The 243793-nt window shown below is 47.0% G+C and overlaps 12 protein-coding genes and 5 non-coding genes across 25 annotated transcripts; 7 read left to right on the forward strand and 10 right to left on the reverse strand.

Moving 5' to 3' along the window:
• Positions 1-59271: 59271 nt before the first annotated feature.
• Positions 59272-68314, forward strand: SLC2A6 (solute carrier family 2 member 6). The gene is made up of 10 exons (XM_090021179.1): positions 59272-59472; positions 61041-61203; positions 62133-62339; positions 63142-63241; positions 64052-64263; positions 64630-64782; positions 65721-65829; positions 66131-66313; positions 66800-66945; positions 67860-68314. Exons 1-10 carry the CDS (start codon positions 59372-59374, stop codon positions 68013-68015), a joined length of 1530 nt encoding a protein of 509 aa, XP_089877305.1. The 5' UTR covers positions 59272-59371; the 3' UTR covers positions 68016-68314.
• A 1650-nt stretch (positions 68315-69964) lies between these two features.
• On the reverse strand, positions 69965-84165 carry CACFD1 (calcium channel flower domain containing 1). Its single transcript, XM_090021181.1, has 5 exons — positions 83803-84165; positions 78068-78140; positions 77377-77502; positions 76690-76797; positions 69965-75367 (listed from the first exon to the last, which is right to left on the reverse strand). Exons 1-5 carry the CDS (start codon positions 83930-83932, stop codon positions 75274-75276), a joined length of 531 nt encoding a protein of 176 aa, XP_089877307.1. The 5' UTR covers positions 83933-84165; the 3' UTR covers positions 69965-75273.
• Positions 84166-86968: 2803 nt separating this feature from the next.
• Positions 86969-115229, reverse strand: ADAMTS13 (ADAM metallopeptidase with thrombospondin type 1 motif 13). Of its 3 annotated transcripts, none has more exons than XM_090021177.1 (32): positions 114585-115229; positions 113509-113575; positions 112314-112597; positions 111803-111944; positions 111421-111560; positions 110155-110238; positions 109935-110059; positions 109254-109400; positions 107090-107224; positions 106142-106292; positions 105548-105652; positions 105064-105215; positions 104542-104605; positions 103916-104042; positions 103525-103673; positions 102933-103053; positions 102141-102221; positions 101676-101857; positions 100269-100404; positions 99100-99229; positions 98834-99013; positions 98066-98255; positions 96769-96883; positions 96152-96281; positions 92756-92935; positions 92107-92286; positions 91541-91745; positions 90668-91013; positions 89759-89905; positions 88782-88958; positions 88332-88516; positions 86969-87992 (listed from the first exon to the last, which is right to left on the reverse strand). In XM_090021177.1, the coding sequence occupies exons 1-32, from the start codon at positions 114669-114671 to the stop codon at positions 87834-87836; spliced, it is 4803 nt and encodes a 1600-aa protein (XP_089877303.1). In that variant the 5' UTR covers positions 114672-115229; the 3' UTR covers positions 86969-87833. The 3 variants fall into 3 exon arrangements, with proteins under 3 accessions (XP_089877303.1, XP_089877302.1, XP_089877304.1); XM_090021176.1 differs by having other exon boundaries at positions 86970-87992; positions 96769-96886; XM_090021178.1 differs by having other exon boundaries at positions 86970-87992; positions 96769-96886; positions 113826-115229.
• A 220-nt stretch (positions 115230-115449) lies between these two features.
• On the forward strand, positions 115450-122066 carry REXO4 (RNA exonuclease 4). The gene is made up of 8 exons (XM_090021442.1): positions 115450-115667; positions 116167-116519; positions 117088-117240; positions 117486-117679; positions 118200-118288; positions 119123-119197; positions 120319-120393; positions 121116-122066. The coding sequence occupies exons 1-8, from the start codon at positions 115497-115499 to the stop codon at positions 121209-121211; spliced, it is 1206 nt and encodes a 401-aa protein (XP_089877568.1). The 5' UTR covers positions 115450-115496; the 3' UTR covers positions 121212-122066.
• Positions 122067-122204: 138 nt separating this feature from the next.
• On the reverse strand, positions 122205-143341 carry STKLD1 (serine/threonine kinase like domain containing 1). 5 transcript variants are annotated; one of them, XM_090021440.1, is made up of 19 exons: positions 143196-143339; positions 143035-143109; positions 142733-142777; positions 139138-139212; positions 138324-138428; positions 137764-137834; positions 137281-137333; positions 136509-136627; positions 136215-136375; positions 135398-135528; positions 134261-134344; positions 132384-132500; positions 130410-130550; positions 128807-128935; positions 126984-127112; positions 125831-125959; positions 124766-124906; positions 124283-124362; positions 122205-122529 (listed from the first exon to the last, which is right to left on the reverse strand). In XM_090021440.1, the coding sequence occupies exons 1-19, from the start codon at positions 143208-143210 to the stop codon at positions 122467-122469; spliced, it is 1863 nt and encodes a 620-aa protein (XP_089877566.1). In that variant the 5' UTR covers positions 143211-143339; the 3' UTR covers positions 122205-122466. The 5 variants fall into 5 exon arrangements, with proteins under 5 accessions (XP_089877566.1, XP_089877565.1, XP_089877564.1 ...); XM_090021439.1 differs by having other exon boundaries at positions 136509-136630; XM_090021438.1 differs by having other exon boundaries at positions 137281-137396.
• A 3790-nt stretch (positions 143342-147131) lies between these two features.
• On the forward strand, positions 147132-164411 carry SURF4 (surfeit 4). The gene is made up of 6 exons (XM_090021918.1): positions 147132-147323; positions 156876-157062; positions 157623-157699; positions 159459-159502; positions 160530-160716; positions 161406-164411. Exons 1-6 carry the CDS (start codon positions 147276-147278, stop codon positions 161670-161672), a joined length of 810 nt encoding a protein of 269 aa, XP_089878044.1. The 5' UTR covers positions 147132-147275; the 3' UTR covers positions 161673-164411.
• Positions 164412-164796: 385 nt separating this feature from the next.
• Positions 164797-170141, reverse strand: SURF2 (surfeit 2). The gene is made up of 6 exons (XM_090021919.1): positions 170024-170141; positions 169202-169356; positions 168294-168397; positions 166865-167053; positions 166109-166281; positions 164797-164898 (listed from the first exon to the last, which is right to left on the reverse strand). Exons 1-6 carry the CDS (start codon positions 170105-170107, stop codon positions 164815-164817), a joined length of 789 nt encoding a protein of 262 aa, XP_089878045.1. The 5' UTR covers positions 170108-170141; the 3' UTR covers positions 164797-164814.
• A 46-nt stretch (positions 170142-170187) lies between these two features.
• Positions 170188-175437, forward strand: SURF1 (SURF1 cytochrome c oxidase assembly factor). The gene is made up of 9 exons (XM_090022085.1): positions 170188-170276; positions 170514-170592; positions 171258-171385; positions 171723-171805; positions 172517-172708; positions 173040-173112; positions 173824-173986; positions 174501-174582; positions 174826-175437. Exons 1-9 carry the CDS (start codon positions 170217-170219, stop codon positions 174890-174892), a joined length of 927 nt encoding a protein of 308 aa, XP_089878211.1. The 5' UTR covers positions 170188-170216; the 3' UTR covers positions 174893-175437.
• A 291-nt stretch (positions 175438-175728) lies between these two features.
• On the reverse strand, positions 175729-181488 carry RPL7A (ribosomal protein L7a). Its single transcript, XM_090022086.1, has 8 exons — positions 181467-181488; positions 181018-181138; positions 180369-180518; positions 178970-179110; positions 178459-178538; positions 177177-177307; positions 176410-176479; positions 175729-175890 (listed from the first exon to the last, which is right to left on the reverse strand). Exons 1-8 carry the CDS (start codon positions 181467-181469, stop codon positions 175786-175788), a joined length of 801 nt encoding a protein of 266 aa, XP_089878212.1. The 5' UTR covers positions 181470-181488; the 3' UTR covers positions 175729-175785.
• LOC149855329 (small nucleolar RNA SNORD36) lies at positions 176545-176617 on the reverse strand. The gene has a single exon (XR_016438604.1). It is a non-coding gene; the product is annotated as a small nucleolar RNA SNORD36 (small nucleolar RNA).
• Positions 177384-177463, reverse strand: LOC149855330 (small nucleolar RNA SNORD36). The gene has a single exon (XR_016438597.1). It is a non-coding gene; the product is annotated as a small nucleolar RNA SNORD36 (small nucleolar RNA).
• On the reverse strand, positions 178769-178846 carry LOC149855331 (small nucleolar RNA SNORD36). Its single transcript, XR_016438600.1, has one exon. It is a non-coding gene; the product is annotated as a small nucleolar RNA SNORD36 (small nucleolar RNA).
• Positions 179192-179261, reverse strand: LOC149855332 (small nucleolar RNA SNORD24). Its single transcript, XR_016438606.1, has one exon. It is a non-coding gene; the product is annotated as a small nucleolar RNA SNORD24 (small nucleolar RNA).
• On the reverse strand, positions 180597-180672 carry LOC149855333 (small nucleolar RNA SNORD24). The gene has a single exon (XR_016438605.1). It is a non-coding gene; the product is annotated as a small nucleolar RNA SNORD24 (small nucleolar RNA).
• A 1617-nt stretch (positions 181489-183105) lies between the features above and the next one.
• MED22 (mediator complex subunit 22) lies at positions 183106-190634 on the forward strand. 2 transcript variants are annotated; one of them, XM_090022527.1, is made up of 5 exons: positions 183106-183182; positions 183426-183560; positions 185818-185898; positions 186583-186791; positions 189165-190634. In XM_090022527.1, exons 2-5 carry the CDS (start codon positions 183438-183440, stop codon positions 189361-189363), a joined length of 612 nt encoding a protein of 203 aa, XP_089878653.1. In that variant the 5' UTR covers positions 183106-183182; positions 183426-183437; the 3' UTR covers positions 189364-190634. The 2 variants fall into 2 exon arrangements, with proteins under 2 accessions (XP_089878653.1, XP_089878654.1); XM_090022528.1 differs by having other exon boundaries at positions 189171-190634.
• Positions 190635-193447: 2813 nt separating this feature from the next.
• SURF6 (surfeit 6) lies at positions 193448-198070 on the forward strand. 2 transcript variants are annotated; one of them, XM_090022629.1, is made up of 5 exons: positions 193448-193566; positions 193793-194066; positions 194671-194886; positions 196590-196675; positions 197074-198070. In XM_090022629.1, exons 2-5 carry the CDS (start codon positions 193973-193975, stop codon positions 197743-197745), a joined length of 1068 nt encoding a protein of 355 aa, XP_089878755.1. In that variant the 5' UTR covers positions 193448-193566; positions 193793-193972; the 3' UTR covers positions 197746-198070. The 2 variants fall into 2 exon arrangements, with proteins under 2 accessions (XP_089878755.1, XP_089878754.1); XM_090022628.1 differs by lacking the exon at positions 193448-193566 and having other exon boundaries at positions 193573-194066.
• A 1307-nt stretch (positions 198071-199377) lies between these two features.
• On the forward strand, positions 199378-236157 carry CCDC180 (coiled-coil domain containing 180). The gene is made up of 38 exons (XM_090022420.1): positions 199378-199620; positions 202456-202584; positions 203133-203326; positions 204232-204314; positions 204815-204924; positions 205028-205156; positions 205334-205444; positions 206478-206573; positions 207444-207607; positions 207856-207975; positions 208869-208948; positions 209468-209556; positions 210514-210636; positions 211856-212029; positions 213557-213672; positions 214919-215045; positions 215373-215412; positions 215508-215839; positions 216914-217134; positions 217450-217625; positions 219855-220035; positions 220882-221028; positions 221350-221494; positions 221911-222027; positions 222500-222598; positions 223329-223415; positions 224347-224537; positions 225263-225333; positions 225962-226106; positions 226822-226896; positions 228109-228175; positions 229503-229644; positions 230171-230331; positions 231321-231458; positions 232229-232340; positions 232834-232939; positions 233435-233573; positions 235778-236157. Exons 2-38 carry the CDS (start codon positions 202516-202518, stop codon positions 235907-235909), a joined length of 4809 nt encoding a protein of 1602 aa, XP_089878546.1. The 5' UTR covers positions 199378-199620; positions 202456-202515; the 3' UTR covers positions 235910-236157.
• Positions 236158-243793: the final 7636 nt, after the last annotated feature.

A 243793-nucleotide genomic window follows, 5' to 3' on the forward strand; every position in this document is an offset into this window, starting at 1 on the left:
TGTCTTAGACCACCAGTTCCCAAACCCTGACCGATTGCACACCACCAATTTAAAATGATACAACCTTAAGTCCCACCGGCACATTTTTCAGTTCAACCTGCAGTACCACCAGGAAACTTTTGTCATATCAAGTAATTATAATAAATCTGTTAATGCACACCTCTGACAGGTTGTCTGCGTACCGCAGATTGGGAACCACCATCTTAGACAGATCTACTCCAGGCCTGCAATGCTGCCAGGGGACCTACTCTTGAGCACACCTCCTTTACCCACCCCAAACCTGAAAATGTAGCAATGCAGAGATATCCTCTCACGGTGCTCTCAAATACATCAATACGGGAGAGCTTGACAGTGACCATGGGAGGGGCCCTCCATGCGGTTTCACTGCTGCCTTTCATGGTGTGCATACGCATTGGAGGAGCAGGTGGGACATGGCGCAGTATAGGCATAACCCTTGGGCTCCAAGCATGACAGACGGGTAAACAGAAGACCTGTTAGGCGCTCATATATTGCAGCAGTTGAAACCATATGAATACCAGAGGGGGAATTTGACTGGAGATAGGACCAGGCTGCAAAAATAAAATGTTGGTTCTTCTGCATTCAGGGGTATTGATTCAAACCAGCAGTTCTTGACAGCTGCCAAACCCAGATCCAAATCCAAGCTCAGTTGATTAAGCTTTGCCCTTCCCCACCAAACAAATGCCGGAGTATTCGCACCCAGCATCCTGGTCTTATCTTCCAGGAGTCCTGCCATCATGCACACATCCTGGCCACAGAGCCAAGAACATGGGCCACATCCAACTCCTAGTAAATCCCATGGAAAAAACCTTGGAGCCTACAATGGGAGTTGGAGGAGACTTTATAGGATCTGACAGATACCCCGGAGTGAGAACATATATTTTTTTTAAATCCTAGCATATCTAGTGGCACTGAAATTACACATGGAGACTTAACAGCGTACCATATATTATCTACATTGTTCCTGCTGTTATAAAAAGTTCCAAACCTGTAACAGCCTGCCGATTAATATTTAACTCACCATTTTTATCTTCCCCGTGTGCGCTCCATGCTAGCGAACAATGCTGATGTCAAATCATGCACGTTATCTGAAGCACATAAAAAGGGCTAATGTGTCTAGAAGCGCAGGACCCTGAGGAACATTAAGATAAATGGGGAGGGAAGGGGGCAGGGAGCAAGTTAGCCGCACGAAGGAAACCACAAGCACGCTACATTAAATATATGCTATCTTGTACTTGGTTGCAAGAGTTTTGCTAATGGAGCAGGCACGTAGAATGAGCCTGGGAGTTTATCATCTAAAAAGAAGGATGACTTCAAGATGCATGCAGGTGGGAAAATCTGGGAGGAGCTGTATGCATACTTAGTTCTCTCTTATGTGCCCATATTTGTGTTTTTATTTTCACAACAGTTTGACTAATCTGAATCGAGCAAGAGCACGGGCCCAGGTTACAGTCAGAGTATCGGGTAGCCCTTTTACATCTGGAAGGGATTTTGACACAGGTTCTCCCAGACTGTAACAGACAGTTTAAAAGCAAAATCTGATAAATAGCAAATGTTCAACAAGTCAATAGGAAGCTGCAACTGCTAGAACATGTGGATCAAGCCATTTGGGTGTTGCTGTATGACCAAATCCTTTCCAATTACACACACGTGCACACACAACTAGTTACCACCTGTGCCTTTGAAAACTCTGTCCATGAGCTGGTGACTGCCAGTCCCTACCAGCATACACTGGTCAAGGTACCTGGAGGCACAAGGTCCTACGTCTAGTGACCAAATCTTCTCCAAGCCTCTCACATACAAAACCCCTTTGTTAAAGTGCCTTAGCAAGCAAAATATTCTGCTGCAGCAAGTCATGCATCCTTGCGCCTGCCTGCGTCGAGGCAATTTCACTTCCACAAACAACCCCGTATGCTAATATGTTGAAACAACCATTAAAATTGACACAGTTTTGTAATGGGGGAAAGATCAGAAGTGATCCAAAAAACCACCAGCACCCCAGGGGACTCCTGCCTACAGTAGAGATAATGCAGGCAGCCAAGTCTCGTGTATTTAGAGCTAGACTGGCATTTTGGATTAATTTGAAGGCAGTTCTTAAAGCAGCTCACTCTTGCAAAGACAAATTTTGCCTCCTTGGCCAAGGTGAGCTCTTAAAAATCTCACTCACTGTTTTTCAATCTCTCATTCATTTAAAATTGTCATCACTTGCAAGCTCTGGGGTAATCTGGGAAGACCACTGTTTTTTCTCCTCCTAACCAGTTGTGCGGCATCACAGTCCAACTCCCAGTCAGGGAGCGACTGTGATTTGGTGTTACGCTTGGGGTATTGCGGAGGTGGGAGATTCATTTCTTCAGCAATGTAGTGCCCCAGATTAATAACATCCAACTAAGTACAGAACAAGCAGCTTTACCAGATATGCTTATTCATACCTGTGGGTCTGCCTCAACTCAGGCGGATTGAAAATTAAATTTTTGGCTCAGTGATTTGTGTATTTATGTCCACAACAGAGCTGGAGATGGAGAGAAAGAAAGAAGTGCTTGCTTCCCTGAAATTTTTCAATTGTTTGTCAAAACACCAAATACATTAAAAAAAAAAAAATCTAACTGTTGTGACCAAAATGCAAAGTGTTTCCATTTGACTATCCTGTTGCAGCACCTCACAGGACCTGGGATTCAGTTTTCTTAGGACCCTTATCGCCCTCTTGCAGCTAGCTCTCCAAATGGGGACTGTCTCCTGCGATGCAACCACCCCCCTTCACCATGATAAATGGCCATATGGGACATCACAAGAAATATAGTCCCACTAGGGAGCCCAGACTAGAGAGGAGAACACGGCCACGAAGCACTCAAACTATAATCTCCAAGTAAAAACATTTCCGTTTGCAGCCAAAATAATACTGTTTTCTATTTTTTTCTTGTTTTTTTGCCAAGAAGTCTAAATTTTCCACAAAGAAAAAGGAGCGCTTTCTGGTCAACTCTAACCCTCACCCAGCCCTGGAGAAATTGTACTGAAGAGATCATAGGGCAGCTTTGTCTGCATGCTTACTCTGTGCTTGGCCTAGACCATGCCCAAGGGTGATTGCTATCATGGGAGATTCTGCCACAAAGGATCCTGTCCTGTAGACATCGGGCTGATGTGTCCTGTCCATTAGAGCAATGAACACCCATCAGGTTGTAAATCACTACAGTCCTCGTGCAGATTCAATAGGTGTCAGACCCTGGCCAAGACCATCGATTTCGCCCAAGCCAACAGCAAGAGTAAAAGTTGAGTTCTCCGGGAAAACCAGCTATACAAAAAAGCTTCCAATTAACTGTTGTCCAAGCCTGGCAGATGCAACCTAACCATCACCTTGAAAGACGCTCTAAAATCCTGGCTCCACTAAAGTCAGTAGCAAAACTCCCATTGAGTGCAAGAGAACCATCATTTTGCCCACAGTACCTTGGGTCAACCTCCAACATTTTCTGGGCTTGACCTACTCCCCTTTGAAATGTGTGCGCGCTGCAGGGGAGCTCTGGGTAGAACCAAAACCTTCACATTGGTATTTTATTTCATTAGTCAGGCATTATTCACTCTGCTTCCCACCCCCGCTAATACCCTGAGGGTAAATAACCCAGCTAGGCGACATTCTGCAGCACCCAGAGTCATAAAAATAACCTACCGCCTATCTTATTTCTTAGGCATCTGGCATGGATCTTAGTCACCCTGGAATCCAAAGCAAACCCATACCCAAGTAGTCAGATGATTCCCACTCAGAAAACAGGGTCTGCGAGATGTTCACCAACTGACTCATTGCTTGGCTTTAAACCGGTCAGTCATCTTGTGAGTGCTTCAGTTTGCCTACCCATCAAATGGGGATCATTATATTTACCCACCTTTGGAAAGTCCCTTAAGATCCCTGGGCAAGAGACTCTCTGCAAAAGCAAAGTATTTATTATTTGGCTGCTCCCGACGCGTCTCAAAGCAGCACGTAAAAATGGGCAGGATGCTGTCGGGCTCTACAGAGATCTTTCTCAAGCTGCTTCTCCCAGAAATTGTGCTGAATTTTCAGTGAATATTTTTTATCATGGAGGAAAACACCTAATACAGGCTTGAAATGACTGACGCTTTCTCTTCCACACATGCCCTGAACCAAATTGTATTTGCAGTCACTCTGTTGCAAAGGTAGCACGGCTGTACTGAAGACAACCGAGTCACTTAGAGCGACACATGGGCAACCCAGGTTCGTTGGAGCTGACCTGTTATCATGGAGAACTGAATTTAGCCCTTCTCATGCATACTACTGAGAGAGACAGTTCCCTGTTATCACAGCTGCTTTGGACCCACACTTCCAAATGCATATTTGCACCTTCGGAGCCTGAAAAATTTGGACCGCAGCCCTTTCCCTCTCTACCTGCAAAACACTCATCATTTCAGTGGAAAAATCACATGAGAAAGGGGATCAGGATTTGGCCATTTGAATAGGGGGGGAAAAAAAAAAAATCACAAGAACACACAACTTTACGCTTCCAGCAATGACAAAATTGCCAGGAGGAGATCATGCCTTGCACAACCTTGGGTACCTTCACGTTTAGCTCCAGATGGAAGCAGAAAGCATGGGGACAACCATGAAAATGAGAAAGACATTTGAGTTTTTCACTTATGCAATTTTTCTCCAACCTCTATGAAAAAAAAAAATAAATCTCAGGTTGGGCTTGGCCAGGGTTCAGCGGGTGAAGTTTCTGAGCAGTTGCATTGTTTTATCCAAACCAAGTTCACCCAGGCATGGAATAAAATCATTCCACCAGTGGAATGTGAAGCCTAAAGGTACCTGTTTTGCAATAGATGCTGTTCTACCCAAGCAGGTCTGGGATAGTGTTCAGAGTTTTTTGCTCCATCTCTGTCCAGGCTAAAGGAAAGACCACACACAAGTTTATTTCAGGATGCCAGGAGCTGCGCTCAAAGCATTTGGTTTACATTAATTATGTCTGGACAAAAAAAAAGGGAGAGAGAGAAAGCAAGAGAGAAAGACTGGAAAGAAAGCCTTGAAGATACAAGGATGGAAGGAGGTTTACACATAGTTCTGGTAAGAACTGCTCAGACACAAAATGAAGATTATAGCGGCATGCTTCACGTCTTAACACCTACTGCTCGGCGCCCTCTTGAAAACCAGAATAATGCATCTCAGCTTAACACAAGCATCCTATATAGAAGAGCCAAAGCAGCAGAGCCCTTCAGATAGCAATAATAAAAAGAGAAGTTCACTACTTTTCAAGGACACTAATGGGATTCAGGGATGCTAATAACTTTTTTTTCTCCCCCCTCCACTGCCGCCTCTTCTGCCAAACAACAAAAAAGCCTCCAAGAAAGACTGGAAAAAGGTAAAACAAATACTGTGCCTGGCAGGATGACAAGTACTAGAAGCTGCTGTGGAATGAGAGCAGAAGTCAATGAATTAAAAAAAAAAAAGATGGAAGGAGATGACAAATGAATTCATTAAAAAAACTCCTTTCACTTCTCCTGATGGACTAACTCTACCAAAAGTCCTATAGTGCCCTGCTGCTATATCCACTTCACACCAGGGGAATCGGGGTTCTTGGCCAAATCATTCATTCTCACTCGATGCCTCCGTTTCCTAACGGGCTTGTGCATGTGCACCCACCCAGTGGGCTACCTCGATGAACAACAGAGAGTGGAAACCAAACCCTCTGCCTTCATCTCCCCCATAAGAAAAGGTCAACCTACTCACGAGCCTGGTGACAGGAGAGCTTTCCCAGCCTCTCCCAACCTGAAGAAGAAACTGGGATCTGAGAATAAGGCCTTCCCCCTGGCCCTTCTCGGACGAGGGCAACGCTTTGTCTTCCCCTGGTTGGAAGGAGGATGCTCCCCAACCGCACACTAATTCACTTACCTTTCAAGGCAAGCCCACTCGCAGTGCAGACCCCCACAAGCCCCAGGAAGTACAGCAGAGCGCTGGCGTCTCAGTGCTGCTGACTTCTAAATTAGGGCTCCATAAAACTTCTCCCACCAGTGAAGCACAAACCAGCATGCCTGATGCTACAAGCCCAGCCTGCCTCAGCGTGGGGGGAAAGTCCATCTGTAGAGACCTCGCTTCCAGCCCACCTGACCCGTCAGCTGATCCTGTGGGCTCATAGCTTCCCTCCTACGTGCCTCAAGCCCATGAGCCCACCCCTCACTCGGGAACGGCTGTCCCAGGAGCTACTGGAGGCCGCTGAATCTTCTCCCGCGCCCGGGACCATTGTTGGAAGGAAGCCACTGAAGTGCATCAGTGAAAGAGGATGCAAAGCAGCCACCTGGATGCCTGCTAGCAGGTGGCGAAGCAGAAGGGCATCCATTAACTCCTCGTGCCAAGAGGCAAGAGCTGAGCTGAGGCAGAAGTGGAGTGAAGTTACCCACCCTCCCAGGACTGCAGTTACAGGCACCTGTTCGGCATCCCTCAAAGCCAGCGGTCTTCAGCTAAGCCGACATGCTTCTTACATCGCGTATGTACCAGGGAAATTCTTACAAGGTGTAGTCATATCAGGGTCCCGTTGGGCAAGGTCCAGTACGAACACACCCAAAAGAACGGGCCCTGCCCCGAAGAGCTTGGGTCAGCCTACACAAGACGACATCCCCATGTGACTATTGTGGAGGAGTCCCCTGTGAGGCCACTTTATTCTCGAATAAAACCCACCTTATTCCCAAATACTGAGCAAAGCCTCTCCTTAGTAGGAGAGCCAATTGCCAGCGATGCAATGGTGTTCAGTCCAGAATCGAGCATCCCTGCGGGGAGATGGCCTGAAGTAGCTACAGCAGTGTGTGCTTCGACGGCTGCCCCAGTCTGCTCTGCTGTGTCGAGAAACTGGCCCACTAAGCCTGCTGAATAGGCAGCAAGGGAGCCAAAGTTATGAGGAAGGTCAGCCCTCCAACCTCCTGGCCTGAGCCAGACCCAGCTCTCCGTGAGCTACTGCTTTCCAGGCGGTACTTCACCCTGCACTTCCACGCCTGGGGAAACTTGAAATCCCATCGCTTCGTCCCGGCGGTTCAAGGGGTCCCAGCAGGTCACAGGCCTGAGGCTGGCTGGACCCATGTCAGAGGTGATTAATTTATCAGGCTTTTGACACCCACCACTCCCTAGGAGAAAAACAATATCCCAAATTCCATGCCTTCCCCACCCACCAGCTGTGTCTGGAGGAGGGAGGATGTTCAAGAGCTGCTCGCAAGAAGCTGCTTGATATACGGCAACAGGGACTGGGACAGGGCCAGCCTCAGAGCGTCCGGTGGCCCAAGGAACGGGTCCCAGTGGGAAGCAGGAACTGCTCTGTAGCAGGCACCAGAGCCAGCAAAGGCCTCGTGGATGAGCTCGAGCTTTCCCCAGCACCAGCGTGACCCACCCGCATGTCCAGCCTTGCACTGCGAACGGCAAGCCGCGCAGTCGCTCAGCTAAAAAAAAGCAAAACCCAGCAGGTACACAAGCTTAAGGCACAAGCCCAGGGCTCCGGGGCCGGACTCCAGATCTCCGACAGACACCAGGAGGAAGCGCTGCGTCTCGCCCGAGCAAACCACAGAATTGCTCATCACCTGGGAGCTTGTTTTCATTTTAATTGAGCTGTCGGTGATTAAGGCCTAATTAAATTTGCATTACTCTGTATACATCGGCGAGTTACGCCAGGCATTTCAAGTGGCACTTTAACAAAGTCATCATCATCAGCCAGGGAGGGGGGGAGTTTGCAGGAAGATCAGAGACAGGGAGAGATGGTCGCAAATCAGCTCAGAGACACGTATTCAGCGGTATATACTAGTGATTTCTGAATGCGACCCTTCCTCCCCCCCCCAACTTTTCCCATCACAGATTTCGAGAGCAGTGACTGCAAAGAGCACGGTGATGTCATTAGATGCTGAAAAGCACTCGTGGAGTCAACAGCCAAAAAGCAGGAGAGATTTTTCATCTCCCTCCCGCCTGCCTTTCCCCCTGAATTTCAGTAAAGGGCTGAAAGCCCTGGTCGGAGCCAGGCATAACACAGGCAAGCTTTCCCTTGACAAAGCCTTGCCAATGTACGTCAGCTCTGACCCGCAACACCCTTTGTTACTCCCGTCCTGAGACCTCGCAGGGCTCTGCCAGCGCACCTCGATCATCCTGAGCGGAAAAACCCACCTCTGCTACTCCAGCCCTGGGCTTGTCCCAAGCGCGGATTGCCAAGCAGGAAGGCAGATGGAAAGGGATACAGAGGAGACTGTGGAGCCAGCATTTGAACTCAGGCCACTAAAAGGTGAAAGGCCAGTGTATTAAAGCCGTTGCACTGATAAGCCCTCTGGCCCAAAAGGGACCCAAACTTCCCCATGACGTCAGACCATTTGCATAAGAAGAAAAAGACAGGGGAGGCAGCCCATTATTTATTTGAAAAGGTCACGACTGAGCTGGAATACACAAAGTTGGATCCGCATCATCTGGACTAGGCCAGTGTCTCCTCGAAAGAGAGATTTCGTGAGCCATCTCATTTGTTCACTGTGGCATTTTCATCACAGTAGTTCTCCTTATGCAATTACATAAAAAACATCTAATGAAATCTCTGTGACACAAAACATGAACGTTTATATTGGCCTCCCCGTGCCGTGGAGTTGATCTTGGCTCGGATGCCCAGACAGACATTCTGCATTCTTCAGAGATTAAGCATTGAAGTGTTCAGGAGGAACCCAGCTGCCTTCTCCCCCTGTAATCGCTCCACTAATTCCAAACACATGGTAGCTGTCCAAACGAAAGGGGAATACATATATTATCCGTGCACACACATTACATGTCTATGCTCATCTATACACACAGGCATTACATAAATATAGGCACTATGTATGGGCACATGTACACGCTACGCATGCCCACGTATGCAAATCCGGGATGCTAAGCATGTTTGCTTGGCAAATAACACACCTAATATAAAGAAAGTACTTAAGCAAGATTGTTATGAAAATAGCCAACATGATGAATAACGGTCCCATACAGATGGGGATCCAGACCTCTAGTAATGCCTGGAGCCCCCCCAAGCCCAACCCCGTAGCGTTTTGATGATATCATCTCTCCGTGTCGACAGAGCGCCTCGCCATCACTTTCGGTTTTTCAACCCATGAAATGTCAGGCCCCAGTCAAAATAAACAAGACTGGGAGGTTCTGGGCACTGGAAATCTAGTCCTGCCTTTGTTTTCTCTCCCCGCCCCACACACACTTTCCTTTTACGTATTCTTCTGTCTTCTATTTCAAAAATAGGTTGGTCTTTAAAAAAAGAAGATGAATAGGTAGTCAGACTGCAATTCTTCTTGGTTTTCTTACACAAAGATTTAGGGGAGTAGGATGGTCCAGTGATCAGGGCACTAATTAGGAGGGCCAAAACCCTGCTCTGCAACAGATTCGCTGTTTGGCCTTGGGCAAGATACACAACCTCTCTGTACCTTGGCCCTGTGTCTGTGTAAAGGAGATAACAAGACTACTCCAACTCAGAGGAGCAAGGAAGATGAATGCATTGATAATTAATGTGTCCAGCTGGTACAGTAATGAGGAGCAGAGAAGTACGGTAAGATTGGAGAGGTTAGATATAAAAATTAGGGAGGGGCTCATAGACATTTAGAGAGCATGTCACAGGATGGGCTTATAGCCTCTTGTTGTCTGTGGAATAGGAACAGCATGGGCAAGGACTATGTCCAAATCTTACCCCGTCTCCTCCCATTATGTTACTCAGCCCAACTTTTGCCTCCCATCCACTCCTCGTTGTCTGCTCCCATCCCATTCAGTTAATGCCACCCTCTTGACTCCAGGCTTCCTGACACGGACCTCCCCCTGCCTTGTGCATGCAGAACATAGCCGATGCGACACTCCCTTGGTCCTCACCCTGGTGACATCACTCCGCTCTTGAGTGCCCTCTTTTCCCACCACCTCAAGTTCAAGCTTTGGGTCCTCGCCTCCAGATCTCTACCCCACCCTCTTCCTACCTACCTTGACTTCACTGCCCCCACTTCCCCACTTCTGCAGCATTACCAGCCTTGGTCCTCCATCCATCAGCTTCGCCCCAAATTGTCTTCTGACACTTGAAAACACCACCCAAGGCAAACAGCAGACTGGAACTGCAAACCTCTGGCAAAGCAAGTGATTACTGTTCACATGCAACAGTCAACCTGCTGACACTGACCCACACTCAAGGCCTTGCAAACTGAAGGCCAAATCCTGGCATTGTCCTTACTCAGCATTTACTTGGGCAAACTTCCCACTGCCTCAGTTAAAAAATGTTGAGATCTTTGGAGAAGAAGCTATAAATAGTGGCTGAGTTCAGGTAAAAGTTGAGCAAAGCAAAGAAGAGAAAAAGCCTGAAATTGCCTACTCAGTACAGTCCTGGCCAAACTGGCCCTCAAAGAGCTGATCCTCTGTCCTCAAATGAGGTTCAATGAATGGTCTTTTTTTCAGAGGACCATCATGCCTCAGTAGAAATACTCAGCAGTGGTTGACCATTGCTCTCATTGACATCCATGGGAGTTTTACAATGGGACTAGTGTTAGACATAGTGGGCACGTCTACATGTGCACTGTTACTGCGCAGTGACTTAAGTTACTGAGCAGTAAACAAAAATAACTACACAGTATGTGTGCATGTCTACACATGTGCATCTGTACAGTGCAGTAACTATGGTGACTTAAGCTGACTCGAGAGTAAATTTGGTCATGCAGGTAGCAAATTTACTCCTGAGTAGTTACTGCGCAGTAAGGCATGTATAGATGCCTTACTGCACAGTAACCCTCTTTGTGTGTACTGACTTGGGGGTAACTTTACTCCCAAGTCAGTGCACACACAGTGTTACTACACTGTAATGCCTACACATGTAGATGCCAGTCTAAAAAATGTTTATGGCTCAGTAACTTATTGTGCAGTAAATGCACATGTAGACATGCCCAGTGCCTCTGGAAATCTCACCCAGTGACTCCACTGGGTGCAGAATTAGCCCAGCACTGGGCACTTCAGAGAGCCCCTTCCCTCAGGCCTTGAGAGTAATAATCACCAGGGCTGAGAACAAGTGAATGAAAGAACCAAGGAATGAAAGAACCTGCAGGTTAATGCAAGTGCTGAATGCAGGTGTTGGGAATGACCTTGGTGCTCCCATTTTCCCTGCCCGCCACAAAACAACCTCTACCGAATTTGGTGGCCTCTGTTGGCGAGTGATCCAGGACTGGGATAGCAGCAGGGACAGCACATCAGGACAGAAATACATTGAGGCACAGCCTGTTACAGGAATACAAAAGGAGCTCTGGGTTAAGACGGGTGCTCCTTGCAGAGATGAGTGATGAGGGACATACAGCATTTCTCATCATTGTGCGAGGCCCAAGCCAAAGACTTACACAATCTCTGAAGACATAAAAATGACATACCTCAAACCCGGCTGGAGTTTTCAGACACCAGTTTGGTTGAGGAAAGAAACCAACTGTTACAGGAAAGCCCGTGTTGAAGTAGTAGTTACACAACCACCCAGCCCGTGACTGCAGGAGTGACACCTTCAGCTGCCTGTCCCTCAGAGCTCGGCCACATAACTTCTTCTACCTATTTATCCAGCAGGAGTTCTGCCCCAACATCGGTAGGATCAGGATCCTGCCCACTGCCATGGTGTCAGAAGACAGGACTAAGATCACAGTGCATGTATGACACGTGGGCCTGAATCTGGTTTCCCTTTGCTTGCGCATCCCCATTGATTGTAACAGAACTGCAAGGGGCAGAGAGTAAGGTTTGTCACAAGATTTGCAATTCCCTGAAACACAGCGATCCTGCTGCTACCTTCAGCAGCTTCCATGTTAACTATCCGCCCTTCGAGACAAACCTGGGTGTTGCAACGCCCTGATTTCACTATGATTTCACGACCCTTCGGGCAAGCTTTGCAGGAGACGTGATGAGAAAAATCGGACAATCCACTCCATGTGAATGCAAGGAGACATCCGCAGTGACCTCAGGAAGGTATTACAATGTCTGTGGCTACAAGTTTCAATATGAATATATTTGTGTCAGACCACTGCTCACTACTTCCACAGCTGGGAAGGAAGAAAGGCCAGACAGGAGTTTAGGCATCAAGCAGCCAGCTAGTGGGACAGTAAAGGTAGATTCAAAAAACATCATGCAGTTGGTCACTCAAGCAATCATGGTGCCATATGAGGTGTGTGAGTAGTAAAGAAAAGCTGAAGTGATACCACATCCTTGAGAAGAAAACACTCCAGATTGCCCAGTTCAAAGGCTCACTAATTGCCCTGTAAACACTGGGGGATTTCTAAGGGATGCAGCCAAAGAAAGCTCATAGCATACAAAGACAAGGGAACAGCAGTGACCCTTTACATAAGGCCATCCTGCACTGTTCTCAGTAGCACATAACCAACATCCATTGATTAACAAACATCAGTGCAACGCTATACAGATAACACTGTGCAGCTCCCTGGACCGCTGAGAGACCGCTCAAGAGAAGGGGGAGTGCAAGCGTGTTTGCCATGAGCCGTACAGGTCATGCCTACAGCAACAAGCACAAACATCACCTTGTTGACAGCTCCTCACCGAGAATCAAGGGCTTTGCCTTTCCCCATCAGGAAGGGCCTGTTTTCAACAGGAAAACATCAGGGAAACAGTCACTTTGTAAAAAATTGAGCCATCATCTTGAAAAAGGCAATGGCCTTTTTGGATAACTAAAGCTGGGGCTTTCAAAGGGCCTAAGAAAGTCTTTGGGATTTGGTACCAAACTGGCTTAAGATTTCCCTGAAACCCCATGCTAATTAGGTTACCTCGTCACTGGTCAGGGACAACCTGCAGCTCGTGTGGAGCAGTGGTCTTCAACCTTTGCTCATTTGCAGACCCCTTTGGAAATGTCAGGATGCAGACCCCCCTGAACTGTACATATGCGCATTCACATGCTTCTGATTGATCATAGTCTTCTTTTGCAGACCCCTTAGACAGTCTGCAGACCCCAGGGGGGCCGCGGACCGCAGGGTAAAACCCACTAGTGTAGAGCATGCAGGAAACGGAGGGACGGCTGCGTCTGCTTCTACAAGGCAACCTTGGAGGGAAGTTTTAAAGTCAATTAGAGCACCCGCTACGTGGAGCTTTTTGATGATGCCTACAACGGCAATTATGCTCCAGGGACAGGCCCAAGAAGAAATCCCAGATCCGACCCTGAAACCAAATATTCCCAAAGATGGGGCAGTGAGATCTGACCTCTGGATTGGGCTCTTACCGACTAGTAGACTTGGCGAGATGCACGGACACCTTTAAGAAACCCGGACGCTTATCTTGCTGGGGTGATCTGACCCCAGCTGACTTCCTGACCCTGGGACAGGGGGGCTGGACTGGATGATCTCATGAAGTCCCTTTCAGCCCCAACGGCTATGAAATCTATGGGTGAGAGGTTTGAAATCAGAACTACATCCCGTCTCCAGCCAGTTCATCCCATTATTTTACTTCAACAAGCAGGCGTGGAAAGGTGAAGCAACTTGCCTAAGGTTACAAAGTGAGTCAGTAGCAGGCCTGACCCTAACCACTAAATAATGTTTCTGTCTCCAATGAAAAGGTAGGTGGCAGGAACTCTAAAAAGCCAGGCGTTCTTATAAAAATCAGCCTGAAATATCCTGAAAGGAAGGCACATGAAGTGTGAAACCCTCCCAGCGGCCCCTCATTCAAGGTGAATATTGCCTGCCGCCAGCCTGGCAAAGGAAACGCTTCAAGCCACAAGGTAACGTGCGACTAACCCTAAATCCTCTCCCCCGCACGGAAGGTTTCCCCTCTGTCCACAGCCCCCCAGTCCCTTTCGGTGCCCTCGTTTTAAGGGTGGAACATTTTTGACATACTACAAACCATCGGCAAAAACAAGATGTCAGCCCTGTAATTGCTTCTGGCGTTGATACCGTCAGGGCGCGGGACGGCTCCAAGAATAACAAGGGGGAATGTTAAACAAACAACAGCCCGTTTCTCATGTTGCAGCCGGAGCTCCGACGCGAGTCAAGTGCCCCTCGGCCGCTTACCCGCGCTTTTGCGGTCTGTATTTATGATATGTCTGAAAAAGCCGCAGCTTTATCGCCTCTCGCAGAAGGAGAAAAGAAAGTGGGAAGGTGCGGGGGGGGGGGGAATAGCCCCTTCTTCCACTTTCATCAAGGAAACGTCAAACTGTCCAAAAAACATTGAATGTCATATTTTAGCAAGAAAAACAGCTGTTGTGGTACTTTAAGTATTTTTGGCCGGGGCTGCATGTTGTGGATATTGGCTGAGTCAAGGTTAGCTGTTAAAAGGCAGAAATTCTAGACCCTTATGGAGAAACATAGCGTTCCTTTATATTCAGATAATATTTACTCACCGTCTTTTTGTTGCGTTTTGTTTTCCCGGCTGGAGGTCGGCCGGCGCCCACATTTGTTTAGTCCATAGCGGCCTCTCCAGCACTTCGGGGGCGCTCCGCAGGGAGCAGGGCGGGTTTGTTTAGAGGCCGGGTTTGGAAAGCGGGATCTGTAAGAACCGCCTGACCCCTTCCTTGCACAGGGAATCCCCTTTAAGAAGTAGTCTATACCCGTAAGGACAGCTGGCACAAGTGGGGACAGGATCAAGCAGTTACACCTAAGGTGATATTTTGCATGGCATGAACTGAAGAAGGCAGCCAGGTCACATTCAGACGCCTCCTGGGGCATTTTCAGATTGACCAGCTAAACCCTGCCGTGCTTTCCATGCGTGCCAGAGCTACGCAAGGGAGTTAGGAGCACGGATTTCTTCTTCCCTGCAAGGCCAGCACAGGCACGTTTTAAACCCCCTTCGCCCCGTGTAGAGAGAACGCATCTTCATCTTCATCTGAAACACCCTCTGCAGCCAGTGCTGTGCCCTCGACCACAAGATAATACCCCTCAAGTCTAATTTAGGCATCTTGAATCTCCATGGATCTCTGCTAGCAGCCCTCAGCCCGAGCCCAGAAGACCCCTGCTCCCGCAGACCAGGACTGGCACCTACCTCCACCTTTGCACGTCAGCCCCAACCTAAAACACTACAATTATTCCAGGCTTCTAAGTAAAAAGCCACTGAAAACGGCAAGGTTTTGCTGGTACAGATGGCCAGTGAAAAAAATAGCCCATGACCAAAAAACATGGATAAGTCTTTTTTTTTAGCATTCTTTTAACAACTTTGGTCATTTTTTTTAGCATTCTTTATTTACATTTCTAGCAGATCATTCTCAGTGCTCGGCTTCTGCTCTGTTCACTCCTTCCAAAAACATTTTAAAGCTCACGTGCAGAAGAACCGCCCCCAAGCATTTCCCCCTCCACCCAACCATCCCCAGGCTGTTGAAATAACCGTTCTAAGACGAGCATCTAGAGCCCCAAATGGAAAGCTGAACCCAAGTAGCAAGACTTGGGTTGGGGCTGGTTTTTATTTATTGACCACCTGTAGCAGAAAACCCTTGCCTCCTCCAGCCTTTGTCACCCTTCGGGGCTTTGTCCTAAAGGTTAATAAATATGAGGACTGGGGCAGGGGAAGAGGCTGCAAACCTAAGTTTTCCCTCTGAGACAACACCCTGCCAGCAGCACTGATGCCAAGGCACTCCAGCGTGAATACCCAGGCTGATGTCTGTCACAGGGAGAAATGAGATATCCAGAGAACAAGGTCCTAAACCACACTGGGCTTTGGAGGCTAGAACTGTGCTGGTGCTTAAGTAGATTTATGTCGGGAGCACATGGAGCCAACTTGTCTCGGCTCTGCACGGACCCCCAGGCCAAATCCACCCGCTTCCTAGAAATGCCTTGGGGCATGAAAGTGCTGCCACAGGAAGGCTGAAAGGGTCCAGAGAGCTATGTGACACGTCCTTGAAGCCCATTTATGTCCCCTTATCAAACAAAAACTCATGCCATCCTACAAGCAGATTAAATAGGCAGAGGGTGGGTTTGCAAAGGTAACTGCATGAAAACAGAGAGACAGTCATGTTGGTCTGCAGTCAAGTCAAAGGCAGGGTTGATTTGTGCCTCACACACCCCTATTGCACACATTCATTATACACACACTCACCTATTACATGCATACACACACACACATATACATACATGTATAACTATAGATATAGATATGCATGCATGTATGTATGTGTGTACATCATCCAGATGTCCGACTCCAGACTCCTGAAACAAGTTTTGTTCTCCCAGCTCAGTCAAGCCATATGCTCAAGAGGAAGGCAGAGAAAGTGCTTCAAGGACATCCTCAAGAGCAACTTGAAAAAATGCAACATCAGCTCGTGGGAGACTGGTGCCCAGGACTGCCCCAAAGGGAGGAAAAGTCTGCTGCAAGGATCTCAGTACTTTGAAACCTCGTGATGACAACAGGGGATGGAGCAGCAGACACAGTGTGTCGCAGTCCAAACTGAGAATCTAGAGCCATCCGCCCCTCGTGGAAACACATACCCATCGATCCATCAATCCCAGATTGGCCTTATCAGCCATCTTCAGACCCGCGGATAAGGCAAACGTAAGTCAACCATCATCCTCGACCGCAAGGGATTGCCGCCGATGATGATGTTTGCATGTGCGGACACACACACAGCCCAAGTTTTCACAAGCCGAAACTTACTTTATCAGATCCTTCAGCTCCTGAAAGCTTGTGCAATATATATATATATATATATATATATATATATATATATATATAAAAAAATAGTAGTTAGTTAGTCTATCCTACCTTCTCCATGAAAACGGTCACCCAGAAACATTGCCAGTTGTTGCAATTCAAGATGACAGGCCTCTTCAACCCAACTGGCCAATGTCAGCTGTAAGGCAATAAGGGGGACTGAAGTAGCCCACCACAGGCTGATGGAGACACGATGCTATAAGCCTCATTTGCTCTGGTTTTCCACGGCTTCATTAGGATGGAGCTTGAAACAGCTGGGCAGACATTCAGTCTGCTCCACGGCCAAGCCCACCCCAGCAAGCAGCACTTCCCTTGCTTACAGTCTGAGATGCGAGTTTCTTTCAGAGCAGACCTACACGACTCCAATGGCTGAGTAGATGCCTACATGAAGCGCGGTCCTGGGAAGGCTCCCCTGATCCCTGCACAGCTTGTGTAGCGCATGGCCTGCAAGCATCCCCTGGGGAAGGGAAGAAGACAGAGACACACCTGCGCCCTCAACTTCTCCCGGGTCAGCAGAGCTGGCTGGCTGCAAAGGGGAGGAGTGCTGCACCTCTGAAGGGCACCAGGCATCCTTGGGTCACAAACCTGCACAGCCCGGTCCTGCCAGTAGGACAGCACTGTAAGCTCGAAGCAGGTAACCGGCGACAATGACAACCGGCAACACTAGCACCCCAAAATAACTTCCCAACAAGAGTCCACAGAGGAAGTCTCCCCAAGAGCATAGGCCCACGTGAGACTCCTTCCACTGGCTGAGTGGGAACCCCTGGAAACAGATACTGCGCTGAAAGCCTAATCCTTCGAGCTGGTGTTTAACTCTTTGCATTATGATCAAACCCCAGTGTGATATCTCTTTCTCTAGGGCCCATTAACTTGCAGTTAATAGTGTCAGCACTATTCAAAATCTTTTCATCAAAGCCTTGCTTTCCCACCAAAATGGCTTTCTGACAAAACCAAGATTTTGGTCGAAGAGCAGTTTCATTGAAAAAGCTCAAACTGAGAAATCTCCACTTCCAGCCACCAAAAATGAAATGTGTTTGCATTTAAAATCTGAAAACAAAAATGGTTTTCAGTTGCCAAACATTTATTTAAAAGTTTTCTTTTTTTCTTTTAATGAAACCTCCCAAAAATTATAAAGAAAACTTCGAATGCATCTTTAAAAAAAATTTTTTTGGAAAAATAAGTTTCTCAACTACATTTATGCACAGGCTTGTAAGGAAGGGACTGCCATGGGAGAGTGAAAGCACCAAGACCTAGAACTCAGCCAAATCACTTCTTTCATCCATCAGTCATTTGTACAGAGACACATCACCATCGTGCTCATCGTGCATGCTTTCTCCACCCTGCAATGAGAAGTTCCACAAGCTTTCTTCTGAGCAGCCCTAAAGGAAGGGAAAACATTTCTCCCCATCTTCAGCCCCCATGTACAAGTCATCCCAGGTCTGAAAAAGGTCTCCCTTCTGAGCTTCTTGGGGTAGACCCATACTCCGTCCTGGGGAGAAATGCACTCAAGCTCATCCCATCCATCCACTCTTAGTTGCATACATCAAATGCCGTGGCAAAGCCACTCCAGCTGTATCTCAAACACGTTAGGAGCTAGAGGTCCCGAGATCAGCCTGGTGGACTTCCACCAGAGCAGCTTCCAGGCTTCGACGTCGCTATACATGTCCATACTGGAAAGAAATCCCCAACTGCCAGAAGCAAGGCTCATGAGACCCGACCCCACTGCCTTCAGCAGAGCCCTGGCAAGTGTGACTTGGTTCTGGGGTCCCTGGGCCACAGGACATGTCTACTCACAGGGCAGCAGCATGACATGGAGGAAAATTTAAGAAGTAGTTTGCAAGGGAAGTAGTTTCAGGTTTTTTTTAAGCTCCTTCCACATCAGACCAGCGAGGCGGTCTCCATTTGAACAACAAGACCCAGGTTCTCTCCTTGCCCGTTCTGACACAACAACGAACTCGCCTGACAGCTGAGACTTGCGAGTTCTCCCCATACGTCCTAGTTTCGGCAGCCATAAACCGCACAATACCACCAACCAGGGCTGACCAAAATGGAGGAAGGAAAAGCACACAACCATCCCCAAACATTTAAGTGTCTTTTGTCTCCCGGGATTGAACATAGACCCTTTTTTGATTACCAACATTTAAATTCACCAAAAACGTGCCTTCTGTCATCAAAAATGTTGGCAAATAAACTTTTTTTTTTCCCTTTTTTTTTTGAAATTGTGAAAATTTCAGAGACAAACTTTGAGAAGGTCAAGAGTTTTTCTAACCCAAAGGGCCACTTTTCTGATGGAGGTATTTTTCTTTTGGGACATGCCAGTCACTTCGCATTTCAAAGGCGGGGATGGAGAAATGGCAGCTGGCTGAAGACAAGGGAAGAAGAAAGAGGCGCTGGGTGGATGAGATATTCCCACGGAAGCTAAATCCAGAGGCAGCACAAGACCTAGGCATGACTTCATCCCCACTCAAAACCTTATGACCAAAATGGGACTAGCTGGCTCATAAATCATGTTCTGGCCTTCTGCATAACGATGATTTGATACTTCAGTTAAGTTAGGCAGAGTGAAACACCACTTATAGGAAGTCCCAAATGATGCCAAGCGCTCTCCTTCATCAGAACCTTCCCCACCTGGATCTGAAAGTGGTTTTTAAGGAATCGTTTTCATAATCCCTGAGAAAGACAGATGCTATGCCTCTTTGGAGAAGAGTAAACCGAGGCCCGTATAGACTGAGCAATGAGTCTGCTGGACTGGAGAAGCAGAACTCAGAAAAACCTGACTTCCAGCACCTTGGCTTATTCCACCAATGTTTTGGACTGGACAAAATGTGACTCCAGATAGAAATGACTCAGCTCTAATGAAGCTCGTCTGCTAAAAAAAGAGAGGGAGAGAGAGGTTTTGCTCTACAAGGACTCTACTGTGCTAGCCTTGAAATGCAACAGCTCCCCAGCACACCTCCTCCCCAAATTTTCCAAAAACAAAAACACCAAACCCCAGATTTTCTCCACCATGCCCAATGGTGCCGTTTCCAAATGTCCTGTATTCCCCCTCTCGCACCGTTCCAGTGTCAGCCCGCCGGTCATTCGTGCATGAGGGATGGAAAACACAGAGGGTGATTTGTATGCACCTCCAAGTGATGGGGCCACCCTCGCCCCCCTGCCACCCAGCCCAGTTGTGCTCTGTGCCTCACCAACTCCTGTCCACTGAACACAACCTCACATATTTCACTAACCTCAGACATTTGGATGGGGAAGGCTATGGATGAAAGAAAAAAAAAAAAGGCCAAGGTGGAACCACAATGTTTATAAAATGGGTCACTGAATTATACATAAAAATATTTTCCTTGTGGATGCAATTACTTCCTGGACTTGTTATTCCACAGATGCTTAAGTTCACCTCAAGCAACTCCAATAAACGCTTTACAGTCTGCTAGATCAACAGTAGCGATGTTGGAGTGAATTGAATAGCACTGTTTCAAATTTGTCAGAAAACCACACAGTGTTTTCATGCGCACGTTTCAGAAACCCAAACAAAATTATTCTCAGCCATCGTGCTCCCTTTTCTTGCACTTTTAATGTGTTTCACATTAGCTCCTTTAGACACAGCCAGGGCACTGAGGGTCCAGGAGATCTGAGCAAGTGCTCTCAAAAAGTCATATCCTTCAGCAAAGAGAGTTTTTTTTTCCTAATCCCCCATTCCTTTCATATAAAAATCTGGTCTAACCATCTCACCTGAAATTTCTGCCTCATTCTGTGAAGTCTGGCTCGTCTTCTATACGCTTATGTATTCACGGCGTCTGATATAGGCAGCAGGATGTGTAGAAGGCTTAGGAGACTTCACAGGGGAAATGAGTTTGTGGAAGTGGTTGCAGGATGCATGAAAAATGAGAGCCGAGATTCCTCCTTACCTGCCATGGCAGCTTAAGGGCAGGTGATGAAGAGTTCAGTGCTCTACGCTGTTACGTGACCAGGGCCACCTACCCCTGACATACAAAATGACTTCCGCAGGGGCCCCGCCAGATTAGTTTTAAAGGTGCACCGAAATAAAAGCAAAGCAAATACACTTCTTCGGTGAAATCATTTATCCCTCGTTATTAAAAAACAATGGCGGTGTCTTAGAGTTAATGGCCCCAAATGCTGCGGTATCACCATCCTGGAGCTGCACCACTCCCTCTTCCAGACAAGAGGACTCGTGGGGAAGAAATGTATTTGCCAGTCCTTCTGCTTTTTGCCTGCTTTGGAGAGATCAATATGTAAAGCTGCTGAAGAGCTTCTGGCTGGAACACGGTCACCTGAGAATGGAGGTGCTCGCCTGAAATTGGGACGTTTGTGCAATTGTGGACAATGATTCCTCGTGACCCCCCAGTCAGAGAAAACCAATTACTACTGAAGCGGTATTAAAGGACATCAATTAATGTCACTGAAGGACTTTTGAACTGTACGGTCTTAATACAGATGGGCTTGAACCAGATCATGAAACCAGATCTCCACCCTTCATGCTACGGTGATTGAAAATCCAGAGTTGAACTTCCCTCCGAGGCCCAGACGCTGGGTTTGAAATCCAGGTGCCACAGCCAACGTGAGCTTTGCACAAGCCCGTTTCTAATCGTGACTGATTCCAGGCTCCTGTATATTCTGATTTCCCAAGGCTTTTGGTGCCTGGCCTGCGTCTGAGTGAGGGGAAACGGCACCCACACTTACACATCCCTGTGTTTTGCCAGGGAACACACCGGCGTCAGCACACAGGCCTAAGATTCAGTACCCCTAAAAGGGGTCAGTGGGGAAAGATGAACCTGGGGTTCAGCCAAAGTCTACTGACATCAGTGAGTCTTTCTCCTAACTTCAGTGGTCTCCTAACCAGGACCCTACTCTGCAAAACCAGCCACCTCTTAGCACTTGCAAAGTGGATATTCTCCCTGCCTAAAACCCTACCCAAAGGGCTCCTTTTACTGTTGGCTTCAAAGAACTGTGACCACTAAAGGCGCCTACCCATGAGTGCCAAGGCTGCTCTGACACACCGAAATGCCAGCGCGTTGGAGCAGGCTCAATTAATTGCATGGCAATTGCCACGGGCCACCAACCTCCTGCGTCTCAGGCAGCAGTGTTCCCGTGCTTAAAAATAACGGCAGGGGCACTTGGACTAAAGCTTGTCGAATGAGCTTTAGTTCAAGCGCGCCTGCCGCCATTTTTAAGCATGGAGACGCTTATACAGGAGACGCAGTGGCACTTTAACTAGAGCAGCTCTCGGAGCCGCTCTAATTAAGGCACCTCCCCTCCCTACTCCCAGAGCACGTGTAAAGCTGCCCTAAGGGCGCATATACATGTGCACTTTAATGCGCATTAGCCTATTTTAATACTAAAGCATCACTAAAAAATGTGCTCTTTAGTTAATGCGCATTAAGGCAGGCTAATGCACATTTTCCTAGTGCCTCACAATGGAGGTACTAGACTTCAAGTGCACTAACTAAAGAGTGTTACTGTGTGTATAGACACATTTTTAAGTGACCTGGGAGTGTTTTATTGGCAGACCTTGTATAAATATGTAGCACGGTATTTACACCAGCAAACCAAATTCATCCCTGGTCAGGAAATATCCAGGATCAGTTCAGACAGGAACAGGTGGACGCAACAAGAATACCCTTCTACAAGGGCTCGAATAGGGCAGATACGTTCCAATTTTTACCCACAAGCTATTTCAGGAGAAAGATAAATAGGTTAAAATGTTCCAGCGAAAACAGCCTTGTGAAATGTTCCTCACCCTCGTGCTCCAAAGACAAAGCTCGACCTCCCATTCTCCCCCTTATATGGAAATCCCAGTTCATCGCTGCCTTTTTATAGAAGGCCACTACAATCCCTTCTCCCTCCACCCCCCGGTGCCCCTTTTTCAGCAGCAGCAGGCCAAAGACCTGGAGAACTCAGATGCTCGGCTTGCACACAACGCGGCCGTGCCCACAGCCCTGGGGCTGATACAGGCGCTTGTCTCATCCTTTCCCCACAGCAGCAGCTGAGGCTATTGCGCAGTGCCTAGTGCAGCACAGGCACGCAGCTAAGTGCCTCCAGCTGCTGAGTTTGGAGGAGTAGCAACCAAAATAAAGCCAGAGAACACCAGTGGCATGAAAGACGCCTCACCCTTACCCCCGAAGCAGCACCACTCCGGGCCAGACCAAAGCCCTCTACTGACTTTAATGGACTCTGGAGGAGCCTCAATGTGCTTACACACGTGCAGGGAGGCCGCTCCAACATGCTAAAATTACAGCGCGTCGGGGCCCTGCCGGGAGCGTGGCAATTACCGCACTCCAGCATCACGTGCATCAGCATTCCTGCGCTGAAAACTGGTGGTGTGGGCGCTTTAACTAAAGCTCGTAGAGCGAACTTTAGTTCAAGTGTCCCCACAGCCATTTTTCAGTTCAGAGGCGCTGATACACATGAGGCTCTGGGCGCTCTAATTCGAGTGGCTTTTGAAGCCGTTCTAATTAAAACACTCCCCCCAACAACACGTCTATAAACGCCCTCAGGGTCAGAGCCCCTAACACACTCCCCAGCCACTTCCCCCCGTGGTGTGCATCCCGCTGACGAAGGGGCAGGTCTCGATTCTGGTTGTCGCCTATCCCCTAAAGAACCGCAGGGTCATAACCGGGTGTTTGCAACCAGAGCCCATCCGCTCCTCCCCGACTGTGCATCACGAATGACATGTGCCTCCGGCAGCCGGGGCGCGGCGGTGGCGGCAGTGGGAGCGCAGTGGCGGTAAGCCCAGAGCTCCCGCAGATGCTGCCAGCGCTGTTGGTGCTGGGGGCAAGGTGGTGAGCGCCAACCAGGGGCCAGCGACCCCCCGCAGGCACCACTGGCGGTGCCGGCAGCGATCGTGGGCTGCCCGCAGATGCTGCCGGCGGTGTCGGTGAGGCCTTTTTGCAGGGGTGCATGTGCAGCAGCACGCACTTCCAGTGCATCACCCCTGCAGTGCATGAAACACCTGGTGCAGGCGGGGGGGATAAAGGCAGACAGACCTCTTAGAAGTTGGAAGCTGACTTTGTGAGGCTAATACAGGACCATAAAAAGCTGCCCAAAGTTTCCTTGAGTGAAGAGTAAAAACCAGTGAGGAAAGAGCCAGGGTAAATCCAGCATGAGTTAGCGCTTTAATGCTATGGCAATGGCACATATGCTGGGCAGGCAGAGGCTAAGGAAAGAACAGGAGAAAAAGCCAAAGAGCCAGCCACCCCCGCAACAGAGACATGTCTTACCCAGAACAGGTGAATTCAAGGAGCAGTGAGCAAGGGCTATTTCTTTCCATTCCCGTCCATCCCCTGCCAAGCCAGGAGTGTTTTCTGGCCCTGTCTCCAAACCGGCTTGAATGGAGGTTTCTCCCACCGCCTCCCTTCAGGAGAGTGCTCTGCAGCACAGCCCCTTCTCCCCATCACACCCTGAATAACACAACCGCTTCAGGCCCTCACTCCAGTAGGCCCCATCAGTGCAGAGGCCTGGTGCAAGGCCACCCCAGCTCCAAAACACTTGCAGAATAAATAGACGGGACAGATTAAGCAGGGAGCAACAGATGAGGAGCATGAGAGCAACCGTGCCGTGCGGGTCAGGGATGTGAAGGGGTGCAGCCCCAGGCTCAAGCGACTGCACTGCCAGACTTCCCTAGTCAAGGTGTGACCACACCGCTGGGAGGGCTCGTTTCCCCACGGAGGGCTGGTTTTGCTGCCCCAGTCCAAAAGCTCTCCTTTGCTTGTATAGCCGCACGTCTCGCCAGGAGAAAGTTCTGATATCCTTTGCAAATAAAACGCGTTTCATGCTGGAGAAATGTAGGGCCTCTGACTGGAGCGCTGTCAGTGCTGGGGACAACGTGCTTCATACCAGGTGGCAGCAGCGTGTGCCCAGTTTAATACTGGGGCAAGCAATCCAGCTGCCCGTGCTGCCCGCTGCTTGGGGGAAAGGGGGAGGCCTCGCTCGGAGGCTGAGCACAGCGCTTGCTGGCTCTCGGGCCCAGGTGCGAAAGCGGTTGTCTTTGGACGCCAGGGTCCCAAATCAAGTCTCCTCCCAAGACAGGCCACGTAGACACCTTCCGTGTCTCAGCAAGCAGGTGGCCGCCCACCCTGGTTTCCTCCGTTTCGACAGGGTACCCTGAACCTTGAAATGAAGAGCCAAATCTGCGCATGCCCTGAAATAGTTAGCTCCAGCTGCTAACGAGTCACCAGCTGACCCTGCGGCGGGGCTTTCTTTTTAATTAATAGTAGCACATGAGATGTGTCCCCCACAGAACAAAGGTCGTGATGCTGCAAAACTCAGAGGTTCCTGAGCCCTGCAAGCCGTGAAGTGCCGTCACGTCAGAAATGAGATGAAACCGGGGCACGTACCCCAAAGTTGCCTCCAGTCCGGATGCTAGGAGCCTGGTTATATGCGACCCGCCTGCAAGCCCCTTCTCCCCCCACCTCACTGCCCACCTTGCCCTTTACATTAGTAAATACGAACTGAGGAGTCTTTGCAAACCCCAAACCAAACCACCCCTGGCTTTGTCCAGGTCCTTGGGCTGACGGAGATATGCCCCATACACTACAGAGCTAGAAACGCGCAGGACTGCCAGCTCGGAAATGTTATAGCCAGGATCGCTGACTGGTCTGGTAAAACATTTATCAGGGTGCCCCCCCCTTCCCCCTTCAAAAAATGTCCCTATAAATGTATTTTATTGGCGTGCACTGCTCCGAAACAAGCATGCTCCAAGTGCTTGAGGGACAGCCTAGAGGCGTGCGCGGCCTGTCCTGGTCTCCTGCAGGGCAGACGGGGAAGCCAGCCCGCGTGACAGGCCCCAGAGCCCTGTCCAGCCCAGGAGCAGCCCTGTGCCACCGCTGTTCTCCGGGGGAGCATCTCCCAGACGGTCTGCACCTGCACTGCCAACCCCAGCCCTGCTCCCTAAGACCGAGGCAGCAGTCACCCCTCGGGCTAGCAGCAAGAGGGATAACGAAATAACTGCCCCGCTCCCCCCCCACCCCCCCTTCGTGGGGCACTCGCCCCCTTGACGTAGGGTCGGTTTCCTGCCTTCTGCGAGAGTAGACCTGCAACCTCGGAGCAGCGTTGCCCAGCGAATCAAGCACTGGACTGCAACTCGGGTGACTCAGGTTGGATCCCTGCCACTAAGCCTTCTTGGTAACCTTGGGCAAGTCACTTCACTGTTCCGTGCCTCAGTTTACCCATTCTGCAGCACACAGATAATGCTATTGTCTGCTCTGTAAAGCACTTTGGGATTGGCAGGCAAGAAGCAAGGTCTTGTTATTTTATTTTACTGTGTCTGCCACTCTAGGGTAGAAGAGGAGGCCTGGATTACAGGTCCCTGCCCCACCCAGGCCTCCCCAAAAAATAAACCCAAGTCCTTCCTAAGGCTCCTCAAGCCGTCCGCAGCCACCACATTCAAATCCGCTCCAACCCGAGGCGCGTAGCCCTGCCACTCTGTCTATATAACACACTCCCTGCTGTAATGTACACAGTCTGCCTAGGAAGTTAAATAAAAGGGCCCCGGAGGGAAAGTATTGGCATTTTTATTTGGGATTAGGTCCCAGCACATCTTAATTTTCAATTCAACCGCCGATGAAAAGCAACATAAAATAAAGTAAGAGCCAACAGTGGAGAGGAGGGAGAAGGCCAGGTCTGGACCTGACCAGGGCCCTCAGGAATTAGCCACAGAAAAAATGTTAACATTCCTCGGCTGGGCTCTTGCCAGGAGGCAAAGCACTTAAGGAGCCTGTAATATAATAAACGATGAATACACATATGGTCTGTGGGTCCCAGGGCTGCTGCCGGGGCTGGGGGGAGGAAACCTGTCCCGAGCTGCTTCACCACCTTGGTGCTATCACTCCCACCATAGCCTGGGTGAGAGCATCCCGACTGCTTTGTTTGGGGGTGGGGGCACGAAGAGGGGCGAGCGGGGGGACTGAGATAGCTAATTGCCCCGCTGTCTTGAGGATTCACAGCTGGTCCCCAAAAGTGCCGTGCAGCATGGCATGGGGCCCAATCCTTTGCAGCATTAAATGAATCTGCACCCGGCCCTCAAAGCCTTTGGTCACGCCTGCCCTGCTCAGCTCCAAATGCTAACACGCTCCAGCTGAAAATCCAGGTGTCCATCATCCAGACACCTCCCCCAGTCCAACTAGCCTGAGCCGGGCTCATTTGGATGCCAAAAAGCAGCAGCAAACACCAACTGATGCTTGAGAAAGGGGCCTGGTCCCATGGGAATATGCTGCTTCATGGAGTCAAGATTGCACCTTACAGAGTCTGCAACAGTGGCAAGCTGGGGGAAGACCTCCCTAAGGGACAGTTATACCATAAACCAACCAGGATGCAAACTTCCTCCTACCCCTTTCCCAGGTAGCTGGGAGCGCTCTCGCGTCCTGAAGCAAAGACACCGATAGCCTTATATGTGTGCAAAAATGCCCACGGAGTGAAAAACTCCAGTGGCCACTTGAGCAGTTCCAGACAAATGCAGGTGGTGCAGGCATCACGGGTCACTTGTCCCAACCACCGGGAAGATCAGGAAGGGGAAACGGGTTTCGGTTCAAATTGCAAAGGGAAAAATTCCTCCCCATTACATTATTCGCTATGGGAGATGACTCTGCCCTGCATAGTCTCGGCTGGCTCTACGCTTGGGGCCTCTGTTGAGCTCCCAGAGGGCTCTGCCGACAGATCCATCCACGGCGTGGATCAGGAAAAGGATAGGATGTCACATCTCCTAATCACCAGGGAACATGCGTGATGAAGGGTCTTCATACCTCCTCCTGGCGCAAGGAAGACGGGCTTCCGTGCAGCATCTCAGATGGCAATGAGAACAGGCCGTGGCAGAGATTGCAATGATACCAAGCAGAGCACTTTACTGGGATCCCAGCGGGGGAAGCCACCTCTCAGCTCTCGGGATTCAAAACGGAGCTTCCCTTACTGTCAGGCGGAGAGTTTGGACAAAGAGGCTGATCTGCCCCCAGTGCAGTCACCAAATGCAGCAGGGTGGAAAATGGAAGAACGAGACGAGAGAAAACAGAGAGCCCCGACTTGCAGGGACGGGGATGGGACGCTCTTCCACCCCACTCCACGAGCAGGACCAAGGGTGAAGCGGGGGACTGGGCAGCTAGGCACCTCGTTAACATGACGAGCACTGAGCCCATACCGTGTCTCTGCAGACGCATGCCTCTTCTCAGCCCTGGATTGCAATGCCGCCTGGCTGTCAGCTCTTGCCTCGTAACCCTGGCACACGCTTCGAGAACCAAACACAGTCCACTCCGCGCCTTCCCAACCCGCCTGATTTTGCTATTTGCTCTGCTCTGTGCTTTAGGTACAGTACCATGCTTTAAAACAGACAAACTTTTCAATCTGTTCCTCATTAGGAGGGGCAGACAGCCCAGCACAAGAGTCTGAGAGCTAATCTCCTTTCCAGTTGGTATCCGTCAGCAGATGTACAACAAGTGGTGAGATATTTTAGAGGGCATGTGTGACAGAGGCTTTAGCTTTTTCCACCCACAGGGCTAGGGTCATGTTGCTAAGGGCTTGGGCATAATGTACATCTTGGGTTGAATCTCCTCTTGGTCCCATTTTTAACATCGCAGCGGAGCTCCAGCGAGTGGCTCGATTGTCTGAGCTCTGCTCTGGTATGCCGGGATGTTAGTTTATTTTACTAAGGTCTTTTTTGGAAGGAGCGGTGATGAAGTTAACAGCCTAAGAGCCATAATTGGCCTATATTAAATCAAGGAAATGATATGTTTTGTTTTGCTTTTTTTTTTTCTTTTTTTTTTTTACAAAAATCATATTAAAACAGAAAAAATGCACACAGAGGGAAAGAAGAACTAGACAGAAGAGTCCTCAGGGGAATGGGGCGTGGGGGAGATTTTTTTTTTTTAATCCCGAAGAAGTCCAATTTCTCCTCTCCCACCCCTCCCAACACACATAAATCAGGTTCAGTTCAAACTAACCGAAACAGGTGACGTGATGCGCATGTATGAACGCAGGTGGCTCAAACAGAAGACAGGCTGGCAAAGCACAGATGCTTGGAGACAGATCAGACCCAATTCACCTCTACGCCTCCATTTCAACGCAAGGGAAGAAGGCGCCATTGGTGTATGTACAGGATTTTCGAGGCACACAGGGGATCTGCTGAACCTAATGCTTTTTGTTTCATGGGAAGACAACTCTTACCCCTCCCGGCTGCAAAAATAACCTTCCAGGTGGGAGCAGGGTCAAACAGATGCAAAGCCAACCCCCGAGGCTGCAGACAGCCTCCGACGACTGCCCCAAGAGGGGACGAAAGCACTGTCCCTCCCCCTCGGTGGTGGTCACCCCTCCTCTAGCCCTTCCCAGGCCATGGTAGATGGTTGGCAGCTGCAAGCCAGCAACTAAAAGACAAACGACAACATGGGAGGGAGAAGCCACAGGCAAGAGTTTAAGAGTAATGATATTATCAAGTTGCAGCAAGGGAGGTTTAAGTAGGATATTAGGAAAAACTCTCTCATTAGGAGGGTGCTGAAGCACTGGGACAGGCTACCCAGGGAGGTGGTGGACTCTCCATCCTTGGAAGATTTTAGGGCCCAGCTCAACAAAGCCCTGGCTGGGATGATGTAGTTGGGGCTGGTCCTGCTTGGAGCAGGGGGTTGGACTAGATGTGAGCTCCTGCAGTCCCGTGCAATCTTCATTTTCTGTGATTTCTATGTTGTACTTCAGGTCACGAGCACTCGTGCTGCTCACCAAGGAACTGGCCAGGGCCATTCAACCACAGACCATGGATCAGCTTAGCATGGACCAGCGTACAGGGAGAAATAAAATGCTCGGAGGTGGTAACGTGCCCTCACCCTGCAGTGACAACAGTGCCATAGGGACAGAGCGCCTTTGCACCAAGAGACTTCCCTGCAGCATAGCGTGTTTGTGTTGCACACCCCAGGAGGCGGCGATGTCAGGATCTGCCACTACTGCAGCAGTTCTCAACCTTTTGGACTCGAGGCACCCCTCCCTGGACTCAAAGTCCCCCCTGTAACTTTTGTGACTTGAGTGGCACCCAGTTTCAAAAAACTAATGTATATATTGCCCTCCTTACACAGGGGCAAGCCTGAGCCTGGCTCGTCTGCCAAAAGAGAGATGCAACAGCATTCAGCTCACAGCTTGGGAGTGCAGAAGAAGAGCGTGGCAAAATGCTCTAGTCTGTTCGGCAAATTAGAGCCTCCTACCACTCCCTTCAAACGAACCCTTTCAACTACAGGAAAAATGATTTCCCGACCACGTGTTAGGGAAGGCACGACGATGGTGCTACAGATAGATCGCATCTTTGAGGCCCGATTCTCCAGGACCTCCACTCATGCAGTCGTTCACGCCCCGTGAAACAGGAGCCGTTCTCATTCAGCAGCATTTCCGATCTACTCTGCTAAGAGTCAGTGAAGAGCAACGGAGCAGCAGGTCCTGCGTTGGGTCCATCTAAACCTCGCAGATCGAAGTCAGGATGGGCTGGGAAGATGCCGCATGCAATGCATGCAGCAAAAAAAAAAATTGGCCTGGGGTCAGTTTTGCTGGAACTGCAGGGCCTGCTCACGCTCAGCCGGGCAACAGGGACGTGCCTTGACAAAGCCACATTTCAGAGGAGGGCACCACCTTGGCTCACCCAGGCATATTTGGCTTTGATGCTGGGCCACGTTCCTCTGCAAAGTATTCCGGCTCCCAGCTCTGCACGAGGTCACTGCTGCCCCGTCTTATGTAGGTCCAATTCATGGGTCAGGCTTAAGAGCCATTGGGTAGCTCTACACTGTGGTCCAACTTCCAGAAATGATTTCATATTTCATAGACATTAGGGCTGGAAGGGACCTCGGGAGATCATCGAGTCCAGCCCCCTGCCCAAAGGGCAGGAAGTCAGCTGGGTCGTAGGATCCCAGCAAGATAAGCATCCAATTTACTCTTGAAGGTGTTCACTGTAGGTGCTTGAACCACCTCCGCTGGCAGGCTGCTCCAGACCTTGGGGGCTCGGACAGTAAAGAAATTCTTCCTTATGTCCAGCCTGAAACGGTCTTGCAGGAGTTTGTGACCGTTCGACCTCGTCATCCCTTGGGGCGCTCTGGTGAACAGACGTTCCCCCAGATCCTGGTGGATGGTGAGATGGTGCTGTCCTCAAGACTAGACACCAAGAATTTACTCGGAGGATGCCACGCCTGTCCTGTTGGTCATCGGCACAATTCATGGTCTCATCACATGATTTGTCCGCGACCAGCTCAGGGCTGGCTGGCTGCTTGCTCGTGGAGTTGAATTCAGCTGTCCTTTTCAAGCCAGTTACTTTTCTGGTGCACTGATGTCATCCAAACGCAACCGCCACCGTGTCATCTGCCCACAGGAGCTGCTCCCTCTCCAAACACAGGAGCTTTTATTTGAGCACGGTCTTTAAGACGCCTTCTGCTTGCCGCTGCAACTGCGCACGTAGTGGCACGGGCACGCTAGGGGAACGGAGGAGGAAAAGCTAGCAAGGAAGCTCTCCTTTCTGCTGCTGCAATGCTGCCCTCTGCTGCAGATACTTGAGGGACAGCCACTGCAGTGAGGACCCTGAGCCCTACCCCAGGCACCAGCTTTGGCATCTACCTTCTTGCAATCCCCATCTATCCCCAGACTACACAGATGAAGACAAAGTGAACAAGACCCATCCCCTGACCGCCCACAGCCAGGCTAGACTGGGCCCCAAAACCCCCAAGAGCATCCCAGGCTTTCCCAAATAGCTTTCTAATTTTCCACTGGCTCCAGCACTCAACTCTCCATCTCCAGGCAGAAGCCGGCCAGCCTGGAGAAGAGGATAATCAAAACAGCGTGGGCTACATACGCAGTGTGGACAAGTCGCTAACTCTTGGGGCCTGTGTAGCTCCCAACCCTCCCCCCTTCATGCTTTTCAGCTTTTGTGGGTGCAAAAGGGAGACCCTTTCACTGGGGAACCCCTTCCCTAGCAAGAAGCTCACTGCAGGGCTCACCCAACTACCCAGGGAGAGAAGAGCTCCAGTAGGACAACCCCAAAGTACTTGGCAAATATTATGAGCACTGGTTTCATAACAAGCCTGCACCCAAAGCCAGCCTCACCCCATTTCAGAAGGGGAACCTGGGACGCAGAGCGGCTTGCCGAAAGTCACACAGACGGAAACAGGCCATGAGATCTGTCACCCGCACCCATCCTCCCACCACCAACCAAGCCGTCTTTCCTTATGCAGGGAGATTTCTCCGGAGCTGCGATGGCAGGACAGGGGCAAATGTTCCCCATCAGGATGGTGTCTGAATACAACGAGAGGCCAAGAGGCAGAAGGGGAGGGACGAAATGAAAAAGGCTTCATGTGAAATGAGCTGTCTGCTGGTGCTCACTCGGTAGCATGCCAGGTGATGGATGGCCTCGCACTCAGCACTCCCAGGGGACCGTTCTAGCCCCCCACGTCATCCGTCACCAGGTACCACGATCTGCCTGAGCAGGAAGGACTCCGATTGTTGGTGTCCTCCGGCATCACACCACCTGGGCATGGCCGATCTCCAGGTGACGGGATGGGGAAAGATCCACAGGCACCAAGGGCACATTTGCAAATGCCCCGGTGTCCAGCCAGATACTGCATTTCATGGGAATTGCCCAACGTCCCAGCTTCTCCTGATCGGCCATGACCTTTGCCTTCCCTGCAGTCATGCCTAACCCCGGGACTGTGCTCCATTTCAGGGACAGGCAATTGAAAGGTCGAGCAGAGATGCTGCCAAATCTGGAATAACTGCACAAGCCACCGAACGGATGTTGACTCAGGACCATGTCCGTCCACATCTGGAACATGCGCAGAGGGGGGGTCACAGTCAGAAAGCCGAGCAGAAAGGCAAGCGTCTGACTTTCCAGGAAGATTCATGATTATTGCTCATTAGCACAGGAGCGGACAGGAGTCGGACGGAAAGCAAAGCAGACAGAATGGCTATGGCATGACATAACCACCGCAGCGAGACGCGTCTTCATCCTCGAAGGGAGAGCGTGTCCTCACCCTTCACGCTGCCGGTGGGGGAGGCGGCTGCCGCATCAAATTGAGCTGAGAAAGGAGACTTCGAGCCAGCGAACGCGCTGCCTGTGAATGCACAAGGCTGACAGCATGCACCCAAGCTAGACAGGCGCCAACGGCCTGACTCTGGTACTGCCCTGGCTTGCCGCAGCCTGGCCAACACACCTCACTCCCTCCTGACCTACCGCCTCCCATTTGGGGCCTTCTGCCAGCTGTGCCAGTGGCTCGCATTCCCCATACTGGCCGAGTTGAAAGAGAAACTGCCAATTATGGTCAATTAGAGCTGGTGGTTTTGTGCTGGGGGTAAGTGAAGCCCAGACAAGGAATAAACACATAAACAGGCATTGAATGCAGATCTCTTGCAGGACCCCCGCAGGCTACTGAGTCACTGGGAAGACAATAGGCCTGCAAGTTTCCTGGCTGGAAATATTGAGGGTTAGGGATAGCTGAAAGGTTATATAGGTTGCTCAATATGGGGGGAGCAGGGAGGGCTGCAATGTAATTACGGGCATGTGGAAAAAAGTGACCCCCGTGTGGGATAATTAGGGTTTGTAGGATGGACAAAGAATTTAACCTTCTCAAAGTGCTCCGCCAATTGTGGAACAAACCTACGGCCGGGGTTGGGTGCAACACCATTGAACCTGCATGCATACAGGTGAGCCGTGGTTTGGCCAGAACACTAACTCGTCTTCACTGCACCCCTGCAATGGGTTATTCTCCCCGCTATACCGATGGCAAACTAGCGACTCGCTTGGAGTCCAGACAGTCAGCGGCAGAGCCGCGATTACAATCCAGAAGAGGTCAAGATGTGGTGTCCCCCCAACCCTTTATTTAACAGCCTCTTGGGTAGACCTGTGCAAAAGAGGTTCCTCCCAGTTGAAGTCCTGGTGTTTGGCACCTTCCACCTTGTCCATGCATGGCTCGTGTCACCTTAAGAAATATAGGTTTTTAAATCAAATCTCATGCAACCAGTCAAAACTGATGTGAATTGTCCTCTTGGCCCAGTGCAACCACCCTTGCCTGATCTGGCTTAGATTGGTAACTAGTTTGAAAAAAATAAAATAAAATAGCGCTAACGGGGGTACAAGCTTAGCATATCACTTGGTGTAAAAAAGCTACAGCCAACCCCAAGCCACAAAAGCTCAGATCCAAATCCTCCAGGTGTTTGGGGCTGTTCAGAGGCAGGGTTTAATTAGATCCCAACTCCAGCAAATGACGGTCTGGCCAGGGCCAGCAGGGACAATCCAGCGGCTGTACCGATCATGTTTGCACCTTTGTTACCACCAGCAGGGATCAGTCCACAATGCAAGATGTACCAGCAGGCTGCCGCATCATCCAATGAAATTTCTCTTCCTCTTCTCCCGCCCACTGCCACCCCCAGCCACCTTCCCAATCTGGTTTTCATTACAAGCCGTGTTAATCCAGCTGGAACAAAGAGCTCTGCCGCTTGGAACGGTGTTTATTGATTTAACGAAAGCCTTTGATTGGATCGCACATTCTTTGGCACTTGCCGGTGGTTCGAGACAGCAGTGGCCTGGGTCAGTTTTGCACCCGGTTAAAGCCATCAGATGCTTTGCGGCCGGTGGCTGGCATGGCTGGAGTTTGATCACTTCCCCAGCAGTCCTTGCTGGTTCCTTTTTAATGAAAGAGGAATGTCTGCCCAGCGTGCTAGCATTTGTTCTCCAGAAGGCAGACTGGGGATGTACCCAAGAAATCAAGTGCTATTGCCATAAATCCATTGAGTCCCTGGTAAAATGCAAGCCTGGGGTTGCTAATACACCCTCGCGCTCCGCCTATGGCAGTGCAGCAGCGGAGACATACAAGGCACTTGTACACGTGACACCATTACCGTGAACATGTGACAAAAATGTCACCGTGTGTCTTAATGGCGACATCCTGTACACGTGCAAGAGTTTGGGGGGTTTTAAAAGAGTGTGCATCCTTGCAAACTAAACTACATCCCGATGTAATTTAGTCTGTGCCGTTGCAAATTGCAATGATACAGCCGTCAGCTCCCCTGCCCCAGCTGCAGGAGAGGCGGGCAGGCACCACAGGAAAAAAAAAAGGGACCGGGGACCTCACCATTCCTGGGGCCCCGATCCTTTTGGGAAGGAGGGGTCCCCCCCCAAGCAGAGCCTGCCCGCCTCTCCCGCAGCCAAGAGGTGAGCTGCCGGCAGGCCAAGCGGCCCCTGGTCCTTCCCTCCTCAGCACCAGTGCCCTCCAGGGTTGCCCGGGCGGGCTGGGTGCTGCCCCAGCTCGGGGTTGGGGAAGAGTTGGATCAGGCCAGGTGCCACCTCCCAGCTGGGCCAGCTCCCAACCTGCTAGGAGCCCGCCCGGGTGGCCCTGGAGGGTGCTACCGCTGCAGAGGAAAGGACCAGGGCCCATGCAGCTCGTCCCCTGGCCACGGGCAGGCTCCGCCAAAACAAATAATCACTCAAAGCTCAGTGGCCAGGACAAGCTCCAGGTATGAGCAAAAACATGCCCAAACCTTATGGTGGAGAAAGGCAAGAAGGCCTCATGTTCCAGCTTACCTCCTTGACTACTGAAATGCCCTGGGCTAATGTCCCAGAAGGTCTCCCTGGCTGAGGTATTCATATGGCACTGCTGACTGCAATGCCCGGGCACCTTGCAGTCCTTCGTGTGTTTTTTTCTCGCAATGGCCCCGCAGGGACCCAGTTTACAGAGAGGCTCGGGTCACAGCGGGGGCTCGGTGCACTACCCGAGGCAGAGCAGATGGCAGCGGGGTTCACTCTCTGAAACAGGCAAGAACAGGCAAGCTGGGTTATGTCTGATGAAGCTGAAACCTCCCCGCCAACTCGCTCGTTGCTCTGGAGGAAATAGGATCCATGTGCGCTTCTTGGACAAGTGCCACCAGACTCCTGTCCAAAGCGATACGTGTTAGACACTGCAAATTAGCTGGTATGCGGCCCACAATCCAGGGATGGCCCCACGAGGGTTTGGGTGAATCAGGCAGCAAGACAGACTAGCATTCTTGTCCTATCAGCAATTGGGCAGGAGGAGGATTGTGCAGATACTCGCGGCACCAAACTCCACGTCCACTTCTACTGAATGGCCTGAGCTATTGAGAGAAGGGAGAAAGTCTCCTTTTCCCGTGAAATAAAGGCCTTGTGTTAATCATCAGAGACCCGTGCGTTCAGGATACAAAGATGCTGGGGCCAGCTAAACAAGCCGATCTAAACGTGGATAGGAGGAGACAGCCTGTACAGGACAAGGCCGTGCCGACATCAGGGGATCAAAGCTGAAATCAAGCACGTCTGTGCAAAAAGCCCTGTTCCACCCACTTGAAGGCTCAACCACGGACCTCAAAACAGGCCATTTTCTGCTGGTGGCAATGGGTTGCTATAGGCTAGCCCCTCACCGACTCCGTCCACATCTACATCTTTCATGGGTCTAGACCCCAAGTAGTCGTCTCTGAAAGCAAGATGGTAGCCAAAACAATACAATTCTCCAGGTCCAATACAACCTCCAAGAGATGAGTATGAACCCCATTTAGGACCAACACTTTTTTCCCCAGTCACTACAATATCCTGAGCCCAAATCTGGGTCTTTGCAGTATATTCAGAACAGGTTTATTTATTTATTCATTTTAATCCAAGTTACACCCCCCCCCGCTACCCCCCCGAAGCACTGAACAAATACAGAGCTCTCCGTATGAACCCTGTGGCACTTCATCATTTAGTGCTGTGGTCTTCTAATGTCTTTGTGAGCAGGGCTGGTCTTGCCCTCCATGCGTCTCTCCGTCTCTTGGGCTGCGTATATTCTTCTGCTCGATGTTTGGCTGCTTGTAAAGCTATTACCCTCTATTGCATACGCATCCACCATCAAGGTCTCCAACTCCACAAAGTCCCAACAAAAGGCTTTCTGCTCACCACGCAGCCTGCCAGTCTCTGTTCTTTTACTCTGTGCTGCTTCATCCAGAGAAACACATTTCAGCGAGTTCGGAGTCCAGAAAGTCAACAGATGGCAGCCCCGCAGAGTTGCTTCTTTAAGCGGGGGGGAGAAAGAGACAGTAGGGAATAGGAAAAGAAAAGAGAAAGTGGCCCTGCCTAGCTGACAGAGGCAGGCTTGATGTCAGGCTTGTGCAAGATGGGAGGGGAAGCAACAGCTTTCTGCAAGACTGCAGGCTCCTCAGTAGATGCTTTCTAGTTGCCTTGCTGGGATTTTGCCGTGCTACTGTATAGCACCCTGGTACATCACAGGGTTTTGCCTCCTCTAGCAGCATATTAGAGATTAGCCACCGCACCCATGGGATTTTTTTTGAAACCCTGTGAAGGAACTCGAGTCCCAGGTGAGCAGGTTGCCCTTAGAGCTGCAGGGTTCAGATCCGGTTGTTGGACTAAGCAACCCCCCAAGAACCATGCCCATCCCCTAGCACATTTCTAAAGGAAACCACATGAAAACCTCCTAAACGCCAAGCGCTGTTGGGATCAGAGCTGCTTTCTCTGCATGGCTCAAGAGCACCATAGCCTGAGCCACCTCCGTTTGTGCCAGTGCGGAGCACGCTGCGTTGGTGTGTCTACATATTCATTAATGTGCCTTAGATGCTACGCATTTAGTTTCGTACTTGCTTAATAAAGTACTAACTAAATGCACAGCACCTGGAGTTACTGCGCAGTAGAACCAGTGCATGGTTATTTAGTGACACTTACTGCGCATTAGCCTAACAACATGGCACAGCCGGCTGTTAGCACAGGTTTTGCTACCACGCAGCGTTATTAGGCTAATGCGCAGCAAGTATCTCATAAAAGGTGACTCGCGGAGCGCGCCTACAAGGCTTCCGGGAGCGCTGGGACAGGTGCTCCAGCTGCCCTGCCAGCCATCCGGGACACGAGGCAAAGGCAACCTCACACAAGCACAACCAGCTGAGCGTGTGCATGCAGCAAGGTGCTCCATCTCCCCCCATTTCACAGCCCAGGACAGACTGCTCCACCTAACAGACTGAATCTGGGCCCGGAGGCCCAGGATCCACTCCCTGCTGTCACTGGTTTGCTAGCTGGCCCAAGGGCAACTGCTCAGCGTGGCTGTTTATATTCAATGGCACAGTCCCTTTCATCTCCGTGAGAAGCAACACGAGCCGAAGCGTAGGTCACTGGACTAAGGAGCACGGAAACCAACTTGTTCTAGTCCATCACACGCCCTTGAGGTCTCCATTCGCCTCTCTGCTCTCAACCTTTCCCCCCCCAAATGCCCTTTAAAATGTCCACAAAGACAATCAGCTCCTTGGGGCCCAAGATGCTTGGACTATGCGACCGTGCCGTGTTTAACTCACTGGGGCCCTGTTATCTCGAGCTCAGGCTTCCAGCATGGCTACACTACTTCTTTGCCCAGCTGAGAACAGATCCACAGCCCCACCACTGGCCTACACTAAAATTCCCCGCAGAGGCCCCCGCTTAGTTTCCTGTGCCTAGAAAATGAAGTTAATAAGCAGCCCCAGCTTGCCAAGATCAAGCCATGTCTGTTCCTAAAGCACTTTGGGCTCTCAGAGCTATTCACGGGTGCTAAGTATTATTACATCTCGACCTCGTAATCACCAGCTCAGGCTTACAGGAGAAGATTTATGAAAGGATGTGGCCAGATGAGAGACAAAGACAGATAGCCTTGAGGACTGACTGGTTTCCCCCTTATGAGAGGAATAGAAATGAATTTATGAATTTGGTACGGTAAGCTGCCAAATGGCTTTGATGCACTTGATTTTTTTGCATATGTTCATGATGTATTGCACAGCTGTCAGGAGGAGAAAGCCTACTGAGCTGTAGCCGATGCATCCCTCCTCCCTGGCTCTCTGCAAAATCGTATTATCCTTTAAGCTTGCTTGCTGCATTTCTCTTAAGCGTGTGGCTTTGGTGCTTCGCATTATGCGGTTGAATGCAGACAGTTAATACATATAAAGCAAGAGCAATGCAAGTAGACTGCGTGCTGGTAGGAGGAGTGCTTTTATGGGCTACCTGTTGCGATGTGCATGCACACCCATCACGAACATGTGCAGGCAGGAAAAATGGGTTGGGTGTCAGGGTGTTCAGCTTTTGCATCTGCCAGGAACTGTGTGCACGAGCTCGGGGAAGGGACATAAGTAAAAAAAAAGAAGATTTGAAAAGACAAGTGATCTTGAGATCCCTTGTAGTGTCTGTGACTTTGCAGCATCTACCTGGTACAGCATGTCCATCTACAGCCCCTCAAGTGTAGCGCTTGAGCAAAAAAACACCACACAGACAGCTTTTGCAAAGCACAGGAGCTGAACAATTAAACTTGACTGTCTCCATTTTCTTTTTTGCTTTTAAATTGAGCGCGCAGGCTTCTCCGCTAAGACTGCCGAGCTTTTTGACCCATCTCCTCAAGATGACGCCTCCCAGGAGAGGGAAGAGGTTGAAGCTTCAAAGGGAAGACAACCAACAGGCTTTTTTGGAAAGGGTTCAGGGTAGCATCTGTGTTTCGCTGGGTGAAGCTCTCTGCACGGGGTACTTGGCCAGGTGCAGCGCAGGCCACGGCTTGACCTCACTTGCTGCCCCTGGGGGGTCTTGGTGCTGAAGCTGCTGTTCCTTCCCCACGTGCGGAAGAAAAATCTTCCCACTTTTTATTTGGAGACTTCTCCCTCCCTGCTTCGCCAAGGAAAATTAGAAAGAAGAAAATGCCCATTCAGGCTCAGCAATGCACAGCCACCTCCACCAAAAAAACACACCAAGAATTTCCTCTTTTCATGGACAGCGAGGGTTTGAAAGCCATAGCGAGAGTGCCCCCCTGTGCTCCTAAATCTCCATTACAGCCAGCAGGAGAATAAAAAACCGGAAGAGGGGGCAGCAATGTCAGGATATGTCTATTCTTCACTCACTGACCAGGGGATGGCCAGCTCCATCCGCACCAGACGGACCCTGGACAGCCACGTGGTTTCAGTCACTACAGGCGCTGAGAGCTTCGTCAAGACATAAATTCATTCCCTGCAAAAGGAGCTGACAAACTCAGGAGGACTTTCTTTTGCATCCCAACACACACAGAGGTTTAAACCATAAAACACCTCCAGACTGAAGGAGGCAGAGAGCCAGGTGCTGGCTCCAAACATACCCGAGATGCTCCTAAACCAAAGAGGCCGTCAGGCTGAGGTGCAAACTGCCTCGAGCACTCCAACTACGCTGACGAGCTTCGTCTAAGCACTAAGGATACTTCAGGTCTGATACCTGCCAGATCTGCCATATGTCAGTGGTGGGATATTATTTTCTACATCCTCTCCTACTGGCCACTTCCCCAGGTTAGCATCTTCTCACTGGTGCACAGCCCTGTGCATGAGAGCAGAGGCTTTCCCCAGCTAGCCCGGGACACCCGCACAGGATCGAACACCTTTCTTCGGCGCACACAGCGCAGACGGCTGGAAGGACGGATATACGGGAGCGACCGCAGGCATCGGCTTGGCTCTAGAGGGAGAGGGGAGCGTGCTTTCAACTCCGAAGTCTCAGTCTGGCGAATTCCTCCCTCCCCATCAAGAATTCCACTCCCCGTCCAAAGGCGCCAGCCAAATCTGCTGATGGATATTGGAGACTAACATTTTTAGGCAGCCCTAGAGCTCATCAAAAAAGCTGTCAATAAGCATTAACATTTTCCCTTGAAATTTCAGAAGAATTCCAGCAATATTTCCTGATTTTTCCAACCCCTGCGCCTTGGAGCCATTCCCAGTTTGCATCAACTTCCCAACCTCGGACACGAGGAGACGTGGGGTATGTCTATACCACAGCCGCCGTGAGCTGTAGCCAGAGCTGGGACCCCAGGCACTCCTGCCCCCCACCTTCACCCCCATGCTGGAGAGCAGTCAGAGACGCCCACAAGATCACCTTCATCAGCTCATTGCTAACAGGCCCCAGACAGAGCACGTTGTACACACGTGCCCTTGGCTGAACTACTGCACCAGGCTCCTTCCAGTACCTGGCCAGGGAGCATCCCTTCCTATTTAATTGCAATGAAGGAAATGGCTACCGTAATGTCTTGCATATCACCCTCCCACCCCAAAATAAGACACGGACCTTGTTTAGGGAAGGCAGAGGAAGAAAAGAAAAAGATTTCCCCAGCGTCAAGGCTGAATCCTGGCTGCACGGAGCAGGGGCAGAATCTATTCATCGGCACCGCTCGCCCTCCCAGCTAAAAACTTCTGCCAAGTTGTTGCAAGAAGGCTAGACCTCCAGCTTCTAGCTGAGCAGCAGCCTCGGCCTCTCCTCTGTGCAGCCCAGCGCTGGATAATTTTAAAGAGAGAAGTGTGCGTGATATGCAAGTACGTATGGTATTTGCTTCTCCAAAGGCAAACATTATGCCACTTCCCGCTCCGGGCTGCGCTGCCACAGAGAAGGCTCGTTGTGTGTTGGACTGTAACGAGTAGGGGTCAGGTGTGCTCAGCTAGGCATAAGCTGCCCTGCTCTGTTAACAGGCGGTCTCCTTCCCCCAGTGCTAAGGGGAAGGGGCTGAAGCATTGCAAAGGTGGAGGAGCCGAAGAGGACAGTCACAGAACGAATGCAGTCCTTCGCAATGGGCTGCTACCCAGCCGCTCCTGCGGCAAAGTACCCCAAGAGCTGCCCTGAAGTAGCAACCCCCTTTACTGACAGCCGTAGCAGCCTCCTGTTCTCTCGGTGGACCAGCACGCAGGACACTTGGAGGGGAATAAGAGGCACGTACATTATTTAGGGAGAAACAGACCCAGGCTGGGAGCTCCTCTTGCAATCACCCCAGCTTTGCAAGGACTTGATCTCAGTATGTGTCGATTCAGGGCCGGACGCAGGCATGGGTAAACCAGGCGGCCCAGACAGAAAAGGGGCCCAAAAATGGTAATTTGTATCATCATCATCTCTGACTAAAGGGGGGGCCCCAACACTAAAATTCGCCAGGGGCCACCAGGAGTCCAAGTGTGGTAGGCGTTGTTTGAATCCAACCCCCTGCATTCGCCGACGCGCTTGCTCTCAGGTCAAGGCAAGTCGTCTGCCCCAGCCCGGCAGCATCCAGACTGCCCAGCTCCCCAGCGCTTGAAACAACAGGACTAATATTTTAGTACCCCATGGGCAAGGCAGCGTGGCAGTTATCCAGGTGCTTGATATAGGTACAAGTCAGTGCAGTGATCTCCTGTATCAGCGTTTTCCATCGCGTGGGCGCCTCTAGCACAAGTTACCTTAATTTCCGCCTGTGCTATCAGCAAATTACCTCATTCACAGTATAGCTGCCAGCCCCATACAGATGAAGGGGAGATGAGAATTAATTCACATCTTCCCCCTCTACAGGCTCCTTGCCATTGCTGCGAGCTCCCCGCTATCCCTCCCTCCACCAGGACACGGAAGAGCAGTGCGGACGCTCTCTCTCTTCACTCGCTTAAAACGAAGTTGAACATTTATTTCAGTACCATCACAGCCCCTCATGCATGCAACCGTGCTTTTTTTTTTTTTTTTTTTTTTTTTTTTTTGTGCACGTGAACTGCAATGGGTGCCAGGCACTAAAAGCAGACTCACATACAGGTGCCCATACCACCAAACTAATTTCAGCTGCCTGAAGATACTAAGCCGCCCCTTCCCTAATGGCAGCCTCTCAACTGTTAGATTACTTACCACTCTCCTAGCTTAAATAGCTATTAGGTCCCAATTCATTCCCGATGAGACACAACAGATCAAAGATTAATCACCCACTGTGGACCACAGCCAGCCCTGTCTAGCCAGAAGCCAAATCCTCTTTTGCAACAGGAGAAAAGTTTTTAAAAGGTGCTTACAGAATGCAATCCATCATGATCAACACCACGCAAGATTAGACAAAGCAAATGCCTCATTGGCAGCCAGTAGACCTCAGCATTAATTGCTTAAGAGTTTGCAGGGCTGCTGCAGAGCGATGGATGTAAGACGACGGCGTCAGAGATTTATTGCTCCGAGTTCACGCCGACGCAACGAAATGCTGTTGAGAGAGCAGAGCGAGTAGGGCCGGAGGGACGAAGAACTGACGCCAACTTCCTCCCAGGTCTCAGACCAAACCCTCGCCCTTCGCAAGGCTTCATTTAAACTCCCTTTCACCCCTGGATCTCAAAGCTTCATCGGTTTTAAGCCAGTGCCGGAAGTTTTACCACGTCCCCACCTGTCACAGAGAGGATCGTGGCAGCGTCAATAATGCCACCCACCTCCTCCACTGGTAAAACTGCATGCACCTTTCCAATCAAGGCAACTATGAGCAGGCTTAGCAAGACTACCAGAACAGGGAGAGAAAAAGGGAGGAGAAAAAAAAAAAAAAAAGAGGGCCCAGGTCATTATAAAACAGCTTTTTATTTATATGGTAACAAACACCTCCTGTCCCACGTAAGAAGTGCTCTCCACGCAGTTAAGACTCCTTCCAGAGCCGCTCGGCGGGCTGGAGAGACCCTGGGGCTCTTTGCTGTCACCGGGCCAGGCCCTCCGAAGAAGGGGAGATCTGTGGCTTTCCACAGCATGCCACCGAGACCCAGCCACCCTCGCTCATCAGCCTCCCTTGTTCTCCTGGTGCATTTTGGATGCGAGCAGACTCTGTGGAAGGCCCCGTCATTTTGACAGAGCTACCCGACTCTAGTTGCCGCTTCCCCTTCCCTGATGGAGCAAGGATAAAAAGCTATCCCGATATCTGCAGGATGGACCCCAGCACCCTGCAGTGCCTGCCCTCCACCCCGCCCCGGGTGCACCTGGAACAGCAGTTCCTCCACGCAGACGTGCCCTCAAACCCGAGGCGCTAGGAGCAGAGGCCAGCCGCTGTGAAAGGCCGGGGGAAGGACCCCCCAGAGAAAGATGCCTGGGACTAGGTTTGATCAGCAAGGGTCAAACCCCTTCTTCCATCCAGGTTTGCATTCAATGAAGGGGGAAGGCAATAAGTAGCATCACCCTGCCTCTTAGGCCACTTGAACCCTTAACATGGCACACCTTTCACAGACAAGCCAATCCTTGCATCAGACAAATGAAAAAGGAGACCTCCGAGGGGTGCCTATGATGGGACGCTCCCCCGAAGGAGGCTGCCTGCAATGGCTCCTAGCACATCACCACGACTCGGTATCAGCAAACAAAACCACCTTCCAGATACTGCTCAGGCTCTACGAAGAGCACGGGTCGGCTCCTGGCAGTGGCCCACGACTCGTCAGGGGCCCTGCCACTGCGGCGAAGGCTTCTTAAAACTTCAGCCACCAAACAGGACGTCGCGCTACGGAGACGGTCTTCTCCAGCCCGGTCCGTGCCGCTCCTCCAGAACCGCACCGTGGTCTCGGTGACCAAGGGGCTGCCGTCAAGCAAGCACTGCGCAGTCACAGTCACGCTGTAAGGGGGACGCTTTGCCCGCTCGTAAACAATAGAAACGCTGCGTGCCCCCAGCTCCGAGCGCACCCCGCAAGGCAAATAAGTGCCGCGGTCCTCCAGCACCCGCACCCTCGCTGCGAGAGACGAGCCCCGCTCCGTGCCCAGCGACAACAGGATCCGCTTCAAGAGGCACGAGAGCGTGTTCCTCGCCTCTCCTAGTCCAACGGCCACCAGAGAGACCCTGACCCCTTCAGCACGGTCCGGCCACCTCCGGCCACCCAGACCGCGCTGCAGGGCCCGCCAGGTTGCTTCCGGCTGGCTTGGGAAGAGCAGACGAAATGCCCGTAGTTTACGGGTCAGCGAGCAAGCCCTGCTGGAGTTTAGGGCCGAGCAGTCGTGGAAGGGCACGCGCCCGCTATTGCCCCGGACGAGTAGCGGAGAGACGCAGATGAAAACCAGACACAGGACTCCAGCAAGAGCGATGGACGGCAAGAAGTCAGAGTCTTCTGGCCTCGGGGAAGCACGTGCCGGGGATGTCGAGGGCACTTGCCTTTCTCTGGATTGCATTTCTGCTCCGTCCCAGGGCTCACACAGGGTTTCTGACAAGTTCAAGCAGCGATATTGGCTCTCCTCAGCCGTTCCCTGCACCAGAGGCAGGCCTGGGTTTGGTCTTCAAGTGCTGTAATTACAACAGAGCTTCAGAGAGGTTTCGGGAAGCCCAAGGGAGCCAAGAGCCCGATTTTCCCTTCCACTCTGGCAGCTTTACATTGAGAGCAACCTAAACTTGATGTCTCAGAGAACTGAGCCTAGGGGATCTAGGAACGGGGCCAGGGGATTCACGTGCTATTCCCAGCTTGTCCAGGCCTTTCCCTGCCTGCAAACTGGGAACAAGGCGACTGCCTTAACTTCCAGGGGGACTGCGCTAGTGTTTGCAAAAGGCAATCAGGACTTGGAGTAGAGATGATCTCTTTTATTAGACCAGCTAGATTTTTGCAAAAAGATTCTTTAATTGCAAGCTCTGGGGCACAAACACCCTTCATCAAGCACTGGAGAAATAAACTGTAAAAAAGTCCTCCTGTTCGTGCTTGCAAAGCCTCTGTAATTGAAACAGCACCGGTACGCAAGGGCTGCATCCCTGAGGAGAGGGGAATAATGCTGACAGCTCAGATACTCGATGTACGAGTTATTGGCAGCTCTAACATTCCCATAACCGAAGCAGAAAGAGGTCAAACCCACTCAGCAAGAGCCCAGCCACAAAGGACAAGATCCGGAGAGAAGGTTAATACATTAAATCAGGGAAGAGAGCCAGGTTCACCACCCAGATTGTGCCTGGCCATAAAAGTCACAATCGAGAGCCATCAGCAGCTGTGAACATTAACAAACCTGCATTGAAACTGGCCGGCCTGGAAGGAGCAGAGCAAAGATCTCATCGCCATTCACCGCTCGGGCGCCTACGACACCTTCGGCACAAAGCTCGCACGCAGCACCTGGCCGGCTCGTGCTCCCTAAGCAACCGCTCCACAACCCTTCTCCTAGGTGAAGCATGACTGAAAAAAGAATCGGTGCCAGGTGTTGACATTACCAACAACCACCTAAACATCCGTTCACCCGCCCCGGGAGACAGGCGTTTGCACGCTCAGAGACACTTCGCTTGTCGTCTCCTGCACAGAGTCCTCCACCGTCATTCCGGCGACTCCGAGTCCGCTCTGCCGCCAAGAAGGAGGTCGCGAAGTGAGACGACGCCGCGAAAGCAAGGAGACAAGAGCAGAGCAGGGACTAGGAACAACTCCCAAACCAGCCTCGGCCCCAGCTACACAGAAGCGGAGCCGCTGGATTCGTGACTCCAGCCCAGCCAGGGAGTATCGTATGCTAAAAGACATTCCCGTGTGAACCAGGAGACAGCCTCGGGACAAGAGCATCCAGCAATTTCCCAGCAGCCCTAATAAGCATTTTATTTTGCCTTCCAAAAACCTGCGATCATTGGAGCTGCTCCGAAACTGTGGAAAACGGCAGTTCTCTATTAGTGCCGTTCCCTTTGCAGGCTGGATGCTTACAGTGTTGCTGGCTATGAGCTACCCAGGCAATTAAATCAGCCCTAGCTTTCCAGGCATCAAAGTCAGAGGCTCTGGACCGGAGGTGTAATGGAGCGGCTTGGCTCCCGGTGCAGCCACTTGGCGGTGGTGGCGGGTGCTAGTTTTCCAGCCCGTCTGCCTAAGCCGGTGGCAGGGGCTGCGGCCCTGATCGCCGCTAATGGCTCTGAGCAGCTCTAAGGGCTTGTCCTCAGACACAGAGTTGATAAGCCACTGGTAGTGGGGGGGTTGGCGTGCTACCCACTGCATATGAAAGCCATGAAAGCTTGGACAATGCCTCTTGCAGAAAAATGCAAGACAAGGGCTGGGGTGCGACTGGATTGTGATACCCAGACTGCCACAGGAAAACCAAGTTCTGCTAATGGCTTGCAACCCATTAGGTGTCACGACACTGGAGCTCGCGGTACCCAATACCAGACCCAGGCCATAAAATACTGAAGTGGTTAAAATTATTGGCAGAGTCCTGACACGTTCATCACGTGTGTATTTCCAAGCTAAGAGGGCCAAAGGAAAAGCTGGGCCAGTGAGCCAAGGAAACGACATACGCATTTCAACTGACCTAGCAGCTAAAAAAAGACAAAAAGCTAAATATGCAACTCAAAAGAAACCTGTAAAAGGTGCCTTGAATATAGGGAGGATGTTCTGTACGACAGCCTCACATTTCTCAAAGCAGGCCTCCAATGTCACTCTGCGGCGTTGCAATGTCTCAATCATTCGCTGCATGTCTGGAGCTCTGCAAATAGACCATCGCCGGTATAAGCTACTGCAAATTTGCCCCATTGATATACAACTACCCCAAAACAGGTTTGGTGACACCTCTAAGGATCCTGTTGGACTACTCAAATCCATCCCCTGTAAGTCAACCTTGCAGGGGCTGCAGAAAAACCAGTCTTCACCCCCAGACAAATCAAGAACAGGAGCCAGGCACTTAGCAGTTGTGTTATGATCAACCTTTGCGTCCCTGTTTGTTTGGACTCTAATCAGCCAGCCATCAAGGAAAAATGCTTTGAAGCTGCACAATTAAACAGTATAAAAACTAAGCAAGACGTGTGCAGTCCAGACCAGGCCGTCCTGCCACCCAGCGCACTAGGATCCACGCTCCGAGGCCGTACAAGAACCACTTCCTGCCTGCATCGGGTAAAGATCTCTGTGCAGCTAAGATAACAGTGAGGACGAATAGCTTGTTTTATATTGGGAAAGAGAGTCTTTTTCTGCTATTTAGTTTTGTAGCTTGTTGGTAGTTATTAAAACAAACCTTTCTACTATTCATCAACCAAGTGTTGTGTTGATTCATAAAGCACTAGGTTTAAAAACCCTGCTTTCTGAATGCAACAGCATCAAGAAACTCTGGGAGTTTTCAGATGGGAACTCTGTAGCAAGAGGCTTTATAATAGTTAAAAACTGAGCAGGGAGAGAGACAGAGGGTCTGAAGGGGGGAAGAAAACCAAACCTGCCACTTGGATCTCAGGAGAGCAAGACCACCATGCCTAAGCCAGGCCTCTCTAGCTGCATGAGACAGAAGCCTCGTCTCACTGGAGAGTCGCATCCCATGATGGCTGGGTGGGAACGCGGCGATGGATTGGATTGCACCTCGATAGGACTCATAGGTGTGTCAGCTGCTTAGCTCCTGTCCCGGCAAGGACCCTATTTCAGCCACACTTAACTCAGTCCAGTTTGTGGGAGATAGCTTGTTCTGCGTTTCCTGTTGAAGCTGGTTTTTAAAGCTTTTTTTCAGCCTGAGAACAGCAATGGCGTGTCCAGGGGGGCCGGTGCGTTCTGCCCCAGGCTTTGGGGTAAGGCGGCCAGAGTGAAGAGAGGCAGAATAGCCCCCATCGGGGCCGGTGCCGTCTTCAACCCCCTTCCCCAGTCACGCTACTACATCCCACTTCTTCTATTACTGGGCCCATGGACTTGATCCCGTTTTCCCCAGGAGGCATCTCTGCTGCACAAGAGGGTTTTTCAGGGGACAAGCAGCGTGGCTCTGCACAAACGTGCATGAAGTGGGGCGAGGCCAAACACTACTCTCCCTCCAAAGAGCGCGCGTTCACACACGGAGCGCAGGAGTGCAAATGGGCCGGCATGGTCACAAAGGCTAACATTTGCGGCAAACGGCCCCAGTGTCTCACAGCAGTTTGTGCTGGCTTGGCTCCCTCTCTGGCCTTTGCTCACACAGCCCCAGGACCGTGGAGTCCTAAGGAAATCCTGACAGCTCCCCGCCTCCCAGAAAAGCTGTCAAACCAGCTTGCAAATCTCAGATCAAGATCAGTTTGCAGGGACTGGGCTCTGGCAAGCTCTGGGTTAGAAGTCAAAACCACCCACAGCAAGGCACGTCCCCTTGAGGGCCAGGGAAAAGGAGCGGCTCCAGCCCCCAGGAAACACCCGAGACCCTTAGCTGGTGCAGACAACTCGGGTGCCACGAGGCCTTTCCAGCCCCAAGTGCATTCAGCTAAGCACAGCCTGGACCTAAAATTCACCACTCAGGCTTGATAAGAGGTCAGCACCATATGAACCGGCCTCCTGGCTCCTCTCAGCTATAGGACATCTGTCACCTCCTCCCAGCCACCCTCTTGCTACCATCCCTGTATCTGCAACCCGTGTGGACTACAGCAAGTGAGTTACTCTGCAGGGACGGGGACAAGAACGGGCACAGACTAAGAGCATCAGCATCACGGCTTCATTTTCCCCACGCATTTCGCACTTGGGCCGCCGAGCCAGACTCAGCCCATCTGGGCTCGGTTCTGAGATCAGTCCTGCATCACTTCAGGCAAGTAGCTTAGCCTCCCTATGCCACCGGGGCCCCATCGGTGAAACGACAGCTGGTAGTGCTCAGAGAGGAGAGATGCTCCAAGACATTCATTAGCATTTGGGAGGGGTGCAGGCATGGTAGCAGCGAGCCAAGGAAGGACCCACCTGCCTTCTTCTTGGAGCTAAGGGAGACTGAAAACGTCCTAGGGCAGCAACCACTCGCCGAGGCATCTCACACTTACACCAGCATCCATACCCTGGCATCCCAAAAGCCAGCAAAGCAGGCTTGGTACTGTATCCTTCCAGCGAAGCCTCCCATGCAGAAATGGCCACTGCTGCAGGGAAGAGATGAACCCAACTCCTCCTTCCCCACCAGCTGGATTCACTTTGAGCAAGAGACCCAAGCCACTGGCCTCCTAGGCTGGAGAGAGACCTTGGAGGAAGGTCTAAGAGAACCACCTCCAAGTCTTCAATTGCTCATTGCAGACAGTTAGGAAAGAAGAAGGGTCAGAGAAGAAAGAAGAGACGTGAATATTTACCTGCATTGCAGCTTTTCCCCACACCAGGAAGCCTTGTGAAAGCTGCACCTTTCCTTCTTCCTAAAAAGAAAAGCCCTTAGCCTGATTCTCAGGGTCAGGGGGTGGATTTTCTCCTAGGTGCCACCACCTGAAACACTTCTCCCATTAAAGGCAACATGTCCTCATGGTCCTAAAGCCTCTCTGCCTCCCAACTGTTTGCAAAGCAACTCCCCTTTGGAGGCTGGCTGAGCCAGAGAGAACCAGCCCAAGCCTCCTTCCTAATGCAGCATGTTTTTTGCTGGGGGAGATTCCCATCGTGTTCATGTAGATGTACCCAGCTCTGGCCGATGTATCCTCACAAGATTTCACTGGAAGAAGAAAAGGGCGCGAATGCTTTGCATTTCATCTGAGGCTTGCAACGTGCTTTACGTGCATCAGTAAATGACTCCCCTGCACGCACACGTGCGCCGGTGGAAAAATCCATCTCGCTGTCTGCATGTCACACGTGGGAAAAACGAAGCAATGAGTGAGGAGGTGCTTTGCTAGCGGGTGCCCCAAAGGTCCTTTGCCAAGCCAGGGCTAGTGCCCAAGCCTCCCAACTCCCAGTCCTCTGCCCCCATTGCTCAGGGAGCTGTTCCTATAATGACAATTTTAGGGTAATATAATGGAGCCGCTTCAAATAGACAGCGTGCCTGTACCTGTGCCTCTCCCAGGATAAACCCCAGGAAATGCAATAAGGACCTATGCTGGAGTCTGGCCAGGGCACTAGTCTCTGCCAGCTGTGCCTATCGGTGAATCGGTTCCAGAGAAGAGATTCAAATGGAAAGGGAAAGCAATCATTTCCCCAAACACATGCCTGAAATGCAAGGCACCCTGGAATCACACACAGGCAAAACACCGGCCTGTGAGATTTGACATGATCCAGCTGAGACAAGGGCTCTGCCCTGCCAGGCAAGGTAGGAGCGCGCAGTAAAAGTCATCCCGTATCTTGTGCTTAGAGCCGGGGAGGGACCAAGAGGTGATGGTCGTCCCTCGGGAACTCATCACGGGTCAGTGGCTGAGCCCCAATTGCCAATTTTGAGTCCTACAGTGAAATCATGTGAGACAGCTCAACACTGTCATCAAGAGCAGCTGAACCCACTCAGCCTCGTGCAATTCTCTACACACGGCCTCTTCCCATACAGGTGCCCCTGCTTTGGGACCTGGCTCCCCCCAACTCCATGCTACCGTTCCCAGGGCTGAGCAAAAACAAGGATGCCTGATTTTTTTTTCCAGGTATCCAGGGTGTAGTCATACTGGCCTAGAGGCAAAAGGGTATCAGGAGTCATGGTAAAGGGGATATTTTTTATTAGACCAACTAGATTTTTGCAAAAAAAAATAAAATAAAGAATTGCAATTAAAGAATTGTTTCTTTTGCAAATCTAGTTGGTCTAATAAAAGGTACTGCCTGATTTGCAGTCTGCTTTGCTGGGAAATGTCCACGCCACCCCTAAAAAACCCATAAAAACCCCAGTTTTTCCCTGCTGATTCTCTCTCCATGCATCCAGCATACCATCTGCTCAGGGCGATGCCCGAATAGCATGGACCAGCATCAGCTTAAAAACTGGGTCCATTACCTCCTGCTTGCCTCGCAGGCTGCTAGGGCTCTGCTTTGGCCCTTCTCCTACCCCTAGCATCCTAAATCAGTGCGGGCTGCCTGACAGACACCTGTAACCTCGCTTGTTTGTCACTTCCCAGGCGCTGGGGATGGCTCCAGTTGCGACGCGCTGCGCCCAGGACACCGAGCCACAGGCAGCCGGGGCCAGCGACCAGCAGGTGGGGCTGGGACTGAGCTCTGTGAAATGCACCCAAGCCTTTTCTTCCAGGTTTCTCCTTGTGCTGGTTCAGTCTTTCATAGTTTCATAGTTTCATAGTAGCTAGAGTCGGAAGGGACCTAGGAAGATCATCTAGTCCGACCCCCTGCCTTGGCAGGAAAGAGCACCGGGGTCAGATGACCCCGGCAAGGTGCTCATCTAACTTCCTTTTAAAAATCCCCAGGCTAGGAGCCTGCACCACTTCCCCTGGAAGCCGGTTCCAGGCCCTAGCCGCCCTGACTGTGAAGTAGCGCCTCCTAATATCTAATCTAAACTTACCCTCCGCCAGTTTGTGACCGTTATTCCTGGTCACTCCTGGCAGCGCACGGGGGAACAGGGACTCCCCCAATGCCTGCTGGTCCCCCCTGACCAGTTTGTAGCAGGCCACAAGGTCCCCCCTTAACCTTCTCGTGTGGAGGCTAAACAGGTTCAGGTCCCGTAGCCTCTCCTCATAAGGCCTGCCCTGCTGACCCCTGATCATACGAGTGGCCCTCCTCTGGACTCTTTCCATATCGTCCACGTCCCTCTTGAAGTGCGGCGCCCAGAACTGGACGCAGTCCTCCAGCTGCGGCCTGACCAGTGCCGCACAGAGGGGGAGGATCACCTCCCTGGCCCTGCTCGGGATGCATCTGTGGATGCACGACAAGGTGCGGCTGGCCTTCCTGACCGCGTCCCCACACCGCCGGCCCATGTTCATCGTGGAGTCAATGACGACTCCAAGATCCTTTTCCGTCTCCGTGCTGGCAAGAGGGGAGTTCCCCAACCTGTAAGTGTGGTGCCGGTTCTTCCTCCCCATGTGCAACACCTTGCACTTATCAGTGTTAAACCCCATCCTATTCTCATCCGCCCACCGTTGCAACCTGTCAAGGTCAGCTTGTAGCCTATTGCACCCTTCTAGTGCACCCACATCCCCCCACATCTTAGTGTCATCAGCAAACTTGAACAGGGTGCTTTCTACCCCCTCATCCAAGTCACTGATGAAGATGTTGAACAGTGCGGGCCCGAGGACCGAGCCCTGGGGGACCCCACTGCCCACGTCCCTCCAGGTCAAGAGGAACCCATCCACCACCACCCTCTGGGTGCGGCCCTCCAACCAGTTGGCGACCCATTTGACCGTGTGGGCATCGACACCACAGTCTCCCAGCTTTTTGATGAGGACAGGGTGAGAGACAGTGTCGAAAGCCTTCCGGAAGTCCAGAAAGACTACATCCACAGCAACCCCTGCGTCTAATGATTTGGTGACCTGATCGTAAAAGGCCACCAGGTTGGTCTGACAAGACCTGCCACTGATGAACCCATGTTGGTTGCCCCTGAGCATGCATTCCCCCGCAAGGCCCTCCTGGATGTGTGCCAGGATAATTTTTTCAAAGAGCTTACCCGGGATTGAGGTAAGACTAACTGGCCTGTAATTTCCCGGGTCCTCTTTTTTTCCCTTTTTGAAGATAGGGACCACATTGGCCCTCTTCCAGTCCTCCGGCACCTCGCCAGAGCACCACGAGTGCTCATAGAGCCGCGCCAGGGGTCCCGCAATGACCTCGGCCAGTTCCTGTAGAGCCCTAGGGTGAAGATCGTCCGGACCAGCGGACTTGAACACGTCCAGCCTCTCCAGAAGTACCCTAACTAACTCCTCGCTAACCCCTGGCCCAGGCGTGTCTCTCTCGGGGCCCAAGGGGGGCCCAGCAGGGAGGTGGCTGAACTGGTCCCTACTTAGGAAGACAGAGGCAAAGAAATCGTTAAATATGTTAGCTTTGTCATCTGGCATGACGACTAAGTTGCCCATCGTGTCCTGCAGGGGCCCCACATTACCCGGGACCCTCTTTTTACCCCCTATGTATTTGAAGAAGGACTTCTTATTGTCCTTAATCCGGGAAGCTAGTCCTATCTCCATCTCTGCCTTGGCCTTCCTGACTGCCCCCCTACATCCTCGGGCGACTGTAACATAGTCCTTCTTGGTGATGACCCCATCCCTCCATTGGGTGTATGCCTCCCTTTTAGCAAGGAGACATTCCCGGATGCTCCTAGTGAGCCATGGGGGTTTATGTGCCCTCCTGCTCCCTTTGACCCTTGTTGGGATTACCTCCCTTTGGGCATGGAGGATCGTCTCCTTAAGGAGCAACCACTCACCTTCGACATCTGATTCCCTTCCCCTCTGGGTCCTCAGCGCTTCCCCAACGATCCTCCTTAGCTTGTTGAAGTCAGCCCTCCTAAAGTCTAGGGCTGTTGTCTTGCTGCAGCCCTTTGCCACCTTACGCTGGATGGTGAATTCCAGCAAGCGATGATCACTGTCTCCCAGGTGGCCCATCACCCGCAGCCCCCTCACCAGGTCGTCACCCGTGGCCAGCACCAGGTCCAACAAGGCATCTCCCCTGGTGGGGCTGTGCACCTCCTGGGTTCGATGGAGGTCCTGCACTCTGGCTAAGAACCGACGTGAGCGGTCAGACTTGGCTGACTGCTCCTCCCAGCAGAAGTCTGGGAAGTTCAGGTCCCCCATGATGACCACATCCTTAGCCCTCACTGCCTCTGCGAGCTGACCTAAGAATTCCTGGTCGAGCTCTTCTCCCTGGTTGGGAGGTCTGTAGTAGGCCCCCACCATTAAGTCTCTCTCCCCTGGACTGCCTTTTACTCTAACCCAGAGCACCTCAGAGTGCCCCCCCCCACCCCCTGGCTAATTGACGAGGAAGTATATTCCTCCTTGATGTAGAGTGCTACTCCCCCACCTTTCCTTCCTATCCTGTCCCTCCTGTATAGCCTATAGCCCTTGACACTCACCGCCCAGTCATGCGATGAGTCCCACCACGTTTCTGTGATCCCCACTATGTCAGGGCTGGTGACAGCTAGGAGGAGGGCGAGTTCCTCCTGCTTCTTCCCCATACTTCGAGCATTCGTGTAGAGGCATTTGAGGCCTCCAACGGTTGTGCCCACTGACCCCCTAGTCTCAGCAATGCCCCGTCCCCCATCACTTACCTGTTTCTCCCTTTTGACCATTGGTCTGGGCTCGCTGGCTGTTGCTGGGCCTGGTAGTTCATCGTCTCCTCCGCCCTCATCTTCCCCTTCCCCTGACGAGCCTAGTTTAAAGCCCGCCAAAGGAGGTTCACCAACCTGGAAGAGAACACATGCTTACCTTTAGGGGAAAGGTGGACCCATCCCATCCCAGCATGTCTCTCATCACGATGTGCCGGTCATGGCTGAGGAAGCCAAAGCCCACCTCAAAGCATGCATCGAAGCCCGCATCCTTGCAGATTTTTGCTCAGAAAAATTTCTCTGGGCCAAGGAGAGGCCACCGGCAGCCCCCAGGCCGTCCCCCCTCAAGGCAGGTTGTTCAACTGCACTCGGTGCATGGGGTTTCCCTGCACACCTAGGCGCACGTTGCCTTTCCAGTCGGTTAAGCTAGCGGTGTTAGAGGCGATGCCTTCATCTTCCTATCCGAGCCTCTGAGAAGCACCCAGTTGTCCCGAGAGCCTGGAAAAGGCTGGGGTCCACTCTCATTTCTGCTGCTTTAGCCCCCAAACACACCGCGTTATAACCCAAACAGAGACACCGAGCCAGGTGGCCAAACAGCCAAGCATGCATCTTTCCCGAGCACTTCTTCTTCACACAGCAACCCCCGCCCGCTTGCAGGGGCAGGGTGACATAATGGAGGGTGACATTTATCTGACCCATCGGCACGGGGGGAATTTTCCAGTGACTTGGTGTCACATCCCAGTGGCCCCTCATACCCTCTCCCCTCGGGGAGAACCTGAGGGGTTGAGTCAGATGTAAAGTCCCCTGGCTATAAAGAGGATCTGTTCACCCCACCCCGGTGACGCCGTGCAGAAGAGGAACTGCCTCCAACAGCATCTTACAAAAGCAGAGGGCCCTCGGGATGCCTAGGAATGGCTCCAAGCAGTGCCAAAAGCCACTCCTCCATTCAGCCTACCCCAAGGGGGCTTATAGTCCACAAAATAAAGCCCCGGTGGCCTCCTAATAGATGCTGAACTCTCTCAGCATCAGAGCGGTGAAGATGCTACCAAACAGAGACTCCTTCCCTTACCTGCTTCCAGCCGCATGCATTCCTGCCAGCAGCCCCATCCACGCTGGCCTGCTGCAGCTGTAGGAACCGGAGGGGACATCCAGAGCCAAACTTGTCCAGTGTCCTAGCTGGTGTGAAGGAGTCGTCCGCACCTCTCCATGCAGGTCCTTGAGAAGTCGTCGCTACCCAGTTCCAGCGCTGGGAGCCCCCGCCTGAATAGCAAGGGCCAGCCAGGCTGGAGCTGCAGGAGGCTGCTGCAATGCATAGGCCTGGAGAACTCCCTAGAGAGCCTGGTTCCCAGGCACCGTGGCTCAGCCCTGGGTCCTGCAGGCCGCGTGGATCGTTGTACCCACAGTCTGGTGTGAGCAGAGGGCACAGAAAGGTTGGCGCGAAATGCATCTTCCATGCTGAGTGTTATCGGGGGCAGTGCTCCCAGAGGCGCAGAGCAGAGGTGGAAAGGCGAACGGGCACATCTAGGGAAGTGTGGGTTCCTAAGTGAGTCTTATCGCACAGAGGCGGCAAGTCCCATGCCAGGGCTAGGAATAGGCTATATGACCAGGGTCCCCTGGGTTGCTCATCACTTATCACTTGCTAGCTCCACTTGGAGTCATAGATAGCAAAGTGGTCATGATGGGGTTAACTGGGCTACCCTGAGTGTTATGGGCTGGGGCACAACTCCACCCCTTCCTTAAATCCTGCCTTGGAGGGGCCTGTCTCCCCTTCCCCACCCCTGAGCTCAGCTGAGATGCAGGTGAATAAAGCAGCAGGGCCCCAGCCTGCACTATTGTGAGTAGGTGTTGTGTTGCCTTGGAGGGTGATGAGGGCAGAGCTAGCCATGCAAACTGCGAGGGGTGACGATGCTGTGTGGAAAGATTCTTTTTTGCAGAAGAAATGATAGAAAAAGGAGAAACGGAGGCCTGTTTTCATCACTTGCTACAGCAGTCGAGCAGGTTTCTCCTTAAGGAGTTTGTGGGACCTCAGGAGCTAGGAGCTTGGCACCCTAGCAAAAGCTCGTCGGAGCTCAACCCAACATCTGGAGGTGAGTTGTGTGTGGCAGAGCTAATAGCACCCGATGCTGCCCATCTGGCTGCTTTCTGGGGAAGGTGGTGTGAGACCCCCTAGTCTGGGGGGCTGTTAATGAGATCCCACCACAAATCCTTAGCAATAGCCATGGGGCAGTGGTGAAGAATGAATTTAAATGAACTGTCCTTGCCTTGAGTTAGCAAACCAAGGCAGCCACGTGGGGGAGGGATCCCAGCTCGTGGAAGGTGCCCTTGTAGGGGAACGCCCTCTGTTTCAGTGTGTGGTTTAAACTGGACCAGCAGCACAAACCTCAATAACATCAGCTTGCTCCATGTGCAAACAGCTTTCTTCCTTCTTTCCTCGCTCTGTTTTGAGGAGAGAGGGTTTGAGAGGCTAAGGGCCGTCTGCCTTGTAGGGGAGACGCGCATGTTGTATGGTCCTGACGTTAAATGGTGGGTCACTCAGTACCAACGGTGGTAGATACAGGGGCTCTGATTAACATGATCAATGATTACCAAGTGCCAGATGGGACTAAGTCCACCAGCAATTTGAGAGGGGATCCTTCCAGTGCATCCCCAGGGAGGGATCTCTGCTAGTCCCTGTGCACGACAAAAGCCAGAAGAAAAATGACTTCTTGGCCCTGGTGACCTGAGCAGAACCAAAGACCGTCTGCCTGGCTGCAAGGATCATAACTGAATGGGCAGGAAACTTCCCAAATGGCTCCTAGATTACCCGTGCTCAAGAGCATCTCTATCCCAGCTATTTTTAACTAAGCACTGAGGACCATTTGAGGGACAAAGCAGCCAGGGTTTGTACCTAGAGGGTGGACCCCTTAAAGCTGATACCTTGCACCTGTCACATTGCTCCAGGTGCAGTCCTTCCCTCATTAGAAACTGGCACGAAAGCTGGTGGGTTAATTAGCCCTGTTGAGAGACTCGGCTCCTTAAGCCAGCCACAGCAGCACAGGAAGGAGGCTACATCTCTTCCAGGGGGGAAGCTGCACATGCAAAGCAGCCCAGTTCGCTTGGGCTCGGCACCGAGTGACGCGGTAAGGGTGTATCCTCAATATGGAGATTTCCAGCAGCCCCCTCCACTGCCCTCCTTGCCCTTGGGGATGAATGGTGGGGATAGGATACCCAGGCTTCCACACTGCACAGGCAAGGGAGAAAATGCCTCTGACCATAATGCATGCAGGTCTGGAAGTGCTTGCAGCAACTTCAGCAACCTCCTCTGGTACCTGGGAAGGCCTCAAACAGCTCGGCCAGGTGCAGACTTGCTGCAGACAACGGGCTGCGTTTTGCTGAGCCTGGAAGGTGAAGTCTTCCCGAGCAAGAGTGGGATTAGATCTATTCAAACTTCCTTTATCCTGCAGCTTTCCAGGGGCCTGCCGGGACTTCTCCAAGAGGAATCAAAGAACATGATTAGCGGGAGATGACTGACAAAGCTCGCCTCTGCAAAGGCTGAGAACTGGGATTATTTAGTCTGCAGAAAAGAGAACTGAGGCAGGATTTAATAAGTTTTCAACTCCCTGACCGGTGGTTCAAAATAGGATGGGGATGTTCGGTCATCTGCCACCACTGAGAACAGTCCAAGGGGCAATGGGCTCAACGCTGCAGCAAGGGATGTTTAGGTTGGATACTGGGGAAAAACTTTCTCACTAGGAGGATAGTAAAGCTCTGGAACAGGCTACTCGGAGGTAGTGGATTCTCCGTCCTTGGAGGTTTTTAAGACCCATCTGGACAAAGCCTCACCTGGGATGATATGGGTGGGGATGATCCTGCTGTAAGCAAAGGGACTGGACTAGATGTGACCTCCTGAGGTCCCTTCCAACCCTCATTTCCTGTGATTCTAGGACAACTCATCCCGCTATCACAGATGGGAGCCCAGCCCTGCCCTCAGTGATAATTTAAGCACTCCTTCAGACTTAATCCATCCCAGCATAGATGTGGAAGTGCTGAGGAAAGTGGTTATTTGGGAATACCACCACTAGCAGGGCCAGAGCCAAGCCAAGGCAGCTAGTTTTATATGAGAGAATTCAAGGCTTGCCTGCCTGGATGCCAGGAGCAAACTGAGCCGTCTTGGAAGTTTGCTTAAGTAATGGCTGAATCGCACCGTGATGTCGGGATCATGGCTGATCTCATAGATTGCATAGACATCAGGGCTGGAAGGGACTTCAGAAGATCTTTGAGTCCAGCCCCCGCCCCAGGGGAAGTCGGCGGGGGATTTCTCTATCTTGACATGCTTGACTGCCTGCAGTGACTGCACAAGGAAGCTAAGGCCAGGCAGAGGGATTAGCTGGGTTGCTCCAAATATTGTAGGTGGGAGTTGTGCAGTACGCCTGCCTCGACTCCCATCTGAACAAAGCAGCAAGTCCCCGGCCCACCGTGCTGCAAGGAAGTCGGTGTCTGTCCCTTCGAACCATCCCTCTACAAACCTCCGAGCTGGGCAGGGACAGGCCCTGTGTACAGAAAACCAGAATTTTTCCTTTTGTTCTGTGTGTGTCACTAGTGCTGCCCAGGCTGCCTTGCACTCAGCACCCACGGCACGCAGGCCTGCCACCTCTTTTTCTACCCTCGGCCTCCCTTTCTTGCTCTCCCTCCCCTCCCTTTCTTCTTCTCTTTTTCCCCCCCATCTCCCTTTCTCAGCCCTCTCCAAGCCTGCTCTAGGCCAGAAGAGCTTTGCTGCTACAGCTGTTCCAACGTGCGTAAAAGCAAGCAAGCCCAGCAGAAAGCTGCTTGGTCCGGATGGATCTCGGACTGGCAACAGGACTCCTATACTAGCATAAACCATGTCTACACTGTGGGTCTTGCTGGCACAAGACTGTTCCTTTTAAAACCAATGCCCCTCCACTGGAGTACCAGCATCAGGTGTAGATGTAGGCTCTGGCACGCACAACGGGAGAGGCGACACCGGGCCTGGGTGTGTGCAGGGGAAGGGAAGAACCGCCAATGCAATGTGGAAGCACTAGGCAGGGCCCAATTGTTTCGCTGATATATTCTCTGACTCCGCGGAGTTTCCTCATCTCGGACGCTTGCCCACAAGGCAGAGATTTCTCAGATTAAGAAATACTTTGAGCTAACTTCTCTCTTTCGCTTTCATTTGGGTTCACAGCTTCTCGTCCCTCTTCGGGAAGCAGCGCAGAGAGGCAGCGGAGCGGCAGCAGAGAACTGCACCTGCTGCCACCCTCCCGGGAGAGCGGGACCGAGCGCCTGCCATGGAGCCCAGCACGAGGGAGCCGCTCTTGGGATCCTCCGGCTCGATATATCGCACCTTCCCGAAGAAGCATGACCGGAAGCTGGACCAGGCGTACATCAAGTAAGAGCGCTCCCGGGGGTGGCTCCCAGGGGCGGGAGTCGGAAGCACAGGAGATGCCTGGATGCTTCTCTCGCCGAAAAGCGTGGAGGAGCCGGGCAGCTGCAGGGCCAGGCACCTCCGGTCCCTGCGGGGAAGGAGGGTGAAGCATTACTGACTTCCTCGTGGGCTGCTACTTTGCACGAAGGGGTGAGTCCCTGGTTGTGAATCAGGGCTCCCCTGTGCTAGGTGTTGTGCCGGCCTCAGCTAAGTGTGCCCGCGCCCACGAGGGGAGGCGTGAGACTGGGATGGGGGTGTTTGGAGGAAGGGGAGGAAAGGGGATGCAGTGCAGAGGTGTTCACTGGGGCACAAGTAATTCACTGTGTGGCACAGCCAGGAGATAAGCCCTGGCCCACCTTATGGAAGGGGCACCGGCTGCTTGCCTCGCGTAGGTGGGGGCAGGTGCTTTGGCACAGCTGGGGTTTTAATCTTTTCTTTTTGGGATGACTGCTACCAAATGAGATCAGGCAACTGTCCCCATAGGATGGGGGCAAGGGCAGGAGGCCGAGCCCCTGCATGTAGGGAGGAGGAGACCTGGACATCACTGCAGTGAGCTTTCCCTCACAGTGAATGGTGCCACTGCTTCCCCAAAAGTGTCCCTCATGAAAGCTGTGGTGACATGGGGCCCTGGATGGGGGGGAGATAGAGCCTCCTTTCTGGCAGCCAGCTTGTAACTGAGGTGTCTTGGCCCCTGGATGTCATCAGAGAACAACTCCCCCAAAAAGAACGGGTCCCAGGCGGTGCCTGTGCAGTACCCAGGATCCCTGCTGGCCAGGGCAGGAGGACAAGTTTGAGCCTGGCTAAAAACCAACCTCTTCATCTCCCAGATGGACAGCCTCGGGCACAACAGCGGTCCTGGTCTGTGACTAGGAGGGCACTTATGATGTACAAATCATGCCGGTTTTTGTTTTTTTTTGTTTTTTTTGCAATACCCCAGCCAGCCAGCACTGGGTTTGCAAAGACAGCACAAAGAGGAAATGTAGAGCAAACGCTAAGAGAAACCACCCCACTTATAGCTCTGTTTGCGGCATTATTACCCTCCCACTTCTGCTTTTTCTTCTCTTTTTTTGTTTTTTCCTTTGCTTTTTTATATAAATTGTAGTTACTGGTAATGGTAAAGCAGGTTGCAAGGCATCAGCAACTTCCTGAATTCAGCAGCTCCAGCCCCTTGATGTGAAGTCGCCACCTCCCGCTTGCATTGTGATGAGGAAAGAGACAAAAAGGGGTCAAGTTTGCAAATGAAGGGCTGTTTTTTATCCTGGTCTAATGGTGTGTTTTAATGCACCCGTGCCCCAGGAGCCGTCTGGGGCTCTGCACTTCAGGAAGGCTGTCGGCTTCACAGTAAACCAGGCCATGGCAGGCATGTGACGGGACATGAGGGTGGCATGGGGGAAATGGAAGATGGGGCTGATGGGCAGGACCTTTGTGATAACCAGAGCTCGATCTCCTTTTGTATCTGTATGGTGTCCGAGGGAAGTGCTGCTTTAATGCATGCTCCCTTATCTCTCTCCCTCGTGCTGTTTCTGCTTCAGAACTCTCCGAAACAAGCGGCTTTTTCTGGCAGCCTTCGCCGCCGTCCTGGGAAACTTCAGTGCCGGGTTCTCATTAGTTTACACGTCTCCCGTGATCCCTGCCTTGGAAAAATCCACGAACCCCAGGCTGAAGCTGACCCAGGTGGAGTCATCCTGGTTTGGGGTAAGGAGGAGCATTTTCTGGGCTTTTCACCTTCACCTTGTGGACCCATTTGCCACTTCCAAGAATGCTGGACCTGGGAAGGCTGTGAGATGCGATCAGTCCTGAGGAAGTGCCATGTATGGGATCCTTGGGTTAAAGCACCCTGCGAGTGCACAAGTAACTCGCAGCCTGGGGTGTCCAGCCTGAGACTCATAACAGGGGCCTGCCCTGCAGAGAGCAGGTGCGTGGCACTGCCCGGAAGTTGTGCACCTGTTGAAAGGAGCCCATGCACTCCCTACGCATAGTCACTGAGAGTGCTGGTGCACCCCTGACCAGCCATGCCTGCCGCTTAGGTGATGGGCAGGGGGGCAGGTGGGAGTGCTAGTGCCCCCCATGCAAGCACTGGCCAATCACTGCAGCAACTCCCAGAAGCGCCTGCAGCAAGATTGGCTGTGGGGGTCTCCCCCCAGGCAGCAAGATGGGGGGTGGGACTGGTTGTGGGGGGGCACATGCCCCCCCAAGGCAGCACCAGTCACCCATGGCTCCTTTTGAGATGTCTCAGGATGGGCACCCAGGAACCGAGATGCCCACCTTCACTAGGCACTTCTGAAAGTATTGGGTTGGTGCAAAAGCACAAGGTGTTAACGTCCCTCAGTGGCAGCACGTGGAGTTATCGAGGAAGGGCCTCTGAGGAGCCGTGGGAGGAAGGAATGGGATGCTAGGTGGGAAGAAATGGCAGCTGGGATCTTTGACACTCTAGGAAGACGGAGGAAGCCATTAGCAATGGTGGATTGAAAGTGGCAGCTCTACCTGATGGAGGTTGGCATAGGAGTGGTCTGGAGCCTCACCTTGAGCTCATTGCTGGCACTGAGGCTGAGAGGTTCAGGCTTTGTTCATGAATTTCCCCTTCCACTCTTCCTTCCTCGCTCCGTCGTGCTGCCTGCCTGCAGTCCATGTTCATGCTGGGAGCGGCGGCAGGTGGGCTCAGCTCCATGGTCCTGAACGACAGCCTCGGCCGGAAGCTGAGCATCATGGTCTCTGCTGTCCCTTCTGCCTTGGGATACCTCTTGATGGGCAGTGCCCAAAACATCTGGATGCTGCTGCTGGGAAGGCTGCTGACCGGCTATGCGGGGGGCGTGACGTCTGCATCCATCCCGGTAAGCATGTGGCTAAGTCACGAACTGGAACATGGGGGTCGGGGGGAGACCACCTGGAGGGGGATGGGCTAACCTGGGGAACTAGTGCCCCAAGGATTTTGCACCTAAGAGACTAATCTCCAGCCATTCGTTAGGCCTCCAGCCTTCCCATCTGGGATGATGGATCCAGAGCCTGCTACCGTTATAATGGCTTGCAGGTTTCAGCTGAACCTGGCAGGAGGGCTCGGTGACCATCCCAGCATGGTCTTAGGCTAAGGAAGCTCTTCCCCATGTGGCCTAGACTGACAGCAACCCATTGCTGAGTGTAACATGGCCTCCGTGCAGCAGGTTTTGCCCTGGTCACGGGCCCCCTCTGGCAGCCCCCGCAGGGTGATCAGGCGTTAAACGGAGAGGAGAACGGCAGTGTCTAGAGCTGTTAGCCAGCCCAAGACTCTTCTGCACAGAGGAGGACTCTCCCCTTGCATGGTCTGGCTGCATCTGGGATGGCAGTTATGTCTTCCCACGCTCATGGGACAAAGGCAGCCCTCTGGTGTAATCCAAACTTAGCATTTCAAAAACCAAGGCAGGGAACAATTGGGCAACTCCAAAATGAACAGGGCTGTCGACTCATTTCACTTCCCTCCATAACAGGAAACATGTCTCGGCAGAGACCGCTGCTTAGAGCAAGCCCCTTCTTTTCCCAGGGTTTAGTCGAGGTGAGCAAGGAGGCTCTTTCTGAGAAGCTGCTTCCCCCTGTGAGAATAATGCAGGGTCCAGCTGGCGATTTACCGGCTCCATTAACAGTGGCTTTGTCCTCCTCCAGGTGTATATCTCGGAGATCTCCCACCCTGGTGTCAGAGGAGCCTTGGGTGCTTGCCCGCAGATCATGGCAGTCCTGGGTTCTCTCTGCCTGTATGCACTAGGCAAGTACACACCACCGTCCATGCTCTTAAGAGGGGGGGCTTCACTGGGCACAACAAGGTGGAAACTCCAAAAGCAACAAGGATGGCCACCTGGACAAGCTCACTGCCAGGGAAGAGCAGGTGCTATGGGAGCAAGTTGGCAGCTGGTGGCTTACTGGAGTCCAAGGTCCTGTAACGCCATAGAGGGAATATGGGAAGCACAGGAAGGCCTGATGGATATGAATAACAGCCAGGCACTTAAGCTGGTGGATTGGTGGCCACTATAATGGTAATGCCATTTGCAGCAGACCATGATCTGAGCTGGGCTGCACCGGTGCTAAAGGGAAATTTGCATTTTTACCCACTGTTCCTGGGATGGGCCATGGCGGGTCTCTTCTCCAGATGCATTGGCACGACACCCCACTTGATAGACCGCCCATCTCTTGAACCGTAGATTAGGTTTTGCAGAAGCAGGATGGTGAATTGGCCACCTTGTAACTAAAGGGAGGAAAAATTTCTACTTAAACTTTTCTCTCCCCGTGGAAAATGGCTTTTCCAATGCTACAGAGCCCTTTGTGGAAAGCCTTTGTTGCTGCCAAGAACTGCAGGGGGGGGCCTCCAAAAACACTCACAAATGGGTCAAGGAATTAAAAGCCTTTCTCGGCTTTTGATGAAAATAGCAAGAAGGGGCAAGACTCGCTGCAACCTTGTCTTAAAGCCCTAATAGGAAATGCGCTCCAAGGAGAATGACGTCGTGGGAGGGGTAGGGGGAGGCTGGGGACCGGGCCCAGGATCGCCCTACCTCTAATACAGTCTCCTTGCCTCATGCAGCTCTGAAGCTCGACTGGCGCTGGCTGGCCGTGGCAGGGGAAGTGCCAGTCCTCGTGATGATCGTCCTGCTCTACTTCATGCCCAACTCGCCCCGTTTCCTGATCTCCGAGGGGAAGGATGAGGAGGCCCGTCAGGCGCTGTGCTGGCTCCGGGGAAAGGAAACGGATTACCCCCGGGAGTTGCAGCAAATCAAGGAAAGCGTGAGGAAGCAGGTGAGGAGACGAGGGCCCCTCGCAGGGGACAGGCTGGGAATCGATACCGGAGAACGTGAAAACCACTGCCTCCCTGCCCCTGCTCCCGTGGGCTGTGAGGACCATCCCTCGATGCTCGCATGGCTGGAGGGAGCAGTGTGTTTCGGGACACCTGGGTTATCTTTTCATCTCTGCTACAGGCAGCCTGTGTGGCCTTCAGCAAGTCCCTCTGTCCCACTCTGTGCTTCGTTTCCCTCTCTCTGCAACAGGAGACTGAGACAGGCCCGCCACCGAGATGCTTTGACATCCTTGGATGCAGCCCCATCCGTGTGCCAGATCCCCGCAGGCACCCGTGTCTCTTAACCTTCTTGCTCTGTGTGTGTCTAGAGCGGACGTGTTTCCTGCGCGGAGATCAGGGACCCGTTCATGTACAAGCCAATCCGGATCGCCGTGCTGATGAGGTTCCTGCAGCAGCTCTCGGGCGTCACCCCCATCCTGGTGTATCTGCAGCCGATATTTAAGAGCACGGCCGTGATCCTGGTAAGCCATGTGGGGGCTTTTGCTCTTTACCCCTGCCCGATTTTTCTAAGGGCAAAACTATTGGCTTGGGTAGGGATGGTCCTGGCTCAGGCAGGGGGGTGGATGAAATGACCTCTGGAGACCCCTCCCAGCCCCACTTCCCTGACTCTTTTTTACATTTTGGGTGAAAACCTCAGGGCCAGGCCACCACAGGGCACTCGCCATGCTGCCCTGCCCATACAGCTGCTCTGACAAATCGGTGCCCCAAGGCCTATATTTTCAAGTAATGCATGCCCAGCTTCCAGGCACTTGCAAGGACCTGGCTGGTACCAAGTGCTTGGGACCTGTCCTCCAACACCATCCCTGGAAGGTGTCAAACTGGGCCCCCTGAAACCAAGATCACAAGTCCTTGCTGGAAAATCTAGCCCTGTGGTACCACAACCACAGCGTACCCCGGCCTCCCTGCTCTTGCCAGCTTGCTGCTTCCTTTCTTTCTCCTCCCACCATGGCCTGGGATGAGAAGGAGCAAACCCTTCCTGGCCTTCAAATCGAGCACCTCTACCCCTGCAGAGACGGATCGTGCCCCAAGTTGAGACCTCTCTCTGTGCACAACTGTCGGCCCCAAGCATCCATCTGGGAGCTTTCCCTGCTGAAATCTCATTCCTTAAAACCAGGGAGCATGTGGATTTGTATCTTCTCTGGTCAACACAGCTGTCGCCCAGTAAATCGGGGCAAGGGGTGGGATGGCATTAGCTAGGCATAGCTTACCCCATGCAGCTCTCTAACCTTCCCTGGTCCTTGCTGGCATAACGGATAACTCCGTAAAATAAAATAAAGTTCCTTGACTAGAAACAACACTAGCTAAACTCAAAGGCTACAGCTCCCAAAAGCGCACACAGGGACCTGCTACCCGCTCGACCCTGGCACTAGCTTTCCTACGACTCCTCTTGTCCTTTCAGAAACCAGAGTACGATGCAGCACTCGTAGGGGCGGTGCGCCTGGTGTCCGTGCTGATTGCTGCCGTCTCCATGGACAAAGCTGGGAGGAAGATTCTTCTCTTCGTCTCTGGTAAATCCTGGATTAAACAGGTTTTCCTGCAAGGGTTTCAAAGCTCTCAGCAAGTATTAATTATTTCAGCTATGCATTGCTCCAGGGCATGCTTCTTCTGGAGTTCAGGAGAGGAATGAGAGGGTGGCACAAATGCAGCGATGGGCCTGTCCCTGGGGCTCAGCCATGTGGAAATGGGGAAGAATTGCTCTGCGGAAGTTAAAGGAGCTCTGCTGCGGGGTACATGAGGGAGAATTGGGCCCTGACCTCTCTGCTTCCTGGTTTTTGTTTTTTTTTTCTTTCATAATGTCTCTGCCAACAGCTGGGGTTATGTTTGCCTCCAACTTGACCCTGGGCCTGTACATCCACTTTGTGTCGCTGTCCTCGGCAAACTCGACCAGCCACACTTCTAATGGGACTGTAGCAGGCCCCGAGACCCTTGCTACAGAGCCATCAAACCTGCTCACTCTCATCCCCCTCGTGGCTACCATGTTCTTCATAATGGGTATGTCTGAACCTCATGGTGCCCATGTTGCTTGGTGCAGCATCTATTCCTCTGCCTTGGGGTCACTGGTCCAGGACTATCCTGGTGTGATACCGGAGATCCCACACAGGGGTGAAGCAGGAGGGAAGTGCTTCTCGGGGAGGTGGTTTTGAGACTCATGGTACTTAAAACTCCCCACAAGGAAGGGATGTTGGAAGGGGTGGGGTGAGGGTGGATTCATGGGCAGGGGCATGGGATGAAGGCCACATAAATATTGCCAGCCTAGAGGGACTGTTGACTGCAGGTCTCGCTCTCAGGAGCACTTGATGGAGAATCCCTTGTTCTTCAATGCCAGCAGGGCTGTAGTACCAGGTCAAAATTGAGGCATAGGCATTTGCAGCCCATAGGGACCCTTTTCCTCACTCCCTGACAGTGGCTTTAGGTCTGTCACAGTGTCCTCAATTTAGCCACCCAGACAACCTTCCCCCTTTTTTTGTCCTTTTTCAGGTTATGCCATGGGCTGGGGCCCCATCACCTGGTTGCTGATGTCGGAGATCCTCCCTCTGAAGGCCCGTGGGGTAGCATCAGGTCTCTGTGTTGTCGTGAGCTGGCTCACCGCCTTTGGGCTTGCCCGATGCTTCTTGCCAGTGGTGGTGGGTATCGCTAGGGGCAGCAGCAACTCCAGGGGAGGGGGCTTGGTCTGAGGAAAGGCTTCAAGGTTCAGCTTAGGGACTTTTTTCTTTCACCTTGTTTGGAAAGGGATTGAGCTGCAACAAGAAAGCAGCCACCCCACGAGGTGACTTTGTACAGCCAGCCCTCCCTACTAGGATCCACTGTGCAGTGCCAGCAGTGTTGCTAACTCTGCTTTATCATGAGTCGTGGGAGGTTTTTGGGTGGCTCTTTCTTTGCAAGACCCAGCTCCCAGAGCCTCCTCACCTCGGGAATTTCTACTTTTGCTTTAAAGGAAAAAAAATACAGTTCTCTGTAACCAGTAGGGCTGGAAAAGCTTAAACACATGGCCCAAGAGTAGTCGGAGGGCTGGATTGGGACATACTGAGAACTGTACATCTAGAGTTGCTTTTAAACCCTCCAAAATGTCGATGGGTTGTCGGCATAAGACGCCTACCGATCTGACATCCAGACAAAGGAAGAACCATGCGCTGTCCTGTTGAACAGGAAGGGGAAGCCCACGGTCTTGCTATAGAGAACTCAGTCCGACCCTTGGCTCAGTGATGTATTCATAGGCCCACATACCACCCAAAACTCCCAGCACTCGTGAAAGCAGCCTCACCTTCCCTGTTTTATAGAGGGGGAAACTCCCCTACTTCCAGGGGAAGCAACTCGGGCAGGCCCACAAGTTAGTAGTAATAGAAAGCAACCCCACAGCTCCTGCCTCCTTGCCCACAAGGTCCTCTTTCCCTCCATACGAGCTCTCAGGAAGTGGAGACACAGAAAGGAGGACTCTACCTACCACTTCCTTTCTTTTGTCCCCGCTGCAAGATTTTGCTAACACTTCCTTAACTGCCGTCTCTGCCCCCGCTAATAACATCCTTGTTCTGCCTTTCAGGAGGCCTTTGGCCTTGAGGTGCCGTTCCTGTTCTTTGCCTTCATCAGCGTAATGAACCTCATCTTCACAGGCTGCTGCGTGCCGGAGACCAAAGGCAGGTCCCTGGAGCAAATTGAATCCTATTTCAGGACTGGGCGAAGATCGTTTATGAATTAAGTTAGCTGAGACTTGGTGGCTCCTAGCATCCAGCGTACACAGGAGCAAGAACATCCTTTTGTGTGCGACTGGGAGCTTTCTCCTTGCCAGGATGGCTTGGGCTACACGATACACAGAGGTGCTGTTGGTGGTGGCCTGTCCTTGGATGAAACTATTGTCTTTTAGGGAATCACGTGCTGGTATCTCCACTTCCCTTTGTCCCGAGTCAATGAACACTAACCTAATGACTTGCTGCTCTCCAGACAGAATATTAACTAGCTGGACTTCACCCTGCACCATTGATTTTTTTTTTTTTTTTGATTTTTTTTTTTTTTTTTTTTTTTTTTTTTTTTAACCTTGATCACAAAGCTCCCCCCAGCATGGCACCTGACAAAAGGGACTCTTCACTGTGAAACACGTGCTCTGACCCAGAGAGAAACTGCACTTTCTTGCCCTGGCTTTTTGGAATAAAGCCATGCACAGGAACAGAAGCATTTAATGCAGATCTTACCAGGGTGGCCACTGTTTTGGTTAAAACTGGCAACCGTCCAGCATGTAGTTAGAAAGATTAAGGGGTTTGGTCCCTAATGACTGGGGGGGGGAAATGAGATGGTGCTGTCCATGGGAAGAAAAAAGATATAAAACCCTTGAAGTGGTGCTCTGGGGTGAGGCAGTGGGGATCAGGAGGCCACAAGCCAAGGGCCCGCTCCCAGATGTCTTGCATGCATGGTGACTTCAAGCAAGGCGGAGAGAAGGTTTTAAATACAAAGATCTGTCTTGTTTTAATATGAAGATGCATATTACCCCTACGGGCATGAGTGAGGCCAAGTGCAGTTCCCACAGAAAGCAGCCTCTTGCCAGACCAAAGAAGGGATGGAGACATGCAGTGCTAGAGCCCCACACCCATCAGAAGATGGGATGGGTGCAGACAGTGCTTTCTTTACCGTAAGAAGCAGGCTTTTCTCTCCCCAGGGCCTGGTCTAACGCAACAGGCCTGCTGAGAACTGATAGTCTTCCCATGCACAGCAAGGGAAGGAGGCAGAGGGAAGCAACTCAAAGAGCAGGCTCCCCTTCCTTGAGATTTCAGCTGTATGATGTGTAGCAAGATCTCCCTCCCTCCTTAGCACTATCCCATTAGGTCCACGCCAGATCCAGGTCTTGCCACAGCGCCTACCCTGTAAGAGGTTTGAACGCAGGGCTGACTTTGCTAGAGCATGTCCCAGCTCAGCCAGGCTGGAGCTCTTAACACAGTACCAAAGCCCAGGGTTTGGACAGAGGAGTCCAAGCACTCATCCAGCCCCTGAAGGAAAGCTATGATACGAGATCCTTCCCACTGTCTATGTACCTCATTTTGTTGCAACTCGGAGGAGCAGAGTGAGCTTGAAGCCTGGTGGATTGGGGCTGGATCTCCGGAAATGGCTCCTAATGCTCAGATCTCCTGACCTAGTCTGGAGCCCAGTCCTTCAAGGGGAGCAGCAGAAATCGCATCATGTGCTATCTTGAAGGGGGGGGTGAGGCAAAGGAACAGGAGGCAGAGATGAGGCAAACCTCAACCTGTAGTCTAAACACCCCCCAATGCTAGCTCCAGATACCAACTTGGTAGCGGGAGCCTAAATCAAGGGGGAATTGCATCCACATATGGTCTAATGCTGCAGGGATCTGAGGAAGAGAGGTCGGGAGACCCAGCAGCTTTGGTAGTCCTGGCTGTAGCCTTTCCCATCCCTAGTAGGTAGGGACCAAATCATTACTCAAATGCCACTGGTGCTGATGCCAGGAGGACAAAGTAAAGACCAGGACCCTTGGGATGAGGCTAAAGAGTTACAGAAGCAGATGAGGATATTGAGCTGGACTAGAAGGTGTCAGCAGAAGCAGCAAGGAAAAGTATTTTCTGCCTGGGGTGTTTTCCCCGTTCCCACAGAGTCCATTTTCCTTTGCGAGGAAGCAAGGAGTCCCAGAAACCACAGCGGCTCTTTGCAGAGGTAGAATGGTCTTTTATTCACTGCATACACAAAGAGTCAATTGAAGCAGTCTTACAAAAAACCAGCACTCGCCGCCTCCCACAGCAGCGAGGCCTGGGTGCACAGTATAAACAAAGCTTTGATTCTTCCCTTAACACCGAGAGCAGCAGGATCCCAGGTGAAAGTTATGAGTGTGGGGCTGTCATCTCCCACAGAAGAGGACAAGGAGGGGAGGAGTTGCTCGACTGTTTGTGCTGCGCTCTTGGCAGTCTATTTGTTTCCATCTCTCTAATGACTCTCCCCTTCTAGGGCCTCACTTGGAGAGACTTTCCAGCAGTGACCCCCATGCCCAGAATTCAGCAATCCCATTTCTGTAGAGAGGCACTAAAGCATACGTCCCCTTGACTTATCCAACAACCGTGGGGAGTGGGTCAACCTGGGAACTCCCTTGAGCAGGGACTGTAACTTCATCTATGCCTGTACAGCTCCAGGCACGCTGATAGTGCCCACAAGCAAAATTAATCATTGCTAAACCCTGCTAATGGCGCTACTAACTACTGCAGTGATCCTATTTCAATGGTCTCATCTACGCCCACAGAAGTAATCTCTTGTTCATGCTGAGATCGGCCTATCTCCCTCCAGCCACAGTAGATGGGGCAGCTCTTAAAAGCTGTTTACAATGCACAGCTAATTCAGTAGTGAAGGAAGGCAGATGTGAATGTGGTTCTTAGTCTGCCAACATGGTAGCAGATAGCACGGTTTCACCTGCAGCATGGAGAGGTTTCAGCATTTCTGAAAGTCCGTTGATCTTAGGTGCCCGTTTGAGATATAAACTCCATTGATTTCATGGCCAATGTGCATGTTCACAGCTTCTCTGGAAATAGGGTCCGGGCTCTCTCCAGTCAGACCCATCTCAAGGAAACCCTGCATTTAGACACTCTTGAAAATTCAATTTTGTTTTTAAAGAAGCCGTGTTAAAGCTCCAACTGAGCCAAGCATGGGCCTATCTGAGTCTGCTGGCTGCTGATGTTAGCAGGTACTGAAGTACATAGGAGAATTGAGGCCTGACCTCAGAGGCTGAGACAGCTCAATCTTTCTCCCTGTTGGCATCAAGGGGGACTTTGCCATTGATGCTCATGGAAGCAGGCTCAGACAGCAGTGCAGGACACTATTTGCAGTAAGAATACACAAGGACCAAAAGGTGCTCCAATATTATTGAAACGGGGCCATCCCTTCTCACAGGCCGACAGGAATCTGGGTGCAGCAAAGCAAGAGAGGACCTTAATATTGCATGCAGTTACTTCCATGGGTGTAGATCGGACTCCGCCACACTACCCACAGACCTACAGAATCACCAAAGACATGCCGGCAACTATGCGCTTACTACCACCTCTTCCTACTCACTACTATTCTGACACAAAACCCCAAAGAAATCAAGAGTGCACCCATCCCATTGAGTCCATGGGACATTACATGCTCCTTTTACAATGCGCAGGGACACTGCAGCTCACAGAGGAGAGCTGTTGTCACGTAAGAGACTCCACCGTTAGTCTCATCCTGAGGCATCCTTTAAACAGAGTGATTTTGTATTATAAGGCCCTGCACAGTCCCACCGACAAGGGTGCTGTGCTACCTATGAACACAAACCCTGTGAAAAGCCAATGCACCCCATGCAACAAGCTGCAGAGTGAAGTGACAAGGATCTACACAGAGCCAGGGGCTCAGAACGGGCTGACCGTTTGTTAAGACGAGTCGCATCTGGATTGACAGTCCATAGACCAGGCTTCAAGTAAGCAGGTGTTTGAGTCAGCGTGGTGCACAGACCCCCGGGAAAAGGAATTTACAACAGAATAGTTACTTAAGGGAGCAGCTGCAGGGAGTGTGTGGTGTGTGTGTGTGTATGTGTTTGTGGTGTGTATCATGGACTATCTCCCCAGCTGGGATAACCCATCCCTCCTCCTCCGTCTTTAATAAAGCAACACCATTTACACCAACTGAATAATTAGCCCAGTCACCTCTTGCTGTATAATGCACACAATGAAGCTTCCCAGGAAAACAACAATAATAGTACTCCGCTTTTCCTCTTAAGGGCTACATCCTTCCACCACTAGCAAAGGGCCCAGTCCGACTGCCGCGGAAGTCAATAGGAATTATGCCACCACCTTCTATGATGCTGGGATCCACCGTCGCATCTGAACAAAGCTAACATGGTTTCAACCACACCAGGGATGCAGTGTAACCATCTAAAACGCCATCTTGAGAGAAAAGACATCGATGTCTGCATTGTGTCAAACTCTCTACTAGTGTATTCATCCTTCTCTGACCCACAGCACCTCCAACTCAATGACTGAAAGAATATTTCGGGGAATCTTCTTCACTACAGTAGCAAAAACCTTCCCACTGGGCCCAGAGACACCCAAAATGAGATGAACCATTCCCTGGCACTGTAGTCCTATCCACAGTTCAAGGGCATTTTTCTCTCCATCTTGGGAGAATGAGTCCCCTGAGAAGTGTTTCAGTAACTAAAAATACATTATTCCAAATCCAGACAAAGTATAAGACTAAATAAATCCAATGTAAACCTGAAGTTAAGGAAACCAGGGACATGGGGACAGCACAGTGATCAGTGTTGAGAAGACAGGGAGCTGGACTTTGGGACCAATTTGGATCATTCAAAAAGGAGAAAACACCGAGGGCACAGTTTGTGTAACCTGGAATAAAGCATCAGCAGGCCTGAAATCCAGGACAAGGCTGCTTCACTCTGCCCTGAAATCAGTAAGAGTTTGAGAGGTAGTTTGTCTGTATTAGTCTGAAGTCAGATAGAAGGCAGGGTAGATATGCATCTTACAGACTAACTAAATAGTTAATAAATACATCTGATGAAGCAAGCTGCTGCTTACAAAAGCTTATGCTATACATCTCTGATTTTGTTAATCCAGGAAGTGCCAGTCAACCCTCCTTCTACCACTAAGGGTTTTGCCGTCACAGCCCGTGTTCCCAAGAAAGCAGGTAAAATGCAGGGTAATAACCAAATGGCATTTTTTACCCAGACTAAAATGCAGCTGCCTCTGGGGTCATCTGTTGCAGCTGTCTTAGCAGCATGCAGCAGCCCGGTAAAACAGTTTGAGACAGAAGTGCTGAGTGGCTGAATTGCTCAGTCACACTGGTAAGTTGTGCAAGACCCCTGAAGTGTGCTGTAGGGTTGCAAGTTGAAAGCCCCACTAGGATGTGAAGTTGCCTTACCCTTCTGGGAGCGACGGGGCTCATTTTGCCCTCGGCTAAACTGCTGTAACTCCAGAGTAACTTCAGTAAACTCAGGATTATTCTAGGGTGGCAGGGATTAAAACTTGGGCACCAGAGCTAGTGTCATCTTGTGATTTGCTTTGTATCCAGTGGCTCTCAGACAAGGAGAGCCCTTTACTTTCAAGTTTAAAACAGAATCCAGAGATCACTGAGCACAATATTAGACACAACAGCTGCAAGCAGAGAGCTACATCTAGTTGGAACTGTTAGAAGACCCATTCATGTTCGCTGTTTCTTTAATGGGGCCACAGCATGGGCTATAAAAGAGTCGGCTGGAAAATAACAGGAGCTGGGGTAGCCTGTCAGCTTCTGTGCTGCTGGGTATAATGCACCTGGCTCTAGGGGAATGGAAGAATGCAACAGCTGGCCATTCTACTGTCTCTAAAACTGGAGGTGGTCAGGATACAGGGGTGTGCGAGTATGTGCATGCATGTGTGCACATGTGTAAGAGGGTCCCAGGAAGACAATATAAATTCCACCATGTAAAACAAACTGGTTCATCTTGCAGAACTGTAAACAAGCCTCACAAAAAGGATGCCGCATAGAAAGCTTCCCAGACCTGATCTATCCCCTTGTTTGCAAAGGAGAAAAATAACCATGGAGGTTAGAGACCTGCTTGTCTGGCCCAAGTGCTAATGCTGGTGCCAGGCAGAAGAAAAGAGCAGGCCCCACATTCAGAGGTCCAGACCACATGGGCAGGGAGGGGGATGCAGAGCACCAGGAAAATGCAAGACCCCAAGTCAGAATCAGGGCACATGAGCCAGGGGACTGCCCTTCCTCCCTGCTCCTGTATATCACACATGACTGGTGGGGCTAGAAAAACCCTGCTTTGCTCAGATTGTGTGCCCCTCCATCTCTGCTGGGGCCTACACATTCCTCCCCCATAGAAGGATGAGTGGTAATAGGTTTTAAAAAACCCTTTATAAAACAAGCTCAGCAAGTGATGTATTTCAAGTCCACTTCAAAAAGCAGCCATCACCTGTGGTTATATTTCAAAGGATGTGGAAGTTGTGCTTTACAAGGACTGGGACCAGATCCAAAACCCATTAGTAATGAATGATATTCTGCTGCATTAGCTTCTTCAGGCTCTGGATCCAGTCTATGGAGAGTTTGTTATTGCCTTGAATTCCTTTGTTATTTGCTGTAAGAATCTCTTGCTACACGGCATGAATTCCTGTCCTAACAGGCCCTAATATAACCCCACCCCCACAAACCCCCCCTACTCTAAGGATCAACTAGTGTTATCAATTAAAATTCATTCAGGCATCAGCATCATATTATTAAACACTAACTTAATATATTACAGCCTGTACCAGAGAGCATCGCTGAAGGCCTGCAATGCACAAAACACCTGACCAGAACTCAGTCTGGGTCAGAGGCCCACCTCCCACTGACTTCAGTGGGACTTGGAACTGGTTCCATAGTTCCCACAGAGAAAGGGGAAAGCAACTGACTTAGGAGGCGAAGTACCTGTCCAGTGTTTCTAACTCCCCTTCCAAATCAAGGCAGCCACAATGTGGGTCTAGTAAGCCCCTGGAATTGACACCATCACTCTTCAACCAATTCCCAAAGTAAAATCATGGCCTGCAACGTGCTATCCAGCAGACACTCCATGGTACATCATGGTGGCCAGGGCTAACCTTGCTGAGAAAGGATACATACCACTGGCTTCTCAAGCAGAACTCGAACTGAGAGTTAGTCACCCCTCTGTGCAAAAAGGGGTGTTGAGCTATTTGGTTCTGGGTATAACCTCTAACTGGGCAGAGCAGCTAACAACGTGATAGAGAATCTTCCAGTTGCAATGTGCAATACTCACAGCCTTGCGTCCTTCTACTTGGGATGTTCTCAAGGCTGTTTGGGAAGGGAGGGAATGCCCCTATGGCCCCTGAGATCTCCAGTTGCCACAGTGTTGGAAAAGGTCACAGAGGAATAGAAAGGAGAGAGGTCAATTTAACGTCCCAGCAGATTTCTACGTCTTTTCAAGAGGTTACCCAAACCCGTGTGTCCAAAGGGGAATTTCACAGTGCATGCGGCTCTACAGTTCCTGTTAGCTTCTCCTCATCCATCTGCTTCTGCTGTTGCTGAATCCTGGCATAGGAAATGGCATCTCCCCTGCAGAGAAAAGGAATGGCATTACGATGTGAATGCTGCCCAGCAAAGATTGCACATGCACTGCATCTAGCACAGGGAATCCCTGGTCTAGACTGAGGTGTCTGTGCTACTGGAATACAAAGAGTAAGCTACTATCACACTGGGAAATCTCCTTGGTCAACAAGGCACAAGTCCTTCCTTCCACGTCCATCAGACCAATGCAAAGTTGGCGTCAAGGATGTCTGAGGAACTGCAGAGTACAAGCAATCTGATGGAGAAGCAATCTGCACAGGTCCCATGGGAGAGGACTAAGTGACTTGCTCAAGGTCACCCCGGATGTCAGTGGCAGAATAAGTAGTTGAACTTCAGTCTCCCTGGTTCCAAAGCAGCACCTTTAGCACTGAACCATCCTTCCTCCCCCACAGCAATGTAACAAGAGTGGGAACTGGGAGTAAAAGCAAGTGCTGCTTCCTGGCTCTTCCAGAACCTGAGCCTATTCCCAATAACATCACTGGGAATTTTGCCTGATCTAAACAGATTCAGAGCTACAACTTGTTGTCATCTCTGCCATAGCAAGTCAGAGCCAAATCCAGTCTTATGATCAACAAAAAAAAACCCTCCCAAAGACTTAACAAATCCTGGGATCACTAGAAAGACTCCAATTAAGAAAGGATTTCCATTTTATTCCAGTAGGAATGTCTCTTCCTGCTGGGATATGGACATTCCCGAGCAGCACCTACTGCCCCAGTACTCGGTTGCTGCACAAGGTTCGGAGAACAAATCTGGTTTGAAACAGTCAAGTGGTGGTGACTGGGATTTGCTTTGGCCAAGGGAAGCCACAGAACAAAGGTAAGAAACCAGCCATGAGAGTGCTGCAAAATGCTGTGCAAGGATACAAGGATTTGCTAGTAGATAATACAAGCACAGGGGTTTTTTAAATACACACATAGGGTATATTCTGTACATGTGAGAATACACACACACACGATTTTTAACCTAACACCCCCAATCTGAAACGTGACAAGTGTCCATGTAGGAGCTTCCTGACACATACTGGGAAAACCTCCCATCAGTAGGCAGCAGGCTTGGCAGTGTGATCTTAGGATGCCCTGACAAAGGCTCCTAGATAGTGCTAATAAACATGTTAGCCTTTATTTTTTAGGTTGTTCTTTATTTGAACCACACTGTGCCCTAAAATGCCTCTCAGTCCAGGGCTCTCCCAAACCCTAGGCGCTTGCCGGAGGCAGTCGTCATCATCACATATCACACAGGCCCAGCACGCTGATTCCTGGCCTCCTCATCCCCCAGCTCCCCTGTAAGAAGAAAAGAGTGCTCAGTCTTACTTTTTGCCAAGTGCTGACAGGCCGTACAGCACCCCCGTCGCAAAGGCAATCGCATTTCCCAGCAACGTGGTCAATGTGAGGCTGAGTATAACTGGGAACACAGCCATCCTGAGGACAGAAAGGCAAGGTCAGACCCCAAAACAACTCCCTCCCACCTCTGCGGCATCCCCTCTGCACCTAGAGAGTGGCTGTGGGTCTTCATCCCAAATGAAACGCGCTCAGTGATGGCCTGGACTAACCACTGGAATCTGCTTTGGCCCGGCACTGCCCCCGCTCACAAGAACAGGCAGGACCATGATCCCAGTGCCACACGCCGCTGGCTCTGCACCAACTGGCAACATTGCTCCTCGCTGGGTCCATGGGAAAACCAGGGAAGATGCAGCATCTCCCTGATGCACAAGGACTTCCCAGGGCTGGGGCAGTACCTCATTGCCCTGTACTTTTCTCGAAGGATCAACCCAGTCCTTAGCACACCTCAGCTTCACTCAGAGAGAACCCATTGGCCTAGTTGTGACCTTTCTGGGGCAGGTATCATGTTGGTACATGTTGGCCCTGCCCAAGTAGGGTCTTTGAGCCCAATAACATTAACACCATGAGTTAAGTCTGAGCAAGAGCAGCATCAGGCCCCCATCCCCATGAAACCAGGCACTGCTGCCCAGCCCGTAAGATGCACGCGCCCATCCTCACCCACAGTAGAAGGCAGCTTTCTGCCAGGGCCGCAGCCGATCTGCCCGTGCAGACACTGCGTTTGCAAACTCCACAAACTGGCAGCAGAAAGGAGCTTCACACAGGAACAGGACAAATGCGTTTAACCTTCAAAGCAAAACAGAAGAGAGTTAACCCTGTCACCAAGTGCCAGAGAGGAGAAATGTGCCCGTAGGAGGAATGTAGTCACAATCCCCAGGCACACATAGCCAACAACAGTGGCAGCTCAGGCCCCGCACAGTGAAACAACATTTTTAATACGGAGCTTGATTATATCTCAGCACTCATAGCCAAGGACTAGCTTAGCTAGCTACTTAAATCACCCCTTTTATGCAACGAATCCCCAAGTGCAGAGAGCAAGCACCCTGCACTCCAGCCACCCCAGCCAGGAGACTCCAGGTGGGGTAAGTTAGACCCACCTTTGTTGCCATCTCCCCGACCAGGTACATGCGGTACAAGGCTGGCAGGACTGAGAATCAAGCTCAGAGCCAACAGCCAGCTTGGGCATAAATGTCACGGTAAGTTGCGCACAGGGCAGAGGTTGGCCATATCGGGTTGGAAATGCAAGCACTGAGCTATCTGCCCTCGAAGCATAAAGCTATTGTGGGTAGATGCTAAATGGTGCTAAAAACCAACAGTCCTGCAGCGGGGAAGGAAGGAGGAGTCTACTTACATCATCCACACCCCGGCGGCGATGTTCAGGGGGTTGATGGTCACGCAGTTCCAGAGGCCGGCAAGCGCACAGGCTTGAAAGCAAAGAAATCGATTCCAATTAATATGAAAACTGAAGCACTGAGGACACAGAGGCGACAGTGTGGTTTAGCACATCCGCCACAAGGCAGGCAGGCAGGAGAACAGGCCCTGACACAGACCTGCCGGTCACCTTGGGCGAGTGGCGGCACCTGGGTTTGAGGAAGCTTGTGGATTCATATGGCCAACTTGCCGTGTTTCCCTCCCAACCCTCACCACTCCTGGCATCCCCCCTAGCTCCTCCAGACACTATTGCAACACAATGAAAAGCAGCTCATGCACATCTACACTAAAGGGTGAGGGGCAGAAGGGTTTTGTGGCCAGAATAGGAGGCAGGGCATCTTCTCAGACCATAGCAGTTCCCTTTACTCAAGACTTGAGGCCTTCAAGCCCAGGACTCCACCGATCTTCTCCTTTACACAGAAGACCAGATTGTTTGCTTTGAAATGAAATCACTTGAAAGTAAACTCTGGTTTTGTTTGCAGAGGAATCTCTAAATCCCCTGTACTTTGCCCCTGTATAAAGAGTTACCTGCGAGCAGCACAAGATCTTTTATTACAAGAAAACAGTGGAGTGAAAAATAGCCCCAGTCTGTGGCAAACCACAGGCAGCCACAAGGATGTGCCAGCAAACTGTGTGCTCGGCTCTGCGCAATGGCACGACCCCTCTTATGTCACAAGGATCCTCCAGGCCACCACTGGGTCATCTTCAGCCCTCAGCTCCACCCGTCTCACAGGCATGGAAGAATATATTTGACAAAGTGAGACCCAAAATAACCCTGGAGGCCTTGAATGTGTAATGCCAGCAGCTCTGAAGCCAGCACTAGAGCACACACTTACCTTGCAGCTCATTAAACTTGCAAAAGTTCCCTGCATCTGATACCAACATCCTCCTCCGTTGACCGCAAGAGCCTCCAGTTATTCACAGGAGGAATCTGAGCCCTGGGTGGGGGAGGGACAGTGGGATACTGCAGCAGGACTGGCTCGATAATACGTAATAGCCTGACAAAACCTGCAACTAAACAGCATGGACTGCAAAGGTGGCTTGGGCAGGGGGAGTGCTGGTATGCCTCCAGTGCCTACATTATGCAGGTGACTGGGTCATGTATGTCAGTACACAAAACCATCTCAGATTGAGGTATTTCAATAGAGTCTATGTTTGTCATTCCTCAAGTGGCTCCTGAGATGGAGAAGGGGGACAAATTTGAGGGCCATCACTAGTGAAACCTCAGATATTCATAGGATCATAGACTATAAGAGTGGAACGGAGCTCAAGAGGTCACGTCTAGTCCAGCCCCCTGATCAAAGCAGGGCCAGCCCCAACTAGATCGTCCCAGCCAGGGCTTGGCCTAGCCAGGTCTTGAATACCTCCAAGGATGGAGAATCCACCATCTCTGGGGTAACCTGTTCCAGTGTTTTACTACCCTGCTAGTGAGAACATTTTTCCTAATATCTAACCTCAGCTTCCCTTGCTGCAACTTGAGCCCATTGCTCCTTGTTCTGTCATCTGCCCCCACTGAGAACAGTCCAGCTCCATCCTCTTTGGAAAGACCCTTCAGGTAGTTGAAGCCTGCTATTAAATCCTCCCTCCGTCTTCTCTTCTCCAGACTAAATCAGCCCAGTTTCCCCAGCCCCTCCTTAAAAGGCATGTCCCCCAGCCCCTGAAACATTTTAGTTGCTCTCTGCTGGACTCTCACCAATTTGCCCACATCCTTTCTGTAGTGGGGGGGGCAAAGCAGGTTAAGGATCCTTTGTACAGACAGCGATGAAGTACCTTGCCTGAGTGCACACAGCAAGTCAGCAGCAGGGAGGCCCACTCCTCCAGTTTGGGGGCAAGAGTGGGGTATAGGGGTATTCAGTCCAAAGATGGCAATCATAAGATGTGAAGCCAAGATAGAAGGGAAGGCAAAGGAGACACAGGGACAACCCTTTCATAGTGCTCCTCACCCTTCAGTCTCCAAGCACTTCCTAAAAAGAGGGCAGGGTGATTTGCTTCTGTTTAAAAAGAGAGTCGGGGGGGAACTGAGGCACAGAGCTCCAAGTACTTTGGCCACGCTCAGCCAGCAGGCCCATGACTTAGCTCCCACTGCAAGGAGAAGCACAGGCCAGGTTCATGGGGCCAGCTGCCACTCTGCAGGGAAGGACACGGCAGACAGCTGGTAACCTTCCTCCCTGATCTTACTGGATAAACGCATGAGCAGAGGAGGGGGACAAACATCTGAATCAAAGTTTTGCCCTTAAAGACAAGTCCATGGCCTTCACTAGGACCCACGTAAGCCATCTCCAAGCACATCAAACTTCCAGACTAGCTAGCAACAGGGAGCATGTCACCCCTCACTGAAACGCAGCTACCTCTTGGGAAGAAACACGGCAGTGGCTTAACAGCTGACTGTAACACCAAGGAACATTTTAGGCAAGGATGTTTAGAAGGAACCCGATTCCAGTCCGAGCCATAGGAGAAGCAGAATGTCTTTTTCTCATCGTAAATCCGGGCTGAATGCCACGAGTATTGCTTCCTTCCCTGCATCTTTCCAAAGACATTAAGAATCAGGGGCTCTTTTTTCTGGGAACCTAAAAAAAACCCCATGACTCTCCTAAGACAAAGTCTGCGTGCAGAATTCTCCTGTATCCCTTCCATCGAGGCCAAGGGTCAATCAACCAGTAGCACTGACCAAACAGTTCTCTTGTTCCTGAAATCAGCACGATGGGCGTTTTGCATTTGCTGGCAACTGAGTCAGTGATATGCAATCATCGAAACTCCGGGCACCACGGCGTTTGCCAACAGCCACTGAGACAGTGGTTCAGTGACCTTCGCTGTCCTCACTTCTGCTGCACGGGAGCCCTCCAAAGCACCCCAATGTGTCATTGCCTTACTGGAGGTTTACTGACGCCTGCCAGAGAAGTCCAAATGGAACCACAGCCATCAGCTGAGATGCCTTTCACAGTGCCAGGCCACAAAGAGGCTTTTAAAGTAAGGGCATGTCTGTAATAGGGGAATCGGACCATTCTCCTGGTTGGTTATTTATTTAATTTCTGTCCTGGGCTGAGTCACTAAGGAAATTCAGCAATAAATGTGCAGCTGAAATGGGACTCCTGGCAGAAAGGCGCACTGCACTTCACAGCCCACGTGGCAGGCCTGCTCTCATGCATATTCTATAGTACTCTCTGCCCAAGGTTTCAAAGTACGGTACAAAGGTTTCTCAACAAAATCACATCTGTGTTACAAAGTGACCTGCCTGAGTCCCACAGTCACTCAGTGGCAGAGCTGGGAATAAAAACAAGGTCACCCAAGTCCCTCTCCAAGCACAGGCGATTCTGTCTATAGTGTATTTTTGGCTACAGCATATAGGCCAACCTCTGCCCTGGCATCAGCAATCATGACTCCACTAAAGTTACAGCAGATTATGCCAAGAATGACTGTGGCCCCATCAGGATACAATGATCCTTTTAGCAACCCAGATACAACCAGTGAACATCCTAGGGAGTGGACTCAACACTTGGCAACTCATAAAAACTGGAGATATAGTCCAGTCTTCTCCAGCAACTGTTGATGTAACACTCAGGGAGGAAGACCCTGAAAAGAGGTCAGTGGTAACGGAGGGCTCAGGGAACCACTCTTCCTGTTATAGGCCAGTTCTTGAATCCTGCTATCAAAATTGCCTTTGAGTTGCTTGGTGGATTTGTTGCTTGCTGAGCAAAAGCACAAGAAGAAGCAATTCTCAGAGGTTCAGAACAATATCCCTGCCTGCCTGGTTGCACAGAAAACCTTGGCAGTATGAGCCAAGTGGGCCTCAAGGCCTCGGGCACCAGGGCTAAGTACAAACAGTCAAAAAGCACAAGGCTGAATCGATTCAATCTTCGCAGGTTAGTCTAAGCTGCGTAGATTGAACCAATAAGCAAGTAAACAGACATTCACTTTTGCTTATGGAAATGCAGCTACCTGCCTGCAGTGGCCCTGGCCAGAAGCCAGGGGGGCTAGGGCACGCCACCCTGCTAACCTGGAGCAAATACCTTGAGCCAAAGTGAGCCTGCCCACCCTGCAAGGACGGGGTTTTCAGGGGAGGTGCAAAGCATCTTGGGATGCTGGGGAACTGAGAGTCAACTTGAATGTAGAAGGGATCTGGGACAGAAGTCCAATAAACCAATTTAACCTAAATCAGGTAAATCTGATACTACATCCATCTAAATTTAAACCAGTTTCAGCCATTTTGAAAGCAGTTTAAACACGCTGAACTTCTGTTGTGCTACAGATTTGAACCAGTCTCCAATCACATATACTGGTTTATGTGTAATTTCTGTCCCTGTCAGAGGTAAAGGGAACAAACCCAACTTGTGATTTTTAAACCCATCTCCTGACCTGGAGGTTGGGTCACTAGTCTGAACTGCTTGGGGACTGCAACAGTGTCACCATATGGGAACCACAGCCTGTTGGCTCTGCACTCTTCATGGCCTTTCTGGGGCTTTTGACCATGAGCTGGGGGAAGAGTCCAGCTTCCTACCACTCCAGCCCAAGAGAGATTCTCCAGCCAGCTCCCTGGGGACACACGAGCACCAGGGGAAGCAGCAAGGGCTTTCCACTAAGCCCTGTGCACTGGGCCAATTTCCCCTGATAGGAACAATTCCAGTAAAACCTTTCACAGTGCTAGTAATTCAGTGCCAACTGGTGTAGTGCCCCGTGCAGCCCAATCAGAAGCCCCAGCCTCCACCAGGAACTTTCTCGGGTCTACATTAGGCATTGGATCAATGCAAACAAAAGAGACTGCAAAAAACCTGCCTCCCGGTAGCACCACACACAAGGGCAGCTGCAAACAGGCAGCAGCTTTGCCCAAGCAGCCCTAGACCAGGGGGCAAGGGCAGAGAAAGGGATGAGATGAAATGTTACAGCAAAGTGAACACCGCTTCGATGAGAAACACACTCGCTTTCCCAGAAATGACTGGGCTCTGTGCAAGAATCACAGACAGTTTCCAGCAAGAGCTCGGACTGGAAACGATGGCCCCTTACAGCTTGGAGACCTATTCGTTTTGTCCTTTTCAGTAGGAAGAGAAGAAACCAGCCCTTCCGAGAGAAAATCCTCCCTGCTCGACCTCACCGAAATACACTTCCCTTGCTACGAGCAGCAGCAGCAACACAAAAAACATCTGGAAATCAACAACCTGGCAGGGGTAAAGAAAGAGCCCAGGCACCAGACTGGAAACACTGACAGGGCAACCCCCATGGGCCTAATCCAGCCACCTGCCTGCACCACCCTGGGCACCCCCTTTCATATCACTGCCCACCCCCCCATGCAGGATCGGGGCCTGGGACCTTGGCGGGGTTGACACAACCACAGAGATGTGTAAGTAGCACAGTGCTGTTCTTGCCTGCAGGGAAAGTGCTGGGCAGGCAGGCTGAACGATCCCAAAGCACAGCCCACACCCCCGTCGCTGCCTGCTTCTAGATCCTCGATTGTCTGAGACACAAAACTGCTGCTGCAAACTATTGTTTTGCCCCCGCACCGGGCACTCGTGTGTACATGGCTCCCACCCTCGTGCGCACACCTGACCATGCAAAGCAGGCTGCCCTAATGCACGCCAGTCCAGGCAAGCAAAGGAAGCAGGACGGATTGGGGACCGCCTGCTCCAGCAGCACCCTGGGAAGCGAGGGCTACGGGATACTCACAGATGCCCCCGACGACCCCGGCGATGCGGCACAGCCACCTATACCACCAGGTCATGCCATCATCGTCGCTGGAGTCAGCTGCGGCCAGGGCTGGGGCGGCCGGCTGGAACTGGTCCTCCTGGGAGATCATGGTAGCCGGCTTCCTCAAGGGCCAGGAGCCACCCCCTTCCCACCTGAGGCAGAGCAGTGGAGGATGCTCCCTCCCTCCTGCCCTCTTGGTGACAGCCCCTCGGGGGGGCTGCAGCTGCTGGGCCCCTCACCACCGCCCCATGGAGCCGGCCTGGCCCCCGCCTGCCCCTCAACAGCTGTTCTGTTCCTGCTGACAATAGAGAGTCTCTGATCCACGTCGCCCTGCGCGCTGCATTGTGGGCCCCCCCCCCCTTGTGGGAGGGCTCTGATGTCAGCCCCCTCGTTAAGCAGCCAAGCAGGCTGGGCCTTGGCTCTACATATTCATGAGCTGCAGCTCCCAGAGGAGGGGCTCCTTGCAGGTCTGCACGCATGCACGGGAAGGCAGGCACGTTTGCAGGCAGGCATGCGGGGAAGCCTGATCCGAGCGCACCTAGGTGGATGCCTGCCCACAGGTGAGCTGCAGAGGGAGCAGCCGTGAGCCCCTGCATGGCCACACAAGAGCTCCCTGGTGCCAACCGGCAGCACTGCCGTACATATGAGTCTGGCTGAAAACCCACGCGCAAGCCTCTGGGAAGGCTTCTCAGCTGTGCTGTGACTGCTGTGGTCACTGCTGCACTTCTGCTTGACAACAGAGGCTGAGTGACTTGCCCAGGACCAACCAGTAGGTCTGTGGCAAAACCAGCAGAACCCAGGTGTCTGCCTGCATGGTCCCATGCTTTCACCACTAGGCTGTCCTGTCTGGGCAACTGTGCAGGAGAGGCAAGGGGCTGGGCAGCAGGCCTGTCAGACCAAGCAAGTGCCTGCACAGAGATGGAGGAGGCCCGAGGTGTGGTCAGCAGGTGTGGGTTGCTCTTTGGTACAGTACCACCCCCTTCACGCCAGCTCTTTCCAAGGGCAATAAAAAGTTCATAGACTCCCAGATCTGTCTAAGGTCAGACATTTGGAAACAGGGTCCCTCCTTCAGGATTTAACCCAATAGGACAGTTCTGTAAAGCTGCTCTCTCTTGTGAACTTGGATCTGACTGTGTGTTCCCATGGGGCTTTCACAATCTCCTCCTGCTCCTGCTGCATTTCTTGGGTAAACAAGGGTGTTTTAAGAAATGCAGGGAAACCAGTGAGGGCCCTTTCACATTAGCTACTGGGGAAAGTGCCTTTGAACCGTGGTGTTGCCAACTCCTTCATCACAAGTCTCATGCTATTGGATAGTTTCTTAAGCCCTAGCTCCTGGTATCAGCTCATTACATTAGACTCTCAGCTTTAAGTGTATGTCACATGTCAAGGGCAAAAAATAACATCTCCAATGCTGCTTCTGCCCAAAGGCCATTTTGTACTCCAGTCTCCAGCTGCTCCAGAGGTGATCTTCCTTAATGATGATGGAGGAGAGAGATAAAAAAAGGAAAGGTTTAGCTCTGAGCAAGAGAACAAATTGCAACAGCGGAGCACCAAAATCTCAGGTCTCAAGGGATGTTCTTCTGTTCAATGACAATGTTCCAGTCACAGGTCAACGTGATGGCAACAGATAGATTATTACAATCATACAAAAATTAAAGTAATGAGGCACTCTGGGAAAGATTTAGATTAAAGAGAGAAGGCCAAGTGCATTCAGATGAAGAGTGAGATCCTGGTTCCGTCTCTGTCTATAGCAAAGCATCCTCTGACTTCAACAGTGCTGGTTTATCCCCTGATGTCATGGCAATTTACTTGTCAGAGACTCCCTCAGGTGGGAATGTAATAGGACTGGATATAGTGAAAATGGCCTTGATCCTCCTAGATTACTTCATCTCTGCTGTAGCATACCGATTTTCCTTCAGGACACATCCCTTAAGTTAATTCCAGTATATTTCCCATTCCCTAGTCCTGAAATAGGTAAAGAGGTTGCAAAATCTCAGACAGGTCCTACAGGGAGAGCTACAGTTCTATAGTTGTAGTCTCTTTTGGACTCACAGTACTGTAGTGTGTCTAGTACTCGGAACCACGGCAGATGGGGAGGAACTGGATAGTGCCACTATTGCAGCTTCCATGCCTGATATGGTTACAAAACAGACTAGGAAGAGAATACATTCTCACTGCTACTGAAGCTCTTGGGTAAATAGGGACATGCTATGAAATGCAGGGAAGCAGATGATGAATCCACTGTGCAGCATGCTGGGCACCTTTAACTCCAACTATAATAGGGGTGTAGGTGTTCAGACCACCTCCTTTCTGCCTCCTCTCCTAGTCACTGAGTGTAAAACTAGAGGCTAGTGATTGAAAAAAATCCAGGTTTAACCACTAGAAACAGGCACCAGGAACAGGTGGGAAGCTGTGAATCTGGGGCTTTGAGAGGGCATCACAGGATCTATTTAAAAGCAGACAAGGAGAGGGCTAAAACTCCCCAGGGGAACATCCATATTTCACCAGGTGTGACTGCAAGGTGCAGCCATTCCCAGCAGAGCTTCAGATCAGCACTGAAGAAGGCTGCTTTGCACAGGAGAGAGAGGTCAAAAGATTTCAATGAGGACAAAAGATTTTTGGACCAAAATGAGCCCAAGGTGAGCAGGTCTTTCTGCTGAAGAGGATTCTACTAAAAACAAACTGGAATCTTACCTGACCAAAGACAAGGGTGAACTTATCACTGCTCTATACCACTCTTCACTGCTGTTACCACTGATCATACACAGCTTCCAAGGGCTTTCCAGTGTACCAGTGCACGTACAGTGAGATATAAGGAGGTTGTTGTATTATGTACAGTAGGGTATATATTATTATATGTGCTATAGTTTTGGAGATATTCTACTGCGTTCCACTGAGTAACCAGTCTTGCTGATGTCACACTTAATTTCCCTGCTAATTGCAGCTTACAGTGTCCAGCTGTTACTCTCCATGGGGGTAACTTTCATTATCTTTAGTCTTTACCAGGAGAGGGCTTGTACCAAGAAGTAAAATAGATAATGAAAAAGAAAATGTGCCATGTGGAAGGAAAAAGGGAAAACCTGAGAAAGGAGGATGCTCCTAAATTCTGTGTAGCTGACACACCAGCCCTTTCTCTTTTCCTTCCAACTTGCATTCCCCCCAGAGAAATCCCAAGAGCAACACAACCAATGACAGGCTGCTGAAAAGCCAGGAGAGTTCAGTGCAGAGAAATGTGTAACACATATGCAATTTTGTAAAGTCTGTCATCAATAGAAACCAGCCCTCTGAAACTTCTGGGTGATAGAGCAAAGATGGGCCCAAAAAGCAGAGGTTGGATGCACCTGAGCAGGCAGATGTTTTCACCAAGGTTTTATTTTCCTGAATACCGGTACACGTGAGTGTTACTTCCAGACATACAAGGCCTTATTTCTGTTTATATTTAAGGCCCCATTAGATGGTGAAGTGTGTAAAACTGATCAGGTCCCTTAACACTGCTGGAGTGAGACCCAGAGCCCTAAACTACACACTTTTTCCACACCGCTTTCACAGCCATGGCCAAAAGGAAAAATGCTTGTGTCTGATGGGAAAGTTTGTTCCCTTTCCCTAGCTGCTGTCCCCATAAGGGGACACTGAGCAGTAGGGGCCTCTTTCAAAAGACAGCATTGCATCATAGCACAGAAAGGAGATGTATGCAGCAGTGTCTCCAGCCCTTGGCTTCAGAGAAGTACATTATTTTAGTAGTACTAGTTGACAGAGGCTGAAAAGGAATCCACTGATGAAAACTATTTTGTAATACCTGGCATCTATAGACCACCTTGTGTTCCAGGACTGCAAAGGTGCTTATTAGCCAACTGCTCCTAAGAAGCAGTCAGGGACTATTATACCTATTAAACAAATGGTGGAACAGAGGCGGGGAGGTTCAATGACTTCACTGGAATCGCATGGTTAATCAGTGGCAGTGCTCTTCACTACTCCCCTGCCTCTCTGGCAGAAATGTCCCTGTTTCTCACTTATCTGGGCTCGGTGACCTGATACTCTGCTCGGAAACTGCCGTGGCCTTCTGTGAAGTCATCGTGAAATTCAATTTCAGCCTGGTTCCCGGTTGACTCCCAAAGGAATAGGTGTTTCCCATGGAACACGATTGTCTTCATGGTGTTTACATCACGTATCTGAAGAGAGAGGGGAATGAGTCGCTAGCACACGCTTAGCTGTATCTTTCCAGCCAGAGAAATAACTGTGCTGGGATGGGAGCCCTAAGGGAAGACTAGCCAGAGGCCAGGGAACCTGGTGCCCTGCAGGACAGGACGTCACCCTCAGCCAAAGCTGGATGCTGGAACCTACAGACCTCAATAGGATTAATTCAAGTCTACACTGATGCCTTTGAGATCAGAATCTGCCCCCACCAGGTTTGCAGTGAGCTCTGAACCCTGAATTTCAACACAAACTTGTGAGGACCTAAGAGGGGCACTGAGACCTCAACTGTGCCTCACCTCAGCCTGGTGACTCACCAAGATATAACTGGAGTATGTGTGGTTGCTCTCAGGCCCCAGGTCCATGTAGAGGGCATGAATGGCAATGCGATGCCGTGGAGCCACAGTGATGAAGGTGCGACAGGCCACTTGTCTTCTGGGGTCAGGAGACTGTACAGGATTCACAATTTCTCCTCGAGAGCCAAACAGCTGCACATCACAGTCTGTGGGGAAGGAGGAGGAGGAGGAGGAGGAGGAAAGTGGGCAGGAAAGCAGTTGGAGATCTGGTGGTCAGAGCAGCGAGGCAAAAGTAAATGCATCCAGAAAGGGCATTTCAAATAGGCATCTCAAGGCACAAGCAAGGCAGCTCATGTATCTCCATGGGCCTTACTACTTCATGGAGAGGTGCATCCTCTCCATGGACTGCTCTTTGGAAGCCTATGGGCCTTGCCTTCATCACCCTTAATCTAAAGCAGTAGAGCCACATACCTTGGTAATGCTTTTTTGTTGCAGCTTTGCTGTTGTACTGAAAAACTATGCCGTTCCCTGGGAACACAAGACGCTGTCTCACCATCAGCGTGTTGGTCCTGGTGCTGAGAGATGCCATGGTCAGCTTCCTACAGCCAGTCCGCCACATCAGCCGCCCAGAAAAGAGCACCATCTCTCCTGTGACAAATCGGAAGTGGGACAGGGAACGCTGTCACTTCACAGCAGCTTCCTGATCTAACAAACTGCTGGAGAAATCAGTGTTATCACTTCACCAACTACTGACATGCAACCACCTCTGGGTAAAATGCAGTACCTATTTAACAGTACACAGCAGCACTAGAGAGCAGTTCAAGGCACACAGTGAAGAAAACCCCCGTATCCAAATGAAATTCAAAGGGGAATTTAATGAGGAAACTCTCACTGTTCACACTGGAATCTGGCAAGGAGACTGTAGCTAATGTCTTGAGCTAAAAAGGGTGTCATGGGAACTTCAAGGGCCACGACAGGATCAGGACACTGGTTCTATGCCTCGCTTGAGGACTGGAACCACCAGGATCCAAAATTCATCACGACACTATAATTTATTCTAACCTAATACCAGTAGCCCTGTTAATATATTTACAAAAGTTTGCACAGTAGCAGAAGTGTGTGCACTGTTTTACATTACCTATGAGATAGACTCTACCTGGATTATGAAATCTTCAGGGGAAAGTGAGAGAGTCCCACACAAGGCATGACAGAATAAATCAAGAAATAAATCAGAAAAACAGAAACAAAAAACAATGGCCTGCACAGTGCTTCTGCCTCCTATGCCCAGGCTCTCATGAGTCAGCTGGGAAGCCTAGCCCTGGTCAACCAGCAATGGGACATGCTGGACTGTCAGACAAAGCATGTAAAGAAGTCATGAAGCAGCAGCAGGTACAGACTTGGGAAAGAGCCTGGCTAGTCTCCCTCCATGAACCAGCTCTGCACCGTACCTGCACTGCAGTTTAAGGAGCTCTCCAGCACTTTGACTGTTACCACTTCCCCCAGGGGGCGGCCGATGGCGACTGTGCAGTCATTGACCTGCAGGCCAGTCATGTTGATGAGGCCCATGGTGTTGAGGAAGAGCCTCCCGCAGATACCTGCACAATGCAAACAAAGCCAGAGGCCCCAGTGAGTGAGAGCACCCAAAGTAACATACCGATGCTAAAACACGGAGTTCACACTCTAGGTCCCCTGGCATCTGCAAGGTACTCTCTCACCAGCTCTTTGAAGGACTCTCACACCATGGCACGCATGACCTCCATGCAAGGTACACAGTGAGAATGTGCCAGGTCTGACAAGCCTGCCAGCCACAGAACCCTGGAGACCCCAAAGAGCCCAGCAAAGGGCATGGCAGCTCACACCTCACTTCTTTCAGGCAAACCACTAGGGCTGCACCTGGAGGGTATGATTGCCAGGAACCTGGCCATAAATCTGTGCCAGCTTGAGTATGGAGCAAACCTGAATTCCAAAGAGCTGCGTACATTTCCCTGCTGCATCAGTTCTAAGGGGGACCTTCCTAGCAGCAAAGCCAATGAACAACTGCACTCAAAGCAGAGCTTCCCCATTCCCAACATCATGTCCATCCCCACGTCCTGTTACACCCTGAGGCTTTCACCCTAGCACACTGGCAAGGAGCTTTCCTGCATCTGCAGGGCTTCATTCAGAGTCTATAACCAATATCATTGGATGTTAAATGATAATGAGCCCTAATTCTGGAAAGTTAATTGAAACTAGCCTTCTCTTGAAGTCCCAGAGTACTCCCACACTTCTTGCCTGAGTATGAGCTAAGTGCTGGAGTATTCCTATCCTCCCTGCCTGAGTATGCACAAGAACCAAGCCTTATGTAGTGAGCACGTAACTGGACTCTCCTGCAGTGTCTTCCATGCCAGTTGCATCTTCCTCAGACGCTGTCAGCAAAGGGGCTGGCATGCCCATTGGAGGAAGATCCAGGTCCTTATATTTTGGCTTTTCAGGAGAGACAGTCACTGACATTGTCAGCAGGTTTGTGGCTGAAGATGGCATCTGGGGTTCCTCTGAGGACTTGGCTGCAGCAGATGGCTTAGGACAGGGGCCGGCTGAGCAGCCACGCACAGTGATGGGCTTGGGGGAGTGCAGGCAGAAGACAGGGTTCACGTGTTCGTGGGTCTTTGGGTTGAGGCAGAAATCCTGCCGCATCTGAATGCCATTTCCACATGATGCTGAACACTGCAGGGAAGGAAACCCACAGGGGAGGAAACTACACATTTGTTTCGGCTTCTGTGCAGATTCTGGGTCAGTGCATCAGGAAACCTTGGTTCTGTTCTCACCATTAGCCAAGTCACTTAACCTCACTGGGCTTCGATATCCCAAGCTGGAAGTCCCCAGTGGCCCTATCAGGACTTACAGATTGCTGTTTGATGGGTATCTGATCTGCTGGGAGAAGGGCTGAACAAAGCTCAGCATGGGTTTGTATGGAGCTCTTCAAGGACAAAAAACAACCATGAACAATGCTTTAACAGCAGCCAAAAGCTAGAGTGAAGAAACAGGAGACAGGGCAGACACTAGGCTAGTAAGTACAGGGAAGGTGAATGGACAGTCCCTCAGAAATAGTTGGGCATTTTTGAGGGGAGTTAATACCCTGGAGTTCCCAAGAGAGAATAGCTAGTTCCCTGCGTGACTCCCGAGATCAGGTGGAAAGCCCCTACACTGGTAGTACGGGACATCTCACACTGCATTTGAAGGGCAGCAGATACCTCCGTCCAGTCAGTGAAGCCCCATTCGTACGAGCACATCCTGATGACACATGGGATGCTGGAGATGGGTTTCTCTGCCTCAGGACATAAGCTCTCTTCCAGCTCCCTCTCCAGGCCCTGGTGAATCTGGACACAGATGACCACCTGCATGGCTATGCCCATACCGCAGGAGGAAGAACATGGGCTGGTCCTAGCTATTTTCCACCTGGCTCAAGGACAAGAGGGGGAAATTCAACAAGGCATGATTTTCCTCCTCCATTAGCATCAAAGCAAAAAGCAGATGGTAGAAGCCATACCCCATCCCAGAAGACAGCTGGAGCACAAGCCTCCTTTGCAGTACTGCCACCCATCTTAACCCTGACCTATGCCAATAATGCCTGGTAATGGCAGCAAGCACCCCAGATGCTTCTAACAGCAGCAGCACCCCAAGCAAAACACATGCTGGCCTCAAAAGTGATAAAACACAGGGCCCCACTCCCCCAGTCACCTCCTGGCACTTTCAAAGCCCGGCTGCTTCCCTGGCACTTTCAAAGCCAAGTGTTCGGCCCCAGCATGATCCTACTGACCTCGGAGGGCACGGCTCCAGGTTACACAGCTCCTGCTCCTCTGGGCGAGGCAGGCCATGACACTGTGCATCCGCTACAATCTCTTCCACCTTCTCCCCAGTCTCCCTGGCGCAGTACAGGATCCGGCGTGTCACGCCCCCACCACAGCTGGCACTGCACGAGTCTCTTTTGTACTTCCACCTGGAGACAAGGCAGCCATCAACGCCTGCAAGCCTCCCCCAGCCACCAAAGAACCAGGAGTGAGATTTGTCCAACCACAATGAATTAGTGGTGCCACTTAGTGCACCCTTGGCATCACATGCATGTGGCGGCACTGCTTCCACCCTAGAAAGCAATCTGCATGGAGCAGCACAGCATGCTTGTGGGCATCACCACCAAGCAGGGCAAGTTCATTGTGCTGACATGGGCCGATGGTCATTTAGCACACAGGCTCTCAGAATGGTGAACTAGGCAACCCCCCTGGAAAGGTTTTGTCCCCATCTGGAGTCACGGGTTTACTGCCAGGAGGCTGTGCCCCTCTCTGTGGTAGTACATGATCAAGGGTTGTTCAGCTAAGATTTTCCAAGTCCCTTAAGCATGTGTTATCCAAGAGCTTTGATTCAGCTGCTCCCAAGGATCATACAGGCTCTGAGGGGCAGACAGCAGTTACCTCGCTGGACACGGGACAGTGCCACACTCTTTGCTGCTGGTGGGCCAAGGTATCTGGATACACTCGGAGAGGGGGAGGGCATGGGTTGTGTTGCCTTCTTGTCTGATGCAGCGAATGGACACCGGAATCCTCCCTCCTCCACAGGTCACGGGGCAGGGAGCCAGCTCCTTCACCTCCCAGCTAGAGGGAACCACAACAGAGAGAACGTCAACATTCTCTAGTTTAAAGCCGGCGGGCTTTAAACTAGGCTCGTCGAGGGAAGGGGAAGATGAGGGCGAAGGAAACATCAGACTGCCAAACCAAACAGCGCCCACAACTACAGCCCAGCCCAGACCAACGAGCGAAGCGAAAAAACAGGTAAGAGAGAGGGGCCAGGGTAACACTGGGACTAGAGGGTCAGTACACACACCCACAGGAGGCCTCAAATGCCTGTACACAAACGCTCGTAGTATGGGCAACAAGCAGGAGGAACTCACCCTCCTGCTGGCTGACACCAGCCTGGACGTAGTGGGGATTACGGAAACGTGGTGGGACGAAATGCATGATTAGGCGGTCAATGTCAAGGGCTATAGGCTGTACAGGAGGGACAGGATAGGAAAGAGAAGTGGGGGCGTGGCACTCTATATTAAGGAGGAATACACATCCTCGTTAATTAGCAAGGAGTCAGGGGAGGGGCACTCTGAAGTGCTTTGGGTTAGAGTACAAGGCAGTCGAGGGGAAAGGGACTTAACGGTGGGAGTCTACTACAGACCTCCCAACCAGGGGGAAGAGCTTGACCAGGAATTCTTGGGTCAGCTCACAGAGGTAGTGAAGGCTGAGGATGTGGTAGTCATGGGGGACCTGAACTTCCTGGACATCTGCTGGGAAGAGCAGTCAGCCAGGTCTGAACGCTCAAGTCGGTTCTTGGCCAGAATGCAGGACCTCCATCTAACCCAGGGGGTGCACAGCCCCACCAGGGGGGACGCCTTGTTGGACCTAGTGCTGGCCACGGGTGACGACCTGGTGCGGGGGCTGCGGGTGCTCGACCACCTGGGCGACAGCAATCATCGCCTGCTGGGATTCACCATCCAGCGCAAGGTGGCAAAGGCATGCAGTAAGGCAGCGGCCCTAGATTTTAGGAGGGCAAACTTCAACGAGCTAAAGAGGATAGTTGGAGAAGCGCTGAGGTCCTGGAGGGGAGGGGAGCCAGGTGTCCAAGGAGAGTGGTCGCTCCTTAAGGAGACGATCCTCCAAGCCCAAAGGAAAGTATCCCAACGAGGATCAAAGGGAGCAGAAGAGCACACAAGCCTCCGTGGCTCACCAAAAGCATCCAGGAATGTCTCCTTGCTAAAAAGGAGGCTTACACCCAATGGAAAGAAGGGGTCATCACCAGGGAGGACTATTCTGTAGTTGCTCAGGGATGTAGGGGGTGGTTAGGAAGGCCAAGGCAGAGATGGAACTGGGTCTAGCTTCCCAGATCAAGGACAATAAGAAGTCCTTTTTTAAATACGTAGAGGGTAAAAAGAAGGTCCCGGGTAATGTGGGGCCCTTGCAGGACGCATTGGGAAACTTGGTCGTCACAGCAGACGGCAAACCTAACATGTTTAACGATTTCTTTGCCTCCGTCTTCCTAAGTAGGGACCAGAACAGCCACCTCCCTGCTGGGCCCCCCTTGGGCCCCGGGGGAGGCACACATGGGCCACGGGTTAGCGAGGATTAAGTTACGGTACTTCTGGAAGAGTTGGACATATTCAAGTCAGCCGGTCCGGATGATCTCCACCCTAGAGTTCTAAAGGAACTGGCCGAGGTCATTGCAAGTCCCCTGGCACGGCTTTACGAGCACTCGTGGTGCTCTGGTGTGGTGCCAGAGGACTGGAAGAGGGCCAACGTGATCCCCATCTTCAAAAAAGGCAGGAAGGAGGACCCGGGAAACTATAGGCCGGTTAGTCTTACCTTGATCCCAGGCAAGCTGTTTGAGAAAATTATGCTGGCACACATCCAGGAGGGGCCAGCAGCGGACTGCATGCTTAGGGGCAACCAACATGGGTTCATCAGTGGCAGGTCCTGTCAGACCAACCTGGTGGCCTTTTACGATCAGGTCACCAGATCACTAGATGTGGGGGTAGCAGTGGACATAGTCTTCCTGGACTTCTAGAAGGCCTTTGACACTGTCTCTTACCCCGTTCTCATTAAGAAACTGGGGGCTGTGGTATAGACACCCACACAGTCAGATGTGTTGCCAGTTGGCTGAAGGGCCGCACCCAGAGGGTGGTAGTGGATGGGTCCTTCTCAACCTGGAAGGACGTGGGCAGTGGGGTCCCCCAGGGCTCGGTCCTCAGGCCCACACTGTTCAACATCTTCATCAGTGATTAGGATGAGGGGGTAAAAAGCACCTGCTCACATTTGCTGATGACACTAAGATGTGGGGGGACGTGGGCACACTGGAAGGATGCAACAGGCTACAATCAGACCTAGACAGGTTACAAGGGTGGGCAGACAAGAATAGGATGGGTTTCAACATTGACAAGTGCAAGGTGATGCACCTCGGGAGGAACAACTGGCACCATACCTACAGGTTGGGGAACTCCCCTCTTGTCAGCGCAGAGGCGGAAAAGGATCTGGGGGTCATCACTGACTCCAAGATGAACATGGGCCGGCAGTGTAGGGACGCGGTCAGGAAGGCCAACCGCACCTTTTCATGCATCCACAGTTGCATCTCAAGCAGGTCCAAGGAGGTGATCCTCCCCCCTCTACGCGGCACTGGTCAGGCCGCAGCTGGAGGACTGCATCCAGTTCTGGGCGCCACACTTCAAGAGGGATGTCGACAGCATGGAGAGGGTCCAGAGGAGGCCACACGTATGATCAGGGGACAACAGGGCAGGCCCTACGAGGAGAGGCTACGGGACCTGAACCTGTTCAGCCTCCAAAAGAGAAGGCTGAGGGGGGATCTTGTGGCCTGTTATAAACTAGTCAGGGGGATCAGCAGGCATTGCGGGACTCACTGTTCCCCCAAGCACCGCCAGGAGTGACCAGGAATAACGGTCACAAGCTGGCAGAGGGTAGGTTTAGGTTAGATATCAGGAGGCGCTGCTTCACGGTCAGGACGGCTAGGATCTGGGACCAGCTTCCAAGAGAAGTGGTGCTGCCTCCTACCCTGGGGGGCTTTAAGAGGAGGTTGGATGAACATCTTGCTGGGGTCATTTGACCCCAGTACTCTTTCCTGCCATGGCAGGGGGTCGGACTAGATGATCTGCTTAGGTCCCTTCCAACCCTAGAAACTATGAAACTATGAAACATGCGGACAACAAAGCACCATCCTGTGAGAATGGCGCTGAAGCCTTCACGTCACTGCACTGCTGGGGGTTCACAGCAGGAGAGAGCTTGAAGTGGCTCTTCCAACACGTCTTACTACTGTACCTTGGCAGGCATGGGATGGGATTGCAGATTTCCATCTTGCTCTCAGGCTTTGGCACCGAGTTACAATTTTCTTCCGGGGCTTCTTCTTTGGTATCAAAAGCCACACACACATAGCGGAGCTGGGTCACACCTGGAAGGGACATGGAAAACGGCTCACAACTTGGCATGGATGGTGCAAATTAATGCAAGGCCATTGTGCCAGAAGCAGTGTGGCCCTGGAGCTCAGGTACATCAGGGTTCATCTACGAGCCTTGTCACAGATTTAAATTAAAGCGGATGGAAACCAGCTATAAAGTGGTTACATATTTTCAAGCACTAGCTCCATAGCTGGTTGGCTCTTTTTATAGCTTGACAGCCAATTTTATGGCATGATCGTTACTTTGCACATGTGGCCAGGCTAAAAATATTAAGCAATTAACCAGTTAACTGCATAATATATGTAATGTGTGGCAGGGGCCTATAAGGCCAACTCTGAGCCCCAAGAACATCCATTGACACCTAGATTCAGGCCAGGAGTGAAGCAGCAGCAGGCTCTGTAACCCCATTTCCAGTGCTGAGCCAGGCACCCCTAACTCTTCCAGCCTCTATAGGCCTGTGACCACATCTCTGTGTCTCACCTCCGCCACAGGTAACAGAGCAATCTCCAGCTAGAGGGCTCCACACATGCACCGAGCGATCTGCCTTCTGGATGATCTCAGCTGGCACCAAAGCCGCCTGGGAGTGGGTGTCTTCCTGCTTCACACAGGGCAGCAAACCCCAGCAAGTTACTGGCAGCTGCTGCCACCTCACAGCCTAATGCAAAACTAAGTGGGACCACGACAAGGCTTTTCATTCCTTTCAGCAGACCCTGGATAAAGCCCACGTGTGCCCAAAGCACCAGGAAGCCCCCTGTATCTCCCATCAGACCCTTTCCTCGCCCTCCTGGAGTGGAAGCACAGTCCAAGATTCTGACCCTGGACTTCCATAATCTGTGGTAGGTGCCCAGAAAAGCGTGGTCACAGAGCAGCAGGGGAAGAACTTCCTTCCACAACTGAGGAAAGGGGCAGATTGGAGCAGTTTCCTCTCAGGTTTGTAGCAAAATGCACAACTACCTAGGAGCACTAGCTGAAGACTCCAGGCACCCCTGGCTGCTTGGCCATCTCTTTATCCACACAATGGGAGCAGCAAAAGTCAGTTAGTGGAAAACTCCCATGCAGGACCCCACAACAGCAGTTCAGACCTGCGGGGAAAAGCCCCTGCCAGCATCCTGCTCAGTCAGAGAGTCTCTGATACCTTTGCTAAGGTGCCCACACAGGCAACTATTAGTGTAAGAGGTCATTTCCTGCTAGGAACACTACACATTTGATTCCCTACAGGTCACTGTCAATCCTTCAGCTAGCAATGGCTACTGGTCACTACTGAGCTAGGTTGGATTCAAACCAGCAACCAAGGGTGAAAGCCTCTGTGTCCCCAGCGCCATTCAGTTCCCCCACATTTTTCAGCTGAGTGTCCGGCATATTTGCAAATGTCAAGCTGCCTCTGACAAATAGTTAAGGGGTTTTCTGTGCAAAGGGTTATTTGAGGAGTGGGTGGCTCCCTGAGAACAAGGCTAGAGCACTTCTGTCTCTACTTTCTTTTAAGCAACATGGCTGAGAGAGGGAAAGCAGGGGAATGTCCTCCAAAGGGCACAGCCAACATCTGCCATAATTAAAACACCCCCAAACCCTGACATCTCCAACAGCATTAGCTAAGGCAGGCAAAGCTCTGTGAGCTAATAACATATAACAGGAGCTGAAAGGCTGATGTGTTAGTAACTAACAGACATATATCCCTAAGCAAATCCCCTTTTCAGCCCCCAATAGTGAGACTGTTCCTCCCCACCTGGGGTCATCAGTGGGCTCCCTTGTGAGGTCCCCCATGAGCCAGAATACTCACTGTGGTCCAGCCTAAGGGACAGATGTTAACCACACATGACACAATGGAAGGTGGTTTCTCTTCCACTGGGCAGAGGCTGTCATCTACTACCGTTTCCAAGTCACCGTGAACCTGAACACATGTCAAGTTCTGCTGGGCCACCCCAACTCCACAGATGGCAGAGCATTCGCCTGGCTCAGATCCTTTCCATCTACACAGGAAACACAGCCAGGACCCCCAGATCACAAAAGGTTTCATGGACATCCCTGACCTGAAACCCAGGTCACCCAACACAGGGAGGTATTAATGCCCATTGCCCGGGGGGGGGGACGGAAATGAGGTACAGAAGGGTGATGTGATATGTTCAAGAGGTCACACAGCAAGTAGTGGCTGAGCTGATAAGAGGACCCAGGTGTCCTGGCTCCCAGGCCCCTACTCCAGTCTACTCCAAGCCCTGTTCCTATAGAAAACATTGGGTCTGTGTGATGGGAGTAGACAGGAAGAAACTTCTTTCAAGGCCTGTCTCCCCACAGAAACGCAAGTGCTCTGTACCCACACGTCCCAGAGGAAGGAGCAGTTGCGAGCAGTAGTCACCATGAAGGAAAGGGAAATAGAAATGCTTACATGGGCTGGGGAAGAAGCGAGCAGCCTTGAGAAAGAAGAATATGAAATGCATACCATGGGACAGTCATAAGAAATCAAAGGAAAAGGACTCAGTACTTCCCCCTCACCCCACTCACTTACACACACACCCGCGCATGCGCACGCACCCCACTGCATCAGAAATACCTTAGGGGGCACAGCTGGGTATTGCACACCTCCGTGGAAGCAGGTTTGGGAGAATCAATGCACTTGTAATCAGGAAGAGTCAGGATCAAGCCCCCTATTTTCTCCACGCACCGAATCAGCCTCTCCATCACTCCACCTCCACAAGAGCTGCTGCACTGACCAAAGCTGCCCGGTGCCCAGCTGAGGAAGGACAGGAACTAGTTATGCCATCTCTAGGAGTAAGAGAATTTGACTTAATGGTGAAGTACTAGTGCTTGAGTACTTGCCTTGGGGGACATGGTGCCATGGTACAGGGCTCCTGCCTGGAAGGGGGTCGTGGGGTCTCCAGACACTGTTGCTCATCTGTTATTTCATCCCTGGTCTGGTCAAAGCAAATGTGATCTACCAATTGTTCCCCTAGAAATGAAACAGAAGAGTAGAACTGCTACTGCTAAGATTCCTGACTGGGCCTGGGAAAGAGACTCCCTGCTGACTCCTGCAGTTATGGAAAGAATTTGAGTTGCCCCTTCTTCAAAAAAGGGAAAGCAAAGGAGTTTCACCTTCACTGGTTTTAGGGTCACTTTCTAAGATGAACGTCACAGAAAAGAGACTGTTTGACTTGGAGCCCAGTGCCAAAATGGAAAGATTAATGCAGACTGTCTCTTTCACAATGAGAACAGACACAACACTGTTAGGCTGATCAAACTTATTCTTAATTCTGATGATGAATGAAGCCTGAGCAATTGGTTACTGAAAGACACTTCCAGCCAGCTATTTCCATAAAAATTTCATGTTGAATTCTCCATAAACTGGGATTTAATGACTCAAGTCATCCATTTCACCTGGATAATAGCATGCCATCTCTCTCATACATGGTCCAACATGTTTGGCTGGAGAGTATTTGGGGCAGGAGATAGCGCAGATTACAGGCCGTCTGCATTACATTAACCACTAAATGTTTTTAAAGTTGCCAGTTTCAGCACAGTTCCTACCACGATCTGAGACTCGCCTGATTGAAACCTGACTGAACCAAGCTGCATGGCTCAGTGTAGGTCTTGCTCCCGATTTACAGGCTGTGGAAGGAAGAATTGACAAGGCAGACTAAGGGGAACTGGCAACAGTAAGCGGGAGCAGCAGTATTGAGAAGCCTTGTCTACAATTTCCCTGCAGTTTCTCAGGATTGATTTTTTTAGCATTAGATGATTTTATTAATTTGAAGAGCAAACTCCAATCCAATCTCCTCTCTCAGTTGTATCATTTTGTCTTTGGAGAATTTCTTATGTTGCATTAAATTGGTTTAAATTAGTCCCAATGACATTTCTGACTCTGATACTGTTTCTTTCAATAAGAGTAACAAGTCTGGAAGGTTTGAGGATCTGAGGAGGCATCAGCCAGTCAACCCAAAATCTTGGACCAGCTCCCCTTAATTAGTCATTAGCCCTCCCATCTGCTTCACCTTCCCCACAGGTCACTGAGCAGGTCCCACGCCATGGAATCCACACATACGTCTGGTTTTCCTTCGGTACAAAGTAGGTGAAAGTGATGTCCGGACTGGTTTTATCTCCATATTCTTTCCCATATTTCTGATAAACCTGAGGAGGGATGGGATACAAAACACTAGAGCAGTGCACTCCTTTTAGATTCAATGCATCCCTTGATAGATGCGAGGCCCCCCTTTTTCAACCTTTTTTTACTACAAAACAATATACTAGAGCAAATACTAGAGCAATCCTGTTACAAAAAACTCCGAAAGATCCCAACAGGACTGGATGTTTTTAATGCTATGAATTCCTATTTGAAATCTCTGAGCTTATTTTGTGAATCATATCTGCACACCTAACAGAGCTAACATTGCATGGCAACCTGTGGCACCCTTGAAAGGATCTCAAGGCAGCCCAGGGTACCCACAGCACCCTCATTTGAGAATCACTGGCCTAGAGCTTAGATAGGATCAACAGAGTAATGTACAGGGAGATCAAGTCAGAGGAATGTGTCTGAGAATGTCAATAGCAGGGATGCTACAAGGATGCAGAATCTGTATTCGAAGCATTCCAGCATCCAGGCTTTCACTTCTAATCCAGCTGTAATGAAAACATTTTTGTACCAGTGGAATTTCTGTCAATGAGCAATGCTGGAGAGTTCACTAAAAACAGGCTTGGTCTTTTCTTAACATCCAGTATTTGAAGTATTGTCCAAAGAAAGAGAAAAACGCATTTGAGAAACACCTCATCCAGGGACTTCTCTACAAGACTCTAGTAGACTCCAGGAGCTGGAGAGTTTATAAGTTAAACCGATAGACTCCAAGTACTGTCATGACATCATGTGTTGGGACAGAGACCACTACGCTAACGCTCTTGTGTAAAGCAGACAAGCTAACACAGGCCTAGTTATCCTTTAATTCCAGATTAAGTCTGTCATAAAAACTCCAAAATCTGAACCTGCATGCCACATCTGGGCACCTCTCTTTGGTGACTCAGTATCTGGGAATCTTTTAAGACAACCATTACCGGCACATGAACCCTGCTAAGGAGTGATATGGATTGCAGTTAGCCCATATCGGGTGTGTTTCTGTGGAGGGGATCCAGCACGACCTCACACCCCACAAGTGAGATTAACTGCCAGGAGTCCACGATTTCCTCTTTTTTTCTGAACCAACCTTTACCCAAGTCTGAACACAACACAGAAAGAGCTTGTAACTCAGCCTTCCCACAGGTGATCAGGAACTGGCCCAAGGATGAGGCCTGCTGGCCATCCCTAATGAACTGGAATGAAGATTCTGTGCTTCAGTGTGGAGGTCTTAGCTTGGAGCCACCCAGTCCCACTCTGGCCATTTTTGGCTGCCCCTTGTAAAACCACAAGTCACCTGGATCTCTATGTCCTCTCGAGTTGGTCCATCCACATGGATTTCCTCTAGGATCGGCAGGTGGTCCTGAGTGAGAAACAGCGTGTATCTGATCTGGCTGTCTTCCAGTACTGATGGGTACGTAGTGTTCAATGAGATTGTTCCCTTCCCAGCCACCACAAACTGACCTTTGATCTTCACAGCTAAAGGAGCAACAACAACCGACGGAAAACATGGGTGTGAGGTTCACTCACATCATCATCAAAAAATAAAGATCCCATGAGGTATGTTTGTCTGGTCTAGTTCAGACATCCCACACAGTAGGGCTTCATCCCACACAGTAGGGCTTCCCCAGTTCCCTGTGGTGAGTATCCCACAAGTGAACAAACTGCCCTGTCAGGAAGGTTTCTCACAATTTCTGCCTGTATGCATAGAAATACAATCAGCAAACTGATCCATAACCCTCACCCTTCCTCTCATGCTCACCCAAATGCGTGAAGAGGGGTTTCCGATTGACAACATGGACCTCAGTGGTGTTGCCAGGCAGGGCCAGAAATGTAACATATTCTGGAATGGTCAAAACAAAGAAGATCTGGTTATTTTTGCTTCTGCACCGTCTTTGAGAGCATGGTGTGTTCTAAATGAACAGCACTTGCAGTGCCTCTTTCATCTTAGGATCTCAGGGTGCTTTACAAACAATAATCAAGCTTCTCAAAACGTGCATGTCATCTGGTTTGCTTCACAGAAAGCATGGGGGGCGGTGCTGAAACACTAGGCTACATTCACCCTTGCCGGAAGTCCCCTGACTTCACAGTTGTCCCCGGGATGAACATAGCTAAGAAAGGTCAAATGTGGTGGAGGACTTCTGTATTGTGTCAACCTATGAAAGATGTGTGAGGGTGACTACAGGAGTGAGGATAGTGCCCTCAAAGCAGCACTGTACCTCTCTATACCTTCAGGCGTGAGAAAGTCTGAAGTTCCCACTGATGCAAAGAATTGGATTTGGCTGAGCTCTTCCCCATCCAGTGCCGAAAGAGAAAATCAAAGCTGGTGTTGAGTCCTCAGGCAACAGGCAAAGGAGTAATCACACTACAGAGCTCAACAGAGAACACACCCCGCAGGTAGTTCTCCAGCAACCTGGCAGCTCTTAATCTCCTCCTCTGACAGTCCCTCAAGCCCCATCACCATCTTCCCCATGAGGAAAGAAATGAGCCACCAAGGGTGGGAAGAAAAGCTGATATCTGTGCTGGGTAGAAGCTGGGGATAAGGCTTGCAAACCTTTGGCCTTTCCTTCCACATAGGAACCGCTCACTCTGGTACATGTGGTGTTGTCTCCACCGCAGACTTTGCAAGCATCCATCACCTTCCCGGAGTCCATCTTACCATTACACCCAAACACCTGAGCCAAGGAAAAAGGCAGTGAGACCAACTCACTCTGAGCAGAACACCCAGAGGCTCAAAGTGTTACTTGCCACCATTCTCTTCTTCATTCTGCTTTTCTGCTGCAGAGATAACAGAGGGAGTGAGCGACACATAAAGACTCTGCCATATACAAAAGATATCCAAAGCTAGGGCCGGGAACTCCTGGGCTAGAAAGTCTTAATCTAGGAGAACTGAGGGTTTCATGAGTCACATAGCATTTTCTAGCCCTGAAGGAAGGATTGCCCATGTGACCCAACACATCCACCATGTCCCACCATGATGCCCCAGTATGATGCAAGATTAACTTGGCCAAAAATCCAACCTGATAATAAAAAATCTCCAGTAATTCCAGGGGAGCCAGGAGTCCAGCTGCTCCAGCTCACAGGCAGGCTTGATATATGGTGCTTGCCCGCAATCCAGAATCAGCTTGCAAAGGGAAAGGCCTTACCCTGCAGCTTCCCATCACACAGAGACTGAACGGGCCATGAGCGTCGGAACTGCTTGGCCTGCACCTAGTCCCATCAGTGAAGGCCTCCCCACGGCTCCCAATGAAGTTCTTGCCAGCTGCCCTGCACATGTACTTGCACAGAATGTCCTCTGGGAAAAGCAGATGCAAGGAGAAAGGCAGAGTTACTCAGCCAAGAAAGACCAATAGTCAAGTGAAAGATGGGAGGGAGGGAAAAGCCCCCATCAGGATGGGCTTTGGTCTATACTGGGAAATTACAAGCATGGCTAAAATAGTGGGTAGGAACAGCATCCCCTGGTGGGGTCCTCCATCCCACAGGAGAGGTACTCATTCCTTCTCCCTTCACTCTTTCAACTGCCATTTCTCCCATTACCTGCAGCATCACTGGCCGCTGAAGTCCAATTGTAAAAAGAGGCAACGCCTACAGCGATGTAAAACGGCTGAGGGTTGGTCGCGGCACACTGCTCAGCCATGAAGTCTACCTGGGTTGTCCTGCAGGCCTGGAAGAAAGTAAGACCCTGGAAACGAAGTCCTCCAAGAGGACAAGCCAGGAACTGCTTCTCCCACTATCTGCATGCAGTCCCTTCTGGGACGGAAAGCAGCAGCTGATTAACTATGTGGACCAATGAAACACCAAATTAAAATAAAGTTGCAGGGGACTGGACAGGAGGTACCAGGGGGTTGTGTCTGGAGGTGGATTCTTGCTCAGTTGATGCCATCAGACAGAAGTATGTACCCTTTTGAGCAGAGCTGGGCATTAAAAAGAGCAATGACCTGTTACACCTTACACGGGCTGTTTCAGCACAGCACTGTGCTCAGTCACCATAGGACAAATACCATTGGGGCAGCAAACAGATGGAGACTACAGGACATCCAGGAAGTGACCCTCACAGGGAAATCAACTGTTTCAACGTCAAAAGGTGCAGCCATGGGTAGCACAGTACTCAAAGGGTTAAAATGTCATCTCAACTAGGAGTGAGAGAAGAGGCGTCTGCCTACCTGGGTGTTGCACATCTCTGCTTGGAGGTCCTCTCCCAGGCACTGCTGGCCTCCGAAAGCAGGCCTGAAAACCAGAAACACCAAGTGAGAAGCAGGAGGAGAGACCCCACAGGGAGGAGGAAGAGGACCCTGATATGCCCCTCAATCCACAGGACTGGGAAGTATCTGCCCACGACCCTGCAACCCACCAAAATGGGGCAGCGATACGTGCCAACAAAGACGTGACATGGGGACAAAACCGGTGGAAAGACAAGAACAAGCCAGGGCAGCGAGGCCTGACTGTGCTGGCTCTGCCAGTGCAAGGGGCAGCACTCATCCTGCTGACTAAATCCAGTGCACCCCACACTGCATGACCGGCCTAACTACAGCACAGGGCACCCAGTCTTGTACAAACAAACCTTCACCCACACAAGATGTCAGCCCCAGCCATGGGGTGGAAACACAGGCTCCACAGGCCTGCCCCCAGCTACAGGGCCCAGTTCCCCCCTCCAATGGCACTGCTGAAAAGTGTCCAAGTCTTACCTAGGGTTGTTACAGAATCGTCGCCTCACTGCAACTCCACCACCGCAACTGCGGGAGCAGGAAGTGAAGGGGCTCCAGCCGGACCAGTGGCCGTGCACCACCGTGACAGGGTTCAGTTCCTCCAGAGAACTACAACGGCCCTTGGAGCACCACTGGAACAAGGAATGCCATATATAGCGCAGCAGCAGCAAGGGTGCAGCTATGAGTGCCAGGGCTGGTAACACGAGGGAAGACAGTACTGAGCCCTCCCCTGCGTGGCACTAACATCAGGCTACAAGACTGTAAAGCCCTTCCAGAGACACAGAGTTCCACCTGGTGCGGGGGGAAGGCCCAAACCAACTAAGATCACATACAGCTTATGGCTCTAGCATTTGGAGTCAGCTCCCTAGAAACAGAAGACCATTAGCCCTGTGGCACCACCAAACTATCTTCCACCACCACCCACTCCTGCCTCCAACCTCAGAAGCAGCCACAGACCTCGTACCTTATTGATTCCACACTCAGTACCATCCAGAAGAGGGACAAGCAAGCGAGTGCAGCTGGACTGGTCAGCTGGGTTTGTGTGACAAGAGAGGACGCTGCACATGTCCTGGCAAGGCAAGGAGGTCAGGGCATTCAGGGCATGCTCTAGCCTGTGAGCCAGTTTCTCCCTTTCCATCCCTACTAACACAGGAGTCACAGGACGGCCAGCAAGAATGGTTTGTTAGCTTCCCTAAGCCTTCCCACAGCTCTGGCCAAGCTCTGTATGCACAGGTAACCAGAGAGCAGTTGGGAATCTGGCAGGCCTTCCTCACACCCACAGAGCTACTTCCTTCAAGCCAGAGATGCCTCACACAGAGGCAGCCCCCTCCTCTGTGCCTCCAGATGCCAGCCTCACAGACATCACGTTCACAATTCAACTGGGGAGAGCAGATGATGCCCATGCTGCAGGTGGCAGGCACCACAGCCACTTCAGTGACTGGCATGGCCAAGCAGGATGCCAACCAACAGGCCCTTCCCACCACTCCCAGCTGCTAGCACCACCAGGCAGGGCCAACCCCCAACAGAAGCACAAGCAAGCAGAGAGCATTCTACCTACAACATTGCTGTTGGCGAAGGTACAAGCTGTGGCTGCGGCCCCAAAGGCAACTTTGCACTGCTCATCCATGCCATAGTATAAGCCAGGCTTCCACCCAGGGATGCTGCCTCCTAGGTCCGGCAGGTCATTTATGCAGCTGGCTTGGCCTGTACTGATAAAACCACAAGAGACTTCATTTCCCCGAACGTGGCCAGGAAAGGCCAACACATACCTTGACCAAGGCTCAAGGCTCTGTCATGAGAGCCAGCTGCTACTTTGGAGTCTTAGCAAGTCACTCTAACGGGCTTGTTGGTTAAACAGTTCTTCTAAGGCATCCGCTATTTGCCGCTACGGCAGAGGGACCCTTCATCAGTAAGGCAGCTCTTGCATTCCTCCGTTCTTCGCCAAGTAACACACACTCTCATTAAGTCCATCTCAGGCTCAGACATCTTGTTAGCTCAGGGTAGCATCTCTCAGGAAGGTGTAGGAGAAATGCCAAACAGAAACATCTTGCCCTGAATGAACAGGTTCCACCTAAGATCCCCAGACTGACTTCACAGGAGGCAGCAACAGAGAATTGGTTTAAACTGCCCTTTACCATGCTCTCCTCTGTCCTCCATCCTGCACCCAAAGGGAACGAGACAGCAGCCTACAACATATCTTCAAGAGGTCCTGGAAGCAAGGACAGTGCAGCCTTGGGGCAGGGACACAAGGGAATGGAAATAGGATCATGTAGGCTTCAACCTGCTAGTGGGAAGCTTGTGAAGCAGCCACAGCCCAGATACAAGATCTCACCAGAACCATTTCTAGTGACCCCGGGCATTCCTCTGTACCCCATGCTCCCTACAAAACCAGAGTGTTATAGACACAAACCTTTAGATTACAGTTCCTCATTTTCCAAGTGACTCCTACTTTACTCTTTGCTATTGCCTATAGATGTGCATGGGTAGAACCATTTGCTCCTCTTACCTGATAAAGGCAAGGAATTGCTCTCTGCTACACTCTGACCAGGCCAAGTCAATGCTGTTGTGGCTGCCCTCGGTGCCCATTATAAAGCCGCTCTTACTGCAAGAGTTCTCCTCACCATCATGGGAGATTCCAAAACTGCAACATGAGAAGAAATGGGGGTTCTGCTCCTGAGCTAACACAGGAGAACCACTTATCTATGGCAAGGTGACACAGGGGTGGGAAATGAAACCTCTGCTTCACGGAGGGCTGAGCTTCCCCAGTTTAGCTTTCATCTTTCATGGCACAAGAACAGGCACAGGGGCAAAAGCAGAACAGTTTGTGCATGGCAGGCTACCCCTGCTATCGTGGGACAAGAGCAAAACAGCTTGTGCACAGCAGGCTGCCCTTGTTTGCCCTGGGGTGAACCATTCCTGGGCATGGTTCTGCAGGAATGTCCTGCAGGAATGGAGACTAGTATGAGCTCAGGACTGAGTGCTGTGACTCATGGACCCTATTCTCAGACAGTTCAAGAGTTCTTAGCTAAGCCACATCCTCTCTCTACATCTTGGTTTTACCACTCATAGAAAGGAGGTAAATACTGGTTTTTCACCTCATGATAACGTTGAGGCTGGGTGTATGGAGAGATGACACACTTATCCCAGCATAACCTGCCTTTGCACCAGGTAACTGCATGGAGTGTGCGCATGATGGGCAGCTCCACACCCCAGTGTAGGCTGCTCTACTCCTGGGTAAAGTTACCCCTCGGAAAGTCAGGAATAGCGAGTGTAAATTACACCAGCATACGCTGGAGGTCTGCAGTTCTAGTCAGCTTCACCCTGGGATAGCTGTTTCCTCAATGGAAGCAGGCTATGCCCAGCTCTCTTGCCACCTCGTGGTGAAGCTCTTTAATAGCATCTTCTTCAAGCAGCTACCAGGAAAGGGAGAGCTGATGTCCCATCCAAGCCCTTTGGTATAACAGACTGCTGCACAAAACCAATGCAGTTACTCTAGGGCAGGGGCTCCCAAACTGTGGTATGTGTACCCTAAGGGTACGCAAGGCATCTCTGGGGTGTTCACAGGAGAAATGGTGTAATGATGGATTTAATTTTCATTATAATAATAATAATTGGTATTTAAGGGGTTAAAATATAAAACATATGCTGGTAGGGGTATGCAGGCAGCTGGTAAATCTGGAAGAGGGTAAGCAATAAGAAAAAGTTTGGGAACCTCTGCTCTAGAGTATAGGAATGTGTTGTGTGTTCACAACCTTTGCTTATAAATGACTCCGAGAAGTACAGACCAGCATAGTTAGTTGCAGAAGTGCAAAGTGTTGAAGCTTCCACACTGTCTTGTTTAATCACATCTCACGTTGCCCTCCCCCCTTCTACACAGCATATAGTTTCCTCCAGAATAACATCTTATTATTAGTTTTTCCCATGCATTATTTCTATCACAGTGCTGCTCAGCCGTCTCCGCTAGTATGGGGCCTTGCTGTACCTGGCACCGTGCATACACATAGTAAGAAATGGTCTGTAGGCTACCAGACCAAGCACTGGGAAAAGCCAGTGGAGTAGCACCAATATACTAGAGGTTGATGGAAATGTGCGTGTGAAAGATGTACCTGCAGAAAAACGACAGGCTAAACTGTCGGCTGGCAAAGATCCACAAGTGACAGAACTGCCCCAGCAGAGAACCTGGGCTGTAAACACTCAATCCCTGTTTTATTTAATTTGCTTCTCTATTATTTGCTCTCCAGTTATCTCCACCCTGCCCACAAGACCCTCAGTGCAACCTGTTCAACACCAGAGCTCTGCCCTATGGGACCCTCCTCCTCTAGACCAAAGCTCCACATCACTACAGGGAGCGGGGCCATTGGCAGGGGATCCCTGATGCTTCCAAGGTTCAGAATCAGCTGGTGGCACAGAGCTGAGCCCTGGTGTACAGCACCATGGCATGATGGCTCAGGTTTGAGGGCTCCAGGACATGCTAAGTGCCCTCTGCTATCAGAGCAGTCAATGGGATCTAAGGGAGTGCTGGACCTGGCAGGGTTAGTTACTGATCTTTATAAAGACAACTCCAGAACTGCATTTCAACCAAACCAGTGGGTGCCCAAGGTGAACCCTTTTCTCTCCTTGAGTAAAATAAAACAGCTGCTGTTAACAAGGATGTGAGGTTCCACACTGACCTGTGCCCAATCTCATGGGCCATGGTGACTCCCAAGTCAAAGCCAGTGTCCTCAGTGATAATGCAGCTCCAAGAGGAGGAGCAGGCTCCACCCAGCTGAGTGGCTCCACGAAGCTCTTTGTTCCCATTCAGTAATTCCAGGTCAAATCTGAGGGAAAGGAGGGAGGGAGGCAGAGACAGAGAGGAATTAAAAACCCAAGCAAAAATGATTTCCAACCAACAATTCTTCAGCTTCTCCCCAGCCAACCTCCTCGTGTATTTCACACCCCTTTTTCACTGTAATGGAGGCATCCACATGGACCCCACCCCACACTTCCAGGCATATGTCGATTCTCTGTGAAAGCACATGTGATTCCCATACCCAAGGGGAATGAAAGGCAACAACAGAGCCCTGCTGGTAGGAGGCAGGGATGCAGAATCCCCTCAGAAGAGAGCAGAGCAATAAAACAAGGGGACTGCTCTCAGTTGGAACTCAGCTTGTGTCATGTTTACCACCACCCACAAAGCCAACTGAGAGGACATGAGCCTGGAAGCTAAGCAATGTTCAAGAACAGAAGACTCCAAGGAAATCTCTGTATTGGGGAAAAATTTCTATCACAGCCCCTGAGTCCCTGTATCACCCTGGCTTCCTGCTCCTTCTAAACCAGCCCTCATCCCCTCTCCAGGCAAAGATCTGCATTACCTGGTCACATACAGAACAAGATCAGCATGCTGGGGATCCGAGTCATCCTGGGGATTGACCTTCTTGCTCCACTCACACACACTGATGAGGGAGGAGGTGATATTTGTAGTGATGTTCAGATCTGCCTACATGAAGGAAAAGTGTTCATGCACCTCAGTTAGTTTAGGATCTCAGCAACCCCTTTAAGGCTGACAAGAGCAGAAAACAAGCCTGTTCCTACCTCTGGTTCTGTCAGGACAATTATTCTCATGAGGTGAACCCTGAACTGAGCTCCCAGTGAAGCATCTCTCAGCAGTTCGGCACCCTGGCAAAAGAGAAGCAGGATCCACAATGATTACACGGGGAAGATGCCAGAGTGACTGCTCCTGTCTGCCCAATGACATGTGCCTACACTGCCACCACACTGGTGAGGACCTTCCCCCTTCCCAGCTGAATGCACTGCCAAGATGAGAGGCCAGATAATTATCAAATATACGGGTGTTTCAGAAACTAATGGTGACATGGCTGCACACACTGCAGGTCTGTGACAAAGTGGGAAATTACACAGCAAGAGCAAACACTGAGTTTCCCACATCATCAAATGCACCCATTGTTTATGGTTATGGAGAGTAGTTATGCGGACCAGTACATGATCGTTGTGCACAATTGTTTTATTTCAAAACTGCCATTAGTTTCTGCAACACTCCCATACAAAATCTTCACATTGCTGTGGCACTCCATGCGTAGATGCTTGCAAAGGTCCATGCCCTAAAGCTCCTGGATCTATCTTGGAACTAAACTCAATGTAAAACACCTTGTCTGGTCACTAAAGGGGAGTGCCATGATCCTCAACAAGCAAGGTTACAGGCCACACATATTGATGAAAACCAACCTGGTAAGGAATTTGATAAATGTGAACACAGATGCCCGAGTTCCCCAGGGTCACCCAGCCCTGACAGTCATATGGTAAATGCAGCAAATGGGTAGTGGAGGGGGGAAGTCAATAATAGCAATCAAATGCTAAAATGCAGAGAAGTAAAATGGACTTAAAAGGGCTTAGCCACTAAAATTCTGGGGAGTCTGACCTTCCACTGAATCCCACAGGCACTGAATCCAGCTCCAGATTAAAAGACTCTTAATATTGAAGTCGGCACCAGGTATTCATCAACACCACTAATGAAATTAAGGAACACATTTTCCAACTACGATGCTACAGCGGCACTCACAGTACTTGCCAAGGCCCTCCTTCATACATACAGCTTCCTCTGTGAGGGTCAGACCCCACGCAAAGCACAGGACTGCGGCAGCAGGCAACTGCTTTGCACACCATCCAGCTTCCCCGAGAGAGCACTGGGCACTCCCCACAAATGTCCGTACAAATGTTTTCAGAAGCTTGTGCTACACGTGACTGGAGGGTGAGCAAAAAGCCTCGCCAGAGGCTACGCTGAACCCATGACACTACAGAGCCCTGAGATGATGCACTGAAAACAAAGAGCAAGCTACTCACAATGTTCAGGTTGGTGAGGATATACCTCTCAGTGTGTTCTCTGTGGAACTGGTACACATCTGGGCCTGCTGCAACCAGCAGCTCCAGGTGCTTGACAGTCCCCTCAGACCTTTTCCAATGGCGAGGATGAAACTTTTTTTCTATAATAACAACAAAGCAAAGGGGAGTTTAGAAAGCAAGAAGACCTGGGGGCTCCTGGGGACCCATTCCCTTCTGCTGAGCACAAGTCATTCACAAGACTGAAACCAGTGCAAGTAGGAATCTGTGAAGTGCTGGAAGGAAGCTCTCAGCAGCTGCCACCCTGGGCAATTTAACATATGCAAGTTGCCCAGGGGCAGCATTTGGCTGTCAGTTCCTATGTCAAGGCCAGCATGGCCAATACCTTTTGCTGTCTTTGCCCCTCTCCCTGTGGTTCTGAAGATGAGGTGGGGCCTGAAGAAGCTGAGGTCCTTCAGCAGGCTCCAGTGTTTACTTCTCACAGGCTTGATGTGAATCTTTTCCTCACTTGCAGTGATGATGCCTCGCTATAGGAGACAAAGATCCAGCCCTCTGTTATTCCAGTGACCTCCAATGCAAGTCACATACGATCTCTCCTCCCACACTCTCCTGTGTCTTATTTCTTTACTTATTTGCCAATCTTGGTATTTCCTTCTGTATGAAATCTGGCAACATATACTGCATTGAACTGTAAATGCTTCAAAACAGCAATGATACGTGGTATGTCTTCTTTCAAGCACCTTCACAGCGCTGTACTAAAGAGCTGAGCAGATCCCAAATCCCAGTGCTAGACTGTAAACCTTGTGAACACTGGGAGAAGCTTGGATTTCAGCCTCTAGCTCAATCTCCCTCCTACCCAGATGAGAATCCCCTTGCAGCCAATGCTACATACTCACCAGCTGCCCTTCGCAGTAACTGACCCTACACACAGCCCCCAAAGGAAGCAGTGGTTTTCCACCTGAAAAGCAGTTGCCCGGGAACCATTTTAGCAAGCTAACAGAAGCGTTCAGCACTCGATGGCTCACAAAGGAAGGGGGAAGGAGTTCATGATCCTCTAGAAATTCAAAGGTGTAGAGCTCTCCCCATGACTGAAGAGAACAGCGTTGGACTTTACAAGCGGTCAGTCCAACCTGGTCTTCTTTACAGGTGCAAGCAGGCTGAACAACAATGAACTCAGGTACTACAAGAAAGAAAGGAAATGACCAAAAAATTACAGGAACCGTTCACAATAACAACAGACATACATGGGAAAAGACATGTCATCAATCTGCTTCCATGAAAAACAGCCGTCTCTGGAAAGCTCGTGACCCTCCCCTTAAATAATATCACTAGCCAAAGTCTTTTGTGTTTCTATCTAGCCCAAAATTAAGGACGATCATGTTCTGAAGCATAGACTCACAATCACCGGGGAGGTCTTAAGTCTATTTTCAGCTATAAAACTGATTGCTTGTAGTCGAGATTTGTAACCACTCCGTGCCTTTGTTTCCCCATCTTCTATAAAATTGGGATAACAGTTTCTTTGACAAGGGTCACAATGTTTTTGAGTTCATCATCTCTCAAGCATTACTTAAGAGTAAATAATCACCATTTAAATACTAACAGCATGCTGGGTACTGGGCAAACAGAGAGAGACGCAATGTCCCTACCCTCAGAATCCAACAAGCTAAATATCTTAGTCTTGAATTATCAACCTAATCTCAAAATATTATTCTAATCTCCAAAACATTTCTAAATAAACACAACCATCCTCAGTCCATACATTTGGACCTAAATGATTTGGATCTGTCCCTAGGGTTATCTGTAGTCTATAACTCTACCAATTTTGCATTAAAACAATAACAGTTAGCATAAAGCAGAGTTAAATGGAAGAATCAAAAGGAATTTCTGACCCATTTTAACAGACGGCTGAACAAGAGACCTGATTCTTTACACATTTCAGCCAGAACTGCGTATGTGAGTAAGGTCATTCACACTGAAAGCATCGTAAGATCTAGGTTAACGTTAATGCAAAGCTCTTCAAATATACCATATTAGAAACAATTTTAAACATACAATACAATCCAGAATTAAGATAGAAGTAGCCCTGCATACCATCAATAACTGACTTGGTGCCAAAATAAGAGAGAACATCTTCTGGATCCAAAGCCCTGAGAAATTTCTGCAAAAAGAAAAAAAAAATCTTTGCCTTTTCAAGGAAAAAAAGAATCCATGTAGACACAACTTTAATTCATCAAAACCTAATTATTAACTTAGATGTTTTACATTTTGATTCCCCTTTTTTGCATTAAGCATATGGAACACACAGATCATCCAGAGGAAATGATTAGTGAGGTTTCATAGACTTTAGTTTGAACATACATTATGTTATTTTGGGGGGAGGCGGGCAGGGGGAAAGGAGTCACACTTACCTCTTGGATAGGAGGTAGCCAGCCGAAGCCTAAGGGGAACATAGTAAAAGCTAAGATCATAAAGGGGGTGCTCATTGTGGAAGAGCTCACGCTGACACCGCAGAGCAAATACTGGCCTTAGGTTTAGCCCAAGGCATCACATGGAATGGAAGTTAGGAATACACAGAGTTTAAACAAATACAAGAGCTGATCCTCTCAAGGGAGGAGCTGCCAAGGGGATTATTCCGCTGCTGTGAGGCTTTGCAGGAACAGCTGGAGAGAGACAGACAGCTTTTGCGCAATGTTTGCAATTTTACTACAGCCAAAGAGCACAGGAAGAGTAGGAACCCAGGGCCAGTTTTAACAGCCAAGTAAACAAGTAAAGAAGCAACACAGGAAAGGAAAAGCAGCTTCAGAGCATCAAATCTGGGGAAGAGGATCCCTTCCAGCTCCTAAGGGCCTGATCAGCAGCACCCACTCAGATAAAATTTTCAGTTACCCCTAATCTAGAGGGAGAACAAAACACAATGTCACTGAGTTTGCAAAAGCGAGCTGCGCTTAAGGCTCAGCTAACTGATTTAGTACTCAATTCAGCAACAAAAAATAACACGTAAGCCAGACTTTTGTGCTGACTGCAAATGTTACTGTATGCGTGGATCCACTGGTAAAAATGAACAACTTTGGATGAAGATAGAAAAGTGGCAGTGTCCCAGGATGTGCTGAAAGAGGTAGTCCACTATGCTAGCTCCAAGTCAGTCAGACAGCAGGGTAGATATGCACCTTTATAGACAACGTCATTAGAGACAGAGAGCGCACAAGTTTTTGTGAACCCAAGTTCACTCCATCAGTGCCGGTCTCATCGGGCATTCAGAACAACCACGAGGCTTCGCCGGCAGCTCTGTGGGCTCTACCCTGAGCTTCTAGACTTCTTACTACCCCAGACTCGAGACAGAAATTTGAGGAAATACCCTAGATGTGCCCTCAGTCGGATCGCTGCTGTTTCGCGCATAGTGGCGTACGCTCAGAAATTAACTGGACACGTGAAGAGTGGTCAGCGTTGGCTGGCACAGACCCTACCCCTGCCTCATCATGCTCAGCTTGCAGCTTTGCGCACCGGCGGCAACTGCAGAGAAGCAGAAGGAGCACCCAAGCAGCCAGCCGCCTGCCCACCACTGGCAAGCGCTCACATGCCACAGCTAGGGAACCGCTGGGGAAAATGCTACTGGACTGCCCCACTTCACAGTCACGCAGCTGCAGCCTTCCACATCTGGTGGCCTCCTGGAGACTGTGCTGACTCGCCTGCCCGCCCTGTGTGCTCCTAGCTTGGCCTCAATGCAGCTCTTGCAGCCTCCTCCTGGCCTAAAGCAGCCCCCTGCCCTCCCCTGCAAAAACGCAGCCCCTTGCTGCCTGCCCCGGCCCAATGCAGCCCGCTCCAACCTCCTCCCGCCCCAACACAGCCCCTTGCACTGAAGCCCCTGCCCCACTCTGCAACCTCCCCTTGCCCTCCCCACCCAGTCCCTGCCTCAGCCCCTCCCCGCCCTCCGAGCCACGCGGCGCATGCGCGCCACGGCCCCAGCAGAGCCGGAACGGAAGTTACTGGGGGCCGTTTCCGGCCGGCGGACTCTCGGGGTCGGTTTCCGGACTGGTTTGCGTCGCGTGTTACCGTCCCGCTGTTTCCGGGCGCGCGGGGCCATGGTGGGGCGGGCTGGAGCTGGGGTTGGCGTGATGCCGCCGCCGAGGCAGGGCAGGAGGCGGTGGTTCCGGCCGGCGGCGCGGGACGCGGCGAGAGCCCCGAGGGCGGCGCTGGCGCTGCCTCCGACGGCGGCGCGGGACTTCTCCGCCAACTGGCGGGCGCTGCAAGAGGTGCGGGGCTGAGCCTGGTTCTCTCCTAGTATTAGACCGAGCGAGCATTGGAGAAACTAAGGACTTCTAATTCAAATCAGTTTTAACCCAAGATCTTTTTTTAATTCAATCAGTTTTACACTAGAAACTTTTTTAAATTCAAATCACTTCTTAAGCTAAGAACTTGTTAAATTCAAATCCATTTTTAAACTAAGCTTTTCCACAACTACTGAGTTAGTCTACTGAAAGATGTCACGTCTCCCCGAAGGAGCTTGCCTATAACTTTCGGGGTAGGGCACCTCATTCCTTCTGTGGGGCCTTTGAGCATCTAACGTCTGAACCTAGACACCTTAATCCTTGATGCTTTTTAAGGAAAATCTCCTCATGAGATTGGAGGTTGGGCTTCTCCCCACCCCCCACCCCCCCCAAAAAAAAAAAGTCAATGGGGCTTGGTGGATTTCAGGTGTGAGGAAGACGTTAAAGTCGGAACGCTCCGGTTAATTGTTGGGTGTTTCTTCAGGTGCTGAAACGGAAGGCAGCCGGCTTGGCAAAATCCCTCCCGGCTTCCGAAACGTCTTCCAAGCCGCAGCGCGCAACAAAAGATGTCAAAGTGATTCCAGCCGTCTATGGCAGCGGGAACACAGTAAAATTCAAGGCTGTAAACCAGATGGAGGGTGATTCTGGCCAAGCTGGAGCTTCTCCGACGAATGCGAAATCAGAGAGAACTGCGCCAGGCAAGAGCCTGGGTGATGCCCGGAGCAACAGAAAGGAGTTCAAGGCAAAAAGGGAAAACGGCAATAGTGAGAAGCAGGGGGACATAAAGCATAAGAGGAGGAAAGCTGAAGAGCACGCAGCAGAACAGCCGCCAACAGAGTGAGTACTTTAAACCTTATGCTCATCTATGTCGGTGCTTTAAACTGTTTTAGTGGCAGCTAAATAATGAAATAAAGGCTGATACAATGGCATGCTTTTTCTTGAGGGAGGGAAACCCTCTTTCCTTTATGATGGATCCACCCAAGTATTTCAGACCTCTTCCCTACTACCAAGTTACTGCAGTTCTCTTCCCTTCCCATTCAGATAGGGGGGTTACAGTTCAAACAACTATTTGGGGGACTTTTTGACTTCAGATTCAGAATTTAGACTTTAGACTGCGGAGTCACAGCAGCTCAGAAGGCTCAACTGGATACAGGAATAGGAAGAAGTTCAGAAACAAGGTATCCCTGAGGAGCCCACAATAAGAGAAGTAAAAACCACTCTGATTGACCCAGTTATTCAAATGTTTGAACAAAACTGGTCTGCATGCTCAGGTTGTTGAACTAGTTGGCTCTGACTGGGACTAAACTAGGTAACTTCTTTTCTTTTATAAACATCAAGCTTACCCAAACTGTAAAAAGTCAAATCCAACAGTATTAAAAAGATCCTTTTACATTTTGCTTACCAGGGATGACATCTGGTTTGATGGGGTTGATCCAGAGGATATTGAAGCAGCAATAGGACCTGAAGCAGCCAAAGTTGCTAGAAGAAAAATGGGACTTGAAAGCACGTCCAAACCAACTGTGGAACAGGTGCTGGTTAAAGAAAAGGCTTTCAGTGGGTAGGTTGTATTTCTAATGCAACAAGTACTGACAGTATGATTGGAGGCATCAAAAACTTACTCCCATTCTTACAATTGTGGACAGAGTATGCAACAATGTCTTCCTGAGTCTGCGGAGACTATAGCTGCTCTGTAGTGTTAACTGTTCCGTTTCTATTAACTGGTGCCTCACTTGTCAGCATAGCAGTCAGAAGTATGCAGTCTCAGCAAGGGCTTTCTAATCTGCATGTCCATTTTCCTTTTAGACTCACAAAAGCTGTAGCCATGGACTGTGAAATGGTAGGAGTGGGGCCCCAGGGGGAAGACAGCATTGTGGCTCGTGTGTCAATCGTGAACCAGTTTGGAAAGTGCATTTATGACAAGTATGTCAGGCCTACGGAAAAGGTGACTGATTACAGGACAGAAGTTAGCGGGATACGGCCTGAGGACACAAAGAAGGGTAAGTAGATTGGCTTTTCCCAGAACACCCTTAAGAAAAACCTTATGCAACTTACTGAGTTACTGTCAGTGTAGTCAGTGTATCAGGAATCTGCTGAATTCAATTTTTTGAGCAAGAAATAAAGCACTTGCACAACCTTAATCTCTCTAACTATAAAAAGAATAGTGCAGGGGAGCATGAATAAAAAGTCCTGTGAAGATGCAATTTGCCCCAAAAGGCCATTGTTGCCCTAGTAAAAAAGTAGTTTCTAACACTTGTGTAAATGCAAGCCTAGCATTGGACCAACAAGTGGAAGTTGACTGTTTCAACTTTTTTTTTGCAAGGCACCTGTCCTGGCCTCCTGTTTTTGCTTCCTCTGAACAAGCAGGGGATGACAAAGTACAAGAATCATGCATTCTTCTGCATCTTGGGTCCTAAGAAAGTGACCACCACACATGATGGCCTTTCTAATTCTCACTCAACTTGCTAAATTGCTGTTTAATGTCCATATTGAAACTATATTTTTATGTTGCATTTTCAGGAGAAGACTTTAAAAAAGTTCAGGAGGAGGTGGCTGACATCTTGAGAGGAAGGATTTTAGTTGGGCATGCTGTCCACAATGACTTAAAGGTACACATCTCCATACTTGTTGCTTTGAAGGTAAAACTTTGGTGATTTTCGTTACCCAGATTCCACCTGTGCTGGACACCATATTGTACAGCAGTCCAATTTGTACAGGTAACAAAGCAGGCATTCAACGTTTCCTTCTAGTCTAGAAACAAACAGCAAGTTGATCAAATTATTTTCATATTTGGGGGTAGCTTAGCTGTAGCACTGCCTGTGAAGAGCTGCAGTAAGGCAAGGCCCACAGCATCTTTAATTCAGAGACTAGCATTCCACTCTGCTCAGGCAGGAGCAATGTGCACAATGTTCTTGTAGTCTCCATAGGGAACACATCTGTATTGAAATCTATAAACTCACTAGGGGGGGACCAGAAGGGTTTGGGAGAGACTTGGTTTCCCCTAGTGCCCCCTGGCATAACAGGAATAACGGCCACAAGTTGTTGGAGAGTAGGTTTAGATTAGACATCTGTAAGAACTACTTCAGAGTTAGGGCGGCTAGGATCTGGAACCAACTTCCAAGGGAGGTGGTGCTGGCTCCTACCTGGGGGTCTTTAAGAGGAGGCTTGATGCCTACCTAGCTGGGATCATTTGAGACCATTTTTTTCTCCTGCCCTGGCAGGGGGTCGGACTTGAAGATCTGTAAGGTCCCTTCCGACCCGATTTCTGTGATTCTGTGAAGATGGCCACCGTCATTGCCAGGTTATGCATCCCCTGTTTGAACATTCTCGATCAGAATTGCTCTCATTGTGAATTGTCTTTTCTGCCGGTGGAAGGACGACTAGCTGCAATGTAGTTGAATGTACAAAATAACCTATTTACAGAGCAAATATTTTTCTTTCAGATCCTGTTTCTTGACCATCCTAAGAAGAATATTCGGGACACGCAAAGATACAAACCTTTCAAACAGAAAGTCAAAGTAAGGAACTTGGGAATTAGTTCATATTTTGAAGTAGTTCCAGGCCAAAATTTCTAGAGGACTAGGTATGAAGCTGGGAGTCAGAAGCTCCAGTTTTTGTTCAGCCAATGAGTTTGGCCTACCCCCTATCGCCCTCTTGCATCCGTCTGTAAAATGGGGATATCTGCCCCTGCCATTCAAAAGGATTAATTAGTTGAGTATTTAAACAGCCCTTGAAATGTTGAAAATACCACGTAATATTTTGCTGATCAAAATTACATATAACATTTGTATGCAGTAAGTTCAATGGCTCTCCCAATTTCTCAAACATGACTTAGGAAAGCTGGTTTTCCTGTCACTTTTCTGGGCAAAAACACAGGGCATTAAAAGGTGAACATACAGCCTGTTTACTTGTTGTGGGATATTGCTTAGAGAATCAGTTGCTTAAATTTACAAAATATAGTTACTTCCATGACCTCAGAAATGGAAGATGTAACAGTTGACTTTAATGTGACACGTGACATTTTACAGTTCAAAACAGAACACACTTTTTTTCTCTCTCTTCTTGCTAAATATTAAAAGATCATATATGCAGCTTGTGATTACATTGCTACATTCATCCAGTTCTGCTGCTGAAGGGATTTACAAGCACAGATGTCTGAATTGATCTGTCAGTGGCTTAAGTCAGGGGTAGTCAAGTGGGGGGTACACGTACCCCTGGGGGTACTTTGAATGGTCCCAGGGGGTATGTGGGATGAGGCAGGGATGGAGTGCCGCCACCCCACACCGCTGCCTCACAGGAGCAGGGCCAGGGCAGGGTGAGAGCAGAGCTGCACAGATGCCGCACTGCCGCCACTTGCCATACCCCCCAGGGGTACACTTATTAAAAAGGGGTCCACTGGGAGTACACTTATTAAATAAGGTTGAAAACACCTGGCTTAAGTCTTCATCTTGCCAGTTTGTGCACAGAATCTGCTACATGCTGTGGTTGGAAGTGTTCTTATTCTAAGCCTTACCTTTCTAATTAATTTAAAAATGACTGCAAAACTTGGCCTAAGTTAGTGCCTTCAGGGCAGTGGGGGGAATGTTTCATTTCATTTTCTGACTTGGCTAGTGTGTGATTTTGTTGGCTTTGGCTCTAGAGTGGACGTCCATCACTGAAACTGCTTTGTGAGAAACTGCTGAATGTGAAAGTGCAGACATCGGAGCATTGTTCGGTATGTATGCCCATGAGAAAATAGAATTCTATGGATCAGTGATGTATTAGGCTTCAGCTTCTGGAACCCTGGGTTCAAATTTTACTTAAGGCTTTGCAGCCTCTATCCAGGACACTACTTACACCTGTTTAAGTACAGGCTGTCCGGTGTTTCCCTGCATTGGGCCAGTTACTTTACTTACATATTTTTATTTACCCTCCATAAACAAATTCTGTAATACTGCATCTAAATCTCTTAAGTCTCCTGAGAGAAACAGTATGGCAAAGGTGACTTTGATATCAACTTTGTGTCCTAATGTCAGTGTCTTGTGCCATTCTACCTACAGCTGGTAAAAGGAGCAGGTGAAAGGTGATTAATTAGCCTTCTACTCCATCTGTAGTAGTCAGGACTTCTTTGGTGAGTAAGAGGAAGGAGCAAACAAAGATGTCTGAAAGAGTGGGGAAAGTTGACAAGAATATTCCAAAATACCATGTTTGATAATGGTGTCAGGAGGCAGAGGTCCTATTCAAAGCAAGGGATTACCAGTTTGTGCTAGCTGCCCTACATCTTCCTGATCTGGATTTTGCTTTTTGAATGACTAGTCTCTTTTCCCCCTTAAATCTCACACTGGGGAGGAGAGGTTAAAATATCAGTTGAAATAAAAGGTGCATTTATTGGGGGAAGGAAGATGTTGACTAGAGCATTTCAGCCTTTAACCTGTTGCTTGTTCCATTATCTTTCAGATTCAGGATGCACAAGCAGCTATGAGACTGTACACGCTTGAGAAAAAGCAGTGGGAAGCAGCTATCAAGGAAAAAATCAAACTTAAGAAAAAATAAAACTTTAATCACTCAGAGAAAGCAATCTGAAACTGACAGTGGCTACTTTTTTCCATATATGCAAGAACAAGGCTTTCAAAGGGAATGTTTCATAAAAGCACCATGAGCTGGAGGTTGAAAACTTGGAGATCTTCATCCACTGCAGTGATTTCCTGCACAGCGCTATGGGAAGCCCTTGTGTACTCTGCTAGTACAGTGTATCATTGTATTTATTATCCTTTCTTACTTGAATCTTTGGCAACACAAGATCCTCCCACCCTGGGGCCTGCTTCTGGGAAACCAGGTTATCTACTCTTTCCTCTTCCTCCTGTATGTAGTGGTATACCTATTGTTTTTAACCATCTAAGCTCTGCATACAGTTAATATGCCCTGGAAGACGTTAATTCCTCAAATGAAAGACAATGCTGCTCCAAGCCTTAGCTGGAAGTAAATTAGAAACTCAGCTCTAAGTATTATTTTTTTTTAATTTAGATTTCCAAGGAGAATGACATTTACTTTTGGCTTTTAAGTAATTAGGAGCAACACCATCTACTACCCCTCCAATCCCACTTGTGCCACCTTGACAAGAAGAATCTAAGCAGCCTGTTGTATGGTTCCTGTACTTGTTCATCTTTTGAGTTTCATTCACCTTAGAACTGAACATCTGTAGTGTAACTTCCCTCAGCATCATAAAATTTGTGGCCAGCGTGCAAATGCCTGATGTGCTTTAAAAGTTTCTATCACCTGTGAAGACAGGCTAGAAAACTAACTTGACAGTGTTCAGTAAGTAAACATAGTAATTACAGGAGGAAGAAAGGAGTGAAGTGTATGCTTTCCCAAGGATCGGTTATTTCATTCATATCGAGTGTCAGAACACGTATACAGTAAATTAATAGCTATGACAATCCATTATGGTGAATCCTCTGTGAACTGGTTAGTCACTACTAACCTTACAGAGGAGCCATTATACTTCAGATGCTATAGATTACTAATTACATGCGGTTTAGGCCTTAGTTCATTACTTTAATTTTTATTCATATTTTATACATAAGGAATTTTAAATCCACAAAGTAAAGCAGGTCATCAAAATCCTATCATTGTCCAGATCATGGTAACTGGTAGTCAATTTGGTGGCCAACTGGAGAGAATATTTCAAGGAAGATTGTTTGATGGCTGTATAATACAGGCCGTATCTCTTCGGGGAGAAAAATGTGTTGAAATGCATCTGAAAAGAATGATCATTTCTACCTGAATAGAAACAAGATGTGAAGACTTCTTATAGACCTACTTTTACCTTCTGTAATTTCAAAAGTGTTGTATCTGCAAGAGTAATTATCTCCTGAGGAGAAAAATGGAGAGAAGCATCAGTTATAACTACTCTGTTGTATTAATAAAACTATGGTAACAACTCTGATTATTTCCTGTATATTCTATTGACCAAGGATAGGGAACATCTGGCCCACGGGCTGGATCCTGTCAGCTGGGAACTCCCTGTCCCAGCTGCCCCTGCCCGCACAGTTTGTGCCAGTCTCCATAGAGACCGGAGCCTCAGCCACAGGGGCAGAGTAGTGCAGGGGACTGCCCCAGAGCTGCTGGGATTTTGCAGCAGTTTGCTCTGGAGCCAGGGCAGAGGTGCAATCGTGGCTCTGCCCCAGCTGTAAACAGGCTGTGGCTGCTACAAAGAGTCAGGGCAGAGCAACAATCCCCTGCATGCGTGCCCCTCCCCAGAGCGTGCAGACTACAGACAGTGGTTCTGTCAGTACATCTGCCCTGGCTCCAGACCAAGCTGCCCCTGCCACAAGATCCCAGCAGCTCCAGGGCAGCCCCCTGTGCTGCTCTGCTCCACACGCTGCCATTGTGGCTAACGCTCAGCAGGGGTGGCTGGGAAATGGAGTTCCCAGCCAACCGGTGGCCCAGAGGTTCCCCATCCCTGATATATACTTACAAGAGCCTGGATTGTCCATCCCTATAAAATTACTGTGGGCACTAGAACCATAAGTTCTATAAGCAAACATGACAACTAACTTTGTAGTCCTTACTCTTGTAATTAATTTGCTATTTCTAAAAGAGGAGCAGCAAAGAAAAAAAATTAAAAAATAATAAAGAATGGCATTAGCAATAAGAATTATGAACAGGAACTTAACAACAGTTGACATGTTGCATATAAGCATAGTGAGCAATATCTGCAGTGTGTAAATGGAGAGAAAGGGGAGAAGACATTCATGGTAAAGGAGAGAGGCTACTTGAGTTCTATAATACCATGATTCACTTTTTCCTGCGGCACCTTATACCCGCAATATTACTAAAAACAGGAAGAGCAATAATTACTGGTAAAACTAAAGAGAAGTGGCTATGTATAAATGCAGTGACTAGCCTGTCCAGCAAACAGTCCAGGAAAAGAAGAAAGAGAATTACATCTACAAACAGGGCCAGGGACTATGTTGGTTTTCACTATTCTATCTAAAAAAAAATTTGAAAGTGTGGATGTGTAGTAAGAAACCTTTAGGGAGGAAACAACACTATTAACATTTTAACTGAAGCCTATATGTAGCTCTTGTTGAAACAAGCGGTAATTTTTTTGCAATACAGTTACTATTTGAATGTATTGAAAGAATGCTTCAGGAAACCAAGCTCCCACAACAGTGCATTTTAAAGAATTAGATAATAGATTGACAATCCCCACCCCTTCTGCTCTGTAGTGTAATTATACCTTATATTTTAGTCTACTTTTATATTAAATATTTAATAAATATATGCAGATTAATGCTGGGTGAAACTCATCTAAAGTCAAACCTCACCTGACGTGAGAGCAATTAAAACATGAAGTTTGTTGGAAAAGCCATGCTTTCCACTTGCTAATTTTTTTGGTACGAGTACAAATATTCAGACAGACTCCATCCTTCCAAAACAATCCTTCACGCTGACAGTCTGTACTTAGCCCTCGACCCTGATAAAATCTTGCACTTCATCTTCCTCTGGGTGAAATGAATGACTAGGTAGTCCGGAGCCAGAAAATAGGACCATTTATACAAAGGGCAGATTGAGGACGTACCCTTGTTACAACAAAATATGTGTTGTATTGTAATACATACCATACTGGATGTATACTTCATTTTCATTTCAGTCAGCATTTCTTCCATGTTCTGGGAGATCATCTCCGGCACTATGTGATCTGTGATGAAAAGGAACAAGGCAATTCAATCCAGAGAGAAGGAGAAAGGAGGTTTTATATAAGATCAGACTTCTGTATCCCAGCACTTAAAAACTGTCCAACTCTACTGTGTGTACAACTGTGGTGAATGGCCTGGACAAAAGCTATTCCTACAGCCCAGATATGGCATTACTATACTTTTGCAATATTACTTAACCTGAATTTGAAAACCTATTTCAGGTTTCCTACACCAGAGGATTGCTTATTACCCAATATTTTCCCTGGAACCAGCAAACTATAATTTTCCAGTCACTGCTCCTGAGCTCATCTGCAGTGCAGAGGTTTTCTCTGTTGCCTTAATCATTTTATGCACTATTGAACAAAAATGACTAGCCAGAGAAGAGTAAAATCATCAAGGCCTTACCATACTGAACCATCTCATTTATCAGCAGGCATATATTTTCCACCACTTCTGGATCATCATAGTGAAAGTGGTAGGAGTCTTTGATCAGGCTTATTCCACTACCCTTTGAATCTGTTATTACAAATCTGAAAGCAGATAACTCTGAAAAAGAGAGACAAGTGCTACTAGCATCTTTGAACTTCGCTATTTGTTTTCCTAACAAATTCATTTTTCCTTCCTGTCTGAGCAGGAAGCACAGATGACCTTAACAACAACATGGCTAACATGCCAATAACATTCTCCTTGCTGGTGAACATCTGAAAGTCTTAGCCCAATGGTACCTGTTCTGTCTGAAAACTGAAAAGCTATTTTGAAGCACCATTAGATGGTGAATAAAAGACTGAACAAGCAACTGACATTGTACAGGAAGACAGAACTGCTCTTTGTGTGTCGCATGTTCTTTGATGATTTATTATTCACCTTTAGCACTTAATCTTTTTTATATACTAGATACAAACCCATTGTGAATAACAGAGGGAAGGAAATAGTTTAAGCACCTCAAAAACGTATAATACTGTCCCTCATCCCCTTACTGATCCATCCACCAGTTCCTTCAAACACTCATGGCTGCTTGTAGACATGAAAGAAGTGCTTTATCAGAAGAAGCAGCACATTAGTTTGACCTGATTCTGCAGCATCTGTAAAGATTAAGCGCTTCAGTGAGGCTTTTCAGTGCTTTCATCTAAAGCTGATTCAATCATCTATTAGATAGAAATGCCAAAAGAGCCCCGCTAAAGCACTTGATCTATACAGATGCTGCAGAGCTGGGTCAAACTATTGCACTGCCCCTTCTGGGCATGTGCTGGGTTTGGCACAGGAGTGCACCAAGTTTAAAGTAAAGCACATTTTTTTCACATCTGCAAGCAGCCTTTCTGTCTGACTGCTTTCCTCACAGAGTTGGAAAGAAAAGGCTGCTCCAGGAGGGCAGATGCAACTCCCAACCATAACAGGAACCCTCAGTCTATTAAGTGATGTCTGTTGCTGATGCCACCTGCTGTGGTTAAAAAAGGCTTCCTTGAGTCTTACCAGACATCCTTAGAAGACTTGCTAATGCCAGACAGGCATTCTTCACCAGCACAGGGCGTTCCAGGTTCATCCTGAGAGCATCCAGCAGAAGCGCAGTTGTCAGTTCATATTCATTTTCAGTTAAGCAACCTGAAGAGGAGAAAAATATCCATGACTGCTTTCTGCTTTGGCCTCATGCTTCTAAAAGGATTCCTTTACTATACCCCAACAACAAAAATAAACTCTAGCAAGACTATTGTACTTTAATATAAACTAACAGAAAGTCCAAGCATCAGGAATGGTCCAAGGACTTAGACTCTGCTCTGAAGCATCTACTCTGTGAGAATCTAGGTTGCTTCTCATCTCAGCCTTTCACTCCATGAACCAGCAGGAGTGCAGAACTGGAAATGCTTCACATACTCTATTTGTAGGTGCTTGGGGAGAAGAGGAGTGTGTGCATTGCTTAGGCATTGTTTTAACTTGGGCTAGAAGGATGATGGGGAGACTTTAATAGTGCAAGAGATGGAAAATGGGTAGAGCTCCTGTATAAGCATGAACAGACAACGGTAGGAGAAAAACGCAGCAAGGCTGATTTAATCCGGGCAGCATCTCCAGGGGAGCATGAGTGCAGGGTTCGTACTCCGACAATGGCCCTCTGAAGATATATACATAGTGACAGTAACAAGATATTTTTCTTTATAACTTGGAACTTCCTTCCCAAGGTGTGGTTAGCACATATTAACAATAACTTTTTTCCCTGCAATCCATTCCACAGCACTGATGCTGTATTTGCAGGGGTTTACATAGATGGTGCTATAGCAAAAATAGGATTTTTCCACCATTAGAAAAACAAACAGAGGTAAAATTTTGTTGTATATAGGTTCTTCTATCATACTCAAAACCACAGTATCCAACAGTTAATTTAATTAAACTGCCGAAGTAATATTAAAAATGCATTAACTTCGTTAGAGAAAAGCTAGCGCATGTAAAGTTAGGAGTTATAATTTTAACTGTGTAGCTATATGTAGAGCCAGCTAAGGTACAGCAGGTTGTATAGTATTAAGATAACTTGGAGAACTGAGTCATCCCTAACATTCATTATAATGAACTGTAAAGTATCTGCAGTGTGTACTTCTGCCAAACTAACCCCTTCTGCAAAAATGGCAAAGCTCACCATGAAGTGACAGTACCCAGAGGGCAGAGCAAGCTGACTCAAGCACCTCCCCATTCTGATGGTGCACTTGGAGGACTGCAGAGATTATTTGGACAGCATTTTTCAGCAATGTTCGCTGTACATTAGTCTCTGAAATTACAAGAAAATATGGTTACATCAAATACAGTCGGTTTAATATTACATAGTGCAAACAGACTACATCACAAACAAACAATTCCTCAGTGTTTAAAAGGTACCGAGAAAGGAGCTTTACTGCATTCAACACCACTGTTTAAATAAGCCCTGTAATATATGGTTTATTTTAAGATATTCCAGATTCCTACCATTACCTTTTTTTTTTTTCCACATTAAAAAAATAATCTTGCATTATTTCAGCTGCTTCCATCTCCTAGGGCTTTGCAATTATATCATGACATACAAACTAGTATATACTGCACTGGCTCCATCTAACCTTCCAGGATAGAACATAGCATACAGGAATCATACCAGTAGATCACACAGAAAAATACATAGTTGAACCTGCAGGAAAATTTTCAATAGGCAGGAATTGGTCAATACTGCCAAATGGTCAAAGCCTCATATTTTCCTTTCACTGAAAAGGTTTCACCTCAAACATCACCATAGTGCCCTATAATGCCATGCTATGGCACTAATTCAGTACCAGCACCATGAAAATTCTGCTGATTGGTGTTCACCAGCTATGTCTTTCTGCTGCAGCTACCATTTTTTTCTGAGTTTTTAGACTGTGAGATATGACAAACCCATAAAACAGAACAGCCATGTCACCATCCAGGTCAAACTCCCCCTCTCTGAACACTCACCAAGCTGTTGGGTTTGCATCCGGCACAATGGGTTCACATGTTTTTATGCCCCTCTTAGCCTCATGGCTCTGGCAGTCTCTCCTTCTTTGGTCTCCCAGGAACAATAAGCACAGACAATTATCCTTTCACAGAAATGGGGCCTCATGATCCAGCTGCTGTAGTCCCACAAAGCCAGGGCTAATCTAGTAAGGCATCTAAAATCCCAATAATTTAAGCAAATCTTTTCCCTGAGTACCACCATGAGGGCACTTGGATTCAAGTTTCTCCCTCTAGGGCCTCATGACTTGAAACAGAAAGGGTGTATCTGCACTGCAGACGAGAGTACAGCATAGAGATGCCTGAACTAGATTTAAATGAACTGACCTGTGCACCAGATGAAGTCTAGCCATGATGGCACAGAGCTCCAGACACCTTCTTGGATGAACTGTGGCTTAATTATCAGACTTCTCGGGCCAACTGGTTTTGTAAGTCAGGCCACCTCCTCAGTCGAGGGGACTTATGTTTGAAGAGAAGATAGAGGTTGCTGACCCTCTAGCTCTCCCATGTGTAAGAATTCCTTCTAAGCCTTACAGTGTAATATGGAGACTGCAGAAAAAATGTACTATCAAAATGCTCACAAAACAAAATGGAAACTGCAGTTTGATACGAAAATAGGCATGCACACTCATTCACAAGCATGGTTAAAGGCTTGTATGACAATCCCTTCTGGAAACAGAGTCAGGATACAATGTAGGAGCATTAGAAAGCTACTTACTTAAAATATCATCATCACCCTAACCAAAGTCACCATAAGATTTGCATATTGCACCCTTACTGCAGCCAAAAGTACTGAGAAGTTTGTATTGTTCTCCAGACTATGTTATTCCACAGCTCACTTGGCAATGAAGTCTAAAATGCTATTCCAGCAAAGAGCTCTACAACACATGTTCTCCAAAACCCGATTGTCCCCAAAAAAGAAATGATTCACCCATAACTACAAGAATACTGTAATGTTCTACTTGCCATTTGACGCCAAGCTCCAGAGAACTCCTGAGCAAGAGGCACAGATTTTTTCATTATGAAGAAAATTGCTTGTAATAGTCAGGACATCCGAGATGACTCCAGCTTTCCTCAGTTTTTCTGCAGCGATTTCTAATAAGCAGAGAAAATGCTTAATTTCTCTCTGTGGCTCTTGCTACTGGCACCATTACCCAACAAAATTAAGACTAACAAAATACACTTAAAGGAGTAATAAGATACAATCAAAGGCAGAATGAAACAAAGCGAAATAAAAAGAACTGGATTATTAATAACAACCACACACAGAGCTTGTAAAAATAGTCTTTTCATAAACTATTTGCATGAACTTATCCCTTGCCATTACAGTTTTGAGCTTTACAAGGAAATAAAAGTTATTGAGAGCACAGTAATTGCTACCATTCAAATAGCTGTCGCTATAGCAATCCCATTAACACTAAGTTGTTTTTCAAAATGACCTCCCAAGTCAAAAGTGCCTCAGGTCCCACTTTTATGTTTTTATAAATTGAAATTAAATACTTAACACTTTAGGACAGTTTCAAATCTCTTTACTAACAAAACACTTCCTTAACTCTTTACACGAAGTACCTAGGTAGTATCCTGAGTTGATCAGGTACCATAAAGATGTAAAAATAATAATATTAATATTTTAATTACTCCACAATGCAAAAAGGACGTGGAGAAGCTTGAGAGAATCCAGAGAAGAGCCACGCGCATGAGCAGAGGTCAGGATAACAGACCTTATGATGAGTGGCTGAGCGCTCTGGGACTCTTCAGCCTGGAAAAGTGCAGGCTCAGGGGTGATCTGGTGGCAACCTATAAGTTTATCAGGGGTGTTCACCAGGATCTGGGGGAACATTTGTTCACTAGAGCGCCCCAAGGAATGACAAGGTTGAACGGTCACAAACTCCTCCAAGACCATTTCAGGCTGGACAAAAGGAACAACTTCTTTACTGTCCGAGCCCCCAAGGTCTGGAATAGCCTGCCACTGGAGGTGGTTCAAGCACCTACTTTGAACGCCTTCAAGAGAAATTTGTATGTTTATCTTACTGGGATCCTATGACCCCTGATGACTTCCTGCCCCTGGGGCAGGGGGCTGGACTCAATGATCTTCCAAGGTCCCTTCCAGCCCTAATGTCTTTGAAATCTATGAAATACTTGGCCTTGGAAAAAACTAATACAAATGGCTACAATGTATTGAGAAACTCAGACATGGAGAAATTAAGTAGCTTGTCTGGTCAGCACCAAGAGACTAAAGCAGAGCCAGAAAGGCAAACAAGATTCTATGCCACAATCTTCCCAAGTGTTACTATCTGCATGAGTTAACAAGAGTTACTAGTTACCCAATCAAGGCTGAAAAAAATCTCCCCCTTAGTACATCCAGCCCCCAACAGTATCAAGACATATGCTCATGCTCCATGACACATTACAAATAAAACTGGCAAATTAATGCCCCTGAAATGGAAACATAACTTCATGCAGCAATATTTCTAAACCAAATAATAGTGGTATCCACTATCTATCTAATCCAAGAGCGATAAATGTGGAAAATGAGACCATGCCTATCTAAAAGGACAAGGTGACCCACCACTGATCGAAATCATCATCAGTAATGTGCAGACCAAGGAGAGCAGCTCTTCATTTTCTGAATATGCTCTCATTGTCTTTAACAGAGAGTTGATTACATCCTCATCAACTACCACCTCCACATCCAGGTTCTGTTCTAGTGCTGTCAAAAATAAAACAACAATCAACACGAGCAGGCTGCAGATGTTTTTACTGAAATCTAATATTCCTGTCCTCCCCACAGTTTTGACATGAAGCAAACAACGTTTCTCAAATTAACAGAGTCTCGTATTGTAATTCTCTTTCCTACAATCAAATGTCATTCATGTCTCAGTTTTAGTCTTCTCAATTTCCCAAAATAAACGCAGGAAATAATATCATGAAATGAAGAAAGGAACCTAAATAAAGTGAAAAAGAGGGACAATTCCTGACGACGTCATTTTTGCCCAGAAGACTTGATTTCTTTCGGATCTTCAAAATATGCATTACTCCTCCAGGAAAAAAAACTTTATTAGATAGTAACCTACATTCACAGCCTACAAACTGTGAAGCTAAGGCATAGACAAGAACGACATGGCAAACATATAAAAACTGCCAGGAGCTCACATATTCAATTTCCCATTTTGTAGCACACTGCATTTGTATGCCCTGAACATTTAACCTTGCCACAGAATCATGTCACTTGTTTATAAACCCTAGTAACTCTGCAAAAGGAAATACAAAGAATATCAGGGATGTTTTATAAGGCGGTATTACTTAATATCTATAAGATCAGAGACACTGTGGGTGCATCCAGACAAGTGTGGATGTTTGTTCCCCTGGGAACAAGTGGTGGTGGTGCACCTTGCACTGTTGCTAGATGTCCCCTGGGAATGCCCGTGCCACCCGGCACGCTTTGGCACGGGCAGGTTACCCCAGGTGGGGTAGGTGAGGCTGAGGCCAGCACTGGGCTGGCCCCAGCAGCCTTACCTGGGGCCTCCTGGGGCTACAGCAGTGGCCATTCTGTCATGTGAAGCCTGGCCAACAGCCGCAGCACAACTCTGGGTGGCCTGGCTCCACCTCTAAGCGGCACGCGCTGCCTGTGCATGAGCTGCTCCACTTTTTTTATTCAGGAGTCAAAAAAACCCACGAAAAAAAGAGTGGAGCAGCGCACATGAGGGCAGTGCTCCCTTGCAGTGCAGAGAACATCTAAATGCGTGTTATGTGGCACTGCTGATGTGTTTGCGGCACCATGTACCACACACGGCTCCACTTGTCTGGAAGCGGCCAAAACGAACAAGAGAAATTCATTTATTCCAATTCCATCAATATGAAACTCCACAAAATTAGAGTCCTCATGGATGAGACTCACCTATCTAAATTACCTTCTGATCACTCAACTGTGGTCCTCCTTCCTTCTAATTTTTTTACCATTATAAGCTCTCAAAATCAGTTTGGCATTCAGGGTACATGACACAGGAAACCTTTCAGGGTGCCCAATTTCTAGGGCAAATTCCTGCCAGGCTACCTCCTCCAGAATAATCTAGACAGCTGCAGGAAAAACTTTGCTAAGATCACTGCAGGAAAGCTTTGGGAAGTCAGGAGCTGTGGCACTAGTTTAGTTCCAACCAGGTCTGGTGCCTGCACAGCTTTGAGGTGTCTTGAAAAGCTTGGGACACAAAGGGCGCTTACCTACACCTGGTCTACATTCACACAGCCATTTAAAGCCACATGAACGTAAACAAGGAACAAAGTATACAGGCGTTCACCAGTTCCAGGAGCAGCACAGGGAAAGCCCGTTAAGTTGATCTACATGTAACTTTTGTACGTACCCAAAAGCCCCAGTGCCAGCCCTGATCCAAGCTTGAGAATGTAAAATCCTCTTACTGTTGGCTAAATTCCCAACATAACTATAAATATACCTCTTAGAAATTATCAACTTTATTATTTCAATCTTGTTCACTACATGTGATGTTGCAAGATGCCCAACATTTCATATGAAATCCCACTACTGTACCTTGGCCAACAACATCAAGCAATAATCTGCAGCCATCTAATTGTAGTTCAAGAGAATCTATGTGAGTCCTCATTGCAGAAGTGACAGGTCTTGTAAGTCTGAGCAGATATCCTAAGGCTGTGGGGAAAGGAATCATTACAGTAAATATTCATTAACACTATCAGCTCTGCTGAACTCTATAGTTCTTAACAGCAATACTACATGGAATTCCTAGTTTCAGGACAGGTTTAATCTACTAGGCATGACATGGTACAGCAGAGATGAGTGAAAAATGTTCTAAAACTGAAATCAAAGGTATGGGGATCAAAATAAAAATCAACAGACATTGAGGCCTATCATCTCTACAACAGTACCTCTGTACTGAAAAGGAACCGCTCTAAAGCGTCCATTTGTCCAAACTACAGATAGGCATCAGGTTCCTAGTAAGCTGCAAGCCCATACTGGCTGGCCATATTGCGAGTGATGTGTGCTGAATGCTGATATGGGAGGGCTCATAAACAATTTCTTAGAATGTGTGGGGGAGACTACTTGAGTAGTTCTCCAAGATCCAGCGAGTCTTTGAGCAGAGTCAACTAATCAAAAGGAGTAATTCATCCACAAAACTTGATGATAAAAGGAACTCACACAACCTCTTGGGACCTATTCTAAGCATGCTCACAGATATAAGGATCTGCTTAAACCACGGTACAAAAGTTTCAGCCTAGCAAATATCCACAATTGGAAATGTGAGACTACTATTGCTGATAGAAGATTCTGCTGAGAAGCCAAGCACACATATTTACACTATTACTGATAACATAACAAGTCAGAAAACACCCTTTTCAGTTCAGCTATTTAACATGAATTCAGAACTGTCAGGAAATAACAATCTTCTTTCCCCGTAATGCTTTCAGCCTAGTCTCAACACGTCAAATCACTACATTACAAGACTAACCAGACTATAAGCATTTTTAACACTGAAAGTCAATGTCAGTGCTAAACATGAGATTCAGCTGAAATCAGAGTACCATATAGTGAAATTTGTCGAACTCCAAGTGCTCCTGAAGGACTTAGAGTTGTTCAATGGCACAACTCAAATATGTCATAATGTTGGGAACGGCTACATAACCTTCCCCACAGCTTTCCCAAAATACAGGCATACCTTGTTTTATTGCGCTTCGCTTTATTGCGCTTTTACAGATTGAAGGTTTGTGGCAACCCTGGGTCAAGCAAGTCTATTGGCACCATTTTTCCATCGGTGCCATTTGGCTCAGATGATGGTTAGCATTTTTTAGCAATAAAGTATTTTTTAATTAAGGTATGTACATTGTTTTTTAGACATAATGCTATTGCACACTTAATAGACTACAGTATAGTGTAAACATAACTTTTATATGCACTGGGAAACCAAAAAATTTGTGTGACTTGCTTTATTACGATCTTCGCTTTATTGCAGTGGTCTGGAACCAAACCCGCAATACCTCCGAGGTATGCCTGTACTAGGATTTCACTCTGCAACACCCCTTACAGTTCTAGTCCCGTGAGTCATCAGATCTCTGAAATACATGCATCTCGTCTAGTCCACCAGCACTGCTGTCAACTCACCCAGTTACTGACCTAAACCACCCACCTGAAACACCACATAGGTCTACAAAAGTACTTTAGTCCTATTCTACAATGCCTCTGCTATTTCAATCCAACCTTTTCCCAAAGGACAATTACTAATTGGAACAATTTGTGGGTCATTTCAGCATGCACACACATGGAAAGCAGGATGACATCAATTCTACAGCTCTTCATTTGTAGCCAAGGGCAGAATTTACTTTTTTCTGTATTCCGAAAGCACTACCAATGACTGAGAACACAATAAAATAAAGCACTGACGTACTGAACCTTACCGCTTTCATTTTCTAGTAAGCAGGTGATGTGCTTTATTGCTTTTGCTTGAGCCTCCTCTATGTCGCAGTAAGTCTGCATAAATTCTGCATGAAACAAGACATTTCTGCTAATTTACAGAAAGTATTCATAATTTTGCTGTATCACAATTCTCCTCCAGCCCTATGAATTCACATCAAAGAAATTCAGCTTGAGATTCAGTTGAAAAAAAAAGAAGGTGCAAGACATTTTTTAAGTTGCTAAATGTTACTCCATCTCACTTGCAATTGTATAGGGTATGGACATACACAGCAAAAATTTACAAGATTTCTCTTCTTGCCTTATGCAAATGTTATTACCTGTTTTTAGGAAATCATAGCAATGTCTAAAATTGCAATAGATTTCAGAGGCTTTACACACTCTTCTAACCTTACACAGAGAAACTTTTCAGAATTGGAGCTAATTCCATCTCTACCCTTGACAGACATCATGAACCAAATCCTCTGGTTTTAGACTTAAAAGCTCTGGGGGAGAAACATTTTACAAGTCTCCAACTGTTACAGAACTGCCAAAAATTAGAAAACAGCTGTATTTTCTTACTCAACCTGGCACCCCTCTAAAAGTTGCAGGTATTCAGCATTTTTTTCCAGAGTGAAATGTATGTTAGGTCAACCTTAATTTAGAAGCAGTCACAAACTATTGCCACCCAGAAAATTCTCTGTAAGTTATTAAATGTAAGTTTTAAAAAGCATTCCAATGTAAAATGGTATTTAAAATGTAATAAAGAGATTTAAATGCAATTATTTAAAAAGAAGTAGGAGTTTTTCTTCATACAATAAAGCATTTCGACTGAGTATCTTTAACAGAGTTAATGTAATCAGAGTTAAGGCTCTCAAGAACTTCCCTCAAGAAAATCTCCAAAACTCTAGCACACATTATTTTACGTCCGTTTTAGACTTTGCGTTAGCTAAGAGCTAGAAACCTTAGAAAATTACAAAACACGTAGCACAGGTTGTGGTTGAACATGTTGTGAAATCTCTTTTCATGTATAATGGCTATACTGAATGTATTATTCATTTCTGTATAATACATTCTCAATGGAAATAAGCACCCAAGAAACAAATGCCATTATCTCAATGGCAACTTATTTTCTTTCTTACTCAGAGCACTTTCAATTCCTCCTTCAATGAGCACATCTACTGTTTCTGGAGGCAAATGTTTTTCCTGCTTCAATAAAGGTGAACCAGCAAGTGTCAGACATTCCACAATATACGGATTATCGATCAGATCCCTAGGGCAACAGGAGAGGCAGAAAAAAAGTCAGGAAAGTTAACACTGTTAAGTTACACAAAAAAGAGGATTCTACAGGTGTTAGTGCACATGGTTATACGAGTGGAAATGTCATTTAGTGGTTAAGATAGGGTTATGATAGTCTGGATTCCTAAATTTTGCTCTTACCTTTCACTAATTTCTTGACCTTGAGCAAGTCAGTTAAATTTTAGCCTTCAATTTGAACATCCTAAAAATATACTACTGAGTTATTTTGTGGGGGGGTATGTTGAGGCTTAAGTAGCTTGTCAAGATCTTTGAGAGTCTTCTACAAAAATAAAACTGTGCTTCATGTTGACATTTTCCACAGTAAACCCTACTCCCCTAAAAGCTACCTATTGCTTGGTATCATATTTCTATAACATAATTGTCCAACAAAAAAATCCTGTTTACTCTGGCCAGAGAGCCTGCAGTTAGTGTCCACTAGAACATCCATTTCACAGATGGGGACACTCAGACAATGACAAGTCACGTCTTCCTTACAGCAAGATATCACAGCAAGTCAGCTATGGAGGCCAAGTGAGAACACAGGAGCTGAGGTTCAGGCCCCTTGCTCTGACTGCTAGGGAAGGAACAGTCCCACTTAGAGAAAAAAGAAGAAGAAAAACCAAAACAGAATGGAGCCAAGTATAAATGACCAGAACTCACTTTGCTGTGGGTCTCATACTGGGCTGAATCTGCAGCATCATAAGTAAAACAGGGCACAAAGGCAAAGAACTTTTATCCTTGTTCTGCATTAACGTCAGAACCTTCCCAAGACTGCTGGTGTCCTGTCTAATCTCCTTCAGTAATGACATGATTTCTTCTGCCTGCAAAGAACAGAACACTGGTAGATCTTGCATATATTCACTGTACAGATCTCTTTAAGAAGTGGGGCAGGGAAAGGGATCCAGCACCCAAAATCCATAATGAAATGTTCAACATACTTTCGGTATTACATACTTTCAGAAAGAAGCAAGTCATCATGTCAAGTAGAATGGAACCTAGAGACCAGATATCAGACTTCTCACTGAAGGAGAAATGGAGTGCTTCTGGGGCCATCCAAGATTTACTGTCAGGATCTGCTGAAATAAGTGCCATATTGGTAATGCTGTTGATACTGATTAAACATAGCTTTGTTTGCCTGTGTGTAATCTGTAGACAGCAGTTTCATATCTAAGAACAATTTAGAAAGATTCAGCAGGGAATCAGATTTTACTGATAATATGCCATAGAAAATTCTGAAAAGAACAGTATTAGCACTCATGACATATGTTCTCCAGGATCTGACTATCTGTTAAACTAACTTGACAATACATTTGTAAGACAATCTGTAACAGAGCTAGCTAGTGACTCACAAAATGGTTAACATCTTTTTTCCACTTCAGCTGTGACGGTGGTTTGAGAGACATGGGCATTTTTCCCTGACACCCGTGAAATTCATTTTGTATGCATCACAAAACTGCCATCAGATAGTTAGATTTTTTAATCACATTTTAAGTCAATGATCTGAATCTAAGTACTTTAATATCATTGCCAATCTTTATAAGCAATCTACTTCACCGTTGGTTTGATCTTTTGTGAAGATTTTACTTATTGCCAAGAAAAAAAAAAGACATAACGGGTGGGGAAATCAATCTGTAACTGATTTTTAAAGGGTAATTAAAAACTGCTAACCACAGCTGAATCTTGTTAAAAAGAAAACCTAGTAAAATATTAAAAATGTAACAGCTACCTTCTTCTACTCTTATCTTCCATTTCACTTCATCAGTCATAAGTGTTTCTACACTGAAATCACAAAGCATGAAGGACGCTTCACCAGTTAAAAGGATGTTAGAAGGTTTGAGGTTTCTGCAACACAGAACTGTTTTTATCAACCTGCTTAATCAAAGTGTAATGATGCTTAGCTACAAGCTCCTTTTTCACATAAAAAGATGTGTTTTGTTTCTAAACTGCACATTATAATGTAACAATACATTTAAATTTCCCTTATTTTACTATGAAATCCTTCCAATAATTCATATAGAAAGCTCCAACTTCATCTGAACCTGTTAAAACTAAAATTATTCCTACTATAAATCAGATGTCAAAATTAATTTATCTGCATCTCCACACCATGCCATCTTTGGCTGCTTAAGTGAGTAGCTGTGCTGAAATGATAGCTCAGCTGCAAAGAGGCAAGGTCCAAACAGTCAGAGAGGCTGGAATCACTACTCACCTGTGAAAAATATTTTGTTTGTGTATATAAAACAAAGCATCCACCATCTGTCCCAGGAACTTCAAGATCACCTATCAGCAGGAATATGCAAAGAATAACTACTGGTACATAGGAAAATGAGACCCATCTTAATACATCAGGGCTTCTTTGTATGATATAGGTTGCAGTTAGGCAGGAAATATTACTCTCCCTTTCTACAGTATCCTTCATATAATAACTGTAACAAACTTATAAGCAACTAACACACACCTGCCCTATGATTCAGGCAAGTATTATTATCCTAATTTTTCACAGAGGTAAACTAAGACAAGAAAAGGCTGAATAACTCAAGAGCACAAAAGCATATAAAAGTACTAAGTATATTACTGTCATTACATAATGACTCAGTGGCAGGTCTGGAAACAGACTTCAGTAATCTTAACCTCTGGTCTTCAGCTTAAAGTAATAGAAGTTGTGCTCAGAAGTCTCTGGTGAGTGGCAAAGGACAGAGGCTAGCAAAAGAAAGTCAAGGCACTGATAGATTCGTTTGTCTCCATCAGATACTTCCTCTAATTTTTTACCATATGTTCCATTTTCTTTAACTTCTGCCTGTTTGCTCTGATGAGAGATGAAAGGTCTCCGTGGTCCGAGTATTGCATCACCAGACAAAGAAACAAAGATGAAATCTGCAACAGGGATTGAGCACAGTTTATCTTATCTAGTCACTTGCAGGGTGTGGACATAGCCAATAAGAAATAAGTGTCAGCAAATGGATCTGGTGCTCACCCATTCAGGTACATTGTCTCCCACAGATGAGTCATTATTTATTTTGGCTATTTAAGCAAAGAGAATCGGCTCACACAAGAACTACCTAAATGTCTATATTTGAAACGAGAGGAGACAACTGCACTGAAACATAAATCCCACTGAAATCAACAGGATTTTTGCTTGAGTTAACAATGTAGAGTCAGGTCCAGTAAGAAATAGTTCTTGGCTACTGTTTTCCTATGGGCTTTTTTTTAAAGACTTCTATATGGCCGTGCATATAAGGGAACAGAAACAGTTTAAAAACAAATATCTGCTGTGCAGGATAAGACATAAGGAGCAACGAGTGCATTCGGAAGCACGAACTCTGAGATCAAGCCCAACCATCCCATACCTTGCTGCCCCACTGCTGGATTCTGAAGCATACCTAAATAGCTTTGCAGCTTGTTTAACTTAACTTCAGAGAAGCAGGCTCTACTATAGGTCCAACAGTCTTATATAACCCACTGCCTATTGTCTCATATTAATAAGGGAAAACTTGCAAAACTTAGTTGCAAACAAGAACTAATATGCCTCTGGTTACAGAAACAACTGCATGCTTCACTCTAACAAACACCATTTCTTTCTCACCTTACTATCCCATGAGATAAATAATTCTTTGTAAGCACAGATGTTTGAATGCTGAAGTTTCAGCAGGTCCGTTGCCTGTGGGAAAATTGCAAAGAGAGATGACTGTCACTGAGTAACAGCTTGTATGCTTCTTTCAACTGGATGAAAAGTGTGCTTTGAATTTTGGAAGGTATAAAGAGCAGATTCCTGACTTCTGTTCATCTTATCTCTCTGACAATAGCAGCCACAACCAAATCTTTTCTCCTTTTAAGTTCTACCTCATATTTCTTACCAAAGAAATTATCGAATGAAATACTTACAGGATGCTCTGATCTGAATATAACTTTGCAAAAATGGCATTGGAGGGTTCCGTGTATCCTATCCCAATTAAGAAGTTTACAAGTAAATGTACTGATTCATATTTTTGAGCCCTGCAAATTCATCCTTGAATCTGAAAGTCAAATTAGGTTGTTCAGGTACACCCATCATCTCCAGAAACCTTGATAAAAGTGTGTGCCAGAGATGTAAGTAACCTGCAAATGAGGTGCCTAAATCTCTAAATTTGGCCTCCAGGTAAAACCTCAAGGTAAAGGTCCAGAAACTTGAAACTCTGTGATTCTGTTGGTGAGGTGTGAGCAGGAACACAATTCAGCTCACTCTCCCATAACAGTGTTAGGAGCTCTGCAGAACTAACAGGAGTAAAAAAGTAGGAAAAACATACAACCACATGATAAGGCAAGAAAATGCCATTTCTGCAGTTACTTTCTGATGACAACCACACACAATGAAAACATTCCCACACATTTGGAGTGGCAGGTGCTAAGCAGAGCGAACCCTGTCTCTCACATTAGACTAGTCAGTGGGGAATGTCTTTTCTGTTGCAACACTAAATGTGATACGTAATTCTTCTAATGTAATTATTCTGTATTGATTAATGCTTAAGTATGCATGCACAATGCAGGCACCGTAAGAAAGAATGACCTGTCGAGTCACACGCATCAGGCTGTTTCTAGATCCACAGGCATATGAAAAACCCCACAACATTAAAATAACTTATACCAACTAGACGTGGAGTCTTCAGTAACAAACAGAAGTATAAATAGATGGATCTCAGTCCTTCAGACCCAAGACCAAACTGATGGGCTTTGTATGATGTCTTGGAGCACAGCAAGGGGTGATGCATAAGGCTGCACAGAGTATTTCTGACCTCTTGGCAGGAGCATTCGCTGTCCTGAACTCCCTTTACCTGCAGGCAGAACTAGACATGACATAATAAAAGGTCTGGAAAGGAAATCTGAAATGACACTTCCTGCTTAGGAACCATGACAATGGAGATTCAGGGCCATCACTGTGCCTACAAGGCTTTATCTAAATGCTAGCTGTAGAAAATTCACCAGCAAATGCAGGCCCAAGATCTGCCCCAAGTCCTATATTCTCACCAAGAGGCTCTGGGATTCTTGGAGTTCACAGACTCTGAATAGTCAGGCAGTACCATTATGCTTACCAGTAATTAAGTCTCTTCGGAACTTGTGTAAGGCTTTCTCTTGAACTTGCGCTAAGGTAGTCCTGCTAAGAGTATTACATGCAGTTCACATTTTCCCCCCCTCTCCAGAATGAACAGTTTGAAGCAGTGAAGCCAGACGCACGAAGTGCAGGCACGTGCTTCGGGTGTCAATAAGGCCATTAACATAATATAATGGCCCTAGTGTAGGTGCAGCTTTATCATTATAAAGATGCCATGAATTGCTGCAGTTTGTCTTCCTATTCACACACAAGCTCTGTGATCTGTTATTTGATACTGAAATGACTGTGTTGATGTCAATGAATGTACTGGAATAAAGAGCGATTTGGAAGGAGGTAGCACCAACCCCTAAGCAGTACAGCGAAATGGGTACAAACCACTAAGCACAGATCTGACCTATGTGTGCTACTCCGAGGCTGCAAGCAAGGGTGTGTGCCAGAGTTTTGCTAGGGGCATCGCTGAGCCATCGTTCTTGCTCTGCCTTTGGAAGTAGATCAGCCTCTAGTTTTGCAAAAGACAAAACTGAAGCACAAAAGCAAAGGGATTTTACCCAAGGTCATTGAGAAAGCCAGGAAGAGCATGCTGGCCAAGAAACTCTTAATTCTCCTTGCACATGCCACTTGCTGGGACGTACCTTTTATACATCCTGTATGGAAGCAGAAGCCCTTGTACATTGCTGCCCTTTAGGGGGTGACATGGAATCCTTTTTCCACCCTCCTTTTGCATACGTACACTCCCAAAACACATCCTACAACCCCTGTTTTTAGGGGATGTTTTCAGCTAGGCTGGATAGGCTTCTGGCTGTGGTCATCTGACCCCAGCACCGTTTCCTGCCTGGGCAGGGGGTCGGACTTGATGATCTGTTGAGGTCCCTTCTGACCCTAGCATCTATGAATCTATGAAAATGCAGGCTCTGAACTAATAGCCTACTACTGAGAACAGCTGACTACTTGAACCTACAGGTTCAAATACTGCTCTTGTTAATCAGAGAGTAGTGGTTGAACTCAGCCACCACAGTTTTTGAGGTCAGAGAACCTACCGCAGGAACAGGCAAAGTTCAGCCCATGGGCCGGACTGGGCTCACGCTGGACTCCATTTCCCAGCAGCCCCTGCCTGCATTGCTGCAGCCAGTTTCCTAGAGACCCCAAGAGCAGACAGCACAAGCCAGGGTTTCCATGGAGACCAGCCCCAGCCTGCTGGCAGGACCCACAGATGGGCAGGGAGCTGCTCCAGGGCTGGGATCTTGACAATGTGGTCCAGAGCTGGGGCAGAGTTGAGATCTACTGCCCGCATGCTGAGGTATTCAGGTAGTGACTCTGCCCCAGCTGTGGACCACACTGTCACCGCTGCAAGTCCCACCCAGCTGCGCACCCTGCCAGTATGGCTAGGGCCGGCCTCCATGGAAACCCTGGTCCTGCACTGTCACTGGCTACAGCAACGGAGACAGGGGCTGCTGGGAAATGGAGTATGGCCACTGTCCAGATCTGCCATTTTACCCACCCCTGGACTACCAGGTAGTCATTGCATAAATCACAATAGGTCAGTCTACATCAGTGGTCACCAACCACCAAGCATCTCAATCCACTGGTAGATCTCAGAGCCTTTTGCGGTAGATCCCAGAGCCTCTTGGAGTCGATCTGGGGCTGGGGTGAGGGGCTAAGTGCCCGCACGCATGCACGTGCATGCCCCAGCCCAGCATGTCAGTCCATGGGGGAGAGAAGGGGCTACATTGAGGCCCCCTGAGGTGAGGGACAGTGCCACAGAGGCAGAAGCAAGGGTGGGGTTAAGTGGGGCCTGGCTGATTGGGACTTACCTGCTGTGGAGGTGCACCCCCAAATAATTTTTTCTTCCTCTGCTTTGATCTGCTTCTCCTCCTTCCCTCTCCACAGACTTACCTGCTGGGCAGGGGGAGGGAAGGGGGAGGTGGCGGCAGCCCACGGTAGATCTTGGGTTTACTTTAAAAGCCGAAGGCGATCTCCTACTTAAAAGGGTTGGAGACCGCTGCCCTGCATGCTGCTGGTAGAGGGTTTGCCTGTTTAAAATAAGACTCTGCTCTTTCCAAATGAAGCTGGCAAAGGCAGGCTGCACCCCTACCTCCTCCAGGGCCCGGTTGGCTTGGTGTTCGTCCACGCACTCCACCTGCAGCAAACACAGGGGCAGGGCTGGGAGCCGCGCACCACGCCATTCCCATCGCTCTAGACATGGGAGCAGCTTTCAGGTGAGGAACGACTCGTGCTCGCAGCCCAGCCGGGACCCATCCCAGCAAAAGCGCATGGGAGCGGCCTCCCCACCTCCCCGGGTACAAGCCCCCAGACAGACACACTGGGGGGGGCTCGGATGGACTGGAGGCCTGCTGCATGGACATGACCTCCCCGAACACGCTCGGGCCCTCTCACCTGTTTGAGGACAAACGCGCGGGCGCCTCCTCCTCGCCTCACGAGCAGCGCCCCCGGCCGCAGCCGCGACACCACCTGCAGGGGCCGAGCCGGACCGTTACCGCCGCCCCGGGCACCGCCCCCGGGGACATCCCCCCTCCCCGGGAAACGCCGGCCCTCGCCTCGTAGCGCTCCATGGCGGCCCCTCAGCGCCGGCTCCCCGCGCGGCCCGGCCGTTGGGGCGGCGACACGGACCCGCCTCCTGCCGGGCCGGGCCGGGCCGCGCCGCAGCGCCGCCCGCCGAGGAGCCCGTGCGCGCGGGCGCGGAGGCTGGGCCCGGCCCGGCCCGGCCCAGCGAGGGGCTCGCGTCAATCCAGAGGTGCCTCGAGCCTGCCCGGGGGGGTCTCCGCCACCCCACACGTCTCTCGAGGCCACCCCGGGGCGCTCGTGCTTATGGAGAGGGCCCTGTGTCAATCCAGACGGGCCTCGAGACTGTCCGGGGGTCCTTGAGCCTATCCCGGAGGCTCTCATGCCTATCCAGAGGACCGTGTGTCAATCCAGAGGTGCCTCAAGTCTATGCAGGGGGGCCTAGAGTTTAAAAGGGTCGAGAACTACCGATTTACAGCGTTCGCGGCTTGTTTCCCTGACCATAATAGCCATCACAAGCAAGGAGCCAGTCTCCTGCCTTGCGGTTCCAAGCCTCTCCCTGGCAAGCACTCTGCACAGCACCCTGGGTTCCCACTGTCAGCTGTCCCTTAGAGGAAGGCGCCCAACTTCTAGCACAACAGTAAGGTTTCCTCTACAGGCCATAGACCATACAACGAGATCAGTCATTGAGCACCCCCAAAAATCCCATGTAATCCTGCATCAATGGTAGAGATCTACTTACAGAATTTTGTATGAAATGCATCACAATATCACGGTGTGAGTTAAGATCACGTTTCGTTTAAAAATGTTAAACAATTAAAAATTGATCTGGACTTCTGTGTCAATTAGGACCCAGCCCTGCCAAGACTTAAGCCTGCGCTTCGTACACTGCAAGGAGTTCTGCTCACCGCAGTGGGGACTCCATAAAGCATAACATTTTTGCATAAGCTTTCACAGGGTCAGATTTTGGTCTTTTCACCGAGTTTCTTTATACATAGCAACAGGCAGTGAGATAGCTGATGGAAGAATTTTAATTTGACCAAAATAACTCTTTGTAAACACTACCAAAGGACTATGACTCCTCCAGGATCAGGGTGCTCTCTGTGCTTATTTGGGAGTTTCTGCACTTGTGTTGATTTGCTGTTTTATTGTGTGCACCAAGCCCATCTGCGGTTTGGCCTGGAGCTTCGTTCTCCTCTCCGCATCTTTTTTGTATGCTGCATTTCATACAACGTGTTTTTCTTTAAAAACAGACCCCCCAAAAACCCACCACCACCAAAATATTATGGCACATAAGGGGAGGGGAAACTTCTAAACAACATGGAAGGGAAACAATTCCCCAACTACCGAGGACTGCTTTGTCAATGCCTTCTCAAACAACATGACATTCCTGACAAACATGCAAAAAACACAAGCTCAGGGACAAACAAAACCTACACATAATAGCATGGCTCCAGGAGGCAGATTTTTCCAGGGGTGATTTCTCAGCTCCAAAGCAAGCCATTGTTTGGGTCTCGAGATTGTGAGAATCGGGATGTCTACATAGACGGGTATCAGCATGTTCAAGTGCCTTGCCTGTGAGCCAGACCTGATCACCCAGCCTTGCACTGTGCTGGGATATGTGGGAGGCTTATCCCAGCCTCCTCTGCATCATTCGGAGCAAAAGCCTGTGTACGAATTGATGTGAGGTATGGTGTGAAACCACTTGCCTTTCCTGAACTGCCCCAAGACCAGAAGTTATTTTTGCAGGCTGCTACACGGTGGCTGTGTTAGCCCGCAGACTGCCATTCGGTGCATTTGTACCTGTGACTTCGAACCCCGGATCTGTTGAATGAGCTGCTCCTGACTGAGCCCCAAACATTTATGATGCGTAGCTTTCAATCAGAGAGACTCTGGAAAGCCCTTCGGACATTACAGGAACATGCAAGAGTGCAGGATACAGAAGACGCGCACAGGGCAGAGTAGCGAGACATGGAGAAAGCTGCAGTTGCTGCCCTCTCCTTATGAATATGTCAGCATTTCAACTTGCATGGCCCAATGGGTTCATATTGATTTGCAGGTGATTAGCGCTGGCTGCCGAACCTCTGCATGGGGAAGCAAACCTTCCGAGACCTCTGAGAAGCCTGCCTCACCCCTCTGCTGCTGAATATACGGTGGAGGAAGCTTACATTATAGGTACAAGAGTGACTTCCTACTGCGAGCTGGGAACTGGCTACCCATAATCTCTAATGAATTTGATGCTGGCAAGTCAACTGGTGGGCTGCTCTTGGTGGAGATTGTTTCCCTGTGGACTGTCAGCACTGGTTTCTGAAATAATAGCTGTACTGTGGTGAGACCACTGATGACACGCACAGCCTCAGTGTAAAACATCCTCTCATGCAGCCTTCATCTTTGCAAACCCTCTAACCCATGCTAATATGGCCTTCTTGGGTAAATCTGAACTGGGCTCAAAAACAGACATATAATAGGTATTGATCAGCATATGCCTGGTTTTAGAAAAATAGACTGGGAAGGGAGAAGAGGGCAGCTTGGTTTTACAGCAAGGATAACTTCAGGGAGTGCACTGTACTCTCCCGTGCTGATTTCATGAAGACATCATTGCCAGATGTTGAAAAGCCGCAAAGAAATCAGGGGATCGGCTTAGAAATCATAAGATGTAAAGAGGCAAACAATACATTTGGGGGACATTTTCCTTGCCTTCTGGTAAGTCACATTTTCAATGTTTTCTCTGTAATAAGACTAGAAATTGCCTCCTTTAAAAAAAAAAACAGAACGAAAGCAAGCTGCGATTCTCTCCTAATGATGCATTTCCAGAAACTGAGAGAACAAAGATCACCAAATCTTGTGTAACTTTCAGCAAAATCCAGTGGGTTGCCAGTGCTGCAGTGTAGAGTCACATCAACCCTCTGACTATGCAGCTGCCTCCATTTTTTGACAGATGAACACATCCCAACACAAACCAAGGCACCCGTCTCACCCCATCTTGCACACTGGAAGTTTGAGGGTGCATACACGCATACTACCGTCCTGACTGTGAAGCCAACTAAACTTTTTGAAGTCGACTTCAGTGTCAGAGCGTACACGTGTATGTAGTGCAGAGCTGACTTAAATACAGCACAAGATAACACATCTCCAAGCTGTATTATCTTGAGTCGCATTAGTTGACTTAGCTCACGAGATAGCTGCCATCGTGGCAAGGATCTGTATGTGCGTATGCTCCGACACGGCTCAACTTCAGTTGACTTAGTTAAGCCACCTTATTTTAAGTCAACTTAGTATGCATGTAGGGTTACTATATTTCCAGGATAAAAAAAAAAGGACACCTGTGGCAGGGAGGGAAATATGATGGTGGAGGGGCAGTGATATGCCTATGCCCTGCCTCTGCCCTTCCTAAGCCCCTGCCCCACCAGCCCTGCTCAGGAAACCAGAGGCAAAGCAAAAACCTGGACATTTGTTCACATTTAAAAAACCCACCTGGACACGAAAAAGAGGGCACGTCCGGGAAAACCCATATGTATGGTAACCCTGTAGACACCCTTCATGAAATTAGGTCAAAGCACCCTTCTGTCTGGGGGAGGGGGCACAGGACAACCCCCCAACCGAGACTGGAGATGAGTAACAAAAATACCCAGATACAAGATTTTGCCAAACAAAAATCCACGCCTGAGCGTGTGCATGATGGCTGAGGGGTATCGATAAAACGCCTCCCCCTGCTCAGGCCCCTGCAGCGGCACAATCTAGTTTCACCAAACTGATGCCCAAAATCAGCCTCCGATTTGGGGTGGGTGATTTGCATGGTTTGCAACGCAACGTCCTCCTCCCTCCTTCCATGCCCTGCTATTATGGCAGGGCTTCTCAAAGGGACAGGCGCATGCTGGAGACAGGAAAGCTCGCATCAGGAGCCAGGGCCAGGCAGTCTCCTCCCTCCCTGCCTGCACAGGGATCTTCCTGCTGCTCGTGCGGCTCCTTTAAGAGTTGGCCTACGTGGCAGAAGCAGGAGAGAGCAGCAGCCTGAGTTGCAGCAGAGCTACTTCCTGCAGCGCTTGCAGCAGCAGCACCGAGGCAGGGCTGTGTTGGACACCCAACCAGGAGCAATCCCCCCTGCAGCTGAGACCATGGGCCAGAATGATCTGATGAGCACTGCTGAGGACTTTGCAGATCAGGTGGGTGGGTGCGCTCTGCTTCCCTCTGATCCCCTCTCCCCAGGGGGAGGCCTCCCTCTGCACAGGCAATCTGGGTGTTTTCCCTTTTTTGCAAGAGTTACAGGGATCTTGTATGCGATGGGGCAGCAAGACGCACTTCGTAGGGCGATGGGGCAGTGTTCTCCGACCCCCTTCCCCCAGCAAGAAATAGCAATGGGTGATTCATTAAATACAGCCATGAGGTCCTGCCATTTCCAGGAGAATGGGCAGCAGAGTCCCGGTAAGAGGCCAAGACCGGAGAATCCCAAGCGATAGGAATCAGTCAGCGGTATGTCTGGCAAAGGGACTCATGTCACTTATCCCCCTTGCCCTGAATGGGGGGCCGCTTAGTGGGTGGCTGAGTACCTCTGTAGCATCACGGGGTCTGTCTGATTTACGCCAACCGTAAGAAAAACGGGATCAGTACCCCCTGTAAACAGGGGATCTCTTACCCCCTGTAAGAGACTTGGGGTGCCAACAGGTTTATCACACGGCTGAAACAGAGGATGGCAATGCTGCCACACCCCTCGACTAAACTTGTGTTAGTCACTTGTTACCCGTGAAGGACTGAATTTAGCCCCCACCTTAAAAAACCAAAATGGTTGCATTGCTCTTGTCTCGTGCCCTCATTGATTGATTGCAGAAGAAGGAGAGTTTGGTTTTAAAGCTAGAGATCACCCTCCTGAAAGCCTGGCTCCTTCCCATTTGTAAGTGGAAAGGATAATTCTCCTGGGATCTAAGGAAGACCAGCCCACTTCCTGCTTCCAAAAAAGTGTCCAGGTGGCATGGAAGCAACATATGGGACAGAAAACAGGCAGGTAACGAGATGACCATCAAGCTGGTTCTGGATGTTATCGAAGCTAGCAAAAAATATGCTTTAGATCCAGGACAAAAGGTAACGTAAAACGACATTTTCAAATTGTCCTTGCAGGTGTTTATTGCAGCAGGGACCATCACATGGGACTCCCCGATTCACACAGGTTTCTTAGATAGGCAGCAAGCAATGCCTTCCTATCTTCTGCGAGTAGGAATAACACGAATGAAATAGTTGCTGCGTTCATGATGCTGCTGCAAAGCACAAATGTTTATTGGTGTGGTGATAAGTATATTTAAAATCAGGTAGTAACACCTGGAGGCCTATAGCCACGGCTCGGGAAGGACTTATTTGACCTGGCAGCTTTGCACGCCTGCAGCTGGTTGCCACTATAAAGACTTGTTGCTCTCACTAAGATAGATGGTTGGCTTCCAGACAGATTTTACTGCTGCTTTCCTACTGATTTCAGCAGTTCTAATTGTGGACTGTGACGGTCAGGATCAGGCCTTGGGAAGGGGAGGTAAACAGCTGCTGTACTGTGTTCCCAGTCTCTGACAAGTTTTGGAGCACTTGAGTGCTTGCTGCTACTGAGTTGTTTTTTTTTAATCCTTAAATATATATTCCTGGGTGACTATTTCTGGTCACATTTTTTTAAACCTTTCTTTTATTCCTAAAAGCCTCTTTGTCCATCAGGAAGTACTGTCTGCCACTTCCTGGAATAACACTCATTGAAACAACTTTTATTTATATTTGACCTCCATTTTATTTGGAAAGTGCTGCTTCTGAACCACAGAATATCCATCATGTCTGCACACACTTTGCCATCCAATTGCAAAACAGCTATTAAGTTTTGCAAGCAGGTCCTTAGCTGACTGTGGGTCCAAATAATTGCCCCTTGCTCATTCAGGTGCACTAAACACCATCTGTGGTGCTAAAAAGTGAAATTGCGTAAGTATGGGGGGGGCAGATTTACAAAACAATAAACACCGCTTATATCTTGCTGAGTTGGCATTTTGCATTAGGGAAGCTCTTAGTTCATTTAGAACAAAACATTTCAACTGGGATTAGATTGAGACTTTGTGATGGGTGGGAGCTATCAAATCTGACTGTTGCTACTTGGAACTGGATGCCTCTTCATTGACAGCCTTATTCCTCCCCGTCTCCTTTTATAACAGCTGAGATCAGCTGGAATCAGCCACTTTCTCTGACATAAAACCAGCAGGGAGAGGTGCAACAACCAGCTCTGTGGATTATCAGTGGGTACCAAAAATGTTTGATTCAGCAATTTAGGCAGAGTTGTCTACCCTGCGCGCTCAAGAAATGCAAGCCACAAACTCCCTTCAAAATTAACAGGAGTTAGGTTAAGGTCATGTGCCTAAATACTATTTAAAAACTCCAATTCCTTCAGGATAGTAGCAGCAGTTTGTGAACTAGCTATCAGAGGGAACAGGGTGCACTTAATTAAGTGTGTGTTATACAGATGGTGAACTTTCCTGAAGGAGGACTGGAAATTGTCTTTAGCTTGAATGAGCCACCAGTTCCAGACCTGGTGTTTGGTCCCTAACTGGGTGTGTAGTACAAGATGCATCCGTCCTGTTTGGCTTTTCCTTATTTGCAGGCTTCCCGTTTGCTGGTGGGGAGCTGTAAGTGGGTTAGAGTAGAAATGGCTTATCTGATTTTGGCAAGAGTGTGATGCAGGTAATGACAATAGCTAAAATTGAAGAGCTAAACAGGACAAACAGCAAGGTGTGCTTGGCATTTATTCCATTAAAAAGAGGTGTAGACATGTGTAAAGAAACTCTCTTGAATCATTCTAAACCAGTTATGTGATTATAACCAAGCAAAGGAAGCGTGCATGATGCACGTACTAGGCTTCAGGGCCAAAAAGTGCAGTGCTTTGTTTTAACTTTTACAAGTGCTGTGATTTTTTTTTTTTTTCCAGCCATTCCGGTCACTTTGTCCTAAATCCTGGTGTTCTGAGATGGTTTATGTAAGAACAGGAGAAGGAAGAAACTTTCTGATTTAAAATCTGGTCCTTCCAATTATGTTGGAAATTCCACTGATCCTTTATGGGTACAAAGAGAAAGTGGAATCTGTTATGGAGAACCAATTAAAAAGAAAGAGGAGAAAGATTGCCAGAAACGTCCTGGTATGTCATGTCCTCCTTCTGAACTCTCTGAAATGACAAAGTGAGCCTCTATTCTCATTACAGCATTGCCTTCCCAGCACTGTACGCATCGTCTAATCCTGCAAGAAGGGTGTTGGCATTCCCACTTCATAGATGGAGAGCTGTACCACAAGGGAAGGAGTGATTTGCCAGGGCGAGAGCAGAGCAGTGGTTCTCAACCTGGTTTGTTAGACTCAGAGCACCCCTTGGAAAATGCAGGCTCTTAGCTATTACTCCTTGTTTTTTGGGGTTTTTTTTTTTCTTTTAACTACAGAGAAACAACCAGGCAATTCTTTTGCTGCAAATAACTCAGACCAGAATTTTGTGACACTGGATTCCTATTTGAAATCTCTGGGTTCATCCTGTGAACCGTGGTTGGGTTGGGCTGAGTGGTGCCCTAAAACGGATCAGATTGAGAATCAAGAATCGCTTTGTGTCTGGCCTGAGATTAGATTATAAACATCCCTCACCACTCAGCCTGTGCTTGTTCCAGTAAAATAAAAATTTTCTGGAGAAAGTCTGTTCCTGTAAACCTGACATGGGGCTACTCTATCTGTCTATCTAGCTATCATTGCGTAACTATAGATGGACAGATATCTATCAATAGATAGATCAGATAGATATATAATAGTCCATATCCAAACATTCTGACCTGTTGTGAAATGCATATGTATATGTGGGTGTATACATGTATATTTTTATCATGAGTACTGGGCTGTAAACCTGAGGACCAAAAGAGCGTTGCTGTTGTGAACACTAGATAGTAACTTTTACTATTTATATCATATCAGTAATTGAGGAATAAACAAAGGAGTTTTCCATAGAAAGGATGGAATGCTGTTTTTCCATGTCTCCTCCCTTTAAAAAACCAAACCAAACCTCACGTATAGTTTCAATTTGAGAGATGTTATTTTTTCCTAATTTACTGTTGTGAACTGTTAAGCATTTTGCCTATGAGAAGGGGCTGCATTGCAGGGGTAATGATGATGTATGCAGGGGGTGGAAAATGAGGCCAAGTTCAGACATTTGGAGGGGAACTTCCATAAAGTACGATAGTTTTAGATCTGGCATTTGGGATTTTTCCTGTGGGTCATCCCACTGCTACAAATCACCAGCTTCCGATGAATTAGTCTCCATCACTCAATTACTGGAATAGGTTGGATTACATGTAGATGCACTCTTTTGTGCTGAAATCACTAGACTCTTTTGATGTATTTCCTGTACTGTTGTAGTTAATGAGCTGTACTGTGTTTCTTTCTCCTCTTCTAGGTCTCCTGGGTTAGTCTTACACTTGTTATATGTTGTTTCTGATGTGGACTTGCTTATTCTCTGAACTTGCAGCGTGGGGTGGTTTCAATGCTTGCGCATGACCTCGTGACTGGCAGAAATACTGCTGCATGTAGGCTGAACAGCAGAGGATGGTTTGTGTTATGATAAGACTGATAAGCGCTGCGCCCGCCTTTGCCTTCAAATGATCTTACTTGTCTTTAGCTGATTGGATAGCTAGCACTCGCGTTTAATAAATAGCATACGTTCTCTTTGCTGCACGTGCAGAGAGGGCATGTAGAAAGTTTAGGTAGAAGTGGCTTCCTCGCTTGGTCTCTCCGGGGTGGTTTGGTTTCAGGAAGGGGACAACAAGGTAAGGCCACATGGCTCGTGACAAAAGATCGCAGGATCTGGGAAGCAGAGCTACCCCTTGGCACTCGAGCCTTTCCACATCTCTGTCCTTGCTGATGTTTGGGGACTGCTGTCTTGCTGCCCTCCATTTCGGATCTCACCTGCTTCATCTGTTGCCAGGACAGGCTATCAGCACCTTTCCTCCGTTGCTGCGATCTACGTACTGCTTAACACACTTCTCTATCGATTGCTACCAATGTATTGATCATCTAGGTACTCTCCAGGTGGCCCCACAGGGAAAATCTTCCCTTTTGTTGTTGTTGTCTTTTTTATTCTTAACTGTCTTCCATTATCCACAACTGCATATACAGAACCAACCAGCCTAAATAATTCCTCCTCCTGCCTGTGCTCTTCATATCTAGATGCACAGTAATCCTGGCACCCCCTCCTTTAAACTAACCGTCTTTCTAAATATTTTCAGCTTTTAAGAACAATTCCTGAAAAATAGCCAAAAACTGCTTTCAGGATAGGAATGCTTTTTTTCTTCTTGTAAACATAGAGCACATGGTATTTTTAAGGAAAAATATCGCCATTCGGGAACTGGCCCAGTTGGTAAGCCAGATCTGCATGTTTTCACTTGGGGTCATTAAAACAACATCATCCCCCACTTCCTTCCTTCCTTCGAATACTAGCAAATCACTGTTTCCTCCACTGGGTTCGGTTTGCACATGCTTAGAGAAGATGACTCCCTTGAAGCTTTCAGAGAGGCCACTTCCCCACTCCTGTGAATTACCTTAGCACCCGTGTGGGCTTGAGCAGTCAATATATCACATTTTATCAGGACTTGGAGCTGTAAGTGGGGCAGTTGCCTTTTTACTAACTGGAAAACCACCTTTCTAGCAACCTACAGCTCAGCCAGTAGAAGTTGTGCTAGTTAAAGGTCAGATGCATGGTTTTTCCTTCCTTTCAAATCAGAAATCCTCAACTAAAAGCATCCTATGGTTGATCAAAGTCAGCCTCTCCTGCATCTGTATGGGGAACTTCCCTCTCTAATCAGTGTTACTTCGTATAATCTTGCATGCTGCATACTCTCAACTACTGTGTGTACATATGTTAGCGCAAGATCCTCTTTTAGTTTCAAGAAGAGAAAGTGGCAGACTAGTTCTGATTTTACTCTGCCTGCTCTGTTGGCTTCCAAATTTCCAGGATAGCACCCTGATAATAAACAGGGTGTCTTAGCATTTTGGCTTTTTGTCTGATCTGACCAATTAAGTCTCTTGGCAGGCTCTTTGAAAGCATCCTGGTAATTAGAGAGATGCTCTTTCCTCCTGATTTAAAATTCAGCAAATGTAAATTGCATCACACAAATGACATCGGAGGTTATTTTGGAGTTGGGGACTATAACTTGCTGTAGAGAGAAAACGACTTGTACCGCACTATTGACCTTTCGATTTGAGTGTTATATTTGCTTAGACCCTGCCTACAGTATGAACATTTGGTCTTTGTAGTGGCAAGAGGGCCTTCGAAACTTGATTTGTGGCTGCTTCCCCTGAAAGAAGGACAAAGTCTATACGATTGCCTAATGTTGGGAATGGGACTTGTTTAAAGGCTGCGTCTGCGGCAACAAAACAAACTGCACCCCGGGCACAGAATGATCGTTTAAAGACGAACTGAAACAAAATTATGACATTTATATTTAAACAAACAATATTCTAGGAGTTATTGGCCAGTAGTAAAATGATGACTTTTATCCAAGAACTGAAGACCCAGATATGATGATGAAATCTTGCAGGCAACAGCCATCAAATCCTGAGGGCTTTCTCCTCCTCCTCTTGAGGTCAGATGGGTACGTGCATAGGTAGAGTCCAAACACTATTTGATTGACTTCAAGTTTTGGATGATGCAAATGGGCACAATCCTTTCTAATATTTACTTCAATTAATTTAGATCATGTCAGCCTTATATATTTTGTGGCTTGTATATTATTAAATGACAAAGCTATTAAGAAACTGTTCGGATTCACTAAACCAAGTTTGTTCAAAAGGCCGGAAATACTAACACTCAGCGTGTGCTTGGTTGAAGTTGGCATTCAAAGTGTGTTTTTAATCAGCTTGAATCTTGACCCTTCAGACTTTGGATACGTATGACAATATCAGAAGAGCAAACCCTACTAGTGTTAACTATTAAGTGTGTCCGTCTTAATTATTTTTTTTTTTTTTTTATCTCACTGACCTACAGTGAGCCAGTAAGCTAGGTCATTAATATGTACTCAGAGCAGCCTCTAACTATTAGTTAATTGTTGCGATGGGCATACATTTTTAACTGTGATTTGAATCTCTCCTTCCGCCTCCTTCCCCCTGCATTGTGAACCCAAAGCATTTGAAGCAGACCTGCCAAGTGGTATTAACTGGAAACAGAAAATGAAAGCCACGGGTCTAGCTTCATTATCCCGCCTGAGTAAAATACAGAATAAACTAAACGTATAACCTAGGAGAAACTAACTTAATCTTCTTGTCAGCATAAATTTTTACTTGACATCTTAATGAGATCTTAATGGTCTCTGTACATACAAACCACTGAAGTCAGTTGAATTGTACCAACAAAACTTGACCCAGCATAATCTTTTAAGGTTTCTACGCTTGTGGTAGAAGAAGCCTTCATGCCAGTCGGTGATCACGAGGCAGATACCCACTTCAGTGGGTGCGCCTCCATGTTCGTTAATGCGCCTTACATAATGCACATTCAGTTTAGTATTTCCTTAATGAAGTCCTAAACTAAAAGTGCAGTACCTAGAGTTACTATGCAGTAGCACAGTTATTTAGTGATGCTTACTGTGCATTAGCCTAATAACACTGCGCAGGAAGTTGTTAGCATTGTTTGTGCTGTGATGTGCTACCACGCAGGGTTGTTAGGCTAATGTGCAGTAAGTGTCTTGTATAGACATGCCCAATGTGAATGCTGTCTTCATGGCACTCCAAATTACTTGTGGAAAACATCTTGGCATATGTGGGTTTGTTGGGGGTGGGGCGGGTTCTTTCATTCTAACACTGAATATTAAATATCATTTGATACCTGTATCAAATGCAGTCCCATAATAAGACACTTTTAAGACACATGGTGCTCTATGTGTGGGCTGAGGCAACATTACAAAACCTAGTCCCTTCCTTGTCCTATGGCAGGAATCTGCAAAGTGGTAGCTTTGCATTTAGAGGTCACACGCGCAGATGTGTGTGTACACATGTGGTTCTGGTTTTGATACTGTTCAGCCCAGACCTGTGTAATCAGAAGCTATGAACCTGCTGCTTCACCTTTTCCTGGCAGCTGTTTAACCACGCATATTTGCTCCACCTGGCAGACGCTGCCAAAATTACATCCTTGACAAACTGTGAAGTACTAGAAATGGGGGATTCGGTACTTGGACTCTTGCTCTAGAGATGTCTCTCGAGGCCCCCAAATACATTATTTTACTTTCTGTTAGTAGGCACTCTTCAGTTCCTGAATGTCTTCTGCTACTATTGCTTGGCCCACAAAAATCATTGCTGCCTACATAAGTGAAAGTTTTTGAGGCCGCTAAGAAATAAGTAGCTTGTTAAAATAGTGTTCCTTCCTTCTCCCCCATCCCTTTGATTACACAGGTTGTTAACAAGGTATGATGAGCACATTGATTAAGTCAGTGGTACTGAACTTTCCATGGTGGAATAGATGAATTCAACCCCTACTTTTCCCAGCTGTGCATATGCCAGCTTGTCTAAAATCATCTCAGCAACTTGCTGTATGAAGTAGCAAACTTCCTCTTTGTCCTTCTAAGTACATGCAGAGGAGCCCCTCCTTGAAAACAGGACCTTTTTAATTATTTAATTTTGTGTTGGGGCATGAAACTTCCCAATTAGCTGATAAGCCCCATCAGGATACAATATGGCACTCTGATCATTCCTTAATACAGGGCACGTCTGCACGAGATGCTTAATGTGCAGTAGGCTAACTGCACATTACAGCATCACGGCAAAAACTGTGCTATTAGGCTAATGCACAGTAGAGCAGCCTACTGCACATTTATTGAGTACTTCCTTTTGCATGCACTCAACTTTAACGCTCAGAGGCACTGCTCATTAATGAATGTGTAGATGTGCCCACAGGCTTGTATATAATACCAGCTGAGACAGAGCAGAAAAAGTTAACGAGATTTGTGATAAATATTTGCAGGCTTTTATGTATCTTTCAGTTGTACAAATGGCACAGAAGTCTAGACCCTGAAGGTATTTTTGTATTTACTCACCAGTATCTATTTCTCTGTAATTAGTATAATAGCCGACTAAGCCAAAGAGTAAATTTTCAGCATTCTTTATACAGGATCAGACATAACTTTGACTCCCAAGAAGAGCTGATGTGCGCTCAATTCCAATTGCATCATGGCAATGTTAATGAATTTTAAATACTGGGTTGCACTGAAGTGTAGTTAAACATAACCGCCTAGTTCATCATGGTGGGTGGGGTGTGATTTTGATGGAAGTCGGAATTGAACCACACGTGGGAAGTCAATTAAGATCAATGCCTGGTAATCTCTCTAGTCAAAAGCTTTTATTATCATATGAATCTGCCCTTATGCTGTATCATGTTCCTAATAACAGGAGCTCCCTTGACAACTAGCGCTCATTAAACAAATGTATTTCCTGAATGCGTTTCCCTGAGTGTACTGCCAACATTTCTACTAAGTTCATTTAGACCAGGGAGTTGAAACAGGGTTACAGGCTCCAAGCAACAGGATTCATCTGTATCCAGTCCCCCTCACCAGCATACCTGTGTCAATCATGATCTTGATGCTGCCTATGCCTGTGCTAGCAACATGCCCGCAGCCTGGAGAAGTGCATGGTTATTGTTTGCTTGATCAATGCTCCTCCTGCCCTTCCTCTGCTCACTATCCGGTGTGCCCCTCCAGTTCCTGAGAGTGACGAAGCAGTACCTTCCCCACGTGGCCCGCCTGTGTCTGATCAGCACCTTCCTGGAGGATGGCATCCGCATGTGGTTCCAGTGGAGTGAGCAGAGGGATTACATCGATGCCACATGGAACTGTGGCTATTTCCTGGCCTCCATTTTTGTGTTCATCAATCTCTTCGGACAGCTGAGTAAGTAGCTCTGAGGCTGTTAAAGCAGATGCCAGAGTGCTCCAGTGCCTGCCTCCCTAGCTTGCATACTACTCTGAATCATCGAACCGCAGGGAGCGCACTTCAGTATTTCTCTAACCACTAGGCTGTCACAATTTGGTGTTGTATAGACTGGAGGGGGAAAAAAAAAAAGTTTTTTCCTTTTGTCTCCTTTCACAATCTCCTCCTAGAAACAGCCTGAGTTTGTTTTGGGTGGTGATGGTGAATGCACCTTTTGCTCACCCCAAGAAAAGCAGGAAGTGTTCACTTAGTTGGCTTTTTTGTATTGAACTTCTTGCAGCATTTATAAGAGCAGTCACTTTAATGCATTGGTAAGGATTAAACTAGGCATACATCTGACTCTCTCTGCTGCATGTCCTTAGTAGAATACCAGAGGCGTTCTGTAGTTAACAACAAATTAAAATAACAAGCTCTATAATGACTTCAGTGAAATGCTGAACCTGCTAAATTTAAAACCTTGGGGCAACCACTATTTCCTGTATCGGCTGGAAATGCAGTAACAATTCATTTTCCTTCTTCAGGTGGCTGTATCCTGGTGCTGAGCAGGAACTTTGTGCAGTATGCCTGCTTTGGATTGTTTGGAATTATAGCATTACAGGTAGGAGGCCTTAATTCTTCCAAAAGCCTAAATCTCATCTTTCAGATCTTCTTCTCTAACCCCACCAGGACAATTTATGTAAATTAGGGATGCACCAATAAAAAATTTTTTTAGGCCAGTACTGATGGCTGATTATTAACCAGACATATTGGTCAATACTGATCCAACTGGCCAGGCTGCATATTGGCACTAAGTCGGGGGCGGGGGGTAGGGCGTATAAAGCCGAGGGTGGGAATGGGGCAGGGGCCAGGTGCTGCCCAGCCGGGGCAGGGTGCGGGATGAAGCTGTGGGCGACTCATCCAGGGGGCACAGAGGGGTTGCTCCAACTGCTGCCACATGCATCCCCCTCCCCCCCAGATCTGCGTGCGAGGCAAGGGCAAGTTGCCCACTGCGGGTTTGGGGCTGGGGGCTGCGCCAGCCTCATTCCAGCAGAGGGGCTGGTACAGGGTTGCGCTTGGGGCAGGCAGCGGTGCTGAGAGGAGGGGCTACAGCAAATTTTGGGGTGGCTATAACCCACCCTGTAGCCACCCCTCCCAGCACTGGTACTGCCTGCAGCCCAGGCCCCCTAACCTGGAAGAGGCTGGTGCAGCCTCTGGCTCCAAGCCTGCAGTGAGCAACCCGCCCTCACCTGGTGCATAAATCCAGGGGGCACATGTCCCCCATGCCTCCCTGGGGGTGCACACAGTAGTAAGAGCTGCCCCTTCCCTCCTGACAAGCCACCCACAGCTCTGTCCCACACCCTGCCCCAGCTGAGCAGCAACGGCCCCTGTGGCACTTTCCCTCACCATGGAGGCCTCTATCTGGCCCGTGCCCCTTCTCCCGCACAGACTTATCAGCTGGACACTGCTCTCCAGGCTGCTTTCCTGGCCACCTGCATGCTATTGCATTTATCAGTGACATTATCAGCCATCCACCAAAAAAGGCCCATGGCTGATGATGTCAGTTTTCCTTTCTATCAATGTCGATACGGTATGGACGAATGTATCGGTGGCACCTCTAATGTAACTTAAAGCCACTCTCAAGAATTCTCCTCCCCAGTGAGCCTGCTCCTTCTCTTCTGTGTGCTATAATCTTTCACACTAACCCAGACAGAAGTGTCCTACAGCAAGATCTTCTTCTTGGGTGTAGATGCAGCTAGAGACGGTGCAGCTGGAAGTATCTAAGTTCCATTTAGCCAGAGTAGGTCACCCTTTTAAATTACCTTTTAAGTTTTAATCAACCTGTTGGATCAGGGAGCTACAGTTGCTCTGGTTCTGACCCCACAGCGCTTCCTACAAGCCTACTGATATAAAACCATCCTATCTAGTTGAAAAAGATCTCATTCTAACTTGGCTTTGGCTAAAGCACAAGACTGTGGTCACAACTTTGTCACCAACTTGGCCTGACCACAGGCATGAAATTTAACTTTTCTGCCCTGCAGCAGCATAGTAAGTACACTTGACTCCACAGCAGCTTGTCGAGGCTTTGCTGTCTGCAGAGGGCTTTGAGATTCACAGATTTTAGTGTGCTGTATTAAGCCTGTCTGTTAACAAGTGGTCTTGGTCTTGTACACCTAAAACAGATTCTAATAAAAATTGTTCATGGTTCTCATTCAAAGTGACCTGCTTGACCAAGTAAGTACCATTTCAAGATGCTGTTGGTCTCTGCATTGTGCTTTTTATCTCATGGACTTCAACATTTTTTTAAAGCTTTTTGTCTGGTAAGGGGATGGTAATGTTTCCATAACACAGCATCTAACTACTTGTGTTCTTTTGCCTAGACCATTGCATACAGCATACTATGGGATCTGAAGTTTTTGATGAGGTAGGTCTTAGGTTTTCTGTGTTCGTGTAAACAGCGTCTGTTCTCTTCTCTGGAAGCATTCTCCAGGAAGAAGGGAATCCAGATTTCTTTATACACATCACCTCTGTATACAGTAAAAACTTACCCAGTAGGTAGCGATTTTTCTGAGGAGCATTGGTATGAAGTAGTAAGCGAGCAAACAACTTTAAGCAAAACCTAAAACATGTTGTACAAGATGCAGAGACTAATCCTAAAGTATCAGGAACAGACTGCCTGGGCCACATATCTTTGCTGAGACTAATGTTTTTTTGTGGACTGGGAATCTACTTTATTTCTTAAAGTTAAAAGTGAATGCTATATGTCTGTTCAACTGAACTTAACTGGAGATACCAAAAATGGCCCTGACATTTCAAATTATCATTTGCAAATGATGGCTCTCAGATTTCCTAAGGGGGAAGGCAGAGTTGGGCCTCTGAGCATGGATCTTCTTGTGAAAAAGTTCTGGCTGACAGCAGCTAGCCAAGTTCCTACATTTGACTTCTCTTGCTGGAAGTAGATTGGATTATGTTTGTTTTCCTGCTGCAGTTTTGAGCCCAGAACAATTCTTAAAATGTGACTTGATGTGGAAAGGCACAGCCACCAAACACCTGTGCCAGAACAGGTGGCAGTCTAACATGCCCAATGTGCATGATTCAGACCTTACCCTTGATGTGATGGCTCCTGGGTCGACAGGCAGGATTTCCACAAACAGAAAGGAGGAGCTTCTTTGTGACAGTCATTTTGAGCCTGCATAGGTCTATGTTGTTATTTGGTAACCATGCATACAGAAGAAATCGTACCCTCTACACATCTGCAGCTTTAGCTATAACAGGCAGAAAACCCCAAAAGGAAGTGTTGCTGATGCAGTCTGCCTCAAGAAGCTGCTGTAACTGCATATTCCTACCACAGTTTTGTTTCTTACACATCAGAGTTCTTTGTTACACCCCTCATAAATTGTCCTGGGGCTTGCACTAACATGGAAATTTGTTGTCTCCCCTTTCCTCTCTAGGAACCTTGCACTGGGAGGAGGTTTGCTGCTGCTTTTGGCTGAGTCACGCTCAGAGGGGAAGAGCATGTTTGCTGGTGTCCCTACTATGCGGGAAAGCTCTCCTAAACAGTACATGCAGCTGGGTGGACGCGTGCTGCTGGTTCTTATGTTCATGACGCTGCTCCATTTTGATTCCAGCTTCTTTTCTGTAAGTATTTGGATACCGGACAGTGTCAAAGCATTGGGGTCTGCTGCTTTCCAAGTAGCCCTGGAGCCTGCTCCATGAATGTTTGTGCTAGTCCTTGTTGATTTTTGCTGGGACTCCTTAAATAAAGCTATATGGCTATACCTTGGACACAGGGAAACGGTTAGTGTCTCAGGAGTGTTAGGATCATTTGAGTTCATAAAGCACTCAGAGCTATTAAGCTCGAGGCAAATAAAAGGAAAGTATTAGTTTTCTTTGCACTAGTATTTCCTGGTTTCAAGCAGTAAGATTTGCTTCTCCAGGCTTGCCTTTAAGCTATAGCTGTGATACCACAACACAAACAGCTTGGGTTACAACATCAACCTGCAGGTAAGCAGTACCCAAATAACTACCTTGGGGGTGGAAGAAGGAATACCCAAAGCTAAATTCTGCCCCTAGCATCCATTGCTTGCAATCATGCCACTGTATCATTGCAGCCAAGTGCATGGCTAAAGGTAACACAGAGCAGCCCCAAAAGACCTTCAGCTAAAATCTAATGACCAATAGGCTGGTGCTTATCATCAAGTCACAGGCACCTGTTTTAACTGCATTTACCCCAGATCTGCTAGATTGACTACACCTCCACCTCCTGCACCCACAGATTGCTAAGATCTGTCTGTTAACTCTGAGTTCTCTTCTCTGTGCTACTGCAGATTTTGCAAAACATCGTGGGCACAGCCCTGATCATCTTGGTGGCAATTGGCTTTAAGACAAAGCTGGCTGCCTTGACTCTGGTCATCTGGCTGTTTGCCATCAACATCTACTTCAATGCCTTCTGGACCATCCCTGTCTACAAGCCCATGCATGATTTCCTCAAATATGACTTCTTCCAGACCATGTCTGTCATTGGAGGGCTCCTCCTGGTGGTGGCCCTCGGTCCGGGGGGTGTCTCCATGGATGAGAAGAAGAAAGAGTGGTAACAGGAACACCAGCACTTCTTAGGACATGACACCCTAAGTCCAGGACTAATTCTCTATGGATTCAACAAGAACTGCCAACACTTTACACGTAATGGCCCCCTTCCCCTGTTAAAGGCACAGATGTTTTGAGAATCTAATTTACAGTGGCACCAGTACAATAATACATGCATCCTATTTCTTGGAGGGACATGGCTAAGGTTTGTTGTTTTAACTTCTTAGAACTGGAATTAACCCAAGGAACCTGCAGTTCTGAGTATTTCAGTCTTGCAATAGAAGAGTCACTGCCCCTTCTGCCAGTAACAGCTTTTTAAACTTTTAAATTACTGTGAGCAGAGGCAACCATATCACTCATTCAGTGTGCTGTTGGGTTAATCCTCACTTACATTTTAGCTACAGCTAAACGAGTTAATTCCCTCATCAGAACTCAAAAGCCTGTCCCACCAGAAATGCCAGCAGTTGGCTTTAGCATGGTTTGTTTTAGTGAAAACTTACTTCAAGAGAAATTATTACGAAAAACAACAATACAGTATTATATACCATTTCCACAGCCAAACCGCACGAAGGGAGAAAGCAAAGCCCAGCTCTAGGCATTTTTCACTAGATGAGGAAAGGAAAAGGTTTTTTCCTTTAAGGAAGATATCACTTTCTTAAGGGGACAAAAGAGGTAAAGATGCTGAATTGCTTATATGAGTTCAATAAGGGAGTTTGGGGAGTATCATTTCAAGTTACTGAAGTGCTGTGCCAACATCGATCCTATTCAGTGTTTTTTTTTTTCCTGCGTCAGAGGAGCAAAGCTATACTGCTCTTCCCAAGAGACTCTTCCATCATCTACAACCCAGCTTTGACTTCAATTTTTTCCTCTAAATATTACCTTCAACCTTAGCTGTTATTGTTGTAAACACAATTTGTAGAATGATAACCCCTTTCTGTGCACTCAGCTGAAAGCTCTGAAGCAGTGTTTTGCAGCATATGCAGGTTAGGAGCAGTGTCTGTGCTTCTAGGCTATCGGTCCCCGTCTCTCCCCGATGTATTTTTGTCAGTCTCTCTTGCAAAGGCTCTTAAAACCTTAACTTGCAGTGTCAGGTTGTAGACTTCTGAAGAAGGGCCGGGCTGTGGCATTTCTGCACATATTCGTGGGCACAGGGAAAGTTTTCCTGCCATGGCTCTGTTGATCTAGTCCTAAATACTGCCTAGCTGTTAGCCCTGTGATGTCCCTTTGAGTCTCTGTTCTCAGTCTGCCTTGCTTCTGACAGCAGCAGACTAGAATTTCATAGCATCTGATTAGCAGAGAGAGGTAACTTAGTTCTTCTTAGGTTCTGATAGTTTCGCCGAAAGGGAGAGGGGATAGTCCTCCAGTTTAATGGGTTGAGAGGAAAGAAGGAACATATTTTGTCTTTCACTGGTATAGCCTATACCTCTTGTGTACATATCTAGAAACCCTGCAAAGAAGCAGTGTTTCATCCTCTGCTAGCCAAGTACGTTGATTCCCTTTAGGATTCAATGAGGTACTAAATCCATGATCTCCCATTAACTAGTAGCCAGGTAAGGTACATAGGGGAGTAGCTGGACCAAGAAACCAAAGAACTGCTACTTGGAGTATCTACACGCAATTCCCATGTAGCTAACAGGAACATAGAGCACATGGAAGTGTTGACCTGGACAGTGCAACTTAAACAGCTTTAGTTTGGAAAACAGAACTACTTCCCACATCTGATGACAAATAGAAAAGCTTTCATGAACATTTAGCTAATGCCATCAGGGTGTTAAGGAAGACTGGCCTTCGTGGTTAGATAAAGCTCTGCTGCTGAAGACATTTCTTCTTAAGCTCTTTTAAAATCAAATGGTATGTTAATCCACCACTGCCTTATTTCCTGGAATTTGCAAGAGAGTTTTCTCCCCCCACTGCTTTCACACTGCCTGTGTCTTCATTGCGAGGGAAACTGGGGCATTCTGCCGCACTGCAGGAACAATCTCTTCTCTTCTGTGCCAATGGTCAGCATACACAAACATGACAGTCTCCCGAGATATAGACCCTTCCCAACACTCTTAACTGTTGTGGATGATTCTTGTATTTATACATTAAATAGATAGAAGCCAGGTTTCTTATTACCCTTAGTTAGCTTTCTTATCTCTGATTCTTCCTGTTCTTCCAAGCTAAAGGAGTTCGATTGCTTTGGAAGAGAATTGGTTCAGTCAGACACTAACTGATCTGTGAAAACAGTCCTCTCATCAAAGAGACTGCCTGTAGCTCTGCGATAGCCAGGCACCCCAAAAATAATTGTCCCCTTTTAAGAAAGGTAATGATCAGTAGCCTTTGCAGCAGGGATTTTGCAAGTACAGTATCATGACTCAGTACTAAGTAAAGGGGTTTTGTTTTGTTTTTTTTTTTAAAAAGATGCTGCTCTTCAAGACGGCGCAAAACTAGCCATAGCCTTTTAGCAAGAGTCCTCTGCAACAGAGCTACAGATGCTGCTATACCCAGACATCTCCCCAAACTGATGGTGATTTCATTATTGGTCAGAATGATGAAAAAGCCTCCTATTCAAAAGCAGGATTTCTACTGATTGGCTTTTCCAAAATGTTCTGGAATCCATTTTGAATACATTTTTTGCTTTCTATGTGGAAAAAGGAAAATAAGTATAAATTCCCATTTTATGATGTATTTTGTACCTTAGTTGTGTTTGAAAATGTTTTGATTTTTGGAAACAATCAAAATAAAACAATGGCATCTTTGTTGTATCCACTTTGAGCGTATGGTTAGTGACCGACCCTTCAAGGATGTACTTGGACACTGTTTGGTATTGTCCAAGAGGACAGACAGCAGTGTTTCCTGTGCTTCACTTGTTCCACTTATTAACAACCAGGTCAGCAAAGTCAGAGAGGAGTATGTACCATAGCCACGCAAGGTACCTCATGGCTGCAGGAGTGAGGGCTCCATTGGTGCCCTTCAAGTCAAAGTGTCATTATAATAAGCATGCCCACAACCTGGTTGCTTCATTTTACTCTATCAGAAATAAATGCAACCTTACAATGCAGACAACATACCTTTGTCACACTCCATTCTGCCCATCTAAGGGATGAACGCTGGCACTGCTCCACAATAACCAGCTAGACCTGCAGCGTGTTTCTCATTTACATAACTTTATTTGCCATTGGCTGCTTTCTTGAAACTCTTGGGTTTTCGATGGCGACTCTTAAATTTCTTCTTCAAAGCACCCGATTGTTTCTGCGAAAAAAAGTAGTTCACTCGCTTTTCAAGAAGTTCTTTGTCCTTCTGGGCTGGGATGAAATGGCGCACAGCCAGGACCAGAAAGCAAACACCTGGGCCCCACCAGACTTCACTGTCTTTAGGTTGGGTGTCAACACGATCTTGTTTGTAAAGAACATGGGCACAGCCAAAAGACAAGGCATTCCCTTACTTCAACCCCTGCCTACAATCAGCAAGCTAATGTACCCTTCCTCCACTTTGTCGTCACGTTAAATGGCAATACAGGCAACCCTCCCCATTCACGGGGGATACGTTTTCGTATCCTCTGAGAATGGCAAAATCCGCAAATAAGGCACTGCATTCATGTGCGCTGGGGCAGGGGGGCTCAGCTCCAGTGGGAGCCTGTCGGCAGCAAACGCACAGCTACCAAGGAGCGCCTGTAAGTGTATAAAGTGTATTTAAAATGCAGTTTCAGCATTCACGAATATTTGAAACCACGAATGCCAAGCCCACAAGTAGCAAAGCTTTCCTGTACAGCCAACCTGGCTGCAAATGTGAATCAAACTACCACAGACTCTGATCTCCCAAGACTGGCATGTTCCTAACAGCAGGGAATCTACTTTCTCTCCTCAGGACTTTCTTTTAGAGTTGGACTTATCAGCAAGGATTTATCTAAAATCCTTATACCTGCTATATACAGGGGCCATGAAGTCCAGCTGCTTCCCAAACACACAGCAGGGATTTGGATGCAAAGATGTGCAGGATCAGGACAGAGATGTACTCTGAGGAGGAGATCCATTGTACAGCATCTGGGTAGTTGCTGAAGGGAGCTGGGGAAAATCAAGAGCGAATATACTAACCCTATGGTCAAGGGATTTGGTTAATGCGGGGAAGAGATTTTATAGCCCAATCCCCTTGCTTTCCAAAGCAAAGTGTAGGAGGGCTCACATGGAGATCTGAGAATTACACAGACAAGAACAAAGAACCTCAGAAAGATGAATGTCTATCAAGAAATGGTAGGCTTATGGTCTATGCCAGCTGCTCACTGTTAGAAACTTCCATGCAAGAAAATTTTATGCTTTCACTTGCCCCTCTCACAGGTCAGCAGAGCAGATGGACTGTGGGTCTGAACATGCAGGATATAGTTCCTATGCTCCCATACAGAAGTTCACCTCATGTCCCAAGCTCACCCCTGGGGCACTGCTGTCCACAGCAGTGCAGCACTCACCTTTCCCCTTTTGCTGCCTTGTCCATCCAGGTCCATTTTCTCGCTCTCCTCTCCATTCACATCCCCATTTTCCCCAACCAGCTTGGCCTTGTCTTCCTCACTATCCGTCATAAAGTCATCGCTGTCTTCCCCACGTCCTGCAGCTGCTGGGCTTTTTTTTGGGAAAAGCTCAGCTAAAACACAAGGCAAGACCCAGATGAGGCCAGATTCTGCTTCACACAGGTACCTGCTCTCACTCCACTTCGGAGACATCCTAACAGGCTTCAGGAACATCCTAACAGGGTGACAGACCAAGCTGAAGCATTACACTCCAACCTCTATCACCAAAGGCCTTCAGTGACAAACTGGTATGTTACTACTGAAACACCTGGAAGGCAAGTAAGCTGACAACACGTCAGTAGCAATGGGCCCAGCACCCTTAGTAATTCAGCCCATGATCATCTAATGCGTGGGCTCCCCGCTGGCCAGGCATCAATAAAACTGCCATCCTGGCCCACTCCTGCTGCTGTCCTTTCAAAGTAGCACAGTTCTCCCTCTTTCCACAGAGTCTTGCCCATTTCTACACACGACCAAGGAGTCCTCTCCTCATCCCTCTCCCTATGCTGGTAATGGGGATTCACAGATGTTAGGGGCTGGTCATCAGATCCAGCCCCCCTGCACCTGAAACAGACTTGCCTTTCTAGTGAGTGCCAGGAAGGATCAAGGGAGGAGAGGGGGTCCCTTTACAATATTCGGAAACACCAAAGCTTTGCTCACGTGGGTACAGGTCGCTCATGCTGTCATCACTGTCCTCCTCATCCTCATTGCTGGATGCAGGCTCCCAGAAATCCTCCCTTTTGCAAGGCGGCTTGCTCCCCTTCGGCTGGTCATCATGCCGCCGCTGCCGCTTCTTCTGCAGCAGGCAAGCAGGCACATACTCCGTGCCCTCCTTCTGGCACTCCTCATCTAGTTAGGGAGCAGAACAGAGGGACTCAGCTAGGTTCACACACAGAAATGCAAGCAATTCAGCAGCTGGCTGGCCTAATAGAGGAAGATAGTGAACCAGAGGCAGAGCAAGGTCCTGGGTAGCTAGTCAGTGCAGTATGAATGGCAACTGCACCTTTCACAGACCATGCCCCTGCAGAGACCTAGGGAGACACCAAAGCCAATAGATACAAAATGGGAGTGTGCACTTCTATCTTGCTGCCCTGGCCCCAGCAGAAACCGTAGCAAAGGTGTGCATTGAGCCTGACACCTTTTGCAAGAGCCAAACATCCCCAGAGACTCAAGTCTATTCTGTCCAGAGAAGTCCAGCACTGCAGTTTCCCCACACACCCTGCTGCTACTCTGACCAGGACATACCTGTAACAGTGGCAGTGCAGTTCAGTCTCGTTGTTCCATTCAAACCTAGCTTCTGGGATGTAAACACAAACGCCTCCCATGGTATGGGGTGCTGGCTTTTACAAAGCAAACACTTGTTCCCAGGAATCACTAAGCTCACTACACGCAGGCCAACAAGCAACCATCAGGTAGGACTGGCATTCAGTCGCTACTGAAGTGGTCCAAACACTGCCACCACGAACCTACAAGCTTCAGTCCCTTTACTGATAAAACAACATTGCCAGGCTCATCTTGACTCTTATCAAGTCCCCACAGATATAAGCCACCTTCCAAACTTCCACTAGTTGGTGGCTGAACATAAGGTGCTCAAGCTGGGACATGCAGACAGCTGGCAAATCCCTCAGGGCTGGCTTCTCCAGCTGCTAAACTGTATTGACAGGGAGTTAAAATATTAGGCATTCCCATAATTGTATATTCAGTGTTAATGCCAGAGATACCACAGGATGCCATAGGAAGAAGAGCATCCACCACACAACCTCTGTATTTAAGCATTAGCAGCAGTACAAAAAGAGGCTTGATGACTACCTGGCTAGACTCATCTACCAGGCGGGGGGTTGGACTTGAAGATCTACAAGGTCCCTTCTGACCCTACTTCTATGGTTCTATGAAAAAGGTTCGAGAACCTCTGCTCTAAAGCAAAGACACTGCTTTGCCAACTAGAGAAAAAAACTGCAAACAGCAGGCAGGAGCACTGCTCTGTTACTGACAAGTTGTCGAGAGCTTCCCCAACACTTCCCACCTGCCAGGCTGGGCGCCACAAGTACAGATCAAGAAAGATGTTGCAGAAAGCGCTAGCACCACTTACATTTTCTCAGCGCCTTCTGATAGCGCTTCCCTTGGACATGACGCAGCACATGCTCTGGGACCCTGTTGATGTGCCTGAGCGTTAGCTTGCAAAACAGCTGGTGTCTACAAGAAGGGAGACATGGATGTGAGCACAGCAAAGCCAGCAAATGGCTCAGTCCACTTCTGAGTAATGAAACAATGTTGTAGCCGTGACAGTCCAAAAAACATGCAAGAGGCTCAGACTCTTGTGGGTTCTCTCTTTTACTGTTCTTTTACAGTGGGGATAGATTCAGATGAGCTTTTGGGGTATCACAGATCTTGGGCCTCTGAGAGAAAAGCAGATGGAGACCCAAAGGAAGACACTGTGGTAGCAGAAAGCTGGTCTAAGCCTGTCCTAACCAAGCAGCTGGCACAATAACAGACATCACCTGCGAGAGAGTCCTTGCCTGGAGCAGTGCTCCCAGGTGGGTGGTCTAAGTCAGGGGTGTCAAAACATGGCCTATGGAACCATTCCAGCCAGCTTGCTGGTCATCCAGCAGACAACCGGTGTGGGCAGTGGAGCATGTCCTGCCACAGAATTTGGGGTGCTTAGGCCCCCATTGGACATCCCCACCAGCAGCAGGGGAAAGAGAGGGCTATGCAGACACCATCCTTACTTGCCTGGCTGCTGGCCATCCCTGGACCCACTCTGCTGCTACTCGATCCCCCGACCCACTCTGCTGCCTGAACGCAGACCTGCCCTGCTGGACCTAGGGGAGCCCACACAGTTCAAAGCTGCCCCGAGATCTGTGCAAGTTTGACACCCCTGCCCTAAGGCAACAGCCAGCAAAGCTGCATTGCAAAAATCTTTCCCAGCACAGCAAGCAGCTTCCTTCCAAAGCACCGAGGCCTCCTCCCTGCCCCAGCCGTAAGCACAGAGTTACGCACGGGTTCTTGGTGCTGGGCACAATGTGGGGTTCGAAGTCACTGTAGTTGAAGGCACCAGGGGTCCCACTCAGCCGCAGGTACCTCTTGCCGCTGGTGTAGGCTTGCAGCTCGGGCAGCCGGCAGGGCAGCTCATGCCCCGTCAGCTCACAGCGCACCTGCGGTGAGGGGGGGAAGAGACGTGTGAGACACCAGCTCCAGCACCCCTGCTCTGCACCCTAGTCACACTGGGTCTGGAGAACTGTCCAGACAGGTGCAGTTTTCGATTCCTGCTCTACCCAAAGTTGAACACCAATTGCCAGGCAGTGGCAGCAGCACTTCTATGTGGGCAGCTGCACCCCTCGCCTCCACAGCTCACAACTGCCTCCCTGCTTCCTTCCAAACTCTTCAGGGCTGGTAACGACCCCGTCTCCTTTACATCCTGCTGCTCCAGCCACGTTTCTGCCGCCTGCTGCTGCTGCAGGCTGGTCGCTCCCGTTTCAGTGTTTGACTCCAGCTCATGCCATTCCCTGGGGCACGGCGGAGATCACTGCCAGCCGCTCTGCCCAGGGCTCAAGGAGGCAACACGCCCACCCCAGTGCGGGACGCGGCTGGGGGCTTACACGGGGGCACAGAAGAACATGCAGGAGATTTTTAACTGAGCTCAACACACGAATGGATCCATAGCTCCGGGACGCGCCGGCTGTCCCCGGAGTCAGGTCTGCAGCACCGCTCCCAATGCAAGTCACCCTGGGGGGACCACTTGGACCCCTGCCCCAGCTGAGACTCACCCGCCGACACCCACGCACGCTCCTCCCCCGCGTGGAGACCCTCCCCTGGCCTCACCCGGGTCTCCCCGCCCGGCCCCAGCGGGCGCAGCGCCGGGTGCAGCTGCAAGAAGCGCCGCACGTCTTGCGGCAGCGTACACATGGCTCCACAGCTCCGTGCCCCTCCCACCGGAAGTGCCGGCGACAGCCGGAACCATAGAGATGCGCGACTACAAGTGCACCCCCACTTCCGGCGGAAGCGGTAGCTGACAATGGCAGCGGGCGGCGGGCGCTGCCTCGGGAGGCTGTTGCAGCCTTGGGGCCGGGCCCAGGTGAGCGGACAGTGCCCGGGCGGGTGCGGGACGGGGGGAGGGCAGGGAGGAAGCCGTCGTCATTCGTCGGATTATCATTGTAGCAGAGCCTTTGCAGGATGGTCATTCAGACAACATCCAACACGCCCCTTTCCTTAGCAAATAACATCTTCCGAAGCCGCCCTGACCACCCTGATCGCTTGAGACTCAAATACGCAAAGCAGGGGAGTGACACGGCATCTCTTTGATTTTATTTAGATACCAAATGGTTCGGTCAGGACGTTTTTTGCATATCCTCGTACGAAAGCACGGTCCGGTTTGGTACAGGGATCTAAAGGTAAGGAAAAATGTCATCTTTCCTTCAGGTACAATGCTCAGTTGCTGTCTTGTTCCAGCCGGTGATGTTTAATGCAGCTTTCTCTACCTGTGCTGATTGCCAATAGTATTTGACATGAGAAGGAGAAAGGGGGAAGCTTGTGCTTTGGCAGTTATGTAAAATCATTGGCGATGCCTAGTGGGTGCACGTACGCCCCTGAGATCGGCCGTGCACCCCCTGGAAGCACCAGCCATGAAACCGGAAGTGCACTTCTGGTTTCCCCACTGGCTTGGCAGCTGGCCAGTGGGGGATCCCCCCTTCCCTCCCCCATCTGCAGTCTGGTGCCCCCTAGACTTGGGAGGCACCACTCGCTCGTGTGTAAAATGGATTAGAATTCATTGAAATGAAACAGAAGGTTCCATAAATAGAGATCTTTTACGCTTGTCAAAGGATGCTGAGATTTATTTATAATGTCTGAAGACTTAAGTCTCCAATACAGTATCACTATGTAGAGCAGATAATGCAACTAAAATAGCTTACTTAAAGGAATTGGAGAATTTTAGAACCAAATCAGTAGCATAGTAGCTGGGAAGGTTGGTGAACATCAGTTCCTGACAATGCAAACCCTACAGAGACGTAGGCTGGTTTCTCTTACAGTAACTGTTTCTAATTTGAATTTACTCCAGACATTTGTTTGAGACTCTGGAGACCAAAAAGTGGCACAGCAGATGCCATCGAATCTGGAGAGGCTGTTGTGTTCAGGTGGGGCCTTTTACTGATCCCTGTGACAGCGTTTTGCCTTGGCACATGGCAGGTAAATGAAAACATTTCACTCTTTAGAAATCAAAGTACGCACATGGGTGTCAGTTGAGAACTGCCTCAGATAGCCAGAGGGACTTATCCATGCCAAAATAAAAATTATTCTGTGTTGGTTAGTATCTTTAATTTGGGCTGTTTTAACGAGTCCAGGCAATTCTTTTGATGGAAAATTTAATTTTCCTTTCCATCCCCACAAAGAAATAGGGTTTTGAGTTATCGTGTTAAAGACCAGTGTGATCCCAGCATTAAGGAAAACATTAATTTTGTTTTCAAGCTTGCAAGAAGTTATTAGCAGGAGCCCCCATGGTGATGCCATTGCTGTGTGTTCCCAGGTCCAGCGCCGGCAGTGGAAGTTGAAACTGATTGCAGACCTCGAGTCAAGAGTTGGATCAGAGCCTGTTCCTCTGCCTTCAAAGTAAGTGTAGAAGCTGGGTTTACACTTGATGATTCATCTAGCATCAGCAATCTACTAGGAATCTGAGACATGGTCCTTGCCCTGAGGAACTTGCACGCTAATAGACAACATATAAAAGTATGGGAGCAGCAAGCAGTGTAGACAAACTAGAAAGAAAAACATGGTGGTTCATCTTATTTTAAACATGAGCTATGAGTGCTTCCTTGGAAAGCATTATATGCTACCAAAAATTCATGCTTTTCAAAAAGTCATGTGGACAGACAGAGTCCTTGCACTGTTCAGACAAATCTGAGGCATAGAACAAGTGCATATGGCCATCTGGTATCGAGTGTCAAGGTTCAAGACTCAGGAAGGGAAGGAGAATTACTGCTGACTTGGCCTCCACATGCTATGTCTACAGAAAAAAGGCCCTTCCCAGCTGGTGTTGTGTCCTGCTGGTGACACAGGAATTACACCTGGGTATACCCAGGATACTAACAACTCATGCTATTCACTAGCGTGCTGCTAAATTAGTCAGCTGCTTAACTCACTGGGGATTTTGTTTCTCTGTCTGCTACTGCTGATCCTTTTCTTTTTCTTCAGTTGATTTGCCAGTTATCCATTTGGGAATAACAAGACAGAGGGGACCCCATAATTCCACTAAAGGTTTAACTATCTGGCTCTGGTGGCCCAGAGACTGATCTCATCCCAGTGCATCTTGTTCCCTTACAGCCCTGCAGAGCTGAAGGAGCTGGAGTACAGGTCTGTCAAGGTTCGAGGGTATTTTGATCACTCCAAGGAGCTCTACATTATGCCACGTTCACGGGTCAATCCTGAGCGAGAGGCCAGAGAAGCCGGACAACTGATGTCCACGCCAGACAATGGAGCAAACGTCATTACTCCCTTCTACTGCACAGACCTTGGGTATGTTCAGCTACTAGCTGGAGGTCTTTAGGCTTATGCAGGGCTGCAGCAGGCACTTTTTCTTCCCTGCAGCAGCTGAATTGCAGCTGTCAGGTTAGTTCAAAGGAAAGGAGTGATGTATACAAGAGAAAAAAAAAGCCTCTCAGATAATCTACTCAGTTGGTAACCCTTGACTTCCAAGTGAATTTAAAACCCATTTTAATTTGCTTTCTATTGCCTGGAAAGTGGTTTTCAGACACGTAGATCACTAATCTTTTTGGCATGTAGTTTCAGTGATGAGAGTTCTCTTGCTAACAAACTTATTTTTCTCTCTCCATTCTTGTATCTGCAGTGTCACAATCCTAGTGAATCGAGGCTTTGTCCCCAAAAAGAAGTTGAAACCAGAAACCAGAGTGAAAGGACAGGTAAGAGGAAACAGGTAGATCTCTCACCCACTACCCTGGAAGCAACTGTTAATATGCCAGCTGAGGCACTAGACCAGGGGTGACATCCTCCACCAAACTTCAGGGGGTGGGGAGAGGTGCTGAGCGACATGCTGCTGCAGCACCAAGCTACTCTGGCTTTCTCCATGAGCACACCCTAAGGTAAGCAGTGCGACTACAGCCGGGCAGGAGAGGAGGGAGGAGGGTAGGCTTGGGGCCTGCTCTCCTCTGGGAAAGCCGAAGTGGCTTGAGGTGCTGGACTGCGCTGTTGCCTGGAGCTGCCTCAGAGAGAAGTGGGCAGGGCTTCAACCGATTTCTGGAGAGCCACAAGTACCATGCTGGTGAGCTGCACACAGCTCATGAACCGTGGTTTGGCCACCCCTGCACTAGACAGTACAACAGCAGGTACCCTACTATTCATTATCATAGTATTTTGCACTTCTCTAACCCAGTGGGTTTCCCCCAGCTTGCCTGAATGTGATGTTCATAAAGACAAGGACCTGAGGTGCCCATCTGTCTGCTGATGCAAGTTGCCAACTCTTTCACTTGGAGTTGGGCTTAAAGAGACTGCCTTTGTCCCATGCAGCAGTAGCACTAGCTGTTGTGGACAGGGCTTAGCTAGCCCCAGGCCTCTTCTTATTGCCATGATGTGTAATTCACAAACTACTTGAGCTGCTCTTTCCTCTTCCTTAGGTCACAGATGAAATAGACCTTGTTGGGGTTGTAAGACTGTCGGAAACCCGGAGGCCTTTTGTGCCAGAGAACAACATAGAAAGAAACCACTGGCATTACCGGGACCTGCAGGCCATGGCAAAGGTGACAGGGGCCGAACCCATCTTCATCGATGCAGATTTCCGTAAGTCACCGAGCTTTCTTCTTGTTTGCAGTTTGGCCCACTTTGTGGGCCTGTTCTCTTTTAAACTGGTCTCTCTTGCCCTGAAGCCAGGAAAGTGGCAGAAGCTACTGGTCTTATTTCTGTTAATCCATGTTTAGGACAAACAGGCTAAGGTGAAAGCACAGTTCTGTTGAGGCCATTAGATCTGCCTCAGGCATACAGAAACATGAGTCTAGCATAGCAATTGCATTTGGTTATTTCTTCTGTTTCACTAGGACCAGCTTTCACCTGTGGACTTACAGCTCAGGAGGGCTGTAGCGTGAACTGTATGTAACTGCTAAAACCAAAAAAGAGCAGCTTTTTAGCCATCACATTTACCTTGTAATGGCCAGTACAGTACCTTTTGTGAATAGCCTGTGAACCTTTGGGGTCAGCCAAAGAAAGGTATGCAAGCGGAAAGCTTGCATTTGTTTCATTCAGAATAAAACTAGAGGCACTGGTAACTCTTCTTTGGGTTGTTCCTTTGTTCCTACAGGGAGCACAGTCCCAGGGGGGCCTGTTGGGGGTCAGACAAGGGTGACCTTGAGAAATGAACACATGCAGTACATTGTTACCTGGTAAGTACCTCCGCTTCCCGTATTGACATGGAAATAATAGTACTGGCCTGACTCTGGCTTCCTACTCAGACTTCCTGTTTGGCCTTTACTCTTCTAGCTGTAAAACAAGTGCTGAATACCACTGCTCAATACAAACCATATTGTAAATATTAGTCCAGCAGCTTCCTTCTATATGGCAGTGTTACAAGCAACTCAAATCTCATCTGGCTAACAGGGCATTCACTCTCTCATCCCTTCTTACAGGTATGGTTTGTGTGCTGCAACATCCTATCTATGGTATAGGAAGTTCATACAGAAGATCCCTTTCTGAAGGGAAGGGCTGGATGTTTCACTCTTCAAGAAAAGACACAAGCTCAAGCCATTGGGAGACCCACATAGAAGAAACTGGTGTAGCACTGGAAGAAGTAGCTTGCTATGCAGCTGTGCACACCAATGCATCTCCAGTGAAGAGATAAGCAAGAGATGCCCACTGCCATACAGGCAATTTCAGGGAATCAGGCATTAGCTTGAAGACATAAAATCTTGAATACAGCTTTGTGAGCTGTTTGTTCTTTAAGCCCAACTCCATATGCTTTTAACTTTCAAGTCAGAGAGAGCTATTACTGGTAAAATATTCAGTTTTGATCATTTATTGCCATGCACATTTTCTTAGGGAGACGATTTTCTTGGCTTGTTTACTACGGTCACTACTGATTGAGTAAATATTTCATCTAATCACAGCTAATGTAATGGTGAAGTGGAAACAGGCCACCTCATCATGAAATATCAGCACAGAAGTCATGAATGGCTGAAGATTGTTTAAACAGTGCGCAGTGAAATGACAAAAAAATAAAAAAGGGTTTATGTAAAATTTCATCACTCCTTGCATGGAATCTTGAATTTAGAATTAAGTTATCCAGCCATCCTACAAAAAAAAGTTTCTCTCAAGTAGTTCCAACTTGTGGAGGATTAACTTAAATAGGTAGGATGTAATAATTATTCTAACCCCAACTGACTGCTCATTTTAAAAAGATAAAAGCAATGAATTTAACCCTCATCCATCCTACAGCAAAGAACTCTCAGGGCTGTTTCAGTAGGTGTAAATGTAGGAGCCAAAATGACTCCTTTCTTGTCCAAAGCTCCCATGAGGACAGACAGAGCTGAAACTTGGTTTTGAATTTTATTTTTATGTACAGAAAGCATGAAAGTAAGTCCAGTACATTTTTAACCCAGCTTGGTAGCCAACTCTTTAGCCTTGGCTTTCTCCAGCTTGGCAATACGAGCCACTGATTTGGGCCCCAGAACATTGCCACCCCAGTGACGACGGATCTGGAGGGAAAGAAACAGGAATAAGTTAAATGACTTAATTGTAATCCCTCTCTTGCACACAATACTCTATCCCACAATTTCAAATTCTAATATTCAATTTTCAAATTCTAATATTAGTTTCTCCTTCAAGAAATCACAGGACTCACTCATTTGATCGTTAACATTCAGAAGTTTAGTTCCTTCACAAGAACTGAGACACTGATATCATTAGAAATAGTCCAATTAGTTTCCTCCAAGACTAGAGAATTAGAAGACATGACTAAGAGTTAAGCAAGGTCTGTTACAGTTCCAATTAGGGGCCTGGGTCCTTACAAATCCTCGGAGAGGACAGGGAGGTTCATGTGCAGACAGATTTAGCAAGTGCGTCTTTCAGTCCCTTCAGACTGGACTTTTATCTCTAAATTTTGATTACACCAGAAGTGCAATTTTCACCTGTTCTAATCACTGCCCGGTGAAACCATCAGCATGGAAGCTCAAGGTGCTACAAAACAGAAGTGCCATTGGCATCAAGTGTCTTACCTCATCATATCTGTCATTGTAGTTGGTCTTGACAGCCTCCACCAACTTGGCTAGAGCGCCTTTATCCTCCCTGTTGACATTAAAGTGTTAGTTCCTTTTGAACACTCATGTGAACACCACTTCCCAATGAACCTTTTGTCTCAGGGTTAAAAAGCTCTTAATGCCACATGATTTTTCAGGTGAAGAAATTCTATGTACATCATTGACAAAAGGTTCACATAGCATTCAGCATCACTGCAGTACCTCCAGCGCTTTTAAATCACTTTCCAAATGATATTTAGTACAGTTTGACCACAAATAAGTTTTGAATCGGTTAGGCAGAGAACCTAGGACAGCAATGCTTTATACCAATCTATACCTTTATGGCAGGTCCCAAATTAGCCCCACACCCTCCAAGGGGCACTCTGATCCCCTTCCCCTGCTCAGTTTGTTGTTCTGCTTCCTACTTCCTGCCCCATCTGCCACACAGAGGCTGTCCGTGTTACTTGTTGCAGGCTGACCACTCTGGCTCTATACCAAGACTAGTAAGTAACAAATCAGTTTGTATTCTCCAGATTACATGCTTCACAGCAAATCACATAAAGAGGGTGTAGCTAAGAGAATTGTAAGTGTGACTGGATTTAGTGTTTGAAACTAATTCCTAGTTTCAAGATTGTTTTTATTTTTTTTGCTCCCCCAATAAAACTCTGGATGGGAATGTATTAGTTACCTTTCTATACTCTGTTTCTAACTTGAAATTTCTATTTTAAATGTACAAGCACACTTACGGGTTCACTTGTGTGAAGGCGACACAGGTGCATGTCTTCCTATGGACCAGTCGTCCCAGTCTAGCTTTGCCCTTGATGATGCAGTAGGGAACCCCCATCTTGCGACACAAGGCAGGCAGGAATACTACCAACTGGACAGAAAGACTGCTAAGAATGTGCCATGCAAGAAATCAAATCATAAAATATAACAGATTCAGGGCTTTGGCAGTTGCTCAGGGTTAAAAAGCTCGTACAGTTTGCTCTTCATGGTGCAAGTTTCAGGTGAAGAAATTCATACATCATTGCAAAAGGCCAAGCCCCATTTTTTTTTTTTTTTTTTTTTTTGGAGACAGTAAATCCAAAATACTTCATACAAATACCAGCCATGCCTGTTAACAACACAGCAACGGGAACATAAAACTTGAAAATGCTAGAGTTGCCAATAGTAGTAAAGTACAATATTAGTTACAAACATTCTGAAAGGCATTCAGCCAAGCCAGACTCTAGCCTGGGGGCGGGCAATTATTTTGGGCAGAGGACCACTTACCATTTTGGCAAGTTGTTGAGGGTCATATGGGTAGCCCCACCCCCTGGCCACCATCTTGGGACCAATGTCCCAGGGCCAGCACCAAGGGGGCCCAAAGTGGGGCGCAGGCTAGCAGGGATCTGTGGAGCTGGGCTGGGCTGCACCAGCAGGGAGAGGGGCGAGCTGGCCCAGCTCCATAGAGCCCCTGTACGCCTGCCGCCCTGCTCTGGGCCCTGCTGGCACCAGTGCAGGCCCCATGCTCCCGCTGGCTTTCCATCCACTCACTCCCAATGCCCCCCCAGCCCCCAGTACAGGCTGGGGACAGCATGCAGCCCTGATCCCCTTGTTCATCAGCAGGGAAGGAGCTGGTGCTGAGAAAAGTGGCCCCTCTTGTGGCCGGTGCTCCCTCCTGCAGCTGCTCACAGGCCACACAGGACTGTCCTAAGCAGGCACAGGCAAGCCCCATGCAGGCTGCAAGTGGCTGCTCCCCACCCCCATGCTCAGCACCAGCTTGTAACCCACCCCCGCTGCCAGCCTGGGCCCCCGCTGTGCAGCACAGGGACAGCAGTGGTAAACGCTGCCCAGCACAGCAAACGGGGGCGGGGGGGCCACACCGCATGCAGCCTCAGCAGGTGAGCCCAGAGCTGGCATGGGGCCAGGCAGGCCAACCAAATTCAACATAGCCACGCTGTGACCCACCTACCACAGTACCTGCAACAATGTGTATTCCATACAAGATTATTCTTTGAACCAAGGCCCAGATCTCCTGCTACATACCTCAACAGGGTCCACATCATGAGCAATCACTACCAACTGAGCTTTCTTGTTCTCTACCAGGGTGGTGACTGTGTTGACACCTGTAAAAAATCAAATCATTTACAAAGTCAAAAATTCCATGTATTGTAAGTGTTTAACTGCTGATAAAAGCCTTATACACTTTATACTGCTTGCGTTTTAAGAGGCTGAATGGGGATACCATGTTCCAGCTTACAAAGAAGAGATTTTTGACTAGTGTTCCTTGCTGTAACCACTTGTTCTTACAGAAGATAATTCTAGCTAATGAGGGATGTAATATGGACAATCTGCTATCGCTCAGGGTTAAAAAGCTCGTATAAATTTGATCTTCACTTTGATTTCAGGTGAAGAAATTCATACATCACAGCAACAGCTTGTCCAAGCCAACAGTGAAGCAAGCAAAGCAGGCTTTTTTCAGTTTACAGCTATGGCTTCAAAAGAAGTCTACATCTCATCCAGACAGGCACCAAGGCAAGTTAACAGAGAAAGTTACCAGCTCTGAGAACAGGTGGCCTCTTTGTAGGAGCATCCCCCTTCCCTGCAGCCTTCTGCTCAGCCCGAGCCAGCAGCCTCTGCTTCTTCTCCTGCTTTGTCTCTGGTCTGTATTTGTGGGCCAGTTTCAGGAGCTGTGTAGCTGAAAGATGGGCCAAATACAATTTGTAAAGTCCAGGCTGCAACTTTCACTCCCTCTTCCCCCGACCCCAAGCGACTTTTGTGCATCAGCGATCTTGGTGGTTAGTAGTCATCATTAGTGCTCAGATAGCAAATATTGAGCATCATTTGCACAGTCAGTTTAGCTTTACTGTTACCAGAGCAAGTGACCTCCGATATATACCAAGCTTCACATCAGCCCATCACGTATCATGTATTTTCCAAGCCTCCCTGCTCTGCTAATACCAGAGACCTATTCTTAAAGCATCAGGCCAATCCCTTCAAAAGAAGCTACAGTTTAGTGTTATTATAAGGATCCCTCTCCTTATAATAGGCAGCATACTGAACAGCAGCCCCAAAGAGAACTGGCTATTTGATCCAACTCATGTTGAAAGTTCCTCCAGTTACATCACGTGCCCTTAAACATTATTTGCTTGCATATGGAGTTGTAGACTTCTAGACTCTGCAAACCCTTTTACCAGGCTGCATTAACACACCAACTAGAAATAACAGTCACAAGCTGGCAGAGGGTAAATTCAGATTAGCCATCAGGAGGCGTAACTTCACGGCCAGGGCTGCTAGGATCTGGAACCAACTTCCAAATGAAGCGGTGCTGGCTCCTACCCTAGGGGTCTGTCTTTAAGACAAGGCTTGACAAATCACCTTGCTGGGATCATTGTACTCTTTCCTGCCATGGCAGGGGGTTGGACTTGATGATCTGCTCAGGTCCCTTCCGACCCTACTAACTATACGAAGCCTACTGCTCTCCCTAAATGGCTTTCTCCAGAACTCAGGAGACTACAGGTCTACCATGATGCAACTCAGGCTATGCTTTGGATCAGGGCCCATCCTATCCTGCAGAACCTGTGGCCACAGGGGACCCTGCAGCCAAGGGGCTGCGCCCTGTTTGCTCCTTGCTGCCTGTGCTATGTTTAAATGGCTCGATGCAGGCAGGGAGCCCCTTCCCAGCCAAGCAGGGGAGAAGTTCCCAGCTCCATTTTTACCCATGAGGGAACCCAGACATCCCCAGCACATGCTGCCTCCACCCTGTGCCCGCCCCCCCTGCAGTACAGCCCACATGTGCACAGCCCGGCCCCAGCTTTTATTTCAATGACTTTATACTACAATTAACCACAATTTTGATTTTCTCATGGGTCAGGGGGGCCCCAAAAATTCTGGACCAGCCCTGCTTTGGATGTCTAGTGACCAAGGTCAAAACACGACTGGATCTCCTCTTATACCTGTCTGACGGTCCAGCGCCTGGGTGAACTGGTTAATGGCAGGGGGCACCTTCAGCCGCTTGTAAAGGATGGACCTCTGGCGCTGGAGTCGGATATAGCGGGGCCATTTCACAAACCGCGTCAGGTCACGCTTGGGCTGGATATCTTGTCCTGAAACAAACAACAGCAGTTGTGAACTGCTCCAAAGCCAGGCAAGCTGCAGTCATCCCAAAGCAGAACGAGCGAGTGTGCATCAGCGATCTTGGTGGTTTATCTGCATCAGCATTATCATTCAGATAGCAAATATTCATTTGCATCATTTGCACACAGAATGAGTCCCCCTTGAGTAAGTCAGGCGTAGGCATACGAAGAAGGCGCTTCTGTGGGATTAGTTTATTAATAAAACCATTTTTATTTCAGCCAATCCCAGTGCCTCTAAAGTAACAAACCCGTTACATGCTTTGAAACACAAGCAAAGCGTTTACTTTTTCACCCCTCTCCAAAAATCAGCCAACAAGAGTAAAACTAAACCACGCTTTATTTCACTTCTGCCGATTTAGTCCAGACCGCTTTCCCACACACATCTGACTTCAGATATCCCTCTGGGACACCTCGTCGCATGCGGGAGCAAACACTGACAGACCCAAGCCCCCGGCACCCCGTTACTCACCGATGCCAAAGTTTTTAGGCCTCTTCTCAAAGAGAGGGTTGACCACCTTCTTGGCCTCCTGCTTCTTGACCACGGCAGGGGCTGGGGCCACCTTCTTGCCCTTCGCCTTCTTTCCTTTCGGCTGCAAGGTAAGAGACGGACCTCCCATAGCACGCCAGGCACGAGCCCACGGTGCCCACCCGCTCCTCAAGCGGACCTGGATTGCAGCCCCCTGCCCCGAGCTGGGGACTGGCCCCCTTGGGGCTGCGGCCTGCCCCAAGCGACCCGGGCGGGGGCAGGGTGCGGGGCCTGCTCCATAACAACCCCCAAGAGACGCACCCCCCTCCCCCCGAGACAAACCCCCGCCTACGGCTCTTCCGTAGCCCCCCGAGCCCGCCCGGCCCCGCGCCACGGGCGGATGGCGGCGGATTCAGCCCCGCGCCCGCCTCGGCCGTGCCCCCGCCTCTCACCATCTTGGACGCAGTGAGAGAAAGAGAGAGCGGGGCATGCTGGGTAAGCTATGTACGGGGCTCAGGTCGCGGCAAGTCTCGCGAGAGTCAGAGAGGAAGGAGCTCGGGAGGCCGCGCGGGAGAGCTTCCGCCTTGCGTCTTAAAGGGGAAGGTGCCGTGCGAGCCGGGGTCGGTGATAATTATCGTATTTGTGCGATCATTTCAACCCTTGGATACTGGGAGTGTTCAAAAGGCACGACAGAATAAGGACTCGTGGTGGAGGTGAAAATCTTTTATCAGTCCAACTAGATTTTTGCAAGAAAAAAAATTTTTGCAAAAAAAGTTTTTGCAAAAAATTTTTTTTGCAAACATCTTTCTTTTTTTCCAACATCTTTTTTGCATTGTCTTGCAAACTTTTTTCTTCCAAACATTTTTCTTTTTGTATTTTCTTGCAAACATCTCTTTTGCAATTTTTTATTTTATCACCTCTACCGCAAGTCCTGATTCCTTTTACCTGTAAACCAATACAGCTAAAAACTTAGGTACCTGACAAAATGTACGATGGCATCCAGGTTGCAGCCGTGTTGGTCTAGAGGCAAAAAGAATCCATGCTTGTGGAAGAGGTGATATCTTTTATTATTATGATTGCAAACAAATTACTACATTGATCTCCAAGCTTTCGGGCACGCTCACCCTTCATCAGGCATACAAGAGAGCAGAGATTGTAAAAGTTCTCCTAGTTCTTCATTTCTATCTAGGAGAACTGATGAAAGGTGAGCATGCTCAAAAGCTTGCAGACCAATGCAATAATTTGTTTGCAAATATCTAGTGGGTCTAATAACAGATACCACCTCTTCCACAAGTTTGGATTCCAAAAAGGTAGAGAACAGAAAAATCATAGTCATAAATTCAGCTGAACCAGCTGGAGAAAGAGTAAAACCAAATGTCACTGGTGTAGTGTCAAGTGGAGAGGCAGGACGTGGCGATAACCAGGGAGCCTTGCTTTCTCCAATTTAAAAAGAAAAATCCCCAATTTTTGGTTTAAAAAAAAGTAACCTGAAATCCACATTTTCTATGATTAAAATGAAACACCACTCTGTGTGTGAGCGCGCGTGTGTGTATTAGTGGTGTTTTATTTAAAATCACCAAAAAATGTGGATTTGAGATTACATTTTTTTTAAACTGAAAATTGGGATTTTTTTTTAAATCAGCAAAAACCAGGACCCCGGATGATAACAGCATAAGGCCAAATGGTGTTACTTAAAAAAACGCTTACCTGCAGATTTATTTGCACATTTATTTGCAGCGTAGGTTTGGTTTTTTTCAGATAACATTATAATCTGAGCTTCCAATACCATTATTTCATATTGAAGACTTGCAACAAGGTGGAGCTGAGGGTGCCCCTGATCTGGGGCAGTGGGAGCCTGCACCAGTCTCCCCCACCAGTGGATCTGGCCCTTGCATTTCCTCATGCGGCCAGAAGCTGAACGCCCCAGCCTGCGCCATCCTTGCCCCGCCACCCCCACCCCCGCTTTGGGCCTTCTGGCAGCTGCTCCCCCGCACAAGGCCAGAGAGGGACTCTGCCGCTTTAAGAGCTGGCTTGCGCGCTCAACCGCCCTTGAAACGGGTCGGGCCTTGATTGGCGTGCGAAACAACCAATCGGGGCAGAGGGGGCGGGCATGCTTGGAGCCCAGCACGGGAGGTTGTGATGGCTGCTGGTGGCCCTGCTCCTGGCAGGTGGGGGTCACAGCCCAGGCGATGCGGGGGGAGGGGATGACCTCCATCTGGGAGAGGAGCTAGACCTTGACCTTCTTGAGGCCGGTCTCTGTCAAGAGCCGGCTGCATCACTGAGCTGGGGGCTGCAGGGCGTGGGGTGGGTGGGGGCCGTGTGGGAGCGCCCTGCTCTGCTGGGATGGGCCCTGGCAGGCTCCTGGGCCAGGCGGGAGCTCCCCCCCCAGCTGCCCCCTACTTCTCTCACAGCCGAGACCCGCCATGTCGCAGCCCCGCGTGCTGCCCCAGAGCAAGGAGACCCTGCTGCAGTCCTACAACAAGAGGCTGAAGGACGACGTCAAGTCCATCATGGACAACTTCACCGAGATCATCAAGACAGTCAAGGTGGGTGGGGGTCGGCCCGGGCCCACGCCTGCGGTGGTCCTGTGTGCTCGGGAAAGCCGAGCCCAGCAGGCGCCAGACTCATTGGAGTAGAAAGCAGGGTAAGGATGGGCCGGAGGAGGGAGGCAGCAGGATGGGAAGAGTCTGCCCGCCTGGGCTGGGGGAAAAAAACCCCAGTTGCGATGCAAATCACGTAGAAACACCTGGTAGCAGGAGCCATGGTGAAAGGAACGCACGTGCAAGGGGCAAAAGGCTTAAAACTGTTTGGACCAAAGCGGAGTTAGCTGATGCTGCTGCACTGCACCCCTGAACGTCCCAGTGGGCCCCTGATCGTTAGGATGGGGAGCAAGACTCGCTTGTAGTGTGTTTCAAGGCATAGGAGCCGGGCAACCTGCTGAATAACCCTGCGCTAGTGCAGTGAAGACTCCAGTCTCTGGAGCAGTCTCCCTGTCGACAGCCCACTGATTCCCAGTCCCAGGTTTTGGAGCAACAAGCCCTTATCAGCCCATGGAGGAGGGAATTTCAGTCTTGCTACAGAGCTGCCTTCGGCTTTGAGATGTGCCAAGCAGCCTTGTCACTTTAGTGCTAGATCCCACGTTGTTTGTGCATCCGTTGCTCTCGTCTACACCCAGCCGCTTTTCACGGCATTACTGGACGCTTAGTTGCACATCTAGTAGCAACAAGAGTGAGGTATTAGAATGAGCACCAAGAGTGCTCAAGCAGCCATGCCACTTCCTTAATTCTTTGAATTCTTAAATATGTATTTTAATTATTCAACTTTCTCTTTAATTTTGGGCAAGAAGGTAAATCTGTCTTCAAAGTAAACCTGATATCTTTTGAAAATAGCTAAGCAGTCACATAAGGAAAGCATTTGCTCACCATACAGTTTTCTACATTTAGGAGGACCACACAAGTTTTCTCCTTCCTTACGGAAACCAACACATTTCATGCAACAAACGCATGTGCAACAAGTAGCTGTAGGTCAGAACAATCTTACCTTGAACCCATACATCTTGAAGGTGACTTTTTAATATCCTTTAGCCTGTAACACCTTCACAGCTGAAGGTTTCCAAGACTGTTTTCTGCTTTGTGGGTGCAATTCTTGCTACTTCCTTATTTAAGCTAATTGGCCAATGTTCCAGCCTATACTTATGGAACAGCCTTCCTGACTGTGACCAGTCAGGGTAGACCTTTTACTGTCCCCTGTCTCTCTTAATTTCAGGTTTCCTCTCTGAACACCCATGGGTAAGACAAAGCCCAATGAGCCACTATCAAAGCAGTACATCTCAGAGGGGATTTTCTAATAGTGCTGAAAAAAAGTAGATTCTCCTCACCACACAAATAAGTGTAGACCGTCAGAAAAGATGCAAACCTCAGATCAAATATCTCATCTCATAAGGAATATGCAGAGGATAATTAATCCTCTAATTGGAATCTGCAGTAGAGGTGGCTGCACCTGAATGTGGGGAAGGTACAGATCCTTAGATACAGATTTTATGAAGTGGTTGGGATTTTTTTTGGATGGAAGGCACAATGCATATATAAGGTTATTGTGTCTATTGCTCATTTCCATGATACTGCGGGAATATCCATATCATAATTGGGTTTGCAGGATGAGACCCTGAACTAACTGGATTAACAAATCCACAGGTAGGTTCGATGACTTCCCTCAAAATTTTCATTAGAACTTGAAGGATAGAAATGTTAGTTCAGCTCACTGGTAAATTGAACTATGTGAGCCATGTGAACCACATGTACTCATCAAATGGAACTTTCCCCTCTTGGGATGCAGCTCTGCATCCGTGTGTGCCAGGCCTGGTCCTCTCTCTTCATCAGGTTCTAGGATGACAGGAGCAAATGGATGAAATGTTTGGCCTCGTGGTTAGAATGAGTCTTATGAGTGAATTGCTGGTACCTAGCAGCTGATTTTATTATGGGATTATTAGAGAGCAGTTGGGTCAAACAGGCTGCTAGCTGGAATGCTGGAAAATCCTTGTGGGGTAAAGAATCATTGAAGATAACCAAAGGAACAGACTGGTGAACATTTTTCTTCAGAGCAGCAAGTTAACATGTAGGAAGAGTTGAGTGATCCAAGAGGATGCACCCTGGTTCTTCCAAAAGCATCCACCGTACAGGATCCAAAGACACGATTCCCTTTATGTATGAGTTGAACTGAAATAACATGTTCTCCTTCTAGGATGTGGGAATAGTGAGCATTGACCTGAATGTTCACAACCTTCTTAATTCATTTTATTTTCAGATTGAGGATGAAACCCAAGTCTCCCGAGCAACCCAAGGTGAGCAGGACAACTACGAGATGCACGTCAGAGCTGCAAACATTGTAAGTAATACATGTGTGCAACATTGGCACCCTGAGTAGCAACCTTTTTGGCATGCTCTGCAGTCCATTAAAGCATCCACATGCAGACTTTGTATCAGTAATGTGCACTGCTGCTACAGATGCAGCCAAAGGTCAAAGCGTTGTGAGTTATGCCACGGTGGATGAAAGATGATGGGTTTTATCACCTAATACACAGCATGGCTTTCCCAGTGCAAACCAAGGGATTAATTTTCCATTTACTCTAGATTTCTCTCTTGGGATAACCCTAGCTGTCCTCTTCTGTTTGGTGTTGCCCAATTGTAAGTGGTAAAAAGTGTGACTTGGACTCCTGATTTTCAGTGTTGATGCTCTCTCTTGCCTCTGGGAGGTGTCCAAACATATTTCTGGTTTTGTGCTGCTGAGCATTATGCTTGGCCCTGGGGAAGATGACAGCACTGTGCATCTGTTCATTACACCTAGGACTGTGTAGTAGTCATGGTGTGCCTAACAGGTGTGCTGTGAGAATGCATTCTTTCTAGTATGACTGGCTGTTGGCAAAAAGGACACTGTCCCTAATGGGGACTCTCACATAAGAAAGTCTGGGGTCTGTGGTTTAAGGAGCAGATCCCCCTTCAGAACCAAGTAAAGTCTCCTCTGTATTCTTGTCTCATTTAAATAAAATATCACCCCCTCCCCCTCCACAAGGTCCGAGCTGGCGAGTCCTTGATGAAGCTTGTGTCTGACCTGAAACAATTCTTGATCCTCAATGACTTCCCCTCTGTGAACGAAGCTATCAACCAGCGTAACCAGCAGCTGCGGAGCCTACAGGATGAATGCGACAAGAAGCTGATTGCACTGAGAGATGAGATTTCCATTGACCTGTATGAGTTAGAAGAAGAATATTACTCTTCCAGGTACAAATAGGATGCCTGCCTACTAACAAGCCTCCTGCCCTTTTTGAGAATTGGTCTAGGAAAGCAAATAGTCCCTAGGACTCAAGGCTGTGGGGATGGTTCCCATTAACATCTACATTCCTGATTTTTAATTAGATCAAACTCTTCTTAAAGACATGGTGCTAGCAGAGTCATGGTAGGAGAGACCGAGTTTCTTTGTGTCAGTTCTTTCACAAGTGCCCTAATTATAGTGTGCCTTTTCCCAGGGGCCTACTGTCACCAGCTGCCTGGGTCTGTAAAAATTAACCTTTTAAAATGAGTAAGCTGGACTCAATTTAGCTCAATTTAGAGGGCCTGATTGTTTTAAAAACCTGTTATATTTTTTATGATGAAGTCTTTCAAAACTTCAAATACAAAATGGATTTTAGTGGATTCAGATACTTTTTTTTTCCCCCCAGCTAAGCTTCCAATCTCAGAGGCTGCTAGTCAGTGAGGTCTAGTAAATGTAAGTGACTAGAATCAAATCCAAAATTAACTCGTTTGGTTCTATTCTCCAATTTGAGTAGGTACAATAGGTAAAAGTTAAGCAACACCCAGGCAACATGTACTAGCTGTTTTAAAAATGCTTATTTTAATCTTTGGACCAATACATTGTGACCATGCTGGCATGGTCTTTTTTTTGCCAGCCCTGGATGCCACAGAAAGTGACCTTTCATAGCAGAACTAATGGGGGTCTTAAGGTGAGAGATATTGGCTGTGCTATAGAGCTGTGCCTTTTACCAAATCCCATATCAAGTAGATGTCCTTGGCTGTTTAGCAATTACTCCCTTTTCCCTCTCTTGCTATCGGCTATCTTTATTTCTGCACCAAAGAAATACACAAGTGTGTCAATACAGTAGCCCAGTGATTTATTAAAAGTTATTTTATGTCTAGAGTAATAAGGTTTTTTTAATGGCTTTTATTGTCTGATGTGGGAATTGTTTTTGTATTCAAATGCACGTGGCATGTTAATGTTACTTGTGTTTAAATGGCTTTAAATATGTCAACATGTACCTTGAGTGGACAATGTGCACTCCTTTGGAGAGCCCGGAAGGAGTTCTGTAACTGTCAACACTGTGAACCTCCTAAGGTCAAGTGGGTTTCTTTGTCTAGTAGGGATCTGATTTTGGTCCCAAGGAAATTACTAGGAGGCTTGCACCTTGCTGGGCAGGAGCACGCTAAGGTTCCACACAACTGGAGTCCCTGGTTGCTCTCCCACTCTTTGGTGCCCGAACCGAAGTGCATTAAATCAGTGACCTCCTCACTTGCTTATTCCCCAAAGCTGTAAACTCATGAACTTGTGCTTGCCTTATCCAGCCTCGTACAGCCAGAGTTGTATGCTGGTGCTCCACCACTCCCTTGTCTGGCAGCAGGGGGAGAAGTCTGGAATGCGGGGTTAAGTTCTACATGGTTTTTCAGTTTGAAGTGTTCCTTCTCTATATATTTTACAGTTAAAACTATTTTCTATAAATATTGACTTGAGTCTATTCATTGTAAATAAAACAGCACCAAAACCCCACTTGACCCACTGGGTTTGTTTTCCTTTGAATGCAGTCTGCTCTCTGCTTCAGCATTCGCTTTGGTCTCTGGGTGTGTCTCATGTGCACAGCTCCTTCTTCTATGGAAATTGGGGGTTTTTTTGTTTTGTTTTGTTTTTTCCCAGTCTCTTCCAGCATTTTTCTGTTTTCATTCTGATTTATAGCCCTGGCTCCTTGCATCCACCTCGTACTAAAGAACAGACAAGAATGAGCCACCAGCTTAGATTTGCTGCAACTATTTACACCATTGATCTAATTCTGTATTCTTCAGTAGTCAAATCCAGCAAGATGGAGATCATATACATAGACATGTGTTACATAATTCCTGTATGTTACATATAGTATATGTAGGACATTCAAATTCACTGGTCAAATTAGGATTCAGTTCTCCTTTCTCCCAGTAAAATCACCAGGAACAAGATCCTGGCCCCACTGAACACAATGAGTAATACCACTGATTTCACTGCAAACAGAATTTTATACCAGATGTCTCTTTTCTGGATTTAATGGGAATGGGATTGATGCCATACATCTATTGCAGACTGAGGTAGCGCCACTGGCTTTATAGTGCCATCACATCTGCTCCTTGCAGGGTCAGAGATCAAATGCTGGTCCTTACTCTGGAGGGAATGTCAGTGTCATGAGAACTATGATGTATTTGTGATTCACAAAGATTACATCCATGAACATTTTTTTTTGCCATTTTCTTAACGCTTTGCTTCTGTCTTGCCTTTTCCCTCCCCTTCTTTTCCCCCCCTCCCCTCTCTCTGATCGCGCCTGCTGTCTCTCCTTCCTGGGGTTGTTTTTTTCTGGAAAGCTACAGTCTGTGTGACAGCAATGATCTTCCTTTGTGCGAAGCCTACTGGAGACAAGAGCCAGCCGCGTTTTCCCCGGAAGGCCTCTCCATGCCTCTGACAGCTGCCACGGCAGAGCAGAGCACTGCTACTTCTCAGAGCTCAACCCCATCGCACCCTCATGTGAACGGGCACGGGACAGGCCCAACAGAGCACTCCTGAAGATTTGGTGCCTGCTGAATGTGCTTATACCAGTGGCACTGAGTTACTGGAGTCTTCCCACTGCTGTACTAAGCTAATGTTTTCACACTGCCAGGATAATATACTGTAGTCTGCATTTGCAAAAAGGCAGCTGCTGCTTTTTGCTGGCTATTAAGTGTTTCTCCACCACCTAGGACACAGCTATGGAAGTGCTCCCACAGGGTTTTACACTATGAGACAGCAATAGATGACTAGGAAACGGACTGCTGTAGTACCTGTGAGATAGGATTGTCTTGCGTTACTGTGTATAGAGCCTATTAGGACCACAGAATTTGTTTCCATTTGAATCTCATGCCAGGAATGTGCTCAGGTGCTATGGATGAATCTAACTACTTGGGTTCTTGGGACTAGGAAATTAGAGCTGAAATTTGGAGGTATGTTTACAGTATGTTTTTTCTTCCCTGGTAGGTAAGAATCAAGTTAGTCAACGTTTTGGGTGCCCCACGTATCAGTATTCTCTTCCTCCTCTGGGGTGGCATGACATGGCTTCTGCTGCAGTTCACTAGAACAATAATCAACTTTTATATAGTGTGCTACCTTCAAGGTGCCCCACAAGATCGAATCCTTCAATTTGGATACAATTGAGAGAGCAACTGAAAATTCCTGGAACCTCCAGGGTAACCCTTTGAAATGTAGGGGGAATCTGAGCCAGAAGCAATGTGACTTACTCAAGACCATGCAGGGAGACAGTGCTGGAGCCATTGTTAGAAGTAGTATTTCCACCTCCCAGCTGGGTGTTCATACGATGGTCACCCACCAGGGTTTAGTTTGAGCAGCAGTGGAGCTAGTTGTTAGGTCCACAGCTATGTCTGTTTAAAAAAGGACATTGATTGTGGAGAGCTTAGTTATGCTGGGCTGTAAAGGATACCAAGTTCTTTGCTTCATCTTAATCTGGGAACTGTTCTGTGCAGTTACCTTCTTAGAAACCTTATGGTATATACTAGTATCCAGCAGCCCCTGGCCACTAGCCTTCCTGTTTTAACCATTTAAACTAATTCTAACTGTGTAATTGAAAATAAGGTATTTGGTTTGGGATCTGACATTATTTAGAGCAGTATTTATAAAAAAAAAAATAAAAAATTGCAGAACTACTGATGCAGATAAATGCATTTAAACCTAGGTGACTCATTTCAGTATTCTACTGTAACTTCACATTTCACTGTGGATTTTTTTTCCTTCCTGTTTTGTAACTAGATAATTAAATAAAACTAACTGTGTTTTGTATAATTTTTAAAGTGTATATTTTCAGTCACAGGATTATGGGTGGTGTGAAAGTCCTACATCTGTTCATGTTTTTGGAAGGTTTCTCAAAATGATCAGAGGAAGACCGAGGCCTTTCAATTGTTGTCGTATTTGGGCCTATGGAAACTTCCGTACAAAAGGGGTGATTGCTGAAGTGGAATTTGCAAACAGATAGGTCTGTGTTGTTCCTTTTAAACTGATGAGATTGTCAATCCTCATACCCTTTCTCAGCTACTTCACCAACTAAGGGTCAGACCTAGTATATCTGTTCTAGTTGCAGCCTTCGTTGAGGATTCCTGGAACGGTGTCAGACATCTTAATCGCCTCCTGAAGACCTACAAGATTCTTTCAGTGTTTCATATCTTTGTATGGAAAGAAAGGCTGGGCTTTTCAAAAGCAGCTTAAGAGTTAAGCACCTAAGTTCTGGAGAAAGGTACTCCAGTGAACCCTTACACCCTTACCCACAGCTGAAAATCCCAGACAAAGCTCACCATTATTATAACAAAGGAAGATTCCTCCTAACACGTACATGCAATGTTCTCAGTATGGATATCATTTTATTGCAATGAATTCAGCAAAAAAGTCAGATAAAACTACAATGCTTTTTGCAGTATGGAAAAGTAAATCATGTACAACCTAACAATAGCTTTATTTTATTTCTGAAGACCAGTAAAGCTGTACTGCAAGTGTTGCTCTAACTTATCCTTATTGGAAAACCTCTGTCATGGACACACAAGGAAAAATGCCTCTGGATTCAGTTCTACAAGCTTCATTTAAGCCAATGCGGCATGGAAATCGGTCAGAGTTGTGCTTACTGAGAGAGTAGGCCCTATAGCTTGTAGAAGCAAAACCAGATCTAGTTCTCTTAAAAGTAATGAATCAACAGAGCCCAATGTAGGCTGTACAGTACTTTGTTAATAAATGGTAAACACGTATTAGTTGCTGTGCCCTGCGTTAGATCATCTCAAAACCACAGATACGCTTCTTGGATGGACCCAAGCACTAGTCCTTCCTGCACAAATGTGAAATACTATTGCGCCATCTTTCTATTAGGACAGAGGTTCCCAAACTTTTTGTTGGTGCATACCCCTTTCCAGATTTACTAGCTGCTCACATACCCCTACCAGCATATGCTGTATAGTTGAACCCCTTAAATGCCAATTATTATAATAAAAATTCAATCCACCATTACACAATTTCTCCCACATACCCCCCCAGATGTCTTGCATACCCCCAGGGGTATGTGCACCACAGTCTGAAAACCCTTGTTTCTATTAAGAGTTGTTGACTCTTCCCATTTTAGTAGGGAAATTCATGCTATTTACCTGTCTTAGGGCCCCAGCACTTGGTGTCAGGGGATTCCAAGAGACTCATTTTTAAAAAAAAGCTCTAGCCATCACCTCATGGTTGTAGAGGAAAGCTTGGAAATATGAATCCTGTAAACCCTAAACATGGAGAAACCCAAAGACAAGTAAATTAAAATGTTTTGAAAACCAATGTAGTTATTTGTGAGCCGCTGAGGTTGGCTGTGCTGTATTGCCCGCACCCTGGAACCACGCACTTGTAAACTCTCTTCAAAACATTTACAGGACACTTTAAGCCAGGTTAAGGTTATTTGCCCCACTGTCCTATCCAAAATCCTGTTTCTGTAAAATTCCCTGAACAGCTTCAGTTGGAGAAAGGACTTTTCTTCATTAACGAGTCTGGTTGCTGTGTGCTGTAAAATACTGGCTTTGTCCCAATGAAGAGCTGGGTGAATTTTGATGGCTGGCAAAATGGGTTTGGGATGTTTGGGGATCACACAGCACCATAGAAATACAGGGGATCGTTCTCATCTCCAGCAACACCCTGAGACCCAGTCTGCAGGTGTGGGGAATGATTTCCATACAGAGGGGTTTTAAATATTTCGTGGAACATTAACAACTAATAAAGCTGGGAGTACGATTGAGCAGAGGCAGAGGCCTAGGCTTTGTCCACATAGGGAAACGGCTGGCATGGCTACTGCAGAATCCCTTCTGGTGCGGATTCTCCTCTGGACTAGAGATGCCGTCTTCCAGAATCATTACACCACGGAGCGGAGGCAGCTTTCTGAAATCCAAGCAACCTGCACCCCAGGATGGAGCCCGCCCACCAGGTAATCTAGAATAGCTGATGCGGAAAAGCGTAAGAATTGCAGGTATCCAGGTTGTAGCTGTATTGGTCTAGATGCAAAAGGAACCAAAGCTCATGGCAGAGGTGATATCTTTTCTTAGACCAACTAGATATTTGCACACACACAAAAAAAGTGTTTATTTGCTAGGGGAACCAGAACTTATGGTAGAGGCAATATCTTTTATTAGACCAACTAGATTTTTGCAAAAAAAAAAATCTTTAAATTGCAAGCTTTCGGGCACGAGCACCCTTCTCCAGGCATTGAAGAAAAGATTGTAAAAGTTCTCCTGGGTAGAAATGAAAATTCATATTTCATAGGAGAGCTGAAGGTGTCGTAAAATCCCCTGTTCGGAAAAGTTTATTTTATATGCAGATTAGGCTCAGAGAAAAGTCGGGAGCTTGTCTACCTCGAAGTTGTGTGGCGGTAAGCAGGATGTAGTCCTATTCCCTTGATTTTAGTTTAGGCATATTTATTTGCAAACTTTTTTTTTTTTTTTTTTTTTGCAAACGTCTATTGGCAAAAACACAAGGTATCTCCTCTGCCACGAGTTTTGATTCCTAACAACCGCAGGGCAACCTGCAGAGGAAACCACAGGGGCGGGACTTCAGCTAGCAAAAGCCATCAGCAGTGCACGCCCCCCGCCCCCCTCCGCCGGCCCACAATCCCTAGCATTTCCCCACCGCTGCGGGCTCCGCCAATGCAGAGCGGGGGGGAGGTTAGCCCCGCCCGCCCGGCCGGCCACGCGGGTTCCTGCTCGGCGCGGGGAGCGGGTAGGGCTGCGCGTCGGGGCCGGGAGATCCCTTCCCCGGGGCCCCAGCAGGCTGGGTCCGGCCTGGTAGCTCCTAGCAGCCCCCTGCTCTTGCCCCCCTCGCCCTCCCCTCAGTCCTGTGCCCTGCCCCCTGGAGAGGTGCAAGCACTGAGCACGGCCGGCTGCTGAGCTGCCTTCCTGCTTTGCAGTGATCCAGATCCCTCTCCTCGATGGTTTTCTGTCTCCAGGTGAGAAGGATGCTGTAGCCGTGGACTTCGTCAGACTCCCGTGCAGGCGCCCTTGCTGCCGTCGGAGCGTGGGCCGCGCAGGGCGGCTGCTGCGCCGTCTCTTACCCCTGAGCCCCTCCGAAGTCGGGCAGCGGCCGAGTGTATCTTTCCACACTTCGCTCCTGGAGACCTGCACTAGACATGGCTAGCCTGGCCGCCAAGGACTCGTACTTGCAGAGCTTAGCGAAGAAGATCTGTGTCCAGGAGGTCCCGGAGTCTCGGAAAAGAAAATTTGGTATTATGTCTGTGCTCCAGCTTGTCTCCAGAAATCTTGGCCGAACTCCTTAGTACCGTGGTTCCCAAATTGTGGGGTATGGACGACGGGTGGCCTGCAGCTGGTCCACAGATCTGACTGGGCCCGGTGCATCTTTTTAATGCTCTCAGTTACAATTTTGCTGCTGAGTAGATGATAAGAGTTAGACGTGCTGAGAGCTGATATTGGTCCATTGGCTCAAGAGATTTGGAAGCCAAATTCCTCAGCAGTGATGTATCATGGCTCTTCTGGTGGGTGCTGTTTGGGGAGGCAAAACCAAATGGTAGTATAATGTAGGCCTTATGCAGACATTTCAGGGGTGAACAGTGTGATTGTTCCCACTGATCACTCTAGGACTACTCACATGATACAACTATACACATGCTTACAGACTTGCTGGAGTAGGAACATAGGAGAATGTAGTTGTGGCCCAATTCATGTCCTAACTCGCTTACTTATATTGAAGTGACAAGACTTAAATTGCATGATATGGGCCAGGCCCACTGTTTAATACCAGCATTGAAATTCATTGTATTTTATCACTAGGATCTTGAATCACTGGGTAAACTTTTCCTTTCCCTTTCAGTTTCCAAATCAGCTGGGTCTGAAAATGCTGGTAGCCAGCCAAAGAAAAAAAAGAGAAAGAAACCCAGGAAGCAAGCTGAGAAGACAAATGCCCTTCCAGGGGAGCGAGTGGCTCCTGATAACAGCAAACCTGCTCCAGCCAAACCAACAGCTCCAAAAGCTAGCAAATCCATCCCAGCTAAGCCAGCAGCAAGCAAACCTGAGCATGTCGGCACAGGTAAGAGGGCTGGAGGGTCTGTGGGTATATCAAAGCCGTTTGAACTAAGCCTTCACTTTGTTTCCCATCCCAATAAACTGTGGCGTCAGGAGCATTTGGTAGCTTACACGTACTGAGCTGGTCCAGAGGCAGGATCAGACTGCAAATGGGGGAGACTCAGACAAGCTGTAATGTTACACCCATGGATATTTGAGATGTGCATATAAAAACTATTAAAAGGGATCTCTCCAATTTAAATCTGGCCCCAGACCCAATGCTGCAAAAGCTTCTTATTAATTTTGAACTAGATTAGACATATTTCCCCCATCAAAAATCCATTGCAAATGGTTCTTGAATGTTTTGTTGCAGTGTTTGTCACTGAAACACTACATCACCTGAGAGGCTATTACTAGACAAAAGTGAAGCTGACTCTTCCTTTAAGAGAAAATTAAAAAAAAAAAAAAGTGGTATGAAATCCCTCTTAGCTACGAAAAACTACTTAAAGTGAGAATATGCTGAGTCTGACACATAAAACAGATTAGCAGTGTGACCACTAGGTGGTTCTCGGGAAACATAATACTTAACAAGCACCTCTCAAATTTTCTTTGACAGAGAACTTGAAATGGTTGTATAGCCAGTATGGCTACTAGTCCAAGCCCTGTCCTCAGCACCTAGAGTGCCTGGTCTCATTGAAAGAGTGATTATTCCCCCCGGACCAGACATTCAGTAGAGAAGACCAGATGAAAAATACAAACCTGGCATGGCAATCGCATGAAAGCAAGTTTATTTTCTTCATTTCTTCTGCCTGCTCATTTGACTATACATTTCCTGACACCCTGTTTCCAGTAGCTACCCACAGCCCTTGTTCATATAATATCCCCAGATTGATTTGCAACCTAGTTTACCTCCAGAGTCTCCTCCTGTTTTTATAGACAAGGTTCTTTGGGTAAATCCGCTGTCTTTTTATTAGACCAGTTCAGATACTTGGGGAAAAAAATACCTAGCAAGCTTTCAGACACAAACACCCTTTGTCAGCCTGAGGAAGCATTTGCAAGTGGTCTATGGTCTTCCTAGATGGAGTGATAAAGCAGCAGAAACCAGTACATATGCAAGAAAGCCAGTCACTTTGTGGGATTCAGATCTGATCATGGTTAAATTTACACCATAAAACCAGGAAAAGATGCAAAGTAACTATACCATACAAAGAGAAAGGGTTGGTACTTCTTAAGTCAAGACAAAAGCCCTTAGAAGGAGTGAAAACCACGCTGGATTTGTCAGCGACCCTATAATGCTTTCAGAGACCAGGATGATGGGTGCTGATATATGTTAGACATCTTGGCATACACTTCTCCAGTGCAAAAAAGACATTGCTCCTCGAGCTACAGTTTGAGCTGCTTCCCTAGGGCATTGAGGAGTCTGGTTGAGCAACTGCATTTCACAGGAATAAGGAAAATCTTTTCCTCTTTCAGTCTTCAGTGAAAAGGTTTCTGTTTGGATATAAAGTAGCTTTTTCAGCCTGAACAGTGCAGCACAGCACTAAATGTCAGAGCCAGGAAGAGGCTCCTTAGGTGGTACCAAAAAATGTCAATAACTTTGAAGGATACAGGCAGAAGGAAAGGAGAGATTTACTTGGCTTTGGAAGGGAATCCATTGAAAATTGTCAGAGATCTCTCTCATGTGCCGAGTGCTGTCTCCCAAGTGAGTTGCTTATGTCTCTTTTCCAGGTGGTAAAATTGAATCCAGTTCATTTTCTGCTATGAATATCTTGCGTCAGAGGTTACATGAGAAGATGCAGAAAGCCTCTGGTCAGGTATGAGCATGAGCAACTTGCTGTTCTGTTTCTTTTGGAGGGATGGGGTTTCCTTCTCTTTTTTTTTTTTTTTTCTCCTACAAGTAGACAATGAAGTTGGGCTTGTCATTAGGAGACTCTCGGACTCAGTGACTATCGAGAACCCAAGGAATGTGGACTTCGCCTAGTCTGAGGCTAAGAGAAGCTTTTTCACAGATGTGTGAAGGACACGGGTTGAGAGAGAGACCACAATTTGGGGAAGTCAGAACCTCTGAAAACCTGGGCTGTAATTGAACCTTGGATGTTTAATTCCTTTTGAGAAATGTTATAGCATGGGAATTGTGGGCATCTTAGATTCACTACCTAAGTACTGCACGGCTCCTTTTGATGCATCTATTCTCTTTTGCCTTTCTTTTCAGGACAAAGAGCTATCTCCAGCTGTGCTGGAAAAGAGGCGCCGAAGGAAATACGAGAGGGAGAGAAAGAAACGCCGGAAAAGGGAGCTGAAAATGAAGGAGAAAATGGAGAAGGGAGCCCAGGAGGTAGCTGCAACTGTGGTGCCACAAAGCAAGGAGGAGGAGAAGAGCAAGGCTGAGATGGTCTTTAACAGAGTTGAAGTCCATGATGAGAATGAGCTGAACAAGGCACAGAAGAAAAAAGAAAAGAGGAAAAAAGTGAAAGGCAACATCACTCCACTGACTGGCAAGAACTACAAGCAGCTGCTAAACAGGCTGGAGGCTAGGAAGAGCAAGCTGGAGGAGCTAAAGGAGAAAGACCAAAAGAAAGCCCAGGAGCTGGAGAAGAAAATAAAGTGGACCAATGTCCTCTATAAGGCAGAAGGTGTCAAGATTCGTGATGACGAGGACCGTCTGAAAGCAGCCCTGAAACGCAAGGAGAAGCAGAAAGCCCAGCGCCAGAAGCAGTGGGAGAAGCGGACTGAGCATGTGGTGGAGAAGATGCAGCAGCGGCAGGACAAGCGGCGCAAGAACATCCAGAAAAAGAAGACGGCTAAAATAGAGAAAAAGAAGAACAAGGCCCGGAAGAAGGGTCGTATCCTGCCAGAGGATCTAGAGAAAGCTGGTGTTAAATGAGACTGTGTCTTCAGCACAGGAATGGACTTTCAGACTGTGTTCATAGGGCTGCTTCTGGGATCTGTTAATAAACTCTTTTATCAAATTGCTCCGATAAATCCATCTGGTGCTATTTATATTACAGCTACCCACACCCATGATTATGTTGTTTCTGTATATGCCTGTGAAAATCAGGCTGCTTTTGTCACTGCTTAAATGTAGGCACCCAGTTTTGCTATCCATGAGCCCTACGTTTTTCACCTTCATAGTGTTCAGCCATTGCTTCCTGCTGAGTTTGTAACTGTTCATCTCTCTTTTGAAGTAAAACAGCAGCGTCCCATCTTCACTGCATTTCTAAGTCTATAATACAAGTGCATCTGAAACCCCATCGAATTTGCTAGGTGGCTGTAGTGCTTGGCTCCTTCCCCCTACAGAGATTTAGTTAGCTGACCACTCTCATGGTCAGGTAGCTTCTCAGGTGCTGGGAGCAATTTTCCAGGCAGATGCTTGTTTTTTAAGTAGGGGAGACCCCTAATGGTTAGCAGCCAGACCCTCTTAGTTCAGACAGGCTTCAAAATGAGATCTTTGTCTTTCCTAGGTCATCATAACAGTGCCGGCATCAGAGAGCAGCTGCCAGAGTGTGTGCACACCTGTGTAGTTTCCAGCCCATCCATTTCAGCTTCGTCAACAGAGTGCAAAGAGCACCCCTGGAAAGGACCATGGCAGCCACAGAAGGCCTGGGCATGTGTGCACGCATTTTTACACTAGCAGGGCAGAAGCCTTCTTCCATATGGAGAGCTGGGTTTCTGCTGCTGCAGCAGAGCTCTGGGTGGACAGGTTCAGCTCTGCTAGCAGCACTTGCAAAGTACAGACCACCACGCCAACAAAGCAGCCCCTAACAGCGATAAAAACATGCGGGGTGGACGGTCAGTCCCAGCCCATCTTGGTGGCTGCCAGTGATAAGCCACTGATGGCCCCAAAAGTGAGTAGATCTCACGAGTTTTCAGGCTGCTGCTGAAAGCAAAACGTTCGTATGCTGGCGGTACGCTCTGGGTAAGCTGGATGCTTTCGCACAGTTGCTCTGTAGCTGAAATCCCCTTCTGCGAGGAGAGTAACACCAACTCTCTGCCCAAGAAAAGGCATTTGCTGGCTGCTTCTCTTTACTACCTACCACCTTCCAGCGTAGCCTGATGTGCTGCAATAACAATCTTTTCTACCATTGTGTTGGGGGCTGGTCTTCTAACGATTCTTTTCAGTCCTATCGCACATAAAAATTTGACTCATTAATCCTAAGGAAGCTAGAAGTACTTTTCTTCCAAGCGGGGAGGGGGACAGAGAGAGCACCTCAACGGTCCAAATGTCAGCAGGTTTCCGCGCAAAGGAACCGAATTGGCCTGAACAAAGCCCGCCGGGGATTTGCTCCTCCCGACACAGTTTGTAGGCCTAACTTTTCTGTGTTTATCAATACAAATCTGACGAGCATTTAAGCAATGTAAAAAGACTTAAACGAGTCCAGTTTTTCTCTAGGAGCATTTAGTTGCTTTAAAAAAAAAAGGTTAGAGCGGTGCGATCGTTGGGGCAGCCTCACGGCTGCCGAGCTTCTTCACGGAGGATGGCACCGGGCTGTTGTTCAGCTTTGGGGCAATCTCTTCGGCGGCTGAGCCTGGGTGGGGGGCTGGAAATGTTCGTTCCCCGGGACGCACGGCCCTGGGACCCCAGCGCGGAGCGGCGGTGCCTGGGGAGCCCGGGCCTGGCTGGGCTTCCTGTCTCCATGGCAACAGCCAACACTCGGCAGCCCCCCCGCCAGCCTCTGCAGGTCTCGCGAGAGGATCCCCCGTTACTATGGCGACCGGGAGACTCCGGGCCTAGACCAGAGGCCGCGCCGACGCCGCGCAGGTATCGGGGGGCAACGAAGAGCCGGGGGGGCGCTGGGCTTAGTCGTGCTGCTCCCAGCGCGGGGGGCGGCCCCGGGATCCGCCCTGGGTGGGTGTGGGGGGTATATGTGTGTCTACAGGGGTGTGGATAGACGTGTGTGTGTAAGTGCACGTGTGTGTATGGGGTAGGGTGTTTGTATGCGTCCCCACAGGAGTGGGTATGTGTGTCTACAGGAGTATGTATATGTGTGTGCATGGGTGTGTGTGCACGCACAGGAGTGTGTATATGTGTGTGCATGTTTGCATATGTGTGTACGGGTGTGTATGTGTGTGCACAGGAGTGTGTATAGATGTGTGCATGTGCTCACATGTTTGTATTATGTGTGTGCGCACAGGAGTGTGGATATGTGTGTGGGTGTGCACAGGTGTGTATATGTATATGCATGTGCACACGATTATGAGGGTGTGTATATGTGTGTTCACAGGAGTGTGTATATGTGTGTGTAGGTGCACATGTCTGTATGGGGTGTACATGTGTGTATACAGGTGTGTGTGTATATGCATGTGCACAGGAGTGTGTACATGTGTGTGGGGCAGGGGGTGTATGTGATAGTCGTGTTGGTCTGAGATGGAAAGAAATGCACAAGTCTAGAGCGCTTGGTCCCGAAATGATCCGTTATTAGACCAACTGAGAAATCGCAACAAAAAAATCTTTTTCCGCAAGCTTTCAGGCTCATGCACCGTCATTAGGCTCAGTGAAAGTTCAAGATGGTAAAAACTCCCCATACATAGGAAATAAACTTCATTTTTGCACAAAGGAAGCATGTGTGTGTATGCATGTGCACGGTTGTCTAGTACAGGAAGGATGTGGACAAATAGGAGAGAGTCCAGCGGAGGTCAACAAAAGTATTTGGGGGACATGAGTGGTGAGGAGAGGCTGAGGAAACTGGGCTTGTTTAGGCTGCAGAAGAGAAGACCGAGGGGGATTGAATAGCAGCCCTCACTTCCCTGCAGGGGGGGTGGGTCTCGAAGGGGATGGAGCTGGGCTATCCTCAGTGGGGGCAGATGACTGAACAAGGAGCAATGGGTTCCAGTTGCAGCAAGGAAAGTTGAGGTTGAATATTAGGGAAAACTTTCTCACTAGGAGGGTGCTGAAGCACCGGAACAGGCTTCCCCAGAGGTGTTGGCACCTCCGTGCCTGGAGACTTTTAAGAACCAGGTGGACAAAGCCCTGGCTGGGATGATCTAGTTGGACATGGTCCTGCTTTGAACAGGGGGTTGGACTAGATGTGACATCCTAAGGTCCCTTCCAACCATAATTTTATATTTTATATTCATCACAGCCATTGCAGCTCAGCTTTGCCCATTCCAGCAGGCCCCGAAAGTGTGCCTGGCTGGAGCATTTGTTCATTAAGCACTGAGAAGTGGGTACCCACAGTAGATGCGGGATTGTTGGTGCACACTAGCAAACTCCCCCTCCCCCTGCCTTCGAGTACAGTGGTTCTCAGCCTTTTGGGACCTGAGGCATCCCTCTTTAGACTCAAGCCTCCTTCCTCCCCCCAAATACTAGCTATTAACTTTTCACTTGTTTTTCAGCAATGGAAAAATAGTAATTTTTCTGATGTAAAGAACTCAAGAAGACCACAGCAGGGCAGACTGGTTTTAGCACCGTGGACTCCTGTTTGAAATTTCTGTATTTATCTTGTGAATCATATTTACACACTTAAGGGCGTGTCTACATGTGCCTGTACAGCGACTTTGCTACTGTGCCATGCTTTAGTACTTCCTTCTGGAAGTTCCTTCTGGAAGTACTAAAGCGTGGCTCAGTAGCAGCCCGTACTGCACTGTATGCCGGGCACACAGTTATTTTTAGTCACTATTTCACCATAGCAGCACACTATAACGAGGGAGCGTGCTGCTATGGCAAAACAGCTGCCAGTCACGTGTAGAGGCACGTGGTCGCTACGTCGCCATAGTGTCATGTGTAGATGCACCCTGACAGTGCTAACTGTTGCAGGGCACCCTTGAAAGGATCTCAGGGCACTTCAGGGAGCCATGATGCCCTGGTTGAGAATCCGTTCTAGAGTCTGGAGCCAAAACACTGCAGAATCCCCCTTGCCAACTGCAATGATGGACTTCAGGACCATCAGCAGCACTGTCTCTGACCTTTTTTTTATTTTCTAGTATTGGTGCTCTTTCTTGTTTCTTGACCTTCACTTTAAGGCTCCAGTCTGACAAATTGGGCTGCCTTCTGCCTTAAGGCCAAGCCTTGCTACCTAAGTGGAAGTCCACTGATATCAGTGGGACTCCCCGTAGCTACAATAATGTAGAAGGCTTTTGTATGAAGTTGCTTACAAGAGAAGGACTACATATTTATTCTAAAAAAGCCCTTAGGAAGGAATAATATTTCTGTTTCAGTAGATGTCACCCACTTGGTTTCTTCTTTTATTTTTATTCTTTGACAGATTTCAGAATATTCCCTTTGTCTTACTTCTCTTTAATTGTTTTGCCTTGAATTTTTTAAACATTATTCTAAAACGTATACGCTTCTCTGTTCTCTTCTCAGACAAAACTGACTGGGAAAAGAAGCCCAGATCCATACCTAGGTCTAGTTTAGGGACCAGGGTAACGCGTTGTAGCATTGTGAAATAGCTAAAGTGTAGGCAAGTCTCCTCCTCTGCCCAGTCCAGTGAGAGTACAGGAGATGGAAAAACAAATCAATGCATTTTTCTTTCACTGGCTATAACAAACTTAAAACCTGTAACTATATAAAAAGTGCAAATTTTCCAGATAGATGAATGCTGTTAAAATTGGAAGTGCCCTTTGCTGTTTCTATTTCTTATGTTTCTCTTCCCAGTCCCAGCTGGTGCAAGGAAATTTCTGCAAAGAGGCCGAGAACTTATTTGTGCCTTCCAATATGGTGCTGGTGGGAGAAGTAGGTGTTGTTCCTAGTGGAAAAATCTACAGGCAGATCTTCGATGATGAGGTACAGTACTCTGGTTCTGGGCTGAATCGCCCATCTGCAAATGGACCAAGATAAGCGCTCTTTTAAAACTTGATTTGAAACCTAGGTGAATAGCCCTTTTTCCTAACGGGCTCGCCACCTGTTGGAGGCTTTTAAGGACTTCAGGACTTTGAAAAAATCACCTTAAATTCTCTTGAATGTTGATAACATTTCATATTTCTTTAGATGAATACACAATTTACATCACTATCTTGATATGCCTTACCTGTACTGTTTTGTCATTTATATCTTATCACTATTTCTTTCTTAAATTTGCTATGAAAATTCATCTACATTTATGTTTGTGAGTATTTAATTTTGGTGGCAATGTCTCTTCAAACCTTTCTTGGTTCCGAGAGTACTTCTGGGGATCAACAATGGGAGATGCAAATATTATGTATTATTTTATCTCCTGTTCTGCCGTCGTTGTGCCATGTTTTGTCAGTGTTTGTGCCTGCAAGCTCTTTGATCTTTTTTTGCTTTTGTTCAGATTAAAGAGGATTGTAATCGCTTGATTATTGTCTTTGAAGGTGCGCTTAGTACGCTCTTTGGAACAAGGGAGAAACAGGGCTGCACAGCATAAGTGTCCTGTGAGCAGTGCAAAAATCCCCCTGGTCAAGGATCTGGAAACTTGTGCTGGCAAAGGACTGTTATCTCCTCGCCAACAGAAATGGGTTGAAGGAATGCCCTATGATGACTTCACTGAAAACCCAGTGTTCTACAAGTATGGACTAGAAGTATAACACTATTATAATATATCTGTTTTATGACTAGGTGCAGCAAGATGCAAGCATGAAACTGAGAACAAGGAACACTTAAATTGTAATTTTGATCAAGGCACTAATTCTCTGAGGCACTGACGAGATTATTTTATTAAGCCTCTGTTTTCTCAGGTTAAATAGAAAAATGTTGACCTGCTGTGCATGAACTTTACAAATATTAATTGAATAAAGTTCAAGCAATACATTTTAGAAAGCAAAAACAAAATGTATTACATGCCTTCTTGTTTCAGACAGTCTAGAAATGTACACTAGTTTCTATTGGTCTTTAAACTGAAGTTAATGTTAGAAAAATGGCTATGTAAATAGGGCTGCTCCTTATTATGCAGATTATTTTCTTTTTGTCTTTAAGGTCAATGTATTTAATTCACTGCTATAAATAGGATTCTTATTCATTTAGCCCAGTGGAGGAAATACAGCCATGAAGGATTGACATGGAGTCTTCTGCTTCAGTCACCCTTAACAAAATAGCTATTACTTTTCAGTGGCAGAATCCCTATTAACAGTGAAAGTGATAGGCAGTACAAGATCATAGTTTGCTTACAGCTCCTAGGTGGAGTTTGCAGTTTACAAAATAATCTTTTGATTTCTAAAGTGAGCAATTTGTGGAAGAGAACCAATGGAGGGGGAATCATTATTCACATGGAGAGAGACTAAGAAGTCTGCTTAAAGTGTAACCATAGATTAAGCTTCTACAATAAGCAGAAATAAAAATAAAGCAAAAATCCAAGTAACACCTGAATTAACAGATCTAATGCATTTATATTTTCATGGTTCCTGCCTCCAGTGCATTGATAAAATGTGAACGATGTTCCTTCTGCTAAATACCTGTTCTCTGTTTCCATTTCAGAGAGGCTACAGTAGTTCAAAAAGTTCAGGAAAGTGAAGATGTGATTGCAGCCCAGGAAGTCAGAGGCCTCGCTGATTTAATTAGTAAATTGTATTCACTTAATTTCATATGTTCTAATCTGCACTTTTAGGATCTACCACATATTTAGCAACTCACATTGAAACAAGGGTTGGGAAGTATAAAATCTGTCTCGAAAAATACCTGACTTATTTATTACGATTTGGTAGGGATTTTCCAAATGGGGGTGAGGGAATATGCAAAGAAACCTTATTATATTTTGTAGCTATTTGATCACTTAGGTTAGAATTAATTTACCGTAGGTACAAACCCAGATGTCTGAAGTCAGTGATGTTCCACATCTTTATCCCAAGTTTGTATTTAGGTCAAATTTTGCATTTTCTAGTCCACAACAGAACCATAAATTATTACAATCTAATTTATACTTGCTTATATATCATAGTGCTTACTTCCTTACAGTGGGGTGGAACAGTGGGGGTGTAAAATTTGCCAGGCAGGGGCTAGCCTAAACATGATGCTGCAGTACCAACAGTCAACATCATCTTTATTTTTTTTTCCCTGGCAGTTCCTGAGAAAACAAGCAGCAATATCATTGAGCGCCTTTCAAAGGGCAGGCAAGGCCGTCACAATGAAGCTGTGGTTATGATGCAACAGGAGTTAGCCTGCATTGGGAGGGTAAGACTGTGCTTTCCACTCTTGGTCATTGGGGAAGATGTACAGGAGTCAGGACTTAGTACCCAGTATCTGACTTAGTATCCAGTATACTTGCCTGTTTCAGGAAATGGAACACTTCATTTTGGAGACTGAAACGTTACTTTTGACAAAACTCTCAGAATCTAATAGAAAAATTGAGCTGCTTTTAAAGAAGATTGAGTGTGACAGTGATCTGGAAGCCTTCTCAATTGAAGTAAGGCGATGCATTTGATGCAATCTCCGTTCCCAGCTCAATTCTTTTTGACTCTGTCAGCTATCTGTATCTGTGTGTCTGTCTGCATATTGTATCATTCTGCCTCTTGCCAGAGTTACGTTTTTTTCATTTTAGATTTTCAAATGGGACTGACATTTCCTTCCTTCCTTCTTGCAGAGCTTTGGGCAGTTATGGGATGACATCACCCAAGACTTATTGCACAGAAGGCAGTGGATTAGAGAGATGGATGAAACCTTAAACAAGTATGAAGTGGCTCGAGCTGAGAAGGTGAGCTGTTGTTTGCTTGAGTATTAATTAAGCATTGCACTAAGGATTTTCTTCAGCCCTGGATAAAGAGCAGTGAATAACTTTCTCTGTAAGCTAATGATTTGGTGCTTATTGCCTTCTGCTTCATTACTCTTTCCTTCGGCATCCACTTGAAACAGACAGTGAGAGAAGCATGGCAGCGATACAGTCCTTGCTTACCTCGCAGACCTTTGCAGTCAAGATGCAAGGAAGCCATGCAAGGGCATAGGAAATGTCTTACTTCTCCTCTGGCCTCTCCATGATTGTTTAGTATCAAACTGTGATCATGCCCCTAACTTCCATTGTTAGCTATGTTTATGCTACAATCAGGAGTGCTGCACATGTAAGTCTGTGAGATCTGGTTAGCTCAGATACCAGTAGCAGTGAAATCAGAGTGGTCTGGGCTTTCAGCAGGAGCTGTACCTAGCCAAACAGCACCCTGGGTGCTTTCTTGAAGTGCGCGCCTGTGAATCTTCATCGCTATTGGTACCCAAACTAGCCAGACTGCAGAGGTGCTGCAGTCACACCTCTGAATACAGTGTGGACATACCCTTATTTTATGTGTATATCAGACAACAAAACTGGCAACTGATCTGTTATCTGTTTAATTGCAGAGAGAACCAGAGAAGACCTAACTTCTGATTACTAAAACAAGACACAAGCTTCGCTTTAGATATCTAATGTGCAGTTGATTCAGTTATTTACTTTTCTGTACAGCCTGTTTGTAATAAGCTTCCTAGTGTGAGGCACATTAGAGACCTGTTGATCAATTAATGGTGATATTTAATATTTTAGTCACTATTTTCCATTAACGTTACCAAGTTTTAGAAGAAAAAAATCAGTTGGTGTATTTTAAAATCTTACATTTAGTTCTGAACTTATCTGTGCTGCCATATTACGTTCAAGCAAGTATTTTTCGTAGAAAAAGTAAGTTATGTCTTATTTTAGATCACTTCCTACTTAAGAATCATTGACACTTTGGGCTTTCATTTTTCTCTCCCCTTTGGTTTCCTAGATAAAAGATGTTCTGAAGAAATGCACCAAGATTCTGGAGGATATAGCCTATCTTTTACCCCCTGATATTCACAGATTTGTACATAATGAAGCCATGGTAAGTCATTCCTCTGTATAAGACGTGCCTCAGAAAGTAGCAAACAGAAATGTTCTCTGTATACCAGAAGGCTTGACTGAACCTTTTTCATCCTTTTTCAGACTAAAAATATTCTACTCTCTCCTTACAGTCATATCACAACTTTTTAGCACTGAAAAGGTGCAAGAATTAAATCATTATTTCTCTTAATTGTTGTTTCACCATCAATATAGGTGCAGTCTCTCCTCCCCAACATACTGAACATATAGATTCTTTCTCCATACTTCATACTTAGCCATTAGAAAAAGAAACTGTTCTCACTTAAAATTGACAGTTCCCTCAAGCTAAGTGAGTGATTTGATCAAAATCAAAGCATTTGGTCATTGTGTAATTGACTATATGCATTGCATAGGAGCTTTAATTTCAGCATTTTTTTAAATTTATGGCATGTTTCTTGCCAAATCAGCCGACAGGACAATTCTGCTGAGTATCTTGCCAGTGGGGCTGTTCCTAAACTGGACATTTTCAAGAAATCGCTTACCATTGAAGCTCCACAACTGTGAGACATTTCTTGACCATCATAAGTCAATCAGTAGATAATAACTGTTGCTTCAAAGAGAGACCCAAACCCTTGCAAAGTGTGTGTATGGCTGTTGTGCAGTGTTTGAATATTTGGGTTTTTTTGTTTTTTGTTTAGCTCTGTTGTTCCACAGAAGTCAAACAAGTCAACCATCTATCTTCTTTGTACAAAATGCTCCCCATTTCCTTACTCTTCGTCTGGCTCTGTCTTCTAGTTCAGTGCATTGCAACGCCTATAAAAAAATCTATAGCTTCAGCATTTTTTGTGTCTTGCACTGTCCTTTATCCCTCTTTGTATCTTGTAATACACAGATGATTAACCAAGCCCTACTGGCCAATCGGAGGGCAATTGCCAAGCTATTTGTTAATCTGATGGAGGCAGACCTGAAGAAGGAGCTATCTCTAAGGTTCAAATGGCAAGACAGGGTGAAGGACTGGAAGATCATGCAGAAGGACTATGTGGTACATAGTTTCAGGTGTGAAATTCTCCAACAAATTATGTTTTGGAGTCTGAATAAAACTAAATTAACAGATGTTATCTGTGCTTCTATTACAGATGATCTTTGATTCTGCTCCCATTGTGAATTTGAAAGTCTTTTTGCCCATTATACTATCAGGGCATCCTTTTTAATGACTGAGAATTATATAGGTCCAAGTAATTTTTAGGTTTCAAGATATAACTTGCCCCAAATATGTTACTTCAGTGCACATTTGTTTTCTGTAGAAAATTTATGGCAAGTGAAGAGATACAGAACCCCCCGGAAGTAAAAAGAGACTTGGAGAATATGAAAAAGGAGCAGATTTCACTTGATAGCCAGAGAATGAAACTTCTGCAGCATCTTAGGTATGGAGAGAGTGACAGTAATAATAGCATTTCTTACTATAGTGAATAAAGAGCCTGATTCACCTTTGTGAAATGGAGTAACACAGCAGTGAATCAGGCTCCAACTTCTTTTTTTAAATAAATCTTTCAGAGTTGAGGAGAAGGAGAGGGCTTTTGATTTTTATTGGCCAGATTTTGTGAGTTAAATGTACCATTGTTATTAGCTTAAAGTAGCTGCAAAGGTAGAAGTCATTGACAATGACAGTATAATAGAAATAGTAAAAGTTAAGGATGGATGATTAAGTAAGAGTCCATGACCCAAAATTGGTTTGATTTAAAATGGTGGTGTTGGTTTGAGAAATGTGCGATTGGTATGTATAATAAGATATAAACTATAATTAACTGGTAGAGTAGGTGAAGGAAATCTTACATTTGTCTTTTTGAGATTATCTTCATCCTAAAGGAGCATGTATGTGTGTAATTTAAACAGTGTAAATTTAAAATAGTGATCCCTTTTGGTTTACATTTTTAAATGGGAGCTAAACAGATTGCTAGGCTTTTTGGAGGGCGATACCTTTCACAGGAGCAGCTGAAGAGGATGGTTGTTTAAAAAAAAAAGATATCGCCCTCCCCAAAAAATCCTTGCCTCTTATTTCCAGGACCATCATGACTACAACATCACTCCAGCACTACCACAACTAACCAGATGACACTGTAGTTCATTTGTAGACAGCAGCTGCTTTGTCAGAATTGCAGTTGCCTTGATGGTTTTGCCTTGATTTGGCTGAAAGTCTGTCTTCCAGCCAATAGAATGTGGAAACTCAATAGTGCTCTTGTACAAGCTAATGGTTTTAACCTACTGAGAGACTGGATTATGTTTGAAGATATGTGATTCTTGTTTTCTATTCTGGTAGTGATTTTTTGCCTTCAACACACAAAAAGGCTGAGATAAATGAATGGTATGAATCTCTTACGGCTTTAAACAAACGTATAGGTAAGCAAGGAAATCGCTGAAATGACTGAGAATCAGTCATCTCTGTTTCTTGGACAATGACCAAACTGTACCTTCTGGCTGTATATCTTTGCTGTCCTTTTGGTCTTTTATAGTCTTTTGTCTTCTTTAGAATAACAAGGAAACTTTTCTAAAGTGACTCCTTTCTCGTAATCTTACAATGTGCTTCTCTTGCTATGTGTTCTATATTTTAGATTGTAAACTATCTGGGGTAGGTGCTGTCTTTTTTCATTTGTAGCTTATTTAACAGCAATCATATTGCAAGGACCTAATAAGTAATAAACCACTGTTTCTAAGAATTATGGCAAAAAGATACGAGTAGAATCCAGCCAGGGATACTATACTGGCTAATACAGCCTGATACATGAGGGCCAGGGGCTAGGGTGCCATCAGGGAAAAGGGGGGCTAGGTACAGCTGTTTCAGTCATGTTCATGAATTTTGTGATGTGAAATAGTGAACTCTTCACATTGAACGTTTTTTTCTCTTTTCTGTTTCAAAAGATACCCACAATGTGCAGTGTATGATGAGAATTCGCCTCCACTACGAGAGAGTCTGGCAAGAATGTCTAACAGAAGTACAGAAGTGCAAGGTTAATGTCACGACTCTCAAAGTTGCTGACTTCAGCAGCCCTTGAAGATTATTTTATAGCAGCATGTAATCTGCTGTCATGATAATGTCTAGTTTGGAGACCCAGAATCAAACCAAATTATTCTGGCCTGGCAACCAGAATTACTCATAAAGTTATTTTTTTTATACTGCCACCACCTAGCATATGCATCTGGAATGTGCAGGACCAGCAGTAACAAATTCTAACTTAGTGAAGGGAACCTTGTCCAGGGTTGCAGTTAGAGTTAAGACCCCAGCATTGCCACTGACTTGCCAGCTGAGCTTGGGACCTTCCTGCTTGGATAGCAAAGGCTTCTGCCTTTCAGGTGCTTAGCCCTCCAGCTTCCTTGAGTCCCCCTAAGAACAGTTATGCAACAGGGAGATGAGTCTTTTTCCTTTTAACTGCTTCCTCTGACTTAACCATAAGGCAATGATATAGGTGCATAACGAAAGTAGACATGTTAATTGTTTTGCAAGGATTTGAGTAGGTTGGGATTGGATCACAAGTAAGTACTGTTTGAGTGCCTAACAGATGGAGCAGGACCTGGTCTTGTAAATAAGTACAAGAAATACATTTTTGCAAATTATGTAGTAATATTTACAGCTCAGTCACAGGATCCAAATATTACACAGGCATTGCTTTTCTGAAACTGTTACAGCTTGTTTCATATAGTAGTAGCTCACAAACATAGTGTTCTTACCAAAATATGAATACATGTTTTCTCAGTATATACATCCACAGACTATACCAAACTTAAAATTCCTTCACTCAGGTTTTCTTCAAGGGAAAAAAAACCCTGATGATGGATGCTTAAATATTTCTAAGGCTCCCACTTTAAAATGAAAGAATGAATGTCAAGGTTGAAACCCATTGGACCGATGTAGTATGTTAACTGTCATATCAAGTAAATGTCAATAACTCAGTTTTCTTTTCCATTAGAATAAACTGTTGAATTTGAAGGTTTGCACAGAGGAAGAGGCTGAAAAAGTTGTGAACCCTGAATTCTTCCAGCTGATTGGGAATCTACAAAGTCAGTTTGAAGAAGAACTGGAGCAAATGGATGTATGGTTATTAAAGCATTTTTATTATGTCTGTGGAGTAGTCATATCCAACATCTGTGCTGCAACTGTATTGATATTTTATTAGAGAGAGTGCCATGATAGCATTATTGCATGCCTCATAAATAGGGGATTTCATAGATTTAATTTGGGTGATCCAATGATAGATAGTTTATTTTGCTGAGAATTGCTTTTGCAGTGGCTACAGGTGAAAACAGTTGCCCTGTTGTACTCAAGTTTGTAGATGGCTTTGTGATTACTGTTATTGTGAGGGAAAGATGGTCTTTTAGGTCAAGCAAAGAATGGGTACTGGAAGATTTGGATTTTTACTGCCTCTGACACTTGAGTTGCTGCAGGATCTTTGAGATCATAAGATGGAAATTGGTATATAAGTGGAAAGATAAAGAAGGAAAACCAATAATGTTTTATTGATTTGTTCTGGTTTTTACACTGTCAGTTGTTTTTACCTGGGCTATGTTAATTATAGTACATGCAGAAAAGATTTGAATTTACTGTATTTTCCACCCAACATAGATACATTTTATGGTAAATGAACAGAACTTTAGCTCTGTATATTTGTTAGTGTATACACCTTTGCATGCACATGCATTTCAGAGTTCACACGTGAAGTTAGTTTGACGTTGATATGTTCACATTCCATCCATGGGCTTGGACTAATCTGTCACAGTGGTACTTACTATCGTTTATGTAATAGTCGAGGCTCATTGGCACCTTGTTTTGATTTCATCAGTGTAAGAAAAATGCTCACTGAAATTACGCTACTAAAAAGGAAACGAGAAGAGTCCAAATTCAGAGTATGTGCAGTCATTTTTTCACACACCAAACTGCACATTTCATGTATCTTTCCAGGCTCTTTGGCTGAATGCAGTCTCAGAGTCTCAAAGCACTTTCAAGAGCAGAGTGGTTCTCCTGTTACCACATACTCTACTGACATGCTATGTTACTGAAAGTGGTACTGTTAGAAATTATATTTTTGGGTCGGGCAATAGTGGCGGTAATCTAATACCCATAAACACAGCATGGATACCAGTAGCATGAAAGAAGATAGTATTTTTTGAATTTTGATGTACCTTCAGCTGTGCCAGATATTTGTGGAATGCATCCAAGTAGTTATGACAAGTCATCTATCCTTCTATACATCCATCTCTACTCCCAGTTTAATAACAACTTAATAACTGGTTTTCTTAATGTAATTGCTTCAGATAGACTTTGAGGATCTGGCTAAACTGACTGAACAGAATTGCAAAGACTTGTACAAATATTTCCAGGAAGCTCTTGTCCTTTGGGATGTGCATCAACTCAACCTGACCCAGCAAGAAAATGAGCTTCAGATGAAACTGAAGGGGTGCCGTCAAAAACATGAAAACCAAAATCAGGTACAGACCCAGCACTGCTGTGGTGTAAGGGGAATGTCGTTGTCCAAAGGTGTCTTGGGTATTCAAAGAATCTACTTCATGGCAAATGAAAATTAGGTATTTATAATGATTTTTGCTCTTGGAAGGTGGTTGCCTACTACTAAATTTAATAGTTGTTCCACATCTGATACATCATTTATAAAGGAAACTTTATCTTATTCATGATGGGAGAATGATCTCATATGTCTAAACAGTATTTTCCATCTCTAGTAGCTATTACTTGCAACTATATGTTACTTGCATATTATTGCACATACACATTCAAAAGGAGGATATTGTGTCACTGCAAGACCTTGCATGTTTACCAAGTTACTAGATTACTGTATCCTTTGACTTGCAAGAAAAGGTATTTTTCAAGGCTTTGTTCTTAATCTTTGCATGGTGATACCAGCCACCTTTTGGAAACACAGCGGGCAGGACTTCCCCAGTTTGACCCTTTTGGGATGACTCGTGCTGCGGAAATATGCAGTGGAAGCAATAGGTACTTCTTGTAGCTGACTACTTATGTGGAAGACTGGACTGGGCTTTTTTTGTTTCCATCACTGATCCCATTGCCAGCACATTTGCTTTAACTTTGAAAGACTAGATGAGCTACTGCTGCTTGATGCCAGTCACCAGGCAGAGCAAACCATGTCAGGCTTGAGACAGAAGCATACTCACTTGTAATGTCTTCATCACTGCCTTGCTCAGGTAGATGCTAGTTGTGGGGCAGACCCAGTAATTGTTTTTAGTCCTGGAATAGTGGGCCACTTAAAGTGCAGGTATCAGTTAGACCCCCAAAATAGCTGGGGAATCCACTTCCTTTGCCAGCAGATTCTTTGGCTGATACAAAATGCCTGATACAAGCAGCAGTTCTTATCAGATAGACTTTACTTCTCTTGCTTTGGTGAACAACAAGCATTGTGTTTGCTTTTGAGCGGTAGCCTTGGAGACGAGGCTTATAACACCCACATGACATGTGCTTACTGTGTTACTGTTTCAAGATCTTGAAAACTTCATTTAGATATATTTTCTTCTCTGTTATTCTCTACTGTTCAGATAGAGCTGGGCCCATGCACATAATACTACCAAAAACAGTCCTCTTAAGTGGCATTGGTAGGGCATCTTTACACGTGCTTCAGAGGGGAGGGTGCTTTAATTAGGGCAGCTCCAAGAGCCACTCTAATTAAAGTGCCTGCAGCAGTCATGTATTCAGCATTCAATTTTTCAGAATGGCAGGACGCTTTAACTAAAGCTTATTCAACACACTAAAGCACATCAGAGCAGTGTCTCTGCATGTCTACAGGCACCCTTACGTTTTGGGACAGTGATTGTCTTCATGCAGAAATAAGGATCTAGGGACATGGTAGATCAAATTTGGAGGCTTTTTAAACTAAACAATTCTCATTTAAAGATTTGGACATTTATTCATTAAAAATCTAAATAAATAAGAAATGTTTGGGCATTTTACCCCTTTATGATGATTGTTTTTTTTTCATATGTGCGTAGATACAGGAACTTAATCTGGATATAATTTTGGATAAATTGAGGACACAGAGCAATGAAGGAAAACTGACAAGTCATTTGGAAAGTGCCTTTTCTTCTCTGGATGACATTAGAGCTGGGTATGCATTCAGGAGTGAAAGTGTAGTGAACAGTGTGCTGAGTGAAGGATGGCCAAAACTTCTTGTCATGTTTGTGCCTGTGTTTTAAATGTGGTTGTAGAAGAGCATTATTTGTTACTTCATCTGTATGAAGCATAAGGTAAACTAAGATACTCTTTGACCTTTTTGTACCTGGTTGAAAAAGGCAAAAAAACTTATTGATGCCCTTTAAAAACTCAGCTTTTTTTAAAGAGTAAGGGCAAACACCAAGAAAAATGAATGTACGTTTTAAGAAGGATACCTTAGATTGGATTTCTTGGATTGACATCATTTGTATTATATATTGCGCTAAGTAACCTCATAACATTCTGTCATGATAAATTCATGATTTAATCACAAGAAAATGCAGTGGAACCAGAAATTCAAGATTCTAGATAATAGGATTGCATTGGCCAAGAGATTAATTTATGCTAAAAATTTCATGTTGAGGCCACTCATTAAAGGACACAAGTTTTCAGCAACCAGTTATTTCTAACTGAAAGATGGACCAGGTATAATTTTCAGTTCAGTTTCTGGTAAACAGATGTTTGCATCATTAAAAGTGACAGTCAGAGTTGCCACAAGTAGTTCTTCATGTGGAAAATCTTAGCAGAGAAGCCTAGACAAAGTAGTATCTTTTCATGCCCAGCAAGTGATCTCTCCATATCAGAGTTGAGGTATATTACTAAGGCAGCTGTCTGGAACAGTTATATTTTGTACCTGTTGCGTGGATAATCCAGGCATGTTAGTTCAACACTTCTAATATTCACCAAAATCACTTTTATAAAAGTCTGAACAGTGCAAATCTTCATGCGGGTGAGGATAGGATGACAGCTTCAGAGGTACAAGTCATCTATCTAAACACATACCTAATCTTGAGTAGTATTCTTTATTTCTCGTCTGTCACCACAAGGCTTAGGTCGCGATACAGTGGTCTGTTACAAGCTAGTAGCGAGACATATTTCAAACCTTTAGAGGAGATTTATTATATAGTTTTTAGTTTAATTTATTCTCCTTGTTTGTATTGTGGCAGTGCCTAGGAGCCCCAGAGACCAGGACCTAATTGTACTATGTGCTGTACAAATGCAGACTAGTAATAGGTTCCTGCCCCAGAGAGCTCATAAGATTTTGAGGAAGTTAGAAGCTGATGGAAATATGTTATATTCACCTTTTAGTTGTGTTAAATTGTGTAATGAAGTCTCTTAAATAACAATCTGGTATTTGGCAGGTATAAAGCCTACCACCAAGACATAGTGGAGAGAGTAGCGGCCTATCCAGAAGCCATACTGAAGGAACTGATCGCATATAGCACATCCATCAGCCAATACTTTAATGTAAAGGAAGTCTTTCAACAGGTACAAACAAAACAAACAGGGTGGTTTAAAATCCTGCTGGTGTGTTACATGTTCATCTTTGGGAAATTTTCACTTAATCTTTCAAAAGCTATACGTTTGCAAAGGATTCTTTTCCGTGGTAAAAAAGTCCAGTTTAAACATTATGACATACAAAAAACTAGAACTCTTGGTTCCAAAATGATACCTTTTATTAGACCAACTGGAAAATGGCAAGAAAATTGTCATTTTAACAGTTTAAACATTGGTGGAATAGATTTAATTTGTGCAATTGATATGGTGTTAACATTATTCCAAACAAGCAAGTTGTCATTGTTTTTTCAATGTTAGGGCTTGCCGGAGGAGACAGGCTCTGCCTCTGAAGAGCAAGGTAATGTCTCAGTAGTACTAGTATTGTCTTATTGTTTTAACTGTGTTTGTTTGGATTGTGACGGATGAAACTTCTGCCCTCTTGTTGTGGGGAAGAATTAGTGGAGGAGTCAGAAACTGAAAATACAGAAGAGCAGCAAAAGGCTGAGAGCTTTGCAAGAGAAAGCGAAGAAGCAGAGCAATCTTCTGAGAGCCTCCAGCTAGAAAATGAGGAAACAAATGCAGGTGAGGATAAGGAGAGCTTAGCACAAGAAGCTGAAGAAACAGAAAAACAAGGGGCTGGGAAGAGCTCTGCTCAAGGAAGTGAAGGAAGTGATCAGTTAGAAGAAAGTGATAATTTTGCACAACAAAGGGAAGAAGCAGAAATATTTGAGGATGAAGAGAATCAAGAGTGTAAAGGGGATGATTTGCAAGGCATTCTTCCTGAGGTAGGCCTATATTTTTTTCATAAAAATTTGATCAGCCTCAGCACAAGTGCAAACCTGGTGATGTTTATACATACAAACCGCATTTGATTCTTTACTGAGTGAGCTTAGAGATGGTCTGCATCGCGTACCATTAAAGTTTAATGCATAGCTTTAGACTTTGTAAGATGGTGAAGCTCATATATCAGTATATGACTTATTCTCTCTGCACTTTTCTTGCCCTTGTAGAAACAAATAAACTAAACAAAGATTTCTGATCTGGCCGCATTTTATTCCTGCATTTGGTATTGTTGACCTGTCTTCATTGTGTTGTACCTCAGTGTTTCATTTTCAGCTTGCACTTAAAGAGCATTTTATGACAGTGGTATACCTGTGGATAGGTGCCAGTTGGTGGGAGGATTTTAAAACAAAGTTAGGTTAAGTACAGGCTCTCATCTTGTATCTAATCTTATCCTCTGTGGGTCCTCTACCTCACTGCAACGGTATCTTGAACTGCAATCTTCCTGATCGATTGTCACTAATTGCCTTACTAGCACAACCAACCAGGAACCAGTGGATGACTTGGAAAAGGTGTCTCAGCTGAAAATAATTATTTTCTTGAACATTTTATTGTTTTTTCCACTAGAGAGAAAAATAGTTGTAATATTCCTTTAAAGACTTAGGGATAGCTGAAGAAAACCTCTAAGAAATTCTTCAGTTCTTCAGAACAAAACAGAACATGCCATGCATACCTTTTTCCTAGTCATTCTATAAAGTTTGAGTAGTAACTTTCCTGGAGATAGCTTCAGGCTTCCACAGTTCCGTATTAGGGTGTTCTCTATTAGTCTAAGGATAGCAAATGGCCATGTCATTGTTAGCAACTCTTCCCCTCGTGAAAGTACTTCTAGAGTACAGCAAAGGATCAGAGTATTGAGACACTGAAGATATTTTTCAGTTGTATGTATGCTTTCCATGCTAGGAACCAGAATATTGTTCCTGAAATCCACGGGATAATATTTTCCAAGTTAGTAGACTTACACTCATGAAAACTTACTGGTTATAAAAGTTATAGATGATGGCTTCCTATTACCTTCCTAGATCACATTGTCTGACTGTGACGAGACAGAAAGCTCTGAAATTATAGCTGAGGTCTTCTTCACCACTAGTGGAAATGCTTACTCTGTCATTAGCTGCGAGGAGTCTGACCAAACCAAGACCAAAGAGATTTGTTATATTAAACTTGAAAAAAAAGATCCACTTCCCATGTACCTGAAACATGTACTTATACCAGACAGCTTGCTGGAAGAGCTGAAGAAACGGTTAGTAGGAAATAGTTTCTCTTTATTTTTCTTTATTAAGTTATAGGGAAATCTCAAAAAAGATGAAGGGAAAGTTTGAATGAGCATCCAAAAGCTATCTGAATATTTTAATGCTATGTTTTATGACTCTTTCGCAAAAATAAGGAACAGTTTTATTGCCTTCCATCCATGTCTGCCAAGGTACCAGCATTGTGCCAACAATGTAGCTCTGAAGAGTTTATTTGTCTAATGAATACAAGCATCAGTCTGCCTCGCATATGCCCACAAAACACCAAGATTCCCTTTCACTGCTATATGCTTATATTTAAATTCTAGGATTCGTCTAGGATTTTTTGAGCACCTGGAGATGTGGTTTGCCCAGTCCTTGTCCAATGCCTGCATCATTGTAACTGCTAAGAAAGAGGAACTGAATTCAGAACTCCAGCTTCGTCTTCATCTGCATGAACCGAGGCATGAATGCATAGAAAAGGAAATCCATGATGTCAGGGCTGGTACATGCTTCTTCACTTTAGTTATCACACCTCATTTTATGGCTATCACACCTCATTTTATGAGCTCTCCAAGTATGAATCAAAGTCTGGGACAATAAAAGTGTTAATTGATTCAATATTGGAGAATAACATAATGTAACTGACTTGATCTGGAATGGCCTTCACTAGCTCCTTTGTAAATCATGGAATCAATGAGTTGGAAGGGACCTAGACAGATCATCAAGTCCAACCCCCTGCCATGGGCAGGAATGACACTGGGGATGGGAGGGGTCATAAGACCCCAGCCAGGTGTCTATCCAGTCTCCTCTTGAAGATTTCCAGGGAAGGTGAGAGCACCACATCTCTGGGAAGCCCATTCCAGGCTCTGGCCACCCTTACAGTGAAGTAGTTCTTCTTAATATCTAACCTAAACCTATCCTCCTTCAGCTTGTGGCCATTGTTCCTGGTGACTCCAAGGGGGGCCCTGGTGAACAGACTTTCCCCGAGTCCCTGCTGCTGGCCCCTGATTAGGTTGTAGGCAGCCACAAGATCCCCCCAACTAAATGTTAGTTGCTTGCATGCTATTTTTTAAAAAACACTTTTTGTCCCTCACATCTGTTTTTTACTAGAATTCACAGAAAAGAGATTCATCAGTGGCCCTGGGATTGATTGTTAAAGATGCAAAGCATCCACAGCTTCCCTTAAAGTGTGATGCTGCGGCTAGTAAAGCGAGCAAAACGCTGGCTTGCATCCATAGATGCTTCTCAAGCAGATCCCAGGACGTCACTTCCCTGCTGCACTCGGCCTTGGTGAGGCCGCAGCTGGTGTACTGCATCCAGTTTTGGGCTCTGCAATTCAAAAAGAATGTGGAGAAGCTTGAGAGAGTCCAGAGGAGAGCCACGCGCAGGATCAGAGGTCAGGAAAACAGACCTTATGATGAGAGGCTGAGAGCCATGGGGCTATTCAGCCTGGAAAAGCGCAGGCTCAGGGGTGATCTGGTGGCCACCTATAAGCTTATCAGGGGTGCTTATCAGGATCCGGGGGAACAACTGTTCACCAGAGCCCCCAAGGGATGACAAGATCGAATGGTCACAAACTCCACTGTGACCCAGTTCAGGCTGGACGTAAGGAAGAACTTCTTCACTGTCCGAGCCCCCAAGGTTTGGAACAGACTCCCACCTGAGGCGGTTCAAGCGCCCAATTTGAACACCTTCAAAACACATTTGGATGCTTGTCTTGCTGGGATCCGATGATCCCTGCTGACTTCCTGACCCTGGGGCAGGGGGCTGGACTCAATGATCCTCCGGGGTCCCTTCCAGCCCAAGTGTCTATGAAATCTATTAAATAAAGTGAGTGGGAGTTGTGGTGCCTGACAGCCTTGAAAATCAGTTAGCCAGGGTTTGACGTTACAGAAAAAGATTTTAGAAACCCTCATGAGAAAGAAGGGACAAGTGCTAGAGGCGAAGTGCTAAGGGTTGGTTTGGACACGTGAAGAGGAGTGAGGGGCTTAAAACACCACTGAGGTTGGAGCTGACTGGAAAACGGAATTTCTGCCCCACAGAAAGTTTCAGTTTTTTAGAAATGCTTTAATCCTGCTTCAGAACAGAGTTAAAGCCTTGGAATTTTCACAGGACAGAAGTTCTAAAAAATTCTCCTTTGGGAAAAGTGAAACAGAATTTTTGGCTTGCCAAAACAAGGACTTTCCCAGTAGCTCAGCCACCATCAGCTTATGTCACTGTCTGCCTCTCTGGCAGCTTCCCTGCTTCCACACTGCCTGACTGTTTTTTTAGGCATAACACCAGGGAGCCAGATGGGGAATCAGTGTTTTTCATCTATATTGATGAAAGTGCATTTCACCTCCAAAAATCATTTAGAAGGAAATGTCCTGAGGAGCTCTACTGAGGTGGCAAGACTGGGCAATGGGAAGGGGAACAGATATATCAACAGGATTGAGAAGGGAGAGAAGGGAAAGAACTTGGAAGTGAAAAGGAGTTTTACAGTTTCAGAGGTGTCAGAGATGTTCAGAAATGGGAGGAAGGTCAAAGACACAGAGACCTCTTTGTGACTTATCTGTCTTAATGTCATGCCCATTAAGTGCTCATCTGACATTTTTCACTTTTGCTTTCTCCTACAAACTTGCAAGGTTGCACACCCCCAGCCATATTCTCTTGAGCATAGTGGCTAGTAGTTGAGGTAAGCCTTAATAACCAGGACATAATGGCCATATTAAAGCATTTCCTTTCCTTTCAGCGGAGCTGGCACATCACCGAGATCGTCTGGAAAGTCACTGCACAGCATTGATGGAAGCTCTGAACAAAGAGAAAAGTGAGTTTCTGAAAATCCGAGAGCATCAAAGTGACATCAGCAAGGAGTTTCGTGCATTGATACAGGACATGGAGTCCATCTTCCTCGCTGCCTCTAATGCTGAAAAGTAAGTGTGTCATGAGTTTGCTATCATGGAGTTTTTCTCTCCACTTGGCTTACATTCTGGGTCTGCCTGATCCCAGGTTTCCTGAACAGCAGCACAGATTCCTGACACTGGGTTAGTCTGAGGAATTTATTGTACTATGTAATCATCACCTGGCATTTCATGTAACTGAGGTATAAACATTCAGCCCAAGAGGATTGTTTTTATCCCTGCTCCACTTTCAGCACTTTTCTCATCACAGAATATTTGGAAGGTCTCTCCCATATTACTCTGCATACCTTTGAGTGAAAGTCATTGTAGAAAAGAAAATCCTTAGTTATTGGAGTTAGTTTCCGTTCCCTCTCATAGTGCATTGTAATACCTACAAACCCCAAGTACAGTTGAGTAAGTTATTTTAGGCACTACTAGGCAAAACGGAAGTTAATATCCAAAAGGTAACAGCTTTTATACCATACTCGTTAATATATGCTACCTGATAAACTGTTGGGCAAAAGTAAAGGACCTCATTGTGGTTTTGTTAAATCTCCTTGTTAAAAAATTAAAGTCAAGGTAAATTTATTATAATTTAAGATTAAATTAAAATGGTTTCACTATCCTGGTAAATAGCTAGATAGGATACAACGATACCCGTTCCTTTAGTAGTATCAACTGGTTGTGAATAACATGTACTGTATGTACAGTTAGCCAATGGTTTGGCTGCTTTATGCACCAAAGAATGTATAATGGAGAGGAATCTAAGATGCATCGTCATTACATTCTCATTTTTCATTTTACTTTATAAACCAGCAGCCTTTGAACCAGAACATCTGTTCCATAGATTTCCCTGTAAAAAGCTGTCTTTTCTATTAGGTTGATTTCTCTAAGCAACATTCTGCATTCAGAGATGCGTAATCATGTGGAAGTTATCCAGATTTCCCTCCGGAGTTACCGGAACTACTTGGAGGAAGCTTTGAGAAAATTACGAGATTCAAATATGGACTTCCTTAAGTCTTGCAGGTATCGGGTGACCTGGGGTATGTTGGTCATCTTTCTCTAAATAACTTTATCCCTGTAAATCAGCTGCATATACCTCAATTTCTCTCTCCCTATCGCCTTACAAGAATTAAATTTGATAATTTATTGCCAAGTCAGTACAATAAAATTAAAGTATGTCCTTTAAAAATGTAGACATGCTGTTGTTATAGTAATATTTTAATCCCTGGAATAGATACGTAACAGTTAAGATTATAAAATTATAACTATTCAGTTAAAAATATTTTGGGGCAGTGGAAGAACCCAAGTCAATTTGTGTGTTTGTTTCCTGCCTGCTGTGTTTAGATTATTTTCAGAGGGAGGTAACTTTTCTTCAGAAGAGGTAGAGCTTTTTTGCAAGCGTCTAGAGCAAGAAACTGCACGCATTGACTTTGTTGAAGGAATAATTATGGGGGATATGGAGAAGATGGAGTCAAACTACCTAGAACAGGTATGTAGGTCTAGTATTCAGATTAACTGTTGCAGCTAAAATAACCTTTCTTATCTCCCCTGTTTCTAGATTTGGGTTGAGAGCCTGTCTTTATTAATGTGTTCATGACCCTTTAGCGATGGGAAGCATTATAGAAGTGCTAAGTGTTATCTTAGACCAAGACATTCATGAATAAATTACTCCAGCCACAAGTGTGGGAAAGAGTGCTGCCAGACTGGCAGGCACAAAATATACTGTAAGCATAAACTAAAACTATACATGCATTGGCATGAGCAGATTCAGCATAAAGTAATTTAAGATTCACACATGCAGATTCCGCACATTCATGTATTTCACAGTAGCTATTGCTATTAAAGGTTAGAATAGGTTTAATTTGTACTTTTTGAGTTTCATGATTTTTGCCATTTGCGTCCTAGGCTAATGAAGTTATTGGCAAGTTTGAATCAAAGTTCCATTATCTTGCTGTGGATCGACTCTTCATGGATAAAATCCAGCGATTCCTGACAAATCTACAGGTGAAAATCAAATCAGAGGTAAGAAGAAAACTATCAAAACTTTTTATTTTGTTACATCTTAATCATTATATAAAGCACTTTCCATCTCTGACTTCTGGCTGGGTTTGAAGAGGTTTACACACTGATGGAACAGAGAGCGCAGTGGCTTTTTTCTCTTTATTTAAGAACTATATATCCTTGCCAGTCTTGAAAATATCAAAACCTTAGTTATATGATGCAACTCTAACCACACATATGTGAATAAACCAGACATCTGCTCAGTATAGGCTATGAAAAATACTGCTGCTGCTGTAAATCAATTAATTCATTCCCCATTTTAGGAACCTCTGATTTAGTGTTTTTACTCTTTGAAAATACGCATTATTCCCTCCATGAGGATCTGAAACCTGTGTCTCCTCATGACTGAAGAAATACTCGGATGCTTGTGTGTACATTTCCATTTTCACCAGTGTCACATGAATTTAAACTTCATTAACATCTTCTGCTGTAGGTAGCGAACTCCAATTTGCAGGCACAGACATTAAACTCCTATTTGGAGAAGTTTCTCATGAAAATAGATGCTTGTGCTCATCCTACTGCAGATAAAGAAGTAAGTTCCAAAGAGACATCGTGAATTTGACTCACTGTACACATTTGTAGAGGTCTGGACCCATCCACCACTGTTCATTGTGGTCCAATGGACATGCGCTATGCTGGACTGTAGGTTTTTGGTATGTCACCAAACCAGGAAAGGACAGAAGTGTGCACACATTAACATGGATTGTCTTTTAAATTAAAACAATGCTAGGGATTGTAAGTAAGGCTTTTTGAGAATCATGAATTTTGGTAACTAGGCTGGAAGTTAGGTAGGTAATCCCAGTCCACTCCCTTTACATTCTCAGGGAGTCTCAAGTCTGACTCCTGTCTAAAAAAAAGAATATTCTTGCAACATCATAATGGATAACCATTCCCAGAGTTCATGGTATAGCCAGTTAATGTGCAAGAAGCTTATTTGGGGAATTCAAATATTGATCACCAGCAAGTATGTAGACTGTAGAGGCTTTATCCAGGCTACTCTCTGGCAGTCTTTAAAGCCAAGCTATGACCCTTTGCATTTAATAGTCATTGGCTGAAATGAGGGGAGAGCAGTACCCTGTCAGTCACTTTTGAAAAAAACAAAAATGTGTTTCTGTAGATAGTGACTTTGTCTCTGGATTTCTGTGTGAGGGTGAGAGAGCAGATTAGAAATGCTAAATGAATGTAATAGATAATTAGCATTTACCAAACTCACTATTTTATGTAACAAAATACCTTCCACGTTATCCTTTCTTGGTAATTAGGTTGTTACTGCAGAAGAGCTGTTTGACTTCGCCAAAGTGGTGATGAAAGAGATGAAAAAAAGGAGCAAATACCTTGATTGTCTAGTGGTAAATACAGTCATCTCCTACTATATTTTAGTGTAATATTAGCTAGCCTCTCTGTGTTTTATTTAACCTTTAGGTGAATGTTATGACACAAGTGCACAGTATTTTGATTATCCCCATATTTAAAAAGGCTTTTCTTAGCCTATTATTTTGAATTTTCAAGTAAAGAATCAATATGCTTCCAAATTCTCACAAGCTGCCCAAGAGGTGGCTATAGAGAGCCTAATCCTGCAAAGCATTGAGCATTCTCAGCTACCAGTGAGGCTAGCAGAAGTTGAGGCTGCTGCATACCATCCTAGAGGTGCTCACTTCTTTGCAGGAGCTGGTCCTTCATGGATGATACTGAAGGGTGGGAGGTGTTTTAAAAAGAAGAGTTTCATTGGATAGTGGTTTTAGCATCAGAGGATTCATTTTACTTATTAATTGGATTGTCTTCCCCACAGAGTGGTTTTATTTTATAATCAAGAGGAGTGATACCCAAATATTTTGGCTCAACAGACCACTTGCAACCCTCAACATTTCTTATGCACCTACACGTACCCTTATCATCAAACCTGAAAATACTGTACAGGCAGGTGGGGCCCAGTGTGATCTTCAGGCAAACTGTGGAGTACTTTCCATGGTCTTATGGACTGCCTCTGAGCTATGGACCTTGGTTTGGGATCACTAATGCAAAGTTAATTGTTGATTTAAGACCGTCTATTTGGATATTGCTTGTTTTGTTTCTAGTAATACTTGTTAGCTCTCATAGCTGCAGAATGAGAGTAACTGATTTTAATTGTTACATATTTAAGATGGCCTTTCTTCCAACCCATGCATGGGACAGTGTGCACAGTGGCTAGAAATATATTTGAGAAACGAATGCCTGTATGAAATAACTGCATACCCATCTGTTAATTACATTCAGTAGGATTTTCTTCTCTTCCACCTCCAGGTTCCCACTTTAGTTCTGCCAGAGATTGTCATACAAGGCTCTCTCACTGCAGCAGTTCGAACAGAGAGTCTCAGAGAGGAAAACAAAGTGATGGTTATGGGGATAGAGAATACTCCACTGTTGAATCCAAGCCGAATGGGAAAACCAGCAGTTGATGATGTAGCAGTAAGCGTCATCAAAAATTTACTCCAGTGAGTGAACGTTATTCCATTCATTTCCATGTCTAAAGTTGTTATTCCCTCAACTTATGTATTTAATATTTTGCTCATTGCAATTGCATCTTATTTTCATGAGGTTCCCAGGACAATTGTGCAAAGATATTCCATATATTTGTTATTTTTACTCTTGTAGAATAAAATGGTCCCACTGAATTTAAATCATCCAGTTCATCTTTGTGCCAGTGCAAGATTGAAACATACATGAGCAGTATTTTATCTAGTGTTTTGTCCAGTCTAGTTTTAAAAATCCCGACCAGTGGGACTTTTGCTTCATTTAGAGAGAACTGTTTCACAACCTAAAATATCTCCCTGTCTTGCTGTTAGTAGTAAAATTGCAGTAGTGCAGCTACAATATTGTAAAAACAGATATTAATCAGCTACTAATTTTTTACTTCTATTTGGATGAAAGGGTGATTAAATGCTACATAAAGGTATAAGAAAATGGATATAGTAAGGAGCAAGAAGATTATAGCCGACATATAAGCAGAAGCCCAAATCATTTTCAATAGCATGTTTGAGTGTGCAGTTGTTCTTGTAGAAACTCCTAATTTCCAATTTGACCCGATGGGTTAAATAGTCTCTATACAAGTTTTATGCTTACACATGACCCTATCTTGGAGATAAATCTTCAGTCAGACCTTGGCAGAGATAGAGAACTGGGATTTTAGCAGCCATATAGCTCTTTCTTTCTGTTTCAGAATTCAGCAACCCAAAAAATCCATAGAACTGCGGCATGAGAGAGATGAACTCACACAGTCAAAATCAATTGGTATGCAAGCAGCTCTTGTATGACTGACGTTCTTTTCTTTTGTACTGATAGAGAGGGAGAGAGAGAAGAGACTACTTGGCAACTCTTAACATGCGGCTGTGAGCAGACGTAAAGAGACTTCCATAAAGCTGCAAGCCACTTTTCTCTCCTGCCTCCTGTATACATGTTAACTGACTACTTGTGCACCTGTGTGCCCAGCCTTCTTTGGGGATATGGTGTGCTGGCAAATACAGTGGGGATGAATATGTGATAGCTGTTGTTAGCTCTCGAGTGCAGTCTTGAGACCTGGAGAAATCCTGACCTGCTGTTTATGAAAAGCAAAGAGGCTTGAGTCTACGTAGGCTGAACCACCAGTTAAACAGTAACCTGGAGAGGGAGAGATTCACTTCTTTTACCCACAGTAGTGATAGCAGAGTCCTTCCCATGGACCTTGCTGGAGCAGCCTACGTACATCCCAAGAGACAAGCTCTTGAATTTCTGGGTGTTTAATCTAGTTCTCAAACCTTTTGAGGTTCTCTCTTCACTTGAGGCATTCAGTACTCAGCACAGAAATCAGAACATGCTATATAATTGTACAGGGGGGGCTTAATATTGATTTTATAGAATTTCTTCCTTTTTCCATATAAAGCAACTCATCTATCCACCACAACACAGAAGGAGTCAGGGTTAAACATGGTAAATGAAAATATCCAGACCTATCCATCTTTCCTTGCTGCTCCTGTTGCACCCAAGAAGTCTGTCTCTGTGAACAAAAAGCTCTCTGATTCAGCAAGGTAAGGCCCATGGGAGGAGAAATCCCATTTTCCTCCTGTATCTTCTTCTTTCTGCTTGTTTAACATTGCTTAGCTCTCTGTCCCTTTACATATTCCACCTACTATTGGTGTGAGCCCAGCTGTACCCATCATTTGGAAAATCTTTTCTATGTATTTCTGCCTTTTCCTCTTATTTCAGATCTCATCGGTTTTCTTCCCTTACCTTTGTCTGTAAATTTCCCCCTCCCTCTCCTGCTGTATGTTCTCTGAAGTGTGTTGGGATACAGGCTGCTGTTATACAAAATAGGGATGTGGATATAATAAACAATTACAAAGAGTACAGTCTTCAAAATGTATGTGGGGGTGTAAATTAAGCTTTCTGTCTTTTAATTTTCATGTTGGTGTTTAAACAAGATGTTCTCTTTTAGATACTCATCTGGGCTCACAGTCAAATTAAATGGACATTAGCATAATTAGGTACAAATTTGATCACCTAAAAACAGGTAAAAAGGGAAAGTTTTGTGGAACAATATAGAAAAAGAATCTTGATTGCTACTCCTACCAGATGATAATTTTCATGTAGTATTAATTTTGGATCTGAAAATATTGCCACTGTGTTTTTAATGTGATAAAGTCCACCTGACTGTATATTACAACTAATTAAATGTGGGAAAAACTAACCTTTTTCAAAAGTGTGAATATTTTTGAATGCATCAGAAAATACTTGCTTCCTCAGCATACACAGATACAGCAGACCAACTCGAACTGATAAGAAGTTCCAGATCTTTGGAGAGAAACTTCAAGACCCTGAGTAAGTTTGCTTAGTATTTCCAAAAGTATCATAGTTTCATAGTTTGTAGGGTCAGAAGGGACCCAAGCAGATCATCAAGTCCAACACCCTCCCGTGGCAGGAAAGAGCACTGGGGTCAAACGACCCCGGCAAGGTGTACATCTAGCCTCCTCTTAAAGACCCCCAGGGTAGGAGCCAGCACCACTTCACTTGGAAGTTGGTTCCAGATCCTAGCCGCCCTGACCGTGAAGTAGTGCCTCCTGACATCTAGCCTGAATCTACCCTCTGCCAGCTTGTGACAGTTATTTCTTGTCGCTCCTGGTAGTGCTCAGGGGAACAGGGACTCCCCCAGTGCCTGCTGGTCCCCTCTGACTAGTTTGTAACAGGCCACAAGATCCCCCTCAGCCTTCTCTTGTGGAGGCTGAACAGGTTCAGGTCCCGTAGCCTCTCCTCGTAGGGCCTGCCCTGCTGCTCCCTGACCATGCGAGTGGCCTCCTCTGGGCCCTCTCCAGGTTGTCCACATCCCTCCTGAAGTGTGGCGCCCAGAACTGGACGCAGTACTCCAGCTGCGGCCTGACCAGTGCCGCACAGAGGGGGAGGATCACCTCCCTGGCCCTGCTCGAGATGCATCTGTGGATGCACGACAAGGTGGGGTTGGCCTTCCTAACTGCCTCCCCACACTGCCGGCCCATGTTCATCCTGAAGTCAGTGATGACTCCAGGATCCTTTTCTGCCTCTGCTCTGACGAGAAGGGAGTTCCCCAGCCTGTAGGTATCATTCTAAAATACATCAGCTTAGGTAAGCCATGATAATGATGGACTGTGACGTTTAGGTAATTGGGGTCTTGGTATTACACCATACTTTCAAATACAGTGTGCGTCTTCACTTGTTTTCCTTTCCGTTTCCTGTCAGTAGGCACCTGAGCCAGGCTCTGATATTTTGGGCTTCCTTAAGCAATAAGATTTATGATCTTAAGCACAGGATGGAAGGGGTCGCCTTTTTTAATATACTGAATATGAATTTTTCCTCTAACTGTGACCCATTTTATGAGCACATTATTGTTATGCTCTTCTTGCAGTATTTATATTTTGGTTTACTTAACATGTAAGGGGAATATATTAAAATAATGAAAAATAAAATATATTTTAAAAGATAGTATGGATTATACTAGATGGATACTAGATATTCCTAGTATAATACATTTTGAATTGTCCCTGTTTTTCTTGTTTTCAGTCATTTTAAAGGGATTCTCACGGATATTCTTTGGAAGGCTAATGACACTTTGCTGTATCTTGCTGAGGTAAGAAAGCATCTTTTGCAGACTTTCTGCTATGGTGGCTCTCCAATTTTTGTTTTTTACTTATTGCTTTGGATATAAACAGTAATTTTCCCTTCTGTAGCAGTTCATCCAATGATAGAATAATAATACTTATGCCACTGAAGTTAAACTGTTAATATCACAGAATCATAGAAAATGAGGGTTGGAAGGGACCTCAGGAGGTCACATCTAGTCCAACCCCCTGCTCAAAGCAGGACTACTCACTACTAGATCATTCCAGCCAGGGCTTTGTGGTGGAGTTTTAAAAACCTCCAAAGATAGAGATTCCACCATCTCTCTAGGTAACCCATTCCAGTGCTTTCCCACCCTGCTAGTGAGAAAGTTTTCCCTAATATCTAACCTAAACCTCCCTTGCTGCAACTTGAGCCCCATTGCTCCTTGTTTTGTCATCAGCTACCACTGAGAACAGTCCAGCTCCATCCTCTTTGGAACCCCCCTGCAGGTAATTGAAGGCTGCTGTTAAATCCCCCTCAGTCTTCTCTTCTGCAAACTAAATCAGCCCAGTTCCCTCAGCCTCTCCTCAGAAATCGTGTGCCCCAGCCCCCAAAGCATTTTTGTTGCCCTCCGCTGGACATCCTTTCTGTAGTGGGGGGCTCACAACTAGACACGGTACTCCAGATGTGGCCTCACCAGTGCAGAATTGAGAGGAATAATTACTTCCCTCAAACTGCTGGCAATGCTCCTACTAAAAACATACTGAGCTGCATTAGCCTTCCTATCCCAGTAAGGCAGCATAGCAGGAAAGGATGAACACACACATCTCTACTATAGTAATGGAAAAGAAAAGACTCCAGGGTACGTAACTTGAATGAAATTAGTTATAGCAGGTTCTGGAAGCAGCATCAGAGTCTGAAACACTGTAAGAGAAAAAATTAGTTATAATAGGATCTGAAAGCAGTGTCAGAGTCTGAGATGGTGTAAGTGAAAATGTCTTGCTTCTAGCTTCTAGTTGCTGTCCTCTTTATTATAAATACGCTGCAATTACTTTAACATTCAGGATCACACTTCATAGGCCAGTGAGTTCAGGGACAGCAATCTCAATAGCAAGGTGTTGCTACTAGTTGTAACACAAAGATTCTCCTCTAATACCTTGTAATTTTACTACACACAATATTTTCCTCTCAGTGGCAGCTACAGGCTCAACATAAAATCTCTGATAAGGGCCAGGGAGAAGGGGAAGAAGGTGGCACAGAAAGAAGAAAAAACTCTGAAGTTCCTCTCTACTAATATGTTCAGGGAAGGGAATCTTTGATTGGATGTTTGGGGGTTATTTTTTTACTTTCCAAAGGAGTTCTACCGAAAAGATAAGCATCAAATTACCAGGCCTGACTATCTGCAAGAAACATTTGAGCAGTGTGCAGAAGTGCTGGGGCAGAAGCTCCTATCTTATCAAGCCCAGACTGATGACTACTACAATTCCTGCCTCAGAGGTAAATTCCTAGAGCAAATACTTTATGTTCCTTTTATTTAGTAGGAAATGACAATTGGAACATTCAGAGGTCTAGAGTCACCTTATTTCAGTCTTAGTCCAGTGATAATGGAAAAAGGAATCAGAATGGCCCTCATACAATGTTAAGGTCTCGTTATACCACTGCATTGTTATATCTTGCTTTCAAACTGTGCAACTCATGAGAACTTGCTTCTGCTTTCATTTCAGTCAGTGCAAAACTCTAAATTGATTTCAATCAGACCAGAACTGAGTACCATAATGACCTGTAATTTGGATGATATCAGATGCTAAAATGTCATCTGCAGAAGCAATTAGGTGGCAGACCTGTACAGATGTTTGGGAACTGTATGTTTCTTAAAGCACTGAGGTCTGGACTAGGAAGCAGAAAGGGTGTGAAAAAGATTGTGTGAACAAAGCATCCAGTCATTTTGACACTTATACTGTGTATACTTTTGATGATTTCTGGTTCTTTGACATGAACCTGTGCATGCCTCCCTTTCCAAAAGAGTTCCGAGATCAGCTGAAGTTGTTTGAAGAACAGCTCCCTCACGTTTCCCATCTGGCTATTGACAGCCTTTTAGAGGAACATGAAGAGCAGCTCAGACGCTCCATGGATCAGATTCGGCACCTCTACAGAAAACAAACAGAGGCATGGGACAATGCAAAGGTATGGTTTATGGGCATCTTGGAATTCTTTATCCATAAATATGCCACACATATCAAAAAGCATTTTTGTATCGTTCTTTAACCAGCTTAACCTGCACTGAGCAATTTCCACAGCAACATGTGGTAGAAAATCTAGTATGTGCTTGGCTGAGGAAGACTTTTGTACAAGCTGATGACAGGGATGGTCAAGCATTGGAACAGGCTTCCTGGAGAAGTAGAGGTTGGACAGACACTTGGCCGGGCTGTTTCAGTCAGGGCTGAACCTGCCTTGAGCAGGGGGCTGGGTTAGATGACCTTGTGAAGTCCCTTCCAGCCCTACTTTCCTAGATTCTAAGCTCCCAGAAAGTTAATGATTTTAATTAAATGTTTCTGCCTATCTTGTGGCTCATGTTCAGCACACATGGCTTGTATTCGTTATCCCAGAACCCGTGAGCAATCTGACTTTTCATTTGTCAAAGCAAAGAAGGGAGCAAAAAGGTGAGCACTTACAGTTACTTTTGACAGGAAAGGGAAAGACTTGAATTTTCCTCCTTTGAATCGAAGGCTGCTATCTGCAGTGGGCTTTGTGCCAAATCCTGCAAAATGGGACAGATCCTTTAGGGAGTAAATGAACACCTTACATGAAAAGATTGATAGCACATGGTTTATGCCAATATTAGGGAATCAACATATGAGATTAAAGCCATTCAAAAAAGAGAGCTAACGCCACTGACAGGTAAGTGGTAAAAACATGGCTGCTTGGTCATCCTGGTCATCTCTAGCTTGGTCATCTCTGGTGCTTGTGTTGTAAATAGGATCAGGGAATATCTTCCTCTGTAGTTCCTTATAGGATAGGCCTGTACTGCACTGCAAGGTTTCTTTGCAGCTAGTTAACAGAGATAATCTTCACTCTTTTTAGTGGCTTCAGTTTAAAACAGTTGTATTATTTGTCTCGTTCTCTGTGACCCAGTTGGGTGTCCTTGACCAAATTGCTATCTTGTTTGATTGAAGATTGTGAACAAGAATAAATTGCGTCCAGCTCTTGGGCACCCAGACAACTTGTCCCGGTTGAAGACTTTATGTGAAGATGAGGAAAAAAGACACAAGGACCAAGTTGATGGGATTCATGTCAATACCCAGAAACTGCAAGTATGAGTGACACACTAAAATGTGGCTTGTTAGAACCCAACGGATTTCTCACTGACGACTAAAATTGGGGGCCCGGATGTTTTTTAAAAATTAAAGTGAACTGAAAAAGCACTTTTTGGTTTTAGCAGTCCTATCACAGAAAATAGCTTTTGACTCATAATTCTGTACTATGACCCCTAGACCTTACACCTTTTTTAAGTGTGAATAAATAGAGGTTTGCCATACAATTAACACATCCATTGTTCTCAGGGAATATTATTCCCAGTGCAAACTGAGAGAAGGAATGGGCCAGCTTTTCTCTGTTTCCTTTATGATAACAGCTTTAACTGACGTGCTCAAATTGGCCGTTGTAGTCACTGTATATGTGAGTGGAATACTGGTGACACCCCTTGGTTAGCTTTTTAAATTGCAGCTGGTGGGTGTGTGTTTTTCTCTGTGGATATCTCCACTAGCATAAATAATTGAAGCTTTGCCCTGTAGTATAAAACATGAAATTGCATCCTAATTTAAAAATACTCTGAAGGAAGGTGTTCCTCTAAAGTCCTGAAAGAGCATTAAAAACAAAAGGCTTTCACTGAAGGTTCAATGGAGTCACGCTCCAGATTCTTATTTATTGTTACCCTTTTGACTCGAGCAGCTAGCTATTTCAGGGCCTGGTATTTTATTCCAGTTATGAAGAGAAGTTGGTAGTTAAACCAGGTATTTTTTAAGACAGTCCTTTTTTTTTATAAGAGTAAACAAAGTCATGAATGATCCTTGCATTCCCACAGGCCTGCGCTACAGCGTGTGCCCAGAAATTTGTTTCTGCACTAGCTTCCCTCACAGAGAGGATGCTTCTGGAATTTGATGAGTGTATCACTGTTGATGAGGTACAGGAAGCAAGTAAGTCACTTGATGGGTACACCTGCCACATGCCATTGCCAGCAAAAAGACAGCAAGGTGTGTGTCGTCCAGAGTCTCAAATGCTACAAGGGCTGGTGCAGCCTCTTGCATAAATCCAGAGCAATCGCTAGCTGCTCTAAGTACACCAATCTCCTAGTACTCTGTGTAGCCCCAAGTAGCCATAACTATCCCTCTAGCACATCCCCTACTCTGGGACTTAACTGGGGACAAGAATTGTCCCCTGTGCATGTGTAGCATTTCAGTTCTAGCAGATCACATGGCAGTTCAGGCCAATACTAACACAATTTTAGGCCTGACTGAAGAGATATCTGTGTGCTCTGTTAGGAAAGAAGACCTTTAAAATCTGACATCCTTCAAACAAAAGGAATTGGCATGTTCTTGCAATGCTTCTCCTGAAAAATATAACCTCCAGCTGCATCTAGTTACTTTGAAGCAATGATATGAGGCTGATGTTTTCTTCGCTCTGTCACAGGACCTGAAACCCCAAAAGAGAAGATTTCCACTTTAATCCGTCGTAAACAAGCAGGACTTCCCTTAGAAATCCATGAATCTAAGCTGTTGGCTGAACGTAAAAGCAGGTAACATTAGAATATACTGAACTCTTCTACACTTCCAGGCTCAAGCACCATCCTCAGAATTTTCTGCTGTGCTGAGGCAGGAGAGCAGTCTTTGGAGAATTGTTTGGTGAAGCCAAAGAGCTGGTGCAAAGTTATTACTACTAATGGTAGATTCCAGCAGTCGGTGTTGGAAATTATCCTAGTCTGCCAGACATGCTTGCCCATTCTGAGACAAAAACTACCTGGTTTTGATTATATGATCAAGTATTACATAATAGATGTGCACATAACGAAACATAGAGACATTTTTATTTCAGTGTAAAGTAATTGAACTCTTTCCTCCTTGGATGAGACTACAAACGAACATTAATTTAGTATGGATCCTGCTGTGAAGATTTTATTAGTTGATTCTAAATTCTGTCTCTCAGTATCACTAACACTAAAACAGTGTGCTTTCTTTTGCCTTACCCACTTCTGCAAGAAAAGTAAAAGGAAAATTATGCTTGTGTTTTTAAGGACCTGGCCAGAAATACCAGCAACAGTGCTCACAGATGCTCCAGATTATGTTCTTTGCAGAGAAACTGCCTCTGTGACAACAGCCAAAACCACATTGGGTCACCTGTCAGCAGCAGAAGCACGAGATGCCGCTTATATGGTTGGTGTTAAGTGGAAATGCAGTTCCTGGGGGCTACCTCTTAATGGAAGAGTGTTTATCTGCACAGAAAGTCAGTGCTCACTGCAAGTCTTTGGATAGAACAAGGACAAAGCAGAAATCCCCTTTCCTTTCCATTTCCCTAGGACAGTGACAAAAATGGAAGGCGCTGGAGTGATTTCTGTTGAGTGCTCCGTCATTGAGGCAAAAGTCATCCATCCATCCAAAGTCCTGAGTCATTTCAAATTTTTCTTTCCAGATTTTTCAGGTTCATGTCTCTTCACTTGGGCCAGTAAGAGAATGAACACATTTTAATTTCAGATTTTTCTGTCATCTGATTGACAATGGGCCTAACTCAGCACCTAGGATAAGGTGCTTTGTTACAGTCTCCTGGAAACCCATGGTGCTGGTCCAGTTCTCTAAGTGGCCCTGCCCCAAGTGAACTGAGTTTATTTCAACTAGATTCAGCATTCATTTTGTAGGGCAGGTGGCATCTTTAGAGTTTATCTAGTTCAGAGGCATGACTTTTCGTAGGCAACAACCTACTTTGTCAGATATTATTATAACATGTGATGAAGTAGGTTATTACCTATGAAAGCTCATGTCTTTCTGAACAAGTTGGTCTCTACCACACCCAGAGGACATAAAAATAATGGTGCAATGAGAGTGTATCCCTAATCTCAACAATTGTACTTCCTGAAATGCCCTGAGGGAGTTGTGGGACAAAGCAAACGCAATACCAGGTCACAGTGAGCCCTGCTGCTCACTATAACCCAGTACCCCAGCCCAGCTGATGGCCTTCCCATGCCTCAGCATCCTGAAAAGCATGGGGTACTGAGCCCTAGGCATGGCTGTACTGCATGGCTGGCAACCAAGGCCTGCCACGCAGCTGGAATTGAGCTCCATGGCAGGGCTACCCTGCTGCATGGTCAATTTAAGGTGTGATGGAAAGCAGCAACAAAAATGTTCCAAGTATTTTGTAGAGCAATTTTGTGGCTGGTTTCTTGCTTTTGTTCCATTAAATCACTGAAGTGGGCAAGTTATGGTACAATTAACAGCTTAATTGCATCCTAAGTGTAATATCTGCTGGGGCTCTTAGGTGCTACCCTGCTCTACTCTCTGCTGACTTCATACTGACATGGTCTACTGCCTCTTGTGTTCATTTTGTGTGTAATTGTAGGCTATATATTACAGCAGATGGCAGCAAGACCATAAATTGTGAGGCAACTGCTGAAGCATTAGGTATCCTCTAGATATACAGAGTTCTGTATCACTCTGTATATCTAGAGGATACTTAGGCAGCTTGGTAGGATTTGATTTTTATCAGTAAATGTCGACTTCGCCTCACAGACTGACAAAAAATATGTCCATCATTAATAATCAAAATTTACAGAAAGGGGATGTGTTGGACTGCAAATCCCAGAAACCCCAGGGGACGGGGAACAAAGGAAACAAATTTCATGCAATCCTGAAAATTTAAATAGATAAAAATCAAAATAAATGCTTAAAAATAAACATTGATATTATCGGTCAACATTATTTTTTTTTTTAAATTGAATTCTGCCAAGCCTACTAATATGTTAGTATTTGCCTTACAACCTGCCTGTTGGGCATGGAGTCTGTTCATGAGAGAGAGATTAGTATTAATCAAAGTTAGATGTACATATGATGCAGTAAATATATATTATAAAATATGCTTTGTTATATACTTGCACATTCAGGAAATCATTTTTCTTCTTTGGAACCAGACGTCCATAGTCAGTAGATCTGGAGATTTTTGTGAAAGCAGAAGGTTTTGTCTGGGTGAGGGACCTTTCAGCAGCTTCATCACATAAATTTGAGCTTGCTTTTATGCCACAGTAGGTTCTAAGACAGTCAGATCTGAAGAGAACCCCTCCCCTAGTCTTTTAGGAGCTTGCTGAGCTGGGATGGAGAGCTTTCATTTTTAACCCAACTGATACTCAAAAGTAAAATTTACATCTTGATGATGCTGTTTCAGTGCCTATTAAAACAAAAAGAAATGGGAGAAGGGCAATGAATAATTCATTGTCTACAGAGCTGCATTGTCAAGCATAGAAAATAAATGGCCTGCACACAATCATCTGCCATGGTGGAGCAGGACACGGGGCTGGGGATTGAAAGGAATGGCACATAAAGGGAATCATATTTGATCTCAACTACTTGTTTCTTTTTTGTTATTTTTACAGAAATACAAGCAGAGGCTCGACAAGGAGTTTGCCTGTATCAAGGAAGAAAGTACAGCCCAACTGATGAAGGCCCAGCACTGGGAAGACTGGTGGAAACAATCTATTCAGAAGATAAAGCAGCTCTATGTATGAAAGCAGAATATCTTCCTATGTATAGATAATTGTTAATAATGTATCAGTGTCTGTTCTACAAATAAAACTTTATACCTCATTAGAGCTAAAGGAGTGATCATACTTAAATTTCTTGGAAAACTTGCTGAATGTCTGTGTGTAGGCCAGAGGGAGAAATTAATATTTGCTGCTTACTTAGTCTCAAGTTCTGTTTTGCTAAATATTGTTCTTTAGTCTCTTTATAATAGCCATTAACTGATAAAGATTGAGAAGAATTTCCCTCCTCAGGCAGCTTATTCCATGACTGTCTTTTGTTGGATTCCTTGTATCTGACTTAGAAGCATCTACTACCAGCCATTGTCAGAGACAGCATTGCATTAGACCAAGAGTGTCAGTGGATTGTGATGTTGGTCTGCAGGCCAGGTGAGTAGTGTGGGGCAAGTCCGTGGGCTGGCTCAGGCCCACATACTGCGCCCCCTCCCTTCAATCTGGCATGGGGGCTGGTCCAGCTCCATGTGGTACATGCTGCGTGCTGCACATATCCTGGACTAGCCCTGTCTGTTGCATGCAGCATACACACCAGATTTGTGATCCAACCCATGGGGCTAGTCTGGCATGTGCTGCATGTAGCATACTGATCCAGTCTCAGACCCTCAGATATCACTAAGGGCCAGATTGTACAGGGCCAGATGCAGCCTTTGGACCATATCTTTGATACACTCGCGTCAGATGAACTAAATGTTTTGTATTCAGGCTAGTAATTCCTATTTGGCTAGTTTATTTGATTTTGAAGCCAGGTTTCCAGCTCTGTAACTACAATCACCTCTAGCACCACAGATGTACATTTGCTACTCTCTAGACTGGTAGCTGATTTCATTGAGAGTATTGATGTTTCTGTTAACAGTTCAGTCACTTAATTCTGATGTTCCCAGAGAATTATTGGATGTGTTCTGTCCTCCATTCTTTCATCCACTCTGAAAACGCCTAAAACATTCCCTAAACCTTGAACCACATTTGCCCTTTCAGCACTTTCTTTTCTCTCTTTCTCTTCAATGAATTTAAGAATATTGAATAATACTGGACTTAAAGGATCAAAAGTAAGAGTGTGTGCCCTTCTGGCTGTTTTCTTAAAAACAGATTTATTTCCTGATCATGAATTCAGTTCTCATTGGAGGATTGTTAAAGATTCTTCCCATCGTTCAATCCCTGAGCTTTGGTAGATTATCCCAAGGACATCATTAACCTATTGACATACTAATTGCTTGAAGTTTGAGAAGTGGGGGTTGAACTGGGGAGAAAAGAGGGTTAATGTTGAGCTGGTTCTTTACTGAAAATGCTATTGATGCTTTTGCTTTATTCTACTCCAAGAGGAAAAGACTAGACGATTCTCAGCTGGTATAAGTGACCGGCAGATCTCTTTTGAAATCAATGGAGCTACATTTGTTTCTACAGTTAAGAATCTGGTCTGATAAGGAGACTCCTGAGATTCAGTTGTTTCTTAATGATTTCCATGTCAGGTGGGCTCAGCTTGCCACTTTTAAAGCTCAGTTTGGTCTCCTTGAGTCACAATGGACTCTTTCCTTGTGTATCATCAATAAAATACATCCTGCAGGTCTCTGTTACCCCAGAGCACTGTCACTTGGCCAAGATATGTGCCTTCATTAACAATGGTGTATATTATTTTTTCCTAATTCTGAAAGCTCTGTTTTTATAACTTTCTTTCATGCTCACAATATAAATACTAGGGAATTTTAGTGACTGTTAGTATAAAGTAAACATGAGTTTTCATCAATGCTTTATATTATGTTCCTTGGGTTTTATGGCTAGGATCCTTTGGGATTTTCCACTCCTAGATCCAAGACTTAGGAGGTTGCCATTGTTAGATACAGCACTTACAGAACTGACGTAGTTGCTATCATTGGCAAATGCTGTTGATTCTCCTATCCTCAGGAGACACTTTTTACATTACACAGAGTATCAAGAGTTTGTTCATATATGTTCAAGTTAACAGATGGCTTCTGAGCTATAGGCCAAAGCTGGTCTAAATGCAACATTTCTGTTTTTAAGGAATGTCAAAGATTCCAATATTTGTTTTCATGCTGACTAGGAAGAAAAACAAAGATCTTTTCCTCTGAAAACATCTTTTCCATATTTTTCTACAAGACAGAATTTATTACATTAATATTTGCTGCTTAGTCTCATGATCTATCCTGCTAATTATTGAAAAATAAGTTTGGGAAAAATACCATTGAGGAATTTTGAAATTACTTGTTAGGATTTTGACATTTCATTTCAAATTTGATTTTACTTTTATTTCATTGTCTTACTTCATGTCATGAATTGCTAATAGCAGGAATGTCCAGGAGTAGAAATGAAATTTAAAAGTTGTTAAAATGGTGCAAAACTTTTTTTTTGTTTTGAATGAAATATTTGTCTCTGGAATTTTCATAGTCAGTCTGTACAAGGTGTATTTCCCAAGCACTTCCATAATATTTAACTTTTTGGTATCCAGTCTTCAGTAGCATTTTTTTCTGGCTTAATACTTAAACAAGTTTTGGTTTGATCTGGATGGAGTTATTTTTGCTAATGTTCCTTGCTAACAATAGTATGCAATAAATTGATTCCTTGGGACAGTTTTTTCAAGAATTAGGATTGCTTGGGTAATAAAATCTGTCTTGGTGAGAGGTTTAGCACAAGAACTAGTATGGTTCAGGTGGGTCTTTTGTGTTGCTTAAAATCTGTGTTGGCCTTCTGTGTAGGAACCGCTTCCTGTTTCCTTCATGAGAGAGAAATTAAGCTTTTGTACAGTGGCTTGTACAGCCATTCTTAGGCTCAGACTAAAAGCAGCCAGGTCCATAAATGTTTGTTTGTAGGAGACGCAGGTGTCCCTTCGAAGGTGTTTTTGATTGCGACTGTAATGACGTCCCTGGGGCTGGCCAGGCACAGCTGGAAGGCAGACTTCTAATTAGGAGGCATCCATGCATGGTTCCCTCACTCGTTCAGGTGGATCCTTGATGCATCTCCCTGCAACAGATTTCTTCTTCCCTGATGTATCCCATCTCACTTGTTTCTCCTTGTCAGGTGGAAGACAGATGGATGGGTTAAAAGTATCATAGAAATGTAAGTACAAACATAAAACTCAGGTCAACAACACTGCTGATTTTTTTTCTTTTTTGGTGAACCTGGACACAGATAAGATTAACACATTCTTTTCCTGACTTTTGTTTGATCCCCAGTTTGTGCAGTATCACTTTCAGTTTGGCTCTGTGTACAGTAGCATGTAAAAATCAGGGACTATGAGCTAAATTTTTGACTGGTGTAAATGGGTGGGGCTCCAGTGACTTCCATACTGTTTCATCAGTTTATTCTAGTAGGGAATTTACCCCCCCTGCTTTTTTATTTCATTTGCATGGAGCACTCTGGAAATGTTAAACACTAGACAGATGCAATGAAGGAAGTAAATCTGAATCACTGCCCTAATAAAAGCCCTGGCGAGTGTACTGCACATGGAACAAGAACTCCATATAGTGTCGAATCTGTGCCAGAACAGAGTTAACTCGGTGTGTTACAAACGATGATGAGAAGCTCTGAATAACCAGAAGCCAAACAGGGGAGCTGAGATGATAAAATCCATGCTTCTGACTCGTGTTTATGATGGAATAATGTTTCCTCATTACACTGCCAAAGCCTAAATATGCTATTACATCTACCAACCATGCCATGGCACACTGGAAGATTTTAAGTGTAGGTCATACAATGGTTTATCTAGCATGGTTTAAACAGAAATAATCTTGCCTTGCAGGGAGGTTGAACTAGATGACTTCTTGAGATCCCTTGTAGCCCCATTTTTCTGTGATTCCAGTTATTTCCCTGTAGGCAGGAGAGCAGAAAGTTTAACTACTTTACATGCATATCTTCCTTAGCTTTTTATATTCATGTAACCTACTATTAATTGGTACTTTCTGGACTGGATGGTGCTAACTGACCAGTAAAATAGCTTCCCACTCTATCAAACCCCTTAACATGTTTTACATAAAGCTGTTTATTAGTGTTCTGGTTTTCTGTGCTTGCATTAGAAGTTTCTGGGATGTTTTCTTCGGACCTTAGCATAAAGATACTGGTTTCACTTTTCTTCATAGCTGTGAATGGGAGGAATTTACCGTGGCAAAAGTTTGGGAGCTGGAGCATAAAAAATCTAGAGCATTGGGCACTGTAATGAGGGAGGCTTGAGAAAGTGGTGGTCTGTAAACTTCACTGCCTCAGGACTAGCTCCCAGAAGCATCGTGCTTCATTCATGACACTTAGGTGTGGTTTCCCTGTGCTCTTAACCTGGGGCTGAGGCATGCATAATCGTTACATCAGACCTCTCCCTTCCTCTTTATACACCCCAACTTCTGTGTACTGGGGGATGAGCTATTGTTCTGGCCCACCCTATCCACTTGCTCTTTGTGTGGGGAAGAGCATACTGAATGCACAGACCCTGCCTTTCCCCCTGCCTAGCATGCCTGGAACCACAATCCAAGCAGGTCTAACAGGTGGGCAGTATACCCCTTTCTAGCTGCTTAGGACCCGCCACAATCTAGCCCTAAAGGAATCTAAAAACTACATACATGCATTCAAGCCCTGTCGCTTTCCCTACGCTTCATCAGTTCCTGTGATTGGTTTCTGCAAATCTTTGCAATCCCACCTCTGCCCTCACCTTGCAGTAACATAATGTTACTAAAAATTTGGATATCAGGCCCTGGATGAATACAGCACTTCCTTCTCCAAGGCTCTCAGCAGCAGCATTTACCAGCATGGCATTAAATTGTGGAACATTTTCAGAACTGTTGCTCCAGAGCTGAGACATCCTGTGCCGAGATTGATCTTGAACTCCATGTTTCACTTTGTCTTGTAACTCTGAACAAACCTTGGCTGCAGAGCAGCAGTATTTAGTGCACAGCTAAGCAGGGAGCCACTGGAAGCAGGAGAGGTGGATCAGAGCACAGCAGAACAGGGCTAATAGCAAATCCTTTTCATACCCAGTTCTGGGCCTGCAGAATATTTAGATAAGAGCCCAGAATCGCCAGACTTGAATCTTTAAAGATGCCGAGCAGCAGAATGCTTTCTTTTTTCTTTCATGGGAATGGGGGACATTTATTGGAGAAAAGTATATTTTAAACAGCTGGTAGATAGATCACAATAAAATGGTGTGCAATGACAACAAAGCTGCTTCGAAATGCTCTTTGCTCCCCAGCTCTTTGCATTAAGTTAAGAGATGGAGGGGAATACCTGTGAATTCATTGTCTCATTTTCCACTTTCTCTTTGGGTAGTGCAGGATGGATCCCTAGCACATTCTTTAGTACTTTGTACAGGTGATATCAAAGTGGTGTTTCAGCAAGAGCTGGTTGCTGAAGGCAGCATACTAGACTGCCAAGCAGGAGAATAGTGCCTGGGACTGTGCAATATATCACCCCCTCCATCTATTAAGGAGTGGCTTTGCCAGTCACTAAAATAAAGGTCTGGCATTCAGGAATACTATCAAGAGACTGATCATCATTACCTGTGCCCAGTCACATGATAGAGGTTTGTTTCACTGCCTAGTGGTTGCTACTATTGTCCCTAAGTGGAGAATCACCTTGTTGCTGACTATTTTGCTGGGACAAAAGGAATGCACAATGTAAGGTGAAAGGCTAATTTATCAGGACTCTAACAGTGGCTAGAGGCCCCTGAACTAGGGAGGCATTGTGATATAATGTGTACGATAGTTCTCACATATTCCATATTGCAAGGCATGTTACCAGTTTGCCTTCCTCTCATCCCTGGGAAGATCTTGGAGAAAATCATCAAAGAGCCCATTCTTGACAAACTGGCTGAAGGCAACTTCTTGAGGGATAGCCAGCATGAGTTTGTTGCAGGTAGGTCTTGCCTGATCAATCTCATTTCCTTCTACGACCAGGTGACCTATCACCTGGACAAGGGAGAAAAGATGGATGTCGTATATCTTGACTTTAAAAAAGCTTTTGATCTGGTATCCTATGATTATCTTATAGAAAAACTGGCCAGTTGTGGCCCCGGCTACATCACAGTCCACTGGCTGGGGAATTGGCTTTGAGGTCAGACCTGGAGAGCGGTAGCTGACGGAAGTCAATCATTATGGTGCGCCGTGACCAGTGGGGTCCCCCAAGGCTCTGTACTCAGACCTATCCTTTTCAACATCTTCATTAACGATGTGGACATTGGTGTCAGAAGCAGGCTGGCCAAGTTCGCTGATGACACCAAACTTTGGGGTAAAGCATCCACACCCAAGGACAGGATGGTGATCCAGGCCAACCTTGACAGGCTTGTAAAATGGGCGGACGAAAACCTGATGTCCTTCAACACCGAAAAATGCAAGGTACTCCAACTTGGGAAGAAAAATCCACAGCATGCTTATAGGCTTGGCAGTGCTATGCTTGCTAGCACCACGGCTGAAAGAGACTTGGGGGTCACGATTGACCACAAGCATCCATAGAGGCTTCTCTAATAAATCCCAGGATGTCGTCCTCCCATTGTACTCAGCCTTGGTGAGGCTGCAGCTGGAGTACTGCATCCAATTCTGGGCTCCACAATTTAAAAGGGATGTGGAGAAGCTTGAGAGAGTGCAGAGGAAAGCCACGTGCAGGATCAGAGGGCAGGAGAACAGGCCCTACGATGAGAGGCTGAGAGCTACAGGGCTCTTCAGCCTGGAAAAGCCCAGGCTCAGGGGGGACCTGGTGGCTGCCTATAAGTATATAAGGGGTGTACATCAGGATCTGGGGGAACACTTGTTCACCAGAGCGCCCCAAGGGATGACAAGGTCAAATCGTCACAAAGCCCATTTCAGGCTGGACATAAAGAAGAACTTCTTTACAGTCCGAGCCCCCAAGACCTTGAACAGACTGCCGCTGGAGGTGGTGCAAGCACCTACTCTGGATTCCTTTAAGAGTCATTTGGATGTTTATCTTGCTGGGATCCCGTGCCCCCAGCTGACTTCCTGCCCCTGGGGCAGGGGGCTGGACTCGATCTTCCAAGGTCCCTTCCAGCCCTAATGTCTATGATATCTGTGAAATCTCATGCATGTATGCTAAGTTCTGTTACAGGCAATTATTGATGCTGGAAACTGGCCAATATACTCAGCATCTCATCTGATATCATTTAGTCAAGTGACTGAACAAGTCTTAACAAGGGGTTAGAGCTTTATATGAACAAGTGACATTTACACGACCTAGGATTAAATTGGAAAGGTTTTCAACCATCAAGCTTCAAGAGAGAAGCTAAGCTGTAGTCAGGAAGAAATGGCTTCCCCCATCATATTACGCAGGGGTAAGTAGCCAGGTCATTGTGGTGATTTCTTAATGCGTCTTGCATAAACCACTGCACAGAGGGAACCCGGACTAGCTGAACCCTGTGGTTGCTGCAGTGCTCTCTTTGGTTTCCTGATTTCAGAAAGATTAAGTATAAGCATGAGATAAAATACACCCCACAGCACTGCGTGCTTCCATGATGAAGTAGCATGACTCTTATTCTGGGATCTCTATATCCAGCTTGAAGACTAGTGCCTTTCTTTGTCCATTGCAGGTTAAGGGCTACTAGGATTGGGAATTTGCCCTTTCCTGCAGAAAAGGGGTGAGATCTGTTCTCATTTTTTCTCTGTTCACCATTCCCATCTGTGTCTGGTGAGTATCAGCTGCCAATCTTACTTACCCAAGTAACTCATTCCCTAAGGGCATGTGTATGCTGCAGTCAAAGGCAGGGCTGCAGCTCCTGTACATGGACCCATTGCAGCTTTAAGCTAGCCGCCAGCTCAGTACAGATAACAATAATAGTTGTGGGAACACAGAGTTCGCAGTGGACTAGGTACATGACTATTCACTCAGCTGCTAGGGTAGATTTTTCAGCACATG

Source organism: Crocodylus siamensis, chromosome 11 (assembly GCF_052110815.1).
Source record: "Crocodylus siamensis isolate JL-2025a chromosome 11, ASM5211081v1, whole genome shotgun sequence".
Classification (NCBI taxonomy): domain Eukaryota; kingdom Metazoa; phylum Chordata; order Crocodylia; family Crocodylidae; genus Crocodylus; species Crocodylus siamensis.

Excerpts from the sequence above, each read along its gene's own strand:
- SLC2A6 (XM_090021179.1), top strand. The coding sequence starts at position 59,372 with ATGGAGCCCAGCACGAGGGAGCCGCTCTTGGGATCCTCCGGCTCGATA. Across the intron at positions 64,783-65,720 it reads AGAGCACGGCCGTGATCCTG|AAACCAGAGTACGATGCAGC; the intron begins GTAAGCCATGTG and ends TTGTCCTTTCAG. Across the intron at positions 65,830-66,130 it reads GATTCTTCTCTTCGTCTCTG|CTGGGGTTATGTTTGCCTCC; the intron begins GTAAATCCTGGA and ends CTCTGCCAACAG.
- CACFD1 (XM_090021181.1), bottom strand. The coding sequence starts at position 83,932 with ATGATCTCCCAGGAGGACCAGTTCCAGCCGGCCGCCCCAGCCCTGGCC. Across the intron at positions 77,503-78,067 it reads GCCGCCGGGGTGTGGATGAT|GTTAAACGCATTTGTCCTGT; the intron begins GTAAGTAGACTC and ends TTTGCTTTGAAG. Across the intron at positions 76,798-77,376 it reads AAAGCTGCCTTCTACTGTGG|GATGGCTGTGTTCCCAGTTA; the intron begins GTGAGGATGGGC and ends TTCTGTCCTCAG.
- ADAMTS13 (XM_090021176.1), bottom strand. The coding sequence starts at position 114,671 with ATGCCCGATGAGACCGGCACTGATGGAGTGAACTTGGGTTCACAAAAA. Across the intron at positions 110,060-110,154 it reads TTGTCCTGACAGAACCAGAG|GCAGATCTGAACATCACTAC; the intron begins GTAGGAACAGGC and ends TCCTTCATGTAG. Across the intron at positions 92,936-96,151 it reads CCCATCCCATGCCTGCCAAG|CTGGGAGGTGAAGGAGCTGG; the intron begins GTACAGTAGTAA and ends GGTTCCCTCTAG.
- REXO4 (XM_090021442.1), top strand. The coding sequence starts at position 115,497 with ATGGTGGGGCGGGCTGGAGCTGGGGTTGGCGTGATGCCGCCGCCGAGG. Across the intron at positions 115,668-116,166 it reads ACTGGCGGGCGCTGCAAGAG|GTGCTGAAACGGAAGGCAGC; the intron begins GTGCGGGGCTGA and ends GTGTTTCTTCAG. Across the intron at positions 118,289-119,122 it reads CTGTCCACAATGACTTAAAG|ATCCTGTTTCTTGACCATCC; the intron begins GTACACATCTCC and ends TTTTTCTTTCAG.
- STKLD1 (XM_090021437.1), bottom strand. Across the intron at positions 135,529-136,214 it reads AGTATGAGACCCACAGCAAA|GGATCTGATCGATAATCCGT; the intron begins GTGAGTTCTGGT and ends CTGTTGCCCTAG. Across the intron at positions 122,530-124,282 it reads TGAAGTATACATCCAGTATG|GAGATAATTACTCTTGCAGA; the intron begins GTATGTATTACA and ends TTTTCTCCTCAG.
- SURF4 (XM_090021918.1), top strand. The coding sequence starts at position 147,276 with ATGGGCCAGAATGATCTGATGAGCACTGCTGAGGACTTTGCAGATCAG. Across the intron at positions 157,063-157,622 it reads CAATCTCTTCGGACAGCTGA|GTGGCTGTATCCTGGTGCTG; the intron begins GTAAGTAGCTCT and ends TTCCTTCTTCAG. Across the intron at positions 160,717-161,405 it reads TTGATTCCAGCTTCTTTTCT|ATTTTGCAAAACATCGTGGG; the intron begins GTAAGTATTTGG and ends GTGCTACTGCAG.
- SURF2 (XM_090021919.1), bottom strand. The coding sequence starts at position 170,107 with ATGTGTACGCTGCCGCAAGACGTGCGGCGCTTCTTGCAGCTGCACCCG. Across the intron at positions 168,398-169,201 it reads GTGCCCAGCACCAAGAACCC|ACACCAGCTGTTTTGCAAGC; the intron begins GTGCGTAACTCT and ends CCCTTCTTGTAG. Across the intron at positions 167,054-168,293 it reads TCAGAAGGCGCTGAGAAAAT|ATGAGGAGTGCCAGAAGGAG; the intron begins GTAAGTGGTGCT and ends CTCCCTAACTAG.
- SURF1 (XM_090022085.1), top strand. The coding sequence starts at position 170,217 with ATGGCAGCGGGCGGCGGGCGCTGCCTCGGGAGGCTGTTGCAGCCTTGG. Across the intron at positions 170,277-170,513 it reads AGCCTTGGGGCCGGGCCCAG|ATACCAAATGGTTCGGTCAG; the intron begins GTGAGCGGACAG and ends GATTTTATTTAG. Across the intron at positions 170,593-171,257 it reads TTTGGTACAGGGATCTAAAG|ACATTTGTTTGAGACTCTGG; the intron begins GTAAGGAAAAAT and ends AATTTACTCCAG.
- RPL7A (XM_090022086.1), bottom strand. Across the intron at positions 178,539-178,969 it reads GCCACCTGTTCTCAGAGCTG|GTGTCAACACAGTCACCACC; the intron begins GTAACTTTCTCT and ends GATTTTTTACAG. Across the intron at positions 175,891-176,409 it reads ACAATGACAGATATGATGAG|ATCCGTCGTCACTGGGGTGG; the intron begins GTAAGACACTTG and ends CTTTCCCTCCAG.
- MED22 (XM_090022527.1), top strand. The coding sequence starts at position 183,438 with ATGTCGCAGCCCCGCGTGCTGCCCCAGAGCAAGGAGACCCTGCTGCAG. Across the intron at positions 183,561-185,817 it reads AGATCATCAAGACAGTCAAG|ATTGAGGATGAAACCCAAGT; the intron begins GTGGGTGGGGGT and ends TTTTATTTTCAG. Across the intron at positions 185,899-186,582 it reads ACGTCAGAGCTGCAAACATT|GTCCGAGCTGGCGAGTCCTT; the intron begins GTAAGTAATACA and ends CCCCTCCACAAG.
- SURF6 (XM_090022629.1), top strand. The coding sequence starts at position 193,973 with ATGGCTAGCCTGGCCGCCAAGGACTCGTACTTGCAGAGCTTAGCGAAG. Across the intron at positions 194,887-196,589 it reads ACCTGAGCATGTCGGCACAG|GTGGTAAAATTGAATCCAGT; the intron begins GTAAGAGGGCTG and ends TCTCTTTTCCAG. Across the intron at positions 196,676-197,073 it reads TGCAGAAAGCCTCTGGTCAG|GACAAAGAGCTATCTCCAGC; the intron begins GTATGAGCATGA and ends CTTTCTTTTCAG.
- CCDC180 (XM_090022420.1), top strand. The coding sequence starts at position 202,516 with ATGGTGCTGGTGGGAGAAGTAGGTGTTGTTCCTAGTGGAAAAATCTAC. Across the intron at positions 205,157-205,333 it reads TGGAAGCCTTCTCAATTGAA|AGCTTTGGGCAGTTATGGGA; the intron begins GTAAGGCGATGC and ends TCCTTCTTGCAG. Across the intron at positions 209,557-210,513 it reads CAGAAGTACAGAAGTGCAAG|AATAAACTGTTGAATTTGAA; the intron begins GTTAATGTCACG and ends CTTTTCCATTAG.